The following is a 257,571-nucleotide window of genomic DNA, read 5'->3' on the forward strand; positions in this document are numbered from 1 at the left end:
ATAACTGTGTTGCAGGCTTACCAGGCCGATCTGCTGAAAGACCTGAACCGGGATCAGGGGCTCCCCCCTGAGGCGGTAGCAGAACTGCGCTGCACTACAGATCTTGCCCTCCATGCCACCAAGTAAACTGCTGCCGTTGTCAGCAGATTAATGGCGGCAATGGTGGCTACGGAGAGGCATCTCTGGGTGAACCTGGCAGACATCGGGGAGAAACTGTTTCCTCTGCGCCGGTTTCACCCTCTAAACTCTTCCGCACATCTGTTGAGACGGTGGTCGGGAAGTTCAGAGAGGCGAAGGCGCAGCCTTCAAGACCCTTTTTGTGCCTCCTTGATAAGCAGTCATAGCATAGAACATAGTTAGGCCTCCTCTTGCCTAGAAAGCCATTTTTTGTTGTTAGGTCTCCTCTCACGTCAGAGAGTCGTCCTGCTGAGGCCTCTGCTCCCTAGGGCTCTGCCTGGATAGCAGTATTTAGTTGTTAGGCTCTTTTCTGAGCCTCTTTGGTAAGCAGCCCTTTGCATAGAACATAGCTAGTCTTCCTCTTGTTTTAGAGAGTCGTTATGCTGAGGCCTCCCTTCATAGAGCCTCCCTCCAGTTGAGGTGGTCGTGCCGGATTGTGTGTCTCTCTGTGAGTCTCCTTGGCGGAACCACACTTAGGGAATTATTGTTAGGTTTTCTCTCGATTTAGAGAGTCGTTATGCTGAGACCTCCGCTCCCCAGAGCTCCTCATTAGATAACATGTCCAAGTTGTGTGGCTCTCTGTGAGCCTTCTTGGTTTGGTAGTCTTTTAGCATAGAACATAGTTAGGCTTCCTCTCTCTAAAGAGGGTAATTATGCTGAAGCCTCCGCTCTGAGAGCTCCGTGGAGGCAGTGCACTGGGTTGTAGGCTCTTTTTTGAGCCTCCCTGGTTAACGGTCTTCAAGGTGGGCCTTGCTAGGCTTCCTCTCGCTTTAGAGAGTCCTCCTACTGAGGATTCCGCACCCAGGGCTCTGGCTAGATAGCAGTATCAAGATGTCAGGCTTTTTTGAGCCTCCTTAGTTAGTAGTCCTTAGTGTAGAACGTAGGTAGGCCTCCTCTCGCTTTAGAGAGTCGTCTTGCTGAGGCCTCTACTCTTAGAGCTCCCCTGAGTGTTGTTAGGTCTCCTCTCATGAGACCTCCACTCATCAGGGGTGTGTCCCTGTAGTGACAGGCAGGATATATTTTTATCCTTGGCCATATTCCCTTTAATGTGTTCTTTGAATACCAGGCCCTGAGCTAAGCTGCCCGATGGCCGGTCCGTCTGGGTCGCACCAGTAGTGACGTCATAGGCTGTCTCCGACCAATGTTATTGTTCTGTTTAGACACCGGCATTCCCCATTTGCATCCCAGGACGCAGTGTCTTGTTCCTCTTCTCAGGGAACATTCGTTTGATTACATTCATAACCCAAGACATTTTTGCAGTCGAATTGTGTAATTATGGCATCAACTAGTAGAGGCTAAGTCTAACTGGGCCATGCTAACCAGCAAAACCTTGACCCCCTGACCCCTTGCATGACGGCCTGAGTTCACTGGAGACATAGAGTGAAGAGTAGGATGTTTAAATGATCATCATTGTTTATTTACCTTGGCATTTCTCCCTTTATTTCTCTTGACTCTTGCAGATAGAATGACGAATAAGCATTTGGACAACCAGACAAGTGCAGCATTGCAGATGGACGATGGAGTGCAAGCAGAATTAAAAGACTCCACACACCAACAATGCGGCTGGTTTTCACGCAACCTGCTCCTTGCCCTCACTATTATAGGTGCGTGTGTGTGTGCGTGTGTGTACATGAATGTGTGGGAGTGTTTGTATACAACTTAAAACGTGTGTGTGTGTCTCCTTCCTTGGAAGTTCAGAGGAGTTTGCCGGTTAGGTCATAAAGCCAATCAAGTCACAGTGAGGTGATAAGCAGGAGACACTGTATTATTGCTAAACACTGTTGATAATATACGGGAAGAGATAAGATTATTTCATACGTGAAAGGGGCGTTTATTAAATGCACAGCAGCTTGAAAGAGGATAATAAAAAAACTAAAACATTGTTATTTTTGGCCCAAAAACTTATAAGTGGACCCAAAACGTATAAGTGGGTCCAAAAACTTATAAGTTGTTTATTTTTTAAAGGGGTCATATAATGCCATTTTTGTACAAGCTAATATGATTCTTTATGGTCTAAATTAAAAGTTTGTAATATACTTTAATTAAAAATTCTCATTAGTATTGTAAGAAAACACTCATTTTACCTGGTCAAAAACAGCTCTGGTTTCAGCACGCCGTTTAAGTGCATGTGTCTTTAAATGATAATGAGCTTTGCTCACCCCGCCCCTCTGTTCTGTGCGTACACCGTTTGAAATAATAACACAATAACCATAATGCGTTGTTCATTATAAACGTGGGATTATGAATTATATTGAGAACGTCGTACATAAAACATGCTGTAATGTACCCTGAGTGTAAACCTGGCTTAGACATTCATCTGAAGCGTGCAGCAAGGTTTGCAAATTTGCAAAGATTAATATAAATATTAATATAAAGGTTAATAAAACATTACACTCACTTCTAGAGGTTCAGCAGGAACTCGTTGGTACCGATCCGTTTTTTCTCGTTTGTAAAGCTGTCTGGTGTGAAATGATTCCCGCAAACATGAAAGCATGGTTGATCGTGGGGAATCCCCGTGAGGGAATCCCCGCTTCAATCCTTGGGGCATATCCCTTCAAAAACAAAACTCAGCAACTGTGTCTTCAACGGTTCGGATTTAGGAACATCAAAATGACTGCTGTGTTCCTTATTACACCGAAGAACACAATCACAGACGCCATTCTGCTCATAGACAGCGCTCCAGTGAGGGTATCAACAATGACGTGCGGACTATGATGACAGACAGCTCGCTCACGAGCGAGGGCGGGTCTGTGTTGAAACGCTGCTGTCAATCACCAATCGTGGGAGGGGCGTCGATTTTGTGACGTCACAAAATCGAATGGCTTGATTTCAGAGAGGGTCAAACATATAAGGAGATTTAAAAAAAAACACTGGATAGATTTTTATCATTTTATGATGGTTGTGTACAGGCACTGCCAACACACATTTCAGTACAATCAACTTGTAAAAGTGCATGTACCATTATATGACCCCTTTAAAATGTATGATATGATGCTTTAATCTTAGTCCCAGTCAGGCTTTCTTTATCTTTATCTTTCATCTATTATTTCCTTATACTTGCATTCATATAAACCTTGTCTGTGGTTTCATAACTGTGGTCATCTGTCAAACCACAGACAAATACCAAAATAGAAAGAATACCAAAAATGTTTTGGCCCCATGTAGTGACACTGTTTATACAGCAGTAGTTTGAGATGTTGCAGATGCAGGACTGTTATGCAGTGGTGCATGTGAAAAACCAAGAATTCTACAATGCTATGATCCATACACCTTTTAATAAGCAGGCCGAACATAACCGGTGTAATTGCCACACTCTCACAGGTGTTATAGCAGGCACAGTGATGGGAATGATGCTGCGTTATGTTCCTGATCTGGACACAAACAGTCTCATGCTGGTTTCCTTTCCGGGAGACCTACTGATGAGAATGCTGAAGATGCTCATTCTGCCCCTCATCATCTCAAGTCTCATTACAGGTTAGGCCATGAACACATGCTCTGTTTTTTGCTTGTTAAATGCTGTTAAGTGTCTACAGCACAAGAAAATAAGCCGTTTATCTTTGTTGATGCAGTATCTCTCTCTCTCTCCTTCTTCCTGGCTTGCAGGCCTGGCCGGTCTGGATGCTCGCTCCAGTGGAAGAATGGGCACCAGAGCAATGGTGTACTACATGTCCACCACAGTAATTGCTGCTGTTCTAGGTGTCATCCTGGTGCTTGGCATACACCCTGGGAACCCAAAACTCAGATCTGGTCAGGCCACCTCTTCCCCCAAGAACCAAGAGGTCAGCAGTCTGGATGCCTTTCTGGATCTGATCCGAAACCTTTTCCCAGAGAACCTGGTTCAGGCCAGTTTTCAACAGGTAAAAAGTAGTGTCTGTGCTTGGAGAATTTATGTCTCTGATGGACAATTTATCTCCTTTCATCTTTTTGCTTTTCTGTAATTTGGAAAATGTAAATCTTTCAGAACAGTGGCATAGAAAGGAGCAGGTTACTGGTGGTGTGTAAGGAGCTGTGCTCACGGGAACCTAGGTTCGAGTTCGACCAGGGTCATATTTCATTTGATCGATGGTTTCTGTCTGCAGCCAATGATTCATAGCTGTTGTTGTTGTTTTTTTTTCATTGTTTGTTCGTGGTTTTTCAGCGTGAGGACATGTCACAGAATCTATCCTCTCCATCTGCCTAATTTGTCTAGCTTCTAACAATTGACAGATGAATTTGTGTAGAGTTTGTACAACAAACAATATGAGAATCTCTTTCTCTTCTCTTTTAAAGTGCCCCTATTATGCTATTTTAAATGTTCCTAATTTTGTTTTGGAGGTGAACTACAACAGGTTTACATACATCCAAGGTAAAAAAACACTTTAATTTTCTCATAATATACATTGCGCATCACTTCTTTTCTTACAGTGTCTGAAACAGCTTGATAAAGGATTCATTATTTCTAAACTCCTCCTTTCCGAGAGCCTACTCTGCTCTGATTGGTCAGATGACCTCGTCTGTTGTGATTGGTCTATTGCTTACAGCGTATGTCAAAAACAGAACGCACATTGCCATATTTGAATTTCAGCTTCGGATGCTTCCTCAGCACTTGTATAGACCTTATGCGCCAGAGAAACGAGGGCGCAGCCATCTTTAGAATATTGTCTTTGAACTTCTGTTTTTGCGGTCGCTCTGTATATTTCTATGGCATTGCTGTCCAGGAGTAATTAGCTTTTGAAGTGGATTTACTTCATGTAAAGTTAATGAAAGTTATCATGAGGATTGTAATGTTTAAAGCAGATATCTTAAGAAATCTCAGTAGACCGGGAAGACCGGGAAGTAGACCGAGCCGTTCATTCATAAATACGCAAGATCGCTGTGAAAATACAGACCGGAAGACAAAAGATAATGAGTGCAGCACTGAAAAGGGGCGGGGCTACATAAGGTCTATACACAGTGATATGAACAGTAAAAATGTTTTACTGTCAGTTTAATGTCAGTTTTACTGTATCAATTCCTGCACGAGTCCTCATCCTTTGGAAGTGCATGCAAAGTTGAACGTAGCGCAGAAAAGTGTTCTCAACATGTTGTAGCAATGTGGTGTTGTCGACATGTTGCTTCTTAGCTTAACTACAGTTTTTGAGGGTCGGTCAAAGTACTTAGTAAACGTTATTTGCAGGCAGCAAATGTAGACCTTAGGCTGGCATTATGCAAATTTGTTACAAACCTTAGATATGTTATTTAGATATGTTACAGAGGTGAGATTGGAGTTGCTGACGACTTGTTTCGGCAGTTAAGAATCTATTCTTTTTTTTCGGAGACAATAACTTTAGGCCTATTAGTTGTGCACTTTGATCTTTAAAACTTTGCAGTCATTTTACATTCATAAACAGATATATTACAAACTACATGAAAGGTAATATAAAAAAAGCATAATAGATGGCACTTTAAAGGTTGCGTATTTATTTGGCGGATGCATCATTATGTAAGCCCGACTAAAGGTCCAATGGCGGTTTTCCAATAATACGGGTGAAGGTTTCTGCGCGTTAATGTCTTTCCTTTTACGCAACACAACAAAATGAAATGAAATACATTTTCTCATATGTATTACCTCGTTATTTCATCTGACTCCATAAATGAAAAAAGGTTTTAATGATATCTGAGCATCATTAAAAGTGAGCGAATGTTTGATTATTCTTTTTAACTCTAAGTATATTTTACCCCGTTCAGATTAGGAAACTATGTCGCTCAGAGGTCCTCACGTTTTATGTTTTTAATGCGGGTCTCACGATCTCAATCTCATCAGTTTTGACGATCATCAAACAGAGGTAATTGGTATATACCTGAGATCGGTCACATTCACGTTTACACAATCAAAAATACTTTGGTATAGCCCCCATGGAATTGCATACACTTGAATTTAATTTAAACGTTTACTTCAGTAGAGGTATGGCCACTATTACAGATATAAGCTGACCAACATTACTTCTCTTATAATAGCTTTGGATTGGCCATGTCGTGGTTTTTCACGTACAGTTATCTAAAGTAACATTAAATTAAAACAGAGGTAAGACACACCTAAATTTAGATTGGTCAAGCAGCATTTGCTGTTCTAAATGGAAATTCATTTCTTGTCTTTGCAAACCAAGTACACTTGAATTGATGCCAAATATTAGTCGTCACTAATCTCACGCAAAACTTGTGAGAACATATGAATCCGTTTAATCTACTTGGGTAGAATAAAATCAAATGTAACAATTTATTATGTCAGGTAAATGTATCATGCCAATTTCATAATCAGTTCAAAGATAATAAATACAAAACATCAAATGCTCTGGAATAAAGAGAAAAGATGTGAACCTGACATTAGAAAATACATGATGCTGAGAGTCTCGGCCACTCTCAGCATCAAGGGCTAATCTGAGTTACAAATCGCCACGAGCCTTCTTCAGCATCTCCCTAAATACTCAGACCAAGGCAGAAACCTCTTTTCAAACGTAAACATGAGCTCACAGTGGGAATTTGCATTAATCACCATCCCAGACTTACTGGGGACAGAGTGTTGATTTACATGGAAACATTTGCTAACAATGGGAATTTGCTTTGAGTTTACACCTTTGAGAGCAGGATCCTGTTTTCCTGGAAGACACACCCTCCTCTGTGAGTGAGTTATCTCTAAACTCTTAAATACCTTATTACCTTTTGGTTTACTTCTTTGGGAATGAGACATTTGTACCAGTCGCACTGAGACATTTCAAATGATACCAAACATGGATAAAACTGTATGATAATAATTCACATTTAAACCATATAGATTTTTGGGTGAATTTCAGGTGATCTCAGCATGAGAGAGAGGGAGTGGGGGAAGAGGGAAAGAGATGTATTCTGAGGTGAGACTTGCATCTCAAATGGTGATGCTAACTTCACAAGAGAGAGTTCAAATGTTAATTTCCAGAAAGGTCCTTTTATGGGGTTCCATTTGTGCCGAAATTATGTCGACATGCTATCTGTCTATGCTATGTGTCGTCTTCCATGTCTGTGTCTGTTCACTGTCAACTTTTGTCTTTGTCCACTCAACTTACTCCTGTCATCTGTCCTTGTTGTTTGACTGTGTCGTCTTGCGTGTCAATGCTGCATGTGTCATGACTATGTGTTTTTTCATTCTGTCGTTGCTATGCTTCGTTTCCCTCTGTCGTTACTATGTGTCGTCTTCCATGTCTATGCTATGCGTCGTTACTATGCGTCGTTACTATGCGTTAGTGATGGGTCGTTCGCGAATGAGCCGGATCTAAGAGCCGGCTCTTGTAGGTGAACGTCGGGAGCTGGCTCGCATATCTGAAGAGCCGACTCTATTTTTAAAAATATAGCCTATAGGAATTAAATCATTATGTAGGCTAATAATGAATGATTTTAATTGTATTTAAAATAATTGACTAATTCAAAGACCAACAAAAAAAATGATATAGGCCTAAAGGCGCACACACATTTGTTTTGACTGTCTGATCAGCCTCACATTCTGTTCCTGTCAATCATACACACGATGTCAACCAATTAAACTGCATGAGGGAGGGCCGAGCCAACTCTCACACACACACACACACACACACACACACACTAGAGATGCAGATAAACCGCGGATCGGGCGGATGACGTGACGTGAAATAATATGTTAATTAAATTCGGGCAGGTGGCGGTTGAACCAGTCAAATGAAAAAAGTTTACCACTAAGCAAACCTGCAAACTATTACCCCAGCTGTCAGTATTGGAGGAGGCCTAAACGTCTCGTAGATGAGACTGCCTGGGTTATTTTGTTATTTTGTTTCGATATTAGTTATATTTTAAAACAGCCAATCGTAGACTACCACTCGTGGAATAGGCATTTAAAAGAGAGACAGTCGCATAGTAACGACGCATAGTAACGACGCATAGCATAGACATGGAAGACGACACATAGTAACGACAGAGGGAAACGACGCATAGCAACGACACATAGCAACGACAGAATGAAAAAACACATAGTCATGACACATGCAGCATTGACACGCAAGACGACACAGTCAAACGACAAGGACAGATGACAGGAGTAAGTTGAGTGGACAAAGACAAAAGTTGAGTCATGTGGGCAATCACATAGACAGTGAACAGACACATAGACATGGAAGACGACACACAGCATAGACAGACAGACATAGACATAGACAGTGAACAGACACATAGACATGGAAGACGACACACAGCATAGACAGACAGACATAGACATAGACAGTGAACAGACACATAGACATGGAAGACGACACACAGCATAGACAGACAGACATAGACATAGACAGTGAACAGACACATAGACATGGAAGACGACACACAGCATAGACAGATAGCATGTCGACATAATTTCGGCACAAATGGAACCCCATACCTTTGTCTTCTCGGGGAGTGGTTGTTCCTCAACCAGACTGCCCGGCATTTTCTTACAAGTCTTACAATTATTTTATTATTTGCATGGAAGCATAGTTTTTTTTTTCCAGATGTGACCTACAGCAGAAGATACAGTCAAAGAGCCAAATTTTACTTGCATTCAGTGCTTCTTGATTTTTCATTTTTCATTTTCAGTAGTTCAGACCATGTATCAAACGGACAAATTCACTTGATTTCAGTAAACGAGGCTTCGTTGCGTCATAACTGTTTCAAAACATTTAAAAATGTCAATGAATCACCACTGGAGGGCGATGAAATTTGTGAACCTGTGAACCCATGAACCCCAGCGGAGAACCATTGAACAAGTGTCTATTGGTTTTACCTGATCTCTGATTAATTTGTTGATGTTTTAATTTGACATTAGTATAATAAAAAGGAATAATAGTTTATAGTCTCTTATTGGCCTGTTTAGCTGAGCCATCCATGATGGAACAAACAAAACAAGCCCTGAAAATTGATAAACGAACACATATTATACAGACACTTGATATTTAATCGTATAAAATGATCAGTCAATTGCATTTGATAGATTTTACTTTCAGTAAAATATTTGCAATGGGTTTATAAAAGTTTTTTTAAGCATGTTTGGCCTGAGTTTTTGCAGGTGTCGCTAGTTTGTGGCATTTCAAACACTTCGAAACAGTGAATCATTTTGCGAAGCAATTGGTTGAATTGATTCAAAGCTTTGAAAAGCTTTGTTTCTCCCATCACTAAATCCAACACGAATGTCTCAGAATGATAACTTCAATTATCTTTAATCCATGAAACCAAAACACTGAAGAGATACTTCGGTTAATACAAACGCACAATACACATTAAACAATGACATGAACCAACAAGAGACAACAGAAACTCAGGGCTATATATACAAGGAACTCTAAACTAGACACAGGTGCAAATCATAGGTAACCATGGAAACAAACAGGGACACAATCTGTAACCTAGGAGACAGTTAAGCGGGAAAAAAGAAACAGGAACGCAACACAAGGAAACAATGTAATACAACCTAAAAGTAAGTAAAAACAGAACAAGCCTGACACGTTCACTCTTTTTAAAATTAATTTAAAGATACTGTATGTTCACACTGTGCTTTATATTTAGTATTGCAGAAGCACATATTCTTCCATTTACTCTAATTCAGTGATGCTTTTGAATACTTAATCTGATCACAGTGATGGTCCCTTAACACAGCAGATGATAAACTTTACTGCAATGTGTATGAGATTGATTCCAAATAACCAAGCTCTCATCTGAGGAGTCCCTTCCAGTTAATGTGTTTCAGTGTTTTAAATGCACCATTTCACAGTTAATGGTTTAAGTGGATCCACCTGAATCATGAGCTCTTTCCCTAAGAGTTTGTTTGCTTTGAGCGTGTTGCACATCGCATTTTCATAGCAACACCACACTAAAATAGTTTTCACAACACTGTGGAGGATAGAGACTAATATGATAAAATTAAATGTGATGTGCCATGCAGGGACTTTTGGGAACATCCTTTTCCTGTTTTCCACTGTGAATTATTAGGGTCATATTTCTTAGTTCCAAGAAAAAAAGAAGGGAAAAAAATATATCTGACTATAAACATATCTGCTAGACTAGAAATTATATGGTAATTCATACGTTTTACTTACTTAGCCTATAATATATTTAGACTAAAATATTCTGTCTAAAAGTGTTTTGCTTTTTACAGTGTTTTACAGAATGATCATCTTTATCTTGCTTCTCTTTTCAGGTTCAAACAGTGCTGAAAAAAGTAGCTGTGCCAGTCCAGAACCAAACAGAACCGATCCTTGTCAGTAGAAAGAAACTGGAAATGAAGTGGGGAATGAATGTTTTAGGTTAGAGAATATCCAGTTTTTCTGTATTTGAAACAAAAAAATGCAGCATAAATGTATTTAAGTACCAAACAAATATAAAAAGTGTTGTTTCAATTCTAAATGTAGCTGCATTACTGTAAATCCAAATTATGTCACAAATTATTGATAGAAAACAGATAGATTTGTATTCCATTTCATTGTTTTTAATTGTAAATTTGATTTACTTGTAAGGTTTGATTGGGTTCTTCATCACGTTTGGTATCTACATGGGGAAAATGGGAGAGAGGGGGAAGCTCATGTCTGATTTCTTCAACATCCTTAATGAGATCATTATGAAGATGGTGTCCATGATCATGTGGTCAGTATTCTGCATTTATTTAGAATTGCAGTTATATATCTATTGCAACAAATGTTGTTTTAGCCATTTTTGAGTGTCATCCACTCATAAATATCACTAATTCAACTCTGTATGTTTTGATTCCTAATACATAGAATAAAACAGGCTAGACAAGTGTCAAAGGTTTTGTTTAAATCTGTCAAACATGTTAAAAGGTGATCAGCAGAGTGAGCGAATTAAAGTATAAAAGTATAGCGCGTAAGAAAGAGAGAGGGGAATTTGTCAGGAAGAGAACAGGACAAGAATCTGAGAGAGAGAGAGAGAGAGAGAGAGAGAGAGAGAGAGAGAGAGAGCAGAATCATATTTGTGTTCCCATGAGTAAGTTTTTGGAAGTTTTATTCTGGATGTAATACGTCCTCCGACACACAGACCGCAGACAGATACCCACACACTGTCAGAAATAACTGAAAACAGAGACTGAATTTTTGAATCATGTCTGCAGAAATGAAAAGCTTGATCCATAAATCTATCAGGCCATTTTACAGCACAAAAGGAGTGAGATGGGATGGAACGTGTTCATTTCATATTCTAATACATTTTTAACATTAAAAGAACAAACACAGAATAAGTAAATACCCCAAAGCAAAAGCATATGACAACAAAGACAGACTCCAGTCAGCCCTGAGACCGTCCCATCTGTAACTAACTGTGTCCTGTGTTTTCCGCTCACAGTATGTAAACTGTTCAAATGCTACAATAAACATCATCTGTTGCTTACCATAACAGACGATGAAATATTTATACATAGCAATTAAGATGATGAACTAAATTTAGACCACAGAAGAAGTAACATCTTCCCATTTGCCACTCATGTTGCGAAACTGGATAAATATGATGATCCTTTTGTGTGAGACTCTCTCTTTCTAAAATATAAATGCAGCTATATAAAAATATATAAATACCCATTTATTCTGTGTACGGAAAAAATTAAGTGTGATTGGCTTTTATATAGTCTTTGTACTAAAGGTAAAAGAAGATATTTAAATATACATATATTCATTCTCTATAAACAGCATTATTCTAATAAAAATATTTTTAGAGAAATATTTTCAATGCAACTCAGGTTTATGTGTATAATACTTTTCACAATAAATATTGTTCCAATGGAGCTCTACAGATAATATTGCCTCAACCCCATTGACCAATACACAAATACATTTAATTAAAAAAATGGTCACAGATTTATGTATTTATTGTCTGTCTGTCTGTCTGTCAAATTTTTTTATTAAAATTAGTTTTTATTTCCTATTAATGCTAGAAAAACAAAATTAGAGAACAAAAAATAATTGCTCAGCAACATTAAAAAAACCCCACTTCAAACTCTAAACAGAGCAGCTAAAACCCCATAACTGACCTCCAAGTAACTCGACTGGCCTATCCTCAGGTACTCTCCATTTGGCATTGCCTCCCTCATCTGTGGGAAAATTGCTGCCATCGGTGACTTGGAAGTGGTAGCGCGACAGCTGGGGATGTACATGGTCACAGTCATAGTTGGACTCGTCATTCATGGCGGGATCATCCTGCCACTGATATTCTTCACCGTGACTCGGAAAAACCCCTTCACATTTTACTCTGGCATCTTCCAAGCATGGATCACCGCTCTGGGAACAGCCAGCAGGTACAGCCAGCAGATTCACATCATGTGTTTATGGAAATATGCTGATTGAAGAGTTCTGGCTGCACAGACTGAAGAGTTAAAGGTCACATTTGGTTAAAACATTTTTTGACTTGAGTAGAGCATTACTGCAATCAATCTCTGTTTTACATATAGCACAGCCAAAACACATTCTTATGTTAAAAATATATAGGCCTATATATTTTGTACTGGGTATGTGGTCTAAGATGTTTATTATAAACTCAAGCATAACCCAAAAAAATCTGATGGATGACTTGATATATTTTAGACATTATCATAAATCACATTATCTAATCTGGCCAAAATAAAACACACATTTTCTGAAGTTCTCCAGAATAGAGGTCTAAATGATTAATCAGTCTAAATGGAAGGGAGGGGATATTATGAAAACATATTTTAGAGAGTTGTTTATGAATAAATCTGGGTTTGTGGGATTACATCTATTAAGCCAAACCATTTACTGAATGTTAAACCAACTGTCAATTTGGCACAGAATATCCATGCAATCCTATCCTTTTTAAAATATATATATAATTACTGTTGTTGTGGGTTTTTGGACACATGCTAGTCAGGGCAGTTTTTCAAATGACAAATTAACATTTGTTAAACAATTATGATCAATATAACTTTCTCTTTCTCAGTGCTGGGACATTGCCAGTGACATTTCGATGTCTGGAGGAGAATCTAAAAATTGATAAGCGCGTGACTCGTTTTGTGCTGCCCATTGGAGCCACCATAAACATGGATGGCACTGCACTCTATGAGGCCGTGGCTGCCATTTTCATTGCCCAGATGAATGACATTGCCTTAGATGGAGGACAGATTATTACTGTCAGGTAAGGAAATATGGAACTATGGAACTGAAACCAGACAAACCGTGACTGCAATAAAGAATAATAACCCTTTCATCAGCAAAATCCATTTCTCTTTGAAGAGAAATACTTTTAGTTGGCTCCTAGTTTGTAATTTTCTCATTTTTAAAAAGATTAACAATTAGTTTGTAAGTTGCTTATTCTGCAAATTTGTAGTTATTTTTATTTTATAAATTTTTGTAATTTTATTTTATTTTATTTTGTTCAGGTAAGACCACTCCTTGTAATCCATATACTGACTGCAAATTTGTAGTCATTTTATTTTGTTTTATTTGTTCAGATAAGAATTGCTTCCATATAATCCATTTTTAAAATGCCATTTGTTGTCTCTTTGCTCTGTTCTCACACGCAGCCTGAATGCAGTCTTGATTTATGAGTCACATGTTTGACTTTACTATCCTTTGTATTGTTGTGCCTTAACAGTCTGTTTTTATTACAGTTATTATAATTTATTTTTATTACAATTGCTCTATAATTATGAAACATTTACAAAACCTGCAGATACATCACATGTGTTCCCCTTTAACTGAGCTAACACTTCTTCCAATCCATTTTCAGTTTACTTTTGTTGTTATTTTCCTTCTTTGCTCCATTGAACTCCATTTTTTTTCATTCTTTTCACTCCTTCATAATAGATTATATCTGTCAGTGCCGCCCCATAATGTCTCAGTCGTCATTGTAGTATCATAATCCTCTCTCTTTCTTGCTCTACAGTATGACAGCGACTTTGGCCAGTGTGGGAGCAGCCAGTATTCCCAGTGCAGGTCTGGTCACCATGTTGCTAATATTGACCGCTGTGGGCCTTCCGACTCAAGACATCAGCCTGCTCGTTGCTGTCGACTGGATTCTGTGAGTTCAAACAGCTCTGTTTGGGTTATGTACGGGGCCGTCTCTTACATCCCCCCCTGACGACGGTCCTGACTAATTATCAACTGTCTTCATGAACATAAACAACTGTCCTGAGCTGTTCTGTATCAGCTTTTAGAGCTGTCTCTTGTGTGTCTTTAGTGACAGAATGCGCACCTCCATTAATGTGGTGGGCGACTCTTTCGGGGCAGGCATTGTGGACCACCTATCACGGGCAGAGCTCGCTTTGATCGACGGGGAAATCCCCCTATCAGACGAGGAGTTTGTCCCCCCTCCACCTCTCCTCACTGAAATGGACCTTATTGATCCTCTCAAACCACCTGAACTGCCCCCTCGATCCCCACGCCCCCCTAAGCTTAATCATCACGCCCCGTCTCTGACCCCTTCACAGTCTCAATCGCACTCCATCCCGCACTCGCCCCGTTCCGTCCGCTCTCCATCACCTCACTCCATCCGTTCGCCTTCCCCTCGCTCTGTGTGCTCTCACTCCCCGAGGCCTTTCCGAACACATTCCCCTCGTCTTTTACGCGGGACAGAGCCTGGATACTGTGCCCTGCCCACTTACGACAACCAGGTGAGGCTTTAAGTCATTGTAGATTTCTTTTGATGATCAAAGTTTTTAAGCTATGATGTTCTCAAATAAATGTCCTCACACTTTGGTCTTAAAGGTATCGAAATTTCGTTCATGTTGTTCCAAACCTGCATGACTGACTTTCTTCTGTGGACCATAAAATGAACTCTTTTTCTTTTCCATATACCACAAAAGTGATCCATACAACTTGCGTGCTTTATTGCCAAGTCTTCTGAGCTAATATTTCAGAATTGTTTTGTGCCAGGAACAGAACGAGATCTAAGTCATTATTCACTGTCAAGCGCTCCTTGACATGTTTTGGAGTGCTTATGAGAGAAGCTACACTGTCCAATCTGTGAAGAAATCTTTCTTTTGAGTCAGATCTTGTCAATGATTTGTTTTACCCAGTTCACAAAACCTCTGAATGATTTGTTCACAAATTGGACTGATCCATGAAGTCTGTTTTTGCATGCTTTTTGAACCTTTTGAATGTTTTGCTTCGGGTTGGGGGGAACTGACAGAATGGGAGCAATAAAAGTCGACACCATTATGACTAAAAGTTTGCTGAGCAGCATTTTCTACTAAAGCAAGATACTTTATATCTATTTACTACTTAACTACTTTCTACTGTATGGACAGACAAGTTTTATTGAAAGCCCATTTTTGCAAACGGTGAAGTACCCCTTTAAACGTACCTCTTTCCCCGCCATTGACGGAAATTTCCGTCAATCCATGTTTTCACTGTTATACGGTAGGGGCGCTATTATGCATCTTCGGAAAGAGTATAGAATCTCCGGATCAAAACACAGGCGAAGATGAAGCAGAAACAAGCAATAAACACGTTGATTATGCAAATTTGAAAAACATTTCTTTTGAAAAAGTCTCTATTTTCTCAGCTTTTTGTTCAAAATATTGCTTTTTTATTAAGCTTACCCACATTCAATTGTTGATAAAGAATGCATGAAGCTAGAATATATACTGTATATACACAATATATATAATTATTATATATTTTTTTTTTTTTAAAGAATAGGCTGTACATTCTTTTGATATACTGCATGTTCAGATATTCATACAACTAAATATGAGCCATTAACATGCAAAAATGCTGCCGGTGGCTGGCACAAAATCAGCTAAAAATGTACTAATAACCACTATAATAATACAGATGGTACAATAGAAGCCCTCGTGATGAATCAGTGTTCAATGTAAGGGGCCTGTCCAAAAAAAAAGGCAATACAGAATGGTGCACAGAGTCATACACACAAGACAAAACACCATCAGAGTAAGAAAAAAACAAAAATAAGCATAAACAAAAGTAGTGGTATAAAATATAATGATATTTGAATTGGCACACAGGGACTGTTTTATTATTATTTTTATTATTTTACTGTTTTACACCAGTTCACAGTTGTTCCTGGCAAAAAACATACATTTTACAGTAATTTGACCGCAATGTTAAACTATTAACAGTTGTTCACTGTATATTGTACAGTTAACCAATGAACAGGTTTTTATTGTAGCATTTTTGCAGTCTTTTTCTGTAAAAAATGACAAATATTTTTTTACAGTGCGGTTTGTAAAGACATGAGTGTGAGTAAACTATACATGTCAGTCTGATCAGGTAATTATTCCTATACTATGATGTTTTTGTTGTGGATATGCTGTTCCATGACTCTCATCATCACTTTATATCCCGCAGATTACCACACTTCCCAGAGGTTTCCGAGAGAGAGGCCGAGACCGGGAAAGAGACAGAGAAAGACAGAGACTGCGAGAACGGGAGCGCGATAAAGGGAGCGAGACTGAGGAGGATGAGGAGAAAGAACGAATGATGGACGTGGCGAGTGATGGAGAGGAAAGTGATGACACGGCGTACGATAGACGCCATGCCATCCCACCTTGTGACCTGCCCTGAACAGGAACAGACAAAGCTTTACCACATTTTCACAATACTTCTTCAGTATTTCAGCATCCACCTTGCTGGATGAGAGTTGGTGTATTGATGTTTGGCAAAGACTTTGAGTACCTACGTGTGTTGTGTGTTTGTTCTGCTTTGAGAAACTTGACATAATTGAATAGAAGGTTCATTGGCAAGTATGTTTCTTAGTGTCAGCTTTATAGTCTAGCAACACAACATAGTCTAGTAACTTGTAAGTTATTTACTTTTATTGGTAATTTGCTTTTACAGGATTTCAATAATAAATTGGAATCCACCGGACGAGTGCTTTGAGCATTTATTGCACGTGCTGTGCCAGTCTTGATTTTATTTAGTCTTTGACTTCCCTGTCATATAATGTATCCAGGTTACTGGGAGACTGGTTATTACACTGGATGTCAGTGCCCTGCACTATAAAACCCAGACTTACTCAATGATGAGCCTTGACTCATTTGAGCTGCCTTAGTTTACTTGTGTAGCCTAGATGTCCTCTGTTCGCTGCCAGTGCAACATAAACAAAGAAATGACAACAGGCAGTTCAAATGAGTCGAGGCAGTAAACAGTCCAAAGTTGTTCCAAAACTCCCGTTTTATGATTTGTTGGGTTTTTCTTTTACTGGTGACAAGGACGTCACAAGCAGCCGTGAGTAACACAAGAAAGTTTCTGCCCGTACCCCTCATGTTCTTTCCTGTTCCTCAAAAAAGTGAATCATATACTGAAAGCATCATTTGCATTCATGGATTTACTGAAACACTGTTTAGATTAGTCGGTGTGTGACGTCAGGCTTATACACTTCAAAGTTACTAGGCCAAGTGCAGTTACACAAACCTGACGTAGTACGTTATTGTCATTGTGCAAGTGTAACCATTAAGTTACAACTGAATGAATAATTGTAACCACATTTATAATACATTATAATATACCTTATTGTGTATATAATAATTGTGTATTACATTATATTACACCTTTATAAAGTATAATACATTAAAACATGACAAACAACCAATTTCAGATTCAACAAAGAATCTGTGATTATTATAATGCATTTTCACTTTGACACTTTCAATTATTTATGAAACGATATGATGGATTATGAAGTACATTATGAACACCTTTATAATGCATTACACATAAACGCTTTAAGTGAAGTATTACCAAAAAATCTTACAGACTCCAAACTTTGAACGGTTGAGTAAATAAGCTAAAATAGAAAATATTGATATCTTAATTGTTTGTCCCATGAAATAAAATGGAGAGTCAGGAAAGAGAAGAGCCTAGTAGCCTACAGATCTACATCTCAAATGATGCCCAGATTTGATACAATAATACCACATTTCAGTATGAACTCACAAATTTCTCATCAAATACTTCCCGAATCATAAGCAATGGACAATATAGTTCTGCAATCTTACTGTACGTCAATAACTGTCTCGTTTGTCTGTATTTATTTATCTGAAAGAGTTGATACTTAAAGCATAACTACGAAATCCATTGAGCCTCTTAATCTATGTAAGAATCTCGGAAAGAGCTATATGTTTTTTCCTTTACAATTTAAGTATAACTTTGTTAACATTGTTGTCATTTGCTATGATGGATTATCATTGCAAATTTTAGCTGTAGTTTATGATGTCTTTTGTCTGACTGTATTTATTATGATAGACTTTACTTAATTTCCCCACTAAATGTATCTCTGAAACGCCTCACGGTGTCCCCTATCCCTCTGAATTCATACTACCACATCAGCTGCTGTCTGTGGTGTGTGTAATAAAATCGTAACAATTTATTTTAAACTTATTCGAGTGGTTTGTGCTTTAATGCCTCTTGTGTAAGAGTCGATGTCAACGTGAAGCGCATTTAAATCCCGTCTCGCTCTCGCATTAAGACCGGTGGACGAGCGAAATCCCTTCATGCACACAGAGTCAAAATTTTCTCGCACAATGATGAGACAAAGACCTTTAATCCGCTCAAAGAAGAGTGAAGGAGAGAGCAAAGGATGGGAGAGAGCAGCAGATGGCCAGAAAGACGTCAATCCTCCTCATTCTTCCCAGGACAACAGTGAGGCAGGGGACAGATGATTACAAGGGACACTGACGTTATTGTGGGGCCCCTGGACGTCAAAGACACGAAACGGGAAAGCTTAAGGGAGTTATATTAGGATGAAAGGGCAAAATGGCAATTGGGGGAAAGGATGTGAGCCTTTAAGGACATCGGTCATCACTTACTGGAGCCCAGCTGTCCAATTGCACCTCAGTCTTTAATCATTTACAGGGACCTAACAATTATTGACTGACTAGCACGTTTGTTTTTATCTTTTCTTAAGATAAGACATGGACACTTTAACTTTTTCATTAAAAAGATTAACAGATCATAAACTGATGCCACACTGCCCTCTCTAGCTGACGGGACGGTAGTGTAGTGTCCTCGCATCCTGTCATCTCCTAGGTGAGAATGTACAGATGAGCACGAAGTGCTTTTTATGGCCTCTTATCTGTTCTGTTTAAACTGCCACCTCCACTCCCATTTCCTCTCAATACTGGGAAATACCTGACACATTTTATGTATTGAATAAACATTGATTAATCTCTCATATGCAAACTTATATATATTCTCCTCTTCCTGAATGTGATCCTGAAGTCGGGGCTCCCCTGTTCGCTGAGATCAAAGACATGACTGGCATATAGCCTTGTGAGATTTACCATCATCCTCGTTCATTTCCTGAAAACAAGTTTGTTATCATTTTTCCTTTTCGTACTTGAGTGACTCATGGATTCTCTGTCGCTCTCTCATAAATACCATATAAATACAAGTTTACAGGGACATGTCTTTTGTGGAGACCATCATATCTGGAGGTCTTGGAGATATCGCTGCTCAGTTCTTTGCACAAACTGGAGCTTAACTTAAGATTTAACTTAAGAACTTAGCTTAAGATTTATTATTACAGTTATTTAGTTTTTTTGAGGATATTTTTTACCTTTGCATATCACCAAACTTCTATTTCTGTTCAATCAAGTCATCAATTTCTATTGATGCCCACCTGGTCGGCTTGGTCAATCATGCTTTTTGCTTGTTTTTTCATCTTTTTTACCCTGTTTCCAATGCTTCATTGGTGTATGTATATTCCTGAACAGAATGTGCTTCTGCCATTCGGCACACAAGTCAGGGAACGCCTGCTCTACACAGGTAATCCTAACCTTTAACCTATACTGCAATGGGCTTTTTGTTGTATTTACACTTCTTAACAGTGGGTTTATGTTTCTTTTTTAGCTGCAATGTTTAGATGTTACTATCTGCTTAATGCGGGTTACGTTTTTTAGTTGGTGTGTGGTGATGTTACTATAAAACTTAATGCGTTTAATTTCAGGGTAATCCTTTGCACTGCAAGTGCTTTGTTCCTAAAGTGTCAATTGGCTTGAGGTAATGGCATTAAGTGTGTTCATATGTCTCTGTGTGTTTTTGTTCATTTTAGATAACATATTTCATGAGCTGTTCCTTGAAATGAATCCTGATGGCTCCGTCAGAGGGTCTCCGGAACCGAGACAAAACTGTAAGCAACTCCTGCAAACATGAGTTAAAGAGCACCGTTTACTTGAAGAGTATATTCATTAAGTAACAGTCAAGATACTTCTCCGAATGTCCTTCAAATAAAAATGCCTCATCAGAAGAGATAATGAATTCGTAATAGCTATGATAGCAGGGATTATGCAAATAATAACACGTTTGTTGTCATTTTGGTTTTATTGTTATGAAAATATTTCATGGTGGCAGTGGATATTAATATTTGAGGTCCAAAGGTGATACATGTGAATTATGGTAGTGACAGAGGTGTGGTGTTTGTGTGCTGCGCTGCAGGTGTGCTGCAACTGCGTTCAGTGAAAGCGGGTGAGACGGTCATCCAAAGTGTGGCTACATCTCTCTTTCTTTGTGTGGATGATGAGGACAACTTGAAAGGACAGGTCTGAAAATGGCAACCATTCTACCATTCTAGTTTAGCTTTCTAGAAAGCAGTGTAAACAAAACCAAAAAAAATGAAATGTAAAAGGCCTTTATTACATGCATTATTTACACGCAGTGAATCATATGAGTAATGAGTTTTGAAATTGATCAGTAAATACATTTATAATTTTACAAAAGATTTTTATTTCAGATAAATGCTGTTCTTATGACCTTTTTTAATTCATCAAATAATCCTGATTTTTTTTAAAAAAATTATGGTTTCCACAAAGATATTAAGCAGTTTTTCTTGAGCATCAAATCAGCATATTAGACTGATTTCTGAAGGATCATGTGACACTCAAGACTTGACTTCACAGGAATAATATATTGAAATATATTGAAATAGGAAACAGTTATTTTAAACTCTTATAATATTCCACAATATTGCTGTCTTACTGTGAGCATAAGATATTTTTTTCAAAAACATTAAAAACATTTACCGGCCCCTAAACATTTAAACCCTATCATAGTGTATTTTTTAATGATTTGTTGGCAAAAAACATTTAAAAGTCATTGATATAAAATTTATTTATAAATGACGATTTTATAATTAATAATTAGCTTACTATTTACCACTACTCAGATTGTTTTTTATATATATTTTATATAATAAAATGTATATTTATCTTATGTTTCATATTTGTTTTTACTGTATTTCATTCATAATAAAACATGTAGAATTGCTCTGAAGTGGTTTGCAACACTTTCCATAGTGAACAGTGAATGAGCTGTTGCAGTATATTAATTAATTTTATTCACTTTGATCATTTTCACTGGAGACTTGAACACATTTGGTACTGAGTTTTGTTTTCTCTTTCAGCTGCATTACTCTAAAGACGACTGCACCTTTCAGGAATTGCTACTGGAAGATGGATATTCTTCTTTCCTTTCTCCACACACTAAGCGTCCTCTGGCGCTCCTCTCAAAGCATCCTGGACAGAAACATAAACCACTTTCTCGGTTCCTCCCCATTATGAAAAAGGTGGCAGAGGACAGCCAGATACAGGAGGTGAAACAGTATATTCAGGATTTAAACCTGGACTCTGATGACCCACTTGGAATGGGACATCGGTCACACATACAGACTCTCTTCAGTCCAAGTCTGCATACTAAGAAATGAGGACGGGTGAACGTCAGTTATGGAGGCACACTTTACATTATCACTGGACTGTCTGCAAGGTTAAAAATGTTTTGTTACTGTATTTTGTTGCCTGAAACTGTATTTATTTGAATATATTTATTTATTTACTATGCTCTAAAATTATTTAAATTAAAATATCATTATTAACTTAAACATTGTTATATTAAACATGAAATAATTATTACTGTAAATTAAACATTACATTTTAAATAACGTGATGGATATCTGCTGGAGCAGATTCCACTTTCAGTTTGTTTGTTCTTTTTGTAGTTCACTGAGTCACTTCAGTATGATTCTTGTGTGATTAAAAATTTTAATAAATAGTTCACCAACATGGCTCAGAGTTACATAATTCATAGAGCATGCGCGCGCGCACACATTGGATAGTACATATTTTCCTAAAAAGCTGCTTTTAAATACACACACAAGCACAGTCACACACATCTCTCATCCACATCATGTCAACAGTGTCATTCAGAACAGCAGTAACATTAAACTGTTCCAGATGAATGATGCTTAAGACTTTAGCCATCCGTCGGGCACACAAATCCCTGGCACATTCATGGCTGCAACTCGGGTGACAAAATACATGACATTTAAATGACACCGCATGGCGCTTCTTCCTATGAATATGTCCGATATATATATATGTCGAGAATTCCAGTAAAGCAAAAGTGCAAACGCTTGTATTGCACAACACAGCTCAGCGACTTTTCCAAATGCATCCAAGCATTAAGGCGCAACTCTCTGAATAGATAAAAATGTTGAACAAATAAATACATTCAGTGTAAAGGTTGTGATGTCAAAATAAAAGTTTTGTAACCGGAACGTTTTATGGAGGTTAAAATGTCAATGTTTTTTGTGACTTCTTCATACTTTTCCTCTTCTTATGGCTACTGCATTTTGTACCTTCTCAGCCTCTGTGCCAGTCGTTTTCTGTTTCTTGCATTTATTCCTGCATTCCTCCTTCTCATCGTACCCAGATATTCAGAGAGTCACAACGATGCAGTGTCCTTTAAACATGGCACAGGACCACCTCCATCTCTCATTCCCCCTTTATGATCTCCAGTCTCTCAGACTTGGGTGACCAGCGGGTAAACGCTCCCTATGCTTTGCTCTCCGGCCTGTCCCGCACACAGCCCAGCCAGGAGAGTCCCATTGAGAGGGGCACAGATCCCCCTGTAGGTCGTGCCTCCTTCGAGAGGAACGCAGTCTCCCTGTTCCCCAGGCTCTTCCTCTCCGTCTTCTCCTTCTTCATCACCCTCTTCCTCCTCCCAAAGGGAGGTGTTGACGTGCGTGTACTCCTGGTTGTCCACACACTCCGTCTCGCGGTGGTAGAAGTAGCTGAAGTTGGAAACGATGACAGGAACGGGAAGCGAGATGGTGAGCACGCCCGCGATGGCGCACATGGAGCCCACCAGCTTTCCGCCCACCGTCTCCGGGTACATATCACCATACCCCACTGTCGTCATGGAGACCACAGCCCACCAGAAGGCTTCTGGGATGCTGGTGAAAGCCGTGCCCGGGTTTTCCGCCTCAGCAAAGAACACGGCTGAGGAGAACAGGATGACTCCGATGAAGAGGAAGAAGATGAGCAGCGCCAGCTCTCTCAAGCTGGCCTTCAGCGTCTGGCCCAGGATCTGAAGGCCTTTGGAGTGGCGAGACAACTTGAAGATTCGGAAAACTCGAACCAGACGGATGACCCTTATGATCGCCAGGGACATGGACGGCGCCGTATCTTTAGACTTGGCCAGCTCGGTGCCGAGCGTGACGAAGTAAGGAATGATGGCAAAGAAGTCTATGACGTTCATCACATCCTTGAAGAAGACCATCTTACTGGGAGAGCAAGCGAAACGCATCAAAAGCTCAAACGAGAACCAGCAGATGCACATGGTCTCCACCAGGAAGAATGGATCGTGGAAGATGGAAGGCATCATGATGTTCGTGGTACTGTTTCCAGCGAGGTGAAGCTGGTTTGCATATTGGTGAAAAAAGACAGGAAAGAAAAAAAGAGAAATTAGATGCAGAAAATGGAAACTGATGGCTAGAGTATAAAACACATGTTGCATATTCAAAGTATAGTAATATTCAATATTTTGGTGCTTTTGACATTTTCTTCTGTAACAACTTAGTACTTTAATTTACTCTGCATCTGTGTGTGTAAATCATATTTTGAGGACAAAGTTGTACCCAGAAGTGAGTTCAATTGGACAAAACCTTTTGGGACAACCTAATTCATAATAGTTCAGGTAGTGTAGTTGTATAAAAATTGTCTATAGAATGTAGCCAAGTAAAGTCTGATTTTCAGTTTGTAGTTTGTAATGTTATCATTTCCATCGTAGCTGGTTGGTTTATTCATGGCTTATAACTTTTTAAAGGGATACTCCACTTTAAAATGAAAATTCTGTCATCATTTACTCACCCTCATGTTGTTTCAATCCTTTATGAATTTCTTTCTTCTGCTGAACAGAAAGGAAGATATTTAGAAGAATATCAGTAATCAGACCATTTCTGGTCTCATTGACTTCCATAGTATATTTTTTTCCTACTATGGAAGTCAATGAGACCAGAAACTGTCTGGTTACTGATATTCTTCTAAATATCTTCCTTTCTGTTCAGGAGAAGAAAGAAATTAATAAAGGATTGAAACAACATGAGGGTGAGTAAATGCTGACAGAATTTTCATTTTAAAGTGGAGTATCCCTTCTACAATTTTTTTGTTTTTAAATTCCTATGGGGAAAAAATTAATGGCAACAATACTACGTAACTAAGACTGGTAAAAAAACAAAAACAAAAGTAAGAATGGACCATTGAACTCTATATTCTGCAGCGAGAAACGTTAACTACTGTGCGCCAGTCAGTTCAGGTATTTCTGTTTAATGGAAATGTACCGGTTCTCAGTTCCCAACCCTAATAAGAATATTTCTGACAGACATGATTTGACTAACAAGTGTCTGACAGAAACAATTTGGTTGTTCATTTAACAACCACTTGAGTGAAGTTGAAGGTCCCATTCTGCTTGTAAGGCCACAGTATGTGACCTTTCACTCAAAGGTTAGGTCGGTCATTATAGCTCTTTATCACCACGACTCCATAAAGAAATTACTTAGTCTCACATGTACACAAGGGCATCAGTATGTGAGTATTATGTTTCCATAAAGATGTATAACCCTACTTTAATGACCAGTGGTGGTGTGTTTGCTTGAAAAACAGATTTTAAAAGAGTAAGACAGGAGATTAGATGGTATGACATGCGAGATGTGAATGTATATGCACGTGTGCTTGTGTGTGAACTTGTGCCTGGCTAGCTGGATCTTAAGTGTTCCCTATCGTAGTGCTTATTTTGATTTTTGCTAAAGTCATCATAAGATGTTGTGGGAGTGTGTCTGTTTATTAATACAAGCTCTTGTATCTGTGTTAATGTGCACTGAAGGGTTGTCCTTACTCTAAAAATAACACCTTAGATCTCTAAGGTGAAACTTGAGAATGTAACTCCACAATCTCTCTCTCACCCGCTTTAGTTTGCTTGTCGTTGACTGTCTGATCCATGTAAAATTACTGAGCTGCTTTGGCAGCGTGTTGAGGTTGCTGGGTTGTGGGTCGCTGCTGGGAAACTAATTTGATACTCTTTACTAACTTTCCCTCCTCGCACCCTACCCCACCCTGTATTGCGTCTCACTATTTTCCCCTCACTCGATCAGGCACAGACGCTCTTTCATACTGTCACCTGTCATCTTGTCATTTCTCATCTCCTTCCCTTTTTTCTATCTGTGTATGCCGGTTGAATCTCTCCATGGAAGCGTCACTTGACTGTTTTCCAACCCCCCAGAGTCCCTGCTCCCAATCAGTGTATCAGATTTAACGACACTTCTAAAATAATCTCAGCAATAACCCTACACTCTCTCCTGCTCCCGAACTCTTCATCTGTGCTTTCTTTCCTTTTAATGTGACTTTTCACTCTCTAAACTGACCTTTTTTAGTGATTTTAAATGTGGTTTTGTAAATGAATGTGCACACAGTGAAAATGCCTCAAAAAAGTTCAGCATTCAGTATAACATTGTTTTTACAATTGATAGAAATTCAGTATTCAATGTGCATAAACATTTTACACATGGTACTTGGACGATTTTGTGAAATGCTCTAAAACAGATATAATACAAACAACACTAGCCTAAGTGTTATTTCCCATAATTCAAAGTGGCAACAAACCAACATGTCAACCTTTAAAAATGTAAACAACTGGGGTTTGCTCGCTGGGTCACAAATGCTACAAGAACGGGAATTTTCTCATTGTTTTTTGTTTGTTTTGTTCTTAGTAATTTCAAGGATTGGTTGTGGTCATTAGCAAAATTTTGGCAGAATTTAGAAGGCAAAAAATTTCTGTGTTGTCAACAGAAGTCACTTTTTCACAACAAGCTGCTTTCAGTTGGTCGACGTGACAAATGAATGTGACCAACCAATCAGGTAAATCTTGCAATTGTGTGGATTCTTTGTGAAAATACTGAACAACAAAAAAATGGGACTGCACAAATAGGTTTCAAGTTAATAGCTCAATAGTATAGTATAGTATTAATGTATATTGTGTAGTATTAATAGCTATTAAAATGTAAAAAATATACAAAACAAAGAAAGGTAGCGGCTATTTCCATAAATTGTAATTCATTCAATTCATGTTGACTTTACACAATATATTAATAATAATAAATTAAGTTTAATTGAATGCATCCTCATTCATCTTCATCTGCTTCATGCTAACTGCCATTCTACCATTCTTTCTCATACTATGACCATTACAACTGAAAACAATTTGTAAATCCTGTTAGCTACATTCTGGTCAAAACTTTTAACTCCTCTCACCTCTTTCGTCTCCGTTTCCTTTTTGAATATGGGCAGCGTTTCCAAACAGAAGATCAGAATGGAGACCACAATCACCATCACACTGATGATGGCGATGATGCGGGCGCCTCCAGAGGATTCTGGGTGTTCAAAGAGTATCCACAGCTTGCGCTGGATCTCATTGTCTGGCAGGGGCCGAGGTTCCTCCTTGGGAAAGCCCTCATCCTCCTTGAAGCGAGCCATGATATCCTCTCCCAGCTCATAAAACCGCAGTTCATCCATGAAGACGTCCAGAGGCACATTGGCAGGCCGCCGTAACCGACCTCCAGACTGATAGAAGTAGAGGATGGCATCAAAGCAGAATCGGTTGCGGTCCAGGAAGATCTCATTGCGGAGCGGGTCAAAGTAGCGCAGGCGACGCCGAGGGTCTCCAAGCAGAGAGTCAGGGAACTGGGCCAGGGTTCGAATCTGTGTCTCGTAGCGCATGCCCGACACATTGATGGCCAGTCGTTCAGACAGCGCCCAACCTCCTCTCCCCATTGAACCAGATCTTCGATTTTCTCTCTTCTTCTCACCCTTCTCTTTGTCACCCTTTTCTGCCTTGTTGCGCTGGTCCTTGATTTTCTTGTCACTCTCATTGACCTCTTCCTCTACTTGTTTTTTGCCCTCGATTCCACTATCAGATCCTCCTCCTCCTCCTCCTTCTCCTTCTCCTCCTCCTTTGTCCATATTTTCTTCTTTCTTTTTCACTCAGTCTGTTATATGGGGTAGAAACAGAATAATTTCAGCTAAACATGAACCCAGCAGTCAAAGGATTGTAGAAATTTATAACTGGTGTTAGACCGATGTATCAGCTATAGGCTGACTAACAGAAGTGGCCATTCCTCCTGGTGTCAGTTCCAATATCACCTGAGAGCCTTGTCAATACAGAGATCTCATTTTCTGTTAAAACATTACAGATATTTTTAAAGAATTTTAATTAAATATTGAGTACAGAAATACATTTAAAAATGTAAAAAAAAAGCACTTATTTGCTATTTTTTTAGCATTATATCATTCCATAATTAGTGTGTACATCTTCACAGTAATTTTTTTACAGTGGTTCATGCTGCCTTAAAATGTCAAGTTTTAAGTAAAAATTTAACTTCACATTTCAAGTTGACTAAACTTAACATTTTAAGACAGCATGAACACTTTTTAAAGTTGAAACAACATTTTTTTTACAGTGTTTCTTGCTATCATTACAATTGTAACTATATTATATTTAATAAATTAAAATCATATTAAATATTTTCATATTTTAATGATAACAAACTATGCACATCTGGAATGGTATGGTATATGGAATGATGTAATGCAAAAAAATATGTAATACATTTAATTTAAATGTCATTTTAATCATTTCAATTGAATAGTTTATTCAAAATTAATTACATTTATTACTGTATATATGTGTGTGTATATATATATATATATATATATATATATATATATATATATATATATATATATATATATAAATTTCATAAATGTAATGACAGCAAAAAGATTTACACAGTAATTATTATGGAATTATATATTGCAATGCTGAGTATGTGTAATATATTTCCAGTTCCAGGTATGTAACTGAAGACGCCATCCTATTAAATGATTCTCCCATGAAATTATATACAAATATTTCACGCACTCCATCCTAACTCTGTGTTGACTGCACTACCACTTTGACCCACACCTCGAGAATAACACTACGGTAAATGAACAGAGCCAGTTTATATGAAGACACCAACACAACCCGGGAACAAGTATGGAAACAAGCCTTAAATGAAGGTAAGGGGTGGAAAAAAAGTGTCAGAATCCCCTGAAAGTAAATCTGAAAGAGGTTTGTGTCTCTGAAAAGTTTTAAGAAAACACTCTGTCTTTCCACTTACCCTCTGTCACTGGTGACCGTAGATCCAGAACAGTTACCCCACACTATCCGTGTTTCTTCCCAACCTGCACCACACCATGAGCTGTGTATCTACTGTCCCCCCTTCTGCCAGGCGGTCTACCCTATGAGTCCAGCAGGAGGTGTTTTCTCCTGTACCCTAAACCATAAACCCTGTCCTTCCCTCCGTCAGTGCAGTAAAGGATAGCTACTTCAACCAGTTTGTAGGTCACTGTCTTCACTCCCTTTCACGCTCACTGCAGCTCTGGGGAATGCTGTCATGCTGAAATTCAATCCAGAGCCCCTCGTCCCCTCATCAGCTCACTGTCCCAAACATCTTCACACCAGCTTAAAATGCCTGTCTCACTCATTTTCTCTCTTTTATATTTTTTGTTTACAATACCAAGATTTGCAATATGTTTATTTATCCCATGCACCCCAACACTTCTGCCAGGAAACAATACAAATAAATATTCAGAATATAAAACAATTCTGAACATAACCATCTATAATAATTACTCAGATAAATAATATGAACATTTAAATTACAACAATTATGAATTAAATAACATGAATTAAATTTCTTGGAAAGTGAATCATAAATCTTTCACCATTTCTTCAATGTTTTCAAAGAAACTTTTTTTGTAATTCTTTTGTAGTTCATTAAAATAAGTGTAGAGATGGAACTCTGGATTGTTCGGATAGTCCTTGAAGACTGGTGACTCCGGTAAGAGAGTAAGGGCTCGGAGAGTTACATTCAAAACTTTAATATGCTGGGCACATAAATAACATGCATGTGTGGGTGGGTGTGTGTGTGTGTGGTTTTTCTGCACGAACGCACACAGCTCTGAAGTTTACATGCTCATCGTGACCCAGCGCGTGCGGTGTATAAAGTGTATGATCTTAAAGGGGAAGTTGTATGGTTATCAGTAAAGTGAAAGACATGTGCCCTCTAGTGTTGAAACATGAAAGTGCAGTTAAAGGGATAGACTTTTCTACATTGCCGCCCCCAAATTTAGAATCTAAATTTGTAATTAGTTAGGAAAGTCTCAACGTCCGTTACTATTTTCTTCCTCATCTTCCCATGATGGCAGCCTAACTAAACGGGCAACAGGTCGGAGATAAGTTCGCCCTTTCACTTGCACTTCTGCTGTGCGTATGCGATTATCCGCTCCTGCATAGGTTTTAGTCACTCTGCCTATAGGCCACAAGGCTCGGGGCAATTGCGGATCAACTATCATGATGATCTGTCCTTTACTTAGATTGGCATTGTCCTTCTGCCATTTTTGACGGGGCTGTAGGCTTGGTAAATAATGCCTAATGAAGTTAACCCAAAAGTGATCAGCTAGAATTTGGCTGTGTCGCCATCGTCATCTCCCTAACAGATCACTAGAAGAGTAGATTGCTTGAGGGAGTGATGCATCACGACGGCCCATTAGCAAGAGATTTGGTGTGACTGGGTCCGGATCGGCAACATCTGATGAGACGTATCCGAGTGGCTTAGAGTTGATAATTCCCTCAACTTCCACTAGAACTGTACGCAAGACTGCTTCAGTTACTGTACGATTGCCCAAGACTACCTGGAGAGCAGTTTTAACTGATCGTATCTCTCGCTCCCAGGTCCCTCCAAAATGTGGCGCATTCGGAGGGTTAAACTGGAAAGCAATTTCCTGGCATGCTAGATGTTCTTTAAGTGGAACCTCTAACGAAGCAAAGGCCTCCTGGAGTTCAGTGGCTCCTCCTCGGAAGTTAGTACCTCTATCTGCCAGTATCTCAAACGGCTTACCACGTCGTGACACAAATCGTCTTAATGCCATCAGAAAAGCATCCGTGTCCATGCTCTCTAAGAGATCAAGATGTATGCAACTCGTTGTCATACATTTGAATATAATGCCCCAGCGTTTCTCTGTGCGTCTACCCAGTTTAATTGTAAACGGTCCGAAGCAGTCTACCCCAGTGGACCAGAAAGGTGGTTTGTATAGCCGAAGTCGAGATGGGGGCAAGTCTGCCATCTTTGGAATTACAGGACTTGCTCTCCATTTTTGACACTTCTCAGAGTTGTACTGGTGCTTCTTGATTGATTCTCTGCCGCGTAGGATCCAGTACTTGCGTCTGATCTCGCCCAAGACCCTCTCTGGACCTGGATGCAGAAGCTGGTTGTCATATTCTTTGATTAGGAGCATTGTAATCTGATGTTTAGGGTCTAGTATTATCGGATGCATAGTGTCTGGATCTAAGCTGTCAGCTCGACGGAGTCGTCCCCCAACTCGGATTAAACCAAGCGTTTGATCATACTCAGGGGAAAGTGAAGCTAGACGACTCTGGGCGGATATGGCTTTTCCTTTGATCAGCGCATCCACTTCTCCTGGGAAGCTGTCACTCTGAGCTTGTCTTAACAGGTGTAGTTCAGCTGATATGGCATCTGCGGCAGTCATAATAACAGCCGCCCCGTGAAGGGACTGGTGAGTTGCTTTCAACAGATCATTCCAACTCCTACTACTGGAGATGTCAGGATGAGGCTTGGCAAGACATGAATTGCCACAGAATGATTGCTTCTTCAGCTCATCACTGTCATCAGGAGCTGTTAATTTAGGCAGAGATGGCCAGGTGCTGGGATTTTGGCGAAGGAATCTTGGTCCTTGACTCCAGCGCTGAGGTTTGCTCAATTCTAGCAAAGTCTTGCCCCTAGTCAGGTCATCCGCTGGGTTATCCGCGGTATTGACGTATCTCCAATTTGACATCAAAGTCACATCCTGAATTTCAGCGATGCGTGTCCCGACAAAGACTTTGTAACGGCAAGAGTCTGATCTTAGCCAATTTAGGACTGTTGTTGAATCAGTCCACAGAATTATATCATCCAAAGGAACAGAAAGCTCTTTACTGAGCAACTTTGCCAGCTGTGCTCCTGTGAGAGCTGCACAAAGCTCTAAGCGGGGAATTGAGGTCTGCTTGCGAGGAGCCACTCTGGACCTTGCCATCACAAAGGCTACATGGATATGTTTCTGTTGATCTTGAGTGTTGAGGTAAGCGACCGATCTGTAAGCCCGTTCGGAGGCATCACAAAAAATATGGATGGTTCTCTGGGTGCCTTCTGTGTCAGCATATGATGGGATGTACGGTCTGGGTATTTCCACAGTGTGCAAATTGGCCAGTTCAGCCTCCCAGGCTTGCCATTGTAATAACAGACTTTTAGGGTGGATGATGTCATCCCAACCAATCTTGAGTTTCCAGAGATCTTGAATTAGCATTTTCGCTTTAGTAGTGAAGGGTATAAGATATCCAAGTGGGTCATATTGTGTGGCCAGTACCTTGTACACGTTTCGTAGTGTGGGTTCGGAGTAGTCAACTTGGCGATGTTTATATCCAAGTTGGTCAGTGAGACAATTCCAACGCAGACCTAAAGCTGGCTCTTGTGTGTCTGAACTATGCTCAGAAAGCCACAGTTCAGTGCTGGCTGCTCTGGCTTCAATTGGGAGGTGTTCTATTACAGCAGGTACATTGCTGGCCCACTGGCGGATTTCAAAGCCACCAGAAGATAAAAGTCTGCGCATCCTGTCGATGAGGTTACGGGCCTTCTCTGGGGAGTCAAGACTCTGCAAACAGTTGTCAACATAGAATGCTTGCTCTATAGACCTTTGAACATCTTCGTAGCCTTCACTGTTGTCCTTCACATGCCTTTGGAGTGCATATGTGGCACAACAAGGACTGCAGGTGGTCCCAAATGGAAGAACCTGCCATTCAAAGACACTTGGTTCTTCGTCCCTCTTCATGTCTCTCCAGATGAAGCGTAACAATGAGCGGTCTTCTGGCAGAAGTCGGATCTGGTGGAACATTGCTTTAATGTCTCCACTGATAGCCACCGTATGCTCACGGAACCGAGGGAGGACACCAAGCAAGGACGGACCCAAGATGGGACCCGGAAGAAGGTGATCATTTAGCGCTTGGCCCCTGTATTGATATGAGCAATTGAAAACAAGCCTTGCTTTGTTGTTGTGATGGACTAAGTGATGAGGGATGTACCATGACTCAGTAGAGGACTCTACAACCTCAGGTGTCAATCTCTTCACATAGCCAGCAATTTCAAGCTTTTGGACCTCTTGACAATAGGTCATGGTTTGATTGATGTCGATGGCGATCCGTCGTTCTGTACTTCGAAGTAGTGAAAGACAAGCAGATTTGGGCGCTTTTAGACACGGACTGTCCTTCCGTCTGAGAAGTGGTGTAGCATATCTCATTATGCCATCTACATTCATCCTTACAGTGTGCTGCTCAAGCATCTCAAGTGCTTGCTGGTCAAGCTTGGATCTGGTGGCTGCTTTCTCACTGATATAGGGCAAAGTATCAATTTGCCACAATTTCTCCACATGCGTTTGAAGATCAAAGTGGTTTGACCTCATTGAAGTAAAGAAACAGTGCTGCTCTTCAAAAGGAAGATTGACCAAGCTGGCAGGACCTTGAAGTGTCCAACCCAGGGAAGTACATATTGCTACAGGTCCACCAGAAGGGCCAACCCGAACAGGCTGGGTAGGGATGAGCAAATGTGGAAAGTCGGAACCAATCAGCAGTACAGGCTTTACTTTGTCAATTGCTGGGATTGGCAGCCCCTGTAGGTGTCTGTACTTCTTCATCAGTACTTTAACTGGGTAACTATGCTCAGAAAGACCCAGTTCATCAGCAGTGAATGCATGATTTATATTGTATCTCCGTCTAGAGTTGTCAGCTGGGGAAATTTCGAAAGAAACGGATGCCCCTTTCAGGTGAACAACCTCATGCCGTACAGTTCTCAGTGAGAGTGTTTCTGGTTCTTTCTGTAGCTTGAGACATAGTGCAGCGGAAGAAAGGAGAATAGTCCGCTCAGAACCATCATCCAACAAAGCATATGCCTCTAGTGCAGGTGTCACCAACCCTGCTCCTGGAGGGCTACAGTCCTGCAGATTTCAGCTCCAACCCCAATCAAACACACCTGGACCAGCTAATCAAGCTGTTCAGGGTTGCTTGATAATTACAGGCAGGTGTGTTGGAACAGGGTTGGACCTAAAGTCTGCAGGACAGTAGCCCTCCAGGAGCAGGGTTGGTGACACCTGCTCTAGTGAATGTTCAGCATTATGCAAAAGTACTTTGACTACCTTTAACATGACCTGTTGAGGTCAGTTGGGACGGTCAAGATAAATGGTGTCTGGAGGAGTACTAACCATGAGGACCTGGTTGGGCTCCTGTATGGTTACATCATGTAGAACAGTGAGATGCTGCTTTTGACATATTTTACAGGGCTTCTTGAGGGTACAAGCCTCAGGTTTGTGATTGCGTCCGCAGCGCCAACAGCTTTTGTCTTTAAGCCACTCTGCAATTTGGGTAGTTGTTAGTGACTTGAATTTTGAACACAGGCTGAGATAGTGCTCATGTGTGTCACAATATGGGCAATAAGGTTTAGGCTTGTCTTTAGGCTTTATCGGGAATGTACGGCGTATCTGAGAGGTAAGTGGTAATTTATCTGGACTACTACTGATATTGTAGTATACAGAAGATGATGGCTGACTCTGACTTCTCATCCCTTTCTTCTGAGGCTTCATCTGCTCTTGAAACATGTCCACAGCTCGGCTAGAGATACGCTTCGCCTGTGATTTTATCTGAAGCCATGCTGATAGGTCCAGCAGAGTGTATGTTTTGTCTGTCCCTGTGATTAGTATACCACGATTTAAACAATGCTCTACAAACCCATCACGATAGCTGGCAGGCAGTTTGGCTAAAATTCTGTCTACATGTGAGCCACATTTCAATTCGTAGCCATTCTCACCCTCTAAGGAACGAAGCATGCCCACAAGAGAATGTATTGACAGTGCAAAGTTATCAAATGCTTCAGCATCCCCTACTCTGACAGGTGGAGAGTTCAATATAGCACCAAGTTCACTCTGTACAAGTTGGCGGGCTTGCCCATATTTGTCTTGGAGGGCTTGTAACGCAGTCGTGTATGGAGTAGGGTCATGCATGTACGCTTGTGCTAATTTGTAGGCACTTGGCAGTTTTAATCTGTCTAGAAGCACTTGGTATTTAAACTGCTCTGTTAGATGAGCATGGCCACCTAAGAGACTGTCTAGAGACATTTTGAGTAAGGCAAAGTCAGACTCTTTACCACTATCAAATTTAGGCAGGGATGGTTTGGGTATACCATATGAGCTGGCAATCAACATGTCCATCATATTGACTGGGGCTTGAGGCTGTACACACGGAATACTAGGCACTGAAAATGGCTGTGGGTTAAACTGCAGTTGCCTAACAGGTTGATGTAACTGACCTGTTGGAGGATGAGGTTGAGGCTGGATTGGGCCTGCAAAAGTAACTGGCTGAGCATAGCTGGTCCCTGTGGAATCCTGCGACATATATGGTCTAGGCAGAAAGGTTGGGTTGGCAACTGGCTGTCTAAGACTATAGGTTTGTCTATCAAAAGACGAGGAGTGCTGCACTGTTGTAGGAGGGTAAACATCTGAAGTAGACAATTTTACTTGTTGAGGGGGCTCGCTTGGCGATGCTACAGCACAGATAGGAGAAGGGACAACAATTACAGGTTCTGCATGTAATGGTTTGGATATAGAGATAGGTGTAATGTGCTCAGGAACAGAGTGTAAAGTTAAGGGCTGAGGGTTAACAGTCCTACTCTGATGTATGTAAGGTGTTGAGTGCTGTGGATTATCAGATAACTGATTTTGTGTGTGAGGAGCAACCTCTACCTTCTGTGAACAGAGTATATCAGTCTGTACCTGCCCTGGGTCAAGTTCACTTCTGGTTTGTGGAACAGCTGTTGCATTTTCAGTCTCTGATTCTCGAAGAAGTGATGTGATGAGACGCGCTTTCTCCAGCTCCATCTCCTTCTGCTTAATACGGCGCTGTCTTTCAAGCTGTTTGGTGATCAGTTCCTTGGTCTTGTGCGCTGCACGAGCCTCTTCATCCAACTGCCGACTTCTTCTTTGCTGCTCTCTGAGTAAATCTTCTCTCTCATATAACGCATGCCATGCTTGTTGATCCAGGAACTCACACTGTTCTTCGGCTTTGCTCTCCTCCACCATCTGTCTCTGCATCTCTGCAAGCTCCATGCTCTTCAATTTCTCCTCTACAATAGCTGTCTGTAGATCAGTCAGTTGTGAAACTGTTGTTCGGCTGGATCCAGAGCTTCTGCTGGTCTTTGTTCTTGATTGGCTGTGACGTGAACAAGCAGATGAACGTGCTGAAGATGGTTTACTAGACGCAGTCACATGGTCTGATTGTGCAGCTGGAATAGTAGTCACTGGCATTATACTACTGGCATCCGCACTGGAATCTGTAATTTGGCTTGGTTGATACCCAACGTCATAATCATCTAAGTAGGCTGGTGGATGTCTCTCCCGCTGAGTACGAGGACGCACAATCGGTTCTGTGACCTCCTGCTCTGACTGCATGTTGTCTTCAAGGTTGCTATCATCCGGCTCGAAGGACCATTTGTAGAGATGGAACTCTGGATTGTTCGGATAGTCCTTGAAGACTGGTGACTCCGGTAAGAGAGTAAGGGCTCGGAGAGTTACATTCAAAACTTTAATATGCTGGGCACATAAATAACATGCATGTGTGGGTGGGTGTGTGTGTGTGTGGTTTTTCTGCACGAACGCACACAGCTCTGAAGTTTACATGCTCATCGTGACCCAGCGCGTGCGGTGTATAAAGTGTATGATCTTAAAGGGGAAGTTGTATGGTTATCAGTAAAGTGAAAGACATGTGCCCTCTAGTGTTGAAACATGAAAGTGCAGTTAAAGGGATAGACTTTTCTACAATAAGGCAGCGTGCGAATACTCACATTAAGTTTTCGCTTCGGGGCCGAGTTGACGGGGTTTTCACTCTGCTCTTCACTCATCGGTCGAGAGAGTATCAGAACGAGATACTGTTCTGGTGTTGGTATGACGGCACGTTCCAGCAGAGGTCGCGGTTGCTGAGAGTGCACTGTCTGGTGCAGCCGCTCTTCCCCTGGGCACTTCAACATCTAAAGAGCAGTTTCCCTAATAGAGTTAACACAGGTTTGACGTTACGTCTTTTTAAAGATGTCATTCCACCCGTGTGTTTCTGGATGCGGTCGTTTCCTGGCCCAGTCTGAAAGCCACGATCTCTGTCTCACGTGTCTGGGCCGTAAGCACGCTGAGGTGACGTTCGTTGTTGAGTCATGCACCCACTGCGGGAAGATGACCATTGCGATATTGAGATCAAGACTAAGATACTTGGAAACAGGTGGAGTCCCCTCTTCTATTCCCCAATCTGGATTTGATGTGCACAGGGCCACTTCGGTTACTACACAGGGTGATCTGAGGATTGCAGCCCCCCACTCCTCTCATCCATCGCAGGCTGAGGAGATTCCGGCTGGGGTTGCTGGGCCTTCTCATGGAGGTCCCAGTATCTCATTTGGGGCTCCCACAGAAGACCGGATGTCGATTGCTGCATTGGAGGTCGGGCTAGAGTCCTCTGGGGATGAAGGCTCAGCTGCGTTGCCCGCTTCGGGAAGAGCGTTGTTCGAGTCCGATCCAGAGCTGACTGCCATACTTTCCTGGGCTTGAGTGAAACCGTTTACCGAAAGATCGTGGCTGGGCGATTGATTTCTCAGGGCAGAGCATGCTGAACAGCAGCGTCCTGCTCCAATGCCTTTCTTCCCGGAAGTGCACGAGGAGGTCACGAAGTTGTGTAAGGAACCTTTTTCTCCCTGAAGCCGCTCCACTGCCTCTTCCGCTCTCACTACCCTCGATGGCGGGGCATCAAGGGGTACGCGGAGATCCCTCAGGTGGAGGCTGCAGTTGCGGTTCAGCTGTGCCCGCAAAATGCTGCCATCTGGCAGGGTCGTCCACATCTCCCATCCAAGGCCTGTAAGTTTTCAGCTACACTTGCGGCAAAGGCTTACAGCGCCACTGGACAGGCCGCCTCTGCCTTGCACGCCATTGCCCTCTTGCGAGTTTACCAGGCTAAGGCACTAAAAGAGCTACACAAGGGTTCTGACCCAGGGTTGATGCAGGAGCTGTGTAAAGTGACGGACCTCGCCATACGGGCTACGAAAGTCATTGTGCGTTCCCTTGGGCAGACAATGTCCACGCTAGTGGTCCAGGAAAGCCATCTCTGGCCAAGATGAAGGAAGTCGACAAGGTTCGCTTTCTCAGCTCTCATCTCGCAGACCGGCCTCTTCGGCGACGCTGTTGAGCAATTTCGCCCAGCAGTACAAAAACAGACGGAGGAGATTAAACACATCCTGCACCGACGGGACGCTGCTGCCAACACCCGCCCGTCTGGGGTTGGCCACCGCCTGCTCATCACCGAGGGTGTCCCTCTGTGACCTCCACATCTGCTCCGTCGCAGCAGCAGACTTTACCTAGGCCCCAACATCGAGCTCCCCGCAATGAGGTGACGCCGCCCGTCTCAGCGCCTGCCAAACATTCCAAATGGCAGGCGAAGCGGCCCTGAGACAGGCAACCCAGAGATGAAGGGAGCTGCTCCTCAGGAGATGGTGAACTGGCTTTCTCCAAACAGAGGTTGGCCCACTGGATATTGGATGCCATTGTCTTAGCATACCATTCCCAAGATGAGCCATGCCCCCTGGGAGTGAGAGCTCACTCAACACGGAAACATTTTTTGGCCCGAACTGCTTCTCTTACACCGTGCCCTAACTACACGCGACGTGACACCGCGACACGTGATAAAAGGTATCTTTTCCATGTTAATCAGAGTTTTTGTCCTAACCAGGCGCGACACACGACGTTTCTAATTTAGAAACGGTTTCTATTTTTTTGTGACTGCGCTGGAACAACAAACACAAAGTGTGGCAATGATAATCTCAGGTACTGTTTATGTGCTTTATGTAAGGAATAATTGACGACAGGCCGTTGAATTATTAGAAAAATAATGCACACCCGAGGTGGTAATGCGGTCACGACGCGAAGCGGAGTGGCCGTTCACCTCGGGTGTGCATTATTTTTCTAATAATTCAACGGCCTGAAGTCAATTATTCCGCTTATACTACAGTTACCACACCTCGAAACATTGTTCATATTATGTATTTTAAGACGTTTGTAAAGTTTTTGTCATTAAAACGCTCTTGTATGTAGGACTATTCTTACGCATCTAGTCCAATGCCTCCGTTGCTAATTCCAAAACGTAATTTTAGAGTTAGTAACGGAGGTTTGAGCCACTGATAGCAGAATAATGCTGGGACACACGACTAGCTGACACATTCTCTGACTGTTTTCATCGACTGCAGCAGATTTTAAACACCGACTTTGAACACAGACTGAACGCGCTGAACGCGCGTTTGGGCATTATCAGTCATAAGTATCAAATTGCATTCATAACCGGCCTTAAAGTGTGTCCCCGGCTTTATGCAGTTATTAATGCAGTTATTAGAGAGAGATGTTGCAATAATGAGACAGAAAAGCATGTGCGTCAGTATTATTAGCCTATTTATTTATTAATTTAATTCGTTTTAATTAATTCGTTCATTCTTTTTTTTTTTTTTTTTTTTTCATTGACAGATGACAGTAGACTATAGCCAAATAAATGAAACACAAAGCCCTTTTAACAAGTGGGCCTATAAATAATTATTTATTTATTATTATCTGCAATAAAAATCCGTACTGCAGGACTATCCCTTTATTTAGCCTATATTCAGTTTAATTTTCTATTGATTATAATATAGACAGGACTATATACTTTATTTATTAAAATTAAACTGCATGTTTCTATTGATTGTGAAGCTAGACATTGAAAATAGGGGTTATGCGGAACGCCCAACGTTCGAACCGGAAAACGGGTATAAACATTTCCGGTTTGCATTACCGTACGCATCTGCAGCGGTAGGTTATCTCTGAGGTAACTTATTTTGCGCTTTTTTTAGAATACAATTCTTATTTCTGTTTTAATAAAAATGTCACGAATGCTTAAGTATCAGAAAATAAAATTTTATAAAAAAAATTAAATGCAGTATAAATTTGATTGTTTTAATCGTCTGCAAGCAAATATAAAAGGTTAAACTACTATGATAGCATACAAGTCTAAACTAACTTACTGATAGTTAGCTAACTCTACATCGGGTGCCATTAGCAAAAGCTACATATACTAACTTACATACCTTCATAATCATGAATAAATGAGGAGGCGTAAAAACTTAAATCCTTTATCTACCGAAGTACTCGGGGCTCTGGACGTCCGTTTGGCAATACGATGTACATCTGAAATGGATAGAATGGGTAGCTCCTGTAAACACCGGCTATAAAAGGTCGCCATTCCTACGCTGTGTTTACCTCAGTAGCTGACGACCGGAAGTAGTTATACCCGTTTTGTAGAACCCGGAAGTATGTTCCGCATAACCCCTATTGCAGATCAAGCGCATGCGGCTAAATGCTTTTTATTGTTATGAATTGTATCCTATTTTCCGTTATTACCGTTAACTACGCGAAGTGATATGGAACTGTAATGCGGTCAAGACCTGCCTGGAACTACTTTAGCTGTGCGTTTCCCTGAAAATAATGCACACCTTAGAACGTTCGTCAACCAATCAGAATCAAGCATTCAACGGCCCTGTAGTATAATTAAAAGCGTTAAAAGCTAAAAGTTAAAAATATATATTAAAAGCGTGTAATGTGACTCTGAATATCATTTAGTGCTCCAGCTTTGAAGCTGTAAAAGCAACAATGGATAATTCACCTCAGATCTTGAAATTAAACAAATGGAAACAAGAACGTTCAAACTGAGAGCAAATTATTTGACAAATTTTTTTTTAGTAACTCAGTAGCCCATGTATTTTTTAAATGGTGTAATATTTGTGAATTTGATTATGTAGCTTATCCATTTTCTTGTGAGTGCCGTCAAGATTACTCTCTAGTGCTGTGCACTCGCCGCGTGACTCCGCCCACACGCTGTTCTGATTGGCTGTGATTTTTGATTGACTGTGGCGTCTCACAGTCGCGTCGCGTCTAGTGTGGACAGACCAGACACACTGCCTGTCGCTGGAATCTTATCGCGTCGCGTGTAGTTAGGACACGGTGTTAAACATAGACTGTGTTGTTAAACAGTTTCAATGAGCTTGTTAAAAAAAAAAAAAAAAAACACATTCACTATAGTTTTTTACATCATCATGCAATTACTATTATACAGTCACTAATAGGCATAATAATACATAATACTACCATCCTGCCACATTTAATAGTTATATCATGTGTAAGCGCATTTGGCTGATATCCATTTTATTAAATTAATTAACCTATTAATAACAATAGGGCAAATCATTATTCATACATAAACGTTTATCAAAGCATCCAAAACAGGCGATGATGTGCAAAAATAAACCTAGAGTAAACGCATAATTTTACAGAAACCATAAAAAAACTTACATTTCGCCCCAAGTCCTTGTTTCACACACCATCAGCTCTACTATGCAGTGGAAGTCAACTTGGAAATATTTTACATTTTACATTGATATAGGCTAGTGTAGATGTTTATTTGGTCATATCGTTTGAGACAAAGAATTGAATAAATAACATTTATCAATAATAAAAGTATGTTACAAAAAACAAAACAAAGAGAAACTACATAGGATGTATCCAGTTAATCATGTGCTATTTGCAAATCAAATTTGCAAACCGAATTTGCAAAGCCCACGCACTAAAAAAAAAAAAAAAAAAAAAAAAAAAACGGACCCCACATGATCAGTAGGCTACAAGCAGCAGCTACTTGGACATTGGACGCTGTTTTGAGTTAAAAAAATAATAATAAATAAATGGGAAAGCAGGTAGGCTATAGGATATTTCAGACGATTCAGTCGGACTTGGTAAACTGGTTTATTCAAATCGTTAGCTTTCCGAAACAACTTTTCAACCAGGAAGCGAACTTAACTTCTCTATTTGACACACGCAAGCACGCACACGTGATATCGGGAGCTATACTCTCTATCATATGATTTTAGTGCATTCGTAACCGAGCAGACGCTGTCAGTTGTGTGCAGACACTTGACAATTTTTTTTTATTTTTTTTATTTCCTGCATTAGTAGGGTCCGCATAAGTGGACGCATAGCGTACAGTAGTGACATGGCTTGTGCTCAGCGGTATGTCAACAAAGTTGTCATCGTCACTGGGGGCACTAGAGGCATTGGAAGGGGCATCGTTAAAGTGTTTGGTAAGGATTTATAGAACATATCTTTCCATTAATAAATCGAAAGTAAAGGAAGAGTAAATAAGAATATTGTCCTTTTTGCTTTGCAGTTCAAAATGGGTCCAAAGTTGTGTTCTGCGCTCAAGAGAGTATGTGATTTATTTAAATATATCTTTGAAGAGATAGGTTGATTACACCAATGAATGCAATAACGTTTCCTTCTTTTTCCTATATCTGTCAGCTGAGTTGCCAGCTGGCCAGTCTCTTGAGTCTGAGCTGAATAAGGAAGGGCCGGGATCATGCATGTTTTTGTCATGTGACGTGACAAAAGAGGATGACATCAAGGTATATGCACAGGCGTTCATTGTAGGGTTGCATAACTTGCATTCATAATTGTCACTCACCTCAGTCTCTGTCCTACCCCTTTATTTTCTTCCTCTCAAACGTTACTTTATTTATTCATTAAAGCTTTAGCAGTTTAACGTTTTATGGTTTTAGGGTTCAGGTTTTTTTTCCATGCTTGAAAAAGGTTTCCATTTAAAACTTTTTTAAAATATAATTTATAAAGGCTTTATATATATTAGGGCTGGGGGAATTAACGCGTTAATCTTTGCGATTAATTTGAGATGTTTAACGCATTAAAAAAAAAATAACGCAATTAACGCAGCACTTTTTTTTCTGATCTCATGCTTTGGTAATAATAGCTCTATAGGACTATATTTTATTTTGATAATTAGTAAAAAAAAAAAAAAAAAAAAAAAAATCTGTTAAATTGATTGTTGATTGATTATTGAAAAATAATAATATATTGATATATTGATGTTTAATATTATTTTAATAGGGCTATTTTTTTCCTGTGTTGTTTAATTTAATTAGGTGATTCTAAGTTTAAATATTGATGATTACAAGCTTGGGGAAAATGCAATTAATTGCAATTAATTACAGCAAATTGTGCAATTAATTAGTTTTTTTTTTTTATCGATTCCCAGCCCTAATATATATATAATTAAATAATTCTGATTGTGTATGATTTTTCATTTTATAATAACCTATATAAGAACTAAAAAAAAGGTATATTCTAATTTTTTTTTTTTTTTATCATATCTTACCTTGAAGCGATTAATAAGTGAGACGATTGAGAGATTTGGGCAAATCGACTGTTTGGTGAACAACGCTGGGTGGCGTAAGTCAAAGGGTTTTTTTTGTACTTAAAGTGTAAACTTTATTTGTTCTACACTATTTTGTGGTAATTATTTTAACCAAGGACTTTTACATTTATTTAGAAAATAATAATAATTTATTTCCAAATAATGATTAAAAATAAATAAATAGTTTAATAATACTGATTTAATTTGAAATCCCTAAATGACACATCAGACCCCCCTCACAAGTCCACAGACGAAACCACTGCAGAGGAGTTTAGAGACCTGCTTAATTTGAACCTCATCAACTACTTCCTTACTTCCAAGGTAAAATCTCAAGTAACATAACATTACTTTTGCATTATGACTGATTTTTTTAATTTTATCTTTTAACTAACCTCTTTTTATTACCTCGGGGCAGTATGCACTGCCGTACCTGCGCAAAACGCAAGGAAACATCATCAATTTATCCAGCCTTGTCGCCTCAATAGGTCAGAAAGACGCAGCTACCTACGTGGCAACCAAGGTGAGTTTTTCTGATTGTGCCAAATGCAAGTGATCATCTTGAAAGTAATAGCAATACTTCCATATATCCACAAGGGGGCGGTCACTGCCATGACTAAAGCAATGGCTGTGGATGAGAGTCGCTATCAAGTGAGAGTCAACTGGTGAGTGAAATTATCACCCTGCCATCTAAGCAGTTCCTTGCCTTTTTTATTTATATCTAAACTATTCATTTATTTTCTCTGATCCTACTGAATTTCCATCTGTGAACATATTTTATTAATTATGTTTATTACCAGGCTTTAAATTCAAACTCTTTTATAGCATCTCTCCAGGCAATATTATGACACCTCTGTGGGAGGAGCTTGCTGGCCAAACCGAAAACCCTTCTGCCACTATTAAGGGGGGAGAAACTACTCAGGTAAGTGTTCATAAGGGCAAATGAGCAATAGAAGAAGCTGGTGTTCTGCGGGATATGTTATAGTAACAATTTTCTACTCAACAGTTGATTGGTCGAATGGGAACGGAGGCTGAGAGTGGATTAGCTGCTCTTTTCTTGGCAGCTGATGCCACTTTCTGTACTGGGATAGATTTGTTTCTAAGCGGAGGGGCCGAACTGAACTACGGCTTCAAAAGCCAAGTTCCATAACTGAACAATGATGGAAAGGTCCTTGAAATGATAATATGGTTTCATTCCTCCACTCAGACAGCTTGTTTGATGCTTTGGAGACAGTGCTGCTTCAAAATGCAACTATTTGCAGATTTTTTAAGGTGCCTTTGTTACAGTGTTACTATTCAAATAAGTACTGTTAGCAAAATGAATTAACAATTTACAACAATTACTTACTATATGATTAGGGTTTGGTTTAGGGTTAATTACTTATGATTATGTATACTGGTCAGGTAAATGATGTATACCTGACCATTGTTACATTTAAAGCCATCTGCAATTGTTTCCATTTCTGATATTAATAGAATTTGTGTGTGGTGGGGGTGGGGGTGTTATGTTATGTGTGAAATTTTAATTAATCTAAAAGCTTTTTCATTTTTATTAATGCAGATATTACAGTAGTTAAATATTATATGAAAGGGACCTGAACTGTAAATTACAGTACCATGAATGTGCTTGCAAAGACTGATGTTTACAAGTAATCTTTTCCAGGCCAGTGTGTCACATAATAATCAGATTTTAATTTAGTGGTTTTGAAACTTGATAAATGACTCTTGATAGGTTGCGATTTGTTTCATACATTGTATTTCTGCAATTTTTTGTACCAATTAAATGAATTATTGTACATGTGTTGTCAAATTATTTTACTTCATATTAACTAGAAAAAGCATGACAGACCTTTAACATGTCCAGTGCCACTCAAGGGATTATTCTGAGATAATGTAAGACACATAATGTGTTCATACTGTCCTGAGTCCTTTGATATCAAAATGATACAGCGATTAAAAGAGCTTGTAAATCCTTCATTTGAAAGTTTGAGACAGAAAATTCAATCAATTAAATATGTGAAATGGAGTTCTGTGTTGGTCAACTCTAAAGCGACCAACACAGGTGACTGACAGCCTATATTTATTTGTATGACATCTTCATCTGAAGGCATTGACATAAAACATGTTTCTTCGAATTTCTAAAAGCCAATCATTAAGGCGGATCGGACCAACGCCTCACTAACCCATGACTGGAATGTTTCCCTCATGACCTTGTTTAACCCAGTTGATTTGACCACAACTCTTTTTTATCCAATCAGATGCGAGAGATCCGTCACTCCTACCCGCGGGTTATTATTAACCCTTTGATGGATGGGGATTGTTTTGTTTAAAATATAAATGCATTTTTAAATTCATATAAAGACGTAACGATATAATCGATTCATACTTATTTATTAAAGATTATGGAATGAGTGGTCAGAAATATAAAAGTGTTCTACTCGTGTAGAAAGTTTCTAGTATCTGCCTTTTGAAGGCTTATCCTAGTGGCATAACAAATAACAGCATCAAAGATATTTAGAGCAAGCATTTTGATGCGAATACCACACTGGCTTGTGTTGAAAAGGATGAGAATAAGCTCCCCTAAAAATTAAGCTTTACTGTTTTATAACCCGAGCACATTTCCGTTGTTTCCTTGGGCTCCAATCCGGAACGCAGAGATCCGTCAGTCTGGGGCAGTTGCTCCCACTCGGACTAGTTTACCATTCATCTCTCGGCAGCAATGGCAGCGCTCAGGACGGTGAGTTCAAAGATCATTTCACTTATCTTCGCCACCACATCTCCAAATCATTCTATTAATTATTGATGGCTCCGTAAACACACTCGACGTGTGTCTGGAGTATATTTAACAGAACTGTATTAATCAGCTTTAAACTGCGGATCATCGACGACGTTGCAAATCGACAACACGCAAGTTTCAATCGTCACAAGTGCAGGAGGCATACTTTTAAGTGTTTGTTTTTACATTTAGGTTAAAACGTTTTTATTTTATTACTCTGGTTTCTGGTTTCAAAAATGCCTGCAAATCGCGGGTGAACGCTTGCTTTCGAATGACTGCAGCTTTCCACGTATTTCCGGCATGCAGACTTAACAATTAACGTTCATATCTATTTATGTTGCCAGGCTTTTTTTTTATTACTAGTATTTTAATATTATGAGGCTGTATTTTTATTTTACTTTCAATTTAACTATTTGTTAGATAGAGAGACTTGTAGGCTATTCATTACAGTAGTAGTGACCCATATAATTTGAGTTGATTATTCACTAGTGTTCCTTTGCTTCTAGTCACTATCCAACAAGTAGCCTAACTTTTACTGGTTCAAAATTGCAAATAAAATCAATATGGATCTGTGATATTATCTACTCATTTCCATCTAGTAGTCTAATTGGTGCTGGTACCTGTTTTACTTGCGAAGTGTCATTAGGTGCTAGGCCTAGTACTTATTCTTTAGTTACATTGAACTAAATGTTCAATCTTACTAGATTTTTAATATTCAACTAAAAGGTTCTGACTAGTATTCATTACATATGTTGGGGTAAAAAGATATGTTAACAAGTGAGATAAGAAATCATACTGAGTTAGATAGTACTCTCCAAATAGGCTAGGTACTAAGAAATATGTGCTACTACTTTAATCAATAGTGAGAAGTAAATGTTAGTATTTATTTATTATTGTTCAGGTTATTTTTTGTGAAGTTGAAAAAGATTCTAGAAACTATTAGGTTACTTGCTATTAATTAAAATAAATACTAGTTGCAATAATATAGGCTAGTTGATCTTTCCGGAACTAGGCTAATGGTCACGCACCTTTCCATGAGACGCATTGTTTGCCAAATTATGCACAGAGTTAAGAGAGTTTACCTAACAGATCGATTAGCAAGCTACCGTGTAGCCATGCTACATTATTTATTAGGCAAACAAATGCCTAATAAAACATGCAAAACGAATTAGAAGAGGAGCTGACTGGTGTGTGTCTTAGTTTATTAAGGAAAAAAAGGCAAACTTTCCTTTGCTTTGCTGATTCACTCTGGGGTTTTAGCTATTAAAAGCACGGTTACTGTGTGACCCAGCTGTCTCCTTGTGCATAAATGCAGGTATATACAGCTGGTACATACTCAACCTTCACATCTCATGAGGGCTAAACAGCAGCTGTCAGAAACAACACATGAAAGGAAATGGTTGAAGTCACACTCTGTTTCTGTGTTTTAAGGCACTAAATGGACGCTTTCTTCATCCTCTCTCCCTGTCATGTGGGCCGTTGCGGTTCATCAGTTCCTCCTTCAAGGTATTAAAACAAACCTGTCGAGCCAGGTTCACAGCACCACTTTTATTTCTGTTCCACCAACCTGGTCAGCCTGGGCCTCAGGTCTTGTGAATTTGTGCAATTGTTTCAGTTTTACCTCAGTCGGTACAATCACATTTTTGGGGGCAATGCAGATCTTTTCCAGACTTGTAAAGTTTTACGGCTCATCCTGAGTTGCAGTTTCTGAAGTGTTAAGCAGGCCACGGTGTCACCTTGTGGGATCTGACGTCTCTTTTCTTTGTGCCTTTGCCCTCTTGCACGCTTTCTTTCTTCCAACAACCCCCTTCCCTTCTTCTCACTGCAATTTAATTGAATTCAATTTCTATAAAAGCTTGACTGGCATGATGAATCCAGATTCATTTTTCAAATGCATGTGCAATCAATGATAATGAATAAACACCTGTCCACATGCCCGCTTTACTCCCCCGCCCCTCTCTGTCTTTTCGTTTTCTCTCCCTCTTTTTTTGTCTTTCTCTCCCTTTTTGTTTGTGTCAGGCTGCAGATCTTACTATAGAGAGGAACCCTGTACTGAAGCCAAAGCCGGACCCTTCAACCCTTGTGTTTGGCAAGCAGTTTTCGGACCACATGCTGACCATCAGTTGGTCTGCTGCAGGAGGATGGGAGGCACCTCAGATCAAGCCTTTCCAGAATCTGTCCCTTCATCCTGCTTCCTCAGCCCTGCATTACTCCATAGAGGTAAGGGAGTGTGTGAACCACATGGTTCTTAGCATCTTTTTTTTCTCATTTAGCCAAAAGCGACTAGGTTTTATTTTCCAACTCAGCTGTTTTTACCTGAATTCTGTCAGATGCTCTGCACCAAGACATGTAAAAATGTTGAAATATAATGACTGCACAATTTTCTCCTCTATATTATAATTGCAATTATTAATTTATAAATGTACATATCTCATTTATTATTGTCTTAATTTATTTTTATTATTGTGTGTGTGTGTGTATATATATGTTTATAATTCATAATCTTCTTTTTACACATTTTCTAAAATATTATTGATTAATATATAGTTAATTATTCAGCTCAACAATAAAGGTTATATGCAGTACCGCTCAAAAGTTTGGGGTCAAACAGATATATTTTTTAAAGAAATTAATACTTTTATTCATCAAGGATGACTTTTATTCATAAGTGACAGTAAACTATTGTATCTGTAAGCAGTAGACTATTGTATTTGTTACAATAGATTTCTATTTCAAATGCTGTTCTTTTGATTTTCTTTTCATTGAAAGAATACTGAAAAAAAATTGTATCATATTATCCTTTCCACAAAAAATTCAACATTGATGATAATAAGAACCGTTATTAATAATTGAGCACCAACAATATTTATAATTTTATATATAATTATAATTATAAATATAAATATTGTTGGTGCTCAATTATTAATAACGGTTCTTTGATATATATATATATATATATATATATATATATATATATATATATATATTATATTTATTATATTATTATTATTATTTATATTTATATTTTTGTCTGATCTCTTCTGTTCTTCTGTTTTATTCTCAGCTATTTGAGGGCATGAAGGCCTTCCGGGGAGTAGATAACCGTATCCGTCTCTTCAGACCCATGTTGAATATGGAGCGCATGTACCGGAGCTCTGAAAGGAGCTGCCTACCTGTTAGTCTTCATCTTATCCTATTAGGCATTTACAGACCTACTTTAGTTTATTGACTGATGCTCTTTGATATTATCACATTTCAAATGAGCCAATCTGTGAACTGGATCTCCTTCCATCACCATCAACATATTCTCCCTGTCTGTCTCTTCTAGTTGTTTGATAAGGTCGAACTGATGAAGTGTATCAGTAAGCTGGTTGAGGTCGACCAAGAATGGGTTCCTTACTCCACAGACGCCAGTCTGTACATCAGACCCACGTTTATAGGAACTGAAGTAAGAAACCTTAAATATTCAAATTACACTCACCGGCCACTTTATTAGGTACACCTGTTAATCAGCCAATCACATGGCAGTACCTCAATCCATTTAAGCATGTAGACATGGTCAAAACGATCTGCTGAAGTTGAAACTGAGCATCAGAATGGAGAAGAAAGGTGATTTAAGTGACTTTGAATGTGGCATGGTTGTTGATGCTAGATGGGCTAGATCTACTGGGATTTTCACGCACAACCATCTCTAGGGTTTGCAGAAAATGGTCAGAAAAAGAGAAAATATTCCGTTGTTGATGCCAGAGGTGAGAAGAGAATGGCCAGACTGGTTTTAGCTGATAGAAAGGCAACAGTAACTCAATTAACCACTCGTTACAACCGAGGTCTGCAGAAGACCATATCTGAACACACAACACATAGAACCTGATGGGCTACAGCAGCAGAAGATCACATCAGGCGCCACTCGTGTCAGCTAAGAACAGGAAACTGAGGCTACAATTCACACGGGCTCACCAAAATTGGGCAAAAGAAGATTGGAAAAACATTGCCTGGCATCAACAGTTCAGGCTGCTGCTGGTGGTGTAATGGTGTGGGGGATGTTTTCTTGACACACTTTGGGCTCCTTAGTACCAATTGAGCATCGTTTAAATACCACAGCCTACCTGAGCACTGTTGCTGACCATGTCCATCCCTTTATGACCACAGTGTACCCATCTTCTGATGGCTGCTTCCAGCGGGAAAGTCATCTCAAACTTGTTTCTTGAACATGACAATGAGTTCACTATACTCAAATATCCTCCACAGTCACCAGATCTCAATCCAATAGAGCACCTTTAGGATGTGGTGGAACAGGAGATTCACAACATGTATGTGCAGCCGACAAATCTGCAGCAATTGTGATGCTATCATGTCATTATGGAGCAAAATCTCTGAGGAATGTTTCCAGCACCTTGTTGAACCTATGCCATGAGAAATGAGGCAGTTCTGAAGGCAAAATGGTGTCCAAACCAGTACTAGCAAAGTGTACCTAATAAAGTGGCCAGTGAGTGTAATCTGTTGAATGATTTTGGTCTTTTCATCTTTAATTGTGACCATCCTTCTTTTTTTCAGCCTTCTCTAGGTGTATCTCGAGCTGGTCACGCTTTGCTCTTTGTCATTATTGGACCCGTTGGACCTTATTTTGCTACTGGAGGCTTTAGTCCGGTGTCTTTGCTGGCAGATCCTCGATACGTTCGGGCCTGGAGGGGCGGCGTTGGAGAATACAAGATGGGAGGGTGAGTTTTCACAAAGACTTTTGTATATCACATATACATTCCTCATAAGCATATGAGCATAAGCATACATTATAAGAGTTGTACAACCGTGAATAAAATGAATATATTTTTTATTGATGGAAAAATGTTGCTGTTATTTTTTTTGGTGTTAATAAAACACATTTGCCTAATTAACCCTGCTAATTTAAAGCAGAAATGTGTCACAAATTACTCTTTTTGGTCACACTTTATATTAGGTGTTTTTTTTTAACAACTATGTACTTGGCTAGGTACAATGTAATTATTGTGTTCATGTTGTACAGCAAAACTATTGCTGCTATTGAGACCAGTTTGGTGGTATGGCAGATTTAAGGGTTAAGGGAAGGGTCAACAGTGTGTTAGTACATAGCAGTTTTATATTAAGACACTTAATATAAAGTGGGACCTTAATATTTGTCACTGAACTCTTTGGAACCATTATCTCTGGTTTGTACTATTTCTACTATTATTGAATAAGCAAAAGCATTTCAAATGTTACTTATCTGCATTAAACTTGTACCCAGTTTCTCGTTGTTGCAGGAATAGTGATGCATTTTCTCGTTTGTTTAAATGGTGAAGTCATGAATTGCAGAAGAGCAGTTACACTTTGGCTGGAGATTATTTGTTTGTCACGCTCCATTGCCCTTTGAATGGTTCAAAGCAAATGTTGTTGTTGTTTTGCACCAATGTGGAGTCTTAAGAGTAGATGATCACATTTAGGTCATTCAGAGAATTTCAGCCTTGCGCGGGCTGCAGTAAGCTAGTCATGTGCTTATGTGGATTGTTGTAAATCCTCAGTGGTTTGCTGACCCTTCACACTAATGCAGCTCTGGCTTCTGTTTATATGCTGTATCTGTCTCAACTCTCTTATCAGTCCTTGTCTCACTGTCCCCATCAAGTATTTGAGGTCCACTTAAGCAAAGCTTTTTGCTGCTGTCCCGTAGTGTTCAGATAATGTGTAGACAGCATATGTCTGTTTAAATTATGAATCAGTGTTTTCACTCTTTGTTATAAACTTCTTCCTTTTCAAATGTTTGGTTTAAACATACTAACCCATTGTTTTTGTGCCCCGAATGCAGCTCTGTAATTGTGGCTTTATGTTTCCCAGTAACTACGGACCGACAATCGCCGTTCAGAGCGAGGCGGCCAGGCAGGGCTGCCAGCAGGTCCTCTGGCTGTACGGAGACAATGAGGAGATCACTGAGGTCGGAACCATGAATCTCTTCATCTACTGGACCACAGAGAAAGGAGGTGAGAGTAACTTCTACAGGGTTTCTGAAGGTCTTAAAAAGTCTTAATTCGTCCTTACACAAATTAAAGGGATAGTTCACCCAAAAATGAAAATTAGCCCATGATTTACTCACTCTCAAGCCATCCTAGGTGTTTGTATATGACATTCTTCTTTCAGACGAATACAATCAGAGTTATATGAAAAAATGTCCTGGCTCTTCCAAGCTTTATAATGGCAGTGAATGGCCGTTTCTGTTTTGAAGTCCATAAAAATGCATCTATCCATCATAAAAGTAATCCACAGGGCTCTGGGGGGTTAATAAAGGCCTTCTGAAGCGAACTCGTGACGTCGGAAGTAGCGTAAATATCAGCAGTACGTAGCATTACTCGCATAAGTTTTCTTGTTAGGGGTAGGTTTAGTGTAAGGGGATAGAATATACAGTTGTACAGTATAAAAACTATTATGCCTATGGAGAGTCCCTGTAAACCGTGCGTGTGTGTGTAAAAATTCCTTACTGGGTTTCTGCAGTTCCTGTCAGGGATATCAGGAAATTAAGATATGCAGATACGCCCAGAAAAGTCTTAAAAATGAATAAAATCTTATATTTTAACATTATATTCATTATAGAAATCTATAACTTAAGTTGTGCTCTTCTTTAAAATATTTACTTAGCCAGAACTTGTTCTTTGTTTTTTCTTTTTCTATCCTTATTCGATAATCATGAAGGAACGGAAAAGCAATGGAAATACATTTATAAAAAGGTGTGGGAGCACTGAAGAGACAAAAAAAAGCAAAAGTGTTAAAATCTCAATGGATATTGCTTTTGGTTCATTTCTCACTCTCAGAATAGCCAGGTCAATTCAAGTGCATTGCATTGTGGGATACAGTTTCTCATGCAGTGAGCCCTGCTGTATATTTTGGCAAGATGTTCATTTAGTTGATAGTTCAGTATTCCATGTGGAATGATGATGCTTGTCTCCCCCTGCTGGTGATATTTGTGGACATTTATGTGTCTTTGTAGAGAAAGAGCTTGTCACCCCTCCACTTGATGGCGTCATTCTTCCAGGAGTCACCAGGCAGGCGCTGCTGGACCTCGCAAGAGAATGGGTAAGAGAAAGAGAAATATGAAATGCTGATGGAAAAGGGGAAAGAAGAAAAAGTGAAATGGAGAGTTTCTTAAAAGTGACATTAAGGACATGTGCCATGCTAACACCATGCTATTCTTTTAAATACCGTGGAATACTATTAAAATACCATAGTATATGAGTCAGGAGCCCTTTTTTTGACCAAAGAACAATTTTTATTGTTAATTTTTTTATTTTTGGTTAATGCATTTTTCCAAAAGAGCCACAGCAAAAAAAAAAAAAAAAAAAAAAAAATATATATATATATATATATAATATTATTTTTAAAAAGTTTTGTTCAATACCATTTCAATACTAGTAACTTGAACTGGCGAGACATGTGATTTTTGTCAAAGAGCCAGGTGTGGCTCACGAGTCATAGGTTCCCAACAGCTGGTATATGACTATGGTAATCATTCCATAGCATGTTATTTATCAAGTACCAAGATGTCTGTTGCCATACCTGTACATGATTCCAGCACAGTACGTTTTGTAACGGTTGTGTCTTTTTTTTTCTTTTCTTTTTTTAGGGAGATTTCAAAGTGACAGAGCGTCAAGTATTAATGCAGGATCTGATAGGCGCTTTAGATGATGGACGGGTTCTGGAGGTGTTCGGTTCTGGGACTGCGTGTGTGGTGTGTCCAGTTGGCAGTCTGCTCTACAGAGGAAAGGTAACAGGAATGCACACTTCGGCTCTCATGCAAATGTCCATTGAATGCATTTTTACAGCTTAATAAGAATTATAATGATAATTTATTTGTACTTAAGAGGAAATTTGTTTCCACCGCAGATGCGCACATAACACGACACAAAACATGTTAACTTATAAACTTATCATAACACAATCAAAACAATCAGACATATCACAAAAAAGAAAAAAAAAGGGAAAGCATAAGATGACGTATCAGTGGCCAATATCCTATGTATTTAAAGCTCGTATAGCTACAGGAACAAAACTCTTACTACACATGGGTAATCTTTACCTACGGCCAGAAGGAAGGGGAATGAAATATTGATAGAGTGGGTGGTTTAGGTCATTTAAGATTTTATGTGCTTTACAAAGCGTGAATGTAAAAACACTGTCCGATAAATTAGGGGTAGGAATACCAATAATTTTACTAGATAAATAGTAATCTCAAGTTAGTTATCCTTTTTCTTATAGGTAACTGTTAACATACGAAAGAAACAAATGGCACCATACATTAGAACTGTCTATAATACTGTGATACAAAAGAAGACGACGACGAGGCGGAACAGACAAGTGTCTAAGTTTACGAATAACTGTCAGTCTCTGTTGACAGCACTGGTAAACACCTGGGGTGCTTCTCAACATCCCTCCTCGTTTCCTCGCTCCTCCGTCCTCCATACTATGACCCGGAAACCGATCGAGCTCAGCCATCTTGAAGGACATCTGATTTCTCTAATTGCACCACGAGGAGGAGAGGAACGAGGAGTGAGGAGGCTTCCAGGGCTAAAGAGTTTTATCGCCTAAACGTGACGCGCGTATACATTCTCCTCCCCCTTCACATCGGTCACAATAATTTTAATTTATACTTTACCTTTGCAGTTTATATAAACCGCACATCTCACATATTCCAACAGGGTATCTTGCTTTATTATTATTTATTATGAATTTCTTAAATAACCAAACTTTTACAACATAAGGGCAGATCCTTAGCGCACAGCTGATGACGCTGTGAAGTGATGCCCGAGTGATCAAGTATTCCAGTATGTAAAAAAGCTTTCATTCGATTCCTCCGTCCTCCTTTTCTTTCCTTGCAGCCTTCCTCGCATCCTACCGGGGGTTGAGCTGATACTCGAGGAAAGGAAACAAGGATGCACCAATAAGAATTGAGAAGCACCCCTAGAGTGTGCTGGTTGAAGTGAAGTATATTACTACATTTATTGAAAATTTTTATTTTTATTTTTTAGACCTACCAAATTCCTACAATGAAGAATGGTCCAGACCTTGCCAAGAGATTCCATAAGGAGCTCACTGACATCCAGGTAAAATCCTGTTACTCTACCCTGGAAATCCAGAGTTCTCGCGAGAGCACAATTTGAATTTGCTCAGCGAGTTACTCTGGCATTGAGTAATGATGCTCACTAAATATGCCCTTGTAGCCGAGCTGCACCAATCACATCGGTGTATCTGATATAGGCAGGCCAGAGGCGAGCTAAACAGATGACGACAGCGCAATCGCGACAGTGATTGGTCGTAGTGTTATCCAATTATGTGCAGTGAGATTTTCAAATGCATGCTTGGTGGGCGATTTTCATTACTCAATGCCAGACCCTTAATCTTTCGGATCTGGATTTCCAGGCTAGAATTATTCTTGAATTCATAATAAATTCATAATTTTTCTTTCATTCCATCCTAAACTTCTGCTCTGTTTCTCCATGTACAGTATGGGCGCATTCAGAAGGACTGGGCACCGCTGGTCATCTAACTGATCTCATGCAGGTTTCGTGTCTAAAACCTCTCATCTCACGTGTTTGTGTGTGGACTAAATTGACAGGGGTGTTATTCTACAGTAACAACAACCTTTCTAAATGGAAAACCACCTATTAAATATATAGTCTTTCCAAATGACTTTACATCCTGCTTGCACTAGAAATCGTCCTTAAACCTGCCGAGCACAAGCGTCATAAGCCATATGCAAGTAGCAAGGTACAAAGGCACAAGCAAATATGTTCTCCTTGATGTAGTTACTGGTCCTGTCTTTAAAGGTTGTTTGTTGTTTTTCCAACCAGTCATGTGTTCGCCGTTTCCTATAATAGCTGAAAACTTTTAACTGTATTAAGATTAGGGAGGGATAAGAAATCATGCAGTTGTGAAGGATCAGACTTCAGCACATTGATTTTAATGTAAATTTTATTCGCTGAGCTGCTTGTTTGTGTAATGTAAGAGAACAGACTGTCATGATTTTCTTAATATCAAGGGGACATGCATTTATTCATTTTGCTTCACTTTTAACCATTCTGTTTTCTTTTAAAAGACACTAAATTGGTCTTATGTCAAAAATGTAAAATCTGTAAATGATTGTATATGTCTATCTAGAGGAGGATGCTACTTCAAGGACAATATATTATCACCAGATTTAGATGATTTAAAACCGTGAGCTGAACTTATGCACGCACAAGGGGCTTCAGGACAGCCCAGACATACAGTAGCAGCTCTAGAGACCACTAGAAAAATGTTGATGTGATAATCGTAGGTGATCATCACTAGACTGTGTGTGTTGACTATGATATCTGGAACAGCAATGTGACCTGTACATGTGTGTGAAATATGTAATGTTTGCTGAACATGTAGAATTTTTTGGTTTTAACTTATTTCTGGTGTCGTTTTAATGGTTATGGCTTGAATACACAACGGCTGTCTTTTTTAATTCTTTGTGAACACCCTCTTATTTCATTTTTTTTGGGTCTTCATTTTAAACTTACATTTTAATCCGTGCACTCCACATCTCTCTTCTAAGTGCCTGATGGAGTTGGCTGTTACTTCGTCTCTTGAGTTATCATTCACATTTATCATTACTGTTCTGAGGGAGCTGCTGTTGTGTTCATGCTTGTTTGTTTTTTGTTGGTGGTTTTTGGGACAGATGTCTTTACTTTTTCTGTTACTGTATTTTTACAAATAAACTCCTTTGGCTTCCAAATGTATAACATGCCTTTTGCTTCAACCACCTACAAATATTTGTTTCTGCAGGTCTAGTTTGCTTTCATGCGTGGTTTCATAAAAAATAATATTTTGTCACTGTAAAATGTTTGGAAATGTCCTGCACACATTATTGGCTGAATGTCACTTGTCAAGAACATGTCTGATTTATATTTTATCCCAAAAGTAATCAAAAGAAAATTAGGTTACACTTTATTTCAATGGTCCACTTTAGACTTTCTATTAACTAGTAACTTTGCAGATGCATGTCAACTAAATCTTGTTATTTATCTCGTATTAGTAGACTGTCAGGTTACGGTTAGTAGAATAAGTTGACATGTACTTGCAAAGTTACTTACTGTCATGTCTGTTGAGGAAGCATCAAAATTAAGTGTTAGTAAATATTAAGCAGACAGTCTACTAACACTTAAATTATATTTTTTTCTGTGACAAGCACATTTTCGACAACATTTCTCATAATGCCAACAAAATATGGATTTATTTAAATGGTAAAATATTAATACTTCATTGTAGTATTTGTTAGACTGTCTTTTTATGTTATTGTAATATAAAATTTAAATGTGTTTTCTTAATAGCTATCTTATTAGATGTAATCACTATAGGTGAATGGTAAATTAGTAATGAGATTAAAATAAGATTGTATCATGTAAAAGAAAAAAAAATGTCTTAAAAAATAACCTTAATTTTCATTGTGCAGAATATCATCTTTTTTGGGTTTGGTTTCAATAGGTTCCAATTACTGTATCATAAACATCACAATGATGGTTTTGTCACATTTATTTAAGACTCTTCTTTTTAAAATTGTTGTTTTCACATAAATAGCAATAGTTTTGAGAAATGTCTCATATGATTCAGATTAACCCATACACCTTAACTCAATCTGACAACATTTTTATCATCAAAAGAAAGAATACAACTAAGGATTGTAAATAAGAGAAAAATTGTATCCATGAATGAAGTATGTTATTGTATAATGTATAGTCTATGAAGGATAATGAGGTACAGATTAGATCCATACGCTTGTCTTTTTGCAAAATAGTCCCAAATCAAAGTTCATAAAGAGTTTCAGTCTATTACGAATGAATTCTCTATTTTGTCATCTACAGGCAGCATTAGATCTCTGAGCTGTAGAGGTTTATTAGCTTTCTCACACGGTCTGGCTGTCTTTAGGAGAGTCGTCTTCAAACAAAGCCAGGGTGGTGTGGCCCAGAGGGTTGTAGATGATGCCTTCCACCTCTCCGCCACCATTGGTTGTCTTCTGGAAGTGGATCTCCAGGTTGTCCTGTAGGTTGTCTTTCTCCATGATGTCAGGGATGCCCATAAGCAGCACTGTGCGCATGCACTCTGAATTACAGATCTGAGAGGGAGCAACAGTCAGTTTACATCATTAACAACACCAGTATTAACAGTTTCAATTATCGCGACATACCTTCATCTGTGAAATCTCGCCATTGAGGAATGGAGTGACCTTCACCTTGTACTTCTTCCTACCAAAATCTACCTCATGATCCTGTTTGTCTGAGAGACGTTTGGCAACTGAAGACAAATGAGAAACAAATAAAAGGATAAGAAAAACACTTCTAGCATCTTGTGCTGAGATATGTCAGATTGCATGAATTTGGTTAACGTACTATTATCATCTACGAAGGTAATGACCACAGTGCCAGAGTCATGCAGCATGTCTGTGTCCTCCACCTCGCCGCCTCCATTCTTCTTCTTAGAAAAATAGATATCCAGTTTGTCAAGTGTTCTGTCCTCAGGCTCTTCCTTTGGCAGGTTAGAGACCAGGATTCTGCGAGGGCACACCTGTGTTTCCATCTAACAGATGGAGAGAGAAAGAGTAAGACGTTTTATGTCATGATATTCCATAGTAACACAACGCAGTCCATAATATACATATAATGTAGGTTAACGGAAGTCAGCTTGTCTCCATTACCTCAACATATTCAGGTACCAGGAACTGAATGGGTTTAGCCCGCACAGTGATGGCACAGTCCCCAAGCTCCACCTTATGCTCCTTCTGGCTCAAGATTTTCTGAGCCACTAAAGATGCAGGATCAGAACAGATTTGAATGAAGGAAGAGAAGTTAATAAACAATAATCCACAAAAGCCAGTGCATTACAGTGATTTAAAAAAAAATGTCTCAAAGAGTGTTTTGTGTTTTGGCCATGCAATGAACACTGTAAAAAAATAATAATAATTGCTGCCTTACATTTTTAAGTACAATCACCTCGTGTTGGTTTAAGTTACTGTTTAAGTCATTTCAACTTAAATTGCATTTAATTGATTTGAATTTTTAGTTGAATCTACTAGAACTTAAAAAGTTGGAAAGTGCTTAACTTATTAAGTTAAAGCAATGTAAAAACATGTTATAACTTCTTGATCATATCTTTTTTTTTTTTTTTTTACAGTGAATGCTTTAAAACAATAACAAAAACAACAAAAAATCTATATTTTATTGCAACAACTGTTTTTTTGTTGTTGTTTGTTTCTTTTTGTCGTCTTTGGAGAACTAAGAGTGACCATATATTAAAATAAGTTTTAAAAATAAATATATGGTTGGGGGCCTTCGAATATTGTTGTGGACAATTAAGTCAAAAAGGTTAAGAACCACTGGTCTATGTCGTTCAGTGTTTTTTTCAGGCCCCATTGACTTTCATTGTAGCCTATGGTCAAAAACACTAGAAAAATGACTTAAAATATCTTATTTTGTGCTGTGTTTATTTTGTGAAAGAAAATCATACAGGTCTGGAATGACGTTGTGTAAATGAGTAGAAATTCTTAATTACAGTTGAACTGTGATGATGCTACATACCATCCTCTTCCTCAAAGGTGATCAGTGCTGTTCCACCCTCCATCGGATAAACAATGCGGGAATTCACATCGAAACTCACAGCATGCGCACCCTCTTTTGTCTTTCCTTGAAAAACAACTCTCCTCTCAGGCACCGCTGTAGAGATCTGTGGAGTCAACGTAGAGCCGTGTTAATCTCACAGTAGATGCATTGTTTCCATGGATTTTTTTAAATCAACATGGAGATTTTAGGGTCAACTGTATATGAATATAAAGGAAAATATAGAAAATGTTTAGAATACTAGTCAAAATAATTTTGTGGATATATTTGATATATTTTGACACTGTATACCTCAGTTTGTTTTTTCAGACTGCTGTTTTTATGGTCCAGGCTTTGCAACTCCTCCTTCATTTTCAAGATTTCCATCTGCAGCCTGCGTTGCTCCTGCTGAATATTACTGCATTTCTCCTGAACAAAGAGGAACCCATTAACATGAACTTATATAGGCTATATTATGTATATATCTTATAATGAGTGTCTGCATATTTTTTTATACAGACCTTCTCTTTCTGAATTGTCTTAGTACATTTCTTGTTTTCTTCCTCAATTAACACTTTCCTTTCCTTAGCTCGTTGTCTAAATTCCTTGGCAAAGGTTTTGTTCGTATCGATGCCATCTTTCAGTAATTCTTGATCCTTCAATAACGATTCATGCCGTTTCTGCGGTCAGAAAGGACATAATGGTTAATGCCTTGAATTGGTGTGAATTGGTTGACAGGCTTTAACAAGCCACTCACAAACCTTGTATTTTTGGATCTCCTTCTGTTTATTGTCCAAAGATTCACCGTCCGTAACAAGAGAGAAATCCTGAGTTGACAGACATGACAAACAGGGTCAGCATACTAAATATAGAATCTAATGCAAAAAACAAACAAACAAAAAAATAACTTTGCCAGATCACTTCCTTTACCTCAGTAGACATTTCTACCAACGCAAGAACCTGTGACCAAACAGAAAGCACTGTTATCCAAGACAGAAGAAGATCATTCTTTATAAACAAAATGTGATTCTTAAAATCTAGGACATTTTTATCCGTCCGAACTGAGCTATTCCAGTTTATAAACTATAGTTAGCCTACTAAAGCTGAACTTCATGAAGTGGCAGCACGACGAGTTGTTGACGTCGCAAAAAGCGCTATGAAACAAACAGGAAAATACACCATTTGGTTTGGTTTCTTCATTCTTTCTTTACATTTTTTTTTTTCTTTCTTTAAACACTTTCACTTGTGATAGCCTATATAGCCTACGCTGCTCTTTCGCGACTACCTTTTTAACAACGACAAAACATACAATTAACAAATGAGTTGAGTAACGTACGGCGACTTTTCGTTAAAACCACTGTAGGCTATAGCCTACTTTGTTGTGTAATTGCCTAATCATAATATATTTTTATTTAAATAAACACATAATTTATATTTATTTAAATAAACAGATGAGACAAACCCGTACCGTGGTGAAGCAAACAGTAGAGAGCAGTTTCGCTTTCGTTTCAGGTAAGTTAGGCTATGGGCGGATTTCCGAGTAATCAATATTATAGCCTATTCGCAAGGGGGTGGTGTTGATCACATGCATTATTTAACATATATTTATAGCAACAGTATGCCAGTATACGTTATATATCTAGGCCTACTTATCAATTTTTTTTTATTTTTTTTTTTTTGTCAACATTTTATATAGTCAGATAGAAAACCCCAAATTTGTCCCCATCACTCTAAAACAAAGCTAGACTTATGGCACTAAACTTTTATAGGTAGGTAGGCTATGTTCATTTTGGTTTTATTTTTTTTTAAGGGGAAATCATTTATCATTTATAGTTTGCCAAATGTAACCTAAGCAACATTTACATCACCAGATGAAGAAGGAGGGCAACCTGTATTATGAGGGACCTCGCCCACCCAGAAAATGGTCCACTCCACTCTCCCTTCAGGAAGGAGGTTGTGCAGCATTAGGGCCTGAACCAGCAGGCTAAGAAATAGCATCTTTCCAGAAGTGAGACTATGATGAACTCTACATCATAATGTTTCATTTAAAATATTTCTACTCCATTGCGTGATGATGTTATTAATAATTAATGATACATGTTATTTGCACACTGTTAAAGTGAGTTTAGTCTTAATGTTTAGTCTTATTTTAATAATGTAAGTGGAGGGTATTATTTATTTATTAGGCTACTTGTGTGTATGATGGATTATAGCTGGTGTATGCAAAAAAATAATAATTATATTCGGATTTATTCAATTTATTCTTTTGAGTATTGTATTTTATTCATTTATTTTATTAATTATTCATTTTTATGAATCTTATTAATATTTTCTTTATGAATTACTCATTGATAGCTATGTATTCATTTAATCATCTTTAATCGTTATATTCATTATGTTGCATGATTTTTCTTTCACATGTCATTGAATTTATTTGATCATTTACATAAATTCTACCATATACTCAGAGATTTGGGTTGAAGTTCCAAATGCAGCTTTATTGGGTGTAATGAGTCTCACAGCCACTAGGTGGCCCCAGCTGCTGTATAATTTATTGTGTTGCTTCTCATTAGTTTATTAGTTCCACTTCCACCAGTTTTGGCCTTTTTTACAGTCTTTTTTTACAGTCTATGATTTAAGCATGCTTTCTTTAAGTTGTGTTCTGTCTTGAGCCTACTTTGCATGTGTTGTCCTCGCCAAGAAAGCTAAGTCTGTTGTGTTTTTGGATTTGCCTTTTGTTCATCTGGAAGCTCGGCTTCCTTTTTGTTGTACTTTTGAACTTTGACTCTGTAGTAAAGCACTTTTTGTTCAGTTATCTAAGCCTGCATGTTATTCTTCTGCCCTTGGGTCCATCTGCTGTCTGTCATTAGCCTCAGACATCCATCACAGTGGGAGAATCCAGAATCGTACTCCATATAACAGGCGTAGTCAAAACCATAAAGTAAATCCACACGAACGATCGAGTCCAAAAATACAGTCAAACAAGGATATCCAGGACAACAGGTAGAAGAACAAGACCAAGACAAGGGAAACCAGGATACAGGCACTCAGAATAGCAGTTTAACACAAAACAAGACTACGCAAAGTGAGAATGAAAACACAGGTCTTAAGTCAGGCAAAACCATAAAGCCTGAATTTACAAGCGATGAGAAATATTCATTTAACACGTTACAAAGTAAAATTCGAGCTTCCGGCCAAATGGCCATTTGCAGTCTACTTACGCCTATAAAGATTACATGAAAGTCATCAGAAGTGTACCTTTACCAATGATTAGTATGTTAAAAGTGTTTTTAACATATTCCATGCTTATTTCCAGGAAAGTTTACCTTAATTTAGGCAAAATAAGTTTTGTTGATAAGAAGTGTACTAAATTATCTTTTGCAGGAAAGCTGTCCTGATCATATCATCCAAGAGATTACAGTTTTCAACATCTCAGTAGGAAATCAGTGAAGGAATTCAGAAGCAAATACCTTTTATTTCCCCTTCCACCCAAATGTAAAGAAATACATTTTAAAATGATGATATTTACCCATATATTAATTCATTTTGGAATGAGTTGCTTAATTGGATAAAAGATAACATCTTTTTTTCTCATGTAGGCCTATTACTTGGGATATGGTGAAATTTGGAGGACAAAAAATGTAGACTTTGTTATAAATGTTCTATTTCTTAGAATAAAATATTTTAATCACGAAAAAGGTTTTTGATTGTGGCCTGTGGAATGTTGGTCCACTCCTCTTCAATAGCTGTGCGAAGTTGCTGGATATTGGCAGGACCTGGACCACACAGTCGTACACGCCGATCCAGAGCATCCCAAACACATTCATTCATGCAGACTGCCCATGAATTGAATGTTCATTTCTCTTCCATAATTCGCACATTTAAAAAAGAGCTTGCGGTCCTCCCTACTGAGGCAGCATGGGAAGAAATGACCCTCCTCCGTCCAAAAAAAGGACTGATTATATTCTCAATTCATGTCTCTGGAAAACCATGAACTTTCAAAAATTAAGAACGAGTGGGAAGGCGAGTTGATGGTTGAGTTGTCGGACAGACACTGGGAGGATGCACTACAAAGGATTAACTCATCCTCATCCTGTACACGCTTGGGGCTCATTCAGTTTAAAGTAGTGCATAGGGCTCATTTCAGTAGGGCTAGGTTAGCAGATATATATCCAGGAACGGACGGGAGTTGTAATAGATGCTCCCTCTCTCCAGCTGATTTAACACACACGTTTGGTTGTGCCCCCGTCTAAATCAATATTGGTCATCTGTTTTTCAAACTTTATCCGAAGTCATAAAAATTCAAATTAAGCCCTGTCCGTTGATTGCAATATTTGGTATTCCAAATGAGACCTTAACTTTAACCCGGGACCAATCGGACATTATCGCTTATATACATCACTTCTTGCCCGTTGTAGAATGTTGGACATCCGCTACTCTACCAGCGGTGGCCAACGCATGGTTAAGGGATGTTTTATTTTTTCTTAAACTAGAAAAAGTTAAATTCTCGTTGAAAGGGTCAGTCCAGAAATCTTACTTAATATGGCAACCCTTTGTGACATATTTTGAGAATCTCAAAGTAGGCCTATTGCCTGAAGTATGAGACTCCTTTTTATTTTACAATTTACTTCTTCTTCTCTCTGTTTCCTTTTTTATTTTTTCTATATGTTTATTCGAATCAATGGTCAATTACCTTAATGTGGTGGGAACTGAGTAGCCTGACTGACAATTGTGAAACTGTGAGTTTAAAGCCCTGTTAACCAACTGGGGTCGAAATGTGGGCATGCAGTTGTGTGCTTGTATAAGGTTTTAGTTATAAAATGAAACTGGAGAACTGTTTCACTTCCTGTGAAATGTAACATCCTTGATTCTCCAATAAAAAGATTTACAAAAAAAAAAGAAAAAAGAAAAAAAGAGCTTGCCCTAGATGCCTTAAAAAGTATGAGAATGTATAAAGCTAGGGAATTGTTTGATTTGTTTAGCCAGTATGATTTTGTTTTAACCCCCTACAGAATTTGTATTTTAATTTTATTGTTGTTTTTTGTTTGTTTTTATTATTATTATGTAGCACTATGTAAAGCTAATATCTCAGTCTGTGAAAGTCTTATAGTTTTACTCATGTTATAGCCTGTTATGTTAATGTTCGAATGCAATAAAAATAAAACAATAAATAAAAATGATCCATTTCCTTGTGAGTGCCCTCAAGTCTAAATTAATCTGTGCTGTCGTGCACTTGCCCGAGAGCCCGCCCACACGCTGTTCTGATTGGCTATGGTTTTTGAATTGCCTTTTAGTTTTACAAATGGGGACAATCTTTGTAGGATGAACTAAAATGTTTTTGGTAATCATATTAAAAATAACATTTAAATTGGATAATATTCAGACTTTTGAGCTTTGAAGTGCTGGAATAGGTTGTTTTTAGGGTTTCGTTTTTGGCTTTTGGTGAATTGACACTCACTGCATGTGCTGTGCTCATCCTTGATCATCTTGCAATGCACATTTCCTTGTAATCAAACACGGATGACACGCCTCTGTGAATAATTGACAGTTACATTAACCAAAGGCTGTCCTCCAAAATAGGCGGAGCTTGAGAAGTCTAAGTTATTTAAGAGGTAAACATTTCTTTATTCCGTGTGGACTGGGAGCTTTGCGAGGAGACACGGTGGGTCTTGCATATCTTTCATTCGTCTTTGATGTCCTTTGTGTATTTAAACTGAATTGTACAAGTTTCGTTCAAAAGTGTTTTGCGCATTGTGCTTCATAAAGCAGCATCACGCGTACGTCACTCGTTGCTATATGAATTATTTTCCTACTATGAATTGACTCACGAAGTTATAAATTAAACTTTGACTGACTCCTTGCCCTTACACGATCGTCTGTTTAGAGTTGTAGAAGATTTTATTATTATTAGCTATTATTAGCATTTCATATTAATTTATGTATAGGCTACCAAAAGATAATTCAATGGAAATTTAATTGTTTATTTATTAACTATATAAAACATTTATCTCTGCTCACAGATCGGTAACTTGGACCCCACGGATCCACGGACTGGTCATCCACTTTCAACTGTTTACAAATCCACCTGTTCATTAGCCTACATAAAAAGTTAAGTTGAATTAAAGAGCATTTGCTTACTTCAGAAGATGTTTGTTGATGTTTCTGAATAAAATGATTATTCATTTTAGCATTATGTTGAGGGTAAAAAGCAACTAGGTGCGTATTTTTACCAACAGGTGAAATACGACATTCACAGTTCCTCATTTTTGCCGGACTCTGTCGGTTTGGCAAACAAGGGGAATTTCCATTTGTTTAGAAAAGGAAATACAATTGCACATTTGCACACATTTAATTGACTAGTTTCCTTGCTGTGCCGTCAGCAATAAGACAAAGACACTGACCAACTGTATATCCAAATTTCTTTTTGCTGGATTTGTAAAAAAATGTTCTCTAATAATGCTTACAGTTTCAGTTATTGTTTCTGAGGTCAGCACAGATTCTCTGGCGAGCATAAAATATCTAGATGTGAAAGAGGAAGCAATACCAGAATTAAAACTACATGCGCACTGTTATATATTCAAGAGCATACATGCAGTAAACTGTATATCCAAATAATTTAAAAAAAATTGTGACCCTGCATCTGAGATGTGAAGGTCTGATGGGTTGCAGTCTGTAAACTAGTTTTTATCGTTTTTAAACTGTTTCCACTTAAACGCATCAGTCACATTTCACGTTTTAAATCTGTTAGTTTTAACATTTGAACTCTCTCTCTTTCCATCCAGATGTTGAAACTGACTGTATGCCTCGCTCTGGTGACCCTGGTTGCTTGTTCGCAGTGCCCCAACAATGAAGTCTGTGAGGCAGGCCAGACATGCTGCCAGGATCCCACCGGAGAGTTCAGCTGCTGCCCATTCCATCACGTGAGAGGCTGAACTAGTGACAGATACTTAAAGGCCTGGTTTCACAGACAGTGCTTAGACTAAGCCATGATTAGGCCTTCGTTCAATTAGGACATTTAAGTAGCTTTTATAAATGTGCTTTAGAAAAAAAAAAAACATTACTGGTGTGCATCTTGAGACAAAACAATGGCACTGACATATTTTAAGATATGCCACTGCAAGTTGCTTTAAGTTACAACAGCTCAAACATGCGTTTTAGTCTGGGACTAGCTTAAGCCTTGTCTGTGAAACCGGGGAAAAGACAGTTTAATTTCTGAGTATTAGTTTCAGATACTCTTCTAGAAATATAATAAATGTTGTAGAAAGCAGATCAGATTAGACAAGACGAAGTTAATTGCACATTGATACGGAAGCCAAAGTGTTCTGCGGTCACTCATTTTTTATGCTCTGTGAGATATTCTTAAATAGCACCCTTTACTAGACACATCCACAGTGACAGCTCCTTTTTTATAAAGGTCGTGATAAGGCACTCGTGTAGTATCAACATGCAAATGACTTCACTATTTTACTCGATGATTTTACTATTCAAAGAACTCAAAGAAATGAAGCTGTAATCAGGAGGTTGCCTGTCACCTGATCAGCTTTAGTGTTGTATTGCTCGCTGAAGTGTTTAAATGATCCGCTCATGCATGTGTATAATTGTGTGTATGTGTAGGGAGAGTGTTGTGAGGACCACATGCACTGCTGTCCTGAAGGCATGCTGTGCAGTGTTATGGACTTCACATGTGTAAACGCCACACATACACTGCCATTGATGGAGAGGAGACCGGCTAAACAGACAGACTTTCCCAAAGTGAGAAATTATATAAAGAGACAAAATAATAGTACTCAGAGCTGTTTGTAATGTCTTAATAATTCTTGTTCTTCAGTCGTTCAGAATGATCCCCTCATTACCTGTAAGTGAAGACGACATCACCTGCCCTGATGGCTCTTTCTGTCCTGCTGAGTTCTCCTGTCTGCTGATGGCTTCATCTTATGGATGTTGTCCAGTAGCACAAGTAAGTATTTTTTCAGGAATATGAGTCCTCGTCCATGAAATGATGAATGGCCTGCATCAGGACCCTGTCCCAAAAGAAGGTTGGGTGTGGCTAAAACAGAAACCCATATGGACGGATTAATATTTGAGAGCCAATGAATTCTAAATGAATATATAAATGGAGTGAGAATTGGTTTACTTTTTTTTGGCTGTGATGCTGACTATAGTTTTGGTGGTTTCAGGGCCTTGTGTGCTCAGACGGGAAACACTGCTGCCCAAAAGACCATGAATGTAGTGCAGACAGCAGTTCATGTGTCAAACAAAAAGGTATTGAAGAGAGTGAAGGAATGAAGGTGGACCAGAGAGTTTAATGATTGAAACATACATTATCCCACATAAATGTATTATTGTTTTTAGGCCCGCTCACACCAAGAACGATAACTATAATGATAACTATAACTATGAAGTTTTAATAACCATTCTAATTCTATGAGAATAGGGAAGTCCACACCACAGCTATAATGAGGAACAATAGCATTGGAATTACTTTCAGAACAATTTTTTCCAGCTGATGAACAATAAAAACATTGACAGCCAATCAGTTTCCATCCTGCTTCACGAAGCCTGAGCGTTTACAGCGGCAAATGGCATAAATGCAGAGTGCTTATAATAAACAGAAAGTTATCATGAGTTGGTGTGGACGCTAATATATTTAACGTTATTATTATATTTAGCATTTACAGATTAAATGTTGTAATTTGGATGGGAAATAAGTGTATATCATCTTTGTGTATTTCAACCACATTTTTGTCATGTGATTGGTTTTAGAACAAGTTGAGACTGTTCTTTGCGGAGATGGAAAGTTAGAGTGTCCTGTGGACACCACGTGTTGTGAGACAGAAGATGGTCAATGGGCGTGCTGCCCCTTACCAAGGGTATGGTACAGTTTCGATACAGTAATATGTGCAGACATGCAATTTTTTTCACGGTTGGAGAAGCATGTTTAAATAAATATGTATATATAATACCTTAAAATTGAAAAAGTGACGGTAAAGACATTGTTACAATTTTTTTTTATTTCAAATACATCCTGTTATCCTGTTCCTATTAATCAAAGAATCGAACAAGAATCGTTGAAAAAAATGACCATTCCCAAAGTTTTCACTTGCATTCTTTTCTCTGTCATATGCGTTTCCTTTAGGCTGTATGCTGTGATGATAAAATCCACTGTTGCCCAGAGGACAGTGTTTGTGATGTTGAAGGCTATAAATGCATGTCCTCCACCAATCAGGAGCTGCCCATGTGGGCCAAGTTCCCTGCTCGCCTTAGGGCTGAATGGGAAGATCACAAACGTAGGCCATTGTCCCAGAGATTTATACATTTTCTGATAACTTCCAGTGGAGTCTTCCACTGATATAATTCAGCATTTTAATTTCTTTGCTCTCCTTCAAAAGCTGCAGAAATTAGGGCTGAAGCTGAAGTCACTACAACCAGACAAAACACTAATGCTGGAAACCCAATGAACACATTGCCTGGTGCACTCCCAGAAAGTATGTGGAAATGTGTAGATGACAATACATTCATTATATGTACACATGAAATATAACACTTCCCAAACTGTTTCTGTCATTTCCTTTGCCTTCTGCATATTCAGACTCTGATGTTCCCTGTGATGAGACCGGGAGCTGTCCAGATGGAACCACGTGCTGTAAGACTAAAGAAGGAGGATGGGCCTGCTGTCCTCTGCCTGAGGTAAATCACCCATTGACAAGTAGATTGACCAATACATCTCCGTCTCGCATTGCAAATCCTGATGTAGAGATGTGTATTGGTTAAAGTTAAAGTTGTGCATTCATTTTCTCTGTAGGCCGTGTGTTGTGACGACTTCATCCACTGCTGTCCTCATGGTAAGACTTGTAACGTTGCTGCCGGGTCATGTGATGACTCTTCAGGCTCTTCGCCCTGGCTGGAGAAGGTGCCCGTCCAACCAATCAGCAGTCAGAATGTGACTGTTACACAAGGTAGTTCAAAGTACTGAATCCATCACACACAGACACATGAATACTCAGATATACTCGTTCTTAATCTGTTTCTCTCAGTTCTAGTGTCTTCAGTGTATTCTGATGTTCCCTGTGATGAGACCGGGAGCTGTCCAGATGGAACCACGTGCTGTAAGACTAAAGAGGGAGGATGGGCCTGCTGTCCTCTGCCTGAGGTAAATCACCCATTGACAAGTAGCTTGAGTCTCGACCAGGGGTGCCCAATCCTGCTCCTGCCGATCGACTGTCCTGCACAGTTCATCTCCAACCCTAATCAAACACACCTGAAGAAACCAATTAAGGTCTTCAGGATCACTTGAAAATTAAAGGCAGGTGTGTTTGATTAGGGTTGGAGATGAACTGTGTTGGACAATCGATCGGCAGGAGCAGGATTGGGCACCCCTGGTCGAGACCAATATATATCCGTCTCACATAGCAAATCCTGATGTAGAGATATGTATTGGGTAAAGTTAAAGTTGTGCATTCATTTTCTCTGTAGGCCGTGTGTTGTGACGACTTCATCCACTGCTGTCCTCATGGTAAGACTTGTAACGTTGCTGCCGGGTCATGTGATGACCCTTCAGGCTCTTCGCCCTGGCTGGAGAAGGTGCCCGTCCAACCAATTAGCAGTCAGAATGTGGCTGTTACACAAGGTAGTTCAAAGTACTGAATCCATCACACGCAGACACAGTATAAAACCACTATTTTATTTGTTCTTAAGGGGTCATGAATTGAGAAATCAAATAGTCCTTGATCTTTTGACATAAGAGGTCATTGTACTATGAAAAAATTCCTGTAAGTTTCAGAACTCAGAACTTCCTCTTTAGTCCAAAAACTGCTTTTTTTGAAACCAAGCTCCGGAGACTACTCATTTCGGATCTTATCACATTATGATGTAATAGTGCGACGAAATACTGCCTCTGCAGAATTAGATTAATGCCTACTTCTACATCATCACATCTTTGGCCCGCCCACTGGCAGAAGAGAAGAGGGGTAAAAGATGACTGGACTACAAATAACATTACCTTCCAAAGGATCCTAATGCTTGGAAAATGGTTATTTATTTTCAACTATGTGAATGTCTAAGTAGAGCATTATTTGTTTGTTTGGGACATTTCACTGTGGATTCTTTGGTAAATCAGTCGCAATTTCAGTGCCGGTTTTGCAAAAAGACTTTTACTGTAAGATATGGACCCAACAGTAATGCCACAACATATAAGTAACCCTGTTAATTCTAATGCTTAATCTTTGATTTCTGATATGTAATGATTCATGTACAGTCAGACGTTCTTTGTCTCAAAATCGTTTACTGCTGTTTATGCATCAGTATATCCAGCCAGTGACTAAACGATCAACTTCATATTGTTCCTTTTAGTAGCATGAAAATAATCTGTTATTTAAATTGTGATTAAATTATGATCAGGAAGCGATCAAAGAACGCTTCCTTTACAATCGCTAACGCTGTCAGTCACACAGCACAAGTTTATCAGTGACTGAGTTCTGGACTCTTGCCAAAACTCCCATTATAATCAATGACACTGTCTACACTGCACAATGAATCTCTTATTTACATCATGTCTGCACTGTTAGTTATGATGACAGCATGCGTGAGATGGCAGAAATTGAGCAATGATGAGATCACTGCATACATGCGCTCAACAGACATGTATGTCATTGGCTAATGCTCATCACTGCAACCTTTCATGCATCGGGAGTAGATCTAAATATACAATTAGTTAATCTCGACAGAGTTCCACATGTAATACTTATTTCAAATGCAAAGATGTTAGCCAATCACAGCAGTGGGCGTTTACACTGAAGTCTCACAGCACACACGCCCCTTAAAACAGAGCGTTCAAATCAGAGGGCTAAATTCAGGATATAAAATGACCTTATATTTATACATTATGACAATTTTTGATGTAAAAATCATTCTAACATTATAAGTGTACCTCAAGGAAACATTATAAAATAATAAAAATGCAGTTAATGACCCTTTAAACTGATTCTCTCATTTCTAGTGTCTTCAGTGTATTCCGATGTTCCCTGTAATGACACTGCGAGCTGTCCAGATGGAACCACGTGCTGTAAGACTAAAGAAGGAGGATGGGCCTGCTGTCCTCTGCCAGAGGTAAATCACCTCACCTGATCTATTACTTAAGCAGAATCAGTGCTCAATTAGCTCAGCCGTAACATCTTTCCAATAACTGCAGAGCCAGAGGTGGTTTGCACTGGGGATGCTTGGGGGTCCATAGACAATTTCAGAAAAAAAATGTAGATTATAAAAATAAAAACAAAATTTTTAGTTTATTTATTTTAAATGTTATACATCTAACATTACTCCTGTAGTAAGTAAAAAAAATGAAAAAATATATTTTCTAGATATAATTAAAATAATTTGACAATATATACTACCGTTCAAAAGTTTTGTCACATGATCCTTCATAAATCATTCTAATGTGATGATTTGCTGCTCAAGAAAAAAAAAAAAAAAAGAAATTAGAAAATAAAATAGTTGTGCTGATATATTATAACATATTTTTGTGTAAACGTGTTACTATCTTTAGGATTCTTTGATGGATAGAAAATTTTAAAGAACATGATTTATTTTAAAAGGAAACCTTTTGTATAAGATGTACCATCCTTGCTCATTAATTAAAAATATTAATTTCTTTCAAAGAAATCTTACTGACCTGAAACTTTTGAAAAGTAGTGTAAATGTAATACATTTAATACAAAACTTTTTGCTTTTAAAATATTATTCTTAAGAGGTTTTTTTAAACCTTTTAAATTGGAATTTTTACATGAAAATATTTTTATATTTTATGATGGTGGCCCTTACTAGGGGTTCATCATATATATTACCATTTTTTTTGGTAATGGACCATGGTAATACCGCTGAGTGGCATGCAGATTTTTAGATATGGTAGTCATCCACCTCCATGAAAAGGTACTTTTTTTTTTTTTTTTTTTAAATGTTGATATTTTGTGTACTGAGTTATAAGAGCACCTTCATTTTCTCTGTAGGCCGTGTGTTGTAACGACTTCATCCATTGCTGTCCTCATGGTAAGATATGTAACGTTGCTGCCGGGTCATGTGATGACCCTTCATGTTCTGGTGTGCCCTGGATGGAGCAGGTGCCCGTCCAACCAGTCATCAGTCAGAATGTGATTGGCACACAAAGTAGGTCAACAAACACTCCAAAGCACTGAAACCAAACACACATGTATACATTTAACATAAACCTGTCCATTTTCTGCATATTCAGACTCTGATGTTCCCTGTAATGAGACCGCGAGCTGTCCAGATGGAACCACGTGCTGTAAGACTAAAGAAGGAGGATGGGCCTGCTGTCCTCTGCCAGAGGTAAATCACCCATTGACAAGTAGCTTGAGTCTCGACCAATATATCTCCGTCTCGCATAGCAAATTCTGATGTAGAGATGTGTATTGGGTAAATTTAAAGTTGTGCATTCATTTTCTCTGTAGGCCGTGTGTTGTGACGACTTCATCCACTGCTGTCCTCATGGTAAGACTTGTAACGTTGCTGCCGGGTCATGTGATGACCCTTCAGGCTCTTCGCCCTGGTTGGAGAAGGTGCCCGTCCAACCAATCAGCAGTCAGAATGTGGCTGTTACACAAGGTAGTTCAAAGCACTGAATCCATCACACACAGACACATGAATGCTCAGATATACTCGTTCTTATCTGTTTCTCTCAGTTCTAGTGTCATCAGTGTATTCTGATGTTCCCTGTGATGAGACCGGGAGCTGTCCAGATGGAACCACGTGCTGTAAGACTAAAGAAGGAGGATGGGCCTGCTGTCCTCTGCCTGAGGTAAATCACCCATTGACAAGTAGATTGACCAATACATCTCCGTCTCGCATAGCAAATCCTGATGTAGACATGTGTATTGGTTAAAGTTAAAGTTGTGCATTCATTTTCTCTGTAGGCCGTGTGTTGTGACGACTTCATCCACTGCTGTCCTCATGGTAAGACTTGTAACGTTGCTGCCGGGTCATGTGATGACTCTTCAGGCTCTTCGCCCTGGCTGGAGAAGGTGCCCGTCCAACCAATCAGCAGTCAGAATGTGACTGTTACACAAGGTAGTTCAAAGCACTGAATCCATCACACACAGACACATGAATACTCAGATATACTCGTTCTTATCTGTTTCTATCATTTCTAGTGTCATCAGTGTATTCTGATGTTCCCTGTGATGAGACCGGGAGCTGTCCAGATGGATCCACGTGCTGTAAGACTAAAGAGGGAGGATGGGCCTGCTGTCCTCTGCCTGAGGTAAATCACCCATTGACAAGTAGCTTGAGTCTCGACCAATATATCTCCGTCTCGCATAGCAAATCCTGATGTAGAGATGTGTATTGGGTAAAGTTAAAGTTGTGCATTCATTTTCTCTGTAGGCCGTGTGTTGTGACGACTTCATCCACTGCTGTCCTCATGGTAAGACTTGTAACGTTGCTGCCGGGTCATGTGATGACTCTTCAGGCTCTTCGCCCTGGCTGGAGAAGGTGCCTACTCGCCCTAGAGTCGCAGGTCAAAGGTCAACTGAGAACGTGAATTGCGACTCTAGTCACACTTGTCCTGAATCCAGCACTTGCTGTAAGAATGTCGACGGAGACTGGGCTTGCTGTCCTTTGCCTGAGGTACAGTATATCTCAAAGGAAAAATACTAATCTAATCTTGCATGAGTAACCAAATGAGAAAATATACACTGTTTTCAACTTTGAATTTTATTGCTCTTGGTGATATCCCTCAGTCCCTGTTTTACAAGAATGTTCAAGTGCCCAGCAACATTTATCTGAGAAATCAAACCGTGTAAAATAAGACTTTTCAGTATTATATGAAATTCATACTTTAGACAGAATTTTCTACCATTTAAAAGTGTGGGGTCGGTAAGATTTTTGAAAGAATTGTCTTATGCTAGGTTGGCTTTATTTGATCAAAAATACAGTAAAAACAGTAATAGTGTGACATATTACTACAATTTGAAATAACTCTTTTCTATTTTAATGTTTTAAAATTTAATTTATTCCTGTGATGCCAAAGCTGAATTTTCAGCATCATTACTCCAGTCTTCAGTGTCACATGATCCTTCAGAAATCATTCTAATATGATGATTTGCTGCTCAAGAAACAATCAATGCTGAAAACAATTGTGCTGCTTAATAGTTTTGTGGAAACGGTGATACAGTTTTTTTTTTTCAGGATTCTTCGATAAAAGTTCAAACGGACATGATTTGTTTGAAATCTAAATCTTTTTTGTTACATAAATGCTTTTTTGTTTGTTAATTTTGATCAATTTAATTCATCCTTGCTGAATAAAAGTATTAATTTCTTTCAAAAACCATAATCTTACTGACCTTACTGAACTTTTGAAAGGTAGTGTCTTGAATTAAGTTTATTTTCCCAACACCAAATACTAATAGTGCACATATTATTATAATGAATTAATCATAAAAATAACTAAAAGTCAGGCTGTTTTGTCTGCAGGCTGTGTGTTGTAGGGATAGATTCCACTGCTGTCCACACGGCACCACTTGTGACATTGTAACACTCACCTGTAATAGCAACACCACCTCTGTACCTATGTCAGACATAATCCCAGCCTCAGATAAGGAGGAACAGAGACAGCACAAAGAAGTGAAAGAGGAAATGGGGAAGTATATCAGGGTTCCATGTGATGCACATACTTCCTGTCCAGATCACACCACTTGCTGTCTTATTGTAAAAACCAACAAATGGGGCTGTTGCCCTCTGCCTAATGTGAGTGTGACTTATATACAAAATAGAGATGTTTATTTGTGCTTATTATATGGCTCTGTGGAATACTTGATTCTGATTGGTCAATAGCGCCATCCAGCGGTATGTTATTCCCAGCTTCGCATCGGGGTCCTCATCATCCTGTCGGGGGTTATTTTGAGAGAACCACCGGCTGGATGCACATTATCCCTTACTAAACATCTCTTAAATTATCCTTAAACATGTTCTGCATGTTCTGTTGTTGTTGTTTAACTTTGGAGCCTGTTTACCTGGTTTTTACAATCATGGCATTGCATCTACAGTGTTAAGAGGGCCCTTTGTTTCGATGTGTATATATATTTTAAGATACTTCCTTGTGCTTGTAACAGATATGCACACTTCTCACTGACTTGAAAATAGATACTAAATACAAAACTGTTTAAAATGTTGGGGTCAGGAATATATATATATATATAAGAAAACAATACTTATATTCAGAAAGTAACAAAAGTGATCAAAAGTGACAGTAAAGACATTTATAATGTTAGAAAATATTTCTTTCAAATAAATGCTGTATTTTATAACTATCTATACATCAGGGAATCCTGAAAAATTGTCATGGTTTCCACAAAAATACTAGACAGCAAAACAATTTTCAACATTGATAATAATAAGTTTCTTGAGCAGCACATCATCAGCATATTAAGTTAATGGTTTCTGAAGGACACTGAAGACTGGAGTAATGATGCTGAAAATTCAGCTTTGCATCACAGGAATAAATTATATTTTAAAATATATTAAATCAGTTTATTTAAATTGTAAAAAAAGATTGCACAATATTACTATGTTCACGGATATTTCTGTATCAAGTAAATGCAGCACTAAATGAGAATAAGAGATATTCTCACCAACCCCAAACTTTTGAACTGTGGTATATGCAATTTGTTTTGCCATTTCAAAACAAATACTCTGTTAAAGGAGAATGTTGTGAAGGTCAATATTTGCATCTTGAATCTATTTCTCATTGTTTTTCAGGCTGTATGTTGCACAGATGGGGAACACTGTTGTCCGGCTCACTATAGGTGCGATGTGAGCCGTGTGTCTTGCATCAAGGGAGATGTTGTGATCCCCTGGTACAATAAAATTGCTGCTCAAAGTTCACTATCTCCAAACTCAGATCTCAGCACCAATAAGTGCGATGAGCAATCCAGTTGCTCTGAAGATTCGACCTGCTGCCATCTAACCACAGGAGAATTGGGCTGCTGCCCTCTTCCTGAGGTAAAAATATGCGTATGTGGACTGGCTACAGAATATTTGTTCACGTTTAATATATTTAATGAACCTCTTATAACCTCATAGGCCGTTTGCTGCCAAGACCAGGAGCACTGCTGTCCCAAAGGCTACAAGTGTGACTTGCGTAAACGCTCCTGCATAAAGACCACCTGGCTGTTTGTGGAAAGAGTCCCACTTGCCCACATAGGTGTCCAAAAGCCACAGCCGAGTGTCTCAGAAAAGGACATTCAGTGTGGTGATGGATATAGTTGCCAAGATGGTCAGACCTGTTGTCCAACCTCTCAGAACTCCTGGGGCTGTTGCCTGTATTCTATGGTAAAGTATTAAACTTTAAATTGATAGTTAACCCAAAAAATGTTGTCATTGTTTACTCACCCTTGTGTCTTACTTGAGAAGATAAAAATACTTTTTTTCAGACAATAAATCTTGAAACAGATTTATTTTCTTATTAGCAAATAGTTGTAAAAAAAATGATTTAAGCATAAAACACAGAAATAAATAAAAGTTGAAAAAATAAAAAATGCCAACGGAGTAAGACAAATAGATTTCAGATATATTCAATATTTTAGATAAGGCAGGAACTTAACTGTTTTGTCAATATTTGAAGTGGATCAAAACCTTTCATCAAAGTTATACTTTAATTTTGAACAATAACCATTCTTGTCTTAGGACAACTTTGATGAACTTTTTTGATCCACTTCACATGTTGACTACTGTATTTACTTTAAGGGATATTTCACTAAAAAAAGAAAACTTCTGCCATCATTTACTCACCCTCATGTCACTCCAAACCTTTTTTCTTCTGTGGAACACAAAAGAATAATTTAGAAAAAATATGTTTCTTTGTCCATACAATGAATGTCAGTGGGATCCAATGTTGTTTTGAACACCAATTACTTTTATTATATAGAAACAAACATTTCTTCAGATTATCTTCTTTTGTTGTAAAGGTTTTGACCGACATGAGGGTAAGTAAATGATTACAGAATTTAATGGGTTAAATGTGTTCATTTAAGAGCTCCAGTTCACAAGAGCTGCATCGAGGAATGAAATTCTTTTGAATATATGAATGGAAATGAGCAGACAGATCTCAATACTATTGACTTTACTGTAAATTCAAATGGCAGTCAAACTGTAAATGTTTATCTTAGGCAAATTCCTATTCTTGTTCTTCTACTTTCCTTCACTCTATTCTTTCCTTTGTTATTGCTCTCTCTAAAGGCGAAGTGCTGTGATGATATGAAACACTGCTGCCCTGCTGGATACAAATGCGGTGCGGGTGGAATTTGTACTCCAGCCGTTGGCTTTGACTGGAACAACTGGGACAACTGGAGGGTGTTCTTCTCCAAAAAGAAACGAGCCTCAACTCTATAAAAAACACCTGGGTTATATCCACTCAGTGTCAGATGTAATTTTTATTTTATTTTTACAAAGTACTAATCAGAGGTAATCAGACAGTTTACTGTAAAAGTTTGATTTTATTAGCAGGGGAAAGTTTGATGAGGACTGACTATGATGGTTAAGTTCTGTTTACATTGTCTATCAGTAATACCAACTACATTTTAGCCATTGATCCATTTGTACATTTTAAGAATGTGTCATTATTGTAGTGTGTACACACTGTTCATAATTTACACAAGTTTCCAGTGTTTTGGTTACTGCTCAGTTTATCTGAAGACTAATTTGACTATGGAATCATGTAAAGATGTAACACATATTAAAGCGTAGATGACCTTTAGTGACTGAATTTACACATCAATTCACACACCGGTCATTATAATTTGCCATGTACACGTCACAGGCCTCTCTGGTTTACGTGTGACATTTTTTCAGACTTGACATCATGCACTCTTGTGATTATGACTACATTGCCCTGGATAAGGAAATATATTAAATCAACCTCTTTATATTTTCTATGTAACTTCCCTAAGCAAGTCTTGATCTTTAATCTTATTTGTGTAATTTCCTTCTTTATTGAATTAAATGCTTACTGGTTTTTAACTATATTGATTGAGCTTTGTGACAGATGACTAAGATTTCTGAAGTAAAAATGTGACCGATCTGAAACCCTCTCGGTTCTAAAAGATAAATAAAAGATAGATAAAATATTGTCTGTTCATTTTCTTTTGTATCTTTTCACATTTTTACTTGTAAATATATCCAAATAAAATTCAAATTTATAAATAGAATTTCACATTTATATGAATTTATTTAAATGGTGAAAAATAAAATATATAAAAATAAATTTTATTTAAGATTTCTTATGAATTTTATAAAAATATAGCATAAATACAAATATGTAGATAAATGCCGTCAATTAACATGGCAACTGTTGTAACCTTCATTCTCTGATTGAAGAACGAGACGTTGTGTCGATGTGATGACTCTAAGGGGTCGTACTTGGGAGCCCCAAACACCTGATACTTCAGAAAAGGCAAATGACAATTGGTGAGTGGAATTTGCATGCCACCCCGCTGTACATGTGGGTATAAAAGGTGTCTTGCATCCACTCATTCAGGTTTGTGCTGAGGAGCCGAGACAGTGTAAGCGTGGATTTCCTGCAGGGGTTCAAGCTATGTAAAGAATAAGAGAAAAGAGGAGGTAAAGAGAGAGGAAAGGGACCCAGAGAATAAGAACAGAGCCAGAGCATCAAAGAGACAGAGCAAGAGACAAGAGACAAATCAAAGAGACAAGACTCTTTCTTGTGGTAGAAAGAGGGGGTGGAAAACAGTAAAGCAAATGTCTTTTGTTGTCAAATATCTTGGATTATTTTCAATCCTACAACAATTCAGCCATTTCAGTGGGCAGTGTTTTGGCAGGAGGGACACACGATGCCATCAAGGAACAGAGGTTACAATAGCAACCAAGACATTCCCTATTCTGTCAGTCACTTCAGCATTGTGTTGATACGATGACACTATATAGGGGTCCCTAGGGAAAACGCCACAACCAGCTGAACCGTGCTACGAGGTTTGACGGTGCTGATGTTGGCAAGCTGCTGGCTATGTACTTGGCTATGTCGTAATCTTTCCAATGCACCAGGTAAGCCGTCTTGTCCTTCATACCACGTGGGGACAGAAAGGACAGTACTTGCAATGTTAATAGGTCACTTCAGCCATTTCTTGACCTTTTTTTTCTTACTGTTGTGCGGACCATTAGTTTGTGCTGGGGAAAGTGTTCTTTTTCCTATGCAGAAAAAAAGCACACTCCCGAGACCACATCCTACCCATTGGGAGGTTAGATTGTGGAGAATACATCACATGGACTTTCTCACTAGGAAGTACCACACATGGAAGTCCCTGTGGTACTGTAGGTCCTACTAAAAGAGGGAGGAGCACTACAGACACAGTGGCTGGTGGCGGGGCAAAGCTCTGCCCAGGGGAAAACACAGGGCATGATTTTTATAAAATGTTACTGTAACGAATGTATGTTGTCCAGGGGAAAAAAGAGGCGGGAACCAGCGAACGTTTCACACACTTTAATAATACAGAAAACGAAACACAAAACGAAAGTAAAAGCAGCAGCCCCTCACGGACGACTGCCACACACACACAAACAAAACAAAACATTAATAGCCCCTGGTCCTCTCTCAGGGGTCGATGCTCTTCCTTTTAAGATTCTATAGGCTCCTCAGTGAGAAATACAACGAGGCTGGTGCGGCGCACAGGTGACGCTCATTATCAATCACGCCAACAGCTGCTCCCTTCTCACACGGCTCTCGGCCTCGCATTGCTTGCCACGGTTATGTAGAAACCATCCTACATTTGATGTTACGATCAATTCTAACATGTGCATATGTGTGATTCAGAGAACTGTGCGTACGCCTATCTTCCAGATGTAAAATTTATAAAATCGCAAATGATCTTAATATCTGTGCAGCTGAATGTTTTAAGATCTCCGACTTGTAAACACAGCCTAATTAATGTCATTAACATATAAAAGAGCACCAGTCAACATCCTAATGCTTTACTTAAGAATGGCGAGCGGCAAGAATAGCTTATTTCCAAATAACCTGCAGACTCTCTGCCACAAGGAAAAGTGCATACGTCTGCTTTGACGTGGCACTAAGCACTTTTCCACGTCAAAGACCGTTTTTCTAAATATGAACGTTGGCATGGATTTTAACGTACGCACACTCACGATTTATAAATGTGGCCCAGGGGTTTATTGACAGGGAAAGCGTCGCCGAACAGTGCAAAATATATCATAAGGGATTACTGTCAGGGAATCAGCACATATGGAGCACTTAACCCAAATACATGGGCTCACCTAAAAAAGGGCATACCATGAGTAATTGGGCCTGCAGCGAATTCCTCCACTAAACTTGGCCACCAATGAGTGCTGAAGATTAGAAACATGCACAGGTTTCGCCAGACACTCACTCAACATGCACAGGTACTCACCCCCTACTGCTTCTCAAAATAAGTACACTCTTACAGGTGGGATCATTAAGGCACTGATGTTTTTAGGAACACTGTATCACAAGTTAACATAAAGAGGAGCACAGCAATCACAATCTATAGTGCTACATGTTCACCAGCTAACACACAGTACAACAACAAGTGCAGTCAAAGAGGCAGAGAGCTCCATCCAGAGGAATTCCGGGGAATTTATAGTCCAGGCCTCTTCTCTGGTCCAACCACCAATAGCTTCTCATTATGTCCAGGACCAATCCTAAAGGAGGAGAAGACAACAGCAGAAACCACAACAGACAAAATGTAGCTGCATTACGTCACAAACTTAATACAGGGAACTCACATGGAGAAAAAAGCGCATGTTATCACCTCAGGGATAAAGGCGCATCTGAAGCTCTCAGAGCATCTGAAGCTCTCAGTGCGGTCCAAGTAAACACGCAGGGCATGTACCAGACACAGCAATGATATGGCTGGGTCTGCCTCGTCACAAGGGAGTGCTTGCAAGTTCACCACCTGATCCCTAAAATAGAGTAGTTGGAACTTTTGGCATGAGCCCGACCAGGGTCTCAAGATCACGCGAGAGTATGCCGGGCCGAACTCCAGACCTATGCTTTGGAAGGAAGTCTCAAATGATTCCTCCAGGGAGCGACGTTTGCAGTGCACTGGGGCAGACTGCGGTTGCAAGCGGCGTTCCGAGCCCAGGAACCACTCATCTAACCGCAAAAGAGCCAGATTGGCTCCACTGACAAAAGAGCCAGCTTTGATTTTTAACTGAAATGAAAGAAAGGCTGTGAGGGATAGACATGCATATTTAATGTGTTTTTGGATTGTTCTGCTGACGAACACTGCAAAAATATCTTTCCAAGAAATTTCAGTAGACAAAAAAATAAAAAAAAATTCAGACAAAATGAGCTGTGGAAAACTATAAATGATCTAGGAACTTTACACAGCTTTTTACAGCTGATGCCATTGAAAACATGGCAAGTCTATCCTGTTCATATACCTGTCATGGCGCTGCTCTGAATAAGGTCCATGAGTGCATGTAGCCTACCATCAACAAACACTGCTTCAGCATGCGGGAACAGGCTGGACAGGCCAAACAACTGACACAGCAATCGTGGCGTCTGATGGAGACAGACAGGTGTCGACAGCACCCAGAAATACATGGGCGAAAATGCGTATCAGAGGTGTTTTATTACAGTCTATGATCAGAGGTGTTGCATGGGGCTCCCAAGTCAAGTGCAACCCCTAGTGTCATCACATCGACAACATTGAAGTGACTAGACTTTTTTCTATTTCAACAAGATTTTCATATTATGTGCTGTGACTGATCACAGTTTTTCCATAGCCTAATTTATTTCATTTGAATGCAGATCACTTTTGAGGAACTTTTGAGTACAAATATTCCTTCTTTCCGGTATTAGCCTATGTCATAAGTACTGCTTGTACAACACTACTTAAAAGACAGAAAGTCACACCTAGTGGTCAACCAGAAAGCAGCAGGACACCCAACTGACAAAGAAACCTTTAACGGTTGGGGGGTCATGTCATCAATGCATTACACGCATGTCATCTATGCATTACACACCCCATCGCCAAATCATAGAAAAATTCAGTTAAGACAGTTGTATTCATCTTAACAATACACAACAAATCAATATAGCCTACAGAAAAACAGATTTCTAAAATAAGGGATAGGCCACAAATCTGTGAGTACAGTTTGCAAAACTCAACAGATGTTGTGTAATATTCAGTTACTGTAAGAAACTATTCCAGCGGGTGGAGTTTACTGGTTTACACATCACCTAGCCTATACTCCATTAACTGGAACAGGTTTTCACAGGAACTGAAAATTAAATCCAAGTATTATTGTTGTGTAATCTGAATATCAGCAAAACAACTATTGCGAAAGAACGATTTATAAAACAATGATTGCGAAAGCGTTGCACTGATTATGAATTTGTTCACTGTTAACTTGTTAATTTTGCATTCTATTTTGGCTTTCTCGTGTGCGTGAGCCACAGGGCGAAACGGGTACGGATTGAAAAAACGATTGGTCACAGACACAACTCACATTTTCTTGCGTGTAACTGTAGTTTTTAAATGTGCTGTTGGTATTTACTATGGATTTGTGTGTACGATTGTAACATGATTCTGCAGTGTGAACTTATTAAACATTATTTAGACTTCAAAATGAATCACAAACATTACAATAGCTAATTGTGTCACAGCAGGTCAAAAAGTGAAGCGAGGATTCAAGTGCAGATAAGGATATTTTATTAAATAAATAAACAAAACAAAACAAAACTACAAACAAAAACCTCCCCATGGGGGAAACCGAGACAGGCATCAGTCATGAACATAACACGAGGGAAACATAGACAACGAACCAGCACAGGACTACAAACACAGGGAGACTAAATAGGAAGCAAACAAAAGAAGGTAACGAACAAGGCAGGTGGGGCAAATTAATCAATAATCAGGTAACAAGATGGAAGGGGCCAGACAATTGACAAGAAAGGACCTGGCACAAGGAATACAAGACAAGCCATGTGCTCACAACAAACCAGACTAACACAAACACATGACAAACCGGGAATGTCAGAGCTATGTCACCAAACCAGATATAAACCAAACAGAGGTGACAGAACCCTGACAAATTGTACACTGCATATATTTAAAAATGTAAAAAATTGGCTTTTAACACAGTCATGCATTTTAACGCTTTCTGAAAGAAATGCTCAAATAATCAAGTGAATTTCATTACAGGGCCTTCTGGGGTTTAATGCTGCGGGTTAAAAAAAAACCATCAAAATATTTATTTATGCTTGAATATGTCTCATAGCATATGCAAGGCTTCTTAAACAAGGCTCTTGGACTATGAGGGCTCCCTGGAAACTTCTGTATACTGTTGGGCTCTATGTGAATATGAAGGCCCCAAAACCTCTTATAGAAATATTGTCCCATGGGTTTATTTATTTGAACCACTCTTTGAGCTTTTTTCTTTATGTGAAAGAAACATAACTGTTTTCTATAAGTTGAAGACTAAATTTTAAAACATTGCCTAAATCCTAAATGATCCAACAAAATGGGTATGCAATGGAGTATGTTTTAGTGCGCTTATGATTTAAAAATTAAAAATTGTGATCCGAGCCACTCTGAAAACACTGGACCTTGAGCTGATAATGTGAGCAAAGTCTGCACTTCATACATGTTTAATTTAATTGTAGCATTTTGCTATTTGATAAGGACACTATAACATATTGCACTTTCCTTGGAGATAATTGGCCCCAGGGCCTTTGCAAGTTGGTCCCTAGACAGTAAAAGAAATGGACACAGCGACCCCATTGGATTCAATGGAGAAAAGTGAAGTCAATTAAGTACTCACCTCCTGATGGCTGAGCGTACTGCGCAGACTCAAACTGAGCTTGACAACGTAGATGTGACGTGAGCAACCTGTCTGTCTTCTAGTAGCTGTGCCAAGAGAAATCTGAATCATTCCCTTCCGAAACTTGCAGAGATTGAGAGCGTGAGTAGGAGGTGTCCATGAGCTAGGAGCAACTTTTGCTAAGTATTCTGATTAATTATTTTGTCATTTTGCCTCCACGTCCCCCCGATTGCCCGCAAGCTTTTCCTCCTCACTTTACGGTAATTTCTCTACTGTGCGACAGAGAGGTGCGTGGTTTTGACGCATTCGTTAGCCTATTTTTACAAAAACTGCTTCTATGGGGCCATAACGTAAGATACAAGGTAATGGAGCCTTTTATACATTTTCGTGTTTCTTTAGAAATAAATAATGGACAAATGGAGTCTTTAAACGCCTCAGATCATGTAAAGTTATTCACTGTCAAAGTGACGCCAAAATGAATGGGAGTCAGTGGAATGCTAACAGCAGGTGATGGTCTGCTAATCAATGGCGGCGCCCGGGGAAGCTTCGGTTTCCGGCTGATGTACTTATAATACTTGAATTAAATTTATAATACTTATTCATGTTTCTTTTTTATTTATTTTTATCGATTGCAAAAAGTTAACTAGATTAATAAAAAAAAAATCTGTGATTAATCACGATGAATCGCCATTAAAAAAAACTAATGTTTTTAATATATTTTATAATGTAATAATTTCAGTTAATCTCCAAATTAATGTAGAAACAACATAAAGACAGTATATTTTAAATATTGGTCTAAAAGGTAGGAAATATACAGAAATTTAATAAAGTTATCAAACAGTTTGCACTGCATAAATGTTAAATTATATATAGATTAATCCTTATCAAAGTTACAGAAGTTCTTTAGTCAAGAGCAGTGAGTGTTTTTCTCTGTTCCCTTTGTTCTTTGATTAACTTTACTGACATAAAGCTTCATTGGCTGCTGTCCCTTTAAAACCTGCAGCCACTGCTGACCAAGACGCGATGTCACACGCGCCTCATTCTCTCACAACTATTTACCTTCATTTAAGACTTTATTTCACTAATTTAAGACTGCTCAGTCTGCTCTTATGAGGATACTCGTCAAAACGGACATTTTGGCATAATTGCGTGTGTTAGTGTTCGTTCAACTTCAAGCCGAAAGAGAACTCTATTATGGCGCTCAATTTGTCTTGACTTGAATGGTTTAAAAGCATTTGCAAGAATAAGAGTGCATCATATAATGTAACGCCAGCCAAAGGATGACAGAAAAAACGGATGCTGCGTTAATTGCGTTAAATATTTACCACAGTCTTCTTTTCCCATTTCTACCAGTAACGCTTATTCAACTTCCCGCGTCTACAACCTGCGCAGATATCGACTGCGCAACTGGGTTGTAGTGTAGGTTGCCAGGTTGAGCTCACAAATGGTTGAACTTTGTATGATGTGTTGATTGCGCGAGTAGGATGGGTTTCATACAAGATCTGGCAACTGGACAACCTTGTAATAATATATTGATGTGATTATTCATATAACGACGTAAGTGGGGGTGCTGGGGGTGCTGCAGCACCCCCTGTTTTCACAGAATTGTAAATGCAGCGCATATGTTAGTTCATTAAAATTTATTAATTTTTAGCATTTAGTCATTTATTTGTAATTAAACACTTTAAGTGGGCTATTTAAAATTGTTATATATGTTAAATTATGTTTTTAAAACATAAGCGCAGAGTGTATTGTGTGTGCGTGTGTGTGTGTGTGTCGAAAGAATTTGTCCGCAGCTGCAAAAAAAAACAAAAAAAACAAACCAAAAAAAAAAAAACAGTCAAAAACCCCACTGTTAGTGTTTTGTAAGGAACAGGCAAATATGTAAAATATAGCAGGATACATTTTAATTGTTTACTAATAAAACATTTTTATGTCAGTGTCGGCTATAAGATGAAGTTGACGAATCGCGATCTTCGCAGCGCCAGAGAGAAATGCACATTTCATACGAATTAGGCCTATATAAGCAGCGCAGTCTGTTTTCTTTCGTTTTGAATTGTTCTGCTTTAAAGTAGATATTTCAAGCTATCTATATGTCTCAGGTCTGTGAGGCATAGGCTACCTTATAGCCCTACGCTGAGTTTCGGTTCATTTATGAGACGAGCTCCAGGTTCGCCAGCGCCTCCGTGTCCTGATTATCTATTTTCTAATAGCCTTCTTATTTATTAAACCCAGACAAGTTTTTGATGAAACATCGATTAAAATTAAGATACAATTAATACAAAACGAAATTAAATTTAAAGACAGGCTTTGTGCTTTCAGTTTGAGGTCTCTGTGAAAGTTTTAAAACATTCGTTTAGTGCCGCTTTAGAGCGCTCACGTCCGTAACGGAGAACTGTCTGTAACATTTTTGTGTGTGTGTGTGTGTGTGTGTGTGTGTGAAATAAATTTCTGAAAAAATGCGACTTCGTCCAGTGCGACTTAAGCTATAGGCCTATATGTTTTTTTCTTCCTCGTGACGCATTTTTTGACTGATATGCGACTCTGGAGCGACTTATAAAATAGGCTACGGTAAGTTATTTATTATTTTTGTGCAAATGTCCCATCCTTTAAGGATTAATTTATGTCCCGTTCGTTGACCGGTCCATTGCGTTACGAATAAAAGCAGAATCAATAAAGTCAAAAATGTGATGTGCAGTCAGGTTTGAGTGAGCGCTATTTGAACAAGTGTTCTCACTGATACGCTTGTTGTGATTCGCGGAGATTTGACGAGTTTTATAGTCTTGATATTGTTTCTTATTCAAAAGTGGTGACGCCCCTAATCCCCCCCCCCCCCCCCCCCAAAAAAAAAAATCAGCACCCCCAACCTAAAAACTCTTCCCGCGCCCCTGACGACGTTTGTTTGGGACATACAAATTACGGGAGTTTCACGGGAGAAATAACAAGACTCCCGGGGAAAACGGAGTGTTGACAGGTATGGTCGGGAGCGCCAGGCCCTGCTGTAAAAATCTCTGCTGGGGCAGAAAAATCATAGGGTGTGTTGGCACCCAGTCCAATCCACTGACACGTAGGGCGTTGCATTAAAACAAACAGAGAGAGAATTGAAGGAAGAGTAAATATGGACAGAAACGCTCAACAAACTGATTTAACTGTGCGTTTCGCTGACGTCATTACGCACTGACGTAAACATCCTGCCCACACATTCGTTGATACATAGAACACATGGATAGAACGGCACGTCTGTTGGAACGCTGGTGCGTTGGTTCCATATTACAGCGAGATCTAAGTTCTTTTGATTACGTTGCAATGTTTTCTGTAGACGTAAGTATTACACCGCGCTGCACCTGCTGAAGGAGCAGTTGCGTATATTCTGAATTCACATTAAAAACTGCGCATCAATTAAGTTTATCGAAGTTGTTTTGTGTAAAAGGGCAGCCAGGCTGTCTACTTCAACTGTCAAACAGATGTCGACGGAGGATCTGTCCACTTCCGACAGCGAAGCTGCCTTCGCGGGAGCCGGGGAGCGCTGGGCGCCCGTGGGAGCCGTGGCCAGCCCGGAGGATGAGCAGTGGAAGAGGAGCACGCAGGCTGGTTCCGTGTTGTCCAGCGATGCAGACATGGTAGTCAGGCTGCGGAAGCTAGAGGATGAGCAGGAGCAGCTGAATTCATCGCTCCTCGCGTTAACATCTCACTTCGCTCAAGTGCAGTTTCGACTGAAACAGATCGTCCACGCGCAGGGCGACGAGAAAGAGCGGATGCTGCTGGAGCTGGAGGACTTTGCTTTCAAAGGATGCCCTCATGTCATCGGCTGCAGAGCACAGGATGCTCAGATGCTGGAAAACTCTGTGAGTTTCATTGTTTACTGTCGTAGTGGATCTGATCTCTATCATGCAGGGGAAAAACACACACATTAAATCAGCCTAAGATAGTTAGCTGGTCTCTCAGAGGGGTCAGACTAGTCTTTTGAAAGGGGCGAGTATCTGGTCAGGCGATCCATAGCCTTTGGGCAGAAGGACCAGCTGGCTATCCAGCTAAAGCTTGGCTAGGCTGCGAGTCCAGCTAGTCTTGCTGAAGACCTGTTGTTTTGGGTCTTGGCCAAGCTGGAAGCAGCTAAGTTCAGCATTATTTATTTATTTACTCTGTTTTTCTTTGTACTTTTCCATGGACCCCAGTTTGAAAACCCCTAATATACAGTGTCATCAGTTTTTTAGGCCTGCTTCAGTTCTCCTCAGTAGCTCCTAACAATATTCACCTGTGATACACGTACCAACAACAAGACAAACCCCCACCCACACATAATCAGCCTATACAAAGTCCCTGTGCTTGCCCTCAGGAATCAGCATTCAATTTGTCTGCATCTCTTTTGTTAAAAAAATGGTCTTTTGTGCCATTCAGCACCTTATCAACACATCCTTTAAAATAATCAGCACAGTATTGTGATAAAAATTACAATAAACACTGCACACGGAGCATTTGAAAGTCCCTGTATTTCTTCCTTTTCCTTCTCATATGCTGGAGTATCTAGTTACTGCCATTAAAATGTCTTCCTTTCTCCTTATTTCCTCTTCTGCAACACTTTGCTTGCAGGATGAATTGGTGAGTACTATAGCATGAGCATGACCCTTGTGTTTATTTGAAGTATTTCTAATATGAAAACAATTCATACTTGGTTTGGTTTTGTTCTCTCTTTTTCTTTTTTGTATTAATCAGTAACATTTTGTACCTTAGAGCCTTTTAAATGTAGACATTTCCAGGATTATGGTTAAACTAAAGCCACTTTGTGTGTATAGATGTATAGTTATGTCTATTCTGAATTGCATTGCATGTCGGGATAAGCAAAGCTAAGCCAGATGAAGCAAACCAATAAAAGCTCATTATCCTTCTACGGAGCATATGCAAATATCTTCAGCTAGCTACAATGTAAACATTGTGGTTATTTTAAAGTTGACTTTAGGTTTTTTTAAGTTGTGTTTTTGCTTTTATAATCTGCAGAGTGAAAGGGAGAAGAGGGAGCGCTTGGAAGCTCAGAGAAAGAAGCAGAAGGAACTGATTTTCCAGTTGAAGACCCAACTCGACGACCTGGAACGCTTCGCCTACCAAGAGGGCAGCTATGACTCACTGCCTCAGTCTGTCGTCATGGAGAGGCAGAGGGTATGACTATAAAACTGACTTGACTAAAAATGACTTGAAGATGTGAGTAATTACCCTTAAACATTTTATTTAGCGTCTGTTCACTTTAACACTGTAGGTGATCATTGATGAGCTAATAAAGAAGCTGGATGTGAATCTGAATGAAGACATTGGGAACCTCACACCAGAGGAGCTCCGACAGAGAGTGGACTCTGCCATAGCTCAGATAGTCAACCCAGCTCGAGTCAAAGAACAGCTGGTTGAGCAGCTCAAGACCCAAATCAGAGACCTGGAGATGTTCATTAACTTCATACAGGGTGAGGACGTCTGCTTTGGGCTAATGGTGTGATGCTTATTTTTCTCTTCATTTATTCAAAAATACTTTCAAATGTTATTTTTTTATACTGTATGTAGTGACCTAAATATACTCCTTCTTTGATAAGCAAGCATGTTTTTTTTGGGGGGGGAAGTAGAGTAAACAATTATAAAACTGACCTGATATCGTTTAGAGAATATCCTTTAAAAGAACCGTAAGAACTTTTTTTTGCATATTTTATATTTTTTTCTAAAAAGAAACTGCTTCAATGCTTATTAATATTTGAAATTACGTTTGTCTGCTAAATCATCAAAGTCAAGTGGTGCGACCAACATGCAGAAAAAACAACAACTGTAAGTGATGTCATTGAGAGCTAATTTATTTTCCTGGACCTCGGGACAAACTCACCGCTTTGGTGCGTAAAGAGCTAGCCTTTGCGCTCCGGGACTTGCTGGCCCACGGATTATATGCTCCTTCTCAGGGCATGAGCCTGGTCCTTGCCCCCTTTTTTTTTCAGGTTTCTCTGATGAATAGAAAGCTCAAATGGACAGCATTTATTTGAAATAGAAATCTTTCGTAATATTATATCTTTGTAATTATATTTTTGCTAAATAAAAGTATTAGTATAATTAAAAAAATATTAATTAAAGAAATCTTAGTAGCCCTAAACTTTTGAATGGTAGTGTATCTTATTGACTCTTATGCCACTATCTGCAGTTTCCTGTGCATAAATTCTGACCTTTGTTACCTTTGAGTTTGATGTGCCTATGTAGAGTAAAATAAATACATTTAGGTTCACTGTCCTGATCATGCTGCTCGCAGATGAAGTGGGGAACCCTCTGTTAAATGATGGTGTGAAGAGCCAGCAGGCCCAAGCAGCCGGACCAAACACTGGAGCCACTGGAGGGATGAAGCGAGGTAATTATACTTCACTTTATGATACCATTTTATTAGATTCTAAAGCTAAGGCGTGTAACTTTAAATTCCTTTTTTCCCCATCCAAAGTGGATCCCGAACAAGCCCAGAGGATACGGGAAACCGGGCTTCAGCTCATCCAGAAAGCCTTAGCGGTTCTGCAGATCTTTGCTCTGAGCCAGTTCGGATGCACTGCAGGCCACGTGCCCCAGAACATGTGGTCTCAGGGTGCCGAAGCTCAAGATTACGGCCCCTTGCTGCAGAAACTCGAAGGAGCCGTGGAGTGTGTGCGTCTGCAAGCCTGCCGCCAGCAGCCCAGCTCTCAGGAGGAACATGTGGTCAGCCACTCCGCCTGCCTGTCGCTGGAAGGACCTCGGGACAAACTCACCGCTTTGGTGCGTAAAGAGCTAGCCTTTGCGCTCCGGGACTTGCTGGCCCACGGATTATATGCTCCTTCTCAGGGCATGAGCCTGGTCCTTGCCCCCATTTCCTGCCTGCTGCCCTTCAGCTCTTCTCCTCAGTCCCTGCATCCTTGGGAACTTTTCGTCAGGTACTATCATTCCAAAAACGGCCAGGCGTTCGTGGAATCACCTGCCCGACAGCTCTCGCAATCCTTCAGTTTGCCCGTAGGGGGCGGTCCTGTGACGGTCACACCCAAGCAGTCTCTGTTATGGGCCATCCATACAGTTCTTAAAGAGCACGGACGATTCAAACGTAGCGCAGACTCTGAGTTTAAGGCCTTGGTGTGCATGGCTCTCAATGAGCAGAGGCTTGTGTCATGGTTTAACCTGCTGTGTAAGTCTGGGACGCTCATACACTCACACTACCAGCCCTGGAGCTACATGGCCCAGACAGGCTTTGAAGGTGCCCTGCGAATCCTGGGCCGCCTCAGCCATCTCAAATTCAGTCTTCCTGTAGACTTGGCTGTCAGGCAGCTGAAAAATATCAAAGATGCTTTCTAAGCAAAAATATATTTGGTAATTTTGGCCGAGATTTACCCTCATAATCTTAAAATTATGATAGAAAACATATTCTGTAATACTGTTTCTCTTTATTCAGAAGTTCAAATCATATTCCCAGAACAACGAGTACACTGGAATTAAAAAAATGGAAATAAAGCAACTCGTGCACTTTTTTTGAGACACTGTGTTGCTGTTGGCTTGAATGCCTCCAGTCTCCTCTAAACTGAAGAGGGTGATTATGTAGGCAGGTTTTAATATGCTGCATCGGTCACAACTCAAAGGAAATGTGCTCAGTTTAGTGACCCTGAGCATGTGACTGCCTCCACGTAACCTTTGAGGGGTTTGTTGTGTCTAGCTTTTACCAAAATCAACCACATTACACTAAATAGAAGGATTTATTACTTGAACTCTTTTCAAGGGCCATTGCAAATGTTTGAGATGCACTACTACAGTGTATGTGTGTGTGTGTGTGTATATATATATATATATATATATATATATATATATATACATATATACATATATACATATATATATATATATATATATACATATATACATATATATATATATATATATATATATACATATATATATATATATATAAAACATACACTACATATACTACTTATACACACTAAGTATATATAACATACACTACAAAAATACATATGCACACACACACACACACACATATATATATATATATATATATATATATATATATATATATATATATATATATATATATATATATATATTAGTACATACCAATAGTGCAAATTAGTAACTTAATGGTTTAAATAATTTTTTGTTATAAACTTTATGTAGCTAAATGCACTCATTTCCTGATTTCCCATTTTGAATGCTTGCACTACATTACTGTACAGTGCTTCACAGAAAAATCATAAGATGTTTTTCTTTTAAAACTGGTTTCCCTTTGCATTATATTGTCATTATTTGTATTTAAAACACTGGGACAGTGCATATAATATCTGTGTCATTGCTGCTCTGTCTTCGTGTGGCTTTCTGAGGAGACCATGCATGCAATCAACACACTCAGGTCATTCTGAAAAAACGAAGAGATGCTCATTGACGTTTGTAAATCACTGGATTCTACTCTCCACAGACTTGCTCATTTCAGCCAGTTGACACTGTAAAACTGATTGTAGAAAACTGAATCTTGTGGTAGTGCTGCTTGTTCGCTGCTATAGGAGGAAGTGCATCAAACAAATTTGCTGAATTTGAAACTGATATGCTGTCTGAATTATTTATGGTCTGTTATTCTATGCCAGTGTTCAGAGGCTCTGCTTGAATACCTGTTTCCATGTCTTGTCAATTCTTCTTTACTGTTCTGGAATATTGAATGTACTACAATCATTGAAATTGTATCCTGCTACTGTACACATTCTGATTCTAGATTCCACGTTCTTTAAACCCTCCTAAATCCAGATTTACTGAAACCATCATGCAGTAAGAAGGGACTGTTTGCTACCATTTACTGTAAATTGATTTGGTATTCAAAACCATTAGAATATGGAGGAATGGTTGTGATGCATTTATTAGCCCTGTTTAATTAGTCCTTTTTATTTAATGTAGCCCCCCCCCCCCCTCTACCTGAATATATGAATGGCCTATTTTGTTCTCCATATGTTTGTTTTTCCCCCATCATATCTATTTCAGAAATGATTGCTATCTTTGTACCTGTACTTAGACCTAAATAGTCTTTCAATAATTACAAATCAGTGTCAATTACATTCACTTTTTTTTTTTAAATTGTGCCATCATTTTTAGATATAATGATGGTGTCTTTTCAGTGATTTCATGGATTAAATGCTCTTTGAATCTGGTGCAGTCACATTCTCTTCAATTCTGACTTTCTTTCTTCTCATAAAAAAAAATAATAATATAATATAATTTAATTAATAAATGAATGGTTTCCAAAATAGATTTGGTCTACTAATACTAATAGTTTAATTTTATCTCATACATATTTATAACTGATTTCTAAAAGGATGTACAAACAAACAAACAAAATAATAATAATATCTCCAGGTATTTTTATATCACCCATTAGAAATGACAATGGCTTTGGCAGTTTCTGAATTTGAATTGGGTAGTAATATGAAGAACTGTGTGTTGATTGTAAAATTGAGGAATTAGAATTAAAATAGAATGAAATAAGAAATGTATTCAGTGTAGTTTTTAATAATACATTATATTTTCCATTATGAATAACCCACAATAACCACATTATCATAAACGTTTGAGGTATTTCCACAAACATTAGATATACATATAAAATAATACAATAATTATAATGTTTTGACAATAACATATTATGCATTTAATGAATGCACCATTTTGTATTTTTATTTGTGGAATTGAAACAGAATCACCATTGAATTTAATTTCACATATCGGTAGCCTCATAGCATAATTGCCTAAGTCATATTTCAATGTCTTTGGAAAACAAGAAGAAACAAAAAATGACATAGGCAATTATGCTATGAGGCTAACGATATGTGAATTAAAAGGAAGGCATTTCTTATTTTTGACCACTCCTGAGTAAATCCCATATTCAAAACTTGTATGTGCAGCTGCATTTATTCAACATTTATTCTGTTTTACCCAAGTGTACCAATCGACGGAAATACGTCACTTGCCGCGGGTGTCAAGGGTCACGATCGCGCTTTCGACTTCCTTTCCTGTTGTCGTCGGCCATAGAGCACCATCAGTAAGTTTTATACACGAGAAGTAATCCATGAACATCGACAAAGATATACAACCTATGGGGGTTTCTTTCATGTCACTTAGAGAGAGAATATCCCTGTTGCTTATCTGAAGTGTTTATTGTCTGGATATTACGTTAAGACTTGGAGATGATGGGTTTAATAGTCACTCCGTCTCTGCCTTCTTCTAACATGATAGCATTCCTGGCCGTGCCGAGGCACTAGCGGCAGCATACCTTCATTAAAACTCGTGTGTAATATACAAATGAAGATGTGAAGAAGATTACATTGTTCCATTATAAAATGGTTAAGATATTTGTTTAAACTCTGGTTTTAAAATTGCTTTACAATGACCAGTTAGCATAGTGCTGTAAGCTGACACATCTAGACTTATATCGTTAAATGTGCTGCCCCGAAGAGACAAGTTACATTTATAGCCTCGTGTTAACTATGATAACTGTTATGTAGTTATTTTGCCCATTACAACGGGTTTTGGAGATGTAAGCAGCTTGTATTGTGCTACTTGGTGTCTTGTATTCTGGGTTTGCTTTTAGTGCTAATGTTACATCCATACTCATGTTTTTCAGAGATGGGCAAGTTTATGAAACCTGGCAAGGTGGTGATGGTCCTGGCTGGACGTTATGCCGGACGCAAGGCTGTGATTGTCAAGGTACTTCCATTTAACATCTCTCCATCTTCAGGGAAAGATGGCTTCCGGGGATACATTTGTATAGAATCATAACATCTTGATGATTGTTTATATTGACAGTGTTGTGCTCTTCTTACTCCTCCTCTCAGAACATTGATGATGGCACCACAGACCGTCCTTACAGCCACGCTCTGGTCGCGGGCATCGACCGTTATCCTCGTAAAGTCACAGCAACCATGGGCAAGAAGAAGGTTGCCAAAAGGTCCAAGATCAAGGCCTTTGTGAAGGTCTTCAACTACAACCACCTCATGCCAACCAGGTATGCCCATCCTGTGAGCAGTGTGCAATAACTCGTACAGGTTCAGAGCAATGCTTGCTCTCATATGAGTCAAGTCTCTTATACTCACCAGGGCTGTATTTATTTGATCAAAAACAGTAATACTGTAATATAATCTAAATTATGCTGATTTGCTGCTCAAGAAACATTTATCAATGTTGGAAAGTCATGCTGTTTATTTTGAAAACCATGAGTTTTCTTTTTTTTTCTCCAAGATAAAAAAAATTCAAAAGAACAGTGTTAATTTGAAATAATTTGAAGTCTTTTGTAATATATTTCTTTACGGTCACTTTTTATCAATTTAATGTGCTACTAACCACAAAGTTGAGCCGCAGTCTATATAGATGCAACTTCATGATGAACGATTGAGGTTGAAGTATGGTTTTAGTTGCGATTGTCTAGTTGGACTATTTATGATCTAAGTGCTCCTTGCTGACCGTCGCATACGTTGTGCCGCTTTATGGATGGAGCTTATGCAGTTAGCACCAAGTTCACACAACAGGATTTTAAGCCCGATTTGCAAGTCAACGACCTCGCCGACAGGTTATCGGGGGCAAATCAGAGGGTGTTCAGCACTCGCCAATCTTTGTGCAAACTACTCAACGACGCATCAAAGGGGCTCGCTGATGCCAGACAAATATCTAGCATGTGAAAAATTAGGAGCTGTCGGCCGACTTGACATTTTGTGGTGGCAAGTGTCTACAGCCAATGAGAGAGCAAGGCATGGGTTGAGGTCACCAAAAGAAAAATGGCAGAAGCAACATGCCAAACCATAACACGAGCAGGCAGCTATTTTTTCATTATAAACATTATTTTACTCCCCTCCAACTCTCTGTAGCACAGACGATCCCTGCTGACTGCGTGAGCTTATCCATTCTTTCACCCATATTCTTGTTTTTTCCTTTTTCTGGGTCTTTCAGAACAGATCATCACGCAAACAGCTTGCAGCGCTAATTTCTTTCCGACGTCCATTTTCAAATAAACCACTCCCATTTCCCGTCATTTCCCTCTCCACTTCTCGTGCATGTTTTCGTGATAAAACGTGGTTTGGGAACCGGATAGAGTCGTTGGGTGACAGTTGGTCAGCTTGTGTAGTTTTTGCCCCCTGTTGTGGATCATTACGTGTCACACTTGTGACTGAACCTCGTAACTTTAAGTGGATCCTCAAATGGATAAACTTCATACAGAAGCTTCACCCACCTCAATCCTGAATGAAGTCCTGCACGCATTTTGGAGACTGTCTTTGCTTGTTTGCAGTGCAAGGCTAAATAAAAAAAATAAAAAAAACTTTATTTGAATAAGTTGTGCCTCAGATGTTCAGAATGTTTAAACTTGATTTCATTTTTGTTTGTTTCTGTTAAATTCGGTCATTTCAGGTGTTTTTTTTTTTTTTTTTAAACTGGTTCATAGCCCTGTTACGGGGTTTGCATATATTGTGAATGTTTTTAAATGTAGGGTTTCATTTGACCACTTTAAACAGTGTTTCAGTTGCAACAAGAATATGAGAGCAAATGAGTGAATTGAAGTCACTTTGGCTCTACATAACTCAATTTCCTCTTGAAGCCAAAGTGTTTAAACCAGAACAGGTTTTATGTCTTAATTTTTTGTCACAGCATGTTTTGTCTCTGGGTCTTGACTGGCACATTGTTTTTTTCCCCGTCTAATGAATGCTGACTATAACAAGGCACATTTTAATTTTGTACATTTTTTTTGTCTAATCAATGCATCATCTCTCCTTAGATACTCTGTTGACATTCCTCTGGACAAAACTGTTGTCAACAAGGATGTTTTCAGGGATCCTGCTCTGAAGCGCAAAGCCAGGAGAGAGGCCAAGGTTAAGTTTGAGGAGAGGTATGTGTTTGTCAACAGATCCATCTGAACTACTTCATTTTACAATTGCAATTAAATTGGATGTTGTTTGATCTTTAATGCTTACATGTTACATAAAGGATTATAGTGTAGTGCACAGATAATTGGCTTCCTTAATTTTATCCAGAAAAAAGAATTTGACTCGTAGTGTTGTGGTCATGTTTTCCAAAGCTAGCCTGGCAAGCCAGACCTACATCAAGATGTTAGGTCTGGCAACTCACCATAGACACGGCTCAATCCGAGGGGCGGGATAAACGGCTGTCTTTCAAATTCACTCTGCACGCAATAGGACAGTGCTTCAACCAACCAGAGCGTTTTCCCAACAGCGGAGCTAACGTTAGTTGATAGATTCAACTTTTGAATCTGGCCGGTAAAACTATGAACACATCTTCCTTTTTTAAGAATGACTTAAGTGCCGTTCTTTGCTCTTTTCTCAAAGAAAAGCTTAACTCCAAGTCCCCCAGAGTCGCGGCCAAAGCCGATTCGAAAGACTGTTCTCCAGCAGCAGCCGCCATTCTTTGTTTTCAAGTAGCAGGGAACCGTCGCAACTCTGTCGTCATTATGTTAAGCCCGCCCCGCCTACTCTATAAACGATTTGATTGACCTGACCTAATTTTGGTTTTTCCAGCTCGAAAGTCAATGGAAAGTTGCTAGACTACCCTTGGCTGTAAAATACATTTTGCTGCCGCTAGGGTGCGTCTAGATTTCTAGGCTGTTCCAAAGCCTGCTAACTCTAGCTTCTGTTCAGAATGCTGACTGTAGAAACAGTCTGATCTTGTTGTGCACTAGACGTAATATTCGCTTTGCTACTATCAATATAAGCATGTATTGTCCTACATGTGGCGATAGTGATGGTAATGAATGTTTTCTTTTACAGGTACAAGACAGGCAAGAACAAGTGGTTCTTCCAGAAGCTCCGATTCTAATCTTTCATTGGTTTCACAAATAAATCTGTAAAAATCCCAGAAAGTGTTCCTTGCCTTATTTCTTTTGACTTTGGTTGTTTATCACTATGTATTATGAGTCATGCTAATCACTTTCAGAAGAGAATTACATACATTGTCTGAAGTTTATAATCTCATAATCAAAACAGAATGAAGCCATATCTTCAAGGTTGTTACTGGTTATGTCTAATTTGACGTTGATGTTAGCGTTGTAAGGATGTGGCATCATTCAGAGTATTACAGCACACAAGATATTTGTGAACAAAATGAAACTGTATAAACACAATGGATAACAAATAGCCAAGTAGAAATGCAAACTTTTGCAGAGTGGAAAATTTGTTCCGTTGGACAAAAAGAAATGGAACAATAGAAACAATGGAACAATAGAAAGTGCATCACAATTGTGATCATATCCACCTTGTGACATGGCCACATAAAAAATTAGTGACCTCACCTGTTGATGGTGTAATATCAACTGCGGCGTGAGATTGCACTCTAAAATCAAGACTAGCTTACCGTTTTAATTGGCTCATTGCATGCTAGTGTGAGGGAAGTGGTCTCTTAAGGACTTGAGAGTGAAACCTTTTAAACCTCTGGAGGTTGTAAAGCTGAAAGTAAGGCTTTGTGTTTCTATTCTGCGTATCTTGCTGGGTTGTAATGGATTTCTGATATTGTATATGAAAGTGAACTTGAATATAGTTTTGACTGATGATGGTAAAGCTTTATCTCTACATGTACACAAACCTCTGCTCTTTTTACTGCTCTAAACTTTGACAATTTTCTGCAAGTAAAGTTAATTTCATGTCAAATTTTCCAGGTCTGAAAACATTTCACAATTGTTTTTGAATTGCCAGTGTATAGAACTATCAAGGATTTTTCACACAGCCTTTTAGGGAATTGTCTCATGTTTGGGAAAACTGCTGAGTTAGCATTTTGAAGCATTATTTTAGCCCATGTACATACTACTACTTATAGTAATTGCAATAACTGGGTAATAACTAGGCACTACGCCTGAATCTACCTCTAAACCTAACCTTAACCCATGTATTTACCAGTACTTTCTTAGGTAAAGAACTAAGAAAACTGTAAACTAAAATATAGAAGTGTAAAATAAAGTGCAACCAGCATTTCATATTTCCCTGCAACCTTGATGGTTGGAAGGTATAAAAAAAGTATTTGTTTCCTCAGTCCAATAAAAGGTACAATTCCTATATGTTATGTCATTAAGAAACTATTATGTAACTTTTTATGTAAATCCTTTTTTTAGAAATCATAAATCATGCCTCCATGTTATGCTGTCTGATAATTTCAGTTGATAGCAGACATCCTGCAGTATAATTAGGTGCATTACATTTACTTTTAACCCATTTCTCATTGCCTGCCTAGAGGACAATACTTAGACAATACTTAGCTGGGCTGCATTACCAGAAAAACAACCCTAAACGTGTCTTTGGCATGAGCTGGGCCGCCAGGGGGCGCAGTGTGTTTCTCATGGTCACCCGCTCTGTGTGCCACTGTTGTGCGCATTGAGAGTCTCACTCTCCGACTGCACGACGGAGGAGAGACTCGCAGCAGAATGTCACGAACCGAACAGATGCACGAAAACCCTCCGGTTTAGACAAAAGGTGAGTTATCTGCATGAGCCGTACTATTATTTCTTAACTAACCTACCCTTTCTGCTGCATTAGCTTCAAAGGGTCTCTGTTCTGTACACAATGTGCCATGATCTTGCGCCATTGCGTTTAATGCGATCAGCGGACAGCTCAAGAAACTGCTGATGGTGGAAGAGAGCCGTTCGAGCACAGGTATTGGCAATCGAGGATGTTCGTTCCATAATGGTTTTGTTTTTAACCAATTGCTTGCAGCAACTAGAAAAATTATATTGTGCTTTTGTTCTGGACAGGCAATATTTTAGCTACCCAAGACTTGATCAACTTCCCATCATCGCCTACTAGTGTTTTGTTTTTGAGTTGACAGCGCGTTTTGTTCTTTGTTTTTGAATTTTGGCTGTTCAGTGGTGTTTTTTAAGGCTTAAGGATAACAGCCATAACATTTTGTTATGCATAAAGTGCATATTACTCTTAATGTAATATAACTGAAATGTTAGTCAAATATTCTGATGTAGATTAGAAAGTACGGCTATTAAGTGACTTACAAAATTGACTGACAAAAGGCATTGCCTGAATTCATTATTTTCAAAGTATGGAGAGAGAATTGTGTCTTTATTATATGCGAGAAAATAAATGATCTGAGAGAGAAAAAAAAGTTTGAGAGAAAAAGTTACACACTGATAGCAAAAAAGCATTTCATGAGAGAAAAAAAAATATTTGAGAGAAAAAGTTTTCATACCAATAGCAAAAAATAATAATGAGACTAAAAAAAGTTTTGAGAGAAAGTATTTTCTCATAGAACAAAAAAATATATAAATTTGAATTTTTTAAAATTATTTCTGAGAAAAAAAATCTCTCTCAAAATACTTTGAAAAAACTCTCAAATATATATTTTTTGCTATCAGTGTGAAAACATTTTCTCTAAAAAAAAAAGTGTTTCTCTCAAAACGCTTTTCTTTGCTCTCGATGCAATTTCTTGCTCTCGTGTCAGGATTCTGCTTTCACTGTGAAAATTGTGTCATGCGGGGCCACGATCCTATTGGCCAGTCGGGTGAGCATCGTCTTGCCTTGGGAGTCGAACTGAATCATTATACCATTGTTCGGTTCACCGGCATAGATGCCGCCTCTGCCTTAGTTGAGCACGGACCTATTTTTTACAGTCTATGTCACGTACACTCCAATGTTTGGGTAAGATGATTCATGGTGGTCTTAGATGATCACGGACGTATTGCCTGCGATAATTAATGCGATATGGCTCAGCTTGTCAGTGAACTACGGCTCTGTGTAGTAAATGCCGCTCCATCTGAAGGCAGGAGATGGCGATTTACTACTAATCAAGGAACCGGCTTTACTGACGAGATGCGCATAACAATGTCATCCGATATATCGCCCAGGCCCAGCCCTAGTTCATCATATACAACCTCCTGTACAGTTACTCGGACTCAGAATAAACAATTTTGTTTTAAGGTCAATATGATACATTTCCTGTTTGAACCTATATAACCTAAAATGATTTTTATTCATGTGTTTAGCATCTGTATGTCTCACTATAGGTAGGCTATAGAGCACTATCAGTGTTGTGCCTGAACGGTTCATTGAACGATAGTTCATGAACTCGTTCATATTTTGGGTGAACGTGAACTGAAAGTAGCCTACTGTATTACTGCCTGATGAACGTTACTGTAAGCTCGTTCATTCTGGTGTCTGTGAACGTCACGCTCTCTCAGTTTAGCATCGTTCAACAGAGTGCCAGATTTCTATAGAGCTTTCCAGGCGAAACCCCGGCTTAACGGTCCTCCACGACGGGTTCCAGCGAGTATGAAGAACTAAAAATGACAGAACGAAAAAAAAAAAAAAAAAAGTAGAAATAAATAAATAAATGCAGAAATAATAGTAAAAATAAATACATTTTGGTAATATAAATGGCTATTTCTGTATTTTTACATGTATGTATTTATTTATTTATTTATTTATGCATTTCTATATGTATTTATTTATGTATTTATACATTTATTTATTTATTTATTTATGTATTTATACATTTATTTATATATTTATGTATTTATATATTTATTTATTTATATATTTATATATGTATTTATTTATACATTTATTTATTCCTACATTTATGTATTTCTGTATTTCCACATTTCTACATTTATTTATTTCTGTATTTCCACATTTCTACATTTATTTATTTATTTTTCGTTCTGTCATTTTTAGTCCTTCATAAGCGAGAGTGAGTGTATGTGAGCGAGAGTGAGTGTGTGAGAGTGCGAGCAACAGCGAGTGTGTGTGTGTGTGCGCGAGTGAGCGACAGTGAGTGAGTGTGTGTGTGCGTGCGTGCGAGAGCACTTGTGTGTGTGCGAGTGAGTGAGCGAGCTACTGTGTGTGTGTGTGTGTGTGCGCGCGAGTGAGTGAGCGAGCTACAGTGTGTGTGTGTGTGTGTGTGCACGCGCGAGTGAGCGAGCTACAGTGTGTGTGTGTGTGTGTGTGTGTGTGTGTGTGTGTGTGCGCGCGCGAGTGAGTGAGCGAGCGAGCACAGTGAGTGTGTGTGTATTTGAATGAGTGCGTGTATGTGCGAGTGAATGTGTGCGTGAGACGGCTCGCGGTGACTGGTCGGAAAGCAACGTGTAGTCTGACATATTTCTTGTCCATTCACGACGACAAGATTTTTAGGAGTCAAAATCGTGTAATCTGACACCGTGACTATCGTAACAGACACAAAATTCTTGTAATCTGAACCAGGCATATGATCACCGTGAATCATCTTACCCAAACATTGGAGTGTCCGTGCTCAACTAAGGCAGAGGCGGCATCTATGCCGGTGAACCGAACAATGGTATAATGATTCAGTTCGACTCCCAAGGCAAGACGATGCTCACCCGACTGGCCAATAGGATCGTGGCCCCGCCCATGACACAATTTTCACAGTGAAAGCAGAATCCTGACACGAGAGCAAGAAATTGCATCGAGAGCAAAGAAAAGCGGTTTGAGAGAAACACTTTTTTTTTTAGAGAAAATGTTTTCACACTGATAGCAAAAAATATATATTTAAGAGTTTTTTTCAAAGTATTTTGAGAGAGATTTTTTTTTCTCAGAAATAATTTTAAAAAATTCAAATTTATATATTTTTTGTTCTATGAGAAAATACTTTCTCTCAAAACTTTTTTTAGTCTCAAATATTATTATTTTTTGCTATTGGTATGAAAACTTTTTCTCTCAAATATTTTTTTTTCTCTCATGAAATGCTTTTTTGCTATCAGTGTGATAACTTTTTCTCTCAAACTTTTTTTTCTCTCTCAGATCATTTATTTTCTCACATGTAATAAAGACACAATTCTCTCTCCATACAAAGTAGATGTTATTTGCAAAACTAGTGGTGTGTTTCACCATGTCTCAACAATCTTGTTTGTATAGATACTGGCAGGGCCGGTTCTAGACATTAGGAGGCCCTAGGCAAAATTCTTGTTGGAGGCACCCCACCCCCCAATAAAAATAACTTGAAACAAATATAGGCTACATAAGTTTGGACACGTTACTATTTTTAATGTTTTTGAAAGAAGTCTCTTGCTCATCAAGCCTGGATTTATTTGATCAAAAATACAGAAAAATAATATAGTGAAATATTATTAAAATCTAAAATAGTGGTTTTCTATTTTACTATACTTTAAAGGGGTCATATAATGGTACATGCACTTTTACAAGTTGATTATACTGAAATGTGTGTTGGCAGTGCCTGTACACAACCATCATAAAATGATAAAAATGCATCCAGTGGTTTTTTTTTTAACCTTAATATGTTTTCCCCTGTCTCAAATCAAGCCGTTGATCAAGCCCCTCCCATGATTGTTGATTGACAGCAGCGTTTCAACACAGACCCGCCCTCGCTCATGAGCGAGCTGTCTCTCAATATTCCCCACGATCAACAGCAATGCTCTCATGTTTGCGCGAATCATTTCACCAGACTGCTTTATAAACGAGAACATTGATAAAGGTATTAGCTCCTGTCTGAGTATGTGTTGTTTATGTGCCTAATGACTGTCATAGTCTCACAGACTGGATATTTTTTAAACAGATCAGTAAAATTTTAGTGCTTCAGCCCTGACAGTTGTACCTAACACTGCACAGATAACGTTACGCATCACGGACAAGCCTACATTTACAGAAAAAAAGTTTTTCATGACCATTAGCTGTAACATCTGTCAATGAACTAACGTATACATCAGTAAACACATAACGTTAGCGTTCGTATCTCACTACTCTACCCTGCCAGTACATACAAAGATAGATCAAAGTGGCATTACGTTAACCAACCATTCAGAAACGTCCTGTTTTCCAACTACGGTTCAAACTGATACGGTTGCACAGTGTCCTCAGAGACTCCCGCTGCCATTCTTCAAAATATAACGTTACCCTCAACTGTTGTCAAGGCAACACTCCACGTGTGTTGTTGTGGCAAAACACCCACAGAACAGAGGGGCGGGGTGAGCAAAGCTCATTATCATTTAAAGACACATGCACTTAAACGGCGTGCTGAAAACAGAGCTGTTTTTGACCAGGTAAAATGAGTGTTTTCTTACAATACTAATGAGAATTTTAAATTAAAGTATATTGCAAACTTTTAATTTAGACCCTAAAGAATCATATTAGCTTGTACAAAAATGGCATTATATGACCCCTTTAAAATATATATCTGTGATGCAAAGCTGAATTTAGTGTCACGTGATCCTTCAGAAAACTTTATAATATTCTGATTTATTATCAAATGTTAGAAATGGTGCTTAATACTTATTTTATAACCTGTGATACTTTTTTTCAGGATTTTTTGATTATTAAAAAGTTGTTTTAAAAAAAGTCTTCACTATCACTTTTTATATATTTAACACATCCTTGCTGAATATTCCTGTTTTTTTTTCTGTATTTTTGATCAAATAAATGCAGGCTTGTAGAGCATAATAACAAACTTCTTTCAAAAACATTAAAAATAGTGATATGTCCAGACTTTTTACCGGTACTGTAGGGGAGAGCGGGGCACAAAGTAACGCTCTTTGACTTTCTCAGTTTGTGTAAATCTACTTATGGTTCAGAGTATTTATTTTTTCCCACATTAATTTCACACATGTCTAGTACAGTTATGTGGTTTTGTTTTATTAATATAGTATATACTTTTTTCTTGATATACCCTGAAAGAATGGAAGTGAAATGTGACAACATGCCCCATAGGTGGGGTTAGGGCTGGGCGATATATCGCATTACATTGTTATGCGCATCTCGTCAGTAAAGCCGGTTCCTTGATTAGTAGTAAATCGCCATCACCTGCTTTCAGATGGAGCGGCATTTGCTACACAGAGCCGTAGTTCACTGACAAGCTGAGCAATATCGCATTAATTATCGCAGGCGATATGTCCGCGATAATTTATGCGATATGGCTCAGCTTGTCTGAATATAAGCGGCCCTTTAAGACCTTTGTCAGTCACTCGTGTTGGATGTGGTTCGTCCTATGTGGTGGTATGCCGACATTACCCTGGATACCATACTCTCCATACACCACAGAGACTTGCTGTTCTGGTCACAGATGAGCCAGCGAGATGAGCACCAACAATTTGTCCTCTTCTGAACTCTGATATGTCTCCCATTATGTTGTGTGGATTGCAATATTATATATTTTGTTATATATTATATGTTTATTATATTTGTTGCTCTAGAGATGATGGACTGCACTTTTCTGTCTTTTTTTCAGTCTTATAACACAGATGAAATAAAATGAGCATGTTTACACTGATCAAAAACCCATTATGGAGTATTATCACTAGCTTCCTGTACCTCATAAATGTGTCAGGCCAACATGAAGGTCAACTTTGTGCTCACAGCTGATTATCTGTTGATCTTTATCTTATGGATTTTCCTTTCTGTGTTACTAGCCTAAAGCTGTCATTTGTTCTAGCTTTTGCCAGTTTTGTAGGAGATAGTACCAGTTAATGTAGTTAAAAATCTCCAATCCACAAGTTTTTTCCCCACCTCTTGTATTCCATTATATCCAGTCATACACCTTGTTAGATGTTGTACTCTCAATTTCTCTTTCATTTTAAAGGGATAGATTCTGTCATCATTTGCTGACCCTCATGTCATTCCAAACCCATATGACTTTCTTCTGTGGAACATAAAACAATATTTTGAAGAATGTTCGTAATAAAACAGTTTTGGTTCCCATTGACTTCCATTGTATGGACAAAAACAAAACAAAAAAGGAATGGAAGTCAAAGGGAACCAAAACTGTTTAGTTTCCAGTCTTCTTCAGAAGAAATACACAGTTTTTATTTTTGGGTGATCTATCCCTTGACTCTCCTAACTACCCCAGTTGACACTGAACATGTTGCATGCTGAATGCATCCAGGCGGCACGCTTGGTGTCGGTCAAAGTCTCATGTTAGATTTGTTTTTCATAAGGTAGTTTACTGACTTCCGCAGGAGTAGTATAGGGTACGGGGAGGGTGACCCACCCCGTCTGTGTTCTCAATAGATAAGATATCAATATGCTGTGCAGGGCCATTATAATCACGCCTGCCGCTAGAAGCTACTTTCTCTTAATATCCATGTTTATTTTTGCATAAATGTCGTTATTTAAGAGCAGATAATATTATGTTGTCTTGCAGAGGACTGAGAAGGTCAATAAGTTTCCCTGATGACAGGAGCTATAAAACAGGACCATAAACATAAATATAATCTAAGCATCTTGGATGAATGTATTCATATCCCCTCTGCTCTGTCTTTCAGGTGGGCCGACAGGATGGGGGAAGGGCCTGCAGTCAGGCCTTTGGCTGCTATTACGCCCGTGCAGCAGATGCTGGCGTCTGGCACTGGGGCTGTGCTAACATCTTTTTTTGGTGAGGAAAAGAATTGGCACGATCATTTCTCTATTTAGAGAAAATTCTGTTTTTACTGTTATGTCATTTCCTTCATTTGTCCAGTTTTAGCTGGACAAAACATTCTATCAAGAGTAAAACAGTAAACATTTTATCAAATACAAATGTTTTAGTATTAATAAATTGCATAGGGCATTAAATGCATTAAATTCAAGAAATTATTAATTTTTTTTTTCAGCAAGGACCCTTTAAATTGATTTAAAGTAACATTTATAATGTTACAAAATATCTGTTTCAAATAAATGCTTGAGTTTTGAATTTTCTAAGTATCAAAATGTATCAGTTTCCACAAAAATATAAAGCAGCGCAACTGTTTTCAACATTGGTAATAATAAAAAATGTTTCTTAAGCAGCAAATCATCATATTAGAATGATGTGACATTGAAGACTGGAGTAATGATGCTGAAAATTCAGCTTTGCATCACAGGAATAAATTACATTTTAAAGGGTAACTCTCGCCAAAATGCAACCTAGGGTCTTTTTGTCAATCTAGTGAAGATCGACTATGTTTGACTTACAAAATGCAGGCGGACACTGCTACAGTGAGTTGTTAAAAATCTTTCTTTTTAGTAAACTCTGTTTACACAAACAATGTTCTCAATGCTCAAGTTCATGTGTAGAGCCCCTGGTGATACTTCGAGCAAAGTTTCACGTTGTGTCGAGCCTTCTTAGTGTTTTAAAAATAGGGATTTTTGATGCCATCATAGTAGTGCCCCAAGCATTCCCATTCAAAAGGCAATTTGACCGAAAACGAAAATACGGTCAAACTTAAAAGTGCCGTTTCCATTATAATTATGCTTTTAAATGAAAGTTTGCCTTGGGTAGAATAACAAAAAGACCCTAGGTTGCATTTTGGCGAGAGTTACCCTTTAAAATATATTCAACAGGAAACCAATTGCAATAATATTTGATAAGAAAACAGTGAAATATTAATGTTGGAAAATATTATTGCAATTGGTTTCCTGTTGAATATATTTTAAAGGGTAACTCTCGCCAAAATGCAACCTAGGGTCTTTTTGTTATTCTACCCAAGGCAAACTTTCATTTAAAAGCATAATTATAATGGAAACGGCACTTTTAAGTTTGACCGTATTTTCGTTTTCGGTCAAATTGCCTTTTGAATGGGAATGCTTGGGGCACTACTATGATGGCATCAAAAATCCCTATTTTTAAAACACTAAGAAGGCTCGACACAACGTGAAACTTTGCTCGAAGTATCAAACTTTGCTCGAAGTATCAAACTTTGCTCGAAGTATCAAAGCTTGAAATGTCTAATTAAACAGTAAACCCTTCTCTCAAAAACACAAACCCCAAACTTTTGAAGGGTAGTGTATGTTGGCATATAATTATGTTTTTCTAAAGTAACTGGGTTGAAGGGTTTACTGTTTAATTAGACATTTCAAGCTTTGTGCCTGTGCTAGTGTTGTGCTTTATATGTAGAATCACAATCCTAACTATTATACAAGGCTAAACCTTAATTTTTCTCTTTCTTTTTCTCCCTCTCCCAGTCACACCACTGGATGTAGTGAAGATCAGACTTCAAACCCAGCAAACTCCCCTCTATCAAGGTACAGATCTCAAGCAGCTCCTCAATTCTTGATCACAGACAGAATGTCAGATGATTGAACAGTAAACGTCATGCATTTTCTCTTGACATTATATAAGTCACACCAGTTCAATATCAGTTCCAGTGTTTCTACAACCAGTGCTTCAAATTTCCATTCAAATGCTTTAAATAAACATTCTTCAAGTTAGAATAGATCCAGAAGCTGGTCTCATCTGAGGAATTATCGTTTGCTGCTGCACTCTGAATGTTTTTTTTTTCTCTTAAAGCTAAGTGTTAAAGCTAACAACATGTTTACTAGATCCTATACCAACTAAACTATTGAAAGAAGTGTTACCTGTAGTGGAAGAGTCTCTCCTCAATATTATTAACTCGTCTTTATCTTTAGGTTATGTTCCAAGAACATTTAAACTGGCAGTTATAAAACCTCTCATTAAGAAACCACAATTAGATCCACATGATCTAGCAAATTATAGACCCATTTCAAATCTACCTTTTATGTCTAAAATACTAGAAAAAGTTGTGTCCGCTCAACTGGGCTCCTTCTTGCAAGAAAATGACACCTATGAAAAGTTTCAGTCTGGGTTCAGGCCGCATCATAGCACTGAAACTGCGCTCGTTAAAATCACAAATGATTTACTTTTAGCTTCTGACCAAGGCTATATCTCAATACTAGTTTTACTTGATCTTAGTGCTGCGTTCGATACTATAGATCATACAATACTCTTAGATCGACTACAAAATTATACTGGTGTTCAAGGACAAGCATTAAGCTGGTTTAGATCGTATTTATCTGACCGATACCATTTTGTCTATTTAAATGGAGAAAAATCGATCATAACTCCAGTAAACTATGGAGTGCCGCAAGGATCTGTGTTAGGCCCTCTATTATTCTCAATATATATGCTGCCACTTGGAAATATTATAAGGAAACATGGAATTAGTTTCCATTGTTATGCTGATGACACTCAAATCTATATTTCATCACGGCCAGATGAAAACGCTAAATTATCCAAATTGACAGAGTGTGTTAAAGATATAAAAGATTGGATGACGCGCAATTTTCTTTTATTAAATCCAGATAAGACAGAGGTAATACTTATCGGTTCAAAAAACCACCCACAAAACCTCTCACAATACAACTTTAACATAGTAGGATGTCCTGTTACTTCATCCTCTACAGTAAAAGACCTGGGTGTTATACTTGACTGCAACCTGTCTTTTGAAAATCATATTTCATATGTTACAAAAACAGCCTTTTTCCACCTTAGAAACATTGCTAAGCTATGTAATATGCTATCAGTTTCTGACGCAGAAAAGTTAGTTCATGCATTCATGACCTCGAGACTAGATTACTGTAATGCTTTATTAGCTGGTTGTCCTGCATCCTCAATAAACAAGCTACAGTTAGTCCAAAATGCCGCCGCTAGAGTTCTAACTAGATCAAGAAAATATGATCATATAACACCGATTTTATCATCACTACATTGGTTACCTATAAAGTCCCGTATTAATTACAAGGTATTGCTACTGACTTATAAAGCCCTAAACGGCTTAGCTCCAGTCTATTTAACGGATCTTCTATCGCCCTATAATCCATCGCGCTCTTTAAGATCACTAAATTCGAGGCTTTTGGTCATACCTAGGATATCCAGATCCACCAAAGGAGGGAGAGCATTTTCACATTTAGCTCCAAAACTCTGGAATAGTCTTCCGGATACTGTTCGTTGCTCAGACTCGCTCTCCCAGTTTAAAACTAGATTAAAGACGCATCTCTTCAGCCAGGCATTCATATAATACTTTTAATCTTACAGTTAAATCCGGCCTCTAGTTCATAAACGCCAGAGGAGAACTGGCCCCCGACTGAGCCCGGGTTCTCCCAAGGTTTTTTTTTTCTCCATTAGGTCACCTGATGGAGTTTTTCGGTTCCTTGCCACTGTTGCCTTTGGCTTGCTCAGTTGGGGATATTTGGATATTTAATTTAACTAATCAATCAACGATACTATTGATCAGCATTACCAAACATGGACGTTCCATTAGAAACAAACATTGATGTATTGTTTTAATTTATTACTGTGAAGCTGCTTTGATACAACCTATGTTGTGAAAAGCGCTATATAAATAAACTTGACTTGACTTGACTTGACTTAAGTGAATATTTTCTGTGCCACTAGCATTGCAAAAATCACTGATTCCAAACAGGTTTTTCAAACACACCATGTCTGCCATTGTTTGCTAAACTCAGTCCTGCCCCTAACTCTCACCATTGGTTGAGTCGGCGTCATGTTGGGTTGGTCAGGGTACAATTAGAGCTAATGTTTTGATAGCTACAAATGGCTTACTCTCTGCACAATAAGCTGGAATAAAATAATTAGAACTACTTGAGCTTTATTAACGTTCAAAAGATTGGGGTCTTTAAAGTTGGCATAAAACAGAAGTAGCGATAATCTTTTCTTCCCTATTGTGACGTGTATCCAAGTGAAACGGCTTCTCGAACTAGAAAAGTGTGGGCGGGACTGCTGTGATGTCATGTGAGTGACAGGTTGATCCCGCCCTCACGCCATTAAAGACGTCATCAGAGAAGAGAAGAGATGTCACTGCAAGAGGGAGAGGAAGTTGTTTTGGTTACCAAGGCACATGAATAATAATAATTTTAAAAAAGTGGGATAAATCATTATATAATAAATACCGCAATATTCCATTAAAAAATTGTTCATGTTTTTGAAAGAAGTCTCTTTTGCTCACCAAGTCTGCTTTTATTTGATTAAAAATACAGTAAAAACACTAACATTGTGAAATAGTATTTAAATTTCAAATGGAAAACTTTTGTAACATTATAAATGACTTAATTGTCACTTTTGACAAATTGAATGCATCCTTGCTGAAGCCAAACTGACCCCAAACTTTTGAACGTTAGTTTGTATCTAAAAACCTGCTGTAAGCCTTTGATAACACAGTCCTCATGCTGTTTTGCATTTGCTATATGCACTATGAGCTATCTTTCTCTTTCTCTCTCTCGAAGCACTAGCAGCAGATTCAAGGCCCTGGGCTGGGGTCATCCGCCCTTCAAAATGTGAGTATGTGAAGATGAACTCGCATCTGTGCTCATGGACCTCTCCCAAAGACCAGCAGCTTGCTTCACTAACTACCACTCGAATTACAAACACATTCTGCTAAACATCTAAATCACATAGTGCTAACAACATTTTGGCTTGTACAACGCATCTCTAAAGGGGTAAATGCAATGACACGTGTGCACAAAACACCCCAACAAGTTGAAAAATGCATTCAGAAAATATTTCGGAGGTCTACTCTGCTTGAATATAAATGTTTATTCAGTGTGTTTATAGCAGTGGACAATTTACTGAACTCATGAGGACACACTAAAAGCCATGCAAGGCAGATCTACCTTGAACCTGTCTTGCGTAATGTCCAAAAATAGTAGGCTTGTTTGTGCCAAGGCTGGAAATAGTTAAACTGTCGCGGCATGGTCAATGCCATGGTCACTAATATTTATAGAGCCTCTTATCTAAGACATCAGTCCTAATCACCAAATCCTTTGAACTGAATGCTGAAAATTGTTCAGCTATTATCAGAAAAGTCTTGCTTGGAAAACTCAGTGTCAAACTTGTGTCACATGGCTGTTATATGTCTGCAAATACAACAATCCAGGAGTCATTGAGGTTACACACTGCATAGACAATTAGTTTTTTTGTCTTTATGTTTTTATTAACTGTATTGTGGCAGTACCACCCCCCACCCAACATTTGGATTTAAAATAATGGCATGCATGAATGAGGAGTCATTCACAATCAGGGGCCGTATTCATTCACAAAGCATTTTATCTTACCACTAGGAGTACTCCTAAATCGCACTAAAAGATTTTATCTAGGAGTTTTCTCTTAGAAGGTATTCACAATGCCTTTTAGACCTACTCTTAGTAAAGAAAAATGACAACTCCTAAACTAAGAGTGAGTCTTCGTTGCTATGGATGACGTCATTACTCATGCACGAGCTTGACTGAAGTGACCACATTGATTGGCTGATGATTGTAACGCGGGAATGATTCCAAACACCTCCCCTACGATGATGAGTGACAGGTGACAGGTCTGAGAATGCGTGCGCTACACAAGTAGTGCGAAGGACGAAAGATGATGAATAACTGAATAAATAGCCTAAATGAATAAAGAGTAAGGCAAAACAAATAGCCTAGTAGCCTAATGAAACATATGGATTGATGCAATATCTTTGCAACATTATTGAATTAATCTGTCACTATATGCCTCTGCCTACGTTTGCAAAGAGAAGAACATTTTAATTTGATTCACAATGAAACGTTACAAATAGTTTACATGCAATGAGTAGCCTAGTTTTGGTTGTTGTTGGTGGTGTTATTGCATCCCTAGTTATGCCTACAATGCAAAATTGTTCCCTCGCGATTGGAAGCTCCTGTAGCCGCCGCATACGCATTTCAAAACATCGCAACGTGAAATGCCACAAAAAGCGGTTTGTGAATAGGTCTTAGTGAGTTAGGAGTCCTCTCGACTTCTTTTAAGCTGTCCCAGGCTTAGGTGCTACTTTTAGGGCTAAAATACTTCGTGAATTACTCTTAGTCAAAAAAATTAGGAGTCCTAAAGTTAAGAGTGACACGCCCATTATTTTTAGGAGTTGCTCCTAAATTTGCCAGTTAGGAGCTACTTTTAGCCTTAAAATTCTTTGTGAATACGGCCCCTGATCAATAACATTCATTTACAAAATAGATTGGGTGAATTTACATTGAATGTCGACTTAAACTCATACATGTATAGTGTCAGTGTACAGTTGCTGTCCCAACTTTAAAGGGTTAGTTCACCCAAAACTGAAAATTCTGTCAGTAATTACTCACCCTCATGTTGTTCCAACCCCGTAAGACCTTCGTTCATCTTAGGAACACAAATTAAGATATTTTTGATGAAATCTGAGCTGGATCACTTCTCCATAGGCTTCTAAGGGACTGAAACTTGCTGGCCCAGAAAAGTTATTAAAGAGATCGTTAATATAGTCCAAGTGACTCCAGTGGCTCAATCTTAAGTATATCAAGCGACGAGAATACTTTTTGTGCGCAAAAACAAAACAAAAATAACGACTTTATTCCACTATTCATTTCCTTCTCTCTGGGCCTCGAGTTGGTTTACGTAGTGTTTTTGCGCAGCGCGTCTGTGTTACACGTCACCACGTAGGCTCACTATTGGTTGACGCTGGTCATGTGTGTAATGCCTGTGATGTACAACACTGACCCGCTGCGCAAAAACACTACATTAACTCACTCGAGGCCCAGAGAGAAGGAAATGAATAGTGGAATAGAGTCGTTATTTTTGTTTTGTTTTTGCGCACAAAAAGTATTCTCGTCGCTTGATAAACTTAATATTGAGCCACTGGAGTCACTTGGACTATATTAACGATCTCTTTAATTCTGGGCCAGCAAGTTTCAGTCCCTTAGAAGCCTATGGAAAAGTGATCCAGCTGTCGGATTTAATCTAAAATATCTTAATTTGTGTTCCGAAGATGAACGAAGGTCTTAAGGGGTTGGAACAACATGAGGGTGAGTAATTACTGACAGAATTTTCATTTTTGGGTGAACTAACCCTTTAACCAATCATACTCAAAGTTTCTACTCAGAGTGCTAAAATAGCCAATTGCAAGATTAAAAATGAAGTGTTTTGTAGTTGAAAATAAGTTCACAAAAATGTTTTTTTGATGTCTATCACAGTCCCTTTCAAGGAAAGTTTTGTTCACTTGGCAGCCATATTTTCCATATACATATACAGCCATATACACCTCTAGGCATCTATTTCGGGCATCCAAGACCAAGTCCTATCTACTTGAATGGGGGAATCCTGAACTCTCAAGAACTGCTTGCTGAACTCACAATTAAATAACATATTTCAAATCAGCAAACAAAATCTGACATGAACTGTCCCATAAATGTTGTTTCTTATGCTCAAATAGCATTAAAAAATCGTATTTTTTCAGGCTAAATGTGTATGCGCAGTCTTAAGAGCGAGTCTCAGAACAATAGCAGTTTCTAAAGCAACCAAAGCTTCTGACGGCAGCTGCAGTGGCGCGATGACTTTATCAATCAGCGATTGGGTCTTTTATTTTAGAAGGCAGGACATATTGCATGTTGCCTTTTCTCCCATTCATAAGTAATACAATAGAGACAAAAACTTTAGCTATACAAAGGGAGGTATACTCCTGAGTACTTGGGTGCTTGTGGCCATTGGCAATGTATTTGCAGAAGTATTACAAATTAGGTTTACGCTACTATATTTTCTGGCTTTTTAGGGAAATGTTTCCTCTATTGTAACGGGTTGATGGACCACGTCTATGTGTGTCAGAATATGTCAAGCTGCTCCAGCTGGTACAAAACCCCCACCCATTTCAGTGGGACCGTGGTAAGAATTTATTTGCACATTTACAAATTGTGATTTCAAGTTTTTGTAATGACACATTCATGCTTAATTTACTTTTTGTTTTTCAGGATGCATTTGTTAAGATCACACGTAATGAGGGGATCAGGTCTTTGTGGAGCGGACTTCCCCCCACACTGTAAGTCCAGCATCATGTCAGTGTATAGTTACATACAAACTGTTTGACTTGCATACTTTAATTGTACTTCATCAGTTTTATAGGCAGAACTGTAACCGGTGCTATCAGATCTAGTCTAGTCCTGTTTTAGTGTGCCTCTATTTTTAAAGTGTGTGGTGTAACTGCAGCTCATACGAAAGACTTTGATTCAGCTGTTGCTAAAAGTAATGACTTGTAGTTTTGTAATTAAGTTTAAGTTAAGATTTTAAAAGATCTTAAGATTTAAGAAGAAAAATTAAGATTTTAATTCTGTAACTGCTTTGACAGATTCAAAGATCATTGAGTGAAGGATTCTTTAGGATTCAGACAGATAACTCTCAGATAACTTAGTCATTAGTTGTGAATCCGACTACAGTGGTCATGCTGTTTACTGAATAACTGAAATGCTGTGTAAGCATATTTAACTTTGTAAATTTATAAGTAACATGTTAATGATTAAACGTATGAATCAAGTTGACTGTAAATAATCTTTTTTGGGGTCAGTTGACTTGAGCGGAGAGCCTGACAAACCAGCAAACAAAAACAACTCTGAATCCTTGAAAATGACACACATTTGTAATTCTTGCACAAGCTGTTTTCTGTGAATGCTCATTGGTGTGTTTCTGTTTGAAGGGTGATGGCGGTTCCTGCCACAGTCATCTACTTCACCTGCTATGACCAGCTGCGAGACTTCCTGCGTTACGGCATGGGCTATCAAGGGGACCATATTCCCCTTATAGCAGGAGGGTTAGCGAGATGTGAGTATTTACTCGTCCTTCCTGTCTCATACAAGCATCTTTTACAAGACTGCAGTTTTGTAATGTCTATTATGAAGATCTTAAAATTATATAATGTGCATCCCTAAACAAAGCTGAAAACCTGCATAATAAATCAGTTATTGGCATATTTAACGTATCTGTCACTATTGGATATTTAATTATGCATTATCATTTCCCTGCTTTTACCTTTAGATTTGCTACCATCTAAAATATATGTATGTATGTACTGCACGAAATTACATTGCGATATTTTTTTCCCAACGATATATATTGCGAGCCATCAATCCAGGCCAAAGTCAATAATTACCATTCCATGATATTAATAATTTCACTAATAAGCAAGCTTCATTACAAGTGACAAAAAGGCCACTTAATATTTTATTCCAAAATTAGAACATATTTCTGTCAGAATTTGGTGAACGTTCTACGCAATCCAACGTGGCGGCGCTCTTAACAGATGTTTGTTTGTTCATTAGGCTATAATTCCTCAAAATAAGTAAAATAAAATATTATGCTCTCTCTCTCTCTCTCTCTCTCTCTCTCTCTCTCTCTCTCTCTCTATGTTTTCGGTGCTGATTCAGTGACGCGTTCATGTAAACGGCACTTAAAAGCTGTCACAAAAAAACAGCAAAAGTAATGATTATGAATATGTAAAATATTACAATGAGACATTTCAATTGTTTATTAATAAACAAGTGTTTTCTGTAAAGATAAAGTTGACAATACTGACTCGCGATCTTCGCAGTAGTGATCGCGCAGGAGAGAAATGTAGTTTTCATACGGATTACATAGTTTTATCTTGTTTTGAATGGTTCTGTCTAAAAGTAGAGATTTCTGTAGATAATAGATACATTTCTTTTCTTCTTTTATTTATTTATTTATTTATTTTTTAGGTGTGTGAGGCGAGTAGGCTACCTTATATGCTGAGTTTCGGTTCATGGATGATAGCTTAATCTCCAGTTCAGGCGTTGGCGCCTCCGTGTCGTGATTATGTCTGCTATATTTACTTTTTATTTATTAAATCCAGGAAATTGGATAATGAAACACTGATTAAAATTAATATACGATTAATACAAAACGAAATTAGCTTTAAAGAAAGGCTTTGTGCTTTCTGTTTGAGGTCTCTGTGAAAGTTTTAAAGCAGTCTTTTAGTGCCGCTTTCATAACGGTCGCGTCCGTAATGGAGAACGGTCACGTAACATTGTTTTTTCCTCATAAATACGAACACGAAAAATAAAAGACTTTTTAAAAAAGACAATCATCCACAACTTTATAACACTCCAGCAAATTACCTCTTTTTGGTCAACATCCTCCTTTTTGTAGACAAAATGGTCCCAAATAGCTGATTTTGACTTCATCTTTTTTTTTTTTTTTTTTTTTTTTTCGTCGCCCATTTTTAGCTATAGGATTGCCAGTGAATGTTGGCAGTGAGCGCGGTGAGCTGCGGTACAGCGAACCAATCACTGTGCAGGCACGCGGAACATGTATGTCACCCCAGCAAAAAGCCATGCAACAAACTCGTGTTTACTGTGTGCTACCCTGGTGCTATGGGTGCTACTACCCTTCACATCGCATGTTCCGGCGATGTGACTATCGCTCATTCGCACATCGCGATGTCGATGTTAAAACAGAATATCGTTCAGCCCTAATATATATATATATATATATATGAGTAGACACACCAGCTCCTTTTTTCTTTATTTTTATTATTTTTAACATTGTACATTTAATACTGAAGACATCCAAACTGTGAAAGACCACGTATGGAATTGTGTAGTAAAAAAAAAAGTGTTAAGCCAGCCAGAATATGTTGTATATTTTAGATTGTCCAACGTACCTACATTTAGCTTTGATGACAGCTTGGCACACTCATGGCATTCTCTCATCAGATTAATGAGGTTGTCACCCACAATGGTTTTCCAACAATCTTGAAGGAGTTCCCACAGGTGTTGCGTACTTGTTGGCTGCTTTTCCTTCACTCTCCGGTCCAACTCATCCCAAACCATCTCAATTGGATTTAGATTGGGTGATTTGTGGAGGCCAGGGGTCTCATTTATAAAATTGTGCGTAGGATCCTTACTAAAAATGTACGTGTGCCCGAAAGCTAAAAATGGCGTGCGCCAAAAAATTTTCAGACTTATAAAATCGTTCGTATGGCAGAATCTGCGCAGAATTCACTTTATAAATCCCAGTCAGCGGAAGATTGTGCTATTGGAAAGCCCAGATGAGTAATTAGTTGGGTTAGTAAAATAACTAAATTATAGTTTTTAAATAGAAAAAAATATTTATGTAAAGAGATATAGTAAAATAAAAAGTGTTTTACTGTAAACATCGTCAACTGCCAATTTAGGGGACATCGCCCAACCCTAGTAATTCTAATAAACTTATCCTCTGCAGCAAAGTTAGCTCTTGGTCTTTCCTGGGACGGTCCTCATGAGAGCCAGTTTCATCATAGCATTTGATGGTTTTGGCAACTACACTTGGGGATACATTCAAAGTTCTTGAGATTTTTCGGATTGACTGACCTTCATTTCTTAAAGTAATGATGGACTGTCTTTTCTTTTACTTAACTGAGTGTTTCTTGCCATAATATGGATTTGTACAGTATTTGTAGTAGCACTAAAAGGGCTATTGACTCTTTGCCCACCCTTCCCTCTGCACAAGACAATTTATGGTCTAAAGCACATTTAGGGGCTGTTTACACGACACCATTTTCAACTAAAAACTGAACTTTTTATGCGTTTTAGCTGTTTGTTTACACTACAACGGTGTTTTGGGTGCCTTGAAATGCAAACTTTTGAAAAGGGGTTTCAAAGTGCACGTTTTTGAAAACGGTCTCCGTGTAAACAACAAAAATGCTAATCTCTGAAGACGATGACATCATGCGCATGCGTATTATGTGTTCAGTATACAGTGTTTCATCGCCATGATTCATTTTTTTTTATTTTATTTTTTTTGCTACATAATTCCATACATGTTCTTTCATAGTTTGGATGCCTTCAGTATTAAAGTACAATGTTGAAAATAATAAAAATAAAGAAAAAACACTGAAGGAGAATGTGTTCAAACTTTTGACTGGTACTGTGTATAAAACATACCATTCAGAGGTGTGGGGTTGTAAGAGGTTTTTGAGAGAGTTTCTTATGCTCACATTTATTAAGGCTACATTTATTAATGCTGCATTTATTTGATCAGAAATACAGAAAAACAGTAATATTCTGAAGTATTACTTTTTAAAATAAATGTTTTCTATTTCAATGTTTTAAAATATAATTTATACCTGTGGTGACAAAGCTGAGTTTCAGCATCATTACTCCATTCTTCAGTGTCACATGATCCTTCAGAAATCATTCTTAAATTCTGATTTAAGTTCAAGAAACATTTCATATTTTTGTTAATGTATAAAACAGTTGCGCTGCTTAATATTTTTGTGGAAAACCAAGTGATATATATATTTTTTTGATATATATATATTTTTTTGATGATTAGAAAGTTCAAAAGAACAGCGTTTATTTGAAATGGAATCTTTTGAAATTGTCTTTACTCATTTTACGTCACTTTTGATCATTTTAATCCATTCTTGTTCAATAAAAGTATTAATTTCTTATAAATCTTTCTGATCACAAACCTTTGAACAGAAGTATATACAGTATTAAATGTAATCTTTAGTAAATCTCAAATTGTACATTATAATGCTGTAAATTCACGTTTAGTTTTTTAAATGATTGATTTAAATGTTGTATTTTGTTGTAAAAAACCCCTGCAAAATGTTGATGCATCCCCATGATGCATTTTCTGAGTGTTCTGTTTGATCATGACTGCTGTGTTGTGATCTCTGCTGTCACATTATTGACGTCTCCTCTCTGTGCTGCTCAGTGGGAGCAGTGTCTGTGATCAGTCCTCTGGAGTTGGTTCGGACTAAGATGCAGTCCCGCAGACTCCCATACAGCGAGCTGATGGTGTGTATCCGCTCGGCTGTGGCTCAGGACGGCTGGTTATCTCTCTGGAGAGGCTGGGGTCCCACTGTCCTACGGGACGTGCCCTTTTCAGGTCAGTGACCTGTACATTCTCTGGCAGCGGGATGTTCCACAGATGCAGTGCTTGACTGTTTTTTCCCCCCCCTATTAGCTCTGTACTGGTTTAACTATGAGCTAGTGAAGGCACAGCTGTGTGAGCGGTACAGTGCACCACAGACCTCCTTCACCATTAGTTTTACAGCCGGGGCCATCTCAGGAGCTGTGAGTATCCCAGTATCACCTCACTCTCAAAAGCCAGATATAATGGATGACTTTTACTTTAGTTTAAATGACGCATTAAAAGAAGGAACTCAATAGCTATAAATTAATATGGATGAGTTTATGAATGATTACATAAGACTACAGTGAGAAAAAAGATTAAACAATGTGAACAGAGCGTGATATCTTATCTGGCCTGACTGATTAACAATAAAGGCGTTTTACATGAGAACAAATGCCGGGTCGACTTCTGTCCCAGATGAATGTGGAACATGAGTGAAACTGATCTTTTGCATTGAAATATTTGCACTTAACTAATGGTCAAGTGATATTTTGAGTATTATCTTACTACATGCTTAAAACATGGCTACATAGTTGATGTTCTTTATAATGGAATTGGATTTGCAGTGATAATAGAGTTGTATAATTGTGAATATAACACTATAATTCAATTTCTCTTCTGCTCACCAAGGCTGCATTTATTTGGGGAAAATAAAATAGAAAATAAATGACATTTATTCCTTTAATAGCAAAGCTGAATTTTCAGCATCATTATTCCAGTCTTCAGTGTCACATGATCCTTCAGAAATCATTCCAATGTGCTGATTTGGTGCTCAAGAAACATATATTATCAATGTTGAAAACAGTTGTGCTGCTTTGAATACATTTCTGAAAACCATGAAATAATTTTATCATGCAGTACTCGCCTCATCAGAATATCAATTTTCTTTTTGACACAGATTGCTGCAATTCTGACCCTGCCGTTTGACGTGGTGAAAACGCGCAGGCAAATCCAGTTAGGGGAAATGGATGCTGTCGGAGGTATAGCAGTTTCTGTAGTTTCACCTGTTAATATGTTAGAAAGAGTGTTGTAATTAAAGCTGAAGGTTAAATGACATGTTCTCATAGATGACTACTCACTTTTAAAAACAATTCAGTGCTGATTACTTAAGCTAGAATTAGTTACATTTAATCAGGCATCAAATTTCATGACATTTTGACCTTTCTCAGCAATCTCTATGAAGAAACCGGCCTCCACATGGAACATGATGAGGAATATCTGGATTGACATGGGATACAGAGGTTTGTTTGCAGGTAAGCTCAAATTTCTACAGTCTACGCACTTCCCTAAAAGCACAATGTGCTCTGATTGGTTGGCTGGACCAGTGTGTTGTGATTGGTCAACTGATTCAAGCTTGTTTCGGAAATGTCATGGCCCTTACCATAACGGCAAGTTTCAACACGCTATTCAACCAGGCCAGCCTTATTTAAATTATTTAAATGAGGAATATTGTGACGTGTTCGTTCCCAAAACAGGATCAGATTTGACTGATATAGAGAATAACTCCCTTTGGAGTCACTTTGTGCTTTGTAACTTTGCAGACCTTTTCCATGCTCAAACAGTAACACTACAGACTAAAAAAAACATTAAAAATGTTACAAAGCATAACAGGATAAGGATTTTTTTTTTTGTTACAATTTCTGGCTGAAACAATGTTTTGGTGCAGGACCGAACTGGATTAGAAATTACACACCATGGCTTTAACTTTTTATTATTGAAACAGTGATATTGTTGTATACATTCAATAATCCGCTTTGCTTTTTTTCAGGTTTCCTTCCAAGAGTGATCAAAGTTGCTCCCGCCTGTGCAGTCATGATCAGCACTTATGAGTTTGGGAAGACTTTCTTTCAGAAGCATAATCTGGATCAGGCGGGATGCGGTCTTTGAGATGGGCGAGAGGACCTGTGGTTTGTCCAGGATCTAGCCCTGAGGAAGCTGAGAGGGACTCATTGTCAGCTACTGCAAACACTGATGACTTATACCAGCTTGGTAATGGTTTTTTTTGGGGGTTTTGGTTTTTTTTTTAATGAAACTCTAATTGTTGGGTGATGTGCCTACTGACTGGCACAAGGGATTATAAGCTGTGAGACTTTAACTAATACTTTGCATCTGAGATGTAGGACTTCAGTTATGATGCATCAATAAATGCACAATCCTCTCCAAACCCTGTGATGCCTTAGGGAACAATACCAAAGCATGCTGGCAGAAACACTTCCTCCCCACTAATGCCCCACTTATTGAAATGGCTGCTGGTTGGGCGCAACATCCAGGTTGTTTAATCTGCAGTGCTTAACTCTAGTCCCTTTTATTAAAGAGACAGTGCTGCCCTCTGCTGTTCATGTTGAGGAAACCTCAGAACGAATGGATAAAATAGTCAGTACTGAGCTTTACTGTCTTTTTCAGCAGGGGAAAACAAATAATAAAAAAATATTTTTATGTGATTTTTTTTCTTCTTTTCTTCAATTTTAATTATTCTTATTTACAAGACTAGTCCTTTGTATGGGCACTGTTTTTTTTATTAGTATTATTTTATTATTTTTTTGCAAGGGATGTCTTAGTGTAGTGGATGGATCTTTGCTCTTGTCCTGTGTACTACACCTGCATTTAGTTCCGATACAAACAATATCTACTGTTGTAAAAATACTGCTGACTTGAAATGATTAGACAGTTCTCACATTTGATCTAATAAAAGACATTTAAAAACCACTTCATCTTATAGGTTTCATTTTTAGCCGACTTAACGTGCATCATTTCTGTGCATTTACTGAAGCATACTACATAAATGTGTTATAGATTGCATTTCTGAGTGAATGTTAGAGAAAGTATCTAACAAATAATTTAATATGTCTGTGATGGCCCTTGTGGGATGTGAGCAGAATGATTGTTCACTCAAAAATAAAAATTCTGTCATCATTTCCTCAACCTCATGTCGTTCCATGCCGTGATACGACTGTCATTTTTTGCAAGCAACACATCAAGAGTTACCCAGCAGCAGAATGTTTAAATGACTGTTTTCTGTACAATGAGAGTGAATGGTGACCACAGCTGTCACCGGCCCCCATCCACTTCTACTGTATGGCCAAAATAACAATAAAAAAAATAGTTTGGACACTCTGCTGAGCATCATCTTTATTCCACTCTAGACAGACATACAGGGTTGGACCAATGTGAGGGCAAATAAATAAATGATCTAATTTTAACTTTGGTGGGAACTATGGTAGACTTGGTATGATTTTATATGATTGCATTTGTGTGATTTGTTTATAGATTCACCTCACTCCAATATAATTAATCTGACTCCATTAAAGCTGTTATTCTTTAAAAGTAGAAGTCTTTATTAGAACTGATAGGAACATTTAGGATTTAACCTGACTGCTTAGATAACAAAAGTTTTGATTTCTTAAGCTTTCAACGTTATCAGTGTAAAAGGAATCTTTAAAGCATGCAAAGTTATTTATTACATAACATATTTAAATACAGACATTAGAATAGAACAACATCCTGTATAGAACAACTTATAACAAATGACGCACTGCTGTGCAGGAGAGGGCGTAAAAGCCTTTCTTGTAGTTTGAGGTTACGCACTGGTGTGCAGGAGTGGCAGGGTTAATGCCTTTCTCCCCGATCAACAGTTATCTTTCCTTCTTATACCCTGAGCAAAGCATTGTTAAACATGAGTGGAATACCAACACTAAAGCCAACTGACAGAAAACCAAAAGATATGGCAAATGTTTGGTGATCAAGAGGGGGAGAAGAACATTAACATTCTCCTTAATGCATGTTTAACCCTCGTGCACTCTGTGTACACCCTTTTATGGAGCGGGTCAAACTTACCCTAATTCAGGTACAAACTGTAAACTTTTAATATCAACATTTGTCAAACATTACAAACAAATTATTTCTGAAAATTTGATTTATGAAAATGTTTTTAATCATTATTATTTAAAACCGGTTTGTTTTGACAAAATGTGAAAATAAACAGTATACTGACTTTTTTTACGGTTTCCTTTTTTTTTATTATTATTATTTTTTTTACATTTTATGCTTAGAACATTAACTGAAGATTAAATTTTGCTGTATAAGGAAAATAATGTTTACTTTTCCTATAAGTTAACTTTCCCTAGTTTCCTAAGACCTATAGTTCCCTAGTTTCATTCTTTTTCTGTATCTTCAACAACATTTTCCTCAATCTCTCAAGCATCCTCTAACTCTGAAACATCTTCATCTGTATCAGTATCACACTCAAAAACCTGTGAAATTACTTATTTTACTGTCAATCTTTGGGAGCTCATTTTTCCTGCTGTCTATGTCAAAGTCTCATGCCACACTGAGCAAAAGTGTGGGAAAGCTCATTATTCACTCACAAGGGAGTGAGAAACAAAACATAACAAAAATTCTTTTGAATACAAAAAAAAAAAAAATCTTTTTTTTTTTTTTTTGGCTCTGCACAGCTGCCTTTGAAGGTTTGGTTAAAGCTAGGTATTTCAGATATACTGAATATAGAAATGAGAGCTTATTTTACTCTGTGTCTGACAAAGATTCTTGTCTGTAATTTGCAATTAATTCTGAACACCGTGATTTAGCTTTTTCAAGTGTGTTTGGTTAGGGTTAGAGCACTTTTAGATAGACTTGCACTTTAGAACTGGAGTTGAAGTGCCCTGACATACATAAAATAAATGGTTTTATTTTGTGTCGTACTATTGCTTTTGAATAGCTGCCTGTGAGGGTCAAATTGACCGACGAACATCACAAACGTAATAGTACTTTTTTTATATATGACAAAACACATCAGCATGTTGAAACTTTGCATGCATGTTCATGATGATAAATGAGAAAAAGTCACAACATATCAAGAAAAAAACAATAAAGGTTTAATATTATTTCAGGTAGCTTGAAAAAATAAATGATAGCTCATTTTTACCATCTGTGGCTGACAAAATATTTTTCTGTATTGAAATAAGTGTGGAAAAAGCTCATTTTTAGCTTCAAGGTAGTAAAAAAACCCGAAATAATTGTATTATTTTGGGTCGGTACAGTTGCATTAGAGCGTTAAACAATGTGGGACAAATTGACCCGCGAACATCACAAACGTAATAGTAATTTTGTTTGTATATGTCAAAACACAACTTTGCATGCATGTTCATGATGATAAATGAGAAAAAGTCACAAAATATCAAGAAAAAAGAGTATTTACAACAACTAGAAAATCTAAATGGGTCAAATTGACCCACAACATAACACAAGGGTTAAGCAGTAGGACCTAGATTGTACATTAGATACTCTCTATTAAGTTCACCACCTTTCAATTCAGTTTATAAGCTGTCAGATGAGACCAAACAAGACATAGTTATACATTAGAACACAGTGGTAGATAAATAGTAGTAGAAAGCACATGTGTCCTGTGAAGCAAATGGTACAGATGTGTCATTGAGGTGTAATCGACTCAATGAGTGTCCTAACAGTCCTCAACCAGCATATTGATGAAGCCCTTGCACTAAACAGGCATTAGCATACTGTGATGAAGAAGGCCATTGTGCCACGTTTAATTCACATGTAGCCTACATCTTTAAAGGGATTTCTGAAGTAGCCTTCTAGTACTAAGGCAGTAAAGAGTTCTACCCATGTTCGCTCAGCCCTACAGCAACCTATTTCCGTCTAAAAATTGTGCAAAGAAAAGAAACATTAAGTAAGATTGGTTGCATATTATAGATTTTCTTATTTGTGTTTGACATTAATCTTGGCACAGAAGGAATAAATGTGAAAATTTCACATCGTATGGACTTCACCTACACATTGAGCACAATGTGGTATTGCTCACGCCACTGAGGAGCGTAACGTACGAGACGCGTATGCCGTGACGCACACGCGTATTCCGTGACGCACACGCGTCGAACGCCCGTTTTGCTTTATAAGGAAGCACCGCCTCTCAGTCGATCTCTTTCAATCGGACCGGGGACAAAATGGTGAGTTCTTGACTCTTTTTCACAATCCAACCTGAATCAAAGGCATCCTGCTTATTTTAGACTCCTCATGTTCAATATATTGCACATAGAAGGCAAAACGACTGGTTTGCTGTGTTTATAGATTATAATTAATCTCTGCGCCTGAGTTTTTTTGCACATGTGTGTGTGATTGACCGTAGGGGAAAATGGCCGCATTCTTCTCTGCTTTGAGCTTTAACACATAAACGATTTGAATGTTTTTGGAAACACGAAGGCATTAGTTAGATATTATAATCCTTTCTGATGGTTAAATTGGCCTTTTCTGAGTTTTATTTTCATTATGGTTTATCTTTACGCTGTTCTTTGTAGGGCCTTACTGTCTCTTGAGGTGACCAAGTAAATTTTACAGCCGCAAGTTAAAGGTGCAGTCAGTAATTTTTTTACGCTGCCGTTTATGCTCCTGGAACCCAGAAATAGACTTATGTCCTCTGTAGTGGACTTTATTTCGTAGTGAATTTCTCTGACACCATACACGTCACAGTTTTAAGTCTAATAGGTCTCATGACATTCTGGTCTTTAAAAATTACTTAATGAATTTAGTGATCAAATTTAGCACTCATGGACATTTACATTTTACATTTATTCATTTAGCTGACGCTTTTATCCAAAGCGACTTACAATTGCTATATATATGTCAGAGGTCGCACGCCTCTGGAGCAACTAGGGGTTAAGTGTCTTGCTCAGGGACACATTGGTGTCTCACAGTGGATTCGAACCCGGGTCTCTCACACCAAAGGCATGTGTCTTATCCACCCTCCCACACCACCCCATGGAGAATGATAATATTTTGTATTTTATTTTGTATTAATTGTATTAATTTGTATTTAATTATATTAAATTTCTAATCAATATGATTTTGTTACAAAACGGGGCATTCATTTTGATGTCCACTGTAGAGGACGCATGATTTGCAGCATGTTCTTTAGGCAATCTGAGAGACAAGTGAATGTGGAAAGAAATATCAATATTCCTATGAAATAGTAGCTATGAAAATGTTGCCCATTATTACTATTTCTGTTACATTTTGCCCCAAGAACACAAGTAAATTAGATGCATTGTATTGTATGGGACTACCCATTTATGAACATTTTAACCACATATTGCATAAAGTAAAATGGTTTATCAATTTATTCTGTTATCTTTCATAACAGCTGATAATCATCTTTATACAAAGTTTGGTTTTAAAAAAAAAAATCATGGAACTTATTTTAAAAAAGAGTCTTGGTGACCACTACAAGAGGACATGGCATAACATTAATAAAATGGTTTAGTAGTTTTTCCACTTGTTTCTTATGCTTTCAACAATGTAATGAGAGCCTAAATTTAAAAATACTAAATTTAAAACTTTTTAATTTGCGCATCTCGTCATGCACGAGATTATGCAAGAGACTAGCCTAAGTAGTGCAGTGGAATGGGGGAAAATGCATTCTGTTTGAGCCGGGCCCCTTCAGATGTTTTTTCTGTTAGAAATTGCTCTTTATGAATTTTTTTTTTTTTAAAGTTTGTATCTAGCATAATTACGCCAGTTGTGGAATTTTACAGAATGTCAGAACACTGATTTTTCAGACTCAGAACTTAAGAATATGATGCTGAATAACTTTTTTTTTTTTCTTTCTCAGTCTCACCGTAAGTTTTCGGCCCCACGCCATGGATCTCTGGGCTTCCTGCCACGCAAGAGGTGTAAACGCCATCGTGGTAAGGTGAAGAGTTTCCCTAAAGATGATCCCAGCAAGCCTGTTCACCTGACTGCTTTCCTTGGCTACAAGGCTGGTATGACCCACATCGTCCGTGAGGTTGACAGACCTGGCTCAAGTGAGTTAACGTTTAAGTGTTCAGATTTTGTTGCATGTAGAAAAGTGCTCTACTTTGCCTGTAGTGTGCCTGCCAGTGATGAAATCCTCGACGGGCGGACATATTTGGGCTTCTAATCCCTTGCTGAATGTCGAGTACTGAGAGCAGTTGCATAATCAAGTCTTAAACCTGCATTCTTAAGTATAGCTTGATGTTTGATATCTGAAGTCTTATTGTTTGCAGCTAATTAGCTTGTCCTTGTTCTTAGAGGTCAACAAAAAGGAGGTGGTTGAGGCAGTGACCATTGTGGAGACCCCTCCCATGGTTGTAGTGGGTGTTGTTGGATACGTCATGACCCCGCGTGGCCTGCGCTCTTTCAAGACCATCTTTGCTGAGCACATCAGTGACGAGTGCAAGCGTCGCTTCTATAAGAACTGGTAAGGCTTGGTTTTGAAAACGTATGATTGATTGCATGTTTAGTCTGGAGCTAATAGATGTTGGCCAGATTAAACAGTCACGTTTTCCTGAGCCATTCTAATGTGTCGGTGTGGTGCAGCTCCGCTCAGGTGCCTTGTGCCCTGATGAGCTCCGGGCTCCTCTGGCCGGTGGAAAGGGCTCCTTAGAAACCGTGCCATGAGCCGAAATTACCTATTGCTGTCGACGCCTCCCCTTCACCATGAGGATGGGCAAAGCAGCTATGCCCAGTCTCCTTCCACTGGCCCACTAGGCTATGAAGGGGCTGTGCCAACCTTTCTTTGTGCTTTTCCCCTGCCCTCATCTACCACGTTCAGGTACAAGTCCAAGAAGAAGGCCTTCACCAAGTACTGCAAGAGGTGGCAAGATGAGGAGGGCAAGAAGCAGCTGGAGAAAGACTTCGCCTCCATGAAGAAGTACTGCCAGATCATTCGCATCATTGCCCACACACAGGTGAGCTTGGAGTAGACCATCTTTTTAACTTGGGGGTCCTGTGAAATCTCTTCCCCCACCCCTACTGAAATTGTTCAATTCAATCTTATAAAATGTAGTTACTTAATTTACAATGAAATTGAGCATTGTCAAGCTGGGGCGTACACAGAACTGTATACATTTAAAACCTGGATTAAAGTCTTGGTTGTATGATTACTTTTCTTATAATTGGATATGTTTTGTCATGAAGATTTACCAAACATTTGTTTTGTCTGTAGATGCGCCTGCTGCCCCACAGACAGAAGAAGTCCCACTTGATGGAGGTTCAACTGAATGGTGGCTCTATCGCTGATAAAGTTGACTGGGCCAGAGAGAAGCTCGAGCAGTCAGTTCCCATCTCTAATGTCTTTGCTCAGGATGAGATGATTGATGTTATCGGCGTTACCAAGGGTCATGGATGCAAGGGTATGTGGATAGCTTTTTGTTCAACATCTGTCCGTTCCCATGATTTTAATTTTGACTTGACAAGCATTGTGCTCATAATGATGAAAGACATGGATTAATCGCGTCAGGCATGGCGCCCGAAACGCATGAGGAAACTCCCATGCTGCCTTCCTTCTGACAGCACACTTGCCATATTATAAGCAAATGAGTTTCAAAGAGGCCTTTTCTGATCAAAGGTGTGTTACTGTAGGTGTGACAAGCCGTTGGCACACAAAGAAGCTGCCCCGCAAGACCCATCGTGGACTGCGTAAGGTGGCCTGTATTGGAGCCTGGCATCCTGCCCGTGTGGCTTTCTCTGTTGCTCGTGCTGGTCAGAAAGGCTACCACCACCGAACTGAGATCAACAAGAAGGTGAGGCCTCCGAAATAGACTCAAGTGTTCCTTTGGCATCACTTTTGTGCGTGTCTTCTCTTACATCCTTTTTTATTTTTATTAGATCTACAAGATTGGTGTGGGCTTTCACACCAAGGATGGAAAAGTAGTTAAGAGCAACGCCTCTACTGATTATGATCTGTCCAACAAGAGCATCAACCCCCTCGTGAGTGTCTAGATGTCTATCTGATGTGGTTTTTGGTTACTTCAGACTATGTAGTTGGTTTTTAAACTGACTCTTGTGTTTCCCTAGGGTGGATTTGTGCACTATGGTGAGGTGACCAACGACTTCCTCATGCTGAAAGGCTGTGTGATCGGAACCAAGAAGAGGGTTTTGACCCTGCGCAAATCTCTTCTGGTCCAGACCAGCCGCCGTGCTCAGGAGAAGATCGAACTCAAATTCATCGACACCACCTCCAAGTTCGGTCATGGACGTTTCCAGACCATCGAGGAGAAGAAAAACTTCATGGTGAGTGTGTGACAACTTTGACTCAATGGTTTCTCGCTGCACTCTCTCAGACTGCGGCCTAAAGATGTTGGTCAGAATTAGGCCTGGGTCTACAGGGTGTGTCAGTGCATGGTGAGACTGACCTGACTCTCATCGCCGCTCTGTGGTTGACTCGCATCATGCTTGGCTGGATCCTTTAAAAGGAGCTTTAAGTGGTAGCATTTAGACCTCTATCCCGTAGAGATCAAAATTGAATGACATTGCGTATACTTTGTTGCCTGTAACTGACCTGTAGTGACAACCTTTGCTGAATGCAATGAATCTGCTGACTCATGATCCTAGGCACATCATCAGTGCACTGTTCGTAACCTGTTTCAGCCAATCAGTCTGAGATTTGGGTTCCATTCCAGTGCAAAATTAAAACTCGGTGAGGCAGGGGAGTAGTGCCTCCTTTGTGCTTTCTCCCTGTTCACTCTCTGATGACATGACTCCAGTTGTTCTTTTAAAACATGCAGTAATTAATTTGATTTAGCTGGTAACAATTTTTTTTCTCATCTTCTCAACAGGGCCCCCTCAAGAAAGACCGTCTCGCCAAGGAGGAGATGGCATAAATGTGCTCGTCCTCTGCTCTGTCTGGTGTTGTCATGCAGTACTGCAGAGTTGTTTAATAAAAATAAACAAAACAATGTCTGTCTATTTGTTTTTAATATTAAATTATAGTCCCTCTATATAGTTTAAGATTTTACACTGAGCTGATTGTCCTAACAGGGCTCTTAACAATTGAATGTGACGCTTTTAATTTTAATATGCTGATTAAGTTTTTAAAATTTTAAACATTCTTGAGCCCAAAGAAACATTTTAAATTGGCAATACACATAATGCATGTTAAATTAATGACTTTCTAGGACTAAAAATCAAATTTTTTAAATGAGAAACCTTAAATAAATTGTAGCTGAAGATTGTGTTGCTGGTTCTTAAAGGGATAGTTCACCCAAAAATGAAAGTTCTCATGTCATTACAAACCTGTGAGACTGTTTCATCTTCGGAACACAAATGAAGGTTGTTTTGAAGAAGACTTTCCGGCTGCACAACTGACACTTTGATGCTTCAAAAAGTATTCATATGGATTATTTCTATGATCTAAGTCGATTTTCTGGAGAGACTTATGTTTTATATGATGACCATAAATAAATTAGGCTTTTATTCATGTATAAACTTTGATCAGCAACCATAAATGGAAGCTCAACTGAGCCTTCTTGACATGCAATAGTGAGAATGAACCTCATTGTTCTTGCGGAAGCTCAAATGTGCTGTATAACACGAGAATGAACCTGATTGGTTCTTGCACGTCAATTGAGCATGTTTGGCCTTTCGTTTACCAGAATTAATGTTTGTGATTAAAGGCCTAAAATAAATCTGTTCATCATATAAAGGGATTGCATCTCTTCAGAAAATGTGGGCTAAACTGCTCAATATGGATTACTTTTACGATCTCTTTAAAGTATTTCTCAGTGTCAGTTGTGTAGCTGGACAGAAATCGCTCAGATTTCATCAAAAAGATCTTAATTTGTGTCCTGAAGATGAATGATAGTCTTATGGGTTTAGAACGACATGGGAGTGAGTAAATGATGAATGAATTTTCATTTTTGGGTGAACTAAACCTTTAAGGGGAAACTTTTTTATTTTATTTTTTTGCCTAATACTTCTGTCTTGTTAAATAAGTCATTTTGAAGGCCCATTCATTGATAAACACTGGTGCTCGACACTTCTAGTTTGATCAGCTGTACGTCACAATAGGGAAGAAAAGACTAGCTTTTCCTTTTTTTCCTTTTCATGCTGACTTTAAGTCTTCTCCAAATGCTCAGACAGAATTGAAATGTAATGTTGTGTCCATTAAAACTGAAACCAAATAATAAAATTAAAAGCTGCCATAATCTTAGATCTATGGGCTCCTTTGCCAAGAAAAGTGATCTAACTTTGTTTTCTGTGAATGACCTCTGTGAAAGGTTGCTCCACGAAAGCAATGCTGCAGAGCAGAAAGTGGATCAATGGCACCCTTGTAGAACCCCCCGACTCAGCGAAAATCCTGGCCTTCAGGTGCTTGGTCAATAATGAATGCTTTATATACCTTAATTAGTGTTGTACATTCACATGGCTCCTGGAGGACAAAAGTTGATTCAGAACGAGGTTGGAAAAGTCTGCACTGAATCTTAGCTTGAGCCTTTGACAAAATACTTGTTCTATGTGCAACTTTTTACAGTCTTCCATATTTGACAAGCTTACATCTCAAAGCAGGTGTATAATAATCTGCAAAATCACTTTAATAAAGAGCTAATTGGCTCACAGACTGACGGCAGCATTGTAATGAGAGATGATAGGGCTGATGAGGGCTGTGTCAGGAATTCTACCTTCCTGAACAAACATTCATCTGTCCAACTGCAACTCCCCACAGCACTCATGCCCAGATGTCCACAGCAAAGAAACAGCTGGCTTTCCCCACTCCCTCTGGCCTCCCACCCAATCCCACCATTACATCACAGTTGGACGAGAGCTGCTGAGGACTTTCATTGCACCTCTGCCTGTTTTCCATGTGTGTAAATTTTGCTGTAGCGATCTCAAGCAACAATAGTTTAGTTACGCAAGGCCTGTAGGTTTTGTCCTTGAGAACCAAGCCTCCCTCTGTGCATCGGGGGGTGTCAAGTTAGGATTGAGGCTTTTGTTTATGACAGAGTCCAAAGGGAGCTCACCTAATTAAGACTCTTTGTCCTCACTGACTCGTTGCAAAACTGCTTCCCCCATCATTTTACAGCGTAATAAGAACCCTGGAAGCTCTTCACACACTATTTAGGCCTTTCTCTTTCCTCACATGGTAGATTTTCTGCACTCTTGGCAAGAATTGCTTCGCCCCTCACCCACAACCCTTACGGCAATATTCATAAGGATTTATAAAGGATGGCTCCGTCGTTTTGTGATGAGCTTAGACCTTGGAGTGTTGTCATCACTTTTCTGTCGCAGCTTGTCTTTTTTGTGCTTTTTCAAAGAGAAAGGCTTACTAATACTTTAACTGGCCACTTCAAGCAAGCATCAGAGAGAGATAGGGGAGATGAAAGACGGTTTTGATTATTAGACACATGAATCCTAGAATCGACCTGGGTTTCACTGGGAAAAACCAAGGGATCAAGGTTTGGCTAATTAGCATGCTAGCCTGATCACATGGCATTTGCAGCGGTGATTGGCTCAAAGGGTGCTTTTTAAATGGTAGACTGAATGGCATTCTAGCTAGGTTGTGTCCTCAGCAATGAACACTAGAACGAGATGGTCTAGTAAGTCTGCTGGCTACATGAAGGTTTCCACCCATGCGGTCACGGCACAAAAATACTATTAAAAATCAATTTGGGAAAAATACTTGGTAATAAAAATGTTTATATTATCTGGCTTTCTTTTAATGCAGGAGTTCAGTGCCGACTCGTTTCCCGCCAAATCTAGTTTGTGAATTGGAATGTGTGCAAAGGATTGTGGGTGACGCAAAAGATACAAAGCCTTCCAAAGATCCTTCAAATGGACCTTATTCACAGTAGCGCCATCTTTGATTTTTAATGGGAATGAAAGCGAGGCGGTAAGGGACAGACATGCATCTCTTCAATGGGCTGTACTGTTATTTAATGTGTTTTTGGATCGTTCTGTTCATGAAATACTGGAAAAATATATTTCCAAGAAATTTCAATTGACAAAAAACTCCCGCCAATATAAGCTGTGGAAAATTGTAAGTAATCTAGGAGCTTTATACAGCTTTTTACAGCGGATGCCATTGGAAACACGGCAAGTCTATCCCTCACAGCCTCGCTTTCATACCTGTCATGGCGCTGCTCTGAATAAGGTCTATTGAGATGGCTTTCGTCAGAGCTTGATGATGTGGCAACCGTGGTATACAGCCTTGGACTGCAGTTATACAGATTTTGAAGATAGACGTTTTTTATGCAGGTGTCACATTAAATCAGATCCTCCCTCAAAATCAGGGTTTCCATTAGGACCTCAAGCGATCCCATTGCCTTAAAGAACTTTTAATGAGTTTAAAATTTTAGCACCTGATTACAGTTCCTACAACATTTGTCATGTTAACTACATTATAATGACTATTAATATTAATTTAAGCTAGCTTTCTTACTAGCTGTTTACTCTACTGACAGCTTAGCTAAAACACTATACATTTCCACATATTTACAACAATCTTTAATGCAATTACTTATATATTTCAGTTATTAAAAGAAAGATGTTCAATTATTTGTTTTGTTATTCATTTATTACCAGTTAGTCAATTCAAAGAATGTACATTATATCCATTTTGTTTTATTATAAACTATATAGAAAGAAATGTATACATAATTTAAATTAATGTCGTTACTTAGTATAATAGCTATCAACTAATAATTGAGGGAGGACCAGATGTTTCTGTTATTATACAGACCTCCTTGTGAGGTATAATAATGGAGTGTGTTGTAAAAGAGGGAAGAGCAGGGATGAAAGGGCCGGAGCAGTATGTCATTGTGGCCGAGGGGCGAGTGTGTGTTGGTCTCCTCTCTGCACAGTGCTCTTACGTAAGGAGCTCTAGCAGGGCAAACAGCTATTCCCCTCACTGTCCTATCTTCTGCTCTCCACCCCTCCTCCTCTTCCCCTCTCATGTCATAACTATACCCTTCATTATTGTTTATGGTCTCTAAAAGTGTTGTTTAATATATTCAATAATATCATTGTTTATAGTGTATGTTTCATGCAGAAAATATATGTTATATATTGGTATGTTTTTGCAGATTGAAAATGTGAATGTATAAATGTTTATAAATATTTGTCCTTGGTTATTTTGCCTTGCATTTCAGGAAGATACAATGCCCAAATACACTTCCAACATAGCACCACTAGTGTCATAACGCACACAGATCAGATGTCTTCTAAAGGACAAGAGCATCTATACAATATAAAGAAAACATGCTCTGGAAGAATTGAGAAATCTTTTTTATGTCGTCTCAGAATATAACTCGATGGTAATAAAAGCATAGCTAGTTAAGGAGGGTCATATTCTGTCTTGACGTTGTTTTGTTTTTTAGGTTATTATTGTTTGTAGTTTATTATCTGGTTGTATTTAAGCTCCTATTTGCTGTCAGTGTCTGGTCACAGTATGAGTAGAGCATATCTTTAACCATCTTTTTGTGTGTGTGTGTGTGTGTGTGTGTGTGTGTGTGTGTGGTCATATGTTGCCATAAATTGAATTCCAAATATAATACACATTTGTTTTATCTTGGGAAGAGAAGGAGGTAAAGACAGTGGACAGTCCTTGGCTAGAGTCTGCCTAACTGCAGCCCCGATGCACAAGTGCTGCACTGTGGAATCAGTATTCTGAGCTGGTTCCTATGGACACAGCATTCTTAAAGCCAGCAACAAACAGCATCACCAGACTCCTGAGCAGAAGACAGGCCCAGCACACGCTTTCTCAGCTAACCGCTAGAGGGCGAGTGGCGCACTACAACTGCACGACATCCCACCTTGTATGTACATGTGAAGAGAGACAAAGGACAGGGTTGATCATCGTCGCGCTGAGCAATGGGTGATATAGCTACTAATTAGCCACGGTCTGTTCATTGTGTGAGTGAGAGAGCTGAATTTGTTGGTGCTGTGCCATAATTTACATTCTTTACATTCTCAAATTATATTTTATCACGTGAGCAGTATTATTACTTCATTCAACCAAGTTCTCGTTTGCAGAGTCCCTTTATGGCAGGGCTGGGCAACTTCGGTCCTGGAGGGCCAATGTCCTACAGAGTTTAGCTCCAACCCTAATCAAACACACCTGAACAAGCTAATCAAGGTCCTCAGGATTACTAGAAAGTTACAGGCAGGTGATTTTTTCAGGGTTGGAGCTAAACTCTGTAGGACAGTGGCCCTCCAGGACCGAAGTTGCCCATCCCTGCTTTACGGGGTCAGCCCTACGTTCCCACGGCCCTATGTTCCCACATTTCTAAGAATTTTTTTTTTGTTACGATTTGTCTAAACCCCAGTTATGGGTAGGTTTAGGGGTGGGGTCAGGGGTAGGCCATTTGTGGGAACATTGTCTGAATCCCAGTTACGGGTAGGTTTAGGGGTGGGGTCAGGGGTAGGCCATTTGTGGGAACATAGGGCTGTGGGAACATAGGGCTGCTCCCTGCTTTACGGTTTTCATCTGAATGGTTTGCATCTCTACCTGTGGGTGCATATAGTGTTGCCATAGAAACGCATAATTCCCAGTACGAAGACATGAACAGGTGTGTACAATTTGAAGTCATGAAGTGGTCGCTGCGAAGACCGATCGGTATATGACATCAAAGTAATGACATCAAAGACATTGAGCGATTCGAAAGCGGAGCCCGCTCTCTAATAGCTCTCGCGGTACTTTGATGTCATACACCGACTGGTCTTCGCAGCTCTGCTTCAAGTCGAACACACCAAACAGCTCAAAATTGAACTTCACCCGTTGTCATTTTGAGACTAATTACGACATGGCGTGATGCAGCATTGAATGCAACAAGCTTGTTCAAAAGTGTGAAGGACATTTCCGATAACACGTGAAGGCAGCATTATTCTAGCTATGGAATGCCGATAACCAGGATAAAACAAAAAAAATCAGAAATTGCTTTTGTTTTTATGAAAAAGGCGGAAAAACTATTTCTTTACTATTTAAGACATCATAGGCCTATCATAATTTTTTTAACATAAGTTATATATTAATATATCACACACACACACACACACACACACACACACACACACACACACACACCATTCAAAAGTTTGGGGTTGTTAGGATTTTTTTAATGTTTTTAAAAGAAGTATCTTATGCTCTCCAGGGCTGCATTTGTAGGATCAAAACTACATTAAAAAAATAAATATTGTGAAATATTGGGGCCATCCCCAAACTGTTCCCACAAAGTTGGGAGCATGAAATTGTCCAAAATGTCTTGGTATGCTGAAGCATTAAGAGTTCCTTTCACTGGAAGAAGGGGCCAAGGCAAGCCCAACCCCTGAAAAACAACCCCACACCATAATCCCCCCTACATCAAACTTGACACAATGCAGTCAGGGCAAGTACCGTTCTCCTGGAAACCGCCAAACCCAGACTCGTCCATTGGATTGCCAGACAGAGAAGCGTGATTCGTCACTCCAGAGAACACATCTCCACTGCTCTAGAGCCCAGTGACGGCGTGCTTAGTTTACACCACTGCATCCAATGCTTTGCATTGCACTTGGTGATGTAAGGCTTGGATGCAGCTGCTCGGCCATGGAAACTGGGCTGAATGATTAATCGCACTTTACATGTAATCGCACTTAAATAGAGATGACTTACTGCGATTATTTTTTATGCGCAGCTTGTCATTGATGTACGGCTCTGTAAACGCTGCTCCATCTGAAAGCACTGTGAGTTTGAGTCACTTATAACATGCATTTGAAAAAAACAACACGCGTCAAACATCTTTCCAAAACATGAGAAGCATTTATGAACCTCTTGTCCAACAGAAAACATAACATGCATTTACTCCAAACTCACTTCATAACGACAGTTGAGCATCCTTCTGTGAGATGATGTGCCTTCTTACACAGAATAAGGCAGTCGTGTATTTATAAGTCATGTTTAATCAAAGCGTTTCAATCTTCTGTTTATTCTGCTACAGCGATAGGGATTTCCTGGAATGATGTGCATTATTGTACTTCTGTGGCGGGGCATATTTATCGTGTTTGTATGAGGGCGCCCTCTGGCGTACAAATGGGGCAGTATTTACTACCAACCAGCCGCACTCCACTGTCAAGCTGCGCATAAAATAATCGCAGCCTTTGCCAAATCGCGTGCGGTTTTATTGCGATTAATCGTTCAGCCCTAATGGAAACCCATTCCATGAAGCTCTCTACGCACTTTTCTTGAACTAGTCTGGAGGCCACACGAAGTTTGGAGGTCTGTAGCTATTGACTCTGCAGAAAGTTAGCGACTTCTGCGCACTGTGCGCCTCAGCATGCAGCCCGCTCTGTAATTTTACGCGGCCTACCACTTCGTGGCTGAGTTGCTGTTGTTCCAAATTGCTTCCACTTCGTTATAATACCACTAACAGTTGACCGTGGAATATTTAGTAGTGAGGAAATTTCACGAATGGACTTATTGCACAGGTGGCAACCTATCACGGTACCATGCTTGAATTCACTGAGCTCCTGAGAGCGACCCATTCTTTCACAAATGTTTGTAGAAGCAGTCTTCATGCCTAGGTGCTTGATTTTATACAACTGTGGCCATGGAAGTGATTGGAACACCCGAATTCAATGATTTGGAGGGGTGTCCCATACTTTTGGCAATATATATATATATTTATATATATGTAGCCTATCTATGTACATGTGTGTGTGTGTGTGTGTGTGTGTGTGTGTTAACACACTACCTTTAAAGAAAGTTTCCATTTCAAATCAAGGCAGCATACCACTCTTTTTCCGTGTTTTTCCAAGTTATCATTTCAATAATCTTCGAGTCTCCTAAACTTTGCCTGACCTGGGTGAACTCAGCTGAGCTCAGAATCAGATGCCAGCTGCTTTATGAGCATCACAAGCTCGAGACCCCCCAACAGATACAGCACAGCTCTGTGGCGCATCTCAATCCCGACTGTCTGAATGGATGGCAGAGACATGCTGAATTTTAGGCTTGCTGGACAGTTGGCTTTGTAGTCTGGGCTTATATAAGTGTGGTCAGGGGCTAGAGACACAAAGGCAGCAGCTGTGGGATTGTGCCTTTAGTATTCCCAGCCAGAAGGGGACAGCATGTTCCTCGGGTCTCGGAGAAACCAACCACACACACAGTCTCTCTCTCTTGTGCTCACTCTCCACTCTGATCACACAGCACTGCAGAGAGACATACAAGGCACGTTTGATCACCACAACAGGAGAGAGAGAGGGAGAAGGAGAGGGAGGGAGAAAAACAGATATGCGTGGATAGACATCCAGCAACAGTGACGGGAAATAAGAATGAAGAGAGTGAAAAGGTGTCAAAAGGAGAGGTAGGAGGATAGAGAAGGCTGGAGATGGGCAGACAGACACTGACAGGTACACAGCAAGAGGCTAATACCTAACATCATGTCTCACAGCATGATGCAGATATTGACACTCGGGTAAGAGAAAGAGAGAGACGGATCCAAAAGAGAGATCCCATGCAAAGAGAATATAAAAATCATTTAGACTGATAATGATTTTGTTGCTGGAGGTTACCAGGTCGCTGGATTGTTGTTTCTTGCTGGAGGTCTGCATATGGCCAACTGGGCTGCATGACATTACTGCTTAATATTAACATTTTGCAGAGGAAATAAACATATAAATTGCAGCAGTGAATAATGCATTGTATCTTGAACTAGTTGAACGATTATCACAAACAATTTCACAAACTCTGACATGATTTTGCATGCATCATTCATTTTCTATACGTGGACAGAGACAAATCATATACATATTTCATTTAAAGGGAATTCCATTTCCAAAAATGGAAATTCTGGCATGATTTACTCAACCTCATGTCGTTCCAAACTTGTATGATTTACTTCCTTCTGTGGAATGTAAAAGAAGAAATTTTAAAGAATGGAAGTTAGACACACACTTTAGATGTGGAATATCTCTCCTTAATACTCTAATTCAGAGCTGGCAGTTTGTGCCTCCCGGCCACAGAAGGGAATCATTGGACAGGGAAATGTAGGTCTCACTTTATGCCTTCAGCCATGACACCAATGTCCACACACACACACACACACACACACACACACAAACACACACACACACACACACACACACACACACACACACACACACACACACACACACACACACACACACACACACACACACACACACACACACACACACACACACACACACACACACACACACACGGTGCCCACTAGACAAGAAACACTAGACACAACACAAGAAATCACTGCAAACCCTGCACACTCAAATCAGTGCAAATCAGCGCCTGCTGTGCATTGTTACTTTGAGTAAATCAGAATAGTTTCAATATTTGTTTACTTATTTGAATTGCATATGTGCAATCCCAAAGGGAATAAAAATCAAAGAAAAGTTGCAGTATTTTTTTTTCCTTTTTACAAAAAAGTTTTACACATAAAAAAATTAATAGTATTTAAAAAAAAAAAAATCCAGACAAGGCCAAAGCATACAAAAATGACAGAGATAATTTTGCTGCATTCTCATTACAATTGAATCGTGTTTCTATTCGTATTTGTATTAATGAATTTAAAGAGAAAAATCTGAGACAAAATTGACACACTTTAGGATTTACATGAACTTTGTTTGTTTAGTGTGACTAAAACACCACTCGCATGAACTGTAATAGATATTAACACAGTGGTTTTCAACCTTTTCAAAAGTCAGAATAGTAAGATATAAATACAATTACGAGGTTTAAAGTCAGAATGGTGAGATACAAACTCACAATTTGCGAGTTATAAAGTCAGAATTCTGAAATATATACTCACAATTGTGAGATTTTAAATAAGAATAGTAAGATCTAAACTCACATTTGTGAGGTTTAAAGTCAGTATAAGATATAAACTCAATTGCGAGTTATAAAGTCAGAATAGTGAGATATAAACTCACAATTGCAAGTTATAATCGCATCCAATATTGTTTTTATTGTACAATATTGGATGACCCCATGACTTTTCCATTTTTTGGGATTAAGAATGAGGACTGAAAAAAATGTACTCATAATTTCTACCCAATATTTTTTTTAGAGCTTGGCATAATTAGAAAAATGTAAATTCACTATATATATTAAATATCAATGTTATCTACACATATTTAAAATATCTATAATAAAAATTTCTTGATTTTTTGTTGTTTTGACTTATTTTATTACCTGTTTTTACTTCATTTTAAGTCATCCCGCTGCCCCCTTGGAAGTTTACTGATGGCCCCTAGTGGACCCCGGCCCCTGGTTGAGAACCACTGTACTACAGTTTTTCTGAATTGCTAAAACACTAAACCCCATTCTCTGAACCAAATTTTCAATATAGCCTAAACCAATTTGCCGAATAAATCACTCTTTCTGTAAAACATTAAACAAGTTCAGGTAGTTAAAACACTGTTTGCAAATCTCATACACTCTTTTTTCAAAACTCTAAACACATTCTCACTCACTAAAACACATTTCGCACTGTGATGCACTTATGTTTTAAAAATGCTAAACACAGGCAGGCAAAAGTTAAACATAACTACAACACTGTTGTCATCGTTTACACACAACGATTCAAAATTTTTTCACACTTATTTCTAATGATGTGATCAAACCAACTGTACAAATCAGTTCAGAGTCCCAAAATTGACTCAAAATGTTGCTCTGAATGTTGATACCATGGTAACAATATATGAGAGAGATGAGGAAGAGTATGTGTGTAAGAGGTAATGAACAAGGAGGAAGAGGAGGAGGACGAGAAAGAGCAGGTGTGGAGAATGTTGTCAAGGCTGGATCTGCTTTAGGGTTTTTCCCTTTGCCTGCAGAGATGACATTGTCTGTGATGTGGACAAAGTCCTCTGGCCGGACCAAACATGAAGACATGATGCTGAAGCATAATCAATCTCTCATTGACCTTGATTCTGCAGTTGCACAAATCTTCTGAGTGACTATAACATGCTTTTCATTTAGAGTTTTTTACTGTAACCTTTTTGGCTTTTGCAGTTGGGTCACTGTATGCAAGAGCTGAATATACAGACATTCGATGGGCCTACTATACAATATCCATTACTACACTTGCAGTGCATACAGTATACCATTTATTCACCTTACTACTGTACGTTGTCATTACTATACTTTTTTATGTAATTGGAAAATTAATTTACTTCCTGTAATGGCATGCTTTGGATTCTGTGTTCTCCATTTTTTTTTTTTTTTTTTTTTGTAGTGTCTAACAAATGATCTGTAGTGTTTTATGATTTTGGCTCGCTGTGTGTATGATCTGAAAGCATTGTTTGATTTTGAGCACAGATAAAATGGTTTTGAGGCAATTGTTTGATTTTGCCAGAAGAGTCAGAGGTTCTCTCAATGTGGTTTGAAAATGTGGCTTTGTGTTTAAGGTTTTGAGAAAGTGAGTGATGGTTTCAAGAAATGTGTTTTAGCAATTCAGAAAAACTGTAACGGATAAATTTGCAAGATAAAACATAATTTGCAAGATAAACACAAATTAGTAAAGCACAGAAAAATCTAACATGCTGCTTCAGTTTGTACTGCCATGCCACAGTCAGAGAGACAGCAGCTCATTTAGAGGAAACTAAAGAGTGAGCGTGTTCATTCATCAGCCGGTAATCTTGATCTCCCGAACGAAGAGGCTATTACCTGATGATTGATTTGTCTGTTTAAATCTGTTGATTTTTTTTCCTTTTTCCACAATATCGTAATGAGGAGAGAGGAAGGTGGGGGATAGAATTTGATTTGCCGGATGAGAAGAATGGGAAAGTTGATGCGAGAGACGTCGGAATGTGATGAAGGAGAAAAAGGACAGAGCGAGTGATGAATGTGTAATGGAGAGGAGGATAGATGGAAAAGAGAGCGAGAGGAAAAGAAAGGAGCAAAAACGATAGATGGGGGAGGGGGTGTAGTATGCAAGTAGATGATTCACAGAGCGAGGGAAAAATGAGGGATTGTGCAGGGGAGGCAAATTAAGGACAAGCATGTTGGCCCAACAAGATGGATGAGGGAATACACGGAGTGGGAGAATGAGGGAAGCATTTTAATTCAGAGAAGAAGTGAAAAAAAGGCATAAAACACTGCTTGTGTGTGGTTGTAATTTCACACTCTCTCTGCCTCTTCAGTCGAGGGAAGATTCACAAAATGGCTGTCGCTTATGATGCGAGTTAGATTTCGGCATATATTAAGAAGGCATGAATCCAATATGTATATTCATTCCTCACAGGAAAGCTTGTTGTCTAGATTGACATATCCTCTTATTGAGCATGAATTCATGCTTATATGAACTAATTCTCAAAGTAAAACTCAAGCCCTTTGCTGCTCTCTGAGGCGATTCTGTCCTACGCATGAATCCGGACCTGTTACACGCAAGTCTTGTGAAGTGATGCTTTTAGCATGCTGGTTGTAGGAGAACGCTTGAATAGGTCACGTTATATTACAAACCTGTGTTGTTTCTCGGGAACATGGCACATCTTCTCGTCGGTGTTTTTTTCCCTCCATTTTTCCGGGTTCGCTCCATCAAAGCAAAACATACTGAATCATTCACACTCATTATTAGCGCAGCAGATACATTACATATTTAAGAGACCGTTTCCCACTTATAGATGAGCCTGGAACAGATGAGTAATTACGTGGCCTGTTACTTCACTTCCCTACTGTTACTTACTCACGACTGACTCATTTGGAAAGCCTCATGCTCGCTCACAACACGGCCTGCTTTCCCGCTGAATAGTGCTCGAGACTTCGTCAGGTGCGTGAGGGTTCGCAAACACAGAGAAAGAGCGAGTTTGTTCCCCCTTGGGTTTGTCTGTTTATTCATCAGGACTTGATGCATCCAAGTTTAGGATCATTCTGTTTTGGCACCTTTAGATTTCATTTCAAATAAAACGACACGTTTAAAATGAATCCAAAGAAATACGAAATGACTAAGGCGTGTGTTTCTGAGAAAAAAAGAATGAGTAAAAGAAATACATGTGGATACAAAGAAACAACAAAGCATTAAAAAAGCAGTTTTGTCGTAATTTGTTTGTTTGGCTTATCGCCAAATGTATGTTATTATAATGATGAATAATAATTAATAATAAAAACCAAAACATAAAGAGTACACAAAACATTAATATTTAACATTTTTAACATTGCTTTTCCCTTTATAATTATCATTATCCTTTAAAACTTAAGTTTCAAGAGCAGGTTTGCTGTAAATTTATAGCATGCATTTAATCTTTGTATTCGTGAGTCACTTAGCTTCGTTTCTCGTAATATTTCGTACTTTATTTGTCGCTTGCGTTCTTGCAAGTATTTATTTAGAGTTCAGCATCCTCTTCTTTTCCTCCCCCCCTCCTCCTTCCTTTTTTTTCGTCTTGGCAGTCGTTTCTGGAGTCTTTCAGCGAACTCCGACCCCTTTTTTGTCGCTCGTGTCAGCGAAGGGCGTTGCGTTTGGTTTTCTGTCGTTCGCTCCCATGACGACCGAATGCGATAGTAGAGAAAAAAAGGAAGCAAAAAGGGACTGAGAAAAAGATGAGAAGGTTCTTTTAAAAGAATAGAATTTTGTCTAAGGTTGAACGTCTTTGTCAGTCTCGTGTTACAGCAGCTTTGCAGTGAAGATTCTCTGTGCATCGTCCATTCGTCCAGCCACAGTCGCAGCTTAGGGACACAGAGTCTCTTTTCCAACAGATCATTACCCAGCAAACAGGTTTAACTTTTTTTTTTGCCTCTGAAAAGTCTTGATTATTATGTTAATTTATTTATAAAATTAATAGCCTACATACATATACATATGTATATATGTATATATATATATATATATATATATATATATATATATATATATATATATATATATATATATATATATTGTACCTTTTGAAAGAGATTGCAGACCAGGCTATTTCTTACTGAATACCCTACTGCTGTGGTTCACAGTTTTTTTTTTTTTTTATGCAAATAACAAATTAAAAATATAAATAAATATGATGAATATAGTGGAGAGGGGAAGAAGACTTATGAGGGAGCAGTAGCTTGCTGATCCATGGCATGTAGACCGACGACGGGTGGTGAAATGAAAAACATGTCAAATCAATGCCACAAGCTACAGCTCCCGTGTCACGGCATGAAAGAACCCTTCTGCAAATCTCTTATCGCCTCTCTCCATTTCAAACCAGCCTCATTTTGTCAATGGCAAATGGCAAAATCATGCATACATGTGTAATCTTTGATCGAAACGTAAAAATCCTCCCGGTTCCTCCGAATCGTGAAAACGCATGGTACATGAAGTTTGATCTGTAATATTCCGGGCCTCCACTCCCTCTGCCCTGCTCCCGTCTCCCTCGCCCTGCTATCTGTACGGGGGGAGGTTGTGCCTCATACAGGGGTGGTGCGTCGGTTGGCTGTGTTAGTGTGGGATGAGTCTTTCAGGTCCTTCTGGATGCAGTTGTGGACCTGCAGGAAGTTGTGGTCCCTCTCCGAATTGTAGGTGGCAGTGGGGGTGCCGTGGCCACCCTTTAGGGTGTCGCCCCCACGGGTGAGTGTGTACATGGAGATCTCGGTGGAGGGCAGAGCCCCGAAACCCTTCAAGCCCACCGGCGAGGTGTCGCGGGAGTGCGAGGGGTCCGTGGAGCGGGACGAGGAGCGGGAGCGGCGCCGGTAGCGGTACCGGTAGCTGGGGATGCGCGTGATAGCCGAGCCCTGCAGGTAATCTGCAGCCCGCGCACCCGCCCGCAGCTCCCGGTGCCGGTCGATGAACATGTGCACGGCCAGCACGCCCACCATTTCAGCCATGATAAAGGACAGAGCACCAAAGTAGAAACTCCAGCCGTACGAGTAGCTGTTCTTTTTGGAGTCGCTCTTTGAGGGATCCCCCGCATTGGCTGATATGTACACGATCATGCCAATGATGTTACTGAGGCCTGTGGGGAAGAAAGCAGAGATGTTAACCCCCTAGCTATGGCTAAAATACTTATTCACAATCTAGCACGTCTTCAAGTGACTTTTATAAAAAAAATAAAAATAAAATAAAAAGTGCCTTCCCTGCAATAGAATATAAAGCCATTGACATGTAAACTAAGGTTAATAGGCCTCTAACACTGTGTCCTAACTACACGCGACGCGCGATAAAAGGTATTTTCCATGTTAACCAGAGTTTTTGTCCTAACCAGCCGCGACGGCGACACGCGACGATTCTATTTTAGAAACAGTTTCTATTTTTCTGCAACGTCGCGCCGGTACAACAAACACAAAGTGTGGCAATGATAATCTCAGGTTACTGTTTATTTGCTTTATTTAATGTTTAAAGCATGCAATGTGACTTTGAATATCATTTAGTGCTCCCAGCTTTGTTTCTGTAGCCTAAAAGCAACATAATTCACCTCAGATCTGGAAATTAAACAAATGGAAACAAGAACGTTCAAACTGTGAACAAACAAGTGTATTCTTTGACAAAGATTGTTTTAGTAACTCAGTAACCTAAGTGTTTTTAATAATGTTTAAATGGTGTAATATTTGTGAATTTGATTATGTAGCTAGGCTACTTATCAATTTTCTTGCGAGTGCTCTCTGGTGCTGTGCGCTTGCCGCGAGACTCCACCCACACGCTGTTCTGATTGGCTGTGGGTTTTGATTGATTTTGACGCATCTCGCAGTCGCGTTGCGTCTAGTGCATAGACTGTGGTCTAGTGTGTGGACAGACAAATAATTTGTCGCTGGAATCTTATCGCATCGCGTCTGGTTAGGACACGGTTTAAGGGTGCTGTGCAGTGATATACACGGCAATAACAAGGGTAAGAGATGATGAAAAGAAGAAGAATCATTCCACAAAATGAGAGCTATTTGTGTTTGAAGACGTGTACTAAACACAAACATTTGCTATTAGTCCTAAGTGTTTTGCAAATTAAGGACAAGCATTTACCATGAGCACATTGCCAGTCATAGTATAATTATTTCTAAATAAAATATCACCTGCAAAACTTTATAATTAAATGTATATTAGTTCCCTCTTTAAATGAGATCAGTCATATATATATATGATTTAATGAGATAAGTTTTTGAATTAAAACAGGATCATTAATTTGCCTGTGTCAGTGAGTTTTGATGCTGCACCAATTATTTACCTCAAAAAACAGTGACTTGTCCCTTTAAATGATCTGAGCATGAGGAAGTGACATCAGTCTTCAGAGGAGCCTTCTTTAAAAGCTGGTAAGTTTGACTCTTATTCAACAGTTATAATTTGATGGGTTTAAAAAAAAAATGTTTGACAAGTTTTGTCCAGCCCAGCATGACAACATAGAAGTAAACTGCGTTTATTAATGCTAATGCTAGGAGGCTATGTTCTTGATTACATGGATTAAAATGTGAAATCCCACCACTTTCCATCCTGGCATGAATTGAGGTAGCCTACAACACCTATACACTTATGACTTTAATTCCTACAAAAAGTGAACATATGAATTTTAAATCAGAAATTGAAAAGATGTTCCTTATACAAGACGTTTATTCTAGTTATTGTCTGTATGAATGTCTGTGGTTTTGAATAGATCTGAAATATAAGAATTGCAATATTATAAGTCATACAAAGACATACAAACTGACATATAAAGAAAACCTGACATGCTGTGCTTCTTTAAACAACTTATACCTCAGTGGTACAGTTATCATCAGAAGTGGATCTTTCATCATTTATATGATCGGCACTGTGTTCCACAAAGGTGCAAGGATGAAATAAGTTAAATTATCCTATTATCATAAGAAAAAATATGTAATTTCAATATACAAAGAGAAAATATAGGCTAATATAATATATATAATAGACAAAAACTGTTTCACATTTAATACATTTTCTTAATTCATCCACCATTAGTTGGCAAAAATAAATAATAATTTTAGACCCTGGATGTGGCTGAGGATGACAGAATCTTCCTGTCATCTCTATGCCTCACAAAATAAACTGTGACTGCCCTCTAAATGGTAAGGTTAACACAGGCAGTTTCACAATATCCTTAACCCCTTAGCCATAAACTAAACACTGAGTGCCTTAATTTGTCAGAGGGAGCAAGTAAATGAGAAGATCAGAGTGAAGAATTGAACTTATAACGGAGACTAGAGTGGGTGACCTCACAGGAACATGATCTGTGGCTCACTGCTGACTTCAGTCACACTCTGGTGGAGTTGTCTGTGACAGAGTGAAACCACCATGATGGATCACTGGGAAAGTGTGTCAGGGACACCATATTTTTAGAGTTTAATCCCAAATGGCCTTTCTAAGCCTAGCTACAGAATCAGGACCAAAGTGAGACAGAAAAAAAGAAATCGACTTGCTAACTGGCTACTGTATATCACTGAGGCAGCTTGTTCAAAAAAGTCCAGTGCAAGACTGTTTCTAAGTGATACCGTGCTGATCTGGGCATTTAGGTCAAAGGTTTGGTTTCAGAAAATCTTTGTTTTACTGAATTGCACTGCTAAACCGTATCGGGGGCCAGCTGACTGAGTCAGAGGGATACATGCATGTACATGCATTATATCTTGCCAAGTTAAAGTTTTCTTTTACATTTCGTTGCAAATTCTGCTTGTCAACTTGTTGGCTTGGCTTGTCAGCTTGGTAAAATAAACTGGCTAAGATCAGGCTGAAAGCGATTTGTGGTAGCATGTGTAAGAAGGGGTTGCAAATGACAAACTAATTAGTAAAGTTTATGTATGCTAGGGGTTGGGCGATATGACTTGATGATTTTATTTCACGATAATAATATATATCACCATATAGTTTTTTTGTTATATTATTTTATTTTATTTTTGTCATAAAAAATAAGAACAAAGAAGCAAATTACATACAATAGGACAAATTCAATATAAAAAATTAAATTGAACTAAGTTTTTCAGGTACAATAGGTTTATTTAACATGTAGTTAGAAATGTAATTGTAAACAATGGGCATTTTAACATAATTGTGTGTGTATTCAACCATTCAAGTACAATAAGCACCACATGAAGTTTTTTTTTTTTTTTTTTTTTTTACAGTTTATTGCGCTTAATTTTTTTTTAACATCAAGTACGTCCCAAATTCATGATCGCCTTCTGAAAGAGGCAGCTTTCTGTGCGTGCACTTTGGCAGTGTGCCACATATTGCGCTTTATAACCCTTTTTTTTTTTTTGTGTCCCGCTCTATTGTCTCATTCATGCGTTTCATGACTCTAAAGTGTCAATAGTGCTGTGCTACACATATATATTTACATACCGCGATATACAAGATATAGCAACATCTATAACGATAGACATTTTATACCGTCGCCACAACATATGTATGCCATTTATTTTCTGACAAAATTATTTATGAACTTATCATGGAGTTTCTGTGTAACTGTATAATGTCCAGCTGTAATGCAAACTTTATTTGTAAAGAAAAAACTATACATTTGAGAAAGAAATGTGTGAAAAATCTATAAAGAAAAATCTCTTTTTAAAGAAATTAATACTTTTATTTAACGATGCATTAAATTTATCAAAATTGACACAAGACATTTATAATGTTACAAAAGATTTCTATTTCAGATAAATGCAGTTTTTTTTTACTTTTTTTAATTTTTAAAATATATTCAAATAGAAAAGGTCATTTTAATTGTAGTAATATTTCAGTAAATACAGTAAAAATAAAACATTTTTACTGTATTTTTGATCAAATAAATGCAGACTTCTTTCAAAAACATTAAAAAGTCTTACCAATCCCCAATTTTTTAATGGTAGTATATGTAAATGGTAAATGATAAATGTTAAAAAGTATACATATAAAAAGATACATACAAAATGTAAATATACACAAAACTGATTAACTGGTGGGCAAGTAGAAATTTGCTGGCATGAGTTGGCTAGCAGGAAAAAAAAAAAACCTTACTGTTGAGCCCTGATTGGGGGTAATGCATTACACAACTGAAAATGTGTTGGGAGAAATAAGGGTGTATCTGAGGAATGCAGGCATTGTAGTAGTTGTAGTATGTGTGATCATGATGAGTAATGTATTTCTAGAGAGTGCGTGTGATGACTATCCGGGTCATTTTGTGTCAAATAAACCTGAGGCCCCTAGCTCAGATATTTTAATTTGTTAATTGTTTTTCTGTAGAAAGACAAACATAAAAAGTGATGAAAGCCAAAATATTAAATGTCACATATGTATATTGCCTGAGTAATCCACTATTTTGTAGAGGGGGGTCAAAATGGAGCCAAATTACAGGGGTGTAAAAATTACTTAAGAAAGATGGCAGCATTATTATTTTATTTTTACACAGAGATTGGTAGGTCTATTAGTAAAATCTTTTGACTTTAGCAATCTTTGTTTCATTATATGCCAATGGTGACAGTTCAAAAATGGCCAAAAGATAAAAGTGACCCAAGAAATCTTTCTAAAGTCATTTTTACCCCTCTGTAATTTGGCTCCAAATCTCAGGTGAAAATTGTCATTTTGACCCCCCTCTACAAATAGAGAATTTAGTAAATTTAATCATTTAATATTTTAGCTTTCATCACTTTTTATGTTTGTCTTTCTACATGAAGAATATTAACAAAATAAAAAAATTGAGCCGGGGAAGTTTCTGAAGTTTGTTTGATTTGACACAGAATGACCCATCAGTGACGTACAGGATTCAGTAAATGTTGGTCAAATACTCTTCCTTCATTCATTCCAAAGTCTCACCTGCAGACACAAAGAGGATTCCTGCGCTGAGGATGATATTGTGGCGGGACTTGTAGAACTCGCTGGCAGCTATACACAGGCCACCCATGAAGAGCAGGATGACGCTGAGGATGGGGAAGATACTAGACGCTCGCACGGCCCCTACAGATGGAGAGACAGAGAAGAAGGTGGGGTGAGTATATGATGTTCTGTTACTTGTTGAATGAATCCGTGTAAAGAGCAGAGAGAGGGAATGAGACGAATGAAGAAAGCTGTCATTTCGGGTGATTTTAGCAGCTGTTCTTCTCTGAGCACATTGAGCACAGCCAATCAACACTTTGCCAGTAGAGTCAACAGCTTCCACACCCTTTGAAATGCCTGTGGAAGAACAATCAGAGGTCAAGAGCCTCACCAAACACTTGTACCTAACTCAAACACTCATGTAGTCCAGGACTGAACAGGACAAGAGACATTAGGCCATTTACAGATGCCTCTATTTGCACGCTTTAACATAGTATGTTCGTAGTGAGACTTCAACAAGACTTGGCTTCATTCGAGCCATGAAATGACAAGTGAATGTGTTAATGAATGTTTTTAGGCCTGTCTGCCAAGCCTTCAACTCACCAATTAGTTTTTCAACTGAACGTTTGTGCTGCTTAAAGGGATGGTTCACTCAAAAATTACAATGTTGTCATAATTGTTTAATCTTTGTGCCATTTTAGACCTGTTTTCCTTCTTCTGTGGAAATCAAAAGGAGATACTTTGCAGAATGTCCATGCAGCTCTTTCCTATAAGCACACAGTAACCAGTGCCAACCTCCAACCTTTCATTTTTTTGCACTGGGCAGAGACTTTTATCCAAAGTGAGTTACATTGCATTCAATGCATGCATTTTCATACTTGTCCTGGGAATCGAACCCTTGAACCCATTGATAATGCTCTACCGTTTTGAGCTGCAGGAAAGCTATAGTGACCAAAAAAAAAGTGTTTCATAAAAGTGCCATGCATGTACCAATCTGTCTCTTTCCCTCAGTTTTTTTTAAATATTTCAGGTCTTCTGAAGCTATACAATTGCTTTGTGTGATCAATAGTTTGAAATTATAGACATATTTCACTTAAACTCTTTGCTGCCACATTGCAATGAACAATGGGTGAGAAAACGATAATGTTCATTTTTGAGTGAATAATCCTTTTAAGATTGTCAACATCATATAACTCAAACACTTAACAGTTCTGTTAACTCGTTCATGGGTTTATGTGAAGAATGATGCCTATGCAGAATTATGAGCTGTGACATTAGAGTACAATATTTTGTAGTTTGAGATGATTACTGTACATATATGTTCCTAATGCTCAAAATAATTAATTGGTTTAAGTAGGGTAAACTTAAATTAAACAAATTAGTTAAATCACAAATTAACATTTGAGTATTTAGAACTTTCTTTTTCTTTGAGTTCACAAAACTGACAAATTTGAAGTAATCTGAATTATTTTATTGTTTTATGTTTTATGAACATTTTTCTTTTAATTTAGACAAACTTAAATTGAACTAAAACTGGGCTCTGATTTCTATTACCCAGCATTCATTCCATGACAATCGAAAGGGAGAGTAAATGCTAAAATTAAGTGTTATATAATGTTTTTTTGTTAAGTTGGAGATTTAGTAGTGTTTAATGTTTTGCTATGGATTATTTAGAAGAGTTTCTGGGTTATGCTGGGTTTATGGGGTTACCATTATGGTGACGAGTGAAGCACGAGCTTGGTTTGAGAACAGATATATGTAATGTGTTATATTGTCCTACTCATTGCTATATTATGCTAATGCTATCACCAATTAGCAAGTTAGCATTTATTGAATTAGTGAGTTAAAACAAGCCAAGTTTCCACAACTAAAAATGTATAAATTGAGATTACATAATAATTTGAGGTTAAAATGTATGGATTATCTTACTCAAATAAGTTAAGAGCAATTAATATATATGAATTCAAAATAAATAACTGCCAGTTCTGCTTACTTAAACTTTAAATTTCTTAACTTACATTTTTTTTATATAACTGATTACCACAATTTTTTTGAGGTTTTTCCAACTTATTCGGGTTTAAAGTGTACTGTATGCGCGCAGCTCAATTTTTCTAACCGTGTCTGTACGCTCATCTCGCACATGCACCTTGAATTTTTGCACTAATTTGTTGGTCCACAAGGTGGCAAAACTGGTTCGGCCCGTTGTCAAAAGAATTTAATACAATAATGAGAAGGGACAACAACAAACTACTGGAGATGGTAACAACAATAGACGCGAGCTCTTGTGTAAGAGATTCACGTAACTCAAGTTTAAGCAAGTACAATTTTTATCAGTCGTAACTTCTGGAAAGAAATAGAGCAGGAAGTGGACAAATCTGTCTAGTGTGCATGTGTCAAACGCCTGTGTTTGCACATGCAAAGTATCAATGGAGTATACTTTGAAAGGCTATGCATTTGGTTGTATGCATATGCTAAGCATTCACGTCAAAACTGAAGTATACTTTAGTCTGCTTTTATCATGCAGTACTGTTGTTCTCTCATGTCCTTTTCCTTTCACAGTCTTTCTCAATTCTTACTGCTTACTCATCTCTTACCTCTTCTCCTTTATCTATCTCCGTTTATAAGAAATACTTGATATGCAAAGTTATGCTTTCATCTGGCTAGTTAAATTTTCACCACTCCATCTAGTCTGCAAGCACAGCAGTTTTTTTTCTGTCTCTCTGTCCCTCCCTGCTGTGCTGTAAACCCTGATATGTGGACAGTATGACAGGACTGTGAACTATTGCTGGCTAAAGCGGGGTCTGAAGGTCCCCTGAGAGGGTCATCTGCTCTCTTGTCCTGTCCTGTCTGCCCTCACCTTCACCCTAAAACCACTGCACTTGTGCCATCTGCTGCAGATAACACGAGAAGCCAAAGTCAGCTACCACAAAAGTGCGTCAGTTTTACTGCTAAAACAACTATAGTGCAGTTTTAGCCAAATGTTGCAAGATAGAAATACCTAAAGTTCTTAAACTGTTCTTTTATGAATATTTTACTTGGTAAATGCATTGAATATGCACTGTGCTAAATGGCGATATCTGCTGCATGTGTTATATAAGGTGAGATTGTTCTAGTGCCGCAGTTCTTCTCTCCCTCTCTGAGAAAACTAAACGAGACTTCACTCGAAGTGATGAACGGCATTTTAATTTTCTTGTGCTTTGTTCCGTCCTCTCCTATCTGTCTCTTTCTCTCTGTTTTTCTCTCTATCCACTCAATCTAAGTGAGTCCCTAATAATTCTCAGTGTCTTGTTCTTTTGCTACCATGTTCCACTAGTAAAGCCATATGAGGTCAGGAATTGCCATTTGTACATGTAAATTGGTGTATGTACCTTTTGCAACCAGGGTCCAAGGCTCCATTCTGAGAATGATTGTCACTCATCAGGGGAGTTAAGGGAGGCACCCAATAATACCCCAAATTCCGAGGTGGAAAATGGGAGAAGGCCAATTTAAATGTTATTAAAATTCTCAGTTTTTCATTTCATGTCTCAGAATGTGAATTTCTTGTTTGTAATTTCACCATTGTAACATAAAATATAACTGATGTCAGAACCACCACTGTTCTTCCCCGAACGTGCCGAATCTGCCGTTGGCGTGTTGGAAAAAACAAAACAAAGTAGCCAATCACTACCATATTTCACTTTCTATTCTATATTCTATTTTCAGTGTTGAGAAAAAATACGTCGTAGAGGAGGCTAATCTCCCTTGGTATTTCAACCAATCATCGCCGAGACGTAAATGAGTTTGAGAGTTTGAGAAACTAAATTGAGATATTAGTTTGAAATGCTCCCGCTGATAATCTAGCAACTATACCCTTAATTATTGAGAGTACACTGTAAAAAATGAATCATGAGTCTTGTAATTTTCATTAAAAAAATTGAGGTGATCATTAAAAATATTATGTATATTTTATTAAGAAAATTGTGGTTCAGTTTTTGTTGAAAATATTGAGAACATTTCACTAATAACACCAAGAGATGCATTTTCCTATTTTTTTTAAGGAAACAATTTTAAGGCTTGAATTGAGGAACTGATAAACCTCATAAAATTAAGGAAAAGGGGCTACCTATTTATTTTAAGAGAATTAGCTCATTTATGCGGTTTTATTTAGAGACACCATTGTTTGTTCCCAGCATGCTTTGCACATGGCTGGAAATGGAGAGTAAATCTTGAAATAAAGTGTTATTTCATGTGTTTTTGAGTAAAGGCAAACATCTGTTAATGTTTAATGTTCAGGTATGTTTGACATTTGAAAGAGTTTCTATTATGTTAAAGTTTTGATCGTTACCATTGTGCAGAAGAGTACACTGAAAAAAACAATAAGTAAAATTTACTTAATTTTTCTTTGGCAAGTTTTTGCACAAATATTTTTTAAGTAAACTTCACACGCATATTTTTTAAGTAAATTTCACAAATGGAATTAAGTAAACTTTACTTAACTAAGTTAAGTGAAAGTAACAAAGAAAATAAGTAATTTAAACTTGGCTAGTAAAAGGTTGAGTAATATTTATTTAGTTGAAGTTTCCTTTGCATTACATTTCACTCAATCAATATAATATTGAATTAGGCCACACTTTAAAAGTACAGGGTGGGCCATTTATATGGATACACCGTAATAACATGGGAATGGTTGGTGATATTAAAGTCCTGTTTGTGGCACATTAGTATATGTGAGGGGGCAAACTCCTCAAGATGGGTGGTGACCATGGTGGCCATTTAGAAGTCGGCCATCTTGGATACAACTTTTGTTTTTTCAGTAGGAAGAGGGCCATGTGACACATCAAACTTATTGGTAATGTCACAAGAAAAACAATGGTGTGCTTGGTTTCAACGTAACTTTATTCGTTCATGAGTTATTTACACGTTTCTCTTTGTTCACAGCCATTGACATGTCGAAGAGGTTAACACGTGAGGAGCGGATCGAAATCGTGTTGATATCTGGTGAACGCAGTAACCGGGTCATTGCAGCAGATTTCAATGTAAGACACCCTACGAGACCACCCATCTCCCATGCTACAGTCAGCAAACTGCTTGCTAAGTTTCGTGAAACTGGTTCAGTGTTGGATTTGCCAAAATGTGGACGCAAGAAAACTGTCACTAATGAAGAAACATCAGTGGCTGTCCTAGCTTCATTCAGCAAGAGCCCACAGCGTAGCACTCGCCGCATGTCACTGGAGAGTGGCATTAGTCGAACATCCCTTCGGCGGATATTAGCTACTCACAAATGGCACCCTTACAAACTCCAGCTACTGCAGCATCTCAACGAGGATGACCCAGATCGGCGCACAGAATTTGCAGAATGGGCAAAACAAAAATTGGAACAGGACCCTCAGTTCACGCAGAAGATTTTGTTCAGTGATGAGGCAAACTTTTATGTGAATGGTGAAGTTAACAAACAAAACCACCGCTATTGGTCTGCTGCAATGAAATCTGCTGCAATGACCTGGTTACTGCGTTCACCAGATATCAACACGATTTCGATCCGCTCCTCACGTGTTAACCTCTTCGACATGTCAATGGCTGTGAACAAAGAGAAACTTGTAAATAACTCATGAACGAATAAAGTTACGTAGAAACCAAGCACACCATTGTTTTTCTTGTGACATTACCAATAAGTTTGATGTGTCACATGGCCCTCTTCCTATTGAAAAAACAAAAGTTGTATCCAAGATGGCCGACTTCTAAATGGCCACCATGGTCACCACCCATCTTGAGGAGTTTGCCCCCTCACATATACTAATGTGCCACAAACAGGACTTTAATATCACCAACCATTCCCATGTTATTACGGTGTATCCATATAAATGGCCCACCCTGTATATGCTATACTTAAAACTACTTAAAGATGCTAAGTGCCATGTGAACGCAGAGACCTCAATACTTGGTAGACAATACACAATGACGGTAACATTTGATGGATCGTTTTTGTGTTTGAATGTGTCATTTTGAGTAGAAAATGTACTCCAAATGTCACAAAATGGCACGTTACTAATCCTAACAACAAAAGCAATGATGAAACAGTGTAAATACAGCTGGAAAACAGTGAAAAATCAACCTCATTAATTATTCAAGGCCCAGTGCATGATGGGAACACCAGTATCAGAAAAGATGAGTAATTTTACTTAATTTTATAACGTTGATATTTACGTTTTCATTTCTACACGCTTGAATTGAGTACTAATATAGAATTTACTTAATTTTTTAAAACTCTTGCCTGAACTAACTTTTTCATGCAAATTACATTGTTTTTTTCTGTAGTATTTACTTCACCACAAAATCATTTTTATCAGTGTAGGGCTTATGGTTAGGTTGTGAATAACTGCTTTTTTAAATAATCTGTAGCATGTTGTTATATACATGTAACAATAACTCTGCTAATGATAGTGCAGTAATAAGATTGATTCTGTGCTGTCCTAGCAGCATACAGTCTTATTATAAAACAATATATCTCAAAGTTAAATATAAACAGGTCATATCCATTCAATTGACTTCACACAATTTTGAGAATAAAAAATACTTAAAATAAAAAAGCACATTTCACTAAAAACAATTAATTGATTATGTCTAAATAATTTAGGGCATTTTACATGATTTATTCAGGTAGATTCCATGAATGAAATCAAGCTTTAACTACTCAAAAATAGTATGTGTAATATTGTTACCATAATTTTTTTAAGTAAATAGCAGTAACATTTTTTACAGTGTAGAGATAATGAATTTTTGATTGCCGACAAATTTACCAAGATGCTATTCAAGCAGCAGCTCAAATAAAAAATGAAGGAAAATGCCACGCCTAAGTCAGATATAGGTAACAGCAATCCGCTTTACTAAATGGCCGAACATGTTCTTTTAACATAGACATAATAAACCAGTAATAAACTTATGTTCAATGATGAGGAATTAAAAATATATATTATAATATGTACATTTAATATATAAATGTATATATGTATATGTATGTAATATAATATGATAAATATGTAGTGACTGTACACAATATTCATTATAAACTCTCTTTCTGTAGGCTAATATTTATTCCACATTTTACTTGTATGCCAAACTAATGCAATGCTTTTAAACTAGCTTTATTTGGGTGGTTAGGGTTAGAAAATATTACTGTATATGCATTTAATTGTGATGATTTGATGAATTATTCAGCATAATTCAGTTGCATTGATTGCAGTTTTAATCAGTCGACAGCATTAGCATTATTATTATTATTTTTTTCATTTTGAAAAAAGGAAAAATACAGTTTCATGGCCTGTAAATATTGTCTATTCTGACGCCATTGGCAGAAAAGTTTATTTTGGACCCTATTTGCAACTAAATAAAGGTGGATTTTTTTAGATGGATGTCCTTGCACGTTCTCTTTATCCTGCCTCTTTTTCCTCATCCCTCTCTCTGTAGGGTGTAGAGTTGCTGGGAATGATCTGATTAAATATTAAGGTGTGCTGGGTGCTGACCCTGGTCCTGTCTCCCAAATCTCTCTCTCTCTCTCTCTCTCTCTCTCTCTCTCTCTCTCTCTCTCTCTCTCTCTCTCTCACACACACACACACACACACACACACACACACACACACACACACACACACACACACACACACACACACACACACACACACACACACACACACACACACACACACACACACACACACACACACACACTCCACTCACACACAGGATGTGAAAGTGGGAAGGGAAAATATAATAACCTAAATCTATTGATTGTTGACACAAGCGTTTAAAACAACAGGCATGAAGGTGACAGAAGTGTCCTCGGAGACCAGGATGCCGTGTTGATTTTCAGCTGTTGTGAATGGGATTCTCCGCTAATGTTTCAAGCTTTAAGGTAACGGATATTTTCAATAGAGAGAACATGCTTTACAAAAGTCATTCCAGAATACCTAATAATATGTAATATGTTCTATAAGCTCAGTGAGATGCTTAGACATTCCTAGAAACAGTGTGAATCTCACACACAGACTTCATACGTTCCTAATCAGCCCTGTGGACTCACGTGGGCTCATAGAGACATGCTTTCACTCATAAAAATCTCCGGTCGGCACTCGCAGCTCTGTGACCTTAGCTTTGACCTTTCGGATCAGGCAGCAGCGCTGTATCCATGGCTGCAGAGGCTCTGGAGGAGGAAGAGAGAGAGGCGGATTCTCCCCAGGCTCCCTGCACTGATCACAGCCAGAGACTGATCAGCCTGAGGGCCTTTTCACACTGAGGCCGAACATTTGTTGGCAAATTTTCATTGCAAACAAAATTTTGAATAGAAACAATGGGTTTCCATTCTACCCCGTGCACAAATATTAGTCTGTCATTAGACCAATTTTTTTTTCTTTACGAAGAGTGGTGCAATTTTCTTTGTCCATTTAAAAAAATGACTAACCATTAAGTGATGAGCTTTTGATCATGATTCTTGAGCCAGTTCATTTCATGAACCCTAAGTACTACAGAAATTGCTGGTCTCTTTTATAAGTCTGGTAATATACATTACCGGTTCAAAAACAGGTTCTTTTGAACTTTTTATTAATCAAAGAAAAATATTAAGCAGCACAACAGTTTTAACATTGATAACAATAATTAATGTTTCTTGAGCAGCTAATCAGCTTATAGCAATAGCATCATGTGACACTGAAGATTGGAATAAGTTTTTTTTTTCTTTTTCTGGCACTTTGAGTTAATCTTGCTATTTCCCACAAAGTATTGAAAAATGCTATTAAGCTTGTTAAAATGTTCACTTTGAAAGGTGTGTGTGCACCTAGTCTCACGTAGCCAGATCTTCAGACTGACGGCAGAAGGTCTGGACTCCATCACAGCTTTCATTGGCCAAGGACGGACCCAGATGATGTCTGACTGACATGTAAAGCAACCAATCACAGTTCGTTTTGTTTCCGGATCATGTTTAGAGGTGTGAAAATGTGAAATCGATGTCCACAATAACAGATGTGTAAAACTCTTGGACGTATTTTAAAGAGTCTCTGCTGTTACTTTACATATAACTTAACATACATAAATCCAGCGTTTAGTTGATCCTGATAAGCGCTCATTGTCACAGTTGTAAACATGACGCAGTTCTTCTTCCATGAAGGGGTTTGGGGTCACGGCATCTTTATTTCCAGGCAGACCGTTAAAGAACGTGACACACATGTCTCCCAGACATCCTGTAGAATTTAACCAATTAGATGATGACTTTGAAAATCCTGAAGTGTGCCACATGCATTGGATGTTCAGCCAGCGGTCCGTGCGCATGATGTCTGAGGCTGAGACTACCTGTTGTAAATTGTCACAACTTATTTGTCGGTCAGTGCCACCTAGTGTACAGGAGTGAATTTAATTTTAATTTAGCCCTTTGAATATTCATTTCATCTTGGTGTGAATATACTTTTTGTCTGTGATCTATTGCACTTTCATCTTTTACATTTGTTATGACTTTGGCTTCATTCTGTAAAGTTACATCAAACACATTTTCGTGGGCTTTTCAATTTATGTATGAATAAGTATTTTCATTGTCTTCTGCTCTGTGTGTGAGTCTGTGAGGCTATTGTGGACCGAGGATGGAGGTTTGTTGGGGAGCTGGACTGATAATGTTGCCCCAGGGTAAGCGCGTCTCTTTCGGCAATCTGCCCAGACTCCCCAGGCATGACACTGGCACGAAGCACAGGGAAATTTTCACACAAGCCCTGTGTAGCGTTTGAGGGTCTGTCAGGGGCAGAAACACTGCCTGCGGGGTTGTTATTAACATGGTGGAATGGGCAAAGAGGAGAGAAGAGTCAGGGGCAAGTCAAGCCTGAAGCAAGGAAAAGAGAGGAGCAAAGCAGCAGTGTTTTTTTTATGCCGCCTTCTATTAGAACGCTTTGTGCTGGTGAACTGGGGCTTTTATCAGAGGTTGTTCTCAGACTCAAAGCTGTACACAGCCAGGGCTATTGATTAAGTTATATTACCAGTCATTCTTTCATTTATGCTTTCAAAAGAGGTCACCCTAAAAAAAAAAAAGATCTACCCCTTATAAAAAGTACGGGGTTGTGATAGGTTGTAAAGCTATCCGATAGTAATACTATAGTGCCTATATATATATACACCATAGTACTGAATGATTATTCTATTTATGGGCCATGCTATGATACTTTAAAAATTACCATATAGTACTGTGGTAGATGTCCAAATTAATACAATACTCTACAATGTTTTCATAATAGCTCTTTTATCTATCTTTATCTATCTATTTATTTTCATAGTAGCTGATCTGCCTGCCTGTCTGTCTGTGTTCGTCCGTCAGTCCAGTAAACCTTCAAACCCGCTATAAGCATTTTTCAAAACTTTCAAAGAAGTCATTCAGTGTGAATTGTACTTGTGCATCCTGTTGGGTACGCCAATTCAAATGCAGTCAAAATGTTGAAGTCCTTCTCAGTTAAGTTCTGAATGGCACACAATCCTGGTAACAGTCTAATAAAAGTTCCTCTGTAAAATAACCCCTTTTCTAAAAGACAACCCTCATGTTTCCAGCAGTAGCGCAGAGTACGTGAAGAACATCCTGCCACTCCCAGACTTTGTGCCACAGCTAACACTGACCTGGGCCAAATTAGCACTTTCACCTCTCGCCCTGCTAATGGCTGGTGAGGATGGGAGGGTGTGAACTGAGGTTCTTGTCCCATAACAGATAAGAGAGGGAGATCTGATCAGAGAGGAGGTTAGGAGACATGCGATTATCTAAGAGGTCATGGTTTTGATTTAAGTGGAGGTAAAAGATGCTGGTGGCTCGAGCAGATCCTTCAGGGGGACGCTGCTCATGATGACGAGTGGCTTGCAACACACCAACCAACTCATAGATATGCCTTCATAATGCTGCATGTATGAAATAACTGCTTATGAACAACTGCTTGGAATTAGCGGGAGCTGCTACACATGGGGCGTACATAATGCTCTCTCACACTAACATGATGAATGCACACACTTTCTTTCTGACAGTGGCTGTCTTTGAACTTTCATTCTATCCATTGCTCGCCGTCTTTCCCTCACGCTCTCTCTCTCACACTCATGCTCATTGACAGCATTGTGGAAGAAAATTAACATTCACACTTAATCAGCCTCCCACAGGCTTGAATGTGCTGATGTGCAGGACAGGGTCATGCTAATCAGGTGCTTTAGCTTGCAGGCACATTGATTGAATACTACAAACGCTTATTAATCTAGCCCTGTCCCAGCACCTTGCCCTCTCAACACACACACACACACACACACACACACACACACACACACACACACACACACACACACACACACACACACACACACACACACACACACGCACGCGCACGCACACGCACGCACACGCGCACACACACACACACTGCAGCTACATAATCCTAATCACCCATCTAATAATTAGGAATGAACGAAATTATATATTTTCAAAACCAACTAGTCTGTGGGTTGTCTGTACAACTAGTCGATGAATCAGTTTTAAGGGAGCAGGTTGATTTCAGGTTCATCTGACCCTAATTGAAAGTGTTGTTTACACAAGATGTGTTTTTGTGTTCTATAAAACTAGACAGGCGAGGAGAAGAGAATGCAATGATATGGTGACTGCTTATTAAAAGTTGGACTATTTTTGACTTGAAACTTCAGACGTTCGAAGCAGGACACTCAAAAAACAGTGTGAGATTTGTTTGCATGCATACTCAGAGAGGCTTAGGTAGCGGATAGGTCATGTTGGTTGTCTACTTTGTCTATTTTGACATTTTTATATATAGTGGTGCTGTTATTAATTTTCATGTTGTGCTTTCGCTTTTAAACACTTTGCACGTTTAACTCTCTCGAAAAAGTCTTTAAATCTTTCAGTAAACATTTGAGGTATATATATATATAGAGTGAAATATTATTACAATTGAAAATAACTTTTTTCTATTTTAAAGGGGTCATGAACTTCATTATTTTAGTATTGTATAATGTTTCCTGGGGTCTACTTATAATGTTAGTATGATTTTTACATAAAAATTGCCATAATTTAGAAATAAAATTTATTTTTCCTACCTCTGATATAACGCTCTTTTTTGAGGGGCATGTCTGTGTGAGACTTCAGTGTAAATGCCCACTGCTGTGATTGGCTAACATATTTGCATATGAAGTAGTATTACAAGTGGAACTCTCTCGAAATATTTTAGCATGTATTTACTATTACAGCTCTCAAGGTTAACGAATCGTGAAAAGTGTTGATTATAGCATTATATTTAGATAATTTAGATAAAGGTTAGGCTATGCAGTGACTGTTTTTCCACAACCTGGCACTGCACAACATTTTACACTCTTCAAAGGCATGTTTATCGCTTAGTTGCTCGATCCAGTGTTAGCATCACATGTTATTTACCTACTTCTTGTCATGTGCGAATCAGTGGGCAGGGCTACAGTGGTAATGATGTAAAAGTAGGCGTTGATCTACTTCTGTAGAGGCGTTCTTTCAAATATCTATAACGGTGACAGAACGCTTAAGTTCGCCAAAGAGCCGTAGTTAACTGACAAGCTGAGCCATATCGCATTAATTATCGCAGGCGATACGTCCGGCTCTTTGTAGTGAATGCCGCTCCATCTGAAAGCAGGTGATGGCGATTTACTACTAATCAAGGAACCGGCTTTAATGACGAGATGCGCCTAACAATGTCATGCGATATATCGCCCAGCCCTACACCATACAGACTTTATCAAAGAATTTGCTGATTTTTTTTTTTAATCGGAGTTAGTACTGGCTGCAGATAAAGTCCTAATTGTTGGTGATTTTAATATACATATAGATAACGAAAAAGATGCATTGGGATTGGCATTTAGAGACATTCTGAACTCTATTGGAGTTAGACAACATGTGTCAGGACCTACTCATTGTCATAAACATACTTTAGATCTAATATCGTCACATGGAATCAATGTTAATGCCGTTGAAATTCTGCAGCAGAGCGATGACATCTCAGATCATTATCTAGTCTCGTGTATACTTAATTTAGCCAAGGTTGCAAAGCTTGGTTGCAAGGCCGTGGTACAACGAGCACACTCGGGCCCTTAAGAGAGCAGCCAGAAAAATGTAGCGCAACGGGAAGAAAACAAAACTAGACGTTTTTCGAATTTCGTGGAGAGAGAGCACGATTGCGTACATAAAAGCCTTAAAAACTGCTAGAACTGCTTATTTTTCGACTCTCTTAGAAGAAAACAAACACAACCCTAGGTATTTATTTGACACAGTGGCTAAATTAACAAGAAATAAAGCTTGTACTTCTAAAGTTTCCAAAGAGCATAGCAGTAATGACTTTATGAACTTCTTTACTTACGAGATTGATGATATTAGAGAGAAAATTATAACTATGCAACCATCTACTACAGTATCGCATCAGGCAGTGCATTGTAGTGTCCCTGAGGAAAAGTTCCATTCATTCGTTGCAATAGGAGAGGAAGAATTGTCTAAACTCGTTAAATCATCTAAATCGACAACATGTATCTTAGACCCTATATCGACTAAGATACTGGAAGAAATGCTTCCAGAGGTCATAGATCCTCCTCTTAATATCATGAATTCATCTTTGTCACCAGGATATGTATCAAAAACCTTTAAGCTGGCTATTATTAAACCTCTTATTAAAAAACGCAACTTGATCCTAGAGAATTAGTCAATTACAGGCTGATCTCAAATCTACCCTTTTTGTCAAAGATACTAGAAAAAGCAGCATCCTCACAACTATGTTCCTTTTTAAAAAGAAATGATATCTGCGAGGATTTCCAGTCAGGATTTAGACTGTACCATAGTACTGAGACTGCTCTCATTAGAGTTACAAATGATTTGCTCTTATCATCCGATCGAGGTTGTATCTCTCTATATTAGTATTACTTGATCTTAGTGCTGCATTTGATACCATTGACCACAACATTCTTTTAAATAGACTCGAAAATTATGTTGGCATTAGTGGAATTGCATTAGCATGGTTTAGATCATACGTATCTGACCGTTATCAGTTTGTAGCAGTAAATGAAGAAATGTCTTATCGATCACAAGATCAGTATGGCGTACCACAAGGCTCAGTACTAGGACCGCTGCTGTTCACTCTGTACATGCTACCATTAGGAGATATCATTAGGAAGCATGGGATTAGTTTTCACTATTATGCCTATGATACTCAGCTCTATTTTTTCTTTGCGCCCCGACGAAACTTGCCAATTCAAGAAGTTAAAGGAATGCATTGCTGATAATTTTTTTTGGATGACTAATAGTTTCCTATTACTTAATTCTGAAAAAACAGAGTTTCTAATGATTGGACCAAAAACCTCTGCACGTACTAACCTAGAATACTGTCTAACACTTGATGGCTGCTCTGTCAAGTCTTCGTCGTCGGTTAGGAACCTGGGTGTGCTCTTTGATACCAATCTTTCATTTGAAAGCCACGTGTCTAGCATCTGTAAAACCACATTGTTCCATCTTAAAAATATATATAAATTACGACATATGCTTTCAATGAAAAATACGGAACAGTTAGTTCATGCATTCATGACCTCAAGGCTAGATTCTAGATCAACGCTGCGACGCGTGATAAAAGGTATCTTTTCCATGTTAATAAGAGTTTTTGTCCAAACCAGCCGCGACGACGGCACGCGACGATTCTATTTTAGAAATGGTTTCTATTTTTTTGCGATGTCGTTTAAATGGTGTAATATTTGTGAATTTGATTATATAGCCTACTTATCCATTTTCTTACGATTGCCATCAAGATTACTCTCTGGTGCTGTGCGCTTGCCGCGAGAGCCCACCCACATGCTGTTCTGATTGGTTGTGGGTTTTGATTGATTTTGACGCATCTCGCAGCCGCGTCGCGTCTAGTGTGGACAGACAAATTATTTGTCGCTGGAATCTTATCGCATCGCGTCTGGTTAGGACACGGTGTTATAGTCCTTCATGTCTATTGCGATCTCAAAACTCTGGCCAGTTGATAATACCTAGAATATCAAAATCGACTGCTGGCGGTAGATCCTTTTTCTATTTAGCACCTAAACTCTGGAGCAGTCTTCCTAACATTGTCCGGGAAGCAGACACACTCTGTCAGTTTAAATCTAGACTAAAAACACATCTCTTTAACCTGGCATACACATAGAAAATTATACATTCCTATTATTCAAATCAGTTAAATGATTATTAGGCTGCATAAATTAGGTCAGCTGGAACCGGGAACACTTCCTATAACACCTGATGTACTCGTTACATCATAAGAGGAATGGCATCTACGCTAATATTAATCTTTATGCTTATTCCGAGGTTCACTATAATCAGCTGGATCCGGGCCGTACTCAGATCAGATGGTGCACCTGCTCCTAGACACGACCACAACGCATGATGTAATCAGCCGGATCCAGGCCATATCCAGACCAGATGGAGGACCTGCGCCTAGACACGACCACAACGCATCCCTGAAGTGTCAGCAGAGATTGTGTCAACTAGACTCTCCCCTGTGAAGGCCTCATCGACACAACAGCTATCGGCACTGATCCTCAACAAACTCGTCCCATGCCGGCGTGACTCCGATCTTCAACCAGACGGAACTGGATAATATTCTGATTGTTCCAAACCAGTCTGACTTCTGACCTATAATGCTACCAGGATCATAATCATACACTGTTCATTCATTGGCCAGAGGAGAACGGGCCCCTGACTGAGCCTGGGTTTTGAGAAAAGTTTTTTTTCTCCATTCTGCCACCTGATGGAGTTTTGGTTCCTTGCCACTGTCGCCTTTTTCCACCTTTGTTGCCATTGGCTTGGCTTGCTTAGTTGGGGACATTAAATTTAAGATTTAATTTAATATTCAACAATAATTTTGATCTGCCTGCATTGACACTATTATTATACAAGAACTGAACTGAGCTGAGCTGGACGATGAAATCACGGTTTACTCCAGAGCAGCTATATATTTATAAATTAACTAAATTAATAACTTTTTTAAAACAAAAACTTACTTAAGCTGGACTGTGATGCTATTTTCTTCTGGAAACATTTTTTCAGAGGAATGTTGTTATGGTAGTTGAATTCTGCATTTTTTTCCTGTTATGTCTGTAAAGCTGCTTTGAAACAATCTGAATTGTAAAAAGCGCTATAAAAAAAATGTGACTTGACTCAATATTTTTGTGGAAACCATGATACACCCCCCCCCCCCCCCAGGGTTCTTTGATGAATAGACAGTAAAAATGATTTACTGTCACTTTTGATAAATTTAACGCATCCTTGCTAAATAATATCTTTTAAAAACGAAACTTTAGTGGCCGTGCTCAGGTATGTGAGAGATAAAAACTTTTCTTTTTCGCAAATATATATATACTATATTATCATCAGATATTTACATAGTTATAGATTACAAATTCTCAGTATTGTCAGTGAAATTTCTCTGAACACAGCTAAAGCTTTTCTTGTCAGTTATTTCTGAGTAAGTGCAAAACATTGACACAAACCCATTGACAGTCTTTGCATGAAAGCAGTCAACAATTTAGGTAATTTAAAACAAGGATTGAGTATTGTTCTCAAGATAACGCAATTATAGTGAAAACACTTTGGGAGTAGAAAATATCTAAATTATCAGCAAGACAGCAAACTCCATAGAGCACATGTGGGTAAAAGCTCCAGAAGCTGATGTGCATCTGTAAACCCAGCATTTACCGTCATTTGTGTTACTCAGCTCTATATCATACACTGCTCCACAATCTACTAGCCCCTGCCAGTTTCCCTCCAAAACAACAATAAATTCTACAAAAAAATGTGCTTCATGGCAATTCTCAGGAAACTGAGAACATTACATTACATAGGCTACTAGATTTAAGGTTTGTTGCTGTAATGTTCTCAAACTAAATTATTAAAAATAAATAAAATATAATTTTCAGACACAAATGGCTGAGAATGACATTATCACTCTAAACAAATATGCTTTTATCATAGTAGTGATAAGTCTAATGGGAATTGTGTCTCACATACCTATATGTGACATCTACTGTAGATCAGTGGTTTTGTTTCTGAACCCTGATTAGCACAGCACATTTACTGGCAACCCAACATGGAAAGTATACAAATATTGTTGATCTAAAAAAGTAAACAAATCTCTTTAAAGGGGTCATGAAATGAGAAATCAAAATTTCCTTTAGGTTTTGATGTATAAGAAGTCATCATATTATAAGAATATCCTGAAAGTTTCAGAATTGAAAACGTCCTTGTTAGTTCAAAATCAGCTTTTATTGTTACCAGGCCCAGCGAACGACTCATCCTGGAATGTGCCACTTTATGACGTAATAAGGTAGTGAAAGACCGCCTCTGCAGAAGAAAATCAACTCTGGCCCCGCCCACTGGTGTTGGTGAGATGAGGAAGAGAGAAGAGCACAAGGTCACTCACTGGACTAAAAATAACATTACCTTCCAAAGGATCCTAATGCTGGGAATGTTGTTGTTTATTTTCAACAATGTGAATGTCTCAGTTGAACATTATTTATTTATGCGTATTCAGTACATCTCACTGGATTCTTTGGTAAATCAGTCCGCAAATTCTGCGCAGACTTTGCAGGCTTTTTCGATATGGACTCGACAGTATTGCCACAACAGGTAGTAACCCTGTTCATTCTAATGCCTGATCTGTGACCAGTCATTTCTGATGTAATGATTTATGTGGCTACAGTCAGATGTTCTTTGTCCTGTCAGTAAATCGAACTTCACATTGTTTCTCTTAGTAGGGTGTAAATAATCTGTTATTTAAACTTACAATAGCTGTAGCTGTCAATTAAACAGCGCATGTTTATCACTGACTGAGTTCTGGACTCGCACCAATACTCCCGCAATAATCAACGAATCTCTTATTTACATTGTGTTTGCACTGTTAGTTATGATGAAAGCATTCGTTAGTGTGCAGAAATCGAGTTGTAATGACGAGATCGCTGCATACATGTAGGATGTATGCAGGATTGGGCTGCCAATCCTATTTGCTGAATTGCTGTCTGCTGATCGCTGATCGATTGCTCCTGTCTGCCTCGCTGCCTGCTGTGAGTGTGTTTGCTTCGGTGCTGTAAGCTCCGTCTTAGCCTCGTATTTCCTTGTTTTGAACCATCATTTACTACAATTTCTAGTTGTTTATACTACTACTAAATACAGCTTACCCAACATCTCAGATTAACCTGACATCGCTAGCTTCCGTTACTACTAGCACAACACGCTAGTAATTCGCTAGCCTGTTAACGCGCCACCCGTGTGCTCAGCTATTTTTATTTATTTATTTTTCTCTCGCGCGCCCGCGCCTTTGAGTTCATAAAAAGCTCAGGTGAGTAAGAATCACTCAACAAACACGGTGAGTAATGTCTTGTCCTGTTATTGTCACCTGCACTTCATGTCACATGTTTAGCATAGCCTTCTCTGTTGGCAATATAGGATTTATATGTGATAAATGCAAGGAGACTGTTAGGCTAACGGAGAAGATTTCAGAACTAGAGACACGCATCCAAACTTTAATTGAGGATAGTAAGAGTGCTAGAGCTTCAGATGCTTTGGATGCGCCTAGCATAGTGAACTATGATTCGGTATGAATCATTACATGATTCGGTTCCAGCTGAATTAGTGCCTGCGCAGCCAGGCAAATGGGTGACAGTGAGGGATCGCTCTAGTCGCGGATCAAAAAACCACTCTTCCGTTCCGATTACCATAACAAATCGTTTTGCCCCGCTCAGTGAAACACCCACTGAGAGTTCTGTTGATTGTGCCCTAGTTATTGGCGATTCTATTACACGTGAAAACGTGAAAATAGAGACACCAGCCACCATAGTCACATGTTTGCCGGGAGCCAGAGCGGCTGACATCAAAGCAAATTTAAAAGTGCTGGCTAATGCTAATTGTAAATTCTCTAAGATCATTATCCACGTCGGCACAAATGATGTTCGACTCATGAGGTATGAAATTTATTTTTGCAACCTTTCATGCCACGATCTAAATATAATGCCATAGATCTAATTGCATTGCTATAATTATCACTTTTCACAAGTAGTTAACATTGAGAGCAGTAATAGTAAAACATGCTAAACGTTTTCGAGAGAGTTCCACATGTAATACTAGCTATTTCATATGCAAAGATGTTAGCCAATCACAGCAGTGGGCATTTCCACTCAAGTCTCACACAGACACGCCCCTTAAAACAGAGCGTTCAAATCAGAGGGCTAAATCAGGCTAGGAAAATGCCTTTTATTTCTAAATTATGAAAATTTTTGAAGTAAAAATCATACTAACATTATGAACCTTATCCATGATGACATTTGGTCAGAGTTTGATTACCATCAACATAAACAACAAAATATATGGGAAGCAGTTTCTCCTTTTCAAAAAACCTATTTACAGTATGTTGTTATGGTAGTTGAATTTTATTATTTGCATTTTAGAATTATATTTTTCCCCTGCTATCCTATAAAAACAGACATGCTGTGACCCATTTTTGGGTCACAACCCACCAGTTGGGAGCCACTGATGTGCTACCCACTTTTTCTGCCCATTTCACACTAGACATGCAAGCAGAGCGGAAGCAGCGCACGAGCTGCATGTATACAGAGCAGACGCAGCACAGTGCTTTCACACTGACAGCATGCCGAGCACGCAACTGAACCGCTGCTGAATGTGCAGACCTCCAATCACGTGCTTTTGTTTACGATCACCGGAATACAGCTGTGATGCATATAACATGTTAAACCATAACATGCTGTGTAGCGTGGTTTTTTTTTATGAGAAAATGAATCTTCAACTTCAGCTATACTTGTAGTTTAAATAATTTAAACATGCTTTTGTGGGCTTTGCAACTCCTAGTACAATAGTCTCTTTTGTTGTTGTATTTTTTGCACAGTGCTGAAAGTCTTATGGTGACTGTGAAACACAGTAGACTTCACTTACATGCTTTTATGGTGAAATTGTTCCTTTTTCGTGTCAACCCATGTTTATTTTGACCATGAACAATTCGCTGTCACTTTAATTCAGCATGAGCAGCACAGCTAAATAGTTCTGAGCCAAAAAAAAAAAAAGTGTGTTGTGTGAAATGGGCCCTACAGCTCCTTTTTTATTTTTTATAAGTAAGTGTTTTTTATTTTTATTTTAAGTAAATTATATACTTACTCCAAGCCAATCACGATCATCCTGTATTTACCTTTTTCAATTGCAATAAAGTCTTTTATCTGTCCATTTATGACCATTTAATATACACTAATACCTTAAAACACTCGAATCATTAAACAAACATGGACAGATTCCTCACTTTTTTAAATTCAAAATCCTCCACCTATTTCCATTGAGCTCCACTGATCTCTATCATAGTGTGCAGTATCATCCTACATTTCGTGCCTCTTGAGCCCAATAAGCGACTGCTGCGGTCCCGGTAATGCTGGGAATCTGGTACAGTACACAGTGATGCAATTCACATGACCAACTGTGATCTAAATATATCAATAATGCAGAGCATGGCCTTTGCTATTATGATCATAGATCCGCAGGCTGGGCATGTGGAATCTCTATAAGCTAAGCGATGTCATATCAGGTGACACAGGCAGTGGCCTGCACTCTCATGTGTGTGTGTGTGTGTGTGTGTGTGTGTGTGTGCTCCATGCCCAGGGCCTGAGGCTTCAGTGGCATGTGCCCCATCCCCCCTGCCAGCCCTATGATGGATTGTCATGTTTGGAGTAAGAAAATGAGAGAGAGATAGCGCCAGGAAGAAAGAAAGGTTAAAAAAAGAGGTGGCGAGGGAATGAGGATTAATTAAATCCCCGCTCGTACCGGTGATCAGGCCGGATGGTGGGCCTGATGGTGTCAGATGGTGTCTTCCTCTTTTATTGCAGTCTAGCAGCAGTCCATCCTCTGCCTTGAGCTAACCTACTGCAGCCTCCGCACATGCAAACCCGTTGCTGTTCGGCCAGCCTCATTGATTTTATCGGCCAGTGTTTTGGTATGTGTGCGTCTGTGTGTGTGTGTGTCTGGGTCATCCAGTCACAGCCAGTTTTGGCCACACCGTGAGCCCGTGAGGGGGAGAGCCATACAGACACTGATACTCCAGAGCACCTGCTGGTAGTCGACATGTTCAGCAGTTCACACCATCGTGATAACTAATGTACAAAACACTTTGTGTTTATGATAAAACTTACAAAAGCTTTGTCTTTATGAAACTCATGTGTCCCTGTTGTGAAATTCTTTATTTTTGTAGTGATACAATTTTATTTAGTGTAGTTTAATGCAAAAGTGTCATACTTATTCAAACTAGAGGGGGAGATGTTTTCAGGCGAGCTGATAGTTCAGCTTCCTCAAAAATAATAATTTTAAATGAATAATTAAAATCTGTACTGGGTCAGGATTTGAACCTACTGTATGTCCACTTGTACTCTAGTCTAAATGAATCATATATAATTTTAATAATTTTTTCTTTAATTTTGTCAGAGCAGGGCTTTTCAAACTTCATGTTTAAAAATCCTTTTTGTGCTTTGTGCGAGTAAAAATAAGCAAACACAGCATTTATTTGACCACATTAGTATAATAAAACAGTAATGTTGTGAAATATTATTAAATTTAAAATATCTTTTTTTGAAATATAATTTGTTCCTGTAATGGCAAGGCTAAATTTTCAGCAACCCAAATCATTCTAATATGCTAATTTGCGGCTCAAGAAACATTTATTTTAATTATCAATGCTGAAAACAGTTTATCAAAACTTAAACTTAATCACAGTTAATCTTGATTTCTAACCAGTCTTTTGAAATCAAATTAAATTGTAATTAAATTAAATAAATACATTAATTCTGACAACCCTAAAAATATATAGTACTTTGTAAAAAACAAAATTGACCCTAGTCATAGGGCACCATGTTAGGACCACCCTCTCAAAATGAATGGGTGCATGATCCCCCTTGTTTAATGGTCAATGTTAGTAGTATATTTTAAACAGAAACAGGCTAAAGCTAATGGCTAATGCTGTGGCTCTCATTAGCTGGATGAAGGCAAAACAAAACTGCAGTGAAAAAGAGAGAAGGCATGGAGTAGAGTGCATAAAAGAATACATGTGAAATTAATTCAGGCATTATCTCTTTTACCTTTTTCATTTCATCATTACTCCTCTCTGTCTGTCTCTAACACCCTCTTGTCCCTTCTACCAGCTGGTTCACTTTCTCAAAATCTCTCTCTCGCTCTCACTCTCTCAGTCCCTCTTATTCCTTCTTTTTCGTCCTCCCCTCCCCCTCCTCTCAGCGCTGTTTGGTCCTGTGGAAGATTGCAGCTCTGACACGGCATGATCTAAAAACCCACTGGCGCTTCAGAATGCTTCAGCACTCTTATATAACAGTGTGTGGATGTGTGAAATGCCTGATTCCACTGCCTAGGCTACATACCCATGATCACTCCAGCAAAGAGAAGCCTGCCACTGATAGGGCCTGTGTGAAAGTGTGTGTGTGTGTGTGTGTGTGTGCTTGTGTGTTTGTAGATGATGTGCTGTTACTATGTCGTATATTTCTTTCATGATTACCCTCAGCGAGCGTACACCCGTGGGTGCTTGAGAATCAGTGCAGAATTCCCTCATAATAAAATGTGCATGAATCCATACAGTAATTTTGTATGTAAGTATGCAAATGTTGGGCTCTAAAAATACAGGCATGAATATACATGCGCTTTTATGTGCAGTGTTAGAACAGATGTGAACACTGACCTGTTTTTATTTCCCCCGGTTTTCCCCAAATCTTCATTTGCACTGTGTGGTTTTTCAAAAAACGCCAGTTCTTTGGTGTATCGCTGAACAGTATGACGCTTTCTATGACATCACTTATGTGTCACTTCACTAATGTGGCTCCTCGGTTGAAGCTCTGATTCCTTACATAACGTTTTCACGAGTGGTGGAGATGAGAGCATCCAAACCACAGTGACTACTAAAGCACAAGTCATGATACTAGCTGAAATCTCACTTCTAAATGCATAAAAAAAATATACTATTCAGATTTAGTCCAAAAGCTCCTCCAATGAATTGTTGAGAAGATTTTAGTAAAAGATGCCGTTGTTATGCAAGACCCCAAAGCAATTCCACTAGCCGTGAAAATTACTGGTACTTTCTTTGGTGCCCAATTAGAAATGATAGAAAACCACTTTAATATTTAGTATATTTCAGTATTCAGGCTAAATTCAGAATACCAAACTTGCATGCTACACTTTTCACAAAAAAAGATGGTTCTTTAAAGGTTCTTTTACACGTAGTTACAGTTCTATTTAGTACCGTATCGTCCTGAAGAACCCTTTATATGCTGAAATGGTTCTTTGTGTTAGAGTTTAGGGTTCTTTATTCCCACCTTTTTGTTTTTCAAATCTGTAACTGCCAAAGCCTCCTCATAACTGATTTTCTGGAGCTCAGCTATACAACTAAAGTTACTACACAGACTGTCAACATACTCTCAACAGGTAAATTATTTCTTTCTTAAAATGTCTATAAATTATAACTTTAAAAATTGTAACAATCATTTCCAAACAATCATGTTTTTTTTTTCTCTCTTTTTAGTTTAACAGAACATGTAAGTGTGAGCAGCTCTGTTCAGTTAAGGATACTCTTCTTCTCTTCTCCACTAAGTAAGTAACAGAGATATGGAATTTATGATTCATATTGTTTGATTTTTTTTAAAATTATGGCTTTATGCCTAAACACACACAGTCACAAAAAACATTAAAGCTATACCATGACTTTAAAACACTTTTTCCTTAAACATGGTAATGGACTCATTCTGTCCATTTTTGCTAATTTTGGCCTTCACGAACATAATTGTTTTTACATAATCAGATGGAAGAGACACAATGTAACTCTAAATTGTATATTTCAGATGCTGTCACTTATCATAACCTCATCATCTGCTGAGATAAACTGCCACTCAGAATACACACATAACGAAGGAAGTAAAGACATCATAGAGGATTGGTCTTCATTACATTTACATCTTGTTCAATATCAATTGTTATTTACCGTATTAATGTATTCAGCTAATCTCTATTGTTAGAGCACTGTAATTATTGCTACAATCTGCCATGCCAATAAAAAGTACCTAATTGACACAACATGCTGTTTTGTTTTAATGTAAAACCCAAATAGAGGCAACAAGATATAAGACCAGGCAGATAGGGCTAAAAAAACAATATTCATAAATAATTTATAAAAAAATAATAGTAATATTAATAATATGAAGATACTAATATACTAATATTAATGAAAATAAATATCATTGAAAAGGTTATTTATAACATCATTAAAGTTTTATATAGCACTTTCAAAGCATAGTTCTTTATGGAACCTTATAAAAAGGGTTATATTTAGCACCAAAAAGGGTTCTGCTATTGCTACAAGCCGAAGAACCCTAATTTGGTACTGTTTAGAACCATTTTTCTTAAGAGTATACTATTACTATTTCTGCTGTTTAGCCAGTTGTGTACTACAAATATTGTTGGATCTTATGACTAATTGATTGTGATGTTCCTTATTGTAAGTCACTTTGGATAAAAGCTTCTGCTAAATGTAAGTGTAAATATTGCAGTAAGAGTAGAATGGTAGTATGCTGTTCCAAATTCAGCCTTGGTCTTAATCATGAGAATATGGTAGCCTAATTAATGTATTTTAAATTACATATCACATTATATTGCCAAAGCTAAAATGTATCAAATTAAACATTTCCCTTTGTGTTTTCAGTCAGCCTTTAGTTAGCAAGCTAACAGCTAAGCCTACATGTTTAGCATAGCGTTAACTGGTAAAGAAAAGCTATCATATAAGATATATAAACAGTGCAAAAGTGACAATACAGACATAAATAATGTTTATAATGTTTCAAAAGATTTCTATATCAAATAAATGCATTTTTTTTTTCTGTCCTGATTAAAAAAAACAAAAAAATTATCAGGCTTTCCACAAGAATAACAACTGTTCTCAACATTGATAATGATAAGAAATGTTTCTGTTTCTGTGTGACTCTGAAGACTGGAGTAATGATACTGAATTCAGCTTTACATCACATGAATAAATTACATATATATTAAAATAGAAAACAGTTATTTTAAAGTGTAATAATAATTATTACCGGCCCCAAACTTTTAAACAGTATAATCGCTTTGCAGGCTTACAGTTGTAATCAAAACTCCCATTGCAAATCAGGTTTATTGGCAAAATTTACAGACTTTCAGCTGTTTGCAATGAACAAATCAAAGAAAAGTAATTGAAATTGCTCAACACAACATATGTTTCAATTGGTTTCCTCAAATTCAACTGAAAATGCAACTTTTAATGACTTCCGCAGTCTTAAAATGATTCAACCCCCTGAATAAAATCCCTCACAACAGCACAAATCTGCAAAACAGGTGTTGTTAGTGTGGGTTTGAGGGTTCAGAAAAGCCCTCGAGTGACTGCAAAGGCCTGCAGCAAGATTTGGTGGCAACAGGCACTGCGGTTTCAGCTTACACGAGTACTAAACGCATGCGGTTTCCATGCCAGAACTCCAAGATGTACACCACTACTGACCCAAAAGCACAAGAAAAGTGCTCAAAATCATATTTAATATCATAAAATCATAATCATATCATATTTTGGGATTCTGCTTTGTATGTCTGGAGGAAGAAGAATGAAGCATCTGCTGAAAAGGACACTCTGTCTACAGTTAAGCATGGTGATGCTCAGTGATGCTCTGGGGCTGCTTTGCATCCTCTGGTACTGGAAACCTGCAGCGTGTGGAAGGCAAGATGGATTCATTGAAGTATCAGGAAATCTTAGGAGAAAACGTCATGCCATCAGTGAGGAAGCTGAAGCTTGTCCGTCATTAGACCTTCCAACAGGACAATGATCCCAAGCATATTCCTTATTTCCACCAAGGTGTGGTTGCAGAAGAAGTCCTGGAAGATTCTACACTGACCATCACAGTCACCTGACTTGAACCGCTTATAAAATCCAAGGCCATTGCTTATGAGGAATGGGCTAATATTCCTCAGAAACGCTGCCAGAAGCTGGTGTCTGGTTAGACATCTTGGTTGCAGCAGGTCATAACAGCAAAAGTGTGTTCTACTAGGTACTAAAGATGCTTGCCATGAAGGGGTTGAATAATTTTAAGACTGCAGAAGTCATTAAAAGTTGCGTTTTCAGTTGAATTTGGGGAAACCACTCGAAACATTTGTTGTTTTGAGCTGTTTTGATTACTTTTGTTTGATTTGTTCATTGCAAACAGCTGTTCATTACGAAAGTCTGTAAATTTTGCGAATAAATGTGATTTGCAATGGGGGTTGAATAATTTTGATTACAACTGTATATTAACAAATACTCTGTATTACAACATGCTTTTTCAACAAGCAAATATCAATGCTAAAAGTGCACTTACGTGCTGCACTACCTATTCATCTAGTCAGTTCTTGTGGCAATGCATATAGCGCATATCCCTCAGTGACTGGACTGCTCTTGAAGGATTCAGAACAACTTGGTAGTTAAGGTTAGCTAAAACACCCATTTTATACCCACAATGTTTGTTACCTTGTATTGGTAAAAATAAAGAAAATGTAAATGCATGACTTACTTTTTGAAACCTACACCACTGTATCTGCTCACTTTGTAGATCTCCAGTCACTCAGGACACAGTTGGTGACCAAAGTTACTACAGAACAGATGTCTAAGAGGATAAGACATAGACAGGCAAGGAGAAGAAAAGTAGGAAGAAGAGGAGAGAAAGTGAGAGAGACAGAAAACTGACCTATATAAGAAAGAGGCTGAAATATTTATGGAAGTAAGTGTCCTAATTCACAAGCCACTGGGAGCGTTGCGGCCTATTCGTCCAATTGCAGCTAAGGAAAAGGACAAACACACATGCGTTCATATATACTGTACGTGCACACACACACTCAGAGCGTGTAAGGTCTGCGGTAGTTCTCTGTCCCGGCTTGCATGTTAACTCGACCACTCCTTGTCCACTAGTCCCAATATTCTCCCCTTTCTCTGGGTGTCGTTCTCTGAGCGGTTTGAACTTGTTATCACAACTGTCTTTATTGCTAAACATATGGGAAGGCACAAGTGATCAAAGCACCAAGACTCATTGGCAAGGCTTTATCTGTGGAGTTAGCATGCAATGTGACTGACTCTGCACCCACCTAGCAGCCCAAAGCGCGAGACATGCTTGGACAGATCCGACTCAGACGTTCAGATTGAGACCCGGGCGCTCAGAAAGTGAATGCATCATTATGACATTGTCAATTAACGATCAACCGCAATGGGGTCAATGCTGCCGCATAACTGCGTAACCTGCGCTGTTTAAATGCATGAGCTATAATCACAGGCTTAGTGAAGATTCAATTACAGCAGGTCAGGCACCTGTTTGGGGTGATGCATGAAGCTTTGATACCGAAGAAGGCTCTGTACTGAGATAATTGTATGGTCTTTTATCTGATATCATCATCTAACCAATGGGTGTTCGGTTAAGTAGGTTAAACGGTTCTGACTGGATGGGCAAACGCTCTGAAGGATGAGCCTGATTCCTTGGCTGTGATTCTAAGGCTCTTGGCTGTACATGACATTCTAGTATATTATTATTGCTAAATGTTACAGTCTGAGCTGATATAAACAAGAAGTAACATAGTTGAAAATGTTATATGTTGATTTGGATCAGTTAGTGGTCATTCAGCTGGACGAAGCATACGTGAATAGCACAAAACTCAGGTGTCCCATGTGTTTTACTTGACACAGCATTTCAAAAACCTGGTGTTCATGGTGATGCGTCACAACGGCCATGCCTAGATATTCATTGTCAGTGTTTTTGTTTGTTTATACGGAACAAATGTATTTACATTGTGATTTACACATTCTGCATAGTCAAGTTTACTTTATTGTGCATGTGCATAATTTTGACTATTAGATTATTCAAAACATTTATTTTCTTTATATAGTCTATATACATAAAATTGTTGGTAAGGCTCTTTTGCTTCAGCATGCATGTGTATAGAACAAATGGGGGTAAAAGTGGGAAACTTCTGTGTGTGCTGATTGTAATTTAAAACTCAGAGTGTCCCCCGTCGTATGGGAAAATGTGTTTATATCAATATATATTTAATATAATAATAATAATAATACTTTGGAGAAGTGCATGATCCAAGTTGTCCAAAACATTAGATTTGCTTTATAATAAGCACTTCAAACTAACCCATAAGCTTGCAGTTTAAAGTGGCTTGTCCTCCTGTCAGATGCTTGTGCTGTTTAATGCATTTGAGACCTTTTTTCCTCAGCGCATAATTTACATTTTACGGTTGTATCATTATCTATAAATGTTAAAGGTCACACAAGTATTTCCATTTTGCATAATGGCTCATTCTGACAGCAAGCGAGTCTCTGTTACACTTCAATAAAGGAGTTGCGGACCACGCAAACAAACGGATTGTAATAGCCTAGTGTTAATTTCAGTAACAAAATCTATGACAAAAAAAACTTTGTGGATGACCTTTTTTTCCAGGACTAAGGGCAACCTCACACTACAGGACTGTAAGACTACCTGAACTGCTGTGGTGCTCACACTAAGTTTTCTTGTCATCTGTCGTCGTCTTGTCATAGCAACGCACATAGGGGACAGCGGGGCACAACCTAACGCTTTTTGACTTTCTCAGTTTGTGTATATCTACTTAAGGTTTAGAGTATTTATTCTTTCCCACATTAATTTCCCACATGTCTAGTACAATTATGTAGTTTTGTTTTATAAATACAGTGTATACTTTTTTCTTGATATACCCCGAAAGAATAGAAGTGAAATGTGACAACATGCCCCATAGGTGGGGCACATTGTAACATGACCATATGACAGCTTAAAATGCTATCTGATCTAATCTAAAAATATATATAAAAGACAAACTAAAATACTTTCTCAGTAAAATACAATTATTACCTTTTTCAGATAAAATAATGGCATTTTTTAATAATTAAAAATAAAATAATTTTTGAGTTTGACAACAAACACACCGGAAAACACAGCTATACAATATAGTTCAAAACATAATAATAATTAATAATTTCTAAACATTGACTCTGTCTTTATTCACCTTTTTTCTCATGTTTTCTCAATAGAATTCATAAAAGTATAGAATAGAATAGCATAGTTCTAATAGGGGCACATTAGGGGCTTTCGCACCGGAGGAACCTTTTCATAGTTCCTATAACTATTGGTGAAAGTACCCGGATGTCGGCGCGTTCACACCGCAGGACCTAGGAACGAATTCGTTCTAGGAACTCTCAGTGACATTAGTGTACGCAGATTGGCCGAATGCACACTAAACACCAGCACCCGCAATTTAAAAAAAAGCTATGTAAACACATAGATTATAGCCTATATGTTTACTCCAGAAACTAACTATACGAACATGGAAAACAGTGATAGATGGGCCTCTTAACCTATATGCTGAGGAGAAACATGATGACTTGTCTTTCTATGTGTAACAGTTCTATCTAATAACGTATTAGACAGGACTGTTAGACAGATCGTAAACTAATGAACAAGGAGAATGCGAGCACTGTTCATTTGCTCAGGCTCTGGCGTTCTCCGCACGGTCAAAATAAAAGTCACAGCAACATGCACGGCTTACGTCACTTCAGAGTTCCTACTAGCGGTGCGAATGCAACAGGAAAACGTTCCTAGAGGAACCATTAGCTAGTTCTCGAGGAACCACTCCGGTGGCTAGTTCCTAGAACTAAGTTCCTAGAACTATCCGGTGCGAAAGCCCCTATTGTAACGCAGTGTTACAACATGCCCCTCCTGCACAATAGGATTTAAACCCGGCGAGTGTCTTCTACTTGAACTATCTTAACTGTTAAATAACAGATATAAGATAATTCAAAATAAACATCAAAAATAGAGATTAAATTAAATTAGAAATGAACATAAGTAAGAAATTTACTTTTGCTATGGTTAAATAAATGTTCAGTTATATCTTCCAAAGATTTCTGAATTTTGGCACAATTATTTCTCTATATAGTGTTGATATAGCAACTTGTTAAAACACTTAGTTTCGTCATGCTAGCATGTGTGGAAGTATTTAAAACAAGGGTCTTACAACTAGCCCCGCGTTAGGTTGTGCCCTGCTCTCCCCAACTACACAACACAACACTGACGAGGTGCACAAACTACCAGAAATTTGGTCAAGAGGCAGTCCTGACCAACAGAGGGGGAAATAAACATGTTCTCAAATAAATTCAAGCGAGAAATTCACGCAAGTGATTATGAGAGCTTTCCATTTATACCATCTGCACTGTGATTGGCTGGATTAGTTCCACCTTGTCGTTGCATTTCACGCACTACAAGATTCACATGGTGATAATATCAAATGATCCGGGGGTTTTGTCGCAGACCTTGGAAATCTGTCTGCGACAGCAAAATCCAGCCAAAAGTCATGTAGCATAAGCTGATGATGAAGAAGATGATGACGAGATGACACCAACGTCATTAAATGATAACTGCTGTACCAAAAACATACCAAACCGTGACTTCAAAAGTCACAATTGCAAACTGTTACACCCCTAGTATGTTTTACTTAAAATCCTTTAATCATCAGTAATTTCGTTGACAACATTAACACTGCTTTAGCACTTGTTCAGCCAGTACAAAAACAGTCCCAATGGGCCAGGACGCGCCCTGTAAATCCAGCACTTAGACTAATTTTTCCTCTCTCTCGCCAGTCTGCCATTGTCCTCTTCCACAACAGTTCCAGAATCTTTAATTACTCTTGGTTGTTACCATGTTGTTTCCAGTCAATTCAGGCCCTTGTTTTGATGACAGTAACTGATAGTCCTGCTTGTGAGTTTAGGATTGATGCGTGTGGTTTGTTTGACACTCACTTCCTGGGTCTGCTTGCGCAGACGAAAAAAGAGTGGAAATCAATGCTCTGTGTTTACGAGGGAGCCAGTGTACTGTAATCGGGCCTAGTTGAGCTGTACTGTACGAGCTAGAGTCTGCCGCTGCTGAGAGTCTAAACAAAGTGAGGAAACATTCACACTCTCCCGCAGAGACAACAGACCATCCTTACACGGCTGAACAGCATGAGAAAACCAAAGATAGGTGGAACAAAGTAAAAACTAGGATATTACTTGAAATACATCTCTATTGCAGTCATTTAGCGTGAGAGACATTTCACTGCCAGCAACAGCTGGGAAGTAATAACCAGGCCCAGACAGAATCTATTTTTATTTATTTATGTATGTATTGATTGCATTTTTGCTCATTTTTGTTGTTGGTGGGAAATCTGCTCAATTTTGTGAAAAGACATGGTAAAATGTGTTTCATGACAGTTATATTACTGGATTGTTATTGGTAGCTAAAACGACCCACATTATTTAATATTTTAATAGAGTTTTAATATTTGATTACATTTTAATTAAAAAAACTAACAAGAATAACTATTTATTTAAACAGCAGTTACTGCATTCCTATTTGTAGCTGAAAGCTAAAATAATCCACAATATTTAATATTTTAATTATTAGTACAATTTCAATATTTGATTACCTTTTTTAATTAAAACTAAAAAAGAATGACTATTTTTTTAAACAGCTAGTGGTTAGAGTACTACATTCCTATTGGTGTCTGAAAGTTAAAAGTTCTTTTTATTTGAATAATAATACAATTTTAATACTTTACCAAATATTTTGAAATTATTAGCAAAGAACATATTTAAGTCTGTGAATCATGGGAAACCTGCAGAGTTTTGCGGCCCTGGAAATAACCTTCCCCAAACTTTATTTCCCCCAAAGATTGTATGTAGTTTAAGGCTACCCCCACCCCAGCAGTTGTTTCAGCAGTAACAGCACTTGGGCAAAAATAGCATATCTGGTACTATTTGAAATGCCTCACAGATTGAACAAGGAAGAACAAGATGGTGAGAACATGAATACTGTCACAGAAACACTAAGGAGGCACTCACGTAAGAAGTACTCTGAGGCATCTGCTTCATAATCTGTGTCTTCTGGAAAGTGATCTATCTGCTTACACAATCCTTTGAAGTTTCCTGTAACAGAGAAACATAGTTGCAGAGTTAGGTTTGTGAATTCAAACACCACATTTCCACGTTTTGTATGACTTTATGCTTATTCAGAGGGCACCGAGGGACATGTAAGGATGTTCAGACCCAGCGCACATGCACTCGGGTTGGGCTCGGCTACTCAAGCGGGCCCGAGGATGCGGTTCGGAGCAGAGGCCTGTCGCGAGGCCACTCCAGCAGCAGGCGGTGGCTTGTAAACAAGAGCAGCACAGCTGGTGAAGACCTGGAGCTGCTCCAACCGCTGTGCTATGGGAAGCTCATCTCCTAATGTTCATTTATTAAGCGTGCTAGAAGAACCTGACATGCTAACGCCCAGGTTCAGACACTTTTTGGCCTGCTCAGTGAGGAACCTGCCAACCTCTGCCACTGCTTTGGCCCGTAGTGCATTACAGGTCAGTCAAGGTGAACTGGAGATGTGGGCCTGCAAACAGCAGCGATTACCGCAGCCTTTGATGTGTGTGTGGACATAAACAACGGGCACGGCACCAGGAGCACAGTGCCAAGCTTATGAAGTTGTTCATCCAACCCCCCCGTTACCTCCCCACTCTCCCTCCTTCATCTCCCACTCTCTCTTTTCCGTCCTCCCATGTGTTTCTCTAATGATTTAATCAGTTTTTTCTTCTTCTTCATGGTGCCAGGTGTTGCTGGGGATATTTTGGCTGGGAGGCAGAACATTAGTGGCATGCTTGGTGAGATGAGATGAGAGTAGAGGCCTATCAAAGAAGCTTTCATGTAGACAGATTTACACTAGTCTCTCTACTCCATACAGTCTGTTCCACTAGGCTTTCAGGTCGAGAAGAAAGATAACAGGCGAGCAGTACCTTCTGCTTTTACAGGGTTAGTCGATTAGGGGTTTTTTGTCTTTCTTTTTTTTGTCTTGTCTGTCAGTATTGGTTTTCGCTTCAGTTTCAAGATGACAGCTTTTGCTTTAAGAAAATAGAATAAAGCATTTTATAAGAATACTTTGAGGTGAAGTCTGTAATTTCTGTGCCACTTGTGTCACCAAACGGAATTGCAATCAAAATGACTGTTAAACCATTATATAATACCTGGACAAAAAGCTATCCGTTAGCTTTCGCAGTCATCTCACTGGCTGCATGGCTGGAGCTGAAAATGCATGATTTAAAATCTGCAAAACAATTGTGTCTTGAAGCGACTGGATTTACAATTAGAGTTGTAAAATGTCATGTGACTAATCACTTGAGAACTGAAAAAGAACTATTCTGCTTGGCTGGTGGCACCACAAGAACGTGCACCCAAACCTGAGCGACTATGCAGGGAAAATGTCTTGCTCTTCCTTCAAAAAGAATTGCCCACTGGTAAAAAATCTACTATAATATAATGAAATAATTGTGATTCACAAAAAATATTATTTTGTCATAATACATAGCATCTTTTGAATAGTGCTCTATTACAGAAAGATAAATGAAGCCAGTGGTCCCAACCATTTTGACTCAAAAGCCCTTCAATGTCCAAAACAATCTTATAAGGCCATATACAGTATAAGGTAAGACATGTCTTCCAGTTTTCCTACTATAATTATGATAAAGAAGCTGGGAAATAATCAGAAATTATAGTTATTAGTTTTAATTTAGAAATTGAATAATGGCCCTTGGAAGTTTGCTGAAGCCCTCCTGTGTCACGGCATTTTATTATACTAAAGGATTAGAATCAATTTCACCCATAAAGTGATAGTTCACCCATAAAAGAAAATTCTGTCATTCTGTTACTCACTAAAAGATTTTCTGTTTTTGTCCATACATTGGACCCCACATTCATTGCCTAATAAAAATACAGAGTCAAAAATATATTTTGTGTGTTTCACAGAAGAAAGTCATACAGGCTTGGAACAACATGATGGTGAGTCAATGATGACATAATTATACTTTTTTGGATAAACTATCTCTTTAAGTTTTGTCTCAATGTAAAAAGGCTGAAAATGTTTGCCAATAGATTTTATAGCAGTAGCTATTTGTCAGTTATTGGATTTTATGCTGCTCAAAGCCATTTGAGGTTGACTTTAATGCAATAAATGAATAATAAGCAAGCTCATATATAGCTAATGGCGTTATGGTCAGATTGATTATGGGGTTCTGTGAGAAACCCAACAAATGCACAATGGTTGTGTTCAACACCTCTTAATCAACCGAGCATCAGATATGCAAGTGCTGAGTTTGTATGTTTGTGTATTTGTGATGTTCATTGCTCTGCTTCACCTTCCTGTGCTTTGGCTCACAATCAAACATTGCATATTGATTTCTATCAGTGAGCTCTGCGGCAATTAGCTGGAGCAGGGGTGGGAGAGGAGAGAGAGAGAGAGAGAGGGTGAAGATGAAAGGGAAGAGCAGGACAGAGTAGAAGGAAAAACCGAACAAAGATTACAAACATAGAATGAAAGGGAAAAGGTAGTTTCCTTGAGGTAAAACAGAGAATAAGATACTGTAAACAGTACAAATGTCCTGTTCATTTATGAAATGTTATGCACTTTAGGTTCTTTATGTGTCAAAATACATATATGATATTGTTCAAGTATCAAATTATCTTTAATATCAGGACCTGATATTGACCATTTTAAGCTTATAATGTCTTTCACATACACAAATGAAGATATATAATGACAAACGGTTAAATTCATGAAATTGTTTTGCCATTTTTGCATGTGGAATTGCATGCCACTTAAAGTGCAATTGCTGCATGCGCTGAAAATTCGTTTTATTCAAGTTATTGTGTTCAGAGTAAATTAGACTCATTAAAGACGGTGCCTTTACAAAAATAAATCAATAAATACAGTATTATAAAAATATGGACCAGATTTACTAACAGGTTGTACCAGCACAAACACTCATATAGTGTTAAAAAACTACTGTTAGTATTTACTAAAGACGCACACAGTGAAAAATTAGCGCTGAAAAGGCATGAACAGGGTTATTTTTTAGGCTGAACTTTTTGCATATGCATTTGTAAGAGTTTCCCTTTCAGACACAAAATTTACGGGAGGAGAGTGTTTGAATAAATAATGCAACGCTATTCACTAAGATTTGCCGTAGTCAATTTACTGGTATTTGCACCATTATTTAACACCCAAAAAAGCATGTCTTAATTTTGCGCTTGACATGAATGTGATCTTTGTTGCTGAGGAGGCGCTGCAGAGAACAGAGAGCGCGTGTTAGAATGGAGAGAATTTTCTGTTCTAGTGTTAATTTACTTGGTTCATTTTACACTATTTTTAGTTTGCTGCACCTGTGTTGTTAGTAGATTACCCGCACCTGATTATCATTGTCTCTGCTTGCTTGTGACCCTAAGCTAAATTTGCTCTTGGTAGATTGTGTTGGTCATAATGAAAATGAGATGATGGGTCTGTGTTCTTTAATTTGCACATTGTCAGTAGATCGACCGCAGAACTTTCCACTCCCATCTGCGCATTTATGAGACTGCAGTCTCACGCTAATTTGCTGTTTAGTATACCTGGCCCTGTGTTTCCTATTTGGCTGGTGCAATTCATGTTGTATGAGGGAAACGGTTGTAAACTTATTTTACCGATAGTCATTAATCAAATAATAATAATCAAAAGATGGACAAGAGTCCCCTAACTCTTAACTCCCTTAACTCCTCTAGTGAGAAACGGAGAACAGCCATGCTTGTGTGCATATCTCAGAGACTTCATGAGGACTTCATAAAATGATACCGACATTACTGTCATGAATTAAACGTCTATCACTAGCAAAGTTGAGTCTGAAGGTCTGAGTTGACCTTCCATTTTCAAGGGCTGAGGAAGACTATGATCTGGATCGCTGATGTAGGGACAGAGTCCGTCTTATTTAATCACTGTAATGGCGGAGAGGGGTCGTTGTACCCATCCTATCTTGTGACGTGTAGATGAGCTATGCATTGCCCTCCTGCTTCAGTTCCTCATAAAGCATGCAATTATCATTATGCTTAAAGGAAGGGGGTCAGGGATGAAGAGGAGAGAGAGAGAGAGAGAGAGAGAGAGAGAGAGAGAGAGAGAGAGAGAGAGAGAGAGAGAGAGAGAGAGAGAGAGAGAGAGAGAGAGAGAGAGAGAGAGAGAGAGAGAGAAAGAGAGAGGGATTGGTAGGGCAAATTTATGAGTGCTTGTGCGGCAGAAACCCCCGGTCAGCCCACGCACTAGGCTTTCCCATTCGCCATCAGTCGATGAACCTCCATCTCTTGTGTTCTCCATTTCCTAGCCTTTTCTCTCTGTTCATGTCAGTGGATATTCGGTTTCCATAGACACTGCCTGAGAACTGAGGCTGCTTGGGTACAATCACATGTATGTGGGCGTTTTTTCAACTACATGCACTTCTTTGGTGGATTTTTATTCAAATAAAATAACAGGTTCCTTAAACTTACACATGCATTTATTTTTTGCTATTTGTCAAATGTCTTATATTATTTCATTTTCTCTTGTCTCAGATCCACAATTTCAGCCTTGCAATATTTTTTTTAATGGAAATTCTTATTTTATCATTTATAAACTGATCTAAAAAAAAGTGAAATAAAAATAAACCACTTCAATATTTATTTTGTGAAAATTATTTGATCCTGCCTGTCTGCCTTGTTTGATTAAAAAATATTTGATCAATATCTATCCACCACAACTAACAATTTTGACCTAGTAAAGTTTTTTTTCTTCTACTGTACTAATGGTTGAGAGGAAATACTATGAGACGTGATGAATGGAGGAACAAAAGAACAAAGGAAAATGTTGTAATAATTTTTGAATGCAGTATTTTTATTGTCTAGGATTTCCAATTAAGCTAATTTGCCAAATTGCCCATAAATAAAATTTTATTTTACATAGCTGTGTGTATTTATGAAATGTTACCTGTGAAATTAGCCTTAGCTTGGTAAAAGAGTCTGCCAGCTTAATCTAAATTTTTTTTGAAGAATGCTACATCGAAATTACTTCCGATTACTAACAAGTGAGACTGCAAGTGTTTACACACGGCACCAAAAGTGCATGCCCATAGTTGATACACACACACACACACACACACACACACACACACACACACACACACGCACACACGCACACACACACACACAGAAATTATATTAGTTTTGGATGTGGAAAAAAATGAACCCTGTTTTTAAGAGATTAGGTATTTTATTAATGAATTCAGTTGGTGTTGAGATGTGAAGTTAATTCCAGCAAACTCTCCCTACAGCAATGTTTTCTTTCTATGTTCAAGCCATTGGGGCCTTTATGCACCTTCCCCCTAGTCTTCTCTCATCCGTCTCTCTAAGTAAGTGCTGGATTGTAAAGATGTACTGCGTGGGATTTACTGCTGGTTAAAAGTGGGACAATTTCTCTCTGCTGAAACTCCTCACTATAATAGTCATCTCTTTACTTTTTCCTCCCCCTTTCTCTCAGTTATACTCATTTAATTCAGAACAAGCCATGAGTTCAATTCAGATCAAAGTGAAGGTCTATAGACTGCTTAAACATATATTAATTGCTAACATGATCATTGTGTGTTGGTGTTAGTTAGGTCCCCAATTTGTTATGCTTCCTAACTATCGGAACTAAGCAAGGCATTTATACTTCTAAATATTGTTAGATATTTATATTACATAAATATATAAGCAATTATAAGTAACAAAAAATGATCAAATATACTTCTATAAAAATATTTAAAAATAAATTTGTAATATGAATATTGACCTTTTTTGTATATTTTCAAATATATAAAAAAATATATCTGAAAATATATCTCTTTGGCCATATGGAACTTGTTTAAGATGGTCTAACTAGTCTCCCACCCAGGCCAAACTGGTGTTAATATGGTCTAACTGGTTTCCCAACCTTGCCAAATTAGTATTTAGCATGTTTAGCATGACCAGACCTTACCAGGGTTACATTTTAATTTGATAGTCCACTTTAGACATTCTACTGACGATAAGTAACTTTGCAACTACACGTCAATATTAAGCAGACAGTCTACTAATACTCTAAATAATAAGTGTTCGTTGACATGTACTGTAGTTGCAAAGTTACGTATCAGTAGAGTATCTAAAGTGGACTATCGAAATAAAGTGTTAACTGTGTTGGTCCCAATCAGATATGTTTCTCCACTAGCATATCCAAGGAAGACATCTTTGGTCAACCAGTATCATCAGAAACGCCATGCTGATTAACCAGCTAAGTTTTGCCACATGTCGGACCAGCACTAACCAGCACTAACCAGGTTTAAGCTGGTCTTTTCAGCAGGATGTCTACTGAAAACATCAACTCAGTAACTATATGTATAGCTCAGTATCTGTCCTCTCCTTTGTCCTCAATGTTTCATTCTCCCTTTTTAGTCCTTTCAGCTTCTTAGAGATGAATGACCATAGAAAAAACATAAAGCTCATTGCCCAACGATGGCAGATTACTGCATGGAAAAAATTTGATTTTTACTTTAATTGTAATCTTTATCTTCCCATGCTTTTCCCTTCCGCACAATTTCCATTCAGTGTGAAAGATTACAGAGGGATTATTAAAGATAATTGGGAGCATTCTCCTGCAGTCCTCCTCTCTTCTCATCTCCACCCTTCATGCGGCTCATTAGATATCTGAAGTCGTCTTCCCTATGAAGAAAGTGTCACTATGCAGCCCTTCTCACTCACGGTATGTGTGCGTGTATGCGTTAATGGTTGAAAAACAATGAGTGACCCCTTTCACAGCTCTTTTTCTCTCTTGCTGCTGCTATCATAGACCAAGGATATTGACATTTTTCCTCGCCTGTCACCGACCCCTCGGTGGCCATTGTCCTATCATCGTCTGCTCGACTAAAGACAGGCATGCAGAAGAGCCGCCCACATGCTGCTCCCCTCCAACAGTGATGTCATCCCTTCAGCTCAAGAGAAAATCAATGCCGTTGCCCACACAGTTAAAGACAGAGCTGAAGAGGGTTCGTGTGTGTATGTATTTGATGTATTTGTGTGTGTGAGTGTGTGTAGGGGGTGTCAATCAGCTCAGTTCAACTCAGTGGAGGAGTAGGCCAGATTTTAGTTTTTTGGTTTTTTGGTTTTTTTCTGTGAGAGGGATTTTTCATCAGACTCCGCCCCATCTCATCTTTTTTTACTGGCCTGCTGCAGGTGGGTGTAATAGTTTCAAAAAAGTTTACCAGCAGCCTCATGAGCTGTGCATTATTAGTCTGAGTTTCCATGGTTACAGTTGAGGCCTATCAGATGGTTATATCAAGCAGCAGTCTAAGCCTTCATTTAAATCTTCAAGTGAAAATCTATATTACAAATATCCTTACAAAGCCCAGTCTTCAAATACATTTGGGGTAAATGTTTTACAGTATGTTTTGCACAATATAAATATACAGTATATCATATTTTCTCATAAAGACCAACAAATAAATGTCGCCTTTACCTAAGAAGTATTTTAAGACTTGAAATGTTTTTTATTGCCACTTTAAGTACACTTTGTAATATTTATTTTTTCACTTGAAGGTTTAAATGAAATATATTTTCAAATTGAACAATATATTTCTGGTGTAAACTAAATGGGCCATCCTAGGCTGGTGTGAGCTGTTCTATATATAAATGACCAACAATATATGAAGAAATATACCTATAAATATAATATAACTAAAACTTATCCAAAATGTTTGGTCACACTTTAGTTTGGGGAACACATATTCACTATAAACTACGACTTTTGCCTCAGTAAACTCCTTCATATTTATTGCTTATTAATAGTTATTAAGGAAGTTGCTATATGGAGTCTTGGAGCTTGTTTAAGATGGTCTACCTTGTCTCCCAGGCCAAGCTGGTGTTAATCTGGTTCAAATGGTCTCCCCACCTTTCCTAACTGTATTTATTAGGTTTAGCAGGCCCTCAACCTGTCTAAAACCATCAAAACAGACCAGACTAACCTAACCATCTTAGGCCAGTTTAAGCAGTTTTTTTCGGCAGTGAAGCTACTGAACAACATATGATTGTTACTTTGCTGTGGTTAAAGAGCCCTTAATGTTTGTACTGTATCTTAATAACCAAATACTTTATACCAAAACCACAGTGAGGTGTAGCAGGTACTCCATGGTTACCGTTGCCCTCGGTGATGGGGATGGATGGGTATGGGGTTAATATCTGCCGTTGGTGTGCTAACGATGTGGCCTTAATTAACGACAGTGGCAGCATAAGGCACAACAGACATAATCGGTGTATTCATCTTAATAATCACCAGTTATTAATCTCAATAATCCTGCTGGTGAGGTGTGTGCTGGAGTACGTCGCCAGGAGAGCTCTGTTCGTACCGTTCCCAGCAGGTGCTCTGTCTGTGTGTGCATGTGCCTTGGCATAAATAATGATGCTGGATTGGTGAATGGGTGCTGTGTGTTTTGGATCGTTCCAGGTTAGGTGTAACAGCTTCAGAAATTAGATGCTAAGTAAATGTTACAGCCATTTTCCTAGTACAAATCCAGCTAAAACCAGCTTCTGATGAACTAGCTGGTTAAAACTGATAATTTATTAGCTTGTTCAACTTGATTTAGCTTGCATGCAGGTTTTCATAGGCATCGTATGTGTGTGAAACATTACTGTAGTGGTACACCGTACACCGAGTTTAGGTCTTTATGAATACCAGCAAATTTATATAATTGTTAGTGCTGTCAATCGATTAAATTCAGTCAAACTGGTGTACATTGAGACTTGAGACAAAACAATGCCACTGACGTATTTTAAGATTTGCCAGTGCAAATTGCTTTAAAACAGCTCAAACATGCATTTTAGTCTGGGACTAGCTTAAAGGTATAGCGGAGGATTTTCCTGAATTTTAGAAAAGAACCGCCCTCTCCACTTTTTGAAAAAATGCACATGCGCAACACTCTACCTGCTCCCCAGAGCCATATAGAGAGAGAGTTGCGACAACTCCATTGACAACAATGGAACACTTTTTTTACAGCAATGGCGGCTCGTAGAGCCTCTCAATAGTTCCCGGAAGTAACAACAGCGCGGTAGAACAGACCGTTTGTGATGCACTTTTAAAAGGTAAGACGTTTAAAGAATAAGATTGTATATTATCAGTACATCTGAATCAAATAAACTTGTGTTTTAAAGCATGCTAGTTGATTCCGAAGCACTTCCTGGAACTATCTGAGGTCTACGCGAATCACGTAGCATTTTGAACTTCCGTTGTCGCAACTCTCTCTCTCTATGGCTCTGCTGCTCCCGAGAGGGAACGCCTATTAAACGTGTGCACGAGAGAGTATGCACAAGCTAATCATAGCTTACATTAACTTTTACTAGCAGTGATTTTAAATGGATTTCTCCAAATAGCATGCCAAACTTTACCTGTCAAGTAGAAACTTCGCGACTGAGGCATCAGTGGGAAGCCCAACCTGTGTTTTGAGCGCACGCCATCGTGTGAATCGTGCGCACGAGCACGTACGACGGCCTTACGTAAACATATCACCAGAATGATTGACACTTAGGAGGACCAATAGTCTTGATGATCCACCCGGAAAAAGAAAATCCTCCGCTATACCTTTAAGCTTTGTCTGTGAAACCGGGGTAATTGTCTTTAGAAGGCAACATAGTATGTGTTTAATTTGCATATCACTGAGTACATCTCTGATTGGCATACAGTCCACAGTAATAGAATTTGCAAGTGAAATTTTCATAATTAGAGGCCATTTGCACAGGACACATTCTTGTACTCCTATGTTTTTATAAATTGTTAATCTATGGATACATGAAAATGGCCATCTTTGACAATTGCTTTATGCTGTATGTGGTTTTTCAGTGTCTTGTGCCTTGAGGACAGTGTTTTTTAAGACACGTGCTTACAGTTTAAAAGTGTTTTAAAATGTGTCTTTTTACTCCTGTGTTCTGCTTCATTTTTTCCCCCTTATGCACCATCCAGGGGTATTTGAATCCAAAATTGTGTGAACGGACATTTGAGCCATTTTCTGAATTTCTCATATGGTAGGAAAATTGTATAGCAGTTTTGCAAATGGGTTATGACACATTATTAATTGTGTTTTTGCATTTATATTTTGTTGATTGACTTTTTTGTTCATATAAATTGACAGCTCTAATATTTATATAGTAATTGTAGAAGCTGAACTGGTTTGGTTGGGTTTGTTTTCTTAAAAGGAGACAACTGACCCCTAAATTCCTTCATGGATTTAAAGAGGTCATGACATGAGAAATCATATTTGACTGTAAGAGATCTTTGTACCATTAAAACATCCTGGAAGTTTCATACTGTAGCTTAAAACATCCTCCTGATCATAAACAAAGCATTTATTTGATTAAGCTCCAGAAATGACTCGTTTTGATATTGCGGGATCTGTGACGTCACAGCAAATATATGTATGCATATGCCAGAGCAAGACATTAACAAATAGCTATACATCATTGCACCATAGGCCCCGCCCAGTGGTGTTCAGTCACTTAATGGCTGACATTTGTCTACACTGAATGTTCATTTGCATATTCAGTTTCTGACATACTCCACGCACTTATGTCTGTCAACAAAAGGACAATGAATGCCCTTGTCATTGTCGCCTATCAATGACGTAATATCCACGCTATCCTTGGTTTCTGCTTGTAGAAACCATAGATACAGTATATATACATAGAATCCTCATTAGCGGCCGTTTCAATGGGCCGCTATACGTAAGGCGCTAATGAGGTTCTGTGTATATATTTCTATGATACGATCTCGCACGCCGCTGTTGTGTCGTTCAGTCATTATGGTTCAGGATTATTGATTGCGAGTACAGCAAACCCCCCCCAAAAAAGTAAACATAGATCAACTGAGGCACTCAGATGCCTCACTCCTCACTTTCACTCCGTTTTTCAGGTTCGAAAACGCGAGGTGCACAGTACTGCACCATCACACAGAACGAGCAGTGCGCTGCGTTTTTTATGTTGCTAGGCAACCACAGCTGTCCTGTCAGTCAAGTAAACGTCAAATCAGCCTTTTATTAACTTTATTTACTTTCTGTTAACATTGTGGTAGTTACGGTTTGTGAAGTCCTGGTAACCCGCGAGAGCACCACAAGTTTATCCTCCATCATCGCACTCTCCGGGCGTTCAAGCAACTGTAGCTTCCATCACTAAAACGGAAGGCCCGCCTCTCCATTCATTCGATTGGACAGTGGAAAAAAACGCGATGACGTCGGGCACTTTTTCCGCTCGGAGTTGCTTTTTTTTAAACTGCAAAAACGCGAGGCGCAGCAGGTGCATAAACAGTGCGCAGAACGCTCGCTGCCATAGCTAACCAACTGAAAAAAGGAGCCTCTCACTGCAAAAAACACATCAGGTGTGACCGGGGCCGTAGACAGTGATTTGCAGTGCTAACCCAAGCATGCACACACACACAAACACACACATACATTCTGTTAGTATTTGTGTTGACTTTTTGAGGATCAGAGATCCCTCAGCATTAGCTTTGATGCTCAGCTAAAAGCGGCCTGCACCCCACAGTCATGAGTCCCCCCCGCCCCCCCCACACATACACATATCACCTCTCTCTACAGTGTGATACCCATCCCCCCTTCCCCTGGCAGACCTCCTTTCCTTCCTTTTCTCAAATAACCTCTTCTTTTGTGTCTTTTCCTTCCTTTCCTTTTCAGTTTTGTCACTTATATCAGCTTTCTCTCTCCTACATTTTTAACCCCACCCTCCCCTCTCACGTCTCCACCTGCCCCTCATGTTGGTGACAGCGTGTGAAGTTGATGTTGCTGATGTTCTGTCTCAACCAAAGCTTGTAAATTCCTAAAATGTTATGCCTTTGGTACCGCTGTGCAGCAAATACAAAACGGGCTACTCTGGGACTGCAGTCATGAGTATCTGACCCAGCTGAAATTCACATCAAAGCTATAGAGATGATCCTTCACTCTTTCTCTCCACTGGAGAGCTAATCTGAGACTCCAGACCAGTTACCAAGAACCAGGTCATCAGAACTGACAGGGTGCTCAAGTAAAGAAAGAGAGAAAGTGGAAGCAATGGAGGCAAGAGAAGGAGAGATGGAAAGAATGTTTAGGAGAAGTGTATGCTAGACTTGAATGCCAGAGACAAAGTGAGAAAAGTAGAGATTGCAGAGAAAGGTTAAATTATTTAGCTGTAGTCACGCCCACCTAAACTGGTGGCATGTGCCCATATATAAAATATTTTTTAATGAAAAATAATGTTATATTTATTAAATTACATTATTATATGTGTATAATTTTTTATTATCGTAAATATATATTTTTTATTAAAATATAAGTTAAAATTTATTTTAACAAATATATAGGCCTAATATAATATAATATAATATTCATTAAAATAATCAAATCAAATATATAAGCTAAGTTAAACCAGCTTTTTCCTTTCGGATTCTCCCGAACATACAGTATAAACGAGGGAAGGGGGAACGGTGAAGAGCTTACATTCAGATGTCACCCTGTCTATTTACCGCACATGGTGTCGCTAGTAGGACAACAGATGTTCTTATCCTAGTTTCCAGGCAAACTTTTTTGGGTCATCCTCAATTCATTTTTCACCTTGAAGAAAAGAGCAGAGAACAGAACAGAACTCCAAATGAATGATAGACAGATTCATTAAACAAAGGACCATAGGACCCACATGTGAATGAGAGCAAATAAAAGGTCATGATGTGCAAAACTTTTGCAAAGAAACATGACTTAATGGTGCAAGGAAAGAGGGCAGTGGACAAAAAGTATTTTCATGGTTCCTCACCAAACTATAGGAAAGACAATACACAGTAAAACAGAGTGAAGGGTGATAGGGATAAAACAAGTGAATGAGCACATGGGGAGAGAGGAAAAGGAGGATAGAAAGGAGAAGAGAGAGGAATGGGGCTTACAACCAATGGGGACTGGAGGGCGTTCTAAAAACAGCTGGTCAAAGATCTGCATGTGCTGTTCTTTTCTCGCCTCTCTCTTTTCTTTCTCATTCTCTCAGTATCTATATCAGGCTGAGGTACACCGTGTTCATGTCCGCCTGAAAGGTGTTTAATCCCACACAGACAATAAAAAAATATATTTTCTTAACCCTTTGATGCACAACATGGGTTTAAAGTGACCCGACTGAGTTTTTATTTTCTTTATCTTTGCAAGAAATTAATTTCATCATTCAGTATTCCAGGTATTCCTCTATTAACTTGTTTTAGATCATTACAAATCCTTATTTAAATGTCTTTTTTTATATCTTTTCGAATAAAAATCGTTTTTGTGTCACTACCCTTCTAATGCACAACATGGGTCTAAAATGACCCGTATTCATTCCCTAAGTTATTTCAATCATGGCTGAGTGTTTCTTTGCTGAATCTTTGAAAGAAATGTATTTTACCATTTATTAATCCAGGTATTCATTAAATATCTTTCATTAAAATGATTTCCACAAATCATTATGTTTATTTTTCCTTTCTTACTTTATAAACAAACACAGTTTTTGTATTTCTACATCAATTTTACACACATGGGGCAAAAATGACCCATATAGGAACCTTTGTATTTGTAAATTTTTGTAAGTAGGAACATATTTACTGCAGAAAACTATTCACCTGCCACACATTTCACAACTCAACATGGCTGCTTTTGTATATTTCATGCATGTAAGTCTTATTTTATAAAAAAAAAATATATATATCACAGAAAATATTTGATATTTTGTGAAAGACAACTGGACATAATATTTGAATGTTAGGCTACGGTTACCTTGACCTTGAAATCCATTATTAGTAAGAAAGAGAAAAATGTCCAATACTATTAGCTAGCTTGCTGTTGACATATTCTATTAAATCTAATGTTAGCTAGGTCAACAAAATAAAAGTTGAAATAGAACGTTATTATATAACAAGTATATAATATTTAGGGGGCCAAGCACCGAAGGTGCGGAGGCACCTATTGTATCTGTTCCCGTTCTTATTATTATTCTGCTTTTTTTCTTCCGACTGGGAGTCTATGGCAGCCCATAGAACCGATTGCAGGAAAGTTATGAAATTTGGCACACTGATAGAGGACAGTCTGAACTGTCACCATAGCAAATTTGGTGTCCTAAAACCAATCCCTCTAGCACCACCACCTGTCCAAAGTTTCACTTTTATTTTGCTAATAACTTTTGAACCGTAAGGTTCCCAATCAACAAAATTATTTTTTCCTCTGATTCCTGAGCTCATGCCGATTCGATTGCACCCTATGACTTCATTTTCCGTCATAAAAATATGGCCGCCATTTTGAATTTTTCGAAAAACCTACTTTTTCGAACTCGTCCTAGACGAACTCGTTTGCACGAAAATTAAACCAGATCATCAAGTTGATTCGCTTAACCGTTTTCAATAAACCCACGAACAAATTTTACGCAGCGCTTGCAAAAACAGACGTAAGGCTGTATCTCCGCAGCGCTTTATTGGATTCAGACCAAACTTGGTACATATCATCCCAAGCATGACCTGAGGCTACATGCTGCGTTTCGGCACAGCGCCACCTACTGGTCCGGAGAAATGAAAAATGGCTATTTTTGCTTATAACTTCTGAACAGTTTGTCCAAAAATCATAAAATTGGTCTTGTTAGATTCAAGGCAACATGCAGAGTCAACTGATATCCAATTTTACCATATCGGCCATTTTGACTGTTGACCATTTTGAATTTTGTGCTAAAATGCTGTATTTTAAGAATGCATGAACAGATTGTTACGAAACTTGGTATGGGTCATCAGCACAGTGTCCTGAAGGAGCGTGAGAAGTTTCGAAACAGCGCCACCTAGTGGTGAATTTTTTGTTTCAAATGCTTATAACTTCGGATGTGGTCGACTTATTTTCACGAGACTCATCTAATTAGACTCCTAAATCCTTGCCAAGTCCTACGATACCAAACATGCTAGATTTCGCCTTACGGTTTGTGTAGCGTTGTGATTTAGCGCTTAAAAAACATTTGGCTATATCTTCGAAACCGCTTGTCCGATCGAGACGAAACCACCATCAGAAGTTTGGAAACATAGGTCGGTGGCTAAATGCCAATGCCCATATGCGAAAATATTGATAGTAAGGGTTAGTAAAATTCAATCAAAGTCATGTGTCAGTCATTTTTTACGTGTTTTTTCATATAAATGTCCATAACTCTGAAGTGAATTGAGATATTTTTACCAAAATTGACACACATATGTATGGGCTCACTCTGAGGACACATAAAAAAAATTGTGGGACTGAGCCCCTTGGTGGCGCTATTATAGAACAAAACATGAAATTCCCATTGACTTCAATACAGTTTTGTGAAATAAAATGCTATACTAAACAAATGCATTGATGTAATATTACGAAACTCAGAATGTGCCAACAACACCATCCCCTGAAGGTACTCAAAATATTTCGAAACAGCACCACATAGTGGTCAAAAGTTATAACAAAATTTCCAAAAAGGCTAATAACTTTTGAATAAATCTGGCTATTGAAATGCCACTGGTCTTAATAGATTCCTTGGGTCAAGCCGAGAACATAGATACCAAGTTTTCCTTATTTGGCCGAACTTCCTGTCCACCATCTTGATTTTCATTCAAAACCTACTTTTTCGAACTCCTCCTAGACTGTTTGTCCGATTTTCACCAAAATCGAATCGTATCATCTCCAGACCGTGCCGACTTAAAGTTATGGATTTCGTGTCGATAAACGAAACCGTTTTCGTATAGCGCAGCAGCAAAGTTGAGGCATGATGCTAATAGCACTATTCAGGCTTTATCTCTGCAATGCCTTGACATATTGACACCAAACTTTGTATGTGTCATTGTCACTTCACTCTGACCACATCACATCAGTTTTGTAACTGCGCCACCTATTGGTCGAAAGTGATAATCCATTAAATCATATTTTTAATTATTGTTTCTATGATTTTTCAGGCATTTTGCCTAAAATCCTCTTTAAATGTCTTTAATTGCTCATTGTTGCAGTTGGTCTGACACTTTCAGACATGTTGGCAATTGGCATGTCTTGTCGTCTTATTCTGCTTGGTCCCGGTAATGGCTGCTTGCAGCTATATTTTTATTTGTTGTCATAAATCAATGCTATTGATCACCCTTTACGTCTGTCAGTGGACTCTTCACCAGAACAAGCCAGACATACCGCCTGTCATGATGAAGCCATCCAAACTGAGGGAGAAGCATAGCTCAGAATTTGGATTCAATGGCAACATGACCATGGTAAACTATGTGTCGAAGAAGGGAAAGGCTGTTGTCCTCCTGAGCACCATGCATGATGAAAAAAGTGGATGATAACAGTGTTAAGAAACCAGAAATTATCCAATACTACAATGTGCTGGATGTTGCCACCCTCAATGCCTACACCAACTTCACTGCACAACACCCTGATTACATGGGTGATGAGACCAATGCACGACAGCTATTCATCAAGGAGCTGCATGGTCAAGGAGCTTGTCATGCCCCATATGAAGAGGCGCTTGGAGGGCATGTCCCACCTTCAAAACCATATTACAGAGGCAATGAGAAAATGTGGGATCCTTCGGATAAAATGTTAAACCGAGGTCCTGACTCTCTGTGGTCATTAAAAATCCCACAATGTCCTTGGAAAAAGAGTAGGTGTTTAACCCTGGCATCCTAGCCAAATTTGCCCATTGGCCTCTGTCCATAATCATGGCCTCCTAGTCATCCCCATACTGATTGGCTTGCTTCACTCTGTCTCAATGTAACAAATTATTAAATAACAAAACGCAACCACCATCTGGCCACAGGAGGACATCAGCTGGAGGGCCAGTCGAAGAGTGCACCAGGCCCATGGTCAAGGAACACAAACGTGTAGTTGTCATTTGTGAGACATGTAAGCACTGAGATGGCAATTTAAGATGATGTGATTTTATTTTTTCCGGTTTTTGTTTTTTTTCATTCGGTCACATTTACCACAATTCACTACTGTTGCACTACACTACAGTTCAATTTCAGTGTTATCAGTTATACATGAATGTTATGTGTGACAAAGTGGCAAATAAACATATTTCAAGTGTTACAGTAAATGTGTTGATCTAAATAACTGCTAAAAGTAAAAAAATATATATTTTGTTATTTTACATGTTATTTTTCTGTATTTTTTTGTTTTATCACGCTTGCATAGATGGGTCATTTTTGACCCGTGTGTAAACTTGATGTAGTAACACAAAATATTAAATATTATACAGGAAATATTCAAATAATAATTTGTGATCATTAAAAACAAGATATTTTGAATATTCATAGATCATGGAATTCATAGATCATGGAATATTAAAAGCTGAAATAAAGTGATTTCAAAAGATGAAACAAAAAAATGCCCAGCCATGCATGAAATGACATAGGAAATGAATACGGGTCATTTAGACCCATATTGTGCATTAGAAGGGGTTTGCATAGCTTGAGCATCAAAGTTAATCTATATTGTATTGTCTTGTTTTCCAGTAAAACATCTAAACATTTTTAAAGGAGTCATGAATTGAGGAATTTTCCTTGATATTTTGTGATATTTTGTAAGAGGTCATTGTACTATAAAAATTCTGTGTAAGTTTCAGAGCTCAACTTCCTCTTTGGTCCAAAAACCAAGCTCCGTAAATGACTCGTCTTGGATTTGATCACATTATGACGTAGTAGTGCAACCAAATACTGCCTCTGCAGTACATCATCACATCTTCTACATCACTGGTTCCCAAACCTGTCCTGGAGTACCCCCAACACTGCACGTTTTCTTTGTCTCCCTAATCAAACACACCTGATTCAACTCATTAGCTCATTAACCCATGTGATAATGAGCTGGTGAGTTGAATCAGGTGTGTTTGATTAGGGAGACAAAGAAAACGTGCAGTGTTGGGGCTACTCCAGGACAGGTTTGGGAACCACTGTTCTACATCATCACATCTTTTTCCCCACCCACTGGCACGTTAGCGAGATGAGAAGAGAAGAGAGATACAGGATCACTGGACTAAAAATTACATTACCTTCCAAAGGATCATAATTAGTGGTGGAACGGATCACAAAATTCACGTATCTAATCATTTTTCGGATCAGCAAAAAAAGATACAACATCAGAAACTACTAGCCTAACTGATTAAGTCCACACATTATTTAAAACAAGTGAACAGTCAGTAATAAAATAAGAACAAATACACAAATTACACAAGCAGAGATGAATACTAAATAACAAAGTTACAAGTCTAACAGGTACAGAAATGAATAATTAAGCCAAAATGCAAAATAACACTATTTGTTCACTGTAGAAATTAAACATAGTTTCAACTTTGTTAAAGCTGTATTTTGTTGTTTTATTAATATTAATGACACAGACAACAGTAGGAATATTAGGTGTGTGCTGTCACTTTAAGACCGACTGCATAGACCGAAAAAACTGACAAACATCCGGTTTCTTTCAAACTGTTCACTTATGACATAAACGAGAGAATACTTGCCGAGACGTGTATTTTGACATAATTTTGTGTTTATGTGTCCGTTCAAGGGCAAGGAAACACAAAAGAGGAATCAATTCGGCGTTTAAAATTGTTTGAATGTGTAAATTGGCAAGACAAAACATGTCCAAATTATAAACTTTCACTCTATGATGGTTAAATTTAGCAGTTAATCCACGAATCACATGCGTGCCGAACCGTTGGGCCTGATCTGTACGGATCACGGATCAACTGTGATCCATTCCACCCCTAATCCTAATGCTAGGAAAGTGGTTATTTATTTTCAACTATGTTGTGAATGTCTAAGTAGAGCGTTAGCCTATTTGTTTGTATGTGAATGTCTAAGTAGAGCATTATTTGTTTGTTCAGTACATTTCACCGTGGATTATTTGGTAAATCAGTCTAAATTTCGGTGCAGGTTTTGCAAACAGACTTTTACAGTAAGCTATGAACCCAACATTAATGCCACAACATGTTAGTAACCGTGTTAATTCTAAAGCTTAATCTGTGATCAGTGATTTCTGATATGTAATGATTCATGTACAGTCAGACATTCTTTGTCTCAAAATCGTTATTGCTGTTTATATGTCAGTAAATCAAGCCAGTGACTATATGGTCAACTTCAAATTATTTCTCTTAGTAGCATGAAAATAATCTGTTATTTAAATTGATTAAATTATGTACAGAAAGTGATCAAAGAACGTTCCCTTTACAATCACTGGAGCTGTCAATCACACAGCACAAGTTTATCTGGACTCTTGCCAAAACTACCATTATAATCAATGTCTACACTGCACAATGAATCTCTTATTTGCATCATGTTTGCACTGTTAGTTATGATGAAAGCATGCGTGAGAGGGCAGAAATCGAGCAATGATGAGATCACTGCATTCATGCGTTAAACAGATGTATGTCATTGGCTAATGCTCATCACTGCTACCTTTCATGCATCGGGAGTAGATCTGAATATAATGCTATAATCAGCACTTTTCATAATTAGTTAATCTCGACAGTTGTAATAGTAAAAACGTAGTAAAAGTTTTCAAGAGAATTTCACATGTAATACTTATTTCATATGAAAATTGTCAGCCAATCACAGCAGTGGGCTTATACACTCAAATCAGAGGGCTAAAATCAAATAAATAAATAAATGATGACAACTTTTGATGTAAAAATCATACTAACATTATAAGCGCACCACAGGAAACACTATAAAGTCATAAAAAATGCAGTTTAATGATCCCTTTAAAACAAGATACATTTGCTTGAAAAATAAATTGGTATCTTGAGTTAAGTTTATTCTAATTCTCTTTTATTTTCTTATTTTTAGATTTAATTCACTCATTAACCATTTCAGTTGTATCCGACTCTTGGTGATTCTATGGGTCATCTCTCACCACACGCGAGAATTGTCCATGAATTTTCTTGCCAATGATTTTTTTTTTCTTTTTTTCCGGGATCATTCGCTAGGTCTTTCCTCAACCCTACCCGTTACATGGCTTGGGACACACACACACACACACACACACACACACACACACACACACACACACACACACACACACACACACACACACACACACACACACACACACACACACACACACACACACACACACCTACGGACAATTTAGCATCTCCAGTTCACCTATACTGCATGTTTTTGGATTGTGTGAAAACGGAGCACCTGGAGGAACCCCACGCAGACACAGAAACTCCACACACGCAGCTCCACGGCTCAGCCGGGACTCAACCTTCTTGCTGTGAGGTGACAGTGCTACCCACTGAGCCACTGTGTCGCCTGTTTTTAGATTAAACAATCCTAATTTTGTTCGATTTATGTAAATGTATGCAAAAATCTTATGCAGCTTTGCTTCTGATGCTGATTAAGAAAATTATTTTTGCAGCTTACTACACAAGTCCTGATTTATCACATATTTTAATTTTGCCTGTGATGTGAATAGTCCTGTAGGCCTTTATTGGCCAGACTTTAAATCTGCACTTAGAAATATTATCAAAGATCATTGAAAATCAAAATGAATACATTAATTTTACATTTCCTGAAGGAATTACCATGCTTAAAGGGCAGCAAAAGAATAGCTTTCAAGTTTATGTTTGGTTCTGAATTAGAGCCGCTTTCCCATTGCAGACATTCAACACACCTTTTCAGTTGATTGTGCACAAGAATGAATATTCACGCCATCTTTGCATTATAAATGTGGCTATAAAATTATAATTGTGTGTAAAGAAGACACAACCAATCACAATTAAAGTGATAGATCATCCAAAAATTGTAATTCTGCCATCACTTACTCACCCTCATGTCATTCCAAACTTGAATGACTTACTTTCTTCTGAGAAACACACAACATTCTTCAAAATATCAGAATAAAGAAATTCCTGCAGGTTTGGAAGGACATGAGGCTGAATAAAAGATGAATTTTTCATGAAATATACAAAGTTCTGTCATGAAACTCTAGATGGCACAGGGTGATAGGTCTTTAACTCTATTTGTAGCGATCACATTGTTAGCGACATAGTGCTGGCATCAGCAGCCAATGAGCTTGCTGCTCAAACATTCAAATACTGGCATTGTTTGCTGTCAGCAGTCTGCAGCACACTTTCAGAAATCCTCTGAAATCAACATCTAAGATAATTGAATGGCCTTTCTTACGCTATATCACTATGCGTTTTTGTGTGGTCTGCTTTGTCAATTCCTTATGAAGTAACCACCATACACAAAGTTCAAAATCATGTGTCATGTTAACAGTCCTGTTTAATCCTTAGAGTGAATTACTAAGCATATTTGCAGCTAGTGAACATGCAATATCCTGTTTATGAAGCAGCAGCAGCAGCAGCAGCAAGCAGACAATGTAGTTGCCATTAGGATACAGAGACAAATCATTGCTGGCATGTGAACTCTTTTTAAAGTGAAATAGGCTTTCCCTTTCGGAGCTAAATGTTTCAATATTCTACTGAAACGTATAATATTACCTTTCTGTCATGCAGATGTGAGGTGGTCAAACAGAAAACACACACATGCTTAGCTCTGAAAACTCATGGTTCATAGGGGGGGTGTTCACACTTCCCTTACACCGCATGTGTACGTGTGTGTGCAGGCTCACTGTGGTGCATGCTTTGTAAAACACACCGAGTGACTGAGGCTGGGCTGCTCTCATTAACACAGCCACTGGCCGGCCAAGAACCCTCACCGACCAGGTGCTAATTTGATTTAGCTCACAGCGGCCATTCCCCTACCACTGAGACACAGCCCGTCAAACCTGCTCCTCTTTTCTAATATCACAAATATACATGCAACATAACATTTGCTTTACACACTTCCAGACATGCAGAAATAACACCTACTATTATGGCCTCCCCATTGAGCTTTTCCTAACAAGAAAGTACAACCTTTTTTTAAGTAGTATACCATGGTAATACTATTTTTATTTAAAAAATTTTTTTAATCTTTTTTCATGTACAATGGTAATCCCATGTTTTTCACATGTTCCAACAAAGTGTCAAGTCAAATCACCTTTATTTGTATAGTGCTTTTTACAATACAGATTGTTTCAAAGCAGCTTTACAGTGATAACAGTACAGCAGATCTAGAAGATAATAGTGTCACAGTCCAGCTTAAGTAAGTTCAGTGATGGTTAATTTTTGTTGTAAAAAAGTTTAATTTAGTTAATTTATCTATACAGCTGCTCTGGAGAAAACAGTGATGTCATCATCCAGCTCAGTTCAGTTCTCATATAATGGTGTCAGTGCAGGCAGATCAATAATATTGTTGAATATTAAGTGTCCCCAACCAGTGCAATGAAAACGTTTTTATTTTAATTAGTATTTAAATTTCAATTCAATATTTTATTTAGTTTTTATGTACCATCTCATATTTTTATCATCTCCTAGTTGTTAGGCTAGTTTTAGTTCCCCCCAGGTTTATTTTAGTTAGTTAGTTAGTTAGTATTTTAGGGCTGCCATCCGTATCATCAAAAAATGTAACGTTTTATAATAGACCATGTATCAAAAATAGAATACAAATAAAATTAATTTGTAGCCAATTTATTTTATGTAATACGGTGGCCGAGAGAGCTCAACGTCAATGCGCTGCAACTGAAGAAAACACATGCAAATAGAAAAACATCCGCAAATTAATAAAACATCTTCATCAGTTTCACAACACATGTGTGCTCCAAATACTCACAACACAATCAAATACAGAAACACGCTGCAAAAGTTCACAACACAACGGAAATGTTTCCAGGGGACCCCAATAAAAGTGACGAAACCAGCTGGGTCGTGCTTATAGCTCGTGAGCATCCCTATGCCCTACACTTCGAAGGGCAGAGCCCTTGAAGTGGGGACTTTGGAGTGAGCAGGGCACTAGTGTGTCATTATGCAGCCGTTTGGAACGCACTTGGTGAAGGGAGCAACGAAAGACAACGTTTTCACCTTGGATGTTCCCATGACAACACAGCACGGTGTCCATCAGCTGAATAGCTGTTTTTACGACTGTAATTTCTTATTATTGCTGTTAAAGGAGAACTCCGGTCAATTTTAACATTGAGCTCATTTTTTTGTTTATTTGGAGTGCTGTCAGTACAGAGAACAACGACAAAAATCGGTGTTGCCTACACCGTGTTATCCTCTTTTTAAAATTTGCACCCTGTTGACTTAAATGGGGCAAGTTTTAAACCTGCTTTTAGCCTCTTAACATCCTTGATGTGTCATTACCAAGTGCCCAGCCATGTGAGTGATTCCTTCAGAGTGAACAACGGTGAATCTGACTGCAGTAGATGTGAAAGATATGAATAAAAATGATGTTAATTCAGCCAGCGCTCATACCTGTATTTTCTTCCTGTTTTCGGTCAAAGTCCACAGTAGTCGATTGTCGAGTTCTCGCGCATAGGTTTAGTTAACATGCGCGTGAACTCGACAATCGACTACTGTGGACTTCGACCGAAAACAGGAAGAAAATTTGGGTTCGTCACTTATTGGGGTCCCCTGGAAACATTTCCGTTGTGTTCTGTTCTATTTGCAGCGCGTTTTTGTATTTGGTTGTGTTGTGAGTGTTTGGAGCACACATGTGTTGTGAAACTGATGAAGATGTTTTCTTAATTTGCAGGTGTTTTTCTATTTGCATGTGTTTTCTTCAGTTGCAGTGCGTTGAGCTCTCTCGGCCACCATTTTGAAGTTAATTACCATTCAAAAGAACCTTACATTTACTTTTGAACTCTCTATTCATCAAAGAATAACATAGATAATTTGAGTTTTGTTGGAAATGTGGATTATGTTTTTAAAAAAGTAATGCAGAGATTTTATTCGGAGGCTAAAACACTTTGGCGTGAGCAAGAATATTTTAGAGATGGTTTATAAGAATCTTGTGGAGAGTATTATGTCTTTTAATATGACTATGTGGTATGGAGTTCTGATTGTTAAAGCAAAGCAGAAATTGTCTAGGGTGGTTAATGTAGCTAGCGCAATTGTAGGTAAGACACAAAGACAACCGAATGAGATATATTTATCAAAAGTTAAACAAAAAGCATTATTATCGAGGATTCTTCTCATCCCTTATATTCTAAATTGTTTTAGAATGGTTTTTTTTTTTGTTTTTTTTTTGTATATTGTTATGTTGTGTTGGTGTCCTTGTGTGTGGTGTATAGTGAAGCCAAATACACATTTCCACTTTTGGACAATAAAAGAACTAAACTAAACTAAAACTAAGTATCCTGAAAAAAAGGTACCATGATTTCCACAAAAATATGAAGCAGCACAACTGTTTTCAACATTGATAATGATAATAATAGGAAATGTTTATTAAAGTAATGAATGTACAGTAATGATGCTGAAAATTCAGCTTTGACATCACAGGAATAAATTACATTTTATAATAGCCTATATTAAAATAAAAAAAACTATATAAATTTAAAACTAATAGAATATTAGTTATATTTCACAATATTGCTGTTTTTTTTTTACTGTATTTTTGTTCAAAGATTGAATGCATTTGAGAATGCATCTCAAATCGAATGCAGACTTGGTGAGCATAAGAGTCTTCTTTAAAAAGAAAATGTGATTGGTAGTATAAACTAGATAAAACAGCCGTTCCGAGTAAAGAGGAGTAAAGGGACAGAGAGTGAAGTGAGATGTCATGCGAGTGTGAATGAGAAGGAAGGGAGGGTGAGAGATGAGTTTGGGCAGAGGGGTGTGGGATCAGGAGCTGTTGATTTAGTTCAGCATCATTACGTGATGAAACGGCAAGCATTGGACTCTTTCTCATATGAAGAGGCGCAGCTGGTAAAAATCAGCAACGCCTTTGAATGGTGCCACGTTTGTCATTAGGTGTTGCTTGAATGAATTTTATACTATATCACTCTAGAAAGAGTGCTGTTTAGGGATGCACAATATTACCATATTGGTTATGGGTGATGTTATACTTTTCCTTCTTAATTCATTTTGCATGATCATTTTAACTATATTTTTACATTTAGATAATAATTTGCTGTCATCTAACACTCACTTAAATGTAATCTTTAAAAACGCTAATAATTTAAGAACACTGTTAAATGTAGCAAATCTCAAAATAAATATACATTTTGTTATTATAATGTTGTGATGTTTAAAATGACTGAATGTAGCTTTTAGTGTTTTCTTTTAAATTTATTTAGACAAATAAATGCTCTACCTTTCAAAAGTTTGGGGTCAGTTAGAATTTTGTGTTGAAAGAAATTAATTATTTTATTTATCAAGGATGAATTAAATTGACAGTAAAAACATTTATAATGTTACAAATAATTTCAAATAATGATTTTCTCTTGAACTTTATATTCATCAAAAAATATTGTATTCTGTATAAAATGTATCATGGTTTCCGCAAAAATATTAAGCAGTCTTAATATTTTTAATATTAATTTTTTTTTCTATAAAAATATTAAGCTCTCTTCAACATTGATAATAATAAAATAAAAATTCTTGTGCAGCAAATCATCACACCAGAATGATTTTTGAAGGATCATGTGTCACTGAAGATGGGAATGATGGTGAAAATTCAGATTTTCCATCACGGGATCACAGTACATTTTCAAATATATGAAAAAGAAAGATGTTATTTAAAAATTTTCACAATATTACTGTTTTACTGTATGTTTGATCAAATAAATGCAGCCTTGGAGAGCATAAGATTTTGTGTAGTATAGAATTGTAATATCAGCCATTATCGTAATTTATATTATCAATTATGTTAATACTTTGACATTAACATGTAAATGCTCATGCTCATGCAACATTGTAAAACTCACCAAGAAGATAAAGTAGTGAGGTCAAAATTTGTGCACATATGCTGAAAATTTATCAAATAAACCAAGGAGGGAAAAAAACACAATCATAGACTACATTATGAACCAGATTATTGTTTTACACTCTCAACATCCAAGGGCATTTTCTCCCTCCCATGTGATTTTACATGTATGAGTGCATCACTTCATCCCTTGTGTGCATGTGTGTATAAACATCCCTGATTCTGTGTGCTGCTCCAGGCATAGCTTTCAGTGCCCTATGGTGTGTGTGGGCTGCGGGGCGGGTTCACTGCTAACCAGGTGCTGGTTTGAGGGGGTGGATCAATAACATCTGCTTTTATGCCTCCTGTGTAATTTTCTCTGTCTCTCAGGTAGAATAGCTCATTTGCAGTCTTTCACTTTAACACCACAGCACTTTTAAAGTGGAGTGTGTAACTTTGTGTCACATGGAATTGCTGGTATCTTTTGAATGGCATGACTGTGTATAGTGCATGCTTGGGCCCTAATCCACCTCCAGTATAAGGTACGCATTAGTGTAATTAGCAAATGTATTTAAATATGTGTGAGTACATTCACTTCAAACATACACATTTCACAAAAGTCACTGTAGTTTTTTTTAAGCAATATCCCTCACTGATATTAGCATGGAGTTCAGGCTGTTACTGATACAGTTGTGCCAGTACGATCCAATCAATTCAAAAGCTCAATTACATCATATCCTATAAATGAACCTGTGCAAGGACGAGGACCACTGCCAGTGAACCGGTGTACAATGTACTTTACACACACACACACACGCACACACACACACACACACACACACACACACACACACACGCACACGCACACGCACACACACACGCACACACACACACACACACACACACACACACACACACACACACACACACACACACACACACACACACACACGCACACACACGCACGCACACACACACACACACACACAACCACACGCACGCACACACACACACACACACACACAACCACACGCACGCACACACACGCACACAAACACAAACTTTTTTACTACTTACTACTAATTATTATTATACAAAACTGATGACATACACTGAGATGCAATTAGTAGTGTGTATAACTATTATTATCATTATTATTATTATTGGGATTAGACAAGTGAAAATAATGTAAATCTGGGATGCTTTACGTTCAGAAAGTACATTATGAGTAAACTGTAAAATGTAGGCTGCAGACAGAAGTGAATGCATTCCCATACATATGCCACAATTCTTGCAAACTACTCTGAAACTAATCAAGTGTCGCCCACAGGCTAACAGAAACTATAAGTCAGATATGACTTTTTACTCTGTTAATGATAGTGGAAGCAGAATGAGTCTGACAGTAAAGAATGTTTCTGTTTCTCATCGCATTCTAACACACGCTCTCCATTAACAGACTTGCCAGAAACAGCAAAGGCCACTGATGGTGCATGTCACTCATCATATAGTCCATTTACATTCAGTAAACTATTGAGCCATCTCTTTGTCAGACTCTTTTGTGGATGACTAGTAAAAAACAATTAGTTGTGCAATCCTTACCTGCTATATAGATTCTTTCCCCCCCTGTATGAAATCTGTGCTGAAAACAATAAGACTAAAATGGTGTTGGTCTTAGTTGCTGTAAGCTGGTCTTAGGTTTCCCACCCTGCACTCTCAGAAAAAAAAAAAAAGCAAATCTTATACTTTTAGGGCCCGTTCACACCAAGGATGATAACTATAAAGATAACGATAATTCTAAAAATCGTTCTCAATATTAAAGAATCCTAGAGTCCACACCACAGCTAGAACGATAATGGCACAGAGAAACAATATCGTTGGATGAAGGATAAAAAAATTGACAGCCAATAAGAATCCATGCTGCTGTAACAAGCTCGAGCATTTAAATAAACAGAACGATATCTGAACTGGTGTGGATGCTAATATAGTTATTATCTTTATAGTTATCGTTCTTAGTGTGAAGAGGCCTTTAGGGGTACAACAGCTTGTCACTGAGTATCAATAAATAAACATTGTTGCAACTTATTTCCCTCTAAATGTTTCATAATAGTATAGTAAGAGAACATATCACTACTCTAAGGTACTAATATACATCTTTTAGGGATAGATGAGGTCCAAAGTTGTCCTTTTAAGGCAGGGTTTCTCAAACTCGGTCCTGGAGGGCCACTGTCCTGCACAGTTTAGCTCCAACCCTGATCAAACACACCTGAGCAAGCTAATCAATGTCTTCAGGATCACTAGAAACTCACAGCTCGGTGTGTTAGATCAGGGTTGGAGCTAAACTGTGAAGGATAGTGGCCCTCCAGGACCGAGTTTGAGAAACCCTGCTTTAAAGGTACTGTCCCAGTAACAAGCTTCTCTGACAGTGATGTCAAGCTAGTCTCCTAACTTGGCTAGCCCAAAAACCTTCTAAAACTTGCAGGCCAGACCATACTGGGACCCAGGCAAATCAGGCTGGTTTAAGATGTTTTCTTTTCAGCAGGGATATGAAGGTGTAAAATTTCAAGCCCAAATGCAAAAGTATCTTTTTCTCCTTTTCCTAGGTTCCTGCCTTTGTATGTAACTCTGACTGACATGATCTGAACAGAACAAGAAAAATTAGCTTGATAACAAAACACCACAGCAAGCAAAATAATTGTTAGGGTAACAGTATCAGTTCCACCCCCAATATGAAATAATGTTGGTTTAGCCATAAGGAGAGCTTAAATCAAATGTCAGAACATGTACTGCTGCCAATTCTTCCTCTGCAACACACACACACACACACACACACACACACACACACACACACACACACACACACACACACACACACACACACACACACACACACACACACACACACATGCACACCTCTCCAACCCTCCCCCTTTCTACCGGATTGCCTTAGGCAGAATGATTAATTTGTTGCTATTGATTTCTCTTCCTGAGCCAAGAGAGCGACCAAGGGGGACGTAGTGTCTGTGTGCATGTATATGAGAGAGGTAGAGGAACAGAGCGACTTCAGAATGACGGACAAGTAAAATACAGACTCTGTGTGAAATGTACAGGTAAAAGGAGACAAAAGAGATGTTAAAGGGATAGTCCAAAAATGATAATTCTGTCACCATTTACTCAGCTTTATGTCATTTAACGTTTTGTGTGCGTTTCTTAGGAGTTTCTGCAGCAAAATGTTCCAGCTGTTATTTTCATACAACGAAAGTGAATGGTCACCATGAATGTCCCCGGTCCCAATGCAATCCCATGATGATTGGAGAAGTAAGAAGCTCTGTGTTACATCACTGCCTACTGTAGGCAGCTCACTTCTAAGGGGATGTTCACTCAGAACAAGTTTTTAGCATTCCACTGCACTACATTTCGATTGTTTTTATATGTGAACATGCGCTAGATGAACATGTATTTGCGTTCATATCTGTTTCAGTTTCTCACTCATGACACATGGTGTTCCAAAAAAACCAGGTGCTCAAGTTAAAAGAAATTTGACTTTTAAAAAACATCTCTGTAGATCTTACGCTTTTTTTCCATCTCACGTTTTTAAACGCAAATCACGTTTTAACAGCATTCTAATCATCATAGAACCAGTAACATATTTGGAACACTCTACATAGGCACCAACTATGTGTGCCACACAAGTGCCACTCTTTGGGGGAGATTCAACTCTTTGCTTGAAAATGTTATAAAATGTGATATTTTTATATACACAGTGCACACATGAACATTAGATTCAATTAATCTATTTATTTTCTCTGAACCATTTGTATTAGCTTTCAGTATTGAAATAAATGTAAGTACATTATCAACATTTCCCTCATCTTGTCCATCTTTTTGGATTTTTTTTATTTTCTTGGAGTGCACGGCAATGCATTCTAGGATTGCATTCTGTACAAAGTGCATTTCCGATGCTGGTCAAAACAAGCTATCTTAGGAGCCTGCATAATTAAGCAGCTCACTAGGATTTGGAACAGGGCAATAAAGTCATACAGGTTTGGAACAACATGAGGGTGAGTAAATGATGACAGAATTTTTACTTTTTTACTGAACTCTCCCTTTAAGGAGTGAGTAAAGCGGGAGGTGGGCCTGAAAGAAGGAAACAGACAGAGACAAAGAGACTGAAACGTTAGTCATGACAGTAGATAGATGCATGTGGATGGATGTTCAGAATGAATAGGAGGACATAGAGATGAATGCATCCAGGATTCAGTGCACTGCTTCGCTGCAGTTTTTTCCCTCTGATCCCTAATGAAGAAAAAAGCCATGGTTGCAGTCTGGATGCGTCAAACCACCTCCCCTCTTCCTCCCTCTTTCTCCTCCACTCTTAATTTTTTTCCTATTTCCTTTTATCACACATTTCCCTTTTGCACACCTTTTCCCCTTTCTTTGGCAACTGGAAATTCATTGAGTGCATACCTTCTCTTCTGCAGTGAAAGGAAAGTGAGCAACACTACAAAAGTCATTTTCTTAATTAGAAAAGCATCCTTTTAAACTTATTTTACCCATTGGCAAATACCCCCCTTTTTAAGCCTCTATTAATAAACCTTACTAAATTTGGATAATTGTATACTTAAATCAAATGTATGCTACAGTGGCAAAGTTTTTTTCTTGTTTTAAGATATTTTCTGAAAAGTTTTTAATATCTTGACAGATAATGCTTGTAATAATTTAACAATTTTAATATTAAATGTAATAATGGTTTAATATCACATTCAATCTGTAAAATCAATATATTTATTACTTTTAATGTGATAATGCAATATTTTTTTTTTGCATTGGTTAACTTCTAATGTATTTATTAATCATAATGACATTTACTAATGCATTATTAAAATCAAAAATTGTATCCGTTTGCTAACATGAAATAACAATAAACAGTTGTATTTTATTAATTAATGTTAACAAGAAGTAATAAATCCTCAAACAAATGTATTGCTCTGGGACCTTATTGTAAAGTATTACTTTTAATGTCTTAAGTCATTTAAATTGTAAAATTATCTTAAGATTTTAAACTTTTTATAATAGTTTAATATTTTAATAAATAATTATTTTAATGTCCTAAAATTTGACCAGTTTTGCTTTAAATTTAAGTTGACCAAGAAAAACAAAGAACACTGATTATTCAGCCATTTCTGTGTTGTATTGCATGTAAAGACTTGCATTGCAAAAAGCACCCCCCCACATCTGCCGTATATTCATTGCGTTTCAACACTTTGAATTTTCTTTACTACTATCACTATGCATGTTTCTTCCTTCATTACGTTGTGTCTCAATCTCTCCCTCTCTTTCTTCGTGCCTGTCTACTTTTCTGCAGCCTTAATGGGCTGCTGCCGTTAAAAGGTGTTAATTCATTCTCACACTATCTTCCTCACTCCCTCCCTCCCTCCCTCCCTCCCTCCCTTCTCCTCCTTCTCCTCCTTCTCCTCTTCTTTCTTTTCCTTTTTCTTGCTGTTGCTATGAGCCTGTGACTCGTGACGCTGTCCTCTCATCTTATTACTTCCTGATAGTGACACACAGCAGCTTGACGTAGTGTGTCTGCCATTGGTCCCCTCCAAATACAGAGACACAATGCCTAAGTCACGCAGAGACACACATGTACACAAACTGAGTATTTAGATGGGAATGTGTTGTGCCACCACTGCCGCTGTGACCCTCAGAGCATGTTGTGTGTCTACGTTTGTGTGTGTGGCAGTGGGGCTGTGAGAGAATGAGCAAATATCAGAGCAAAATAGAGAAAGATATGAATCCAAGATGGCAGCCTTGCTGCCATTCACTCAAGCCTAAATGCTCTACACTCCACAACACAGCATGGCATTTCCATGGACGTGTTGGCATTTGATTTGTAAATGTGCCTCATTACTTTTAACCCAAAAACCCCTGATGTCACTCAAGCAACAGTTCACTTAGCTTTAGCATCCACGCTAGCTCTGGTCACTCTAAGGCCCAGAGGGAGCGGTGTGTGATCTCAGTGTAATTCATCTGATTAATTGCTTTAATTAGGCTCATGCAGGGCTGAACAGGGATGCATTGTATGCGCTGCCTCACCAGCTGAGGAAGCACTGACAGTCAGAGGTCAGGGTCACTAGACCCCTGTTACTCCTGCCTCTGACTTTCTGTTCCTCTCCCAGCACAGATTGACAAAAGTCTGATGAATCTAGAATCTGCGTCACTAGCAGCACCAAATAATTTGTTAAAAATAACGTTTGTTTCCCAACAGGTTTTCCAGACGTTATTTTTTTTCTTCTATTTTTCTATTTTTAAGATTTCTATTACAAATAAACTGTTTTTGAACTTTCTATTCATCAAAGATTTCTGAAAAAAAGTTTCATGATTTCCACAAAAATATAAAGCAGCACAACTGTTTTCAACATTGATAATAATAAGAAATGTTTCTTGAGCAGCAGGATCACGTGACGCTGAAGACTGGAGTAATGATGATGAAAATTCAGCTTTGCATCACAGGAATAAATTACATTTTAAAAATATATTTAAATAAAAAAAAGTTATTTTAAATCGTAAACATATTTTACATTTTTTTTTTTTTTTGTCAAATTAACACAGCCCTGGTGAGCATCAGAGACTTCTTTCAAAAACATAAAAAATCTTACTGACCCCAAACTTTTGATCGGTAGTGTATATTTTAATCAATAATATATCTATATAAACATAATGGAAATATATAGTATTACATAATTTGCAATGACCATGGTAGTTCTATGGGCTAATGCTACAGACTTCTTGTGTATGTGTATTATTTCCTCAACTTTGCACAACAATGTTGTGATGTTTGCTTTTTATTGAAGTTTTTGAAATGCCTATGTAAAAATTAATAGGAAAAATACTTCTCGAACCAATGCCACTTAACAGTGGGCGGTCATTGTACTCTATACATCAGAGCCACTGTGTGTATTCTCTTTAGAAAATCAGCTCACAAATGGCTTACTTGTAGCTGACTCTGCGCATTGAAGGAGAAAGTATTTCAACATGACACAACTCATATTTAAGCTTGTGTTCACTCCTGAGTGTGTGAATGCATTTACACTTGCATACACATACATACAAGCACTGTGAAGATTAGAGACTCTTTGTCCTGAGAGTGTAAAGAGAAGCCATGCTGCTCTTCATTAAAAATGCATATTGTTCCATATTACTCTAAGAAAAATAAACAGGCAGACACACACTTGCCTATTCCAAGCCCAGCAGAGATTCAAGACAGGCAGAGGAAAGTGGGAGTAGAGGGTACGAATGACACAGCTGACAGGAAGTTCATCATCATCATCCTCCATGACCCAAACTGCATACTTATCTATGGGCACATCTGCACAAAGAGATGATAGCAGCTGTCTCTTTTGACATCCTGTGCAACCTTTTCTTGAGGTTATCTTCAGAAGAGAAGCTTGTCGTCAGCTCTTTTGTGAAGCAGTAATTTTTGTGACCTGGCACATACGGACCCCTTTTTACACATGAATTATTTGATGTTTGCAAAAATTACAACACCAGGTGCACATAATGTCTTGCTATAAACCCAGAATAGCCTCTACTTTCAGAATGACTTCAAATCAGTGTTCTTCAAACCAACGAGATCCTGATTTGTATATTTACATGAGAGCTTTGATTAAAATATTTATGGTTGACATGAAATTTTAATGAAAAATTAACCCTATTTATTTCCTTAATGGATGTTGCTGGATTTCTTGTATATGATATATCCATTATCAGAATAATTTGACCCAAGAAGCAACACTGTATAAGGTATTACGACTTATTTTCAAAGCATGTGTCTTTAATTCAAATGTACCTTGTCTTACTTAACAAGTATGAGCAATTTATAAACAAGTATGAACAATTTATAAATGAGTGAACAAGTCAATTTCCCAAGTAAATTTATTTTGAGTATTTTTCAACATCTTTTTTAAACTCTTTTTTACGGTGTCAGTTAATTCCTTTAAATGATTGCAAGCATTCACTTTTAAGAGCATGTCAGCAACTACATAGAAACATGACAAAAAAACAAACAAACACTCGGAACACCTCAGAAACCACGTAGAAACATGGTAAAAACCACCCAGAACACATTTGCAACAACATAGCAACATGCTAAAGCCATTCAAACTACCCTTGCAACCAAATAACAATTTGCAATAAAACCCCACCTAAAACCCATTAGCACACACACACACACACACACACAAAAACAAAAAACTCATGGTGGTGAGTTTCATATGGTCAAACTGCACTTGCATTTTCTTCTGAAAATCTTCAGTCTAAAGATATTGCTTGCTTTTTTATAGGCTGAATATTGAAATTTATACTGCCCTGCAAGACTCTGGCTTCCCTGAGATAGCCAGTCTTGTTGAATTCTCCCAGATGAAGTTGACAGTGGCAGTCTCCTGACAGCAGTATGTTTAGCCAACAGCACCATTTGCTGTGACTGGAGGCTTTGCCAGCACTGGTGCCTGATGTAAACACAGCCATCTGAGCAGATCTGCTCAACCACAGCACTGCTTGGCCCCTTTGGACCCACACACCCGTACAAAGCGGCCCTACATAATTCACAATGGTTTCAAGAATTCCAACTAAAATTGGGTGCAAATTTTCAGCACTGAATTGGGTGTTATTACACTAGAGAAAAAGACAATGTGGGACACACACACACGCTAAAAATGAGGAGGGAGGAGATACTCGTACCATCAGAATGAGACACAGGGCACCATTTACTTCCCATCAATAGTCTTCAAAGTCCCTAGCAGAGCTGAAATCAATACAGACACAATGTGGACCGTTATACCTGATCTCCCACTTAGAGCAGGAGAGGAAAGTGGAGTATGATGACTATATATATATATATATATGAAACCTGATACTATATAGTGCATGTCGTGTAGTTTCGATAATTCAGGCTAAACAAGTGCATAACTTAACCAACTGCAGTTAAAAGGATAGTCCACCCAAAAAAGAATTTACTCACCCTCATGTTGTTCTGAACCTGTATGACTTGGTTAATCTTCAAAACACAAATTACAATAATTTTAAGGAAGCCTGAGAGGTTCTGTCTCCATTGAAAGTCCAGTTAATCAAAACTTAAAAGATTTTTAAAAAAGTGTCGTAAAACAAATCCATATGAATCGAGTGGCTTAATCCAAGACATGGGAGTGTGACTCATGCGCAAGAACAAGCCTCATTGGTTTTTGTGCATCACACTCTCATATTTCTTCACAAGACTTGGAATAAACTGCTCAATTTATGGATTCGTAATACAATGTCTTTATAACCTTTTTGGCTCTTTTAAGTTTTGGTTACCTGGACTTTCAATGGAGGGAGCGAAACCTCTCAGGTCTCATGGCTTTATGATAACCTGAGGGTGAGTAAATGATAACAGAATTTTCATTTTTGGGTGAACTATCCCTTTAACATGCTCATGTGGTTTCAGATGCACGAGGGACATAGAAATGCAGCGTGTAGCTCAATGCACATATTTTGAAAGCCAACTAATAAAATGTACTTAATGAGCCCTGCTGCTTTGTACCTAATAAACTAAAATACAAATTGAGGTAATGTTGTCTTTTGGGATTTTTTATTTGTGTGTGGGAAGGAACTCAATTTGTCATCTCATTGATGTTAAAGAACTTACTGTGCAACTTTGTGTGACTTTAGAAAACACTTTCATTTTTGCTTCTCTTCTACATTTCTCCCTGTGCATATGTCAACCTCCGTCTCTTTCCCTCGAGCACATAGCGGCAGAGGGGGGTGGATTTGGCCGTATGCTCCTGCCCGGACTGAGGAGCGGGACTGTCAGCACCTCGCCAGCTAGGTGTTAACCGCAGGTCTGCAGAGGTGGAAACATCTCAGTTCATCCTCTACACATCCAGAGCCTCACCGATGCTCATCGAGAAGATGTCTGCTCAATATGTGAGTACCCATGGCACGAAAATAGATCATGAATAAATGAACATGAGTTTACACACGGTAATGTTTAGGGACATCTTAATGAGCTGTCTGAGTGTTGTCCTATATGAAACATTACACTTGAGGCTTGTAATACATCAGGACTGAAGCAAACACTAAGCAGCATGTGCTAAGATATGATCTTCTCCAAGGTGAGACTCACCCATAGGATAGAAAAAAGATATCATTAATTTCTGAAATGACAGCAATGAGATTAAACGGCAATAAGAGAAAATGGAGAGTAAATGGATTCTCATGCTTCTTAAATTGCTCTCTTGAGTAAAAGACTCCTCACATGTCTCCTCTGTAGATTTAATGTCACACTGTGCCAACTATCTATCCATCCATCCATCCATCCGGTTTTGTGTGTATCAGAATTTTTTCTTGCAAAGATATACATACAGTAAAATGTTTCTTGAGTATCAAATCAGCATATTAGAGTGACACTGAAGACTGGAGTAATGATGCTGAAAATTAACTAAAAAGTGTATATATTCTATATATACTCTCTCTTTCTCTTTCTGTACTATATTTTGTGTGTATACGTACTCACATTATGTATGTAAATAAATGCATCATTCATTTCCTAAGGGTTTTTCCACTCTGAGACAAAGCTGATAGATGAATAATAACTGAGGTCTCCAATAAGTTTCTTGATCTATAAATGAGGAGCATCTGAGCACTACAGGTTTCTTCCAGTTTTTCTCCTGAATATTTCACACTTCCTTTAAACAGTTCTGGACTAATTTCAACACACTTTATAAAAGACAAATTAAAATTCAAACGTGCTCTGCAAGTCAATGGTATGTTGGGTGTAAGATGGGGTATCTGATCACATCCCCTCACTTTAGTGATGCATGGTGTTTGGGTTCCTCTGTGACACAAAGCTAATGCACTGTAATGGATTGCAAATGAACTGTGCCAAGGACACCACCAATTCATCACACCTGAGAGGGCTGCAGACTCCACCGCCGCTATCGGGGGAAAAACAGCAAAACACTTTGACTTAAAATGAATGGAGCAGATATAGAGTTAATCAGCATTTATGGTGGTATTTCCCCTCTCTGCCTTAAATCTGCAAAATGGCCGTCAGAGAAAGGGGTAAGGGAATAAATGAATGATCTCCTTTAAACATTATCACAAAATTGGCCTAATGGTCTACAACAGTGGAAATGAGATCAATTCTATATAATTGGTCTTGCTCAGTATAATAGTATCACAGAGATTTTGGCACTTGCTGTACATGCAAGAGGACATAGAGCGAATTTCTTTCTGCCATGCAGAACTCCACATGTCAATGCTTCAGTTGGAACCATGAAATGAGCTTTAGTGCAAATCCCTTCTGCATCTGTACCAAACATTTCAAACAAATCTAATCTTTGTTTTGAATGAACTATGTGCTGTATTATTTACTCATCCTCATGTCATTCCAAATACGTTTTTTATTTTTCTCTCAAGACTCTCAAGCTTAAAAAAACGACAAACGTATCATTGAAATAATCTATACAATTTATATTCCAAGTCTTCTGAAGTGATTATATAAGAATGGTGTGAGGAACAGACAGAAATTTAAAATGCCTGATAATGTCTTGATGCACCATATTTTAATATATTTAAATATATTTACAAAGGAAATTAATACACTATAACGTTCAAAAGTTTGGGGTCAGTAAGATTTTTTATTTTTTTTCGTTTGAAAGAAATTGATAATTGTATCCAGCAATGATGCATTAAATTGACGAATTGTGACAGTAAAGACTTTTACATTGAAAAAAAAAATATTTTCAAATAAATGCTGTTCTTTTTAACTTTCTATTCATCGAAGCACCCTAAAAAACGTGTAGCACATCACTGTAAATCAAGGGTCTTGAAAAAAATTAAGGTGATAATTAAAAATATGGTGTGTATTTTATTAAGAAAATTGTGGTTCAGTGTTGTATTTAAAATACTGAGAACATTTCACTAATAAAACCAAGAGATACATTTTCATAATTATTTTAAGGAAACATGCACAGTTTTGAGGCTTGAATTGAGGAACTGATTAAGATGATAAAATTAAGGAAAAAAGGCTACCTATTTATTTTAAGAGAAATAGCTCAATTATGCGATTTTTATTTAGGGACACCATTGTTAGTTCCCAGCATGCTTTGCACATGGCTGGAAATGGAGAGTAAATATTGAAATTAAGTGTTATTTTACGTGTTTTTGAGTAAAGGGGAACATCTGTTAATGTTTAATGTTCAGTTTAGTTTGGTTAGTTTCTATTATGTTGAAGTTTTTGTTACCATTGTGCAGAAGAGTAGGGCTTATGGTTAGGTTGTGAATAACTGCATGTGTTAAAAGTCTGAAGCATTTTGCTTTGTTCATTAAGTAATAACTTTGCTATAATGATAATGCAGTAACATTGTTTCTTTGCTGTGCTAACAGCATATAGCCTTTTTAAATATATCAATATAACTCAAAGTCTACTATAAATAGGTCAATTCCATTCACTCAAATTCACACAATTTTAAGAGTCAACTTAAAATAAAAAAACATATTTCACTAAAAATATTAAATTCATTGTGTCATAGACTAAATCATTTAGGGGAATTTACATTATTTATTAAGGTAGATTCCATGAAAGAAATCAAGCTTGTGTAATATTGTTACCATATTGTTACCAAGTAAGTAGCACATAACATTTTTTACAGTGCAGTTTCCACAAAAATATTAAACAGCACAACGTTACTAACGGTTATAACAAAACATTTTAAATTGTGTTAATATCCCACAATATGACTGTTTTAACTATATTTTTTATGCAGCCTTGATGATCACAAGAGATTCTTAAAAAAAAAAAAAAAAAATTAGACCCAAACATCATTAGACTTTTGGATGTTAGTATATGACTTAAATGTTACTCTACCTATATTTTATTGCTTGAGAGGACTTGGAATATAATGCAATAGTCGTATGAACCATTTAACAGTGTTCTTTGTCAGCTTAAAAAAACCTTAGTCACCAGTGACTTTAAATGTTAGCAAGAAAGGCATGTGGCTATAAGGTATTTAGCTCAAAATGCCTTTATTTTCATGCCATTGTACCATTATATACTTCTGAAGTTTATAATCTCGTTTTAGCTTGCCTTTGCTTATCTGGTTCATTCATTCATCAGCTATAATCAGTGATGTTACACTGTAGAGGCTGTTCCCACACACAGATCCTGGGAGTGTCCTCTATTGATCTGTTTCCTGGGTCAAAATGCAGAGGAATCACACAACGCACCAGGACCAAAAACAAAAACAAAATTCGATCCATATATCTTTCCCTGGTAAAAAGATGATTGGAGAAATAATGAAGGACACCACTCGGCTCCTCCTACTTGTGACAGGACTGTCAAACAGTTACGTTAATTACCCTTTCTAATTTCACCACACCATATACAGTTTATTACAATGACTCTCCGATCATTTAGCAGTCCCTTATTGTTTGCAAAGTGCGTAAAGAATGTGGAAAAGCTCTTAAAAGGGATTTTACTAATGCAGATGTGCATGCCAGAAAACGGTCAACTGAGTAGGGAGGGATACAGAAGTTCCAGAATAGCATGAGTACTCCTACACATGCACCTGCCAACATTCAGGTACAAAGAAACAAATGCAGAACAAGAAAGCAAGTGATGTAGAAGAGAGAAGGTGAGAAATGAGATGTGGAACAGACTGTTCTGTTGCACTCTGATCACTGCCATCACATTCAACCTGCTTTCAGAGCTGAATCAGAATTAGAATGATTCAAATGGTATTCCACCCGGGCCGTCTCCCAATCCAATATTAATAATGCCCCTGAGACCCTAATTATGTTCCCTCCTGTCTGAGCGGCAGAGGAGGATTTTGTCCTCTGATTCTGGCAGAGGTTGTCTAGATGTTACAAAAAAAAAGAAGAAGAAAAAAACGTGTCCTGCATTTGAGAAGTTCAAAGTGAGACCTGGCTTGCCAGTACATTAGCTTTAAATAAGATCATTATTCATCAAAACAAATAGCTTCTGTCATTATTTAAATGGACAGTGAACCCCAGAAAAATTTAATTATGTAATCATTTACTCATCCTCATGTCTTTTGAAACCTATATAACTGATTTACCTCCGTGGAACACAAAAGCAGATATTTATAGCAAACTGTTCAAGCTGCACCTTTCTGTCTTCTAAATGAATAAATGCAAATGTAAACCTCTTCCTAAAAAATATATATTGTATGGCTTCAAAAGACTTCAAACAAATGCTACGTTCACACTGGCAGTTTTTTGGATTGACAACCGCATTTAGGCCGCGTGTCCACTAAAGCGTTTTCAGTCAACTGAAAACGCTAGGCGCTCTGCTGAAAATGCCTAGCTGTGGGCGCTTGAGAGCATTTTGGCAGCGCAGCGGTTTATTTTCTTTCCATTGCTTGCTATGATATGGAATATCCGCGGAAGTGTTACTAGCATCTCATTTCACAGAGAGTTTGTTTCTGTGTTCTTTCTATATAAAATGTCGATACAATGTAATGTATTTGCTCTGGCTCTTGTTTGAAATTATTTTGTTCCATTATGCTTGTTGTTATCATCTGTTGACGTTGTACAAGCAGAATGTGACGGTTGGTCAGTGTGGTATTTGTCCTGCCCCTCCTCCACTGTGATTGATTGGACATCTGGGTAAAAAGTGACCGTGATGAGCACTGGGTTTTACCCAAAGTTGACACTCATATCTCCATCATTGTAACTTACCGAAAGTGAAACCACACACAAAAAAACGCTACACATGGTAGACACGTGTTTGGTAGACACGTGTTTGTGCAATGCAGAGCGGTTCAACTCTCTCATACTGTAGGACGTGACAGACAACTAGTTGTCCAGTCCGGTTCCGTTCACACAGTGCAGGTTCCCTTTCTACGTCAGAATAGCAAGGCTATGGGAATCTTTGCATCTTTAAGCATGTGTGAAATCAATCCAATGATGTGGTGGGACGTCACGGGACGTCAAGCTCTATAAATAGCACCTGTACCAAACAATGTCAGCTTCTGTGCCTTAAGCAAACATTCTGTGTGAATTGTTCTGTTCTGTTTTTTGTTAATTTGTCCCGTACCATTCATGTAAAGTACAGATACATTATAATGACGAGCAAAAAACAGTTCAAATTGTTTTTATATTACGGATGGGGAAACACGCGATTTGTGCGTTGCTTGTTTGGGAGATGAGCATGCATGGTCAGCTCTCGAGGGGGCTGATTGTGCTCATTGGGAGGGTTTACCGTTAAGAATGCTCCGCTCCCACCTGGAGCTCTTTGCGGAGGGCGCCCAGGCACTCGTTCCTTGCAGTTCAGGTCCGGCTTTTGGCGAGGCATAGCAGCGGCTGAGATCGTGAGAATCGCAAATGGATCTAGTGGAGGGATTGGAGACAGGCTGTACTTTTACTCTGCCCTCACCCGCTAGGTTCAGCGCCTTCTGTCCGAGTTTGAAAGCACGCTCTGTGGTTTCTTCCACCCAGAGTAAGGGCCCAGTGCTGCAGCTATCATGCTTATGAGGAGCTGGTGAAGGTTGTCACTTGAGCTGTGGCTAAATTAAGTAACGACTGGCCAGCCGAGAGGCAGGACGCTTGTCCTAAAAGTAAACTTGGCAAGCGTTTCCGGCCTGGTAAAGTGCAACTTCCACGTCGGGGCCTGCCGTGTGGAGATTGTGGAGGAAACCATTTTCTGCTCCTGTTTTCAGCCCCCAAGTCACGAGTTATTCAAAGTATTATATAAAATATGGGGCAATGCCTAAGGTGGAGCAGATGCTTGCAAACTATCTCTTCCCTTACACAGCATCGTCTCTAAAGACCCTGACATTACCAACCAGGCCATGCAGAACAACTTCGGCCTTGGTGGGTAAAGCGGGTCAGGCTGGTGTGTGTCTGTACACAATAGCAATCTTGCAGGCATACCAGGCTGACCTGCTAAGAGACCCTAACGACGGCAAGGATGTGGGCCCGGATGCAGGCCACAGATTTGCAGGCGGTGGTGTTCCAACGTTACCTCCCTCACCAAGCTCAGGTCTCAGGGGGCTTTCTGTGTGGGAGCAGCTCCAGTCGTCGACCAGCTCCCCATACAAGGTACAACAGAAGCAGAGCACCGCACTGTCAAACAGTTTCAAAGACTGTTAGGTCTGATGGCAGCTGCGTCCAGCGTGATACCTTTTGGTTTGCTGTACATGAGACATTTGCAGTGGTGGCTCAAGACCAAGGGGTTTTCCAGGAGAGGGGCAACCCATTCCGCATCGTCAAGGTTATGCGCAAGTGCCTTTGTACCTTGATGTGTGGGAGAAACCTTGGCTTCTGTCCCAAAGTCTAGTGTTGACAGGCTGGGGAGTGATCCTAGGGGGTTGTCAATGCAAGGTCTGTGGAGGGGTCATAATTCCCTCCCAGACCTGAGGGGCCATCGTGTGCTTGTCTGGACAGACAACCCATCAATGGCAGGCGCGCTTGTTCCATGCAAGGGGGTAATCCAGCACCTGGAAAGCGTATCTTCCCCAGGGGCCGCCATTGGTTAGCAAGCCATCACCTGCTGTTAGCATTCCATTGACTCCCATTCATTTTGGCGTCACTTTGACAGCGAATAACTTTACATCTGAGGCGTTTAAAGACTCTATTTGTCCATTGTTTATTTCTAAAGAAACACGACAATGTATAAAAGGCTCCATTACCTTGTATCTTATGTTATGGCCCCGTGGAAGCAGTTTTTGTAAAAATAGGCTAACGACTGCGTCATAACCACGCGACTCTCTGTCGCACAGTAGAGAAATTACCGTATAGACAGGAGGAGAAGCTCCCAGGCAATCGGGGGGACATGGAGGCAAAATGATAAAATAATGAATCAGAATACATAGCAAAAGTTGCTCCTAGCTCATGGACACCTCCTACTCACGCTCTCCGTCTCTGCAAGTTTCAGAAGGGAATGATTCAGATTTCTCTTGGCACAGCTACTAGAAGACAGACAGGTTGCTCACGTCACATCTACGTCGTCAAGCTCAGTTTGAGTCTGCGCAGTACGCTCAGCCATCAGGAAGTGAGTGCTTCTAATTGACTTCACTTTTCTCCATTGAAGTCTATGGGGTCGCTGTGTCCATTTCTTTTACTGTCTATGGTTCCATGGCGGATTGCTATTATAACAGCGGATTTGCCAGGCGCACGCCAGGAGCGGTTCACAGCCGAGGAGACCGACGTTCACGTCAGGGCCGTAAAAGACAGAGAAGCGGCACTGTATGGGGATGGGAGAAACCCACCCAAATTAGCTTCGGTTAAACAGGCGTATAATAATTTTGGTAAATGTGTTAGCTAGATTTATGCCTATTTTTTCACCACAATGATTTCCCTCATGTGGAATATTTTTCCTTGTAATTATGTATGGTTTGCAAAAATGTCAACTACTGCGTCCGTGTGTAGATGAGAGAAGCAAAGTGTATGCACGTTGTGCCACTGACTTTAGACTAGGTTTTTCCTGGTCTGTGGTGGAATTGTTTTCTGGAACTGCAAAATAGCACCAGGGAACGTTTGCGCCGGAACACGCCTCCTCTTTTCCCTGAACCGCCCCCGGGAGCGCAAGTTCATTCCCTAATTTACCGACTTGCGTCTGTGGAGGGAAAAGTCCGCTGTGCGTCAGGTGCAAAATAGGAATGATACATGCGTCGGTGTACATTTCAATTCAGTCAATTGCGCTGGGTGCAAGATAGGGCCCTCAATGTATTTACGGTTACTTTGATCAATTGAATGCATCCTTGCTGAATAAAAGTATAAAATTCTTACTGACCCCAAACTTTTGAACTGTAATGTCTGTGTATATACATACATAACTTTTTTCATGTTGCTTCGTGAACTTCCTGTAATTTTAACTTTTAAAGGGATAGTTCACCCCAAAATTAAAATTCTGTTATCATTTACAGGGCTCTCAAGTGTCACGCACTGAGCGTGACAATCACTCATTTCGGTCTTTTGTCTCGCACTCCTGCCACACATTGTATTTCTCACGTGGAAAAACTATTTATAATATATTTAATATGCCGCAGCACCCAAAATTTCTCTGTCCGCGCCGCTCTCACTGTGGAACCGGCAGGAATCAAGCGCGTCTCCCCTGGAGTTCTTAGTTGAGCCTGCCACTTATCAGCCAATCAAAAAAAGAAAGGGGCTACACAATAGCCAATCTGAAAATAGCACTATTGTATCTGGGTAAGATTTAATGCAACAACCAATGAAAAAAAAGCATATCCTGGAATTGTTCACTTGATTCTGCTACAGCGTCGTCTTCCGAAGTTTCGCTCAAGGAAACCACTCCGAGCATCACTTTGAGCACAGAGTAAGTCATGATCTCCTGTTTTAATGTTACAACAAATTCACAAACTGTGACAACTTGACTGCTGTTAGAGAATGTTTCCCAGATAATTAGCATCAGTTTTTCATGAGTGTCTGTAACTTAGCCAACAGTTTTACAGCCTGTTCACTGACAACACCTGCTCAGAACAAGTAGTATAGGCCTAGTCATATTTTCTTTATCACACGATGACTGACATGTTGTCACATTATAAACATCTCTCTCCAAATAGGCTTAATGACTTTATTAGCACAAAATAAATGAAAGTGTATTGCATAGTCGATGTTATAGGTCACTTTTAAAATCATGTAATATTTTATAATTATATCCTGGCCATGGATGCATTAATCATTGCATCTGTCTTTCAGAGATGCCAGGTAAAAAGCAATTAAGCATCCTCTCATTCGCCCTGAGAGGAAAGACCCCTAAAAAGGCCAGATTAGAGGATGCTGGCCCAGAGAAGGTGACGAAAAGGGTAGGCCCATTAGAGGAGGAGACAGAGGAAGAGACAGTGCAGGTGGAAGGCAACAAGTCCAAAAAGGCAACAAACACTTACAATAAACAACACCAGTCATAATCTCTCTCTCTCTCTCTCTCTCTCTCTCTCTCTCTCTCTCTCTCTCTCTCTCTCTCTCTCTCTCACACACACACACACACACACACACACACACACACACACACACGCACATGCGGAAATTGAATAAATACTTTGTATTTGAGCAATTATTAATAACAACAACAAAAACACCAATAATAATATTATTAATGAAACACCCCCACTCCCGCGACCCATCCAAAAAATACGCGACCGTCAGCCGACCGTCAGGGGGGTCAAGGGGGGGGGGGGGATATGTCACTCTTGCCTGTCTTCAAAACTTGAGAGCCCTGCATTTACTTACCCTACGTCATTCCATACCAAATTTTGGGGTGAAATATCCCTTTAATGTCACAACTATACAGCTACATATGCCACCTTAAAACTGTAATGATCATGTGACAAGACAATGAGAAAAGTTTTTGAATGAAGCAGCATTATGAAATAGCTCATATACAATGCCTAAACAATCTGTCAGGTTAACGTATAAGAGATATTTTAACCTGACATAATGTTTTGGCATTGTATATGCTGGCTTCCACTGTTTTTCCCACTGTTTATCACATCACTGGTGTTTATAGGATAAGTGGATCATGGTTTTAAAGTGTTACAGAGAGAGTGAAAAGCCATGGTGGGCATGCCAAAGAAAACATTGTTTGTTTTTTCCTTTGGTAGTGTAGAGCTGAACTGGGATGATTGTTTTGGGGCAAGTGGCCCGTGTGAGCGAACTGAAGCATGCAGTAGTGTTGTAATACTGCATAATGCTACTTTAGACCTGGGTCATTAGCTGGGCAGATACATGCCAGGCTGGTAATCCTTATCTGATCAGTTTATGAGAGTAATCCGTCTCTACAGCAGTGCCAGGCATGGCTAAGTCCCGCGGCCTGTCTGTCTATCACACATACATAAGAATATTTTTTGCATTTTTAAACAAAATGTGACTAAGAATTTTGACCAAGATGCGATTCACAAATAACAGCACGAAGCGGCCATACTTGATTCAGTCGACCTGGATGAACGCCGAGTATGAGACCTCACACGCACTTGCTTACAAAGAGCAGATTTGTGAGCATGAACCAGCGAGAGGTGAGAAAAATGCAAGAGTATTTTGCACCCCCTCCCGCTGAGGTGGCGCGGGTTATCTCTTCAAACACACGCTTTGGCTGCCTGCGAATAGAAAACGTGCACAGGATGTCCATTCATTAGCAGCAGCCCCCTGTAGTCTGGGAAATATTCAAGGCGACTCAAAGCGTTCAGAAGAATGATCTGCCCTATTGGGAAAGTTGCTGTCACAGAGATTCGGATGATAAGTGTTGGGTATGTGAAGAATATAACTGCACCTCCTTTGTCACTGTACTTTGCTGTGCTGTTCCTGGGCTCTCTCTGTGCTATACCCTCACATTCATTGTTAGAGTAATGAAGATTAATAACACAGATTAACTGTTCTGCCGAAGTACACTTGGGTCTGAGTCACTACGGTAATGGCGACCCACCATATAGCAGTTTGTGTTTTATTACGACAATGTTTATATGTGTACATGCATGTACTGCAACTCATAGAGCTGCAATGTTATGCTGATTCATATTTGGTTCCACTCACTATAGAGACACATTCTAATCTGCAGTGGTACTATAATGGCTCTGTGGGTGTCAAGAATAAGACCTTAACAAGCTGTCATCTTTCACTGAGAGGTGTGATAACAGCAAGTGCATTGTGCTTTTCTTTTGTGTTGCAAATTTTGCCCTAATTATCTGGTTTGACAATTTTTGCTTTGAGATTTAGGATAAAAATATTAATAATAAAAAAGTTAAAAATATGCAATGGCCATTAAAAGTATTTGGACATTTAAGCCTAGTTTAAAGTATATGAATTTCATTGTATTAGATAACAAGATGTCAAACCAAGTGGCATCTGCAAATAGATGATGCTAGACTATTTTCTTTTTCAGAAGTAACTTCACATTTCTTTACCATTTCTGTAACTACTTTTAATAAATGGACTGCATTTATATAGCGCTTTCACAGACCTATGGCCACCAAAGCGCTGTACATATAGCCTCACATTCACCCATTCACTCACTCATTCATACACCGACGGTGGTTTATAATAAGCTGTTGTCATTGTAATTTATTTATCTCAAGAATAACCACGTGTAATTTACTATGTATCACTATGAAGTGTGCTTGTTGTATTTGTTTTAATAATCGCCTGTTGGTTTTATATCTAATGATATTTATCATTTTTAAGTGTGGCTTAAGTGTTCAAACACTTTTGGAGCCATAGTAAGTTCATTGGGAACAAAATAAATCTGCTGACGCTGGAAATAAATGCAAATGTACTGAAAGCAACTCTGAAATATATAAGAATAAAACGTAAATGGATACATGACCCCGCTACAAGAATAGCTTTAAGATTTTACAAATTAAAGCACTGCTTAATTAGCTATTGGCCTCCATAGATTATTTTTTGAAGCATTTCTCAGACTGGTGTAAACCTCCATAACTGACAATAGTTACATTTTATGCAGCATTAAAAGAATTTGATACAAGTCAAATACAGATATACACTACAGTTCAAAAGTTTAAGAAAGACTAAATCAGTACTTTTAACTATTTTCAGCATGTTTTTGACCACCAAATCAGCATATTAGAATGATTTCTGAAGGATTATGTGACTCTGAAGACTGGAGTAATGATGCTGAAAATGAAGTTTTACCATCACAGGAATAAATTACATTTTAAATTATATATTAAAATAGAAAACAGTTATTTTACTTTGTAATAATCATTTACAAAAATCACGATTTTTACTGTATTTTTGATAAAATGAATACAGCCTTGGTGGGCATAAGATCATTTTTCATTTTTCAAATGTAACCGACCCCAAACATTTAAACAGTAATGTACAGTAAGTATACCAACAATACCATACAGACGGTTTCCAAGGGTAGATGTTAAATATCTGAAGCTTTGTTAAAATTGCTGAGGACAGTTCAGTTGAGGGTGTTTCCTCTCTCTCATCAGTTTGGAGCACTCCAGGGACAAATTACACTAACACTCTTGCCCACCTGCATGCTGTAAATCTATTCCTCCCCAGCAAATCATCTTCTGCTCTGACCACTGAGATTTACATCCTAGCCTGCCTACACAGTCTATGAGATGGTAGTGCAAGATGGGCTCTGAGAGGCAGCACCTGGTTGATGGATCCAACCATGTAGGTTGAGGGATAAGTGTTATTTACTGTTGCAACTAATTGCTTTTTCCATAGTCTGAGCATGATATCTGTGTGAGCCTGAACTGAGAACAGAAGGAAGATGTTTTACATTGAAGCAGCAATATCCTCTTTTACTTAAGACTTATCATGGACCAGCACCTAATTTTGCTAAATGAGCTGACTGTATAATCAGCTATTTAAGTGTTCTACTATTTAAGTTTTTTTCCCCCCAGTGATTTTATCCAACTCATTTTGGTGTTACTGGCTGTTCAAAAACTATAGGATTTATTTTGTGACACAAAAAAGGCAATTTTTTCATTCTCCAGTGTTCAATTCTTGGCAGCGTACTATCAGTTGAACCAAAACAAAAAGTATGCCATTGCATTGCTAATACAAATTATTTGACCTCGGTCTGCAAAATCTGTGTAACTGAGAGCTAAGATGAATCAAAAATTACAAATGACTGACTATCATGTGGAATTTTGTTGGGCCAGTGACACACTTAAACACAGGCACAACAAAGAAGGCTGTTAGGAAATATTTTACATGGAAATGTTGATCAGGTTCCTCTTGTTTAATCTCATGAAGCACTTTTTGATTCAAGAGATTCTCCTGCGCTCCAAATGTAACATAATGACAGATGTTGTAAGCCTGGAGTATTTCAGGTATTTTGACAGACAAACCTCAAAGGGTTCACTCAAAAAATCTAAAATTCTGTCATTAATAATGAGTGCTTTGTTTGCACAAAAAACATATTTACCACTTTATTTACAACATTTACAACAACGTCTGCTCTTGCATCAACACAACACATGGATTGTGGTGCTCTTGTGAAAGCACGTTGGAGATTAATATTTTGTAAATAAATGTGTAAATTATGTTGTTTTTTCTTGTGCAAAGCACTCGTGTTGCTTCATAAAATTGAGGTTAAATCACTGGATTTGTCTTTTATGATGTCTTTACTTACTATCTGGGGCTTGAAGTGATAGTTGCGTATAGGCTGTCAATGAAGGGACAGAAAGTGAACTAACCCTTTAAGGATAAATTGACAGACAGATCTAAAAAGCAGATGTTAAGGACACACTGACAGATGTGGTCAAAGTCACTTGTCTTGCCATGGTCAACATATGGCTATGAGAACTCATGCTGTCATGATGATAATCAAGATCAGCAGCATCTAATCTCCCCTGTCAGTATGCCTCGTAATTGAACTCATTTGACTGTAAATGCCTTTGCTTCATCGTGTCTTTGCTAATTCAAAGTGACCAGCCTCTTTGAAATAATGCTACATAGATTTTCCTCCATAGGTCTTCCTGTGCTCTAGAAGCAGCAGAGGATACATATGGCCGTGTGCCTCAGAGACCCAGGCCATATTCTGTGTCTCCGCTGAGCCCTGGTGAGGATGAGGGAGATTTGTTATGCTCCGTGACCTCACAAGGTGATCTTGCTTGGCCAAAGTCAGCAGTCAGTGCAGCCACTGAAGCATGACAGGAAATCAACAGTCTGTGAATGTTGACCTGACATACAGAGAGCCTTTCTGAACATGGTTGATGTGAGTAGCAATTTTTTCCCAGGTGTTACCTATAGTGGAAGTCCAGTACATGCATTTATCTGCTGCTATATATCCATAACCTTCCAATGCCGGAAAATCCATCTTAAAGGCATAGTTAACCCCAAATGTTTTTTTAAAAAACTTTTTTTTTATTATCAGTTACTCACCCTCATCACTCTCAAAAATAAATCTAAAAAAACATCCATTGTAAAGAACCTTTTACATAATGGAAAGGTTCCATAGATGTTAAAGATGATTTGGAACCATAGATGCCAAAATAATCTTTTTTTTTTTTAAAAAGTGGTCATTTCAAACCTGCATAACTTTATTTCTTATATGCTGAACACACACACACACACACACACACACACACACACACACACACACACACACACACACACACAAAAGGCCATTAAATGAACAATTAAATGGGATTCAGTGCTGTTTTGGACCATTATTGTATGGATAAAACATTCCTCAAATTATATTCATTTGTGCTCCGCAGAAGAAAGAAAAGTCATTTGAAATGACATGAGGGTGAGTATATGATGACAGAATTTAACTTTTTTGGTGAACTATCCCCTTCTAGTTGGCCTAAGCTGTCCATTTGCTGGTCCAAGCTGGACATTAGCTGCAGCAAATCTATGTTAGACCAGCAACAAACCAGCTAATAGCTGCTCTTATTAGATTAATGTTTTCAAACCTGTTTTTAGAACATGATCATCCAGCAAGAAACCAGCTAACAAGTTACAACACGCCATAATATAAGAGACAGCATTGTGTGATATCTTTTTACAACAGTTTTGTAAATCAGTGTGCGCTTCTGTCGCTGTCCGTGGTGCTGAAAGTGGAGCTTTTAAACCATCGTGAAAGCAGCAGGCCTAAGATGCGTTTCCGTAACAACCAACAGTAACACGTGTGCACGTGCTTAGATGGACCCTCTAATGCAAATTGGGGACCGCTAAACGTCATCGGGTGGATAAAAGAGAGCATGACAGTCGTCTTACCTTCCAAGCAACATGTCCTCCACAGTCCCGAATGGGTCATCACCTCTTCGTTCTTCTTGCTGGTCTCGTTCTCGTTGTTGGTCTTGATCTTACACACGCCGCGCGAGTACAGCCAGTAGTCCGTGCCCACCGCGATGGTCATGAGACTGAAGGCAGCGAATGCGCCCACCGTGGTCAATAACATCTGAACTCCGCGGTCAAACACACCCATGTTTCCGCATTCCATGAAAGGGGGACCCCCTTTCCTCTTGATGTATAGGAAATAAATATTTGAAAATTTACGGGACCAAACCAAATTTAAAAAATGGGATATATTTGAGCGAAAGGAGGGGGAAGGGGGAGGATGCGGTAGGAACCTTATGGTTGCGTTTGGGTGAGAACCGATTAAGGAAGAAATAGGTGAGCCTTTCTGGCTGTTTTTTTGTTTTGTTTTGTTTTGTTTGTTTTTGGAGAGGAACGCTACGCTTTCAGCGCTGTTCCAACAAAGAGCAATTTTAGCCTCCTAAATCGTTTGTCCTTGTCTTTGTTTCTAAACGAGGTAAGATATGCAGCAGCTAGTGCTACAGCTTAAACTTACACATTCACGCTGCAAAGCCACTAATCAAAGATAATAATTAATTGCCGAGGCCTGTAATAATGGCCTGAGCATGTCATTCAAACGCCACTGCAATTAAGCCAATGTTAAACAATAGCTACTCGGTTTTAATCATGACAATTTTAGGCGCGTAGATTTGATGTGTTAGGAATTGAGGATAAATACTGGTTTAGGAAGAATGTGGAATTCAGACTGGCGTTGATGGAGTAATGGTAGGTTTTGCTTCGGATCGGAATATATCTAAACAATTCACTGTGTTACAACAACTGTTGACCTACGTAGCTGCTTAACCAACACGCTGTCTTCTCTTAATATGGCTAAGCAAATACTAGTCTATTCTAATCAAGAGGGAAAGACGCAGAGAGAGAAAGAGAGAGAGAGAGAGAGAGAGAGAGAGAGAGAGAGAGAGAGAGAGAGAGAGATAGTGAGAGAACCCCCCCCCCAGAAAGAACAGGATAAGCTCAACTGAAGTGCAGGAGCAGAAAAAAATATATAGGATAGATGGATGGATGGCCAGGATAGTCCAGTTCAAAACCAACGAAAAGAATGTCCAGGCGAATCTAAATCTGCTGCCGCCGCTCTCGCATCAATTTGACAAATCAAGTCAACGATGAAATGAGGAAATTCACCGAGAACAAAACATAAATGACCAAATTAGACTTATAAAATAAAGCACTACTATATATCCTTTTTCCTAAAATTCCGATCCCCAGTTTCCATATGTATCTCCTAGCTCTTTGGAGGTTTCTTCCGAAAATGGCAATCTGCTGTTGAATATGGTGCCGTCGAGGATCCGGTTAGAGCAAGGAGCATCCAGCAGAACGAGCCGACCATTACTCGTCATAGAGCCGGCTAGAAGAGACCGAGGAGGCGGAGGCGCCGCAGCTGCTGCTGTATTCTAGACCCGTCACTGATGCTCGCTTATCCAAATCCGCGCTGGCTTTCTCGCACCCTGAACCGTCCCGCTTGCAGAGCCCTTGCGCCATATAAAAGACAAAAAAACAACAACAAAAAAACCTGAGAATGAGGAACGTGGTGTGCTGGGAAAGGAGGATACGGGTCTGCTTCGGTCCCCTTTGCTTGTGTGTTAGTGAAGATTGAGAGAGGGATGTAGGCAGGCGTGCTGTGGCGAGAGAGAGAGAGAGAGAGAGAGAGAGAGAGAGAGAGAGAGAGAGAGAGAGAGAGAGAGAGAGAGAATTATACAACAGAGAAGGGATATGTGCGGCGACAGAAAAGGGTGCAGTTAAAACTCTCATTTGTACGGAGCGAAACATTCGGATATTAACTCACGTTCTCGAACGAATATAGTAGCCTAGATTTTAATCGATGCTTACATGCCTACATGCTGAGTGACAGTGATGGGTTATATCGGACTGCATGTTATGTGGATTATGTAATCGAGTTAAAAAAAATCAAGTTCTTTTAATTAAAATAGCTTACGTTATATTTTAAAATCACGTTCACGTCACGTTCAGTAGCTATTCGTCAACAACCATAACACTAGCATTTAAAAAAATGTTTTTTGTTATTTGTAAATAATATCAAATAAATTATATTGATATGACTTTTTGTTCGATACGGATACTGATCTTATCGGTAAGTGGTCGTTCAGTGTACTGTTGCTATGGTTACCTATTGTTCCTTCTGTTCTCGAGCTGCTTTAGCGCACCTTTTTTTAGTGTAGGCTACTGCAATTTAACCTATAGTGCAAAATGCCCGTGCAAAATCAGTTTTTGTGTGTGTTTTTAGTAATTGTTGGTTCGGTGTGTTTGAGTGCTCATTGTTACAATTGCACAGCAAAAGTTCAGTGACATTTTTATTTGTGCATGGTAGAAAGCACACAGTGAACTCCGAGAAAACGCTATGCTTGAGCAAACAGTTTGTGAATAGGCTACTACAAATGATGCCCGTGAAAGAGACTGTAAACACATTGAATAGGATATGTTTAGTTGGTGAATAGCACAGGCTACTATTACACAGTAGCAATAACGTTAAGCGCACCAGAATGAAATATAATATTCAGAAGTAAACAGCATAGCTGACTTACAGATTCAGATAACATCCACATGTGAATAAGCGCGTCGATTCAGGGAGCAGTGCAAAGTGCCCGAGCAAAATCAGTTTTTGTGTGTGTTTTTAGTAATTGTTGGTTTGGTGTATTTGAGTGAATTGTTACAATTACACAGCAAAAGTTCAGTGACATTTTTATTTGTGCATGGTAGAAAGCATACTGATAGGCTACTGACATAATGACATACAATAAATGTGGAAAATTGTACTACACGATTCAGGGAGCAGGCTACACAGTGAACTCCGAGCTACTTAAGCTCCACTGCTTTCTTCTACCCTCTCTGTGAGGGTCAAAAGCCAGAGCAGCCAGAGCGGCTAGAGCGGCAAAAGCCAGTGTGTGCTTCTTTTACTGATGTATATTTAAAGATATCTTTTGCATTTCTAATCCAAACAACGTAAAACTCGCCACTGCACTTACTCATGCCTGTAGCGAGACACCTGTCAAGTTTGAAATCCATCGGACTAATGGTTCGAGAGATATGCGAATAACACACACACACACACACACACACACACACAGAAAGACGTTCCTGTAATTTATAGATAGATATAATATACAGAAGTAAACAGCGCAGGTGACTTACAGATTCAGTTAACATCCACAAATGAATAAGCGCGACGATTCAGGGAGCAGGCTACACAGTGAACTCGACGATTCAGGGAGCAGGCTACACAGTGAACTCGACGATTCAGGGAGCAGGATACACAGTGAACTCGAAGATTCAGGGAGAAGGCTACACAGTGAACTCGACGATTCAGGGAGCAGGCTACACAGTGAACTCCGAAAAAATAATACGCTTGAGCAAACAGTTTGTGAATAGGTTACTACAAATGATGGCCGTGAATAAAATATAATATTCAGAAGTAAACAGTGTAGCTGACAGAGTGTTTATGTCAGAATGTTTATTTTTAAACCACAACCTTCTAAGTGCTTCTTTTACTGATATATTTAACAATATCTTTTGCATTTCTAATCCAAACAACGTCAAACTTGGCACTGCACTTACTCGTGCCCGTAGCGAGACACCTGTCGAGTTTGAAATCCATCGGACTAATGGTTCGAGAGATATGCAAATAACAGACATACAGACACACAGACAGACACACTGACAGACGTTTCTGTAATTTATAGATAGATAGATATTTGCATTTTCTGAAACCTTAAAAATATTTGTATTGTTTATATAGAGATATATTCTCACTATTAACTAGTTACTAATTAGCATGCATATTACTAGGATATTACTTGCTTACAAGCGCGCTGCACTGCTAAGGCAAATGCTGCCCAGTATTTGAAGGTAGTTTGTATTGGCTACTGATACAGTAGGAACCAATCAGCTGTGCCCTAGATAAAGATATGATTACAGGCACGTGTAGTTAAAGGGATACTTCACCGATTAGCATTAAGCTTTGTATCTGTAGAAACCTGGTAGTATTTTCGAATGACCGTGCTTCCCTCCCTTTCTGTATTGTGTGTCTGGAAAAAAAACTCAGATGACGCAAAAATCGTCATTCATCGGAGGCTTTTTTGGCCAGAGGCTAGAGACTACAGCCAGTAGGAACTAGTTCCACATGTTTTCAACCCGCCCATAGGGGGTGGGATCTCATGATAAAACGGCGTCTTTTCAGTTTCAAGTCAACTAGTAGCTTAGTTGTATCATTTCTTCAGATACTGCCCTCTGTAACCGGTAGGCGTGGCTTGGGAGTGGCCTCGTAGGGCAGCGAAGCAAGTGCATTCTGGGAGTTGTTGTCTTTCATCCACATGAGCCAAAAATACATTTTCTGGCTTTTCTCAGTCTAGAAGGCACCAACTTCTAAAATAATTTCACATTTCTACTACATAAATGACCCAATTTAAATACACATTCATTTTTTCCAGCGTTATCCTTTTAAAGGACCTATTAGCCTGCGCGATCTAGAGTTTCATGACAGAAATTTGTATATATATATGCCCCTATATATGGTGATGCTCAGTGATGCCCTGGGACTGCTTTGCATCCTCTGGCACTGAAAACCTGCAGCGTGTGGAAGGCAAGATGGATTCATTGAAGTATCAGAACATCCTAGGAGAAAACGTTATGCCATCAGTGAGGAAGCTGAAGCTTAGACCTTCCAAGTCCTGGAAGATTCTACACTGACCATCACAGTCACCTGACTTGAATCCCATAGAACATGTAAACCCAAGAATATTACTGAACTGGAGGCCATTGCTCATGAGGAATGGACTACGATTCCTCAGAAACGCTGCCAGAAGCTGGTGTCTGGTTATACTTCTCGTTTGCAGCAGGGCATAACAGAAAAAGTGTGTTCTACTAAGTACTAAAGATGTTTGCCATGAAGGGGTCGACTAATTTTGAGACTGCCAAAGTCATTAAAAGTTGCATTTTCAGTTGAATTTGAGGAAACCACTTGAAACATTTGTTGTGTTGAGCTGTTTCAAAAGTAATTGTTTATATAATTATTTTTGTTTGATTTGCTCATTGCAAACAGCTGAAAGTCTGTAAATTTTGCCAATAAACCTGATTTGCAATGGGGTTGAATAATTTTGATTACAACTGATATATATAAATACAGTGGGGAGAACAAGTATTTGATACACTGCAGATTGTGCAGGTTTTCCTACTTACAAAGCATGTAGAGGTCTGTAATTTTTTATCATAGGTACACTTCAACTGTGAGTGACGGAATCTAAAACAAAAATCCAGAAAATCACATTGTATGATTTTTAAATAATTAATTTGCATTTTATTGCATGACGTAAGTATTTGATCACCTACCAACCAGTAAGAATTCTGGCTCTCACAGACCTGTTAGATTTTCTTTAAGAAGCCCTCCTGTTCTCCACTCATTACCTGTATTAACTGCACCTGTTTGAACTCGTTAACTGTATAAAAGACACCTGTCCACACACTCAATCAAACAGACTCCAACCTCTCCACAATGGCCAAGAAAAGAGAGCTGTGTAAGGACATCAGGGATAAAATTGTAGACCTGCACAAGGCTGGGATGGGCTACAGGACAATAGGCAAGCAGCTTGGTGAGAAGGCAACAACTGTTGGCGCAATTATTAGAAAATGGAAGAAGTTCAAGATGACGGTCAATCTCCCTCGGTCTGGGGCACCATGCAAGATCTCACCTCGTGGGGCATCAATGATCATGAGGAAGGTGAGGGATCAGCCCAGAACTACACGGCAGGACCTGGTCAATGACCTGAAGAGAGCTGGGACCACAGTCTCAAAGAAAACCATTAGTGACACACTACGCCGTCATGGATTAAAATCCTGCAGCGCATGCAAGGTCCCCCTGCTTAAGCCAGCGCATGCCCAGGCCTGTCTGAAGTTTGCCAATGACCATCTGGTCCAGAGGAGGAATGGGAGAAGGTCATGTGGTCTGATGAGACAAAAATAGAACTTTTTGGTCTAAACTCCACTCGCCGTGTTTGGAGGAAGAAGAAGGATGAGTACAACCCCAAGAACACCATCCCAACCGTGAAGCATGGAGGTGGAAACATCATTCTTTGGGGATGCTTTTCTGCAAAGGGGACAGGACGACTGCACCATATTGAGGGGAGGATGGATGGGGCCATGTATCGCGAGATCTTGGCCAACAACCTCCTTCCCTCAGTAAGAGCATTGGAGATGGGTTGTGGCTGGGTCTTCCAGCATGACAACGACCCGAAACACAGAGCCAGAGCAAATAAGGAGTGGCTCCGTAAGAAGCATCTCAAGGTCCTGGAGTGGCCTAGCCAGTCTCCAGACCTGAACCCAATAGAAAATCTTTGGAGGGAGCTGAAAGTCCGTATTGCACAGCGACAGCCCCGAAACCTGAAGGATCTGGAGAAGGTCTGTATGGAGGAGTGGGCCAAAATCCCTGATGCAGTGTGCAAACCTGGTCAAGACCTACAGGAAACGTATGATCTCTGTAATTGCAAACAAAGGTTTCTGTACCAAATATTAAGTTCTGCTTTTCTGATGTGTCAAATACTTATGTCATGCAATGAAATGCAAATTAATTACTTAAAAATTATACAATGTGATTTTCTGGATTTTTGTTTTAGATTCCGTCACTCACAGCTGAAGAGTACCTATGATATTACACACTTCTACATGCTTTGTAAGTGGAAAAACCTGCAAAATCAGCAGTGTATCAAATACTTGTTCTCCCCACTGTATATAGTTTAAAGAATATTGTCATCTTTGCTTATCCAGCTTGGATATTTATTTGATGCCATTCACACAATACAGTATTATATGCCATTTAATTTTGATTCTATCACCTTTTGCACCTCTACCCGTGACTTCATTGACTGTTGTTCATTGCATGTCCTTAATTTCTCATCCTTATGTCATCCCATTGGCCACTTTTTAAAGCAAACATTTCTTTCCTTTCATCAGTTAGTTCAATGGTTTACAATAAATTAATTATTTGATGAAAATAAGTAGCCTTAGTAAAAACAGGAGTGAGAAATCTGCACCAACTCCGTTAGGTCCAAAGCCACATAATATATAATGTTACCATGCTAGAGCCCTTTTAAGAACCCCCCCCCCCCCCCCCCCCCCCCCCCCCCCCCCCCCCCCCCCCCACCCCCCCCCCCACCCCCCCCCCCCTCTCCTGACCAAAGGACATGCTTAAAATTCTAGTCTGGTACAGTGCGGACCACTCCGGATTCAAAGCGCAGGCGACAGATGAGGAGAGCACACTGACAGATACAAAGAGGAAGGGGACGGGGATATATGGAGTAGATTTACCGAAGCAGGGAATTGGAGACTGTGATTTTAGATTTGCAGAGAAAAGATAAAGAGTTTAGGAAATGTACATGTGTTCAAGCATAAATAAAATAACATATTAATGCATTCAAAGCTATGATTATCAGTGGGGGCAGATGGATGGGTGAAAATGGGTATAGCTATAAAATAGACCATCTAAAAAGAGACCATATAAAATAGATCAGTAGACACGAGCTCGGTGCATGTCAACATCTTAATGAACTACTTAAACATAATATGCACTGATAAATGTAGGGGCAAACATGATAGAGGTGGTGTTAGAGCATGAGAAAGTGGTGCAGACTGGCTGGTCTCCATCATTAGTCTCTGTGTGTTTGCCCACTCTGTTCCTGCACACTAATCCAGGCTCTATTAGCTGTGTCATGATCACTGGAATGAACAATGAGCAAACAGGAGTTCTGGCTTCGGCCACTGAGTATGAGTGTGTGATCTACTGTGAATCAGCAGGGAATGATTAAATTGACATAAATGAATGGGTATTTTAGAGATAGAAGTGTGTAATTAATGCTGAAGTGTAGGTAGCATCCATGTATGATCTTAAATCCCATACTGTAAAAAAATGATTGACCAGATGACCATACTATATATGGTGAATAACATACATTTAATGGAATTTTACGGTAAAATTCTTTATGGTAATAATTTTGTTCTTGGAGGAGAAAATTAACTTCATTGTTTTAATTTACAGCAAAAAATGTAAATTGACATTCCCAGAATTCCCTGCCTGACACTTCACATATGATGTGAAAAGTGTCAGGTGCTCTCAAGAAAGTGTTCTCAATATGCTCACCTGGGTAAATAAAGGTTAAACAACAAAAAAAGTATTTTCGTTGAAATAAGTGTTTCTTTCTTAGTTTTTTCTCATCAGTTATGTACATTAGGGTTTTATGTTACATCTAATGTTGTTAAATTAATGTTTATTGCATTTAAATTTCATGTGTTACCTTGATGGTGTTTAGCTCATCACATTCAGCTTTTCCACATGCTAAGAAGGACAATATTTTTTTTACAGTAGGTGCACAGTGTCATTCACCACTGTGCACCTACTGTAAAAAATATATTGTCCTTCTTAGCATGTGGAAAAGCTGAAAATGATGAGCTTTGATTCATTATGTGACTCTCATCATCACTATGTTTGGTGGTTGTCAGTGTATTACAAACAGGTGGACCTTTAATGTCAGCTAAACATTAGGCTAAAAAAAGAAAAAGAAAAAAAAAGCACTAATCAACTGCTTGTTAAAACACCCCTTGAGCATTGGCTTAAGCAAAGCTTAAAGTGAATTTAAGCAGAAGAGAGAGCGAGAGTGAGTCGTGGAAATGCAAAGGATAAGGTAGCTCTTTGAACTGCCTCCTTTTTTGTGGTTTCATTAATTGGATGTGATTATGTGGAGTCTCTTTAGAACTCGCCTCAGGGCACACTCTGTCTTTGGGGTAGACACTATTTCCCTCTGCTGAAGGTCCTGTAGATAATTGATGCACTGGTTTGAATACACATTGTCTTTGTGCTGCCACATTCTCATGTCCAACACCGGAGTCTAGATCTAGTCTTTCTGAGGTCTGAATAAACCACTCGGGAACTAGTGCCTGCCAGGCCTTAGTGGCACACCCCTTATTCTATGTAAGCAACATGGATGATTTGCCTTAAAAAAATTTTTTTTTTTTTTTAGGAAATACAGGTTTCGATTGGATAAATTGACAGTAGAAAACTAAAATTAGCCTGTATGAACCTTAAACATAGGACCATGGATTTTTGCTATATTTTGAAATGTTGATTCATTTTTGGATAATGAAACTTGAACTCTGTTAAAAGATGAAAAATGTGAAAAGGACAGTTCAGCGAAAGATACAAATTCATAATCCCTTTTAATCCACTTTTTTTAACAATGGCAGGCACACTATCTCTCTTTATTTTTCATTTTCTGAGAATTCAGTTAAATGATTAAAGTTCATGTACTAAACAAAATCTAGTTTTGGCCCCAAAAATCTTTTTTTTTTCCTTTAGAAAATCTTCATGTGCCTATTTACAGCCTTGACAGTGATTCATACAGGATCTGGAAGGAAGTGGGTAAACACTGAAATGATCATAGGACTGCTTGTTTATCCCCGATTAGTGGAATTGGTTGGCTTACAACTCTGCCCATGTTACGACCATACCCGGTCTCCCCTACTATTCATCTGAAACGTAACAATCATGAAAGAATTATTGCTGTGAATCTGCATGCACAAGCTGAAACCACCAAGCATTCAACTATGCTGAGGCACTGCTTTAAGTGCAAGGCTCCATCAACAGGTTGCACACTGACACCAGCTACTGAGGGCGCAGTAGGTGCATGTCTCTGACAGCAATACCCTGAAGCAGTTCTTTACATATTTGCATTGCAATAACATGCTTTATTCAGTTCCTTTTGTAAATAAATGAATACAAATCATATGCTAAGATTGTGGAAAAATCATTTTTCTTGTCAATTTAATGCTGAGGGTTGTAGCCTAGTGGTGATACACTGCTCTGGATGAGAAAGCTATTGTATTGCCTGAGGGGAAACACCGACATACAACACAGTATATGACTGCATTTGACAGGCTCACACTTCTGACTTACCATCTGCCTTTAACTATTCAGCTCCTATTTTAGTGCTCATACCCAGACACATTCATACACATTGGGCCTGAGCAATCTTCCCGTACAGTGGACTAGAATGCCCTCTTTTCATCTTATGTGGGGCAGAATTTAGCTGGATTAATAGGTGGAGCTATTTGCTTGTCTAGATTTGGTTCAACCCAAACTTTTAATTAAAAATCCTTGCCATTTATTTTTCAGAATAAAAATGTCCAGTGCATGATGTAATCTCTCCCCCCCCCCCCCCCCCCCCCTCTCTCTTTCATATTCTTTCGATTTCCAAAACTCCTCCCCCACCCACCAACCCCTCTTTCCTGCTCCCTGTTACCTTGTGCGTGAATCTCCATCCTGTTCTCAGGCTGGGGAGAACATAGCTGAGGGAGAATCAATATGTTTTCAATTTGCAGCAGCGACTTGCTCCCTCGCATTCTAATTACAGCTTCTGCTCTTTGTAAGTCTCTCAGCAAGAGAACGAGGGAGAGAGACGCCACACTGCCACCACCATTCACAGCATCTCTGAAACATCCAGCTGTTGGAGTAGGTTTCAACTGTCATAGCCTTATGTTGAATATGAGGTCATAACTGCATTATGCAATTATTCAATGGTGATAAAAAGAACCATTTTATTGTCTGTCTATCTATCTGTCTATCTATCTATCTATCTATCTATCTATCTATCTATCTATCTATCTATCTATCTATCTATCTATCTATCTATCTATCTATCTATCTGTCTGTCTGTCTGTCTGTCTGTCTGTCTGTCTGTCTGTCTGTCTGTCTATCTATCTATCTATCTATCTATCTATCTATCTATCTATCTGTCTGTCTGTCTGTCTGTCTGTCTGTCTGTCTGTCTATCTGTCTGTCTGTCTGTCTGTCTGTCAACACCATAGCAACCATTCATAATAAAAAAAAACTAGAAACGTCCTATTGCAACCACTTAGAATATCTTAGTTAACATCTAACGATGCCATAATGCCCACACAGCACACCTTAGCAACCACAAAGCAACACAATAGTAAACATTCAGAAAACCTTAGCAAATGCCTAGCAGTGTCATATTGCAACCACTCAAATATCTAAGTAAACACCTATCGATCACTCAAAATAGCATAGCAATACCATAGCAACCATTAAGAATACTTTAGCAAACACTTAGCATTGACCCCCTCAGACCTTAGCAAATAATAGCCACACCTAGAAACCACCTAGAATACCTTAGCAACCACCTATTTATGCCTAGCATCCAATACCTGAGAAAACACCAATGTCCTAACAACCACCCACAACACCATAGCACTATGTCTGTGAATTTTGCATGGGCAACAATCTAATTTTCTACAAAAAATGTAACATAAATAAATAATAATAATAATAATAAAGTTTAAGACTATCTTCCTTAAGACTAGTTTAAGTTGTATTTTTTGCTTCCATAGAAATCCATTCTGTCTACTGTTGATTCTTTGAGCCACTATGGAAGTAAAGTAACAAACAGAACCAGGCCAACAAGATACTTGTGGTGCTGCCCTGTGACTCTGTATGAATGAGAGAGAGATAGAACAGTGGAACAAGGAAATAAAGCATGAGTATAGGCAAAATGTACACATGGGCTCTGTTTCCATGGCAATGGCAGACATAACCTTACCCCTCCGCACACATGCACACACTGATAAATACCAGGTTTTACATGCTACTTTGTGCGTTTCATAAAACTTACCTCGAATAAAGGATCTCTTCACTCTTGTAGCCTACTTTAATCTCATTGATGCCCCAAGAGAGAATATCTTTACGGGTGTGCAACATGATTGTAAAAGTGTTTCATGGCATTAATGATGCCGCTTGGTATGAGACTGAGAGTGGCTTTTCAGGATAAATAACGCTTCGCAATTTACAATTTTATCCTTCCTGCTGTCTCCTCGTTTTTTATTAAGTTGACTAAATTGATTAAGCTGACCCCCATTGCTGCACAATATGCATGCAAAAACATGAGGTTGGATGTTTAATAAAGCCTCCACGCTCTTGTCCATCTGCAGTGCTGTCTCTGCTTTTAAACAAATGTGGACTTGCCATCATTTACCATCTGCCACAATGTTGAAGGAAGGAAGGAAGGAAGGAAGGAAGGAAGGAAGGAAGGAAAGGAGGGAAGGAGGGAAGGAAGGAAGGAAGGAAGGAAGGAAGGAAGGAAAGGAGGGAGGGAAGGAAGGAAGGAAGGGAGGGAGGGAAGGAAGGAAGGAAGGGAGGGAAGGAAGGAAGGAAGGAAGGAAGGAAGGGAGGGAGGGAAGGAAGGAAGGAAGGAAGGAGGGAAGGAAGGAGGGAAGGAAGGAAGGAAGGAGGGAAGAAAGGAAGGAAGGAAGGAAGGAAGGAAGGAAGGAAGGAAGGAAGGGAAGGAAGGGAAGGAAGGAAGGAAGGGAGGGAAGGAAGGGAGGGAAGGAAGGGAGGGAAGGAAGGGAGGGAAGGAAGGGAAGGAAGGAAGGGAGGGAGGGAAGGAAGGAAGGGAGGGAGGGAAGGAAGGAAGGGAGGGAGGGAAGGAAGGAAGGGAGGTAAGGAAGGGAGGGAGGGAGGGAAGGAAGGGAGGGAGGGAAGGAGGGAAGGAAGGAAGGAGGGAAGGAAGGAAGGAGGGAAGGAAGGAAGGAAGGAAGGAAGGAAGGAAGGGAGGGAAGGAAGGGAGGGAAGGAAGGGAGGGAAGGAAGGGAGGGAGGGAAGGAAGGAAGGAAGGAAGGAAGGAAGGAAGGGAGGGAGGGAAGGGAAGGAAGGGAGGGAGGGAAGGGAAGGAAGGGAGGGAGGGAAGGAAGGGAGGGAGGGAGGGAAGGAAGGGAGGGAGGGAGGGAGGGAGGGAGGAAAAAGTAAAGAGTAAGGAAGGAAGGAAAGAATGAAGGAAAGATGGAGTGAAAAAATTAAGGAAGGAAAAAAGGAAAGTGGGAAAAAAGGAAGAAAATAAGGGGAAAAGAAAGGAAGGAAGGAAAGAATTAAGGGAAAAGGGGAGTAAGGAAGAAAAAAGGAAGAAAGTAAGGAAAGAAGGAAGGAAAGGAGGGAGGAAAAGGATGGAAGTGAGAAAGAATGAAGGAAAAAAGGAAAGGAAAAGAAAGGAAAGAAGGAAGGAAAAAATGTAAAACAAAAGAAAGAAAGATTCTCAATACCCATTCATCTCAGTTCATGAAACCCAGTGTTGATGACTGTGATCCAAAGTAATGCATATGATAGTCACACAGCTAATCCCTACTGCTGACATGCGTTTATTTGCATGTTATTAATAAGAAGATCGACAACAACAAGGAGAAGGAGGGGGGGGGGGGGGACGGAGGAGGGGGGGGGGGAGGGACGGGCGTGCTAACATGCACACAGGCTGCAACTAATCAAATTCTGCTTGATTCAGTGATATTGGAATACTTGACCTTCCCAACTGCTCCTTTCCCAGGAAGACTTCTCAATCCAATCCAATTAGCCTAACAGTGTGTCACCACTACACCAGCTCTGAGCTCTATAAACACACAGCTGGAAGCCTCCACACATACTTTCACACAATGTAGGCAGTTATTCACACACAGTTCATTTAGTTTAAGTGTAATTCAAGAGTCTTCCATGTTTCTCCGTCATAACTCTTTTCTGCCACTTCTGATTTGTGAGTTCTTGGAGAGTGATTGAGGTGCAGTGAGTTCTGGACCTCAAGGCTTTAAGAAAAACTTGTTTATAACAGTGGTTATTTAATGAATGCAATGACAAATGTATAATGTTTATAAGACTATGATGGAATATTGAACTTGAAAGTCAATGTGTTGTTTTAAAATAATTGTGGTGCATGCTGCTGTGTAGTTGTTTAACAGCGCCCTCGTGTGGACTGCATTGTACAGGTCAGTTTTGTCTTTTATCTTTACATTCCAATTCAGTAAGGATCTCCTTTTCATTGAGGTCATACATGGTGTAACAAAGAAAGAGAAACTTGTGTACATTTCATATGAAAAATTTACTGACTTTTTCTTTTCTTTTTTGAATCTCTGTCTTGAGGTTTAATGAAAATACGAATCTATCATGGAATACAGACGTGATTCAAGGTGTTTACCAGAGTGAGAGTTGATTACATTCGTGGCCTAATGGTTAGAGAGTCAGACTGGTAACTCAAAGGTTGCAGGTTCAAGTCTAAATACCAGCAGGAAATGACTGTGGTGCCCTTGAGCAAGGCACCGATCCCCCAATCGCTCCCCAGTCGCCGCGGTGAATGGCTGCCCACTGCTACCGGTGTGTGTGTCCACATCTTGAAATGTTCTTTTTATGTATTCTCTAATGTCTGCATTAAATACCTGACAGGTGACTGAAGGGTCTGGCCCATGCAGACAATGCAGTTACAGTGCTTGCTCATTTAGCCCGGCTTCCAGAAATGAAATATGGACTTGTTTTGTTTGAGAAAGGTCTTCAACGTGTTAAAACATATAAGGGTCATTGGAACCAATAGTTTAAGTGACCATTTCTTAGCTAAAGTCTTTACTGTTAGATTAAAGCAGGGTTAACCAATCTCGGTCCTGGAGGGCCGCTGTCCTGCAGAGTTTAGCTCCAACCCCAATTAAACACACCTGAACCAGCTAATCAAGGTCTCACTAGGCATACTAGAAACTTTCAAACAGGTGTGTTGGAGCTAAACTCTGCAGGACAGCGGCCCTCCAGGACCGAGATTGGTGAACCCTGGATTAAAGTGTCCTCTCCTTGAGAGAAAGAACATGCTATCTTGATGTTGTAAGAAGACTCTCCTGTTTATAGTTAGAGCCTAGCCAAATCCAACCTTGACCACCAAACCAGATCTGCGACCTGGAAGGTCACGACGTGCCTAAATTCAGCCGCATAATCAATGGAGATTGTCTATCTGTTAATGTTAGCCAATCAGAATCATTGAACCTGAAGCAAGGACGTGGCTTAGACCTTGGTGTATGGTATAACTGCTGTGATCTTTGTAACTGTAAGCGAACAAACTCCTTGTGAGTCTTGAAGCTGACTTCTGCCTGATGAAACTGCAAACTCTCTTCAGTAAAAATCTGACTCTTGTCTTAAATTGACTGCACTTCTAACTCCTGGTTTTAATTAATCATATCTGGTCCTTGGGTCTTTAACTGTAAATCCCCTAACATAGTTAATAAAAATACAGCTGTTCATTGTTTGATCATGTTAGTTCAGTGCATTAACTAATGTTAACTAATACAACCTTTGATTTTGATGTTGAAATTAATATTAAATAAGATTAATAAATGCTGAAGAAGTGTTGTTCATTCTTAGTTCATGTTAACTAAGGTAGTTAACTAATGTAAAGTGTTAACGAAAATATAACGCCCATGAAGCAGGGTTGTCTGCAAGTGAATTGGAGCGAGTAACCTCTTTCTATTATCCCCATAATCCAGCTCGACACTCCGGGGATGGCCTGCCATGCCCTGAGTCGAGTGGCAAATGATTGAAGTATTACAGGTTGAGCGGGAGAACAGCACTTGTTACAGTACTGAAAGGAGGAATGCCCTTTTCGTGAGAATGTAAATTTTTTATTTGGTTTGCTATTACAACGAGAAGAGGTTTGGGTGCGCAAACTGTTGGGCGGGCCCAGAACCAACAGCAAACACATCGTCTCCAGTGCTCTGAGCTGAAGAGGGGAGTGGGAGACGGGCACATCCGGCCTTGGCCGGATTTAATCCTTTCCTCCTCCGTCCTGAGGCATCAGGACTGCTTCGGCTGCACAGTGTCCAGCTCTAGCTTGGGGCGAGGCCCTTGACACTTGGTCTGGCATGGCTTGACTTCAGGCTCCGCTTTCAGCTGGGGCTGGACTGGCGCTGAGGTTGGTCTTGGAGCGACTGGAGGCAGTGGAGGAGCTGGCTCTTTTGGGCAAGAAGGGACACCTGTGATGACTCATGGGCCGCGATGTAGAGCTCCTTAAAGTCATCTACTGCGGAGCCAAACAAGCCCGACTGGGAGACTGGGGAGTCGAGTCCTGCCAGCGTCTTTAATCTCTGTGAGATTCAGCCACAAGTGGTGCTCGAGCACCACTAGGTTGGCCATTGATTGATTCTCATTAATAATCCTTAAACATTGCCGGGTCAGGTCCAGACTATCCATGTGATGGAGAAGTTTGACCTGATAAACTTGAAGCACCACCATGGGGTGCAGAGGCGGCCTGGCTGTCAGCAGCAAATGCTGACGAAGTCCTGCAGGGTTTGGAGGGTGAGTAGCCTTAGGCGGGCAACCGTCAACCAGAGAGAGTGGTCGAAGAGGAAGAGCATTCGGGGCGGACTCCTGGTGGACTTCTGGGAAGAACGGGACTGGACGCTGGCGAGGGGCCTGGCTGCAGGAACCCTTCATCAAGTCAGCTGCGGGCGGGCCGACCAGAACAACCTGAGCTCTTCTACAGCTTTGGTGAGGACTCGCAAAAGCTCTGTGTTCATACGAGGCCGCATGTCGTCAGACTGTTTAGGCAGCTGAGTCATTTCGCCTCGGCTAGAGAATGGAAGGCGATGGGCGTGATCCGAGCGCGCAGCTTCGCAAGGTTCAGCTCCTCGCAGTGCGGGAAGCTGGAGTTCAGAAGAGCTACCTCAGCGTGGGCGTAGGCGCAGCCCAGGCAGGAGACGCACTCGGGATACTAGTTAGAGCGGGCAGGTGAGCAGTCTTCATGTATTTCACAACACTTCAGCACGTGATTCTTATTAACTGTGGGTCATATTTCAGTTTTCTTTTACCATTTCAGGTAAAAGAAAACCTGCATAATTATGCACACCTGAATATAAGCCGTTTTTTCACTCCCAGCCTTCCTTAACAATTATATATCACTTATGATTAAATACAAAATTTATAGTAGTTATTAAGATTGATGTGGTGTAAAATGCACATGGAAAAAAACATGATCAGAATATCAACTTGCATAATATTTATGCACGCACTGTAAGGTCCAAGTGAAGGATGTAACACTTCAGATATACTAATTCTTTTTGTTAGATCAAAAATAGATTTTTTTTTTTAATTAAATTAATTTTAAAAACATAACTCCAATATCTTCTGAAGAATTAGATAGTTTAAGAATTAGATAGGAGCAGACCTTCCAGCAAAAGAGGCAGAATAATCCTCTAAGGTCCACTGGCTAGCATTACATTATATGATCACGCCAAAGCCACTAGATGACAAGCCTGCAACCTTTAGCCAAAAAAGCATAACGGCTAATGCTAACGCCGGTACGCAGGGAAGGAGAGCAGAGGCCGTTTTTTATGAATGGATTTAAGTGGAGAATAGGCTTCACTACACCGAATAAAACGCTTTTGTGAGGAAACACCTTATCATTTAAGTAATCGACAGCCTGTACGCTGATCTTCAACATGTTTTACGCTAAACAATACTTTTGTTGGGAATGATATGTAGATTTTACTATGATTAAAGGTTATTTTATAAGGGAAGGCAGAGAAGGTAATGTCGGACTCATTTACGCTCATTAGTATTTAATAGTAATATTATTGAGTGATATTGTATATTGTCTAAAGAAAGTAAACAATATCAATGTTTTCTTTCTTTGGCTTTCGAGCCATTCCACCGAATCGGTGACATTTCTGTCCCCAGGACATTATATGTATAAAAATGCATGAAAATTAACTGTAAAATACATTTTATTATGAAGCAAAGTGTCCTGCACATTAAAGGTGGTATCAGCGACACCGACAGGGGCGGGTGTTGCAAGGTTTTCGCGTGCAGCCGTCATAGGCAGCCGTGCACGAGCGCAAAACCTCACAACACCCGCCCCTGTCGGTGATTGGTTGGAACACTATTTATTTTGGTTTTGAGTGTTTGGCTAAAGTTAAACGGGTGAAAACAACTGTTTTTGTGTGCAGATCTCAGAGCCTAGGCTGCCTACAGAGACGCGGTTTTTTGACGGCATGCTTATGGGACGGGCAGCTAGCGGATCCTTAGGTAAGATTAGATGAATGTGAACATTTATGTTTGGGCCTGAAATCGCTGATACCACCTTTAAGCTAACTTCAAATGTTAAATGCATATTTAAATTTAAACTTCAATTTAAAATGCATAATTAAAAACATTAATAAAAACTACCTAGAACACAAAAAAAAATAGCATTTGTTGCATGTCCCCACTCTCTCTCTAAACTTTACCATGAAATAATGATTAAAATCCTTCAGAAATCTTTTTTTTTTTTTTTTTTTTTTTGCATTGTTGTATGACTTTATATCCAATCTATGCTTTAAAATGATTTTTTTTCTTCAGGAGAAAAAAATTATATATCTAATATTTTAGATAAAATACACATTTTAGTCGTTTCCCCAGGTTTTTACTGTTACCCTTCCCCCCTCTGAAAAACCATAAGTAAGTCCTCTCATTTTAATATCTGTATATTTGATGAAATTGTACTGTATGACTGAGAAGGTCAATCTCAACATACATTTCTTAGATATTATTTGTTTATTTTTAAAAAAACTTGGAAAGTCACTAGAATTTGCTCAAGTGTCCTCATGTTATTAGCATGTATGCTATGTGGCCATATGTCTTGTATTTGATAGTTCTTTGCTTAAAGGGTAACTAAACCCTAAACCAACTTTTTTTAGTTAATGATCAATGGAGCTTTATTAGTGCTGTTCATTGATTCAAGTAATTTTTTTGACATTTGTGTTTAAAGTGTTTTAATTGTACAAAATATGGTGTAAAAACGTCTGAGTGCTGCCCTCTTCAGGTTGAACAGTGGCTACTGCAGTTGAATTTTCCTATTGGAAGTTATGGTGGCCGGTGATGTCAGAGGGTACCAGCTAACCACGCCCTTGCCTGCAAAGAGATACGTCTCAGATACACGCCCCCTCTCCACTGGGCTCTGCCTACTTTTCTAGCATTTTTCAAATTTGCCAGTTAGTCCATGAGCCAGGGCCCCAAATTTGGTCCATCGGTATCAACGGGGGGGCAAATGCTATCATTGTTTTTTGGCAAGGTATACACCCCTAGTATTAGAAAAATCACGATAGCAGTGCAGCGGTGGTAGCGAAATCACTTTTTTCAGCTCATGAAGTTACTAACCCCCTAAAATAAATTCCGTTTTTGAAATCTGGTGTATATCTGGTTTAGGCTCATGCTAAGGATATTATCAATATTCTATAATATGGTGCTTGGTATCGTTGGAAAGGGGACCTTTTAGGCTTTCATTTAAGCCCAGTACTGAATCTGTCTAACAAACACAGAGGTCACAAGACTTCTTTAAACCAGAAATAACACACATTTTTTCACAATTTCCGCCTAAACTGTATGCTTTCTTTTATCCCTGTGGCATGAAAGAACAACATGGACACAAAACTCAACAACTTCAATACTCAAGGCACTCTGATGACTCAGAAAATGTATAATATACCCATACTATTTATTTGTGAGAGCCTTAAATTAGACTTGTGCAGCCAGCACAAGTCTTCAAAATAGAATAGAGCCAATAGAATGGACAAATAGAATACCCTATTAGTCCAGGGCCAAATGGCCTATTTATTCATGTACAGTTGTAATAAAAAGTAATTGTTTCAATAGTGTAGTCAATGGTGTTGTAAACATAACACTTGTCAGTGGTTTAACAAAATGTTTCTATCATGTATTTTGATATTCAGATATGATGTCAGAAAGTAGCTCATGCACGGAATGTTGATGGATTTTGACAGTTTGACGAGGTTTTGTCAGTTTTGTGAAAAGATTGTTGGTTCAGTTGACTGGTTATAACAACACTACCAACTATGATCTTCAAACAACTTCCATTGAGTTCCAGGGGTATTAAATGTAAGTACAAAATACTTTTTCTCTTGTGCTTGTGAATTGGTGGGGAATAGTAGCAGTAGCTAATGTAAGCTTGGTGTTTTTCACACTTAGTATACTTCTTTTAAACTTAAAATAAGAAAGTATACTTTCAGTCTACTTTTTATGTACTTCTCAGAAATAGACTTAAAATTACACTTCAGTGTAGGCCTACTTGATTTATACTGAGAGAAAAGTCCAGGGCCCGTATTCATAAAGATTCTAAGAATCCTCTCAGAAAACTCTTAAAAGTACAAGTTCGGTATTTTACACTTAAAGCCCTGTTTACAGATCGTTTCTGATGAAATAGAATGGTTAAGATTGAAATTTGGACACATGTTGCTGTCCCGAGAATTTTCGGTTTCTATGGTAGCACCCCCCCACCTCCACAATGGCTGCATAGGTGCACTATGCATCTTTTGCTGCAATTTTTGTTTAATGCGTTTTAGGAAGGATTGTTCCAGTGAACCTATGCAGCCATTGTGGAGGTGGGGGGGGGGTGCTACCCCAGAAACCGAAAATTTTAAATTTTAAAATTTTAAACCGAAATCTTAACTGTTCTATTTCATCAGAAACGATCTGAAAACAGGGCTTTAAGTGTAAAATACCGAACTTGTCCTTTAATTTAGCTTAAAAACTTTTACATAAGAGTCTTAGCTTAAGAGCGATTCGGGGCCAATCTGAGAGCAACTCTGAGCAAGGAAAAGACAAAAACTTTCATCTTAGTGAGGAGGCGGGGCTGACCCCGTTGCTATGTATGACACAATCTTTTGAAGACTGTGATTGGCTGGTTGTCCAAGAAGGAAAAAAAGAGTGAAAAGTATAGGGTCTATTCTAAGCCTTCACTTTGAAATGACATGTGACTGTGTACATTACACACTGCTGCATTGTTGCATTTTCCCAGTTGCCAAATATCGTAATGTAGTGATTACTTTCATTTCTGGCGCTATGGCATTTCTGCACTGTGTCGGAGATGTTAGCGCGTCTCTAAGATCAGTCACAAACATGATCCCTGCACGATCTAATCTATAGCATCTTATTAACTCACTGTCATCCATTGTCTGCAACACATTTTTTCTCCCTCTGCGTCTTTCTGCCATGTTCTCCTCTGCTAAAGAATCTCTTCAGCCTCTGAAAAGTCCTCGTCCGTACTCCTTACAATTTTGACCTTAAGACTTCTTTTAAGGGTTAAGATGCTTTCTGAATTACTTTTTTCTTTACTGGGATTTTTTCTTTAATTTTAAGAGTAAACGCCCACATTTCTAAGAATTTTCTTAGAATTTTGTCACTAGGAGCTACTGTACTCTTTGCATTAGATTATTTATGAATACGGGCCCAGGTATATTTGGCCTGTACTTGAACTCAATCTTTTGATCCAGATATACTTAAAAGAATAATTAAGAATTCAAAGTATACTTGTCTTGTAGTTGTGTTAACTCTTTTGATTGAGTAGTCAATTAAATATACTTTTTTTACATAGTTTTTCATATACAGTCTTATGAAACTTACATTGTTTGAAAATATTGATTAGAATATTGATATAAAACAGATATGTTTCTAATTCTGCATATCTGAATTTTTGTGTAGGCTAGTCCACTGGTCGTGTATAGCAATTTACTCTAATTCTACTTTTTTGTTTAAAATGTTGCCTTTCTTTATGAAACTTACTGACATTCAAGTGTTGATTAAAAAAGGATGCATGAAGCTAATAAAATGTTTTTAAAATTAAAGAACAGTTAAAGGTATTTTTCAAGTGCAAAAATAATATATAAATAGTAAACTATAAGTATAATGTTATGTTCAATTAAAGAAAACTTACAAGTATACTTGTAGTATAAACTACGAAACTAGTAGTTTACTGAGAGCACACATCAGTTTGTACTTTCATAAACTAAAAAATGTACTACTTGTATTAAAATAGTAAACTACTAGTATACTTATAAGTTCACTTGTAGTGCAGATGCATTACAAATGAGAAACCTAGTTGTGTACTTAGTTTACTACTCTTACAAATACTAAAAATACTAAAAGTGGGCCAATTTAGTCCCAAGCAGTATTGAAATAGTACACACGTTTACTACAAGTACACATTATTAGTATACTTACAACATAAAGTATACTTAAAAAATATACTTGAAAATTACTTAAGTATACTTCATAAAATGAACATGAAGACATGCACTTTTATGATGGATAGATGCACTTATGATGGATAGATGCACTTTTATGATGGATAGATGCACATTTATGATGGACAGATGTACTTTTATGATGGACAGATGCACTTTTATAATGGATAGATGCACTGTTATGATGGATAGATGCCCTTTTTTGATGGATAGATGCTCTTTTATAATAGATAGATGCACTTTTATGATGGATAGATGCCCTTTTTTGACGGATAGATGCTCTTTTATAATGGATAGATGCACTTTTATGATGGACAGATGCTCTTTTATAATGGATAGATGGACTTTTATAATGGATACATGCACTTTTATAATGGATAGATGCACTTTTATAATGGATACATGCACTTTTATAATGGATAGATGGACTTTTATAATGATAGATGCACTTTTATAATGGATAGATGGACTTTTATAATGGATAGATGGACTTTTATAATGGACAGATGGACTTTTCTAATGGATAGATGCACTTTTATGATAGACAGATGCACTTTTATGATGGACAGATGCTCTTTTATAATGGACAGATGCACTTTTATAATGGACAGATGGACTTTTATAATGGACAGATGCACTTTTATAATGGATAGATGCACTTTTATAATGGATACATGCACTTTTATAATGGATAGATGGACTTTTATAATGGATAGATGCACTTTTATAATGGATAGATGGACTTTTATAATGGATAGATGCACTTTTATAATGGATAGATGGACTTTTATAATGGATAGATGGACTTTTATAATGGACAGATGCACTTTTATAATGGATAGATGCACTTTTATGATGGACAGATGGACTTTTATAATGGACAGATGCACTTTTATAATGGATAGATGGACTTTTATAATGGACAGATGCTCTTTTATAATGGATAGATGCACTTTTATGATGGATAGATGCCCTTTTTTGATGGATAGATGCTCTTTTATAATGGATAGATGCACTTTTATAATGGATACATGCCCTTTTATAATGGATAGATGGACTTTTATAATGGATAGATGGACTTTTATAATGGATAGATGGACTTTTATAATGGATAGATGTACTTTTATAATGATAGATGGACTTTTATAATGGATAGATGGACTTTTATAATGGATAGATGCACTTTTATAATGGATAGATGGACTTTTATAATGGACAGATGCACTTTTATAATGGATAGATGCACTTTTATAATGGATACATGCACTTTTATAATGAATAGATGGACTTTTATAATGGATAGATGCACTTTTATGATGGACAGATGCCCTTTTATGATGGATAGATGTACTTTTATGATGGATAGATGTACTTTTTTGATGGATAGATGCTCTTTTATAATGGATAGATGGACTTTTATAATGGACAGATGCACTTTTATAATGGATAGATGCACTTTTATAATGGATAGATGCACTTTTATGATGGATAGATGCCCTTTTTTGATGGGTAGATGCTCTTTTATGATGGATAGATGCACTTTTATGATGGACAGATGCTCTTTTATAATGGATAGATGCTCTTTTATGATGGATAGATGCACTTTTATGATTGATAGATGCTCTTTTATAATGGATAGATGCACTTTTATAATGGATAGATGCACTTTTATAGTGGATAGATGCACTTTTATAATGGATAATGGATAGATGCACTTTTATAATGGATAGACAATAATAGATTTTTACAGCGATTGATTCCTGCCGGTTCCATAATGAGACTGGCGTGGCCAGAGACATTTTGGGCACTGCGGCATATTAAATATATTATAAATAGTTTTTCCGCGTTAGAAATACAATGTGTGGCGAGAGGGCGTGACAAAAGACCGAAATGAGTGACTGTCACGTTACACTTGAGAGCCCTGACTGCACTGTAGCAGTTACTGTTACACTGTTTAACCTGCAAGCTAGCTAGCCTGCTAGATAGCTAGCCTGCTAAAAACACCAAGCTTACATTAGCTACTTCTACTATTCCCCACCAATTCACAAGCACAAGAGAAAAAGTATTTTGTACTTACATTTAATACCCCTGGAACTCAATGGAAGTTGTTTGAAGATGACATAGTTGGTAGTGTTGTTATAACCAGTCAACTGAACCAACAATCTTTTCACAAAACTGACAAAACCTCGTCAAACTGTCAAAATCCATCAACATTCCGTGCATGAGCTACTTTCTGACATCATATCTGAATATCAAAATACATGATAGAAACATTTTGTTAAACCATTTACAAGTGTTATGTTTACAACACCATTGACTACACTATTGAAACAATTACTTTTTATTACAACTGTACATGAATAAATAGGCCATTTGGCCCTGGACTAATAGGGTATTCTATTTGTCCATTCTATTGGCTCTATTCTATTTTGAAGACTTGTGCTGGCTGCACAAGTCTAATTTAAGGCTCTCACAAATAAATAGTATGGGTATATTATACATTTTCTGAGTCATCAGAGTGCCTTGAGTATTGAAGTTGTTGAGTTTTGTGTCCATGTTGTTCTTTCATGCCACAGGGATAAAAGAAAGCATACAGTTTAGGTGGAAATTGTGAAAAAATGTGTGTTATTTCTGGTTTAAAGAAGTCTTGTGACCTCTGTGTTTGTCAGACAGATTCAGTACTGGGCTTAAATGAAAGCCTAAAAGGTCCCCTTTCCAGCGATACCAAGCACCATATTATAGAATATTGATAATATCCCTAGCATGAGCCTAAACCAGATATACACCAGATTTCAAAAACGGAATTTATTTTAGGGGGTTAGTAACTTCATGAGCTCAAAAAAGTGATTTCGCTACCACCGCTGCACTGCTATCGTGATTTTTCTAATACTAGGGGTGTATACCTTGCCAAAAAACAATGATAGCATTTGCCCCCCCGTTGATACCGATGGACCCCCCTGGCTCATGGACTAAGTGGGTGGAGTCAGGCTCTGACCAGGGGTTTAGTTACCCTTTAAAAACTCAATCCTGTTACTTTCAGTCATGTTACTTATATGAAAAATAACAGGAGAGAGTTAAAGTAACAGGAGTGAGTAGAGTCCTCTGTTTTAATGATT

At 38.6% G+C, this 257,571-nt stretch overlaps 12 protein-coding genes and 1 long non-coding RNA gene across 25 annotated transcripts in view; 10 read left to right on the top strand and 3 right to left on the bottom strand.

The window, feature by feature from the left end:
- slc1a9 (solute carrier family 1 member 9) overlaps nt 1-18,520 on the top strand; it is a 39,128-nt gene extending 20,608 nt beyond the window's left edge. For all 3 annotated transcript variants that reach the window (XM_079863557.1, XM_079863556.1, XM_079863555.1), the window contains exons 2-11: nt 1,638-1,781; nt 3,499-3,651; nt 3,781-4,034; nt 10,361-10,466; nt 10,677-10,803; nt 12,227-12,460; nt 13,120-13,314; nt 14,065-14,199; nt 14,359-14,791; nt 16,491-18,520. In XM_079863557.1, the coding sequence (XP_079719683.1) occupies nt 1,643-1,781; nt 3,499-3,651; nt 3,781-4,034; nt 10,361-10,466; nt 10,677-10,803; nt 12,227-12,460; nt 13,120-13,314; nt 14,065-14,199; nt 14,359-14,791; nt 16,491-16,706 (1,992 nt within the window). In that variant the 5' untranslated portion in view covers nt 1,638-1,642 and the 3' untranslated portion in view covers nt 16,707-18,520. The remainder of the gene's footprint in view (nt 1-1,637; nt 1,782-3,498; nt 3,652-3,780; nt 4,035-10,360; nt 10,467-10,676; nt 10,804-12,226; nt 12,461-13,119; nt 13,315-14,064; nt 14,200-14,358; nt 14,792-16,490) is intronic.
- A 1,233-nt stretch (nt 18,521-19,753) lies between these two features.
- On the top strand, nt 19,754-22,815 carry fgf21 (fibroblast growth factor 21; the record flags this gene model as incomplete). Its single annotated transcript, XM_079864149.1, has 4 exons — nt 19,754-19,907; nt 20,194-20,271; nt 20,577-20,680; nt 21,541-22,815. 4 exons carry the CDS (start codon nt 19,754-19,756, stop codon nt 21,838-21,840), a joined length of 636 nt encoding a protein of 211 aa, XP_079720275.1. The 3' UTR covers nt 21,841-22,815.
- Nucleotides 22,155-28,865, bottom strand: kcna7 (potassium voltage-gated channel, shaker-related subfamily, member 7). The gene is made up of 3 exons (XM_079863985.1): nt 28,627-28,865; nt 26,720-27,453; nt 22,155-23,831 (listed from the first exon to the last, which is right to left on the bottom strand). Exons 2-3 carry the CDS (start codon nt 27,425-27,427, stop codon nt 22,935-22,937), a joined length of 1,605 nt encoding a protein of 534 aa, XP_079720111.1. The 5' UTR covers nt 27,428-27,453; nt 28,627-28,865; the 3' UTR covers nt 22,155-22,934.
- A 12,437-nt stretch (nt 28,866-41,302) lies between these two features.
- hsd17b14 (hydroxysteroid (17-beta) dehydrogenase 14) lies at nt 41,303-44,386 on the top strand. 2 transcript variants are annotated; one of them, XM_079864124.1, is made up of 10 exons: nt 41,303-41,403; nt 41,660-41,787; nt 41,874-41,912; nt 42,005-42,108; nt 42,880-42,946; nt 43,141-43,232; nt 43,327-43,431; nt 43,506-43,573; nt 43,734-43,830; nt 43,915-44,386. In XM_079864124.1, exons 2-10 carry the CDS (start codon nt 41,700-41,702, stop codon nt 44,056-44,058), a joined length of 804 nt encoding a protein of 267 aa, XP_079720250.1. In that variant the 5' UTR covers nt 41,303-41,403; nt 41,660-41,699; the 3' UTR covers nt 44,059-44,386. The 2 variants fall into 2 exon arrangements, with proteins under 2 accessions (XP_079720250.1, XP_079720251.1); XM_079864125.1 differs by having other exon boundaries at nt 41,663-41,787.
- Nucleotides 44,387-45,213: 827 nt separating this feature from the next.
- On the top strand, nt 45,214-56,437 carry bcat2 (branched chain amino-acid transaminase 2, mitochondrial). The gene is made up of 11 exons (XM_079864057.1): nt 45,214-45,645; nt 47,116-47,190; nt 47,704-47,904; nt 48,749-48,859; nt 49,013-49,132; nt 50,239-50,402; nt 51,529-51,671; nt 52,673-52,758; nt 53,306-53,446; nt 54,708-54,782; nt 55,184-56,437. The coding sequence occupies exons 1-11, from the start codon at nt 45,628-45,630 to the stop codon at nt 55,223-55,225; spliced, it is 1,176 nt and encodes a 391-aa protein (XP_079720183.1). The 5' UTR covers nt 45,214-45,627; the 3' UTR covers nt 55,226-56,437.
- Nucleotides 56,348-60,811, bottom strand: ifi35 (interferon-induced protein 35). Its single transcript, XM_079864103.1, has 10 exons — nt 60,760-60,811; nt 60,222-60,251; nt 60,053-60,118; nt 59,813-59,971; nt 59,604-59,720; nt 59,274-59,418; nt 58,394-58,500; nt 58,089-58,275; nt 57,887-57,993; nt 56,348-57,814 (listed from the first exon to the last, which is right to left on the bottom strand). Exons 2-10 carry the CDS (start codon nt 60,231-60,233, stop codon nt 57,605-57,607), a joined length of 1,110 nt encoding a protein of 369 aa, XP_079720229.1. The 5' UTR covers nt 60,234-60,251; nt 60,760-60,811; the 3' UTR covers nt 56,348-57,604.
- A 4,060-nt stretch (nt 60,812-64,871) lies between these two features.
- grna (granulin a) lies at nt 64,872-78,424 on the top strand. 8 transcript variants are annotated; one of them, XM_079868753.1, is made up of 25 exons: nt 64,872-64,953; nt 65,312-65,399; nt 66,074-66,211; nt 66,906-67,043; nt 67,120-67,248; nt 67,469-67,553; nt 68,055-68,161; nt 68,428-68,578; nt 68,681-68,776; nt 68,881-68,978; nt 69,094-69,247; nt 69,326-69,441; nt 69,765-69,918; nt 71,287-71,396; nt 72,293-72,449; nt 72,535-72,632; nt 72,755-72,908; nt 72,992-73,101; nt 73,217-73,370; nt 73,454-73,563; nt 73,686-73,928; nt 74,775-75,047; nt 76,059-76,301; nt 76,383-76,631; nt 77,538-78,424. In XM_079868753.1, the coding sequence occupies exons 3-25, from the start codon at nt 66,074-66,076 to the stop codon at nt 77,688-77,690; spliced, it is 3,420 nt and encodes a 1,139-aa protein (XP_079724879.1). In that variant the 5' UTR covers nt 64,872-64,953; nt 65,312-65,399; the 3' UTR covers nt 77,691-78,424. The 8 variants fall into 8 exon arrangements, with proteins under 8 accessions (XP_079724879.1, XP_079724878.1, XP_079724883.1 ...); XM_079868752.1 differs by having other exon boundaries at nt 69,332-69,441; nt 72,986-73,101; XM_079868757.1 differs by having other exon boundaries at nt 69,332-69,441.
- An 8,943-nt stretch (nt 78,425-87,367) lies between these two features.
- Nucleotides 87,368-91,623, top strand: rundc1 (RUN domain containing 1). 2 transcript variants are annotated; one of them, XM_079876765.1, is made up of 6 exons: nt 87,368-87,440; nt 87,550-87,964; nt 89,112-89,270; nt 89,368-89,566; nt 90,388-90,483; nt 90,571-91,621. In XM_079876765.1, the coding sequence occupies exons 2-6, from the start codon at nt 87,584-87,586 to the stop codon at nt 91,440-91,442; spliced, it is 1,707 nt and encodes a 568-aa protein (XP_079732891.1). In that variant the 5' UTR covers nt 87,368-87,440; nt 87,550-87,583; the 3' UTR covers nt 91,443-91,621. The 2 variants fall into 2 exon arrangements, with proteins under 2 accessions (XP_079732891.1, XP_079732890.1); XM_079876764.1 differs by having other exon boundaries at nt 87,414-87,964; nt 90,571-91,623.
- A 2,475-nt stretch (nt 91,624-94,098) lies between these two features.
- On the top strand, nt 94,099-97,998 carry rpl27 (ribosomal protein L27). The gene is made up of 5 exons (XM_079894738.1): nt 94,099-94,179; nt 94,762-94,844; nt 94,973-95,142; nt 96,901-97,011; nt 97,907-97,998. Exons 2-5 carry the CDS (start codon nt 94,764-94,766, stop codon nt 97,953-97,955), a joined length of 411 nt encoding a protein of 136 aa, XP_079750864.1. The 5' UTR covers nt 94,099-94,179; nt 94,762-94,763; the 3' UTR covers nt 97,956-97,998.
- Nucleotides 97,999-99,450: 1,452 nt separating this feature from the next.
- slc25a39 (solute carrier family 25 member 39) lies at nt 99,451-121,537 on the top strand. Of its 2 annotated transcripts, XM_079889906.1 has the most exons (12): nt 99,451-99,598; nt 106,360-106,469; nt 108,017-108,076; nt 111,095-111,145; nt 114,397-114,506; nt 114,593-114,660; nt 115,312-115,436; nt 119,334-119,507; nt 119,586-119,695; nt 120,433-120,514; nt 120,704-120,787; nt 121,303-121,537. In XM_079889906.1, the coding sequence occupies exons 2-12, from the start codon at nt 106,373-106,375 to the stop codon at nt 121,419-121,421; spliced, it is 1,080 nt and encodes a 359-aa protein (XP_079746032.1). In that variant the 5' UTR covers nt 99,451-99,598; nt 106,360-106,372; the 3' UTR covers nt 121,422-121,537. The 2 variants fall into 2 exon arrangements, with proteins under 2 accessions (XP_079746032.1, XP_079746033.1); XM_079889907.1 differs by lacking the exon at nt 111,095-111,145 and having other exon boundaries at nt 99,466-99,598.
- Nucleotides 121,538-125,416: 3,879 nt separating this feature from the next.
- On the top strand, nt 125,417-130,243 carry rpl3 (ribosomal protein L3). The gene is made up of 9 exons (XM_079889271.1): nt 125,417-125,497; nt 127,156-127,348; nt 127,596-127,764; nt 128,119-128,254; nt 128,512-128,698; nt 128,928-129,088; nt 129,174-129,275; nt 129,363-129,578; nt 130,124-130,243. Exons 1-9 carry the CDS (start codon nt 125,495-125,497, stop codon nt 130,166-130,168), a joined length of 1,212 nt encoding a protein of 403 aa, XP_079745397.1. The 5' UTR covers nt 125,417-125,494; the 3' UTR covers nt 130,169-130,243.
- A 13,925-nt stretch (nt 130,244-144,168) lies between these two features.
- On the bottom strand, nt 144,169-234,248 carry cacng2a (calcium channel, voltage-dependent, gamma subunit 2a). The gene is made up of 4 exons (XM_079864111.1): nt 232,478-234,248; nt 181,969-182,052; nt 149,978-150,118; nt 144,169-145,211 (listed from the first exon to the last, which is right to left on the bottom strand). The coding sequence occupies exons 1-4, from the start codon at nt 232,701-232,703 to the stop codon at nt 144,667-144,669; spliced, it is 996 nt and encodes a 331-aa protein (XP_079720237.1). The 5' UTR covers nt 232,704-234,248; the 3' UTR covers nt 144,169-144,666.
- On the top strand, nt 145,986-150,925 carry LOC307154325. The gene is made up of 4 exons (XR_013820346.1): nt 145,986-146,081; nt 146,424-146,496; nt 149,972-150,149; nt 150,679-150,925. It is a non-coding gene; the product is annotated as an uncharacterized lncRNA (long non-coding RNA).
- Nucleotides 234,249-257,571: the final 23,323 nt, after the last annotated feature.

This window comes from Squalius cephalus (genome assembly GCF_949319135.1).
Source record: "Squalius cephalus genome assembly, chromosome: 1".
In the NCBI taxonomy this organism is placed as follows: Eukaryota; Metazoa; Chordata; class Actinopteri; order Cypriniformes; family Leuciscidae; genus Squalius; species Squalius cephalus.

What these genes read in the sequence shown, in the direction of transcription:
- cacng2a (XM_079864111.1), bottom strand. Translation starts at nt 232,703, where the DNA reads ATGGAATGCGGAAACATGGGTGTGTTTGACCGCGGAGTTCAGATGTTA. An exon ending in TGCCTCAGAGTACTTCTTAC is followed by an intron (nt 150,119 to 181,968) that starts GTGAGTGCCTCC and finishes CTCCATCTGTAG; the next exon opens with GGGCCGTGCGAGCGTCTAGT. An exon ending in AATCCTCTTTGTGTCTGCAG is followed by an intron (nt 145,212 to 149,977) that starts GTGAGACTTTGG and finishes TCTTCCCCACAG; the next exon opens with GCCTCAGTAACATCATTGGC.
- ifi35 (XM_079864103.1), bottom strand. An exon ending in TGGTACCTGAATATGTTGAG is followed by an intron (nt 58,276 to 58,393) that starts GTAATGGAGACA and finishes TCCATCTGTTAG; the next exon opens with ATGGAAACACAGGTGTGCCC. An exon ending in TACCTTCGTAGATGATAATA is followed by an intron (nt 57,994 to 58,088) that starts GTACGTTAACCA and finishes ATTTGTCTTCAG; the next exon opens with TTGCCAAACGTCTCTCAGAC.
- hsd17b14 (XM_079864124.1), top strand. Translation starts at nt 41,700, where the DNA reads ATGGCTTGTGCTCAGCGGTATGTCAACAAAGTTGTCATCGTCACTGGG. An exon ending in GGGCATCGTTAAAGTGTTTG is followed by an intron (nt 41,788 to 41,873) that starts GTAAGGATTTAT and finishes TTTGCTTTGCAG; the next exon opens with TTCAAAATGGGTCCAAAGTT. An exon ending in AGGGGGGAGAAACTACTCAG is followed by an intron (nt 43,831 to 43,914) that starts GTAAGTGTTCAT and finishes TCTACTCAACAG; the next exon opens with TTGATTGGTCGAATGGGAAC.
- rpl27 (XM_079894738.1), top strand. Translation starts at nt 94,764, where the DNA reads ATGGGCAAGTTTATGAAACCTGGCAAGGTGGTGATGGTCCTGGCTGGA. An exon ending in GCAAGGCTGTGATTGTCAAG is followed by an intron (nt 94,845 to 94,972) that starts GTACTTCCATTT and finishes TCCTCCTCTCAG; the next exon opens with AACATTGATGATGGCACCAC. An exon ending in AAGGTTAAGTTTGAGGAGAG is followed by an intron (nt 97,012 to 97,906) that starts GTATGTGTTTGT and finishes TTTCTTTTACAG; the next exon opens with GTACAAGACAGGCAAGAACA.
- slc25a39 (XM_079889906.1), top strand. Translation starts at nt 106,373, where the DNA reads ATGGGGGAAGGGCCTGCAGTCAGGCCTTTGGCTGCTATTACGCCCGTG. An exon ending in CCCATTTCAGTGGGACCGTG is followed by an intron (nt 114,507 to 114,592) that starts GTAAGAATTTAT and finishes TTTGTTTTTCAG; the next exon opens with GATGCATTTGTTAAGATCAC. An exon ending in GGAAATGGATGCTGTCGGAG is followed by an intron (nt 120,515 to 120,703) that starts GTATAGCAGTTT and finishes GACCTTTCTCAG; the next exon opens with CAATCTCTATGAAGAAACCG.
- grna (XM_079868751.1), top strand. Translation starts at nt 66,074, where the DNA reads ATGTTGAAACTGACTGTATGCCTCGCTCTGGTGACCCTGGTTGCTTGT. An exon ending in TTCATGTGTCAAACAAAAAG is followed by an intron (nt 67,554 to 68,054) that starts GTATTGAAGAGA and finishes GATTGGTTTTAG; the next exon opens with AACAAGTTGAGACTGTTCTT. An exon ending in CGTGCTGCCCCTTACCAAGG is followed by an intron (nt 68,162 to 68,427) that starts GTATGGTACAGT and finishes CGTTTCCTTTAG; the next exon opens with GCTGTATGCTGTGATGATAA.
- rpl3 (XM_079889271.1), top strand. An exon ending in GCATCATTGCCCACACACAG is followed by an intron (nt 128,255 to 128,511) that starts GTGAGCTTGGAG and finishes TTTTGTCTGTAG; the next exon opens with ATGCGCCTGCTGCCCCACAG. An exon ending in ACAAGAGCATCAACCCCCTC is followed by an intron (nt 129,276 to 129,362) that starts GTGAGTGTCTAG and finishes GTGTTTCCCTAG; the next exon opens with GGTGGATTTGTGCACTATGG.
- bcat2 (XM_079864057.1), top strand. An exon ending in CCACGTTTATAGGAACTGAA is followed by an intron (nt 49,133 to 50,238) that starts GTAAGAAACCTT and finishes TCTTTTTTTCAG; the next exon opens with CCTTCTCTAGGTGTATCTCG. An exon ending in CTGGACCACAGAGAAAGGAG is followed by an intron (nt 51,672 to 52,672) that starts GTGAGAGTAACT and finishes GTGTCTTTGTAG; the next exon opens with AGAAAGAGCTTGTCACCCCT.
- kcna7 (XM_079863985.1), bottom strand. Translation starts at nt 27,427, where the DNA reads ATGGACAAAGGAGGAGGAGAAGGAGAAGGAGGAGGAGGAGGAGGATCT. An exon ending in AGGAAACGGAGACGAAAGAG is followed by an intron (nt 23,832 to 26,719) that starts GTGAGAGGAGTT and finishes TATGCAAACCAG; the next exon opens with CTTCACCTCGCTGGAAACAG.
- rundc1 (XM_079876765.1), top strand. Translation starts at nt 87,584, where the DNA reads ATGTCGACGGAGGATCTGTCCACTTCCGACAGCGAAGCTGCCTTCGCG. An exon ending in TCGTCATGGAGAGGCAGAGG is followed by an intron (nt 89,271 to 89,367) that starts GTATGACTATAA and finishes TTAACACTGTAG; the next exon opens with GTGATCATTGATGAGCTAAT. An exon ending in CACTGGAGGGATGAAGCGAG is followed by an intron (nt 90,484 to 90,570) that starts GTAATTATACTT and finishes CCCCATCCAAAG; the next exon opens with TGGATCCCGAACAAGCCCAG.